This window comes from Pelodiscus sinensis, chromosome 19 (assembly GCF_049634645.1).
Source record: "Pelodiscus sinensis isolate JC-2024 chromosome 19, ASM4963464v1, whole genome shotgun sequence".
Lineage (NCBI taxonomy): Eukaryota > Metazoa > Chordata > Testudines > Trionychidae > Pelodiscus > Pelodiscus sinensis.
In genome coordinates, this window is record NC_134729.1 from 5,634,642 (window position 1) to 5,920,456 (window position 285,815).

Sequence of the window (285,815 nt, forward strand, 5' to 3'; positions counted from 1 at the left end):
GGATTAATTTCTTCTTTCCAGACCTTGATCTGGCTAGCTGGAGGATACTGCTTGTTTTGCAACACACCATTAGGCTAGGACAGTGGCCTCCAATCTTTTTAACCACAAGATCACTTTTTCAATGTAAGTGCAATGTAAGATCTACCTCAGCTGTGACCAACCCGAAGCTCGCGAGCCGCATACGGCTCTTCCCCCCGTCAGTGCGGCTCGTGAAGCCACCCCTGAGAACGGCCCTTGCCTCCCCTGTGCTCACCGGGGCAGAGGAGCTGTCTGGTGCTTCCAATATGGTGGTGGCTGGTGGGAGACTGCTGAGGCCAAAAAGCATAGAAACGTGCTTCTCGCGCTTCTTAAAGGGGTAGTCCTTTTTTTTTTTTTTTGCTTTAAAATTTTGCTGTGGCTCTTCACGCTGGATCCACTAATATCTTGGCTCTTCCTCTGGAATGGGTTGACCACCCCCGATCTACCTCAAACCCAAATATTCTTGCCCTTTTTCTTTCCCACCTCTTCTCCCAGGCCTCACCCTACTCACTCCATCCCCCTTCCTCCCCACCATCACTCACTTTCACCAGGCTGGGGTAGGAGTGCAGGCTTTGGTCTTGGGCGAAGGGGCTTGGAGTGTGGGAGGGGCTCCGGACTTAGCCCAGGGAGGGGCATTGGGATCCAGAAGGAGTTTCAGGGTGCAAGCTCTGGGAAGGAGTTTGGGTGCAGGGGGACTCACGTCTGGGGCAGGAGGTTGGGTGCAGGAGGAGGTTCAGGGCTGGGACAGGGGTTCAGGAAGCAGGCTCTGACTGGGATACTGTTTAACTGAGACGGCTTCTGGGTGGTGAAGCAGTGGAGTTAAGGCAGAGTTACTCCTGCCCTGGCCCTGCACCACTCCTCAAAGCAGCTGGCATGTATAGCAATGGCTCCATAGCGCCATGTGCTGCCCCGCATCTACAGGCACCGAGCTCACAGCTTCTACTGGCCACAGTTCCCCGTTACTGATCAATAAGAGCTGCAAGAGCGTTGTCTGCAGGCAAGGACAACATGTGGAGACCCCCTGCTCTGCCTTTCTCAGGAGCTGCAGGGACATGTCAGTCACTTCCAGGAACGGCAATAAACAGGGATAAAAACTCCATTTTAGACCTCACTCCTCAAAGAATTAAAGTTAAGTGTAAGGGAGATATGAAAATGATGAAATGCACAGACCAGTCAAAAACCAAAACGAACCCACTTTGCAAGTAGTAAAGAAGTAACATCCACCCCCCATATATGTATTGTGTTGGGAGATGAGAGCAAAGGACAAAGTGTGTTAGTGAGAATGACAGAGACTTGCATTGCCAAACTCCCTCCATCCCCTTCTCTCTCTGTGAAGGTGGGGTACAGAAGTGGGGGGGGGGGAAGGAGGGACACCCTGCCATCAGCATCCTCCTTCTTCTCCCTCCTACACCTTGCACAGCAAACAGGAGGCTCCCAAGTGGGCAGCTCCAAGGAATGTAATATATGGGGATATACCATCTCAAAGAGCCAGAAGGGATCTTGCAAGGTCATCAAGTCCAGTTCCCTGCCCTCACAGCAGGACTAAGAACCCTCCCGGTCAGATTTGCCCAAGATCCCTAAATGGCCCCTTCAACGATTGAGCTCACAGCACTGGGTTTAGGCAAGCTAATGCTCAGCCCACTGAGCTATCCCTCTCTTTAGCCAGGTTAGCCCAGGAAGAGGGCAGGAGCAGCAGGACAGTGGATGGTGGGGCAACTGAAGTGCCAGCGCTTGGTAGCTTCCCGGCCAAACCAGTCAGGATCACCTGTCAGAGGCTCCAAGATCTATCAGTAGATCCTGATCGACTGGTTGGTGACCACTGGTCTAGGATAAGTCTGTTTCTCCTCCAGCTTCTTACGATGAAATGTGTCCTAATCCCAGGGAAATGAGCAAGATCTTGGATGTGTAATCCAATTGCTTTAAAAAGGAAACGGATATTGTGAAATAAAATGGAATATAAGCTTGTGACTGCTTGGAGTGGGGGGCTGGACTTGATGAACTTCTTAGGTCTCGTCCATCTCTATGGTTCTATGACTTTTGTTACTGAAGAGCAGGAGTGGGTGGGAGAGGAGAGAGAGAATTAGACACTAGACACCCGTGAAACATTCTGGATTGCAACTGGCCTGAAGAAGGTGACTTTTGGGCAGGGCAAAGGGGAATCTAGCCCTGACAACTGTGAAGATGAATGGTTCTCAAACTTTTGCAGAGTGGCTGATGTCTTTAATAGCAGGCACCTCCCAGCGGCGGGATAGCCCTGGGGTAACTATGATTTATTTTTGCACAGTAAGGTAATTGTGATGAAGTATTCAAGGTATTTTTGGCTTCCTCAAATGCAATGTGAGCAGCCAGTTCTATGCAAACCACTGTCTCCTGATCTCAGGGACAGAATATACGTAGTCCCAGCACCAACTGGATTTCAGCCAGACCCAGCCAGGCAACAGACTAAAAGCCCTGGAGCTGCCCACGTGCTGTTGCCTCTTCACTGGCTTTCTGCTGGCCTTTGTGTGTTGCTCTTGCTATGCGGGCTGTGACGGAGGAGCAGCAGGAGAGGGGTGGAAAAGGAGAAGAGCGGCTCCGTGTGTATCGATGTAACCGTTACCTTCAGATGCTTTTTAAAAACCCAGACAACCGGCTGCTGTAATTTGGGGTTTTCTTTTGTAGGAAGCACGTCCCACCGCTGGAACATCTGCATTGACCCTAGCACATCACCTGGAACAATGGACGGGCGTGACAGCCTAGATGTGGACTTGCTCTAATATTGCTGTCTTACAAGAGACCCTTTAAACGGATGCATGAGAAAAATAAACCCTTTCCACTTTACAGACACTAGCTCTGACAGTGGCTGGGGCTTTTTCTGAGGCACAGAGGAAACAGCCCCTGTCCTTGTTCTGCAGTGCTCAGTGATGGGTGGGGGTGAAAGGTTACTCGGCATCTTCCCTCACTGTGTTTTCTCCCAGCCCGTTTCTGTGCCCCTCCCGTTGCTGAGGGCTCACCCCTCTGCTGGTTTCTAGTTCAGCAGGAGTTAGGGGTGCCAGCTTTCCCTGGAGCCACTGGTAAATCTCCCAGGGACTTTTCATTCCAGCTACTGAATGGCTGTGACTTGGGGCCTGAACTCGGTATGGGCCCAGGGTCTCCCCATGGTTGCAGGGTTCAATTCTTGTTGTCCTAGGGTAGGTCTCCAAGGAGCACAGTCCCATGGGGTCTGCGGTGGGTGCCTGAGTCTGGCCCAAACTCCAAGAGGTGCTGGTAGTAGGGGAACTACTGCCCCCGGCGCCACGTGGTTTCCCTTACAGCTAGGTTCAGTGGCTCTCAGCCCCCGCATTTGGGGAGCATTCCGGGGACTATCCAGAGAGCCCCCCCCCCTTTAGCGGTGTTAACCCAGGAACTTGCAGCTCCTCCCTCCCCCAGGAGAGGGAGAGGAACCCAGCGCCAAGGGCCGGGCGGTGGGAGTGGGGCGGATTTCCAGCGGCTTGGGGGGTGCAGCGCCCGCCCGCTTTGTGCTCCGCAAGGCCCCGGCTGCCATCTCAGCGGATCTCAGCGAGCAGCCCCCGGCCTGGGAGCCGAGGCAGGCAGGAGGCAGCATCTCGCGGCCCCATTGGTCGCTCCCCCAGCCCCTATGCGTCAGGCTGAGCTGGGAGGGGGGCAGAGAAGGGGGAGTGGCAGAGAGGGGCAGGGGGCGGGAGCAGAGAGGAGGGGAGGGGGGCTAGGGGGTGGTCCAGTGTTGCAGGGGGCCCGGAGCTGCGGGGGGAGGGGGCAGGGAGATGGAGGGAGAAGAGGAGGGGGCTTGCGGGGGAAGAGGGAGGGGGTTCCCGGGGAGGGGGCTTGTGGGGGGAGGAGGCAGAGCGCTGGGCAGGGCTGGGAGGGGGCAGCACTGAGCAGGCTGCACCCCCTCTCCCCCCGCTGCCCCAGCCCAGCCCCGCAGCTCCCGGCCGGAGCAGCCGCCGCAGCTGGCCCCGCATTGTCCCGGCGGCCGCAGGATGCCGAGCCCCGCACCGCCGCCCGCCGCCCCCCGGGCCCGCGGATTCGGTGGCTGCGCCGGGCTCCCATAGGGACGGAGCCGGAATGAATAGGTGAGCGGCGGCCGCTGTCACTGTGGGGAGCGGGGCCGGGGCGGGCTGGGGGCGCACGGGACCTGAGAGCGCACGGGGACCACGGCGGTCTGGGGGCGCACAGGATCTGGGGGCCAGGGCGGTCTGGGGGCGCACGGGATCTGGGGGCCAGGGCGGTCTGGGGGCGCACGAGGTCTGGGGGCGCACGGGGGCCGGAGCGGTCTGGGGGCGCACGGGACCTGAGAGCGCACGGGGGCCACGGCGGTATGGGGGCGCACGGGATCTGGGGGCGCACGGGGGCCGGGGCGGGCTGGGGCGCACGGGACCTGAGAGCGCACGGGGGCCACGGCGGTCTGGGGGTGCACGGGGGCCGGGGGCGCACGAGGGCCAGGGCGTGCTTGGGGCGGCCGGGGGCACTGAGTGTTTGGGGGCGCAGGGCGGAGCGGGGGGCGCACGAGTACGGGGGACAGGATACACTGCCGCGCTCGCCCAGGCGGGGTTGCGCTGGGTGTGCATGGAGGTTGTTGCACAGGGTCGGCGCTTTGGAGGCTTGCACACTGTCAGGATGTGGAGGGGGTCCTACAAGGTCCGTGGGTCGCACAGGATTAGGGAGCGAATTGGGGGGCGCACACAGTGTGGGTTTTGGGAAACTTGCGGGGGACAGGGTGTGGATGGGAGGGATGCACATTGTGGGGGATGCACCGATCTGGGTGTGAAGAGGGGGTTACACAGGAGTCAGGGTGTAAGATACAAGCTTGGGCATGCACAAGGCGAGTTGCACTGGGATGGGGGGGATTACATGGAGATCGTGTACCTCCGGGGTAGGAGAGTTGCACAGGATTGGGAGGGGTTTCCTGGGGTGATTGCACAGGGCTGGGGAGAGGGGGAGTTGCACAGGCTCTGGGTGCAGGTTGCACAGGCCTGGGCATGCAGGCCAGCTGCATGGGGCTGTGAAAGATGGCCAGGTTTTTCTCTGAGGTGGATAGGGTTGGAGAGGCAGAGGCTGCACTGGGATTTAACGGGGTGCATAGGGCCTGGACTTGTGTTGGAAGGGGAGGGCTAGACAGAAACTGACTGTGTGTAGAGGTGATCAGGGGCTGGTTGCATGTCAGGATTGTAGCTGGGATGTTTGGGGCCAGAGCTCAGAATTCTCCTGGATGTTGATTCTGGCAGAGCACTCTGCACAAAGAGAGACTCCTCTGCACCCCCTGAGAGCTAAAGGGGTCACTAAAGGGGTGGTTTATTTCAGAGGAAGGGGGTGACTATATATTAAACAGTCTCTTAGCCTGATCACTGTCATTCACGGCCCAGCTGCCCACCCAGGTCCTTACCTCAGAGGCAGCAAGGGATGTGGGGCGCATAATGCACTGCACATGCATTTCTTATTGGTTGCCTTCTAATACCCCGGGGGCGGGTTTAGCTGTCAGCCGGATCTCACTGACCAGTCACAGTGTTCCGAGAGAAGCGGGTGCAAACACTATTGCCAATTTCTGAAGCGTCTGTTATCTCCGAGTCATGGTGTTTCAAAAATACAGCCCCCTCTGCGGTGGATGGACACACACCTTGCTGTCCAGCCATTGTGGGAGGAGAGTGATGACACATACCCTTGGGGATGGCAAACCCTTACTCTTTCCAAAAAGTGCTAATGGGATCTTTAACGTCCACGCGGAGCAAGAAGGATTTTAATGTTGACGTTCTTGTCCAAAAGATACTTAGGAATTAATAAAGACAATTAATACCTGGAACTCATTGCCACATGAAGTCCTGAAGCCAAAACATAATGCAGTTCAGAAAGGGATTGGAGCTTTATAGGTATATCAAGAATATCTAGATTTATGATAGGTGATGACAACAAAGTTGGAAAGAGACAGTAAATTTCAGTTCCTTTCACCGTCATCTGAAGACCATGGCGCAGGCCCCTGGGAGAACCAGGGTGCTGGGCTGTGTGTATGTGGATGTGGTCGACGGGGCTGTTTCGGTGCTCCTTTTATTAATTGTCAGCTGGGTGTCACCAGCCTGGTTAAAGATGCACCAAAAAACAGAGCGTTTGTGTTGGGGTTTCTGTGCCCTCCCGGCAACCTTCAGTAAATATAGCTGAAGAGTCCGTGGGCGGCTAGGCAGTGTGGAAGATATGGATGTAAACATGTGTCAGAGCTGTGCTATGGGATGAGTGAAAGGAAGTGCTGGCTGCACATTCCCCTTCATCTCAAACACAGGTGCTGGCACTGTGTGCTTGGGGTGATGCCGCACACCCTGGCCTAAAGTGGTTTACATTATATACAAGGATTACAATGTGGTTCAATGGCTCTCCCCACCCCCTCTGTACAAATTGTTCCAGCTGATCCCAAATATTCCGTGCCTCAGTGCAGCAAAGATTGTGGGATATTCCTCCGCTGGCAGGTATAGGGTTTTTAGATGTTGCATAGTTCTGAGGACACCCTGGCTTGTACTTAGTGGTGCATAGAAGGGCAGCCAGTGAACAGGAGAGAAAAGGGTCAAAATGAAGATTAGGTTTGATGGGAGCCAGTACCCATGCAGGCCTGATGGGTATGGAGAGAAGGAGCCTAAAGAATGTTTGTTTGTTTGGCCCCGAGTTGTGTTGATAGCAGAACTGCATATGGATTGTACAGGGAACGTACCTGCTGCTCTCACATGTGTGCCGAGTAACCCTAGCCCTCCCATGGGGCTGGGATTATGGACTGTTAGCTGACCCTCTGCTTTCTCTGTTCAGACTGTCCTCCCCACCCCATGGCCTCAGGGCTTCATGTCAGTGCCCAGGCATGACTCCTGTTAGTATGTGTACAGGGAGCGAATAGGTTCCGGAGCATGCTATAAATGTGTTTACTGGAGAGCAGCTCATGTACCTTCTAAGAACAACAACACACAAGCTTTCCTGCATAATAGCAAGTTAATCAGGCAGGCACGGGACAGGACCAGCCTATTTAAATGTTGTAGAATTAAATTTTAGTACAGTATTTTTTTAAAGCTCAGGATATTTTTTTTGGATCTTTTTGTTCCTCTTCCTGCTACAAGTAGAAGACAATTAGTGTATTTTACGGTAATTCGTTAAGCAGCAAGTTAAAAAAGAATGCATCACAAAAATATGTATATATGCGTGTATATTTAAATAAATGTTCAGTTTCTTGGAGCTTCTGCCGATCCTGTGTATTGGCATTCTAATAATAAATAATATTAATAATATCTCCGTTTTTAGCACAAATTGGAAGATTACAAATGTGCTTAACTAAAGTTAGATTGAAACCTCCCCCCCAACCGTCATTGTAGTTAATTCAAGGAGATTGTTTTAAGCAAAACAGTTTGGCTGAAGAAAATGATTAAAAGAACTAGGTTTGGTTCTATAATTGAATTATTGACTGCATGCATCTGTATTACGGAAAAACCCTCACTCATTTCCTTCCAAATCTTTCCACATGGTCAGGCAGATTGCTTGCCTTGAGTTTTTATGGATTGCTCTTTATGTACTCATCAAATGTTGACCCGGGGGAGGTAGAATTTTGTTTTGTGTGGGAGCCAATCTGTAATTTATGTGGGTGTTTATTCTTAGAGGTGGTTCCGAATTACACATTTTGGCCGGGTAGAGACTCAGTGGAACGAAGCATTTGTTTTAGATCTGGTGAGCAGAGGTGTGTGGACATTTTCTAATGGGGGGCTTTTGGGGATAATGACTGGCACATATTGGATTGTAGCCTTTGAAAAGCCTCAGAATCCTGAAATAATGTAAACACGAAGGCCTGGAGTCATCAAGAGGGTGAAACTTTACAGAAGTCACGGGAGCTGTGTGTGCCCTTTTTCACCACCGATCGTCTTGTGCTGTAGACTACACTGAACGCTTATTATTGGCGATGAAAATGCCCTATTACTCCCTTTTCGTGGATGGCTTCTGGAGTATCTCTCTTTCCCAAGGGAAACTGCAGTTTCTTGTTGTTATTTTTATTTTACAAATGCCCGAGATCTGATTTAGCAAAGGCAAACTAGATCCCGGGGTGGGTTTTTGGTGGGGCTTAAGCCGTGAAGGAGCAGAAAGCTGCTGTTCCTCTCTCACAATTAGTTTTCTTTTAACTCAGCTCCAGGGAACGGTTTAGCTAGCAGCCTTTGTTCTGCCTCCATTCTCCTTTAGAAGACCCTCTGCATTCTTTCCTTTTGCCATTATCATTTTGGTTAAACAGAAAGGCAAGTTGTGTACCATATGGATCATGTTAACAATTGCTTATCTGGAGCTGGTGTTTTCTCCCCTCTCCCCAACCTTTTTGCTTCTTCCAGACCTCTGAGTGGGGTTTTAATAGCATCTTCCATTTGAAACAATCAGAAGCACTGGGATGGCAGTTTGACAAGGATTCTATAAAACAGGCACAACCTCTCTCTCCCTCTGTTTTGTCTTATGTACTAACAAAGTTCAGTTCCCATATCTGCGGAAATAGAGCGTCTTGCATGCCACCAGCTGGAAGAGAATTAGCACATTTAAATTTGTGATTAGGACTAAAACCCCTACAGAATATTTGGAAAAACTTAAAAAACCAACAAATAGTCTAGTACAGGGCTACTCAACTCATTTGTTTCCAGCTCGCAGTGTGGTTTGGGTTTACGCAGGGCTCAACACACGGCCCGCGGGTGGGAGCCAAAACAAAAAAATAGTCAATATAATGGTCTTCTGTTGATATGCATTTTAGTAGTTAAATTCCTGGACTGTCATTGCTCACTGAAAATGCTGTCATATGGGTGGAAATCGGATAAATATTGCACATTAGCACAACTGACTTGAATGGGGCCTGTGTGTTGTGTAGTCTTGCCTTAATCTTTGTGTTCATGCCCGTCAGTGTGAAAGAAGCTATTTGCATATATTTGCATATATATTTGCGTGAATATGCAACCACACTTAAGTTGCGGCCCTCGGCATGTGCTATGAGTATCATTGTGGCTCCTGGGGCTTCCAAAGTTGAGTAGCCCTGGTGTAGTAGCACCTTAAAGACTAACAAAACACGTAGATGATATCATGAGCTTTCGTGGGCACGGCCCACTTCTTCAATTGACAGACCATAATATTTTAATTTAGCAGAGACTCTATTGGGCTTTGGGGATTTTTTTCCCCCCTCACTAAGAAAATAGCACAGGCTAGATTCCCACTGTGTAGTCAATAAAGTGATTTCATGATTCGTGTAGTTACAGAGCTGTCCTCCTCTGACAATTTAGCAAGCAGGGGATCCCAGTGATATTTTTCAGGTGCATCCACATAGAAATACAAATCACAGAGGCCAAATTTTCAAAAGTGGGAATCTCAATTTGGGCTCCTAAATCCACATTTAGGCTCCTCTCTAAGTAGCCTGAAGTCCCTAAGTTGTCACGAGAGCCTCTTTATATCTGCTCCTGCTGATTGCAGATCTCCCTACTTTCTGACAGTCAGGGTGGTTTATGTTATGAGCCTGAAAATGGATTTGGGTGGTTAACTTTGGGCCCCTATGATGGCCACTAGGTGTAAATATTCCTACTGATTTCCTTGCAGTAGACATAAACAGAAGGTCCCAACAAGGTATTTGGCTGCCATCTCAGTACTAAGTTGTAGAATAACAAAGGTGGATCAGACCTAATACAAGATCTGCAGGTTTTGCGAGACTTTGACCTCCAGCCCGATGTTGGTGCAAGTATCAGGATGCACGAAGAAGTGTACTGTGCATCACGCTCTGGTTGTCTGACCCGTTACACAACCCCAGAGGGATGTGTGACCGTTCACAATATCCATGCACCACGATGAGCTTATTCTAACATGCTGGAATATTGCTGCCTTGGAACCATAAAGTAAGATTTATATTGAAACACCTGCAGTGAACTTTTTTCACTTTTTTGCGCAAAACCCCTCCTTTTTTGCACAAAACGGACCTGTCTACACTGCTTTTTTTTGCGCAAAAACCTCTTCCGCAAAAAAACATTGGACGAGAATATGAAAAGGAAATGCGAGAAAAGTTGCTAATGAGCCCTTCATTTGCATTGCCTCTTCTACAAAAAAGAGGTAGTGTAGACATAGCATAAGACTGGGAGAGCTCCTGCTGATTTTGCAAACTGGTCAATGAGCAGAAACTTTTAAAAAACGCTGACGTAGAATGGTGCATCACAAAAGGTCCTTTAGTTGTTTGCTTGGTAAAGTGCAGTTTAGTTGTGGTTATTTAGGGCATCTTGTAGGCATGCCAGCAAGCATACGGGAACTTATTTTGGGAAAATAACAGAGCGTGAGTAACGTGACTCCTCCAATCCTGTGCTGCACTGCTAACTCTTGGCTAAAAATTGAGGGGAGACTGACGGGCGTTTTAAGGGAATTTTCACATTTGTGCTGTAGTGAGCAAATATTATGTAGATTTTTTTATATAGCTTCCCTTCTATCCATTCCTACAATGAATCTTAATCTGTCACTTTATCGCATGGGTTTGTAACCCTTTCTTTCTAACACCACAGTATGTACTTGTGTGTGTATGGCTGGGTATGTATGATACACTACTGATTGTGCAGGTGTGTATGATACACTACTAATTGTGCTTTCTGGGATTTAACGATCAGTTGCTATTAAAAACCTGAAAATAACAGATCCAAATGTTGGTGAAATCTAGACTTAGGTGTGACTTGCATTACAGCTTCTCTTAAGGAGTTTGGTTTGGTGCTGCTGTTCGGTCTTTAGCTTGGCTACAGCAGGACTGCCTGTTCCGATGCAATCCCCGATTGCGTTGAAATACAAGAACATTGCAGTACCGACACCCTGCTACTGAGGGCAGAAATGGTCTGCTGCAGACTATGGTGGTGTAGCGCTTGGTCAAAACCTGCCTGCTCCTATGCCAGATGCTTCTGGCTTTTAGAGCTTTAGGGTTTCACAAATCTCTGTTGTTCCTTCCACCGCGACTTGAGGGAAATAAAGTTGTTAGACAGGGGGAAATGTCATAGCCCACTAAGCCCAGCTCTGGGGACAGGGATGGGAAGGTGTTGAGCTAGAGGATAACTGCCTATTCCTACTGAAGCAAAATGCAGGACAATGTAGCACTTTAAAGACTAACAAGATGGTTTATTAGATGATGAGCTTTCGTGGGCCAGACCCACTTCCTCAGATCAAATAGTGGAAGAAAATAGTCACAACCATATATACCAAAGGATACAATTTAAAAAAATGAACACATATGAAAAGGACAAATCACATTTCAGAACAGGAGGAGGATGCGGGGGGGGGGGGAGGAAGGAAGGTAAGTGTCTGTGAATTGATGATATTAGAGGTGGGGAGAGTGGGATGTTTGTGAGTTAATGGTATTAGAGGTGATAATTGGGGAAGCTATCTTGGTAATGGGTAAGATAGCTTGAGTGTTTGTTCATTCCTTTTTGGAGAGTGTCGAATTTTAACATGAATGACAGTTCAGAGGATTCCCTTTCAAGTGCAGATGTAAAAGGTCTTTGTTGCAGAATGCAGGTGGTTAAGTCATTGAGAGAGTGTCCTTTCTGGTTAAAATGGCAATCTTTTTAGTCCGGGTGGGGGTGGGGAACCTAAGGCCTGGGGGCTGGATGCGGCTCCAAGGCTCGGGGCTCCCTCCCCAGCATTTGGGGAGCCCAGGCTGGTGCACCAGCCCCCCATCACCTCCTCATGGTGCTGGAGCACACAAAATCTACTAGCCTGGGCCCTCCTAGGCTCCCGTGTGTGGGGAATGTGGGGAGGGTGTTTCTCCTTCTCAGTCAGGGGCCACGTCAGTGAGGGTTTGGGGTTTGTTTTTTTTTTTTGCTTCTCACTTGTGTGCGGCCCCCGAGTGATTTTTCTGTGCGTCAGAGGCCCCCTGACCCACAAAAGGTTCCCACCCCGATTTAGTCCTTCGAGTGCTGTAGAGGCAAGTAGTGACATTGGGCTGAGTCAAACCCACGGTGCCCTTCGAGCCGTCTCCCGTCTCCGGGGGTGCTCTCCACCTCATGCTGCATAGGAAGGGACCAGAACTCCACAGCGGACCAGTGGGGGATAATCTACACCCCCTCTCCTGGTCTCTCATAGTTAAAGATTGGCTTCAGCCTTGAAGCACACGGGTTAATGTCTCCGCTCAACTGTTTGCCAGCGGGAGCTGGTATAACTCTGCCTCCTCTTGTGTGACAGTCCAATGTTCAGACACTGCTGGCGCCCTCGGAGAACTGCATTTGGCTACGGACTGCGCAGGTGCCGCGGAGAGACGCGGGATCGGCGGAGGAGGCGGCTCTCGCAGCCACACGCGAGATATGGTGGGAGAAGACAGAGAAGAAGCTATGGCCGGTTGCTGGGAGGGAGTGGATGGAGGAGCTAAGACAGAGGCAGCGTTGGAGTCTATGTGCGTGAAAGGCACGCCCGTGGGACCAACTGCGCTCTCTGGGGAAAAGTCCCATGTGCATCCTAGGGAGGTGACTATCTGATGAGCAAATACTTATCGGAAAGTCGACATGTTAGTCGGCTACTTGCTTCCCTCCCTCCCTTACTACCTCTCTCAGAAAGAAGCAGCAAGTGTGGGGGGGAGAGAAAGGGATGATTCAAAGTGGCAGCTCCACGTGGAGCCCGGGGTCAGCTGGGGACTCCCCCGCTGGCCCCGGGCTCTATGCAGCGCTGCCGCTTTGAAACGCCGCGTAGAGCCTGACACCGAGCTCTCTGCGGTGTTTCAAAGCGGCAGCGCCGCATAGAGCCCAGGGGTCAGCTAGAGACTCAGGGTATGTCTACACTACCCCGCTAGTTCGAACTAGCGGGGTAATGTATGCATACCGCACTTGCTAATGAAGCCCGGGATTTGAATTTCCCGGGCTTCATTAGCATAAGCGGGGAGCCGCCATTTTTAAATCCCCGCTGCTTCGAACCCCGTGTAGCGCGGCTACACGGGGCTCGAACTAGGTAGTTTGGACTAGGGTCCTATTCCGAACTACCGTTACTCCTCGTGAAACGAGGTGTACCGGTAGTTCGGAATAGGCACCCTAGTCCGAACTACCTAGTTCGAGCCCCGTGTAGCCGCGCTACACGGGGTTCGAAGCAGCGGGGATTTAAAAATGGCGGCTCCCCGCTTATGCTAATGAAGCCCGGGAAATTCAAATCCCGGGCTTCATTAGCAAGTGCGGTATGCATACATTACCCTCCTAGTTCGAACTAGGAGGGTAGTGTAGACATACCCTCAGAGTCTTCAGCTGACCCTGGGCTCCATGCGGTGCTGCCGCTTTGAAATGCCGGGGGGAACACAGGGCCAGCAGGAGACTGCTTGAGTCTCCCGCTGGCCATGTGCTCCCCGCAGCACTTTCACCTTAGAAGTATAGCAACAGCCCTAAGACTTTTGCTACACTTCAAAAGCAGAGGTGCCCTTCCCGACTAATCGAATAGGCGGTGCAAATTGCACCACCTATTCGATTAGCCAGTTAATCTAAAGTTAACATCCTTAGTCCATCCCCCACCCTCTTTGGGAATGAGGGGACTCCAAAAACCAAATTCTCTTCAGTGTAAATATTGAGTGCGAGCAAACAGGCCGTGTCCGGGAAATGCAGAGAGAGCACGGACTTTGGCTGGTTTGGATCTTTGTGCTTTGTGGAGCCTGTCTGCTGCTAGTTCTCAGTTGTTCTCCTTGCTGCTAGAGCTTGAGCCGGAGAGGAGGTGAGCCCCCGCTGCTTCCCTTCGTTTTGCTGGGCAAGGTGGATGTTCCTCTTCTCTCAGGATCACAGAGACCAAATTCGGGGCTAACTGTGAAATATTTGTATTCTTGTACTCCAGAGAGGCCCCACCTAGGATCCCAGCTTCCTCATGCTGCACGGATGTAGAATGGGTCCCTGCCCTGGACAGCTTGCATTCTAGATGAGCAAAAATGGCAAAGAGTGGGAGGGCAAACAGAGGCAAAGTGACTGGCCCAAGTCTTCACAGCGAGTCAGTGGCAGAGGCAGGAACAGACTCCAGATCCGCCGACTCCTGGGGCCCTGCCTGCCAGGCCCTGCTCCCTCAGAGGGGAATTCTGGTGAGAACTTGAGCTTTGATAACTTGGCTTTGATAACTTGAGCTTTGATTGTATATGGGCCAGGATAGGTCCCTTGAACTCTGCACTAGGCTGGCTATGTGGTGGGTAGATTTTAAGGCCCAGAAGGGCACATCTACACCACAGAGCGAAACTCGAATTAATCTACGCAACTTTCACTACGTCAGTTGCGCAGCTGAAGTCGAAATAGCTTAGTTCGGCTTTTGGCGCTGTCTACACAGCCAGAAGTTGAAGAATGAACACTCTTCCTCCGACTTCCCTTACTCCTCGTGAAATGAGGGTGACGGGAGTCGGAGTAAGAAGTCCTCCAGCTCACCGTTATTTCGAAATAATGGTTTGCAGTGTAGACGTGCTCTTTGTTATTTCGGAATAATGTCAGTTATTCCGAAATAACGCTGTGGTGTAGATATACCCGAACTGAGCAGATAGAAGGCAGATTACCAGAGCACTTGGCCAGCAGATGCTTCAGAGGAAGATGCACCAAACGCTGCCTTAGGCAAAGGACGGCATAATGTTTAGGTCTCCTCCTCCTCCCTTTAGCTTGAGATGGGTTTGAACCTAGAAGCCTGATGTTTAATCTCTTCCAAATTGTACATTAGCCTGACCCATGGTGACTCTGGGCGTTCACGTTGTCCAGAAACGTTCAATCCCTCTTTAAATCCTGCTATGTTCTTGGCTCAGCAGTGTCGCCTGGCAGGGAGTTCCCAGGCGCGTGAGAAAGCCGCTTCTCGTTCTCATCACGCTTCTCTGCCCCCCTCTCGGTTTTGCTGTGTCCTTCTGTCCGCCGGGGAAGTCAGTTTGAACTCCGCATGCCGGATGGAGACAACCCCCGGGCTGTGTCTACACTGACATGAATTTCCGGAACTGCTTAAAACGGAATACTATTCCGTTTTCAGTTTTTCCGGAAAAGGAGCGTCTACATTGGCAGGCTGCTTTTCCGGAAAAGCCCTTTTTCCGGAAAAGCGCCTGTGGCCAATGTAGATGCGCTTTTCCGGAAAAGAGCCCCGATCGTCATTTTCGCGATCGGGGCTTTTTTCCGGAAAAGACTACTGGGCTGTCCACACGGGCCCTTTTCCGGAACAGTGTTCCGGAATAAGGACTTATGCCCGAGCGGGAGCAGAATAGTTTTTCCGGAATAGCAGCTGATTTTGTACAGTAGAGCGTCGTTGCTTTTCCGGAAATTCAAGGGCCAGTGTAGACAGCTCGCAGCTTATTCCGGAAAAGCGGCTGATTTTCCGGAATAAGTGGCCCAGTGTAGACACAGCCCCGGTGTGTATCACATCTGTCCGCCCTGTGCCTGGTGCGTGCGGATGCTTTGCTGCTTTGACTGCAGCGGTGCATTGAGCAGAGTGTTTCATTCATCCGGGGAATTACACTGAATTGCCCAGGCTCCGTCCTGCTGCACAGGGCCTGAATATTTGTGCTCTAGGCTTCTGATGTGACTCCAGGGAAGTCCCTTAGCCTCAGTTTCCCCTCTGTGTGGTGGGGTGGCATGGGATGGTGGTGATGTGGGTCAGCAGAGTCCCTGCAAGCCCAGAAATCTCTCTCTGTGTCTCCCACCATTGTGAAGACGCCGGATTAGACGACTGATTTTTTTCTCTGCCCGTTCTCAGTTCTGTAGTTCTAAGGAATTCCTCTGCCCCCCACCCCCACCAAAAAAAGCCGATGCATCGTGAAAGGTTGATCTGACTGCCGGGGCTACAAAAGCCGCATGGTGTTTGTTAGGACCTAGGGCCTCTTAGGCTGAGATCAGCAATTCTGCCAGAGCTTTCCGCTTCCACCTTCGGAGGGTGCGAGGCCGGGGGGGAGTGTGGATGGAATGCAACCGAGGTGAAAGCTGGATTGGACAGCAAACCTGTCTAGGATTGGAGGAAAACCTGTTTTCCTAGGACACTAAAGATGTTAAATTGCGATGATCAGTCGATACGATTTGTACTGACTGCACGATTAGTCGATAAGGACCACTCTGCAGAGCCACTGCATGGGTAGCTCCAGGAGCCGGCTCGAGCTGAGACTGAGCAGTCCCGGCTCCAGGAGCCCCCTGCCCTGCAACTTAGCATTTTAAATGTAGTAGGAGCTGCCAGACTCTTACTACATTTAAAATGCAGAGGCCCGGTGTCCCAGACCAATGCGAGCCGGGACTGCTCCGCTTGGTGACAGCAGCCTCTGACTGTGGGGGCCCCAGCTCCTCTCTGGAACCCCCGCAGACAGGGGCTGCTTTGCAGCAGCCTCCCCATGCCCGCTGCCACCTCTGATAGAGGCAGCAGGGAGGGGCAGGGTGACACCGTGGAGACCGTTTTAAGCTGGCTCCCCCCAGCACCGGCTCCTGTTTGATATTCCAGTCAACTACTCGGTCCTACTAGGTGACAGGCAGGAATGGGTTCCCTAGGGAGGGGGTGGAATCTCCATCCCTAGAGGTTTTTCAGTCCCGGCTTGACCAAGCCCTGGCTGGGATGATTGAGCTGGGGTTGGTCCTGCTGTGGGCAGGGGACTCCATGGCCTCCTGTGGTCTCTTCCAGCCTTAGGATTCTGTGATTCTATGAAACCTGGCGGAGCGGAGCCCCACGCGCTCGGGGCAGAGATTGAGGATGGCAGAGCCGGATCTCCACCAGATTCCACTGGCAGTCCGCATTGCTCCGTCTCTCCATTTCCAGTGGGGATCTTCAGACCCTCCTCAGTAGTCAGCACGGTGAGGAGATGCCCTGGTCAGACCCTCCGCTGTTGTATCTCACTGTTGAAGTCGATGATTCTATGCCTGTTTACACCAGCGGAGGATCTGATCTCCCCCCCACCCCCAACAGCGATTTAGACTCACAGCCAGCTCTGTGCTGCAGAGTTTATTTTGCTGTGCAACAAGGGTGTTGTAAAATCCTCCACCTGGCCTTGGGGCCTGTCGTCAGCTGTAGTTAATGTTCGTTAAACTGTACAGACTGCCAGCACAATTTTTTCCTCCAATACTGCATGGCTTGGTTCTTATCAGGAGCTCCTGATCTTTATGGGGGGCTCTAATAAACCCATCCAAGGCCTCACAAACACAGCTGAATTATGGGCTAGCTCAGGAAGAGACACAGATTTAAATATCATCTTCCCTCTTCCGCTCCCACCACCCCAATTCAGCCATCCCTTAAGTAACCACAGTAATGGCCTTAAATGTTGATGCCTTTATTATTATTTAATTATGGCAGAGCCTAGTGTTGTCTGTATTGGAGTAGGCCTAGGAGCTGCTGTCATGGCCCAGGACACTATATGGCCACACGAGTCATTTCCACAAAGGGCTGACAGCCCTTCCTAGCAGAGGCCCCAGCTGAGGCTGGAACCCACTGTGCAAGATGCTGCACACACACATGAGGTTTCTCTTTGCTTAGATAATGGAAGGATGGAGGTTTGTAAAGAATCCGCGAGCCGCCATGTTCTAAAATTCTCGTGCTGGCAAGATACGGTGTATTTCAGCACACGATTTGCAGTGTGTCCACTAGAGGGTTTGACGACCTTCCAGTTCATTGTTTCTGAAAAACCCACCTTTGGTATGAGTGCAGCTAGCCTGCTAGTAAGAGATAGCCCTTGCAATGGAAACAGACAAGGGGCAAGAGGCATGGAGCGAGGAGAGGCCCAAGGTCACCAAGCACATCAGTACCAGAGCTAGGACTGGCCCCCAGGTCTCTTGACTCCCAGTCTAGGGAATGGCCCATTTGCACTCTCATGAACAGTTTCTACTGTAGATCCATTCCAGTGACCCCTCCGTCGCAAACCGAAAATCACCGACAAACAGTCTTATGTTACTTGCTAAATTAGTTAATCTGTTGCTGCTTCCTCTTCTGGCATGCTTCTGGCTTCAGACACTTAAGCTTTGTCTACACTGCAGGGTTTTTGCGCAAGAACCTTTTTGTGGAAGAGTTCTTCTGCAAAAACTTCTTGCGCAAAAGCGCGTCCACATCTCAAAAGCACATTGCAAAAGCGACGTGCTTTTGCGCAAGAGAACATCCACACTGCATGGACGCTCTTGCACAAGAAAGCTCTGGTGGCCATTCACAGAATGGCCATCAGAGCACCTGTGCTTTTCCTGATAGGCTCCTTTTGCGCAAGAAACCCCTGTTGAGTGTCTCCACATGACTTTTTGCGCAAGAGCTGTAGTGCAAAAAGGAGTTATGCCTTGTAGAAGGAGGTATACCTGCGCCGCGAAAAGCCCTCTGTTCTGTCGATTGACTGTAGATTTTCTTGCGCAAAAAAACTCTTGAGGTGTGGACGCTCCGCGGGTTTTTGCGCAAAAATGGCTGTGTAGACATAGCTGTAGATTCTTCTGTTCCTTCCCGTGTCTCCTCTTAAGCTGAACAATGCAGATTTCCATAATCTACTTGCTGAGGCGAGTAATTTTGCCTTCTTTTGGGGGCGGGGTTCTTGCTGGGCAGAGGTTGGTGTCCTTGGTTCTAACTCTGCCTTTTAAAGGAAAAAAAGATTCAGCCAATGAGCCTGTGGCGAAAAGTTATATGATTGGTTTAAAGAGACATCTGTGGTAGGGTTTCTAAGCCAACCCCCTGCTCTGTCTGTCCTTTCCCGCAGGTCTCTTTGAAATTCCATGTATCCCAGGCACTGTGCTATGCTGCCACGCCCGGGAACAGCAAAACAAAGGCTACCCACCTAGCTTATGGGTAACCCATCCCCAATAACAAAGCGGAGAGAGCTGCATCCCAGAGCTCACAGTGGTTATGAGCAAAGTACTTGAGTGCATGCTCGAATCCAGAATTAGGGATGTAACAGTGTAGTCAATTAACCAACAAGCAAAAGCTTATCTTTTAATGCTATAGACTACATGCATTCTCCCCCGCACCCTTGCCAGTCAGTATTTCAGCAGGCTGGCCAGCAGCCCGGCTCAGTCCTGGCTTGCAATGGGTCCGGGACCTACCCCTGCTGCGGCTCTGCATTTAAAGAGTATTAGGAGCTGGATAGGCAGGCAGCCCGGCTCAGTTCCGGCTTGTGCCGGGTCCGGGAGCTCAGACTCCGCCCTGGGCAGGGGCTGCTGCCACCCCACACTGCTGCCTTTTTATGAGAGGCAGCAGCGCAGGGCGACAGGCAGCTGGTCCGCAAGGGGAGCTGGTTTTAAACTGGCTCCCTTCATGGACCAGCTCCCACCTGACACCCCATGCTGCTGCCTCTGATCCAGAGGCAGCAGCGTGGAGTGGCTGGGGGCTCCCTGGGAGTGGGGCCAGAGCACACTAGCTGCTGGCCCCGCCCCCAGGGACTATAGAATATTCAAGTAACCGTTAAGAATTCATGAGCTTAATCGACTGTTCAGTTAATCGATATTTAACATCCCTATCCAGAATCCCTTAGCAAGTGCACAATGCTGGTGCGAAGAGGGAAGCTATTTCAGTTTTAAAGAGGTACGGTAAATTAGCGTGATTAAAACTGAGTGAGTGAATGCTGAAGCCTTATCGTGGCGACGCCCTGTTTGTAACGCCGCACTTGATCGGAATGTGTTGGCTTTAGCTGCTTATGACCTAGCAAAAGAACCAGGGCGGGGGGTTCCCATGTTGATCTTTTATGTATGTGTTAAAAAATCTTTACCGAGGAAGGCGGACTTGAAGAATGGGGTTGCAAAGCAGCTAGCAGTGCGTGTGACGCAGGCTGGGAGGCCTTTCATGCACAGTGGTAAAGATGAGAGATGCATTGGACGCTATGCAAACACAAAATGACAGCTGACGGATAAGTTGTGGGTGGGTGGGGGAAGATCTAGGAAGTCCTGGGCTGCTGGCTAGAATCCTGAGGCTTTGGTGACTGGGATAACGTAGGAGTAATTGATGGCACCAGGACTAACGCTTGCCGAAATGTGTAATTAAAGGCCAGGGGTGACGGGCTCCTAACCTGGGCTGTGCACTGGAGGTTACAAAGGTTGAGTGTGTTTTGAAGGTGATGCCCTGCGATTCCCAGGCAGCTAGCTGTACTAGGAGGATAACGGCTTGCTGTCAGCTGGGTGGGCAGCTTAGAATCTCAGCTGAGACTTGGGCTGCCTTGAGAGCCAGGCTGGGAACATTCTGCTGGATCAGAGCTTGCGGTGGGCTTGATTCTCTGCCTTATAAATATGGGGCCTGACTTTCTGTTTCCCTGCACCTTGTGTCATCCCTGACCCCAGCGGGGACATCTGTGGGTGTAAACGGTGCAGGGAGAATCGGGCTCCCTGTGTACCGTGACATCAGCATGAACATAACAAATGAAGCCGACGAGATGATGCAAAACAAATACCACTTAGAACGGTGCAAAAATGTCCGTGTTGTTCAACCTTCGTCCTGTCGGAGGTGGACAAAGACGCTTTGTGCTTGACTGGTTTCCTGTGCCCTCTGCCTGGCATATCCTTGCCGTATTTGGATGCTCCAAGCTTGCCCTGGTGCCCAGTTCTAAGGGAATATGGGTCTCTCTGTGGGGACTGGTCTGTGTAAGAGAATCAGCATTTGCTACAGCAGCTTAGCTCCAGAGTTCCTTGAGTTGGAGCTGTGAGCGAGCCAAGTGTGGGGGTGGGGTGGTATGCTATGCTATGTTGGGGGTTCTCAAACTTCATGGACCCCGTTCTGCCAATTGCCCCAGGCAGGAGTCCTGTTTCCTGAGCCCTGGTGTCTCAGGCTTTGGTCCTTAGCAGTCAGTCTCGGACTTCAGCCCCAGCAAGTCTAAGCCAGCCCTTGGAACCACAGTAAAATGGGGTCCCAGACCACTTGGGGGTCCTGGCCCCCAGTCTGAGAACCGCTGCATCCTCGGGGCATGCTTATGTGATAACACAGCTTGTACTGTGTACTCCGGCTCCCAGAGCGCCTTACCAAAGGAAGATAAGCACATAAGAATGGCCAGACCGGGTCAGACCAAAGGTCCATCCAGCCCAGTAACCTGTCTGCCGACAGTGACCAATGCCAAGTGTCTCAGAGGGAGTGAATCGAACAGGTAATGATCAAGCCATCTCTCTCCTGCCATCCATCTCCACCTTCTGACAAACAGGCTGGGGACACCAGTCCTTACCCATCCTGGCTAATAGCCATTTATGGACTTAACCTCCATGAATTAATCTAGTTCTCTTTTAAACCCTGTTATAGTCCTAGCCTTCACAGCCTCCTCAGGCAAGGAGTTCCACAGATTGACTATACACTGTGTGACGAAGAACTTCCTTTTATTTGTTTTAAACCTGCTGCCCATTAATTTCATTTGGCGGCCCCTAGTTCTTATATTATGGGAACAAGTAAATAACTCCCTTATTCACTTTCTCCACCCCACTCATGATTTTATAGACCTCTGTCATATCCCCCCTCAGTCTCCTCTTTTCCAAGCTGAAAAGTCCCAGTCTCTTTAATCTCTCCTCATATGGGACCTGTTCCAAACCCCTCATCATTTTAGTTGCCCTTCTCTGAACCTTTTCTAATGCCAATATATCTTGGAACCTCAGTCATGTCATGACCCTGAGCTGTGTGGGGTGACTCCAGATTCACAGGGGAGCCCTCCTCCATAAGAAGATGCTGACCAGAATGAGAGAATCCAAAGGGGAGGGGGAAGATTGGGAGAGAACCCCAAAGGCATCATGGTTGGGAGGAAGGACTCCCCTGGGAGCTGCAGCTATTGCAGGCATTTAGCTGGATTAATGTTGGGAGTTGGGTGTGAAAACTGCTTAGAAGCCCTGAAAGGGCATGAGACCTATCCCCCTTCCAGTGACCAGTCCAGAGATGGCTGCTGCCAGCTAGCAGGGTGACTCCGTCAAGTGATAGCCGGCCCCAGTGCTTGCGAAATCCTGCAAGCCAGACCCAGGCTGGGCTTTGTTTTAATCAAAAAGGGAGAGAATAACGAATAATAAATCTAACTATATATTAAAAAATGTGCATCTGTCTGTCCAGCTGTGAGTCTGTGTGTTCTAGAACTCCTCCTAAATGATAAGAGTTAGGACCACCAAATTTGGCAGGCAGCTTCCTCTTCTCCTAACTTCAAGCAAGGTCAGGGTTTGATTGTACCAGGGAAACCAGAGCTGCTGGGAATGAGACTGTTTTCCATAACATGGAAGGGGAGGGGCTGTTCAGAGGGATGCGATACTCACAGTGGCCACTGGGGGCAGCGAGAGCGCAGGGGAGAGCTATATTGGGGACAGTCGTATCACCGAGAGTATGACCAGCAGGGCTGGGGCTCGCCATCTTACCTGCCACCAGACCTGTTAGGTGGGGCCCCCCCTGCCCAGGAGATAGCCCGTGCTGCCCCTCCTGCCCTGGGAGAGGTCAGGGAGGAGGGAGGATGTTCCCAGCAGCCCTCCCTACCCCGAGAGGGAGGCAGGGATCCCCCACCGCCCACCCGGGCTGTGTTGGGGAAGAAGCCCCCACCAGTCCCTGGAACAAGCCGGCAGTTAGGGTGTGCAGTCCCTGCTGCCCTGAGCCACCCTGGGGAGAAGCAGTGGCCACCCCCTCCTGCTGCCCTGAGCACCTCTTCTCCCAACCCCCTGCCCTGAGACCCCCCTCACTTTCTGCCCTGACTCCTGCATGCCCCCACCCCCTGCCCTGAGCCCTTCTTCACCCCCAACCCTCACTCTTCCCTCCTGCATCCCCAGGCCCCTGTCCTGAACCCCTCCTCAAGCCCCCACCTTGACTCCTGCACCTCCCATGCCTCTGCCCTTCTGCCCTGAGCCCCCTGCACCACCAGCCCCCTGCCCTGAAGAACTCAGGTCGAGTAAGTCTTCTAGTCAGAATAAAAACCAAAAATGCAGTATCCACCCTCTGGGATGTGCCCAGCAGTGTCCCTCCCCTGCCTCCCCTCTCTGCGTGCTGCTCCCCCACCTTCCCTGCAGCGTCTCCCGGGTCCCCCCCTGCTCTTCCCCCCCTCCCGGGGAACATTGAGTCAGCCGCGCATTAAAGCCATAAATCTGCTAAAATAATAACATGCCACCGGGTCTCGTGAATAGGTTGAACTTTGCTAAACCTCTTCCTGCTCGTTTATCACGGGGCACACGAGGAGAATAGCACACCCTTGATGTCATCTCTCTCCCCCTGCCCGACGCCTCTCCTGGGAACCTGTTTGGGCCATAGCCCTGATGTCTAAGGGGAATAAATAACATGGAAAGGGAGAACTTTGTGCCCTGGAGGGATTTATAGTCACCTGAGAAGACGTTAAGGACTTGAGGCCTTAGCATCCTCAGAAGAGGGGGTTGTGTGTATGGGCAGCTTAGTCCTGGCGCAAACAGATCAAGGAGTGTCATATAGAAGGGGTAGCGGGAGAAGGCGCATAGGCTGTTAAATTGCAGCCAGACGATTGAGGGAAGACCTGTGGCTTCAAATACCCCTGAATGTGGGGAACGTTTGGATCTGGGCCTGCTGGTCTCATCTGGCTGCATTTTAAGTGCATTGCTTCTTCTTGCCAAGCTCTGACCAGGTTGGTCCTGGTGTGAAAACCCCACGTGCAGGGTTAAATCTCCGTGGGGGTGCCGAAGTCTTCGCTGTTCTCCAAAGGAGCTGTAAAGGGCAGCTGTGCACACAGGACTGAGGCTTCTCCATGGAACATGCCTGGTGCATCTTCCAGGGCTCTGAGCGCCTGGTTGCCTGGGGGTCTCAGACTGCACATCCAGAGGGATGAGGTGCGTGGATCTAACGTCTGGGTGGGGGAAAGATGGAGTCTGGAGGGGGGTTACCCAGTCAGGCCCTAAGGAAGTTACCAGGTTGCATTCTCCTTTTCTCCCCCTCAGCAACTACTAGGGACCTTAATGGGACCGTGTGCCTGGGGGCCGTAGCAGTGAGAGGAATCCGTCAGTCTGAAAGCGCCATACGGCTGATGAGTGTGTCAGGCTGCGATTCACCAGTGATGCTTCCTCCATGTCCCTCCTGAGCCCTCTGGCTAGTGCAGCCCGGGGAGTGGGTGGGTGGGTGGGGGAGGGCTGTGGCTTCTTGTCTTGGCAGGGGGGCATTCTCTGGGTTATGCAGGAGCCCACGAGGGTGGGTCTGCGCTGTAGTCGCAGGGCATGGGCACCCCTGAGCTGCGCCCGTCAGGGCAGCTTGGGAAGCAGAGCAGCGACGCCACGGCAGCAGGAGTTTCACGACGGGCTGGCTGCCTGAGCAGTTACTGGGCCCTGGGGGCTTGCACTGCCCCCTTCGAAGGCCCTGCTGCCCTGGCTCCACTACCCAGCCAGCCAGGTTAAAGCTAACTCATGTATGTCTACACCTGCTGCAGTGACCCAAGCCCCATGATTGCAGCATGGGCCTACTCTTAACACCACCAGCGCCATGTTCTCCTGATGCCTAGAAGGTCGGATTTGGCATTTCTCCAGCCCCTCCATATCCCTCCCCCGCCATCTGGAGTTGCCCCGTTGATGCTTGTTCATCTACTTTTCGGCACCCAGATGTGTCCTGTGCAAATATTTCTAGGCCACGAGGGAACGGTCTGTCCTGAGCAGGGGCAGAGCTTGTGCTTCTCGTGGGGCAAGGTCTAGCGAGCAGGAATTCTACAAGGGGAGAGGAGAGACTAAGGTGCCCGCCCACGTTCGTGCCCCGCGTCTGCAGCAGCGATGGGTGTAGAGCCAGGGCGCCCGACTCCCAGGCTTGCTACCTTAGCCGCACGAACATCTTTGCCTGCCCTGCCCTGCTGAAGATGTTTGGTGTCATCTCTAGCAGAATGGTATTTTATATCTCAGGACTGGTCTCTGGTTGTCCATGCCAGCGGTTCCCAGTCGCCGGCACGCAAACCCTGCTCCACAGTGGCTGTTGGAGCTCAAGCCGGCTCACTCTGCGCTTGGGGAGGGAGGAGGTGCAAAGGAGGAGGGAGGTACATGCGCCGCCGATGGCCGATCTCGCACGGCTGCTTTTGCAAGAGGAGGCGGAGCAGGAGGTGCCCACCCAGGGCTCCGCTTCCCCTGCCGCCTGCGCAGCTGCTTTGCCAGCAGCGGCACTGGGGCCAGGGCGGTAGCAGGAGGCGCCTTACGCACAGCAGTAACGACCGCGCTCCCTAGAGGGGGCAGTTTCACTCGGGTGAGTGCAGGAGTGGAGTGGGGTTGGGGGCAAAGGGGTGATGGGTGAGGGCATGGTGGGGTAAGAAGGTGTTGGTACGTAGGGGTCAGAGGTTAAAAGGTCAAAGGGGTGTAGGAGTGGGGATCAAAGGGTGTTAGGCACTGGGGAGCAAGGGGTTGGGTTGGGATTAGGCGGACCGTCAACATTTTATTTGCATATTCATTATTATAATAATGAATGCACAAATATGCAAATAAAACGTTACCGATCCCTCACACGTTCGTGAGTGGGTTTGTTGGTCCACAGCGTAAAAAAGCGTGGGAACCACAGGTGCAGGCCACGAGGCTCAGCGAGCGTGGTCTTCCCCCGACTGTATTGGTGGTAGGAGACTCGTTTGTGGATATTCTGCTTTGCATCCTCATAATCCGGGCCCTGAGCAGCTAGGGCCGTGGGGCACGATTCAGCTCTTAATGTCACTGGTGTGAATCGGGAGGAACTCCATGGCTTTACAGTGACGTAACTGAGAACGGGCCTGGTAGCTGGTGGTTACTCTCTGTGAGCTAGGCGCAAGTTCCAGAAATAATGTGATAGCTGACCGTGGGGCTGTTTGCATCCTCCTCCTACAAGGTGATTACTTTTTAATGAGTGGCTGTTGGAAAGAGAGGAAAATTAATGATGTCTGCCTTGAGATTAGCTCTGGGAGGCCGGAATAGCTTTGGCCCAATCAATAGCGGCCTGCCAGTCGGATGGATCTGCGCAGCCCTGCACGGCGCTCGGGAGCGGGGTTCCGGTTTTCACCCCATGGTTCCACGGCACTGGGGAACGCTGCCCCTGGACCGCTGACTGCCACAAGGCGAGGGAGGCTGTGGGAGTCAGAGGAGGTTGTGTCACGCCTGTCTGCGCGGCGTCAGGCCTGGAGCCAGGCCAAGGACTTGCCGGTTCTGCTCTGCATGGCAGGTGCTTATGGAAGCCCACAGCAAAAGAAGGGGAGGGCAGCTGATGATATGGCTGCCCAATGTTACTGTTTCCCGATGTAAGAGTTTAAGCCCGTGGTCACCAACCAGTAGATCGCGATCTACCGGTAGATCTCGGAGGCTCTAAGAGTAGCTCTTGAGCCCTCTCTGAACTGCGCACCTGCGCAGTACATTTACATTCGATTTCCTCATTTGAGGAGCAGCTACTCACCGAGCAACAGCACAGGTGAGTAGCTGCGACGAATGGTGGGAATTTTTTTTTAAAAGTAGCAGTATAAGGATTGGGGATAGCAAGTGATGGAGAGGAGGAGAAGAGAGAGGGCGGGGCTTCAAGGAAGGGGCGGGGCAGTAGAGCTTGGCTTGGTCTGTCATTTAAAAGTGATCTTGGGTGTAAAAAGGTTGGAGACCACTGGTTTAAGCATTCATGCGTGTGATCTGCAGCACACCCTGTAATGAGCTCCAACCCCAGCCTTTGTCTGTATTGGGGGAATATCGCTCGTACCCCTAGAAAAGAGATGTTCATTATTTTACGCTGGGGTTATAAAATCCTAGGATGGGTGGGTCACGCCAGGGCCTGGAAGCCTTGATCAGGTTGGTCCCAGAGGTCAGGGAGGTGCACAAGTGAATGGTAAATGACAGTCCCTGGTCCACAGATCATACCGTCTCAAAGGACATTATTACATTTATTGGGTGTGGGAGAAGACTGAGAGCTGGAACTCCTGGGTCATATTCCTGTGTCTGCTTCTCATTGACTATAATAATTGCATTGTGCAACTCAGCGCCCCAAGCTTCCCAGAACGCAGGCCAAGAACCAAGCATCACCACTTGGGAACAGAGATGGTGCTAGTGCTGAAGCGAAGGCGGAAACCCTAACAGGCAGGTGGGTGAGTGTGAGTGTGTGTGTGGTGGTGGGGGGAAGGGTAATGAGAGAGAAAAGCTCAGAAGGTCATGTAGAGACAGTTCCGTGGGTATCCAGTATCATAGGCCCTGGCCCTGCCCACACTACACCCCCAGAACACCTACTGTAGGCGTTCTGGGGACAGAGTGTTGCTGCCCCCAGCACTCTGAGCTGGGGAGGCTGGTGCATGTGTGCGCCAATCTGCCCTCTTCCCCTCCCCATGGTGGGGGAGAGGATGGTGCGGCAGGCTGCCCTGCCTCCCCATGGTGGGGGGGTGGGGAGGCGGCCTGGTTTCTGGGGGGGGGGGGCCTTAGCAGAAGGAATGGGGGTGGGGTTGGGGGCTTGCCTCCCCCAGCCTTACCTTCTCCGACCGCCCATGGACAGTTCTACGCTCTAAGCTATCACGTGGCAGAAGAGAGCTTAAGTGTTGGGAAGCTGCAGGAGTCCTTGATTCTTGGTGCTCTGTGCAGCGTGTGGTCAGATTCGTAAAGAGCTCAAGGCCTGGTTCCCTTGATGGCCAACTTGATTTCACCACGAGTCTTGCGGTATGAAATGGTGAGGTCAGGCGATTGCATTAGAATCTCAATTTTCATTTGTAACAGAAGTTTCTAGCCCTTGCCAAAAACCTCTTGCGCAAAACCGGATTGGAGTAGATGATGCAAACGAAGCGCGAGAAAAACCTAATCAGCGCTTCGTTTGCATTGCCTCATCCGCCAAAGTGTAGACATAGCTCTAGTCCCCAGGGGTAGGGAAGGGCGCGGGTGGGCGTGCGAGAGCATGGGAGAGAAGAGCTGGGGCCGCTAGGAGAGCTGCTCTTGACTGGAGAGTGGTGGGGATCTCAGCTTTTCAGGATGGCTGCAGAAAGGAAGAATGAGTCAGAAGGTTGGCGGGGGCCACTTGTAGGGCCTAACTCCACCCAGAGGGATCGCATTATGCCCCAGATGGGAGAGGCTGTAGGGGATACCACCAGGGCCTGAATCCCTGAGGGGACGGGTGCGCTTAGCACCCGCTGGGGTTGGAAGGCGTTGTGGGTTCTAGCACCTGGCAGGATCCAGGCTCCATGTCAGCCCTTCACCCCCGCATTTCTCAGTGTGCGGCATGAGGGATTCACTGGGGGGCATGGGGATCCATAAGCTGAGGTGGGTTAGCATATCCCAGCGAGGGATGGGGGGATTGTTTTCATTTTTCTGAAAGGGGGAGGCTCAGTTTTCAGACGTGTCCTGACTTACCTGGGCAGACCGTGCTGAGGGGTTGTACGGTGCCTAGCAGCGAGCGGGGTCTGAGCATGGGTCCGTGGTTCATGGCACTATAAGAAACCACGAGTGCTCAACCTGTGGTACTTCCCTGGCCCCCATCACCGTGGTAACTGAGCATCTCGCAGCCTTTAATGTGCTTCTTCGAACAATCCGCCCCTGACCCAGGCCCAGGCTGGGCACCGAGACTGAGGGTATGTCCACACTTGCACCCTCTTTCGAGAGAGGGATGCAAATGAAGACATTCGAAATTGCAAATGAAGCAGGGATTTAAATATCCCACTCTTCATTTACATATTCGTGTTATGGTGCTATTTTGAAATAGTGCTATTTCAAAATAACCAGACGCTGTTAAGACGTGGTTGTTTCAAGAGAAAACACTTCTCTCGAAATAACCCTTATTCCTCATACAATATTTAAATCCCGACTTCATTTGCAATTTTGAATGTCTTCATTTGCATCCCTCTCTCAAAAGGGGTGCAAGTGTAGACATACCCTAAGTGACTTGCCCAGGGCCACACAAGAAGTCAGCAGCAGAGCAAAGAATTGAGTTGGAAATGATCAGAAACATTTTCAGCCACACAGACCCTTCGTTCCCAACACAGCTGGAATCTCCCCCCCTCATCTAACCCTTGCCGGACACCATTGACGATAGCGTTCATTGCTATCACATCCCTGGGCATATAAAGTGACTTACACACCACGGGTGTATTTAGCTTTATAGACTTGGGCCTCATCTAAACTAGGGAAATTAGTGGTAGTTTAATTAGTGAGACTACATTATTGAAAGTTGCACCATCTTATGCCAACTCCTTAGGAGTCAAATAGTAGGGGGTGTGATAGGAGCATGCCAGAGACTGAATAAGCTAGACCCATGGTGTCCAACCACATGTGGCTAGTGGCTAGCGTGTTGGACACCAGAGTGCTAGAGCATCTGTTCTCCCTGCCTTATAATACAAGCTGAAGGAGACACTCAGGGTACGTCTACACTGAACGGCTATTTCGAAATAAGCTATTCCGGAATAGTTATTCTGAAATAGCTTATTTCAAAATAGCACATCTACACTGCAGGGAAGCCTCAAAATTAGTTTGAGGCAGGCTCCCCTAATGTAGACATGCTATTTCTATTTAGAACCCCAGGAGGCACTGGGGGAGGAATAACTTAGAATGGCTCTGGTGAGGGGCGGTTTCAAAATAGCAGCAGTGGAGTGTCTACACACGCATTATTTCAAAATAGCTATTTTGGAATAGGTGTTATTCCTCGTAGAATGAGATTTACAGATTTCGGAATAAGCCGTGCATTATTTTGAAATTATTTAGAAATAATGGAATGGCTGTGTATTGTGATTTCGAAATAATGCTCGTTATCTCAAAATAACGGTGCAGTGTAGACGCACCCTCAATGACATTAAAAGGGAAAGCCATCCAGAATGGACTCAGTCCAATACGGCTTCACACATAGAATTAGACTGTGGAATTCATGGCTGTCATTAAGGACAAGAACATGGCAAGATGCAAAGCGGAACTAGACACTAATATGGCTATTGAGGGTATCCAGAGTTACCCTAATTAATGACAACCCGTTTTGCAGAAGGGCTATTGACTCTCCTGCTTCCGGGTTTAAACTCATGTCTACCTATTAGAAAGCCGACTGAGCTCTGATGTAGGGGTTATCTGGCCTTCTGTGCAATTCTTAGACCTTCCTCTGAAGCCGATAGTGCTGGTCACTAGGAGGCGGGACACGGGACTAGATAGACCTTGGGTCTGATCCATTCTGGCAAGTCCTGTGTTTCTGGTTGCATTGGCTGTAGCTACAGTGGTTTAAAATAGTCCTAGGTTAGGAATGGCCCTGCTGGCACGTGCTTTGGAACAGGAGCACCGTTTGTATGTGCAGCAGCTTAGTTGCAAACTGGGGCTTGGAGTCCCCCATTGGAAAGCTCTCGGAGCGGCGCGGTATTGATAATGAATGTGGTTATGGGTAAAGCCTCCCTTCCAAAACGACTTTGGCACGGTGCCCTGTGGCAGGTGAAAGAGCGACTTGAGGAAAGCAGCGTGCGCCCTCATTTGACACAGGAAATGTGCACAGGTTTCTAACAGGATCAGTATTCCATCCTGTAAGGCATGTGGCTTTCTCGCCCCGTTTGCTGCGCGCCTGGCCCCTCCCTTTCCACCACCCCCACTCCCAAGCTTTGCCTATTCTTTCCCTGTATTAGCCTTTGGGCTTTGTTAGTTGCAGGTTGAGTGGTTCAAATGTGTTAATTCCCTCCCTTGGGGCTCTGTCCAGTGTTTGTAAATTCCCAGTGACCGGTTGTCATTGGCCCATACGGCACAATGAATACACACAGGGGGCTGATGCGCTGGATCCTATAGTCCAAGTGGCCGCTTGTTAATTTGTTAGAATAACAGGGCTGCAAACAACTCACCCCCCCATCCCAAAACTTCGTTAGGACGGATGGGGATTTTCCTCCCACAACCTCCTGGGTCAGTTCTCCACCTACGGACTGTAACTTTAAACAGGACATGTTCCCGTCTGACTATCCCACATGCTTTGCTGGGCACTGGCAGGAGGAATCATAAGCAGCCCGTCCAGTCATACAGGCGTTGTCTGGCTGATTGCAAGATTGTGAGGATGTTGGAGGGTGTTGTTGGCTGTTAATAGCATCAGCCCAGCCCAGAGTGGTTAATTGATTCTCCAAGCCAACTGAAGCCCTTTCTGCAGTAAGGAAATTCACAGGGGTAGAACCACACTACCTTTCTGCAAAGCTGTGATGTGACCATGCCCCATGGGTGCATAGCCAGGCAGCTTTGCCCTGTCACATACCAAACTGAGCCGTGTCGGGTGCTTGTGTCTGTCTGCCCCTGGGAAGGGGGAAGCCGGGGGGGGGGGGGTGTCCCTGATGTGATTCCCAGGCTGTAGTGACACCGGCGCACATTTTCTTAATGAGCGAAGCGGAGCCGGTCTCAATTTTCTGTTCAAAATGCTTTTGTCTGTGAAAATTGGCTTTGTTGTCCAAACAGAAATATCGGTGGGAAATCTCGACTTTCAATCCATGTTGGGGGGCAGTTAATGGAAAAACAGAAAACAAAAACCCTGGTGGTCCCTTCTTACCCTGTGAGGCTATAAACTTTTATTTAACATTATTGTATTTTTTATTTTATTTATTCAGGTTCTTGGCAATTGAAGGATTTGGGTTTTCCTGAGAAATTTCCCCATTTTTTAACAAAACCCTGAAAATAGTTTTTTTTCTACAGGACCAAAACATTTCCGGTCCAGCTCTAGTATGAATTACCAGACTCCAAATCACAAGGGGTAAATCCGGAAGTAGCTGCATTAGAGTGCATCTGCACTGCTCCCGTATCTCGAAATAAGCTATGCAATTCGAGCTACATAATTGAGTAGCTTGTTTTGAGTCAGTTTTGAAATAGCTTATTTCAATTTCGAAATAACCCGCTATTCTGAAATGTCCCTTACTCCTCGTGGAGCGAGGTTTACAGGGATGTCGGAATAGCAAGCCTGTTATATTTCGAAATAATGGGTGCACTGTTAAGACGTAGGGTAGCTACTTCAGGATACCTCTGGTATCCCAAAATAGCTCCGCAGTATAGATGTAGCTTTAAAGGCCAACTGAGTTACTCTGGATTTACACCGATTTAAGAAGCAGGCCCAAAGACTGTAGCTAAGACGTCCTGGGCTTTTTAGGGCAATAAATAAATCCCGGGGGAAATCCGACCCTTACTTTTGCCCTTACTCGGGAACAAATGTTTATTGCTGTTGTTGCGAGTTGCCAATGCATACCTCTGTAGACAGACAGAGGATTTAAAATGGTATCTTCAGTCTGTTTAAAATGTGGAGTTTTGTTTCATTTTAGAACAGAAAGGAACAGGGTGACCTTGCTTAGCTGAGCCTCAGTTGTCCCCCAATTCCCAGTTACCTGAGATGCCGGCCTCTGATGTGTCTCAGTTGCAACGAAAAACGATGGTTGCCAGATATCCGGTATTGAACCGGACAGTCCGGTGTTTGCGCCTTCCGTCCGGTAAAAAAATTCAGAAACATATTGTTTCTTGTTCAACAACTTTTCCTGCTTCTTTTTTTTTCCTCAGCAACTTTTTCTGCAGGATTTTTTTTCCCCCAACAGCATTTTTTCCCAGCTTTTTTTTTGGGGGGGAGGAGGGGATTCGGTATTTTTTGTGAAACCATCTGGCAACCCTACGAAAAGCTGCCTTGATTTGCAGAGCATATTCCCCTCCCCCCTTAGCCCGCAAGTATTTTCGGTTAATCAAACTGGGCCTGATTTAGGGCCCCTTGCGAGAGTCAAGGGGACTTTGTCACCAGACTGTCAGCCCTTGATGGGGTTGCAAACCCAGTCCCACTCGATGGAGGAAAAGGGTTCCAAACTTAAGTGAGAGACTTGGGAAGGTGACAAGACCCACCTGTGCCTGCGACTGGAACCTAAACTACAGGCTAGAGCCCGGCTGTAGCTGGCGGAGGGGATCGCTGGGGCGCAGGCAGGCCCTGGAATCCGTTGTTGAGGGGTTTCCAAGGAACGTGGGTGAGTCCGGCGTCCTGAATCCCTCTGTCCCTGCTTTGTGTTTCTAGCTTTGCCGATTTGGCGGAACCTGTCCGGCAAAGAAGTCGCTGCAGGGAGGAGAGGGAGCAGGACGGGGGAGGGGGCAAGTAGCAGAAATAGGAAATGTTTGTAAATGTCGAGAGGACTGGATCTGGGTGGTTGGCATTTTTCTCATTCTTCAGCATTCTCACACGCCCCCTCTCCCACTCACTCACTCAGCGGTAGACCCCACCTCTGCCTGTCCCAGAGCAGATTTCCCCCGGTGTTATTTACAGCCCATGAAAGTCACCTTACTCCGGGCTCAGAAACAGCCAGTCTCCCACTCTGGGAATGCTCCTTGGACTAGCCAGGGTCCTAACTGCAGCTCTCTGCCCTGCTAGGAGCGTCCGCAGTTCTTCCCCATGCTAGAGCACGTAGGCAGCACGTTCCCTCCTCTCCGGGCTCAGCCAGAGGGCCAGTGGGGCTGCTCCGTGCTAGAGGCACGTGAGAGACCGAGTGGAATCCACTGCTCTTCGGCGGGGGAATGTTGCCAGCAGCTGCGGCAGGACTCAGGTGCTGCTGCCGCACGAGGCCCTTTCCCAGACACGCCCAGAGTGGCTCCTTGTGTTTTGAAATGGTTTAATTGGATGCCGGGGGGTGGCAGCATGGGCTGGCCTGCTCCTGAATGGACCCGTTTCTGCTCGGGAGATCAGGTCTTCTTGGAGAGCACATGGGCCTAGACAGAGGGAGGGATTCAGCTGCCTGGTCCAGCTCTCTACAAGGGGAGAACTGTCCAGTGACCCGGCACTGCCCTGTTCCTCAAGCCCCGCATTGGGGGGGTACAGTGGGGCACGCAGGCCCCTTGCGTGGTGCTCCAGAGGTTTGGGGCTGCGACAGGGTCCTCTAGAGATTGCCACAAGTCAGAGCACCCCCCTGCTGTCATTTAAACCAGAGGTCGTGCCAATCCCTGGAGCAGCCTGGCATCCCCAGGGAACAATGACACCTTAAAGCCACTTCCCCTGGCTGCTTCTAGAGGCGGGCCAGCAGGCCCAGCTTAGCACACTGGGCCCTGGAGTTCCGCTCCCAGCCCTTCCCCTGCCCTGGCTGACCTCAGCCAAACCTGTCAGGAGCAGCCTGTTATGTCTGCATTTGGAAAAGTATCTGCCCAGTTACGAGGCCCCAGCCACTGGGCGCTGCTGCCTCTGTATCAGAGGCAGCAGTGAGGATGTCAGGCGGGAGCTGGTCTGTGAGGGGAGCCAATTTAAAAACAGCTCCCCTTGAGCCTGTCGCCCTGTGTTGCTGCCTCTTATAAAGAGTCAGCAGCGCAGGGTGTCAGCAGCCCCTGTCTAGGGGAGTCTGAGCTCCCAGACCTGGCGCAAGCTGGACCTGAGCCGGGCTGCCTGCCCGCCTGGCTCCTAATACGCTTTAAATGCAGAGCCACAGCAGGGGTAGGTCCCTGACCCATCGCAAACCACAATTGAGCCAGGCTGCTGGCCAGCGTGCTAAAAAATTAAATTTACTGGCACGGAGGGGGGCGGGAATGCGTGTAGTCAATAGCATTAAACTATAAGCTTTTGCTTATCGGTTAATCCGTTAATTGACTACACTATTACATCCCTATTGCAAACTGCCATTGGAGTAACACAGCAGCTCTGAAATTCATCTAGCCCTGGGCTGAAGGACAGCGATTCCCCGCTCAACCATCACTTGCTGTCCTGTTGGGTCTCTTATCAGAGACTCACCAAGTGCTTTTCAAATATTAGCTGAGCCTTGCACCACTCTGTGAAGTGGGCGGGGTTACTAGTATTGCAAGGGAAGAAACTTGCCCAAGGAGACACAGAACCTCAGTGGCAGAGCTTGGAATGGAACCAGGTCTCCTGGGTGCTCTGACTGTTAGATACTCTCTCGTTCTCCAGAATGGAGCGCGTGGAGGAGAAAGCGCTGGGCAAGGCACTGCAGAGGGCATGGGAACTCCTTAATGTCTGCCTGGAGCAGCCAGCTCCTTGGCTTTTAAGGTCTCCGCTGGTTGATTCCCACATGAGATGGAAGGGACAAGCCAAGGCAAGTGCACCCTTGAAGTCATAGAGTCATAGGGCTGGAAGACACCTCAGGAGGCCATTGATTCCCCTGCTCAAAGCAGGACCAATCCCGACTAAACCATCCCAGCCAGGGCTTTGTCAAGCTGGGACTTAAAACCCTCTAGGGATGGAGATTCCACCCCCTCCCTAGGGAACCCATCCCAGTGCTTCCCTACCCTCCTGGGGAAATAGTTTTTCCTGTTGTCCAACCTAGACCTCCCCCGCTGCAACTTGAGACCATTGCTCCTTGTTCTGCCATCCGCCACCCCTGTGAACAGCCTCTCACCATCCTCTTTGGAACCCCCCTTCAGGTAGCTGAAGGCTGCTACCAAATTGCCCCTCACGCTTCTCTTCTGCAGGCTAAATATGCCCAAATCCCTCAACCTCTCCTCGTAGGTCATGTACTCCAGCTCCCTAATCATTTTGGTTGCCCTCCGCTGGACTCTCTCCAATGCGTCCACATCTTTTCCGTAATGGGGGGCCCAGAAGTGGACACATAACTCCAGATGTGGCCTCTCCAGGCCCACTTTCATTTCTGTACAAGGCCTGGTGCAGAGGAGTGAATTTCACCCATAATGTATTGCAGGTCACCAGGCCCTTACCTCCCTTGGAAGGACGAAGGGCAGGGTGGGGCCCCTGTGGTTTTGGACAGCAGAGGAGCAATGGTCCACTAACGACCACACCTTTTTATTTATACTAAATTCATTTCCATAATGAGCAAGGCACTGAGAGGCCTTCGTGCCACCCCCGTCTCTATGTTTGAGAGCAACTGTGCCCGTGTGTCCCCAGAGCCACCATTTGCTGCACGTGGGAGGGGCGATTTAGGAGGCTGCTCGGACCATTCTCAGCCCTTTCGTCGAAACCAAGAGAAACCGGCCCCTCCTGAATACAGGGCGGCGGCTTCTATTTTCACCGAGACATGTTTCCAGCCAGAGTGCTACAGAATTGTGTAGACACACTCTCTCTCTCTAGACACACACACACTCTCTCTCTCTCTCCTCCCCCCCGCCCTCCCCAAGGCATCTCGAACCAGAGTGCTGCAGAACTGTGTGTACATACGTACTCACACACACACACACACACACACACACACACTCTCCCTTGAGGCGTTAGGTTGGCTTAGGAAATAGCTGGAGGCCGCTGACTTGTGGTTTGGGTGCCCTTCTCCAGAGAGTCTGAAAGCATTTTACAAACATCAGTTACACTTAGCCCCAGTCGCACTCTCCCCATTGTAATTCGCCATGGTCTGTCTGAAAGCCAGTAGCAGGGCCAGGCTTAGAACCCAGAAGTGTCGTCCCCCCCCCGCCACTAACCCACTAGACTCCACACCCCTCCCAGAGCCAAGGAGTCCTCACCTCCCCCCCTCTTGCTTTAACCGCCAGACTTCACCAGAGCTAGGAATAGAACCCAGGAATTTTATCCCCCCCGACCAAGTTAATTTTAGTCAAATGCTTTTGAGAGGCTGGGATTAAAGGGTCTTAGACATGCAACATTTTATTACCAAAAACATCTAATCAGTTGAGCTGTAGGTGGAATTTACTGCAAGACTCTGGGGTCCGAATTAGGGCCAGCTCTGCACACTGGCTGGAGCAGTTTAACCAGTTTGTTTCTACACCCAGGCTATGTCTACACTGGCTACTTATTGCGCAAGTACGGCCATTCTTGCTCAAGGATCCGCAGATCGTCTATACTGCCCACCCGCTCTTGCGCAAGGAAGTTTACAGTACGGTGTGGTAAGAGACGGCTCCTTGCGCAAGAGCTGCACTCTTTTAACAGGTGTAAGCCCTCCTGCGCAAGAGGGCAGTGTGGACGCCCGGCAAGGGTTTCTTGCACATGAAAGCCCTACACTGCAATGGATGCTCTTGCACAAAAACACATCTCGCACGTGGTCGGGGGGGATAAAAAAAAAGGTCAGGAGGTCAGATTAAAAAAAAAAAGAACTGTTGCGCAAGATGTTCTTGCGCAAGAAGCTACCAGTGTAGACACAGCCCAAAGGTGGGCAATCATTTTTGAAGGGGGGGCCACTCCAAGAATTTGGTAAGTGGTCAAGGGCTGCACTCTTCTATGCGGGAGTGTGGGGTCGGGGACAGAGGTTGGGTGCATAAGGGAGCATGGGGTAGGGGACTGGGGTGCAGGAGGGAGTAGGGGGTCTGGGAAGGAGTTTGGGTGAAGGAGGGGGTTGGCTCCCAGAGTAGGAAATTGGGGTGCCGGAGGGAATGCACGGTCTGGGAGGAGGTGCTGGGTCTGAGAACAAATTGTGACCAGGGGCAGGGCTGCAGAGGGTTTAGGTTGTTACCTGGGACAGGTGGGGGAGGAAGGGGTGGGGTGCCAGTGCAGGCTTTGGCTGGTAAGCACTGGTGTCTCCTAACCAGAAGCCAACAGGACCCTCGGGCAGGCTCCCTGCCTGCTACAGCCCCAGACACCGTGCAAAGCGGCCAACTGCTTGGAGTGGGAGGGTCCTCCGCGGGCTGCCTGTGCTGCAAATACGGCACAGGCAGCTCCCATTGGCCAGTTTCCGGCCAATGGAAGCTGAGAAATGGTGCTGGAGTTGGGAGCAGCATGCAGAGGGTCCCCCACCCCCCTGGGGCACACGCAATGCAAAAATGCACATGGCCCCAGCAGGCGGCCACTTTGAGCAGCGTGTGGGGCTGTGCAAGGCAGGGGCCTGCCCCAGGGTCCTGTTGGGATGTTGGCAGCCCAGAGTGGTGGGCTGCGGGTTGTATTTTGCCTGCTCCTGAGGTAGGCCACGTACAGTGCAAACACAGAGAGACGCATCAGCCCTCAGCTATTGCTTCTTGGTTTTGTGGACAGCTGGATCGCTGAGTAGATTCCGTGCCAGTCGGGTTAATCTGACCTCCTGACCTTTTTATGAGGCCACGTCTGTTGGGGGAAATTGTTTTGCTGATTGGAAATGGATTTTCCTCTCTCTCACTTAATCCTCTGAAATGGGGGGGGGTGGGTTGGACCTTGTGCATCTCGGGCGTAATGTCAGATCTGTGCCCTGGGGACCTCATCTAGCATCAGGGGCTGGGATGGCCATCAAGGGATCCCATCTTCAGGAGGGTCCTGGCCCGTCAGATGTGGGGTTGCTAGGCTCAGAGAGCTAATAAAATGCTGAGATTCCTCCTGCCCCTCCCTCAGGTTTCTGCAGTTGCCCCATCCGAGAGCCTCCTGTGCTGGCATCCCCATCCATGGTGGCGCCAGGAGATGTGGGGGAACAAGCAGAGAGCTCAGCCTCCATTCCACCCCGGAGACTGGACAGGGATCTGCAGGCCAGTAGCTCCCAAAGCAGAGCTGCCATACAGGAGCAGAAGGCAAGGCCCATGGGGATGGAGAAGTAGGGACCCTGGTGGGGCTGGAGCAGTCCCCTGCCCACAGCAGGTGATAGCTGCTCTAGCCCCATCAGTTAACCTTAACCAGTACGTCTCACCCATTAAGTGTGAGCTAACTGGTTAAACCTTCACATCCCCTAGTGTAACTGACAATAAGACCTTGCACGTCTGAAATGCAGGTATTGAGGGAGGGGAGGAAGGCGTTGCCACCTAGGGATGTTAAATGGCGTTTAATCAGCTAATCGACTAGTCGATGGAATTTCCATCGACTAGTCGATTAGTTGATAAGGGGGGAACTGCAGAGCTGCAGTGGGGTTAGTTCCCGGCCCTGGGAGCTAACCCCTCTGTGCCTCTACCTTTTAAATGTATTAAGAGCTACCAGGCTCTTAACACATTTAAAAGGCTGAAGCACAGCGGAGGGGACCAGGCAGAAGCCGGGACAGCTAATTCCTGGCTTGCACCCAGTCCCCAGAGCCTGGTGACTCTTAAAAAGCACAAGCGTGGGTGGAGGGGACTGGGCACGAGCTGGGAATCAGCTGATTTCTGGCTTGCACCTGGTCCCCCGCTATGCCTCTGCCGCCCCGCCCTCCCGTGGAGATGGTGCTGGGAGGTACCGGCTTTTAAGGTAGCAAGGGTGGGGAGGAAGCGATTAGTCGAGTCAGTAGTCGACTTTCTGATAAGCATATGCTTATCGGATAGTTGAGTTGTCGCTTACATCCCTATTGGCCCCCTCTTTAGAAACCTGGCTTGGTCAGCTTTACTCTCTTAATAATACTTTAAAAGAACCTTTTAACGTCATGCTGAAAAATTGCCAGCCCAGACACAAGCTACTTTCCTGGCTTCCACCAGAATGCTAATAGAAAGACCTGCTCACCAAGGAAGCCATCACATGCCGCAGGCAGAGGGCGTTTTGCTGCATTGTAGGAACGTGCTGGGTTAGACCCAACATTCAGGGTCTGCTTCCCCAGTGTATTAGACCAGGTTTATGCTTGTGTAACAATGTTGACAAAGCAGTTACACCTAAGTAAATGATTGGGGCCCAGTAATTTGGGGCCAGATCCTTAACTGGCAGAAATGAGTTCAGTTTCATTCACACTAAGTGAGGATCCACCTGGACTTTTCCCATATGGTTGGGATCCCAAACTCTGCCACATTGGGTTTGGGCAGGAGAACCTGGAAATGAGAAGTGACAGGGAACAGCAGGGCTGTTTTGGCTTGGCTTACACCCGTGTGACTCTGCTGACTTCAGGGGAGTTAATTCCGATTCATACCAGTATAAATAAGAGGCCAGTAAATCCCAGGGGGTCTGATTTAACCCCTGTTTGCAGTGGTGTAAATCTGGACTTCATTGTGAGTGATGGAGTTGCACTGGTTTTATACTGACACAGTATGGTATGTGCTAGGGCTGTGAACAACTAGTCGACTAGTCCCTTCACACACACACCTTGCTGCCTCTATCAGAAAGAGGCAGCGAGGGGAGGGGGAAAGAGGCTTCAAAGTGGCAGCACCGCATGGAGCCCGAGGTCTGCCGCTTTGAAATGCCATGTGCAGCCCAGGGTCAGCTGGGGAGTCCCCCGCTGACCCCAGGCTCCCCAGCCCTGGGGCTGTTGATACACTTCAGAGACAGAGGCGCTTTTATTGACTAATTGCATAGTCGATGCAAATTGCATCAAGTATTCGATTAGCCGATTCATTTAAATTTAACATCCCTAATACATGACGTGAATATGCAGCCTCAACAGCTCAGGTGTTGGCAGCATCCACTTGAAACACACATGATGGGGGACTACAGATTTACTTCCTGCTCCGAGGGGTTCATCCGGCCTGGCCCCACCACCAGGGTGGTTCGAATGCTTCTTTTGAACGTTTGAAAATAAAAGCTGGGATTCTCACAATTCCTTTGCGCCCCAAAGTTGGAGTAGAGGCCAGACATCCCCAGCTCTGGTGACACTGACACCCTTGTTTCTCACACTTCTGGGTTCACTTCTGGGTTTCAGAGGAGACTTTTCCCCGCCTCCCAGGCCTGTTTAAAATTCTGGAGCTGGGCACCACATTCCTAAAAGTCGTGATGTATCATTTCCTTATTGCTTTATTAACAATCTCTGTGCTTAATAATCACCAATAGCTTCCATCCCCGGTTCTGCATGATCTCTCCCTCTCTCCCAGTGTTGCTCAGATGATCCGGGCGCAGCCTGACAGATGGGCGCAGCTCAGCTGCTGGATACATATTAATTTTTCATTTGCCGGATGGATACTGAAACAGCACAGATGGGAAATGGCCTATTGGTCAGTCTCCATTTTGTGCTGATGTCCAGCTGCTCTGCACTTGATATATGAGTGGGCAGAGTGGACATTACAGAGCCCTCAGCTCACCAAGAGAGCCCTGTTCTGGGCAGCGGTGACTCCTGGGAGGGTGATCTGAGTTAGCCTAAATCCTTTTAACATATGTACATTGACCCTGCTTTGATTGGAAAACCATCCTTCCCTTTTGTCAACATCACTTAGGAGGGGGTGGAAAATGCACGAGACAAAGAAAAGCAGCTCCCTGATGGATTCGGTGAACTGGCCACATTTGTACCTCGGTGTCCAGTGTTGTAAACCTTGACGTGCATTTCTTAGCAGCAGGGCGGGCGGCAAACAAGCTGCTCCCATGACTTGGATTTGGTTTTGGTTGCTTGGTTTGGTTTTTTTATTTAACCCCTGTGGTACTTTCTCTAAGACTGACACCTGCCTACACACACAAAACCCAATACTCCCCTCTCTTCGGCTGTGTCTACACTGGCCACTTATTCCGGAAAATCAGCCGCTTTTCCGGAATAACTTCCCAGCTGTCTACACTGACCCCTTGAATTTCCGGAAAAGCACTGACGATGTACTGTAAAATCATCAGTGCTTTTCCAGAAAAACTATGCTGCTCCCATTCAGGCAAAAGTCCTTTTTCGGAAAACTGTTCTGGAAAAGGGCCAGTGTAGACAGCTCAGATTTCTTTTCCGCAAAAAAGCCCCGATCGCGAAAATGACGATCGGGGCTTTTTTGCGGAAAAGTGCATCTACATTGGCACGGCCGCTTTTCCGGAAAAAGTGCTTTTCCGGAAAAGCGTCCTGCCAATGTAGATGCGCTTTTCCGAAAATGCTTTTAACAGAAAACTGTTCCGTTTTAAGCATTTCTGGAAAATTATGCCAGTGTAGACGTAGCCCACATGTCTGAAACTTCAGCAACTCTTTTGGAGCCAGAGGCTCCACTGGTGTAAATCAGAGGCGCTGCCGAGACTTCAGTGCAGCTGTAGGGCTGGTGGAGAGGCCAAGCTAAGCACAGAGACGAACCTTTGAAGATACAGGTCCGTGTTGCGGGAGAGGTTGAAGGGGGCAGCGGTGCCGTTTGCATACCTGCAGTTGTGAATACATAGCTATTAAACATGGGGCTTCGGTTTTTTTAAACAGCCTTGAAGATTATTAGGGCTTTAGGATGAACAAGCAAGACTTGTGCACATCCTAGCTACCCGTTGGCTTTATATCTGCTGGGGAGATATTGATAGAAAACGTTTCCTTTTTATACACTCCGACACAGACAGAAAACGTTGCCCTGTCTGCTAAATTCCCTGCAGAATTACAAATTCTGCTCTCATTTGCCCAGGTGTGTCTCTGGTGGGCTTAGTGCGTAGGGATGGGCAATCATTTTCACAGCGGGGGCCAATTAATGAATTTTCGTCAGTACTCATGGGCCGGCTCCACCCGCGGATGGGGCGGGGCCTGGGGTGGAAGGGGTGGGCCTGCAGACTAGCCTCCCTCAGGGTATGTCTACACTAGCTCGGTAGTTCGAGCTAGGTAGACAAACGAGGGCAACCGGAGTTGCAAATGAAGCCCAGGATTTAAATATCCCGGGCTTCATTTGCATCTTCCCGGGCGCCGCCATTTTTAAATCCCCCTTAGTCCGAACTACACGTGGCACGGAGTAGGTAGTTCGAATTAGGATCTCTAATTCGAACTACCTTTACACCTCGTTCCACGAGGAGTAATTAGAGATCCTAATTCGAACTACCTACTCCATGCCACGTGTAGTTCGGACTAAGGGGGATTTAAAAATGGCGGTGCCCGGGAAAATGCAAATGAAGCCCGGGATATTTAAATCCCGGGCTTCATTTGCAACTCCGGTTGCCCTCATTTGCCTACCTAGCTCGAACTACCGAGTTAGTGTAGACATACCCTCACAGAGTTGTCTGGAGCTGGAAGCTTTGAATTAAAAAACACAGCAAAGAGCTTGCGACTTCCAGGCCTGCCACTGTCACGTAGCCTGGCATCCTCCCGGGGTTACTGTGGCTATTTAAAGGCGTCACGGCTTTGTCCCCTACCGGGGCACTACCGCAGCCGGCAGCCACAAGCCATTTAAATAGGATCCTACAGCCTGTGCCATCACCTGGAAATTTGGCGGGCAGCAGGATATAAATGGAAAGTGGCCTCAGGCAGTCCCAGGGCCAGATCAGGTGTTAGGCGGGCTAGATCTAGACCTCAGGCCGCATCTTGCCCAGCCCTGGCTTAATGCCATTTACTCTTAATTCCCACCAGCTGGAATGAGAGCAGGCTCAGGCCCGGACTTGAGTGAGCTTCTTTGCAGTGGTGCTGGAAACGGATCTATTTTTTAAACGGATGCCACCTGCCCTCCTTGAGTGAGTCATCTCCCCAATTCGGGAGTTGGCAGTGCAAACACCGTGTACTAAGGACTTGTCTACAGGGCAAGTTACCAGCAGGGCCGACAGCCACCAAGCCAAGGAGAGAGAAAGAGAGAGAGAGTGCGTGTGAGTGTGTGTGTGGGGGGGGGGCAGGGCAGCTCTGTGCCTCCAGAAGGGGCGGGGACTAAAACAGAAGGGGTGGGGCTAAGGGCAGCCAGCCTTCTACATCACACACAGCATGGTGCTGGGCCCCCCAGCCCTCAGAGCTGCATGTGGAACAGCCCCCCCCCCAGCCCTCAGAGCTGTGTGGAGCAGCCCCCCCCAGCTCTCAGAGCTGCATGGAGCGGCCCCCCTAGCCCTCAGAGCTGTGTGGAGCAGCCCCCCCCAGCTCTCAGAGCTGCATGGAGCGGCCCCCCTAGCCCTCAGAGCTGTGTGGAGCAGCCCCCCCCAATCCTCAGAGCTGCGCGGAGCGGCCCCCCTATCCCTCAGAGCTGTGTAGAGCAGCCCCCCCCAGCCCTCAGAGCTGTGTGGAGCAGCCCCCCCCCCAGCTCTCAGAGCTGCATGGAGCGGCCCCCCCTAGCCCTCAGAGCTGTGTGGAACAGCCCCCCCCAGCTCTCAGAGCTGCATGGAGCGGCCCCCCTAGCCCTCAGAGCTGTGTGGAACAGCCCCCCCAGCTCTCAGAGCTGCATGGAGTGGCCCCCCTAGCCCTCAGAGCTGTGTGGAGCAGCCCCCCCCCCCCAGCCCTCAGAGCTGCGCGGAGCGGCCCCCCTATCCCTCAGAGCTGCGTGGAGCAGCGCTCCGGCAGTGATTCAAAATGGGCAAGGGCTCCGGATTCCACCATTGCTGCAGTGGCAGCAGCCAGAAGCCCTGGACCCTTTGAATCACCAGGCCCCAGTGCAATTGCCCCCTTCCCCCCACCCCGTCAGCGGGTCTGCAAGTTACTATTCAGCAAGTCAGGCTGTGAAGTTACAATGCACCCGCTCGCCATGTAGCAACGTGCCATAGAGACAGGCTCTTAGGCTGCTGCACGAGCCGAACTGGGTCGACGTGTTTGCATACGTGTGAATTCCTTTCCCAGAGGTGGGGCCCAACCCATCACGTTTTGCGGGCGCTTTGCTAGGCAGCTGGCCTGGGATGTTAGCTCCCATGGTGAGGAGAGAACCGGCGTAGTGACAGCCGAAGAACCCGGTTTTGTTACCGCTGTAAAGAAATGCTGCTCGTCTGTAGGCTCCATTTGCTTTTGGGGAACAGAAAGACACTCTTGCTGCCCAACTGGCGCATCTCAGGATGGGCGTGGCCTGATCCCAGTGCTGGGTGGTCCGGCACTTGGGAGAAATTCAGTCACCTGGTGCCATGTTCGTTTTCTGGGCAGTGTTTGGGTCTAACGTTTACCGCTGTACGCTGGGAGAGGACCTCTTCTCAGGTAGCCAAGGTGTTGCCTTCCAGCAGAGAAGCCGGCTGTTTTTCTTCCCCACAACTCTAGAGGGAGAGGTGGGAAGGTTTTCCTGGGGCTGGACTGGTTTTGCAAAGAGGTGAGAGGTGGTCTTGAATGGGAGATCCTTTGAGGTGCATGCACATCGGGCCGGGCCTGTGAGTCACCTTTTGTATCTCATTCCTAGGTAACATTTAAAGGGACTCGCGTACCTGCCCACCCTCTGCACAGGTGCACTGCACAGACAAATGCAGATCGGATTCAGCTCCGGCCACTCTGCAGATTCTTAGCTTGAAGGCGTTTGCTGTTGTATTCCCCCCCACCCATCTCTGCCTTCTGAGCCTATGTGGAACTGGTTCCTCACCGTGGCTTCTTTCAGGGAAGATGCAGACCGTGGAAGGGGTTGCTCCAGGCCCTTGCAGATCCCATGGTACCATTTCGTAGGGCAGAGTGTTAGCTGATTTCATCCCATCTCCCTGGACAGGGCTGCATTTCAGTAGTGGACAAAGGGATCCCTTGGTAGCCGTTACATGGGGCGGTTGTGAGATTTAATGCCTTGTTTGCCCAACCTTTCTGAGACCCTGGCAAGCCCCGCTTTGTTCCTGTGGTGGTTTCGTGTGTGTGTTGTTCCCTGCCTCGCCCGCTCTGTGGAATATGATCCCTTGTGCCTCTGCTGTTGTGGAGTCAGCGTTGCCGACTTTCCATTCCCCCCTTTCATCTTCCCTGGGGCTTGCTCCGCTCCCCACCCCTCCTCCTCTAATGTCACTTGTTCATTTCCACTAGAAACGAGGCGCTCGGCAGTTCCTTGGAGGAGCCGATCGCCAGTGGCTCTGGGTTTCCATTTGAGAGAACGGCGCCTTCTCCAGCGCCAGTGGCTGGTGGGGAAGGCTGGGAGCGCTTGGAACTGGTGGTGTGATGCAGATCCAATTGCTGGACATTGGATTGCTTGAGAGGCATAAATAAGGCCATGGCACTAAGCCACTTTGCACCAGATGGGGATCCATGCCACCAGGGGGGCATGCACGTTCTGTGTAGAGCTATGTATTGTGTGTAGGTGCAAGTATCTAAAAACCCAGCTGAGGATGCTGCATGTTTATGCTCTCGTCCGAGGAGTTTGCCGTGTCAGGTCTCTGCATTGCATGCCTTCCACCGTGGCCGATTGTCACTTGGGCTGGTCCGTGTGAGTCAAGACTCGTGGGCTGTCTGTAAAATAACTTGCCCGGGATTTTTCCGATCGGACCCAGAGGGCTGAAGGATGGGGGCAATAAAAGGAGCGTTGGAACAGAGCGCTCCCCACTTCAAACACTGAACAGTTGGACACCGGGCTGTGCACCCTCGTTGTGCGCTGTTAAAAAGCCCCCCTCACAAAAGCCCACTTCAGCGTTGCTGCTGAATAGATTAACAAGATTTCCATAATTAGTGCACCCGGGAACAATAGGATTCTCCTTTGCCCATCCCCCCTCCCTGCTTTTGTCTTGTGCTTTAGATAATGGAGAGGCAGGGAGGGTGGGAAACTGACTTGCCATTTGGTCACTGGACAGTAATTTTCTCACACTGCCGAAGGGGAGCATTGAAACATCTGTCCTGCTCTGAAAGCTTTATTCACGTTACAATTCAAACCCATGACAACTTCTGTGCCTCCAGCCCCGTCTCCCCACCCCCTCTCTCCCTCCCTGCCTCCCTTCCCTTGTCTTATTTTTAAGGGCATGTGTTTTGTTGTTAGTTTTTTGCTTTGGCCCTTTCCCCAAATGCTTTTGAACCCCACATTTAAACAGATGGTATGGATGCATTTTTCCTGTGTGTTTTTTGATTGTGTTGCATGCTATGCTTAACACTGAAACTCTCTAAACACACTTCATAACAGCAATAATTCTGACACCAGCCAAATTCCAGCGTCCGAAGTTTGCCTGCAGAAACTTTGTTCTGCGTGTTTACCATGCCTCGCACAAAGGCGCTCTGGTCCATGCACTAGCACAGAGCCAGAAATTAGAATCAGGCAGGCCTCTGTGTGTGTGCAAATATTGTGTTTGTGCAGTTGAAAAGATGCTTTGGGAAAATGAGTTCAAACTTTGCCACATGTGTTTGGAAAACCGCCTCTGCCATAAATCCCAATCCTGCCGCCACCCAGTGTGTGGGGAATTCCTGGGAAACCAGTTAGTTCCATGCATGGAGTGACTCCGAGATCAGGCCCATAAATAATAATTCTTTTTCTGTGCTGCTGTAAAGCCATCCCCTTTGACTCACTAGAGGGTGGCCCAGAGGCATGCTGCTGCAGGATTGGGACCTGGTTTGTTATGAAGAGTGGTAAGCCCCATAAATGCATATCTAGTTTCTGCCCTTGGACTTCTCACCTCTTAATAAGACCTACATTTACTGGCTGAGAGCTACTGCACACCATCCTGACCCTGGATCGATTCCTGAACTATTCTCTGAGGTGTTTTGGTAACATTTGAAGAACTAAATGGTGGGATGTTTTCATTTCTAAGGGCCGATGGGAGGGTTACCAGATGGTTTCAGAAAAAATACTGGGGGAAACGCATGCCAGGAAAAAGCTTGTTAAGCAAAAAAACCAAACCCAAACCTCCATGGCCCCTTTAAAAACTGTGTGAGAGACTTTTTGGCACTAATAGGCTGCCGGTGGCCACCCGCCATCCTGCCTCCCTGTGCCAGGCCGGACAGCTCCCTTGTGAAACCCGGTTGCCAGGCTGCTTCCGTATTGAGCTGGACAGCCAGGATTTTCGCCTGCTGGCTGGGAAAAAATCAGAAAGTACTGGACATTTTAGGTGTGCTATTCTGAAATAATTTAGTCCGCGTCTACACAGCAGGCAGTTATTTCGAAATAGTGTCAAACTACTGCCAAGCTGGAGCACTTCTTATTCTGACTCCTGTACTCCTCATTGTATGAGGAATAAGGGAAGTCAGAGGAAGAGTGCTCTATTTTGAAATAAGTGCTGTGCAGACGCTCCCTATTTTGAAAGAAGCTGTTTCGAAATAAGCTATGAAATTGATGTAGCTCAATTTGCATAGTTTATTTCAAGTTAAGCCCTGCTGTGTAGACGCACCCTTAAGTCAGCACAGAGACACTCTTAATTTATAATAAATTGCCCTGTTTCCATTTAGCTTCTGCACATTTGCACCAAAATAACACCAGGAATGAATTAAAACCAGTTTGGGTGTCGATCGGCTAGGAGGGGTTCGTGTCCAAAGGCCCCTGGAGGCATTTAATAAATGAAATAGAATTACACACAAAGTCAGTAAAACATGGTGCAGAGAGCACAGCCCTGCACCTGTCTTAAAACTCACGCAGACTCAGTGATACATTCTGATATAGAATCATAGAATTCTAGGGCTGGAAGAGTCCAGCCCCCTGCCCAAAGCAGGACCAACCCCAACTCAATCATCCCAGTCCGACACAATATCCTGACACAAACTGAAAAAGGAAATGAAGAAACACAGTGATTCCCTTCGCTGTTACTGTAAGGCTATGTCTACACTTCAAAACAAAACAAAACAAAACAAAACAAAAAACCAGCTGTGTTCTGAACTTGGATTAGCTAATTTGGGTTAAGCTAGTGAGACTAACTCAGGTTAGCAACTCAAATTAAACTTCAGCTCCCTTCTAGGGAGCGCTAATTAAAAGCAGACTAGTCATCAGTGCAATTTTATCCTGAGTTAGCTCACCCAAGGGAAGAACACTCTTTCTTTTGTAGTATAGACACACCCCACATGCCAGAACAACCCCCCAATGAAAATGTATTATTTCTTTTGTAAAACATTCACTCTCTGGAAATGGGGTAGCAGAGGGCGACTTCCAGTTATAGATGCAATTTACTTGTTTCTTTGTGTTTCAAAAGATGTGGACTAGGGCTTTTGCATCGTTCGATTCTTTGGGGAGAGGCAATGCCCTCTCTCAAAGAACTTGATTTCCTTAATGCCCCTTGCCTTGTGGTATTTTTCTTGTAACTTCCAATAATAATAATAATAATAATAATAATAATAATAATTAATAATAATTTTACTCTGCAGGGAACAGACACTAAAGTTCGTCTGGTTATAAACTTAAAAAGTTCCACATTTCTTATGTTAAATTGGTGTGGATGGCTGTAAGAGAGAAAATTGCCACTGAAGCTGATCAACTCAGTATTATAAACGATGAGGTTACTTCTGATTGATTAATTAATTGTATCTGAGCCCAGGTGTTCATAGGGGAGAACTTCAAACCAATGCATGTGTTTTCCAGCTATTTGAAATACGAAAGCAAGCAAAGCAAAGCTTTGGGACAACGTTTGCTCAAGTATCTGTGCCGCATACGCACCAGAGGTCATCCTACCTAAAGAGCAAGGACATGCCTGGAAGGAACGGGCACTCCAAGGAAAACGCTGAGAGAGAGAGCCATGTCTTTTGTCTCTTGAAGCTTATTAAAATATATGGCCAATGAGCCTTTGCTGTACAGACCACGAGGAACAATATCCTAGGGTAAAGGACAAGACTCAGTCCATGCCATCAGAGCTCATTAGCGTTATTTGTCTTAAAGCAATGCACAGATTGGGACCCCGTTGTATTAGCTGCTGTACAGAATCACAGTGGCTGTGTCTAGACTGGCCAGTTTTTCCGGAAAATCAGCCGCTTTTCCGGAAAAACTTGCCAGCTGTCTACACTGGCCGCTTGAATTTCCGCAAAAGCACTGACGATCTCATGTAAGATTGTCAGTGTTCTTACGGAAATACTATGCTGCTCCTGTTCGGGCAAAAGTCCTTTTGTGCAAAACTTTTGTGCAAAAGAGCCAGTATAGATAGCTGAGACTTGTTTTCTGCAAAAAAGCCCCGATTGCGAAAATGGCGATCGGGGCTTTTTTGCGGAAAAGCGCGTCTTGATTGGCACGGGCGCTTTTCCGCAAAAAGTGCTTTTGCGGAAAAGCGTCCGTGTCAATCTAGACGCTCTGTTCCGAAAATGCTTTTAACGGAAAACTTTTCCATTAAAAGCATTTCCGGAAAATCATGCCAGTCTAGACGTAGCCAGCGAGAGAGAGTCCCTAGCCCATTACATGGTGATGGAGGCAATAGATCCATTTAGCTAGGTCTCAAAGTGCACTTTCTTTAAAATCTATGTGCTTTCTTCCCTGGGACATGCTACAGGGCCATGTGTGTAATATATTCCCCTTCTTCCAAGGAGGTAGCTTTCTGTGTCTGTACCATGCCCAGCCCAGTGAGGTCCTGTTCCATGTCGGGGGCTCCTTAGTCTTAACGCAGCACCAAGCTACTATATATTTTAGAGAGTTTGTCTGTTTGATCAAGAACTCCTAAACAGTAAGAGCTAGGACCGACAAATTCGATATATGGCTTCCTCTTATCATAACTTAAAGCAAGGTCAGGGTTTGGTTGTGCCAGGACAATGGGATGTGCCTGGAATGGGATTGTTCTCATCAAACCAAACAGAAAAGAGACAGAATCACCAGAGCAAGTACAGTCCTCCTCACAATTGACATAACTGAGCAAATGCTGAAAGAGTCTAAACCAAGATGAGTCAGAAACATGGGAGGAACCTGGAAGAGGATTGCTTCTCAATACACCTTAGAGAAAAGAGATCAAATGCAGACATTTGGAGGAGTGCTCTGTTTTGGCACAGCAAAATCAATGCGTAAGGTTTGAAAACTAGAAGACAATATTATTGGAAAACCACATTAACTATATACAGCCCTTTTAATTAAAACCTAGCGAATGATAGGAGTGTATAGGGATGAAGAAAAAATGCACTTGATGGAATTCCCATTTTTTAAAACTTACTAAAAAAGATTAAACAGACAAATTTGAACAATCCCTTTCTTTAAAGAAATTTGAATTAAAATTTAACTTCATAAGAATAACACTGCATTTTTGAAAAATACAGTCATTTCAGACATGTACATTTTCCTTTTATTTTCCAAAAACAAAACAAAACAAAACAAATTAATTGAGTTAAGGACCCGAGCAATGCCAGGTAAATCTGCTAGTAATACATAACCAGAGTCACAATCTCATCGCTGCCTCATTGGTGGTTCTTGAGCTGGCTGGATCTCCCTGAGACCCAGCCCTTTGTAATCCTGGTTAATGGGTTACTGCAATTAAACCCTAATGCTCTAGGGCCTGGTACTTTTGTTCTGTCTTTTTAAAATGTCCTCCTTGTTCCTCCGCATCGCATGTTTCCTCCTGAAATTCCCCTTTTCTTTTTAATAGCTTCCTGCTGCCTCGTGCTCCCAGCCAAAGGGGGATAGTTTCCTCCCCCTCCACCCATGCTCAGTGTTATGCTTGGAGCAAATCGGCTGCAAGCAGGGAAGTTTATTGGAAAGCACTCGCTTTTGTGTTCATTAAAAAAGGGTCCTTTTCCCGTGGGCTGCCTTTGCTGTCTGTCTGAACGTTTACCTATCAGTGGCGCTTTAATAATGGCAAGTAAAGGCAGGGGATGTCAGATAAAGCCACGCAAAGCTGCCATTTAAATCCTCTTGTGTACGTTTGATAGCCAAAGTGGAAGCACAAATGCCATATAAGTCAATTAAAGCATTAAGTAATCTAATTGTGTTGGGGCCACAAAGTGGCTTAAAGGCTGAGAGAGGCGAACTCCCACTCCCATTCCCCCCCGAACTCCCACTTCAGCATTCCCCCGAGGCCTTTGTGAAGGAGTAAAGGGGGAGGGATGTTAGGGAATGGGCGGCGGTTGGTGGTGAGAACATACATATACAAGGACAACAATGGTCTAAGCCAGGAACTGGGGAAGGGGGGAGTGTGTGTGTGTGTGAGTGTCCGTGTGTGATATGATCGGCGTTCCAAAGGCCTCCTTGTCCTGGCCTTGAGATTGTGGAATTTGTGTTGCGCTCAGCCTGGCTCCTTCTCTGTCTTTGTTCATTAGCGGAGAAGAAGAAGGACGGTGCAATTAAAGCCACTGACCTCCGGAGAAGGGGGATATGCTGTTAGCATTCCTCCAGCACGGCCTGCCCTGGGCTGTTTCATTGTGTGCAGCTTTTCCCAAGGTGGAGACCTTTCTGCACATCGCTGCCCATTTCCAGTGGGAGATAGTGAGCCTCAATCTTGCTGCGGGAGTAAATCTATTGCAGCCAGTGGAGATAACCAAAGCGAACACCCATGTGTCAGCAAATCTTGCTCCGGGTATGTGTGTGTAGCCGTGTAATGTGCACCTTATGTCAGGGGTGCAGGACCTAAGGCCTGGGGGCTGGATCTGGCCCCTGGCTTGCCTGGAACTGGCTCCTTGGGCTCAGGGCTTCCTCCCTCCCCCAGCATCAGGGAGCCTATGCTGATGCTCCAATCCTGCCACCCCCCCCCCTCCAATCCCCAGTCCTTCCTCCCTGGGAGGCTGGAGCACCAGCTGTTGGGGGGAGGGGCAAGCCTCGCAGGCTGGAATTAGGATCTCGATCCGTCCCAAGGGCTGTGCCGGGACGGGGGAAGAAGCAGCTCAGACCCCCACCTCCAGCTGCTCTTGCACACACCTCCCTGCCCAACCCCTGCACCTCCACTCTGCTGCCCCTGTACCCTCCCTCTTGCCCAGACCCCACGCCCCAAGCCTGCTTTCCTCTCCCACACACCAAACCCCTCGTTTTTGATCCCACTCCAGAGACTAGGGCCCCCCCCCAGGCTCGGGTGGGGGAGGGGAATGTGGGGAGTGTCTTTCTGCTCCTTAGTTGGGGGCCACGTCAACGAGCGGTTTTTCTTGTTGTTGCTTTTCACTTTTCTGCGGTCCCCGACAGATTTTTCTGTGGCTCAGCAGCCCCCAACCCGAAAAAGGTTTCCCACCCCTGCCTTATGTCCTCCCACCACACCGAGACCGCACAAGCCAAGCCCCTAAATTCTGTTGAGACTCGTTGGCCTTGATGCTCAGAGGGTGAAAAGCAGCAGAACTCCATTGCTTTCTGTGGAGTCAGCAAGGCACGGACGCTAAGCGAGAGGGCTCGCCCGTACAGCCAGCGGCTGCAGGCTTTCTCCCTTTACTGTCTAATGATAGAGATTTCCAGGGCACAAGCGTCGGTTTGGGTTTTCTTGAAGATTGCCTCGGAATTGATGAGGCCTGGTTACCCTGCAAGGGGACTCTGCCAATCAGATGCTCCTCCTGCTTCTGTGTCAATTGATCAGAATCACTCGCCGTAGCCAGGTAGAAAACAGATGTGAAGTCCTATTCAGGGCCACATTATGACTTTCGTGGGCCCTAGGCACTTTTGCCTTCGTGGGCCCCTTCCTCCATAAAAAAAAATATTAAAAATTATTTTTGGTATAACTTTAAATACTTCAACATTGTAATTTTTTTTCTGTTTGAGGCAAAATTTCCATGGGCCCTAAAAGTTTCATTTTTTTCTGATGTGAGAAAAAAATTAAAACATTTTCTTCGACCCTAAAAGTTCTTTTTTTTTTCCTTCTGATTTTAAAAGAAATTAAAACATTTTCGTGGGCCCCTAAAAGTATCGTGGGCCCTAGGCACTGTGCTTACTGGATAAGTTGGCCTTGCCCATATTTATCGCTCTTAAGCCCTAGTCTAGACTAGGGAGTTATTTCAAAATGGGGCGAAGGATAGCCTGCTAAACCCAGTGTTGCAAGCACAATCCTTGAGGGAGCCATTTAGGGATCTGGGGCAAATCTGTCAGGGGTGGTACTTGGCCCTGTCATGGGTGCAGGGGACGGGACTCAATGACCTCTCAAGGTCCCTTCCAATTCTATGAGATAGGTATATCTCCATATATTATTATTTCAAAATAACAAGCGGCACGGAGCATCCACACTACCCAGCCCGTTATTTTGCAATAAGGGGCTGGTTATTTCAAAATAACTCCTGCTTTCCACGAGGAATAACGCTTATTTCGAAGTAGCAGTCGTGTGGACGTTCTGCTGCTGCTATTTCGAAATAACGGCTCCCCTGAGTCATTCCGAGTCATTCCTCCCCAGTGCTTCCTGGGGCTCTAAGTTGAGGTAGCACATCCACTTTAAGGGAGACTTCCTCGGACTCATTTTGGGGCTTCCCTGCAGTGTGGACGTGCTATTTCAAAATAGTTATTTCAGACGTTATTTGTTTGAAATAAGTTATTTCGAGATAATTTCCTAGTGTAGACATGCCCTTAAAGGCCTGGTCCAGAGGGAGACAAAGTCCGGAGGATGCTCCACACCTGACACAAGCGTGCCCTGCCCGATGGTAAAATCCTGCTGGGAGCTGTGTGAGTCGGAAGGGGACCACAGCAGTTCCGAGCAGGTACTGTATCTGGAACAAAAGCCCTCCCTCCAGAGAACACTGCGCTGGACAACATGGCGGCTTGTCCAGCTTGTTGCTGTCTCTCCCTGCCTACCAACGCATACTGCAGGCAGCACAAAGAAGGAGGCTGGTCCTGTAAGAGGCTGAACCTGGACCCTGGCGTGAACAGCTTTGGCTGGGTGGACTCCAGGGAAAATTGGAACCTCCCCCCTTCCCGCCCAACTCACGCACTGCATGGGGCCAGAGCAGTTGCTGCATTCCAGAAGGCATCTCTTTATGGCTGCTGTGCCTGATTTATCCCCACGCCCCCATTCACACTGGCCTCATGGGAGTCTCTTTGGACCCTTGCTCTGCTGGGCTCTGCAGTTCTTCTGGGGTGGCAGGGCTATTTGCCGTTGGGGCCTCCCACTGCCCTTCATGGCTCTTAGATATTTCACCGACCTGCCAGGCTGGGTTGAATTTCACATGAAAAGAGCTTGGGATTCCTCTTGGCTCATGGGAAATTCATAGCAAGCCCCCGATCCTTAAGGAGACGTGTTTGGGGAGGTGTCGTTATCCACGTACTGATAGGAACCGCTGCTTTATGGTTTGCTCTTTTACACGGCAGCTCCTTTAGGCACCGCAGCTTTTGAGTTGAGTCCTAGCATCTTTGCTTAAATCCACCTCTGCTTTCTTTGAGCCCTTGGGGCTGAGTCTCCTGTGCCCCCGTCCCTTATGTGAAGCATGTCTAAGGGGAGAGGTGCAGAGCCTTTGGCTGTGTCTACACTGGCATGAATTTCCAGAAATGCTTAAAACGGAATACTATTCCGTTTTCAGTTTTTCCGGAGAAGGAGCGTATACATTGGCAGACTGCTTTTCCGGAAAAGCCCTTTTTCCGGAAAAGCGTCTGTGGCCAATGTAGACGCGCTTTTCCGGAAAAGAGCCCCGATCGCCATTTTCGTGATCGGGGCTTTTTTCCGGAAAAGACTACTGGGCTGTCTACACTGGCCCTTCTCCGGAACAATATTCCGGATTAAGGACTTATGCCCGAGCGGGAGCAGAATAGTTTTTCCGGAATAGCGGCTGATTTTGTACAGTAGAGCATCGTTGCTTTTCCGGAAATTCAAGGGCCAGTGTAGACAGCTCACAGCTTATTCCGGAAAAGCGGCTGATTTTCTGGAATAAGTGGCCCAGTGTAGACACAGCCCTAATGTTCTATCCCAAACTTACCTTCAAACTCCGGGGGCGGGGAACCTTTTTAGGAGGTAGGGGGCGGATCCACAGAAAAACCACTCGGGGGCCGCACACAAGTGAGAAGCTAACCAAAAACCCCAAGCCCTCACTGACGTGGCCCCTGACTGAGAAGGAGAAAGACCCTCCCCACATTCCCCAGCACACCAGAGCCTAGGGGGGCCCAGGCTAGCGGCCCAGGCCAGTAGAGATTTTGTGTGCTCCATCCACAAGATAGGGCAGCAGCTGGAGCACTAGCATGGGCTCCCCAGTGCTGGGGGAGGGGGAGGCCCTGAGCCTTGGGGGCCAGTTCCAGGCAAACTGGGGATCTGGCACCCCAATCCCGTGTCCCAGATCACAGTCCCCTCCTGCCCTAGCTTACAACCCAAATCCCTGCACCCCAATTCCGTGCCCTAGGTCACAATCCATCCCTCTGCACCCCAGTCCAGTGCCCCAGGTCACAACTGCCTCCTTCACCCAGACTCCCTCCCTTAGCCCAAGCCCACTTCTGCACCCAACCTCCATCCCAGACCTTTGCACCTCATCTATTAATATGGAAGAGTGCGGCCCTCAACCACTTTCCAAATTCTCAGAATGGCCTCCCCCATCGAAATGCATTGCCCACCCCACATCTAACCCTTTAAGCAGGTTGAGTGAAAATGCAGACCAGTGTTACCCTGCCCCCATGTGCCTCTGACACCACTGCAAAGTGCTGCTTCTTGAAAATTGCTGTCCCCGGTCCCAGGAGGCCTGAGGAACAGGCTGAGGGCGAGTCTAAATTGCTGCGCTACAGCCTTTTGATCTTGGTTACAACCTCTGGCAACCTTAACGCTGGCCGGGCATGTGAGTTCATAGGGCAGTGTTTGTCTTTTGGTCTTGCCCTTGCAGTGGCTTGCTTTGGGCACGGCGAGGGTTTCTAAGCACTGCTGCAATAGAAGTAGTGATATTAAAGATCCATCATGTGCTGGATGGCGTGCGGGTCATATTTTGAAACTCTTGGATTAAAAGTGGCTCAAGCAACGGAAAGCACCACAGTGGTTATGAGTGATACGCTGGGAATTGCAGGTGTGGTGTGAATAGAGTGAAACCCATGGCAAGCCATCAGGAATGAGAATGTTTCCTCGCAGGCCCTGATCCTGTGTGCTCTATACTGAACCACAACATTGTCTTGGTCAAAAAATGCTTCCTGATAGGACTGTCAACAAAACATGCCTCTGAGCTCGGCATTCATGTGACCACAAGGGGGCAGATCTCAGGTTTGGCACATGATACTGCTTGGAGATGTGCAGAACACTGACGGTGCATCTACACAGCACCCTTACCTCAAAAGAAGCGTAAATTGCATAGCTTATTTCGAGGTTATTTCAAAATAGCTTATTTCAAAATTTCGAACTAAAGCACTATTTCGACAAATCCCATAACCCTCGTGGAATGAGGATTACAGGGATGCTGGAATAGCATTTATTTCTAAATACTAGCCAATTAGCCCATCATAAGACGGGATTTTCAGGTCTCTCCTCCATGTCGGTCTTCTCTCCTGAGCCTCCGGTCTCTTGTTCCGTCTCTTTCTCTCTTCTCCTCCTGCTGCCTCTCCCCCCTCTCTCTCTCAGCTCTCCTCTGCCTCCTGCCTCTCTCTCTTCCTCTTCTCCTCCCACTCCTGCCTCTCACTTGTGGAACCCTGGAGCCCAAATGGCCGTTTGGGCTCCGCACTCCCCGTGCTGCATGGTAGGCGCGGAGCCCAAACGGTCGCTAGCGCCACTTGCTCCCCCAGAGGGAACAGCCAGTAACAGCGCCCGCCCAGAGGGAACAGCCAGCATTTCGGCATTACAGACACACAGACATTGGGCTACTATGTATATGACTAGCCAATTAGCCCGTCATAAGACTGGATTTTCAGGTATTCTCTCCTGAGCGCTCTCTCTCTCTCTCTCTCTCTCTCTCTCTCTCCTACTGCCTACCCCCTCTCTCTCAGCTCTCCTCTGCTTCCTGCCTCTCTCTCCTTCTCTTTCTTTCTCTTCTCCCCCTCCTGCTCTCACTCTCCCTTTCTCTTCTCCTCCTCCTCCTCCTGCCTCTCTCTCCCCTCTGTCTCTCCCCGCCCCCCTTGCCTTTCCCTCCCGCTGTGGTGCTTGGCTGAGTGCTGCCTGCTCAGCCGGGCTGCCGCGACGGAGGGGGGTGGGGCGGTGACGTACACGGCCAGGGGGTGGGGAAGGGGGGCAGTGATATACACGGCCCCACCCCCTGGCCGTGTACGTCACTGCTCCGCCCTCTTCCCCTCCCTCCATGGTGGCTCAGCTGAGTGTTGCACGCTCAGCCGGGCCGCCGCGGGGGAGGGGGCAGGGCGGTGACGTACACAGCCAAGGGGCCCCTCCCTCTCCTCTCCCGCGGCGCACCACTCAGCGCCACGGCAGGAGGAGGAAGGTGGGGGCGGTGACGTACACGGCCCCGCCCCCTGGATGTGTACATCACCGCCCTGCCCCCCTTCCTGTCCCACCGGGCCCACCTGAGTGGCGCTCAGCTGGGCCCCGGCGGGGGAGCAAGCGGCGGCAAGCGGCCCTTTGGGGTCCGGCTGCGGCCAGTGGCTGCACCCCCCCTCCACCAGGTCTGCTTCCCGCCCCCCTCCTCCTGTCCAGCTCCACGGCCCCCGAACCCCCCCAGCTCTGCTTCCCACCCCCCTTCCGGCCAGCCACGCCCCCTTCCTCTCCCTGCGTGGCGCCCCGCCCCCCTTCCCCTCCCTCCCTCCCCCTCTGTGGCGCGCTGCGCCGCTCCCAGCTGAGCGGTGCTCCCGCCGGGCCCCTTGCCACTGCTTGCTCCCCTGCCGGGGTCCGGCGGGAGCACCGCTCAGCCGGAAGCGGCGCAGCACGCCACAGCGCACCACACAGGGAGTGGAAGGGGGCGGGGCTGGCTGGAAGAGGGGTGGAAAGCAGAGCTGGGGGGGATTGGGGGCTGTGGGGCTGGAGGGGAGGATGGGGGGCCGGAGGAAGGGGAAAGGGAAGCAGCGCTGGTGGGGGTGTGTGTCCAGGGGGCCGTGCGGCCCGAACCGCCACGGAGCAAGGGGAAGGGGGGCGGGGCGGTGACGTACACAGCCAAGGGGCCCCTCCCTCTCCTCTCCCGCGGCGCACCACTCAGCGCCACGGCAGGAGGAGGAAGGTGGGGGCGGTGACGTACACGGCCCTGCCCCCTGGACGTGTACATCACCGCCCCGCCCCCCTTCCTGCCCCACCGGGCCCACCCTTTGGGGTCCGGCTGTGGCCAGTGGCTGCACCCCCCCTCCACCAGGTCTGCTTCCCGCCCCCCTCCTCCTGTCCAGCTCCACGGCCCCCGAACCCTCCCAGCTCTGCTTCCCACCCCCCTTCCAGCCAGCCACGCCCCCTTCCTCTCCCTGCGTGGCGCCCCGCCCCCCTTCCCCTCCCTCCCTCCCCCTCTGTGGCGCGCTGCGCCGCTCCCAGCTGAGCGGTGCTCCCGCCGGGCCCCTTGCCAGCGCTTGCTCCCCTGCCGGGGTCCGGCGGGAGCACCGCTCAGCCGGAAGCGGCGCAGCACGCCACAGCGCACCACACAGGGAGTGGAAGGGGGCGGGGCTGGCTGGAAGAGAGGTGGAAAGCAGAGCTGGGGGGGGATTGGGGGCTGTGGGGCTGGAGGGGAGGATGGGGGGGCTGGAGGAAAGGGGGAGGGAAGCAGCGCTGGTGGGGGTGTGTGTCCAGGGGGCCGTGCGGCCCGAACCGCCACGGAGCAAGGGGAAGGGGGGCGGGGCTCTGATGTACACGGCCAGGGGGGCGTGGCCGTGTACGTCAGCTTTACAGACGCACAGACACTGGGCTACTATATATATGATATTTCAATATCTTTTAAAATAACAGGTGCATTTAAAGATGTGGAATAGCTATTTCGCTGTGTAGATGTAGCCTAAGGCGTTATTTTGAAATAACAGGGTATGTCTAGACTACATGCCTCTGGTAGCAGAGGCATGTAAAATAGGCTACCTGACATAGACAATGAAGCAGGGATTTAAATATCCATGGCTTCATTAAAATAAAAATGGCCGCTGTGCTGTGCCGGATCAGCTGATTGTCAGCATAGCACACTAGTCAAGATACGGCTCGGTCGACAAGGGAAGCCTTTGTTGACCGCTCCTGTAAACCTCGTTCCACAAAAAGCATATTGTCACTTGTGATCAGAGACACGATTTCAGCATATACTCCCAATTATTACATCCTTGCTGCCCATCCTGTAAATACAAAATCTGATGTATAGTCATAGGACTCACACCACAGCACCAAAACTCGAATAAACTATTTTGAAATAAGCTATTGACGTAGCTCAATTTGCATAGCTTATTTTGAGTTAAGCCCTGCTGTGTAGAAGCATCCCAAGGGTACGTCTACACAGCAGGGCTAAACTCGAAATAAGTTACGCAACTTGAAATAGCTTATTTCGAACTTGGGCATGTCTACATGGCACTTACTTCGAAATAGAGAACTCTTCCTCCAACTGCTCTTACACCTCGTAAAATGAGGGTTACAGGAGTTGGAGTAAGAAGTCCTCCGGCTGGACATTATTTCAATATTATGTCGAAATAACTGGTTGTGTGTAGATACGTACTTTGTTATTTTGAAATAACTGTGCTGTGTAGACATAGCTTAAATGAAAATGTGGAGTCCTGTGGCACCTTAAAGACTAACAGATTGATTTGAGCATATGCGTTTGTGGGTAAAACCCCATGTTGTCAGATACATGGAGTGGAAATTACAGACATAAATATACTAGCCCATGAAAAGCAGGGAATGAGAGATATCCATGCATCTGATGAAGTGAGGTTTTGCTCACAAAAGCTTCTGTCCAAATAAATCTGATCGTTTTCAAGGTGCCACAGGACTCCTTGTTGTTTTTGCAGATACAAACTAACACAGCTACCCCTCTGATACAGGTGAATATTAGGGATGTAAAATCCTGTTTTAAAAGATAACAGGCTAAACTTACATTTAACCAGTTAGCTGGGATCTCGCAAGTCAGGGGTGGGGTACGCCATCCCGACCAGGCTGAAACAACCCCAACCTGCAGTGCAGGGGCTGTTCTGGCCAGGCCGGGCTGAGCCTGCTACACCACAAGCGGGGGCTGCTCAGGCCAAACCCGCTGCACCAGTGTCACCAGTGGGGCATTGCTCTAACCTGGTCGGTCTGGAGCGTGCGCGCGCACGCACACGCACACACACACCCCCGCCTCCACAGCTTGGTGCGGTAGGCCTGGCTGGGCTGTAGCAGCCAATTAACTGGTTACCAAATGTTTTCCCTGTGTAATTTAAAACATTTTTGGTTGTGAAGGCTGATTCGCTTTTTTTTTTTTTAAAATAAAAGAGATTTGCTCCCCCTACTCATGGGGGAGAAGAAACTCGCTCCCAAAGGGAGGCCACCCCAGCCTCAAAAGGGGCGCTTTGGCCCGCATGGAGCCTTTTGCGACAATATTCAAACATTAGTGCCGGAAGTCAGGCGGCTGAAAGCCGTGGGTTGTGTTTCCCAGGGGCTAAACCGCCCTGAACTCCTGGAACCTCAGTGGGGTTGCGGCTGTTCTGCTCTTCGAACGATCTGCCCCCTTTCAGTTAGGTGAGGGGTTCTTGGCCTCTTCCCAGCCGAAGACATCCCTCCATGGAGCCATTCACTGAGCCAGGGCCTCCTGAATGTTTAGCAGGCTGAGAACGGCAGGGTGCTGCGCTTAGTCCTGCTGCGCTACTCCGGGACTGCATTTAACCCTTTCTGCCTCTGTTTCCCTCTCCCCAGCTCTGTTGAAGATGCACTGGACACCAGAGCATGCCCAGCCCCTGAACCAGTGGCCAGAGCAGCACCTTGATGTCTCTTCCACCACCTCCTCGCCGGCCCACAAATCGGACCTCTACCACAGCAGCCGGCAGCGCTTCAACTACGCCTGGGCCAACGACGACATCTCCGCCCTGACGGCCTCCAACCTCCTTAAGAGGTACGCGGAGAAGTACTCGGGGGTGCTGGAGTCGCCCTACGAGAGGCCAGTGCTGAACAGCTACGGCGATGGAGCCTTTGGGCCGCTCAATGGTCAGAAAGGGGACGTCGAGCCTTGGCCGATGTCTCACGGCGCGGACGGTGCCTACCCCCTGAACGCCATGCACGATGGACTGCCTGGCTCAAAGGGGGTGGTCCCTTCTGGCCCAGGAAACGGGCCCGTCGGCCTTGGCAGCTCTCCCGTAGTCCCAGGCAACCTCGCAGATCCCATGTATCCCACTAACGCATGCGGGGGAGCTGCCGGCTCCAGCGGCCTTGGCTCGTCTCAGGAGTATACCTCAGGCTACAGTGGCACCTACTTGCCATCAGGCTACTGCAGCCAGCCTGCTACAGCACTTCCCCCTCCGCACCCCTCGTCCCTGCACAGCTCAGGGCTCCTGCAGCCCACGCACCCGTCCTCTGCGCTGGTCCCCAGCTACGGCTCCTCAGGTCCCATGTACAACTACGCTTCCAGCAGCTACCCGCCGCAGCCTGGCTATGGGGGGATCCACCCTCCCCACCCGTCAGCCTCTTACCTGGCCTCAGGCATTGCGGCACCCACCCCCATCGCCCCGCCACCCCCTTCCTCCAGGCCCCCGGTCATCCCTGGTTATAGCTACCAGAGCTCCAGCCTCCCTCCGCTCCCGGTGCCCCCCCTCAGCAGTGACTCAGGGGCCTCCCTGAAACGAAAGGCCTTTGATATCCCCGGGGGGGAGGACGAAGGTGAGGGCAGGTACAGGAAATACAGCTACGAGCAACCAAAGTCCACCCCCGAGTCGCCATACCAGATGTCCGACAACAGCGAATGTAGAGGCAACGGCTTCAGTCGAAGCACCGAGGCCTCCCAGCTGCCCTTCAAGGCTGGGAAAAGGCCAGCAGGAGCAGCCACAACTGTGGCCTTGGAGGACCACGTAGGGAAGTACAGCAGCCAGCCCATGAAAGGCCTGGTCTCCCCTCCGTTTGGTGCTGGGGAGGCCCCTTTGAGGGCCAGGGAGAGCTTTGAGAAGTTCACTCCTCCCCTTGCCAATGGCGAGCGTGCAGGTGGGGAGCCGGGCCACACTTTCAGCCACGGTATGCAGGCCAAGCCACAGGTATTCAGCAGCCAGCCCGTGGAAGAGCAGCTGAAAAACATGGACCCCCTGATCCTAGAGCTGGTGAACAACAAAATCGTCGATTGCAGCCCTCCCGTCCAGTGGACAGACATCGCTGGCCAGGTCTCTGTCAAAGCCGCCATTGAGGAAGAGCTGGTGTGGCCTATCCTGAGGCCTGGGGCCTACACTGGGGAGAGCCGGCCACCCAGGACCATCCTGCTGTTCGGGCCTCGTGGGGCAGGGAAGACCCTGCTGAGCAGGTGCATTTCCACCCAGCTGGGCTCCACCTTCCTGAAGCTGAGCGGGACGGCCCTCCTTTCCAAGTGGAAGGGCGAGGCTGAGAAGATCCTGCAGACGGTCTTCTTCGTGGCCAACTGCCGGCAGCCGGCGGTGGTGCTCATCACCGAGGTGGAGTCCCTCCTCGTGGCCTGCAGTGGTGAAGAAGCCACCCAGGTGAGTGGCCTCAAGTCCCAGCTGCTTTCCTACCTGGACAACATCGCTACCTCAGCCGAGCAGAACGTCGTGGTCATAGGGACGACCACCCGGCCCAGCAATGTGGACGAAGCCTCCCAGAGAAGGTTCACCAAGCGGTTCTACATCTGCCCGCCCGACAGCATCGCCCGGCGGCAGATCCTCCACCACACCTTGGCCCAGCAGAACTACTGCCTCAGCGAAAGGGAGATGGCCTCCCTTGTGCAGCACACCGAGAGCTACTCGGGCAGCGAGCTCATCCAACTGTGCCAGCAGGCTGGCCCCACCAAACTCCACGGCCTGCCCAGCCAGCTGCAGCCCACCTCCTACAAAGACTTTGAGAATGCCTTCTGCAAAGTCCGCCCCACTGTCTCCCAGAAGGAGTTGGACTTGTATGTGGAATGGGATAAAATGTACGGGTCCAGGCACTGACGGCATGTGGAAAGAGGGGAGCCGAGCCTTCAGCCTCAGACTCCAGAGGTGGGTTTGGGGTTTTTTTTTTTTTTTTGCTGGTGGTGATACTTGTATGACAACTTGACCTCTGATCAGGTTATTTTGTAGTCGTTGATTTCTGTTGCTCTGGAGTCTCTGGTCTAGTGCCAGCTGCTGAGGATGGAATCGCAGCTCATCCGTGAATTCAGTCCGGGTCCTTTGTCTTTCTTCTCTGTCCAAGCTGATCTGACAGTGAAATAATTGATCCAAGGAAAGAACCAAACACAAACAAATTCTTTTACAGGCTTTGTTATGTCAGACTTGACTGATTTTGTTTGTTCGTTTGTTTTTTCGAAAGTAGTCGCTCACTGAACTCAGGATAATCTATTTATTATTCGTCTACTTTCCCGTTCATCCATGTTGAGACCAGCAATGTAAAGGATGCAGCTGGGGGGGATGCATTTGGTTGTAGTCTTCTCCTCCGTAACATGACAGCTCTTTAGTCGATTTACAAAGACCTTATTTCCGTTATTGTTCCTAATAGACGTTTGTCAGCCATCATTTAACAAAACCAGCTCCTTTTGAATGTGGCACTATGGGCAATTTTTCTGTACTGCATTGTGCCATATTAAGGACATATTTCCCCCTAAAATCAACTCTTCAAGCCATCGTGAAGAATTTATTACTGGGAGTAAATGGCACGGGGAGATGGGAGGAGGGAGGGAAGGTTTTTGGAGTAAAAAAATGTAGATTGTTTAATATACTAGACCTCATTTTTATTTTTGTAATGTATGTAGTATTTTTTTGTTTGTTTTTTCTTTTTAACTACTCAGGAAAAAGTTTACCTCAGAAAAAAAAACAACCAACCTGAATGTGTTTATAAAAACTGTTTTTTATCTTCTCAAGCAAAAGAAGGAAAAAAAAGATCTTAAGCGTTTGCAAACTCAGTACAAAGCTGCATTATATGTTTGCTTCCAAGAAAGGATAACAGAAAGAAGAATGAAAAAAAAACTTGAAGTTGTTACAAAGATGAAAGTTGAATGTATTTCAGGTGCTTTTCACAATATATTATGCCATAAATTTATTTTATTTTTTTTTAAACATTGTTATTGTAGTGTTTGGTGGAGTAATGTGTCTTCAAAGGAAAGAGAGTATTAGTGCCGTAGTTTAAAAGCTGTTGCTAGTACCACTTTTTGGATAAGCCTACTGGATACATCCCTAATTTCTTCGTTTGCAAAGCTAATTTCTGTTGGGTTCTCCGCTGGCGTGTTCTTCCTAAGGGTCCCGCCTGTATTACAGAAGGAATCATATTAGTATAGGCCCAGCCATTTTGTAAAAAGGTTCATTTTTGCCTTTCTGGACAGGAAAAACTATGTTAGAGAACCAAGTGTTAACCTGCAAAGACCTCTGCACAGTGTGTTTTTAGACCTTGTTGACAGGAGAAAGCTGTACTGAGTTAGTTGAGGGTGAGATTTTTTAACAGATTTAATGAAACCAATGCAAATTGCAGGGTGGATGTTTAAACCAGGCATATTTCAATGCAACCAAAGTCAGATAGGATTTTGCAGATGATGAACTGGTTTTAAACCAGGGGAGGGCAAATATGGCCTCACCAGCCAGATCTGGTCCACCAGGGCAGATGGTTTCAATAAAGATACTGGACACACTTGACATTACATCGCAATCTACATTCCATCTTATTTAGAAAATACCAGACATTTATATTTTCTCAATTTGTTTCCTGTACAGAAAGCTCAAATACTGAACTGTCTGGTTCAAAACCGGACACCTGGCAATCGTAGGGTTAACCCCTGGCAGGCTGTTACTGCTATATTTACCTGCGGTGTGGGCAATTGCAGCTCCCATTGGCCATGAATCACCATGGAGCTGCAGGAAGTGTCCTGGTCTGCATCACTTCCCGCAGCTCCCATTGGCCAGGAACGGCAATCCGCAGCCAATGGGAGCTGCAGTCGCCGGTGTCTGCAGAGGCACAGGTAAATACAGGGGTGGCAGCCCGTTAGGGGTTAGTTTATTGCCCACCCCAGCTTTAAGCCAAAATAAGAGGCTTGCACCAGTTTAACTAAATCATTTTAAAAAAAGCAAACCAGAAGTGAAACCAGTGCCATGTTGGTCTCAGCGCATTTCTTAACTGCCTGATCCTCCAGGTTGTGTCATTCCCATGCCATGTTGCTGGACATCAGGGCCTTTGTTTGCAGACCCCCACCAAACAGGAGCAGAGAGTAACAGCAGGTGGGAAGAGCTAAATATCTCCTGTGTCTTCCTGACGCTGGTTTTAATGCCGCTGAGACTCACATGTAACGGGGGCTCAGTCTGCTCCAGCAGAGGCTTTTTCCTTCTGTCACTGTCCTTCCGTCTAGCAAAGAGAGCCATTTTCTAGTTAGCTGTGGGGAGAGGCAGGGCAGTGCAGCTGTGACGCCTGGGAATCACACCCCTGGCCTAGTGCCATTGCTGCCAATCCAGAACCAAGAGCCTGATTCCCAACCCCTCTGAAGCCAACAGAAGGGCACGTTAGGATTCTTCTTCGGCAGGGACATTTGCGTCACCTCAGCCCCTGACTGGTTGGCTGAGCTGCATTTATACAGCCTGTGAAAACAAGCCAAGTACTTGGTGTACAAAACGCCTCCTCGGAACTGCCTTGTTCCCTTTTTCAGAACGCGCCAGCCCTGTGGCTCAGGCTTGTCTTGGGCACCGCAGCAATACCTAACAGCAAGAGCAGTGCTGGGCAAAATACGGCCCGCGAGCCGCATCCAGCCTGCCAAGCCACCGGGATCCGGAGCCCCAGGCAGGCTCCCCCGCAGCCCCGTGCGCCGGGCAGAAACGCAGCTGCAGGGCTCCGTTTCTGTTTTGAAACTGGAGGGGAGGGGGGAAGTTTTCGGCGCCGCCCCATCCCCAGCACATTCCCATTGGCCGGTTTCTGGCAGAAACCAGCCCGTGGGAGCTGCTTGTTGGAGTGACAGGCAGCTAAGAAGAATCATGCCCCCTCTCCTGGGCTCAGTTATTCATAAAGAACATGGCCAGGCAGGTTGGCTGGCGGAGAAACATTTTAAGCTCTGCAGGCAGGCTGGTTTGGCCACAGCCTGCTTCTGGCACCCCAGCCCTTCCCTGCCCCAACTCTCTGCCCCTTCCACTCAACATACCCAAGCCTTCTGTTCCCCTCTTACATCCATACCCCCCCCAGATCTGGCACCCCAATCTCCTGCCCCAGATCACAATCCCCTCCTACCCTAGGTCACATCCCAAACCCCTGCACCCCAGTCCCCTGCCCTAAGTCACAACCGCCTGCTTCATCCCAACTCCCTCCCAGACTCCAGTCTCTCTCCTGCACCCCAATCCCTTAGCCCAAGCTCCCTTCTGCACCCAACCTCCATCCCAGACCCCTCATCTCCATTAATATCAGGGAAGAGTGCGGCCTCGACCACTTTCCAAAATCTTGGAGTGCTCCCTCCCTCCCCCCCATCAACAATGATTGCCCACCCCTGAGCTAGAGCCAAAAGGCCAGGGGCCACTGAAGGTCTAATGCTGAGATCTGGCTGTTTTGGGCAGGGAAGAGGCACAGAACAGGGTGAGGTGGGTTAGCCAGGGCATTGGGAGCTTCTCTAGCCCTGAATGTTGGTTACTCCCATCCCTGCATGTGCAGGAGGGTGGCGCTAAGGTGGATTTAAGCCACTTCCCTCTATTCAAAGGGCTTTCAGGAGCAAGTGCAGCCTCCGGGATGAGTTACAGCAACCTCTGGTCTGCTCTGATTTACACTGTGTTTCCCATGGCCCCCTTTGGGCCGGGAGAAGCAGAGGCTAGCTGCAGTGAAGGCCAATTTCTCCTGCTCTCTTCATTAGATCCTTTTGCTCTACTGCAGGGAGGCATTTGGGAGGAGCTAGGCAGGGGACTGGTTGCTCCCTCCCCGGCTCTGGGTTCATCACCCCCAACCTCTTCTCACACCAAATAATGCCCGTGCGCCAGGTGCCACAAATGGGTGCCTCGTCTTTCTTTCTCAAGGCATGTTCTTAACAGATAGTTTTTGGGAGGGAACAGACTCCAGGATGGCAGCCGTGCCCGCCAAAGGTTCGTCAGTGTCGCAGTCGATAGAAGCGATGTCTTGAGCCAGGAACTCTGACTGCACAGAAAGTGTGCGTGCAGCTTTCCCCCCTTCACCCTACAGAGAACTGGGATTTTGCCCTAGTGCCCTGAATATGCCACATCCCTGCACCAGGCTCTGCCCCATACAGGCTACATCTAGACTGGCATGATTTTCCGCAAATGCTTTTAACGGAAAAGTTTTTCCGTTAAAAGCATTTGCGGAAAAGAGTGTCTAGATTGGCACGGGCACTTTTGCGCAAAAGTACTTTTTGCGGAAAAGCGTCCGTGCCAATCTAGACGCGGTTTTGCGCAAGAAAGCCCCGATCGCCATTTTCACCATCGGGGCTTTTTTGTGCAAAACGGTTCTCAGTTGTCTACACTGGCTCTCTTGCGCAAAAGCATTTGCGCAAGAGGGCTTTTTCCCAAACGGGAGAGTCATTGTATTTGCACAAGAACACTGACGATCATACATTACATCATCAGTGTTCTTGCGCAAATTCAAGTGGCCAGTGTAGACAGCTGGCAAGTTTTTCCGCATTTGCGGAAAAATTACCAGTCTAGACGCAGCCACAGTGTTGTGAAACCTTCCCATTCTGGCATGGCTGTGGCGCTGCCCCCAAAGGAAGCCTTTTCAAAAGGGGCATCTGCTTTGTAAAGGCTCACTTTGGAGCTCCGCCAGACCCCACGCTCTCTGCCTGCGAGGGACCAGAGCAAGTAGCGGACCAGCAGCTATGTGCTCAGGAAGCCAGTGTTCCTTGGCTTTGGGCAGATTTACCGTAGAACCAAACCAACCCTGCAAAACCACCCAGGGCCCAATTCAAAGCTTCTTGAGTCAGTGGACGATCCCTGTGCACTGTAATGAGAGGTGGATCGGAGCTTTGGAAGAGGAGAGCAAACGGGGCGGTGGTGGCTTTATTTGTCCTTTTTTGTGCAGCTTTCTGCTGTCTTTTGCTTGTTGCAAGCCTGGCCACTTGATACATGTCCTTGTCTCTGGCAAGGAAGGTGAGCAGCGTTGGACTGAATTGTTCTCACAACTCTCATTCCTTCCTTCCTTTTCCTCCCCCCGGCTTCCTCAGATCGTTACAATTCACTTTCTTGTAGGGTCTTTGGACCTGTTCCTTTTCGAGGCATCTGCTTCCCGGGGATAAGGCTCTAGAGAGCCCTTGGAACTGTTAATAATGTAGAACTGATGCTCCCTCTTTCTCTAACAGCTGCTAACCATTGAGAAAGCCTGAAGTGATTTCATAATTTAGGAGACAAAGTAAATAAGCTCTTCTCTGTTATCTCTGAGGGCATAGTACAGGGATGGGGAACCTAAGGTCTGGGGACCAGATGTGGCCCCTGGCTTGCCTGGATCCAGCCCCTGGAGCGGGGAGCCCACTGGTGCTCCTGCCTCTGCTGTGACCCCATAGACTGGAGCACACAGAATCTACTAACTTGCCTCCGCCCCCCAGGTTGCCAGGGGTGTGGTGCACGAGGGGAATGTGGGGAGTGTCTCTCTGCATCTCAGTCGGGGCCACATCAGTGAAGGAGTTTTGTTTTGTTTTTTGTTTTGCTTTTCACTTGTGTTTGGCCCGTGACTGATTTTTCTGTGGATCTCAACCCAAAAAAGGGTTCCCTACCCTGGTTTAGTATAAAGCCCTGGGAGAGACCCAGGGGCACTTTTCAAACAGGGCTCAGCTTGTGCTTTTTCTGCTTTTTCTAAGATTCTTCATTTGGCCTCTCAAAGTCACAGAAAACCAAAGCCAGACAGTGCCCAGAGAGAGCTGTGTGCCGGGTTGTATCTAAAGGTACGTCCTGGACAGCACTCTGCTGGAATGAGCAATTGCCACTCAAACCAAGAAATAGGCCCTGAAATAGCTGATCTTGACTCTTCTTGCATTCTGTATTAGCCCCATTTGTCAGGAACCAGACCATATTCCCTGTGGTTGGGAATTCCCCCGGGGCTGTTGCCCTGCCAGACCCTGTCATATATGTTGGCAGTTTGGAAATGATCCTAGACACCATCGATGTCCAGTGGTCAAACAGCTGTTCCAAGAAAAAGAAAAGGGGTAGTGAGACATACATGCAGTCGGCTACAGGATTCAACCCTCTAAAATTTTAATCATTTCATGCTGGTGTCTGGCTCCAGCCATCCTCTTATCCTTGTTCTGATTTTCCATTGAGAATGAAGAACACTTAGAACTGGCTGGCTTGAGAAGAGGGTTTCTGGTTGGTCTGTCTTCCCATAATTAGTAATGCATGCCAATGACTACAGCAAAGTGGGGAGAGGAGTTGACTCACAATGGAACCCTGAAGAGGGAGAAGATTGAACAAGTGCAGGGAGTCTTTAAAGTATTTAATTTATCAAGTTTGATTGTGTAGGACCAGTTTGCAAAACTTGGCCACAAAATTTTGGTGATCCATTAACACACTCAGCCACTCAAAGGCTGTGTCTACATTGGCACCCCTTTCCAGAAAAGGGATGCTAATGTAGACTTTGGAATAGGCAAATCCGCGGGGGATTTAAATATCCCCCGTGGCATTTGCATTAACATGGCTGTCGCTTTTTTCCGGCTTGGGGAAAAGCCGGAGAAAAGCGCCAGTCTAGACATTATTCTCCGGAAAATAAAGCCTTTTCCGGAGGATTTCTTATTCCAGAGAATAACGTCTAGACTGGCGCTTTTCTCCGGCTTTTCCCCAAGCCGGAAAAAAGCAGCAGCCATGTTAATGCAAATGCCGCGGGGGATATTTAAATCCCCCGCGGATTTGCCTATTCCAAAGTGCTACATTAGCATCCCTTTTCCGAAAGGGGTGCCAATGTAGACGTAGCCAAATTGACACTCAGCCCCCTAAAACATGTATTTGGGTACCCAATTGCTGATTTGAATGGTTAGGGGACAAACTGGACATCTGGTGTTAAAAGAGGGGTCTGGATAACATCACTGGTAAGGGGAAGATGCACGTGTGAGAGAGATCGGGAGAGCTGGCCTGAATACAGTAGGATAACACAACTCAGGCAATTTTTAAAAGATTTTAAAAAAATGTTTCTGTATTATATGAAATGGGAAGTACTATACAATACATGCTGTTTTGTAAGGTTTGTCTATTAAGAGGCAACAAGGAACCAAGACTTCTGGGCTGTATTGCTTGACTGTGTTGTAACAGGTTGACTGCATGACCTTGGATTAGTTTTGTAACATGCTCTGTGCCTCGGTTTTCCAATCTGTAAAATGGGGGATAACCACACTTGCTGAGATGAGGAATTGCTAAGAATCTCCCAAGAAATAGAAATATCTCTGAGGTGTAGTTAGCAGTACATTCCCAGTCTGGAACTTAAGGAGATCCAGGAAAGTGGTGGCAGGCTTCACAAGCTGGGAGCTGAAGAATCAGAGAGAACTAATGGGTTACCACAAAAAATCCCTTGTTATGTTCAGTATAGTCAAATCCTCTCTCTTTCCTGCTAAATGGAACATCACAGGAGGAGGCTTTGTCCAAATATTGTGATAACGACATGAACTTTTCCGGGTTCACCTGTGTACGTGTGTATCAACACATTCACTTGGCAGTCTCTCGAGCGCCTTGGTAGAAAGCTGGCTCTTGAGGCTATTTTTAAAATGCTTTTAGTATCTTCCTTGCCCTCCCTCTCACCTTTCCTCCAAAAAGTGGTACTGGATTTTTGAAGACTTTTTTTCTGATTATCATATTTGACTTTGTACATCCTCTGTAACCATTTCTACCTCATTTTGCAACATATTGTACATGAAAGTATTTAATTCATGTCTTATTAATGTCTGAAAAGAAATGCTTTTGAACTGTAATGGTCTACCTCAAAAAATACTGTATTTTAAAAAGAAAAGTATTACACAGTATTAAAGAGATTACATGAAAAACAATCTTTGTCTGAAAGAGCATGTGCTTTATTATTAATTAGATCAGCTCTCTCTTGCAAAGTTCTTAGTGGCATATGGTATCCTCAGTGTAAAGGCATGGGATTATGGTCAAGAAAAACTACATCCTGCTATTATGACTGGTCAGGAATTTTTTGACTAGATGTTTCCCATCAAAAAAATGTTGCTTCAGCAAATCTGAATTAATGTATGGAAATTTCGGAGCTGGAAAAACTGCTGAAAAAGTTTGCACATTGTCACTGGCAATGTCCCATTTCAACATTTTAAAAAACAAAACATGAGTTTCCTGATTCAAAATGACTCTTTCTTTTGAAATGTGGGCTAACAACAGTTTTTTAAAAAAGTCAAAAACAAAGTATTTTGAAATTATCAAAATAAAATGTTTCAGTGAACCCCACCCAAAGATGCATACAATAATTTTTCAAACCACCCATATATATATGTGTATGTTTGAAAACAAATTAGATGATTAGTTTTCATTCCAATTTAGTACAGGAATTTTTTTTCAAAATCTCAAGTATTTTCCCCAGGACAGAAAATGGTTTTCTACCCAGTTTTGTTTGTTTATACAACTGCTGCCCACTCCTGGAGGGAATCAGTACTACACGGCTGTGTCTACACTGGCAAGTTATTCCGGAAAATCAGCCGCTTTTCCGGAAAAACTTGCCAGCTGTCTTCACTGGCTGCTTGAATTTCCGGAAAAGCACTGACGATCTAATGTAAAATCATCAGTGCTTTTCCGGAAAAACTATGCTGCTCCCATTCGAGCAAAAGTCTTTTTCCGGAAAACTGTTCCGGAAAAGGGCCAGTGTAGACAGCACAGTAGTGTTTTCCGCAAAAAAGCCCCGATCGCGAAAATGATGATCGGGGCTTTTTTGCGGAAAAGCGCGTCTAGATTGGCCACGGACGCTTTTCCGCAAAAAATGCTTTTGCAGAAAAGCATCCTGACAATCTAGACGCGCTTTTCCGAAAATGCTTTTAACGGAAAACTTTTCCGTTTTAAGCATTTCCGGAAAATCATGCCAGTGTAGACGTAGCCCACATGTCTTTGACACTACTACTTACTAGTGGCTAGAGGTCTACAGAATCCTATTATTGGTGATTTCTGCAGCCAAACTCTAGCTCTATGCTTATTTGAGTGGGAGTCCTTGCAGTTTGGTCCCTAACACTGCACACCTGTGCGTGGTTTAACTGGAGACTATGTAGGCAGAGAGCAGCTGATTGCTGCCAGTAGCACAGCAGCCTACAGAACTTGCACTCCCCAAATATGTGAGGACCACAAGGGAGCAGCTTTGGGGTATTGGACCAGACCCCTGGAAGTCCTGCACACCTGCTTTTGTGGAGTAGCAGTAATCATAGAATAATAGGACTGGAAGGGACCTCAAGAGGTCATTGAGTCCAGCCCCCCACCCTCAAGGCAGGACCAAGCTCCGTCTACAGTAAGGAGCACTGTAAAGTGCATAGTTCCTCAGACCTCTTTGACAGGGCGGCTTGAGGAACCTCTGCTCAGCTCCTGTCTCTCCCCTCCTTAAGCTGCCCTCCCCCTGCCACCCGTCAGAGCAGAACTTTGTCCTCTGTGAATGTCAAGGTGCATGATGGGTCTGTCTTAGGAGATGACAGGGTCTCTGGAGACAGAGCTGGTAAGTACACATATGGATTCCTCGCTGGTCCTTCAGGGTCCCCCATGGGCCATGGCATTCTCCCACCCTGGTTTCCTCACTGAGGGGAAAGGTGCTGGGGCAGGAACTGAGGAAGTAGCTGTCCCCGTCCGGGGAGCTATAGAACAAGCTATAGCATTGTTAGCCCCAGGATGCTACAGTATCTGGGAAGAGAGCTTTCCAAGGGATAGAGACCCTCTCTCCGCCCCTGGCTCTGAGGAGCTGAATGCTGGCAGCTGGGTGCCTGGCTGAGCCCACGGGAGGCCTGTAGATTAGCTACAACTAATCAGGAAAGAGATCTTGGAGTCATCATGGATAGTTCTCTGAAGTCACCCCCGCAGTGTGCAGCGGCAGTCAAAAAAGCAAACACGATGTTAGGAATCATTAAAAAAGGGATAGAGAATAAGGCGGAGAAAATCTTATTGCCCTTATATAAATCCATGGTATGCCCACATCTTGAGTATTGCATACAGATGTGGTCTCCTCATCTCAAAGAAGATATATTGGCATTAGAAAAGGTTCAGAGAAGGGCAACTAAAATGATGAGGGGTTTGGTCCCATATGAGGAGAGATTAAAGAGACTGGGACTTTTCAGCTTGGAAAAGAGGAGACTAAGGGGGGATATGATAGTGGTATATAAAATCATGAGTGGGGTGGAGAAAGTGAACAAGGAAAAGTTATTTACTTGTTTCCATAATATTAGAAGTAGGGGTCACCAAATGAAACTAATGGGCAGCAGGTTTAAAACAAATAAAAGGAAGTTCTTCACACAGCACATAGTCAATCTGTGGAACTCCTTGCCTGAGGAAGTTGTGAAGGCTAGGACTATAACAGGGTTTAAAAGAGAACTAGATAAATTCATAGAGGTTAAGTCCATAAATGGCTATTAGCCAGGCTGGGTAAAGAATGGTGTCCCTGGCCTCTGTTTGTCAGAGGGTGGAGATGGATGGCAGGAGAGAGATCGCTTGATCATTACCTGTTCGATTCACTCCCTCTGGGACACTTGGCATTGGTCACTGTCAGCAGACAGGTTACTGGGCTGGATGGACCTTTGGTCTGACCCAGTATGGCCATTCTTATGTTCTTATGTCCCCTCATCAGAAGGGACTCGCTGTCGTTTGTTTTTCCCTTCCCGGGCCTTGCTCTTTGATGGTGCCCTAAGTGCAGGGTGACCCGGGGACATGGAGGCAGAGGCCTCTTGTCAGTTCCATGGCGACAGGCACAGAATAAAGGTGGCAGCAGGCCACATCCCCAGCCATTGGGTGCTTTGACCACCTGCCTCTGAGGCTGCTGCCTGCCCACTCTTGCAGCAGGTCAGTGTGGCTGGAGTTGGCCTGGCTCTGTGGTTGCCATGACACCGGGGCTCGGCCTTTGCTGCAGTCAGAGACCAGTCTCCTCACACCTGCCTTTCTGATTGCAGCGGGACCAGGGCGTGCTGGGCCACGTGCAGCTGAGAAATGGGCACTCTCTGTGCAGGGGTCATATCTGGGGCTGCGTTCCCCGTAAGCTGTGCAGATTCCAGTGTCACCCCAGCTAATTAGCAGAGCCCCCACAGCTAGGTTTTGTGTTTCTACTGGTGGTGCACGCTCACACATGCAGGGCCAGACTAAGGGGTAGGCGAGCCAAGCAGGTGCACAGGGTGCCAACTGATGGGGGGTGCCTGATGGCAGCTGTAAGGGACACGTGACGCCCCTTATAGCTGCCATCAGGTGCCATGCGCCCAGCTCCTGGCGGGCTACAGTGGCCGCCCAAGGTGGGGGCCGCGTTAACCCCCCAGTGCTCTTTCCCCCGCAGCCGCGGGGCCCTGCACAGCCAGGTGCAGCCCCCCTGGGCGGCCCTGGGCTGCATGCCAGCGGCAGTGGCTGGGCAGCGTATGCACCATGCGCCCCGAGGCGGGGCCACGGGCCCAGGAGGGCAGGCTCGTGCAGGCGCCATGCGCCCAGGGGCAGGCCCATGAACCCTGGGGATGGGCCTGCACGTGCGCTGTGCCCCCAGGGCGGCGCTGCCCGTGCAGGGCCTGTGGTGCCAAAAATGGCTCGGGCCAGCCCTGCACACATGCCTTTGTGCACATTACAAATTATTCCACGCATGAATGGAAAAGATTAGAGGGAACATTGCTCGGGATGCTGGGTGAGGCTCCCTCCATTCATGATGAGGAAAGGCAGGGGAGGGGGTACTTACTCTGAAGAGGTGAAACATCTACAAGGAAAGTCTTTTGGGTGCAGGGGGCAACAATGGAGGGAGACCTATTTTAACAAGGGAGGAGCTTCTGAGTGTGATATAAATACTTAGGCAGGTGGGAGGGGGGAGTCTAACCACCTGGCCTAGCGGATGGTGTTGGTAGGGGGATTGGGTGGGTTCTTCCCCCATCAGGATGGAGATGGGATGTGGGGGACAATTCAGACATGGAGGAAAGGACAAAAAAGTGTCCAATGAAAAGACAAGATGATAGTAACATGAAATATCATCCAGAAGTCACTCCCTCTGATGGAATAAAGTGGCCCTTAGCCCCGCATGGGTTGGGATTTAATCTAAGCACCATACAAATGTGCCCAGAATTACACACTGTTGGGTAGCTGTGTGGGAACTTCTGTGTAGTCGGTATTCCTTTTCACAGTGCCATCTGAAGATGGATTTATTTTTTTAAAGGTATCATAATTCCCATTTTGAGGCTGAAACTAGAGCGTCCCACCAGAAGTTTGACTTCTTGAAGCTTTATATCACTTTAAAATGCTCTTTTGGTAGCTGGTATCAATTTTCTTGTCTATGGAATTCTGTTCCTGTTGTTTTGTTTGGTTGGTTTTTTAAGATGAACTGTGTTCTCAAAATAACTCACAGCTTAACCTAACAAATTAAGCCATATGAACGTCCAAGTAAAATATGCTAATTTAGTACATATATATTAGAGTGCATCTGTGTGTCTGTCGGCGAGTCCGTTCGTCCAAGAACTCCTCCTACACAGTAAGAGCTAGGGCCACCAAATTTGGTAGGCAGCTTCCTTGTCTCCTAACTTAAAGCAATTCAGGGTTTGGTTGAGCCAGGACAACTGGAAGCCCCGGGAAAAAGAGGGTCTGTTATTTCGAGGGGTAGGATATGAGAGTGGCCGCAGGGAGCCCTCAGGGGAGAGCTATCCTGCAGAGTGTCCACTGGAGGCAGCCGCACCACCACGGGAGTGGCCAGCAGGCTCCGCCATCTTGCCTGCTGACACACTGGTAAGGAGCCCCCCCACTGCCCCAGACCCTTTCCCCCTTCCTGGTCCTTGGCCACAGCGCTGGAGAGGGGGAGAGAAAAAGGCCCCTGATGGCTGGGGGAGAGAGGGAGTTGGGAGAGGGGAGAACAGGCCCCTGGTGGCTAGTGTGTGTGTGGAAAGAACATGCCCCTTGGGGTTTGGGGGCAGGGGGGTTTGGGGGGAGGGGACCTGGCCCTGCTTGCATGGACTCACCACACATGGACTCATGGACTCACCACACTTAAGACCCTAGGCTTGTCTGTCGTGGGGCAGCAGAGAAAACAATTCAAGTCACAACCTGCACCCCGACAGCATAGCCAGCTCTGACAGACACCTCCCAGAGGAAGAGAAAATCCTACCACTGCCATCAGGGCCAGCAGCCCTCTACTGAGACCCATCCCTAGCCTAGTCCTAAGGGGGCATTTAGAAGGTGCGCCTGAGGGCAGTATAGATCATAGAAAACCAGAGCTGGAAGGGACCTCAAGAGGTCATCAAGTCCAGTCCCCTGCCCTCATGGCAGGACCAAGCACCATCTAGATCAGTCCCTTACAGATGTTTGTCTAACCTGCTCTTAAAAATCTCCAGTAATGGAGGTTCCACAACCTCCCTCAGCAATTCCAGTGCTCAACCACCTTGACAGAGTTTTTCCTAATGTCCAACCTAAACCTCAGGTCCAGAGGCCAGGTCTAACGCTACTGATTTGTATGCTCTCCCAGCAGCGTTTGAGGTGTAGACCCTTATAAAGCGTTGCAGCTAAATACAAGTTTGAGCAGGTAACTTACTGGAAGTGGTTCGCGCCTGTGCCAAGAGGCCATGCGTGGTGACGGGGGCCTTTACCACTTCTGGAATCATAGGACAAAAAGGATGGTTAGTGGGTTACAGATTGTTAACATGCCATAAATCTAGTGTCTTTATTATGACCATGTTATTTATAGTGTGTAGCAAAGTGACGAATTTAACCTCTCAGATTCCTCTTTTCAAAGTGTTGCGCAAGGTTCCTCTTCTTTGAAGGACACTGGATTTATTGGGTATTATGACAGTCTGTAAGCCACTAACCCTCCTTTTCGTCCTGTGCTTATGGGGCACTTCACTTTGAACTCATTCTATTTGTGCTGAGCAATCTGGTCAAGCTTGTATTTAGCTGTGTCTACTCTGAGGCCAAGCCTACATTGTAGGCCTTTATCTGTATAACGACACCCCCGTGCGTAACAATCGAACCCCCCATGTAAAAAGCTTCACTTTTGGGGGACATGGATTAATGATGCCGATAGGAGAAGCTTGCCCATCAGGGTAGTTGCGTCGTCACTAAAGCATTAAGCTACACTGCTGCACATGAAGACAAGCCCTGTGTACCTTTCCTAGACCTGAAGAAGAGCTCTGTGTGGCTCAGAAGCTTCTCTGTCTCACTATCTGAAGTTTATTGAATCTTAGGACTGGAAGAGATCTCAGGAGGTTATTGAGTCCAACCCCCTGCCCAAAACAGGACCAACCCCAACTAAACCATCCCAGCCAGGGCTTTGTCAAACCGGAACTTAAAAACCTCTAGGGATGGAGATTCCACCCCCTCCCTAGGGAACCCTTCTAATGAAATAGGTTTTTCAAATAACCAACCTAGACCTCCCCCACTGCAACTTGAGACCACTGCTCCTCATTCTGCCATCTGTCACCACTGAGAACAGCCTCTCTCCATCCCCTTTGGAACCTCCCTTCAGGTAGCTGAAGGCTGCTATCAAATCCCCCCTTACTCTTCTCTTCCGCAGACCAAACAAGCCCAAATCCCTCAGCCTCTCCTCGTAGGTCATGTGCTCCAGCCCCCTGGTCCAGTAAAAGAGAAAACCTCAGCCACCCTCCTAGTATCCTGGGACCAACATAGAATCATAGAATCATAGAATAATAGGACTGGAAGGGACCTCGAGAGGTCATCGAGTCCAGCCCCCCACCCTCAAGGCAGGACCAAGCTCCGTCTACACCATCCCTGACAGATGTCTATCTAACCTGTTATTAAATATCTCCAGAGAGGGAGATTCCACCACCTCCCTTGGTAATTTATTCCAATATTTGACCACCCTGACAGTTAGGAATTTTTTCCTAATGTCCAATCTAAACCTCCCCTGCTGCACTTTAAGCCCATTACTCCTTGTCCTGTCCTCAGAAACCAAGAGGAACAAATTTTCTCCTTCCTCCTTGTGACACCCTTTTAGATATTTGAAAACCGCTATCATGTCCCCCCTTAATCTTCTTTTTTCCAAACTAAACAAGCCCAGTTCATGAAGCCTGGCTTCATAGGTCATGTTCTCTAGGCCTTTAATCATTCTTGTCGCTCTTCTCTATACCCTTTCCAATTTCTCCACATCTTTCTTGAAATGTGGTGCCCAGAACTGGACACAGTACTCCAGCTGAGGCCTAACTAGAGCTGAGTAGAGCGGCAGAATGACTTCACGAGTTTTGCTTACAACACACCTGTTGATACAACCTAGAATCATATTTGCTTTTTTTGCAACAGCATCACACTGTTGACTCAACATGACTACACCAGTACTGGATTAAGACCTTTACCCAACTGTGGTAGCAGGTGGGTGTCTTCTCTGGATGAGTGATAGGCAAAGGAGCTCATTCATCTGCCCCATCCCGCTTCTAGGACAAAAACGTGGCAATTGAGATGCCAGTTTATGTAATTGTCTCTGTCTCTTAGAGAAATGTTATCATCTTATACACAGTATGCAGAACTGCCCCGTGCAAAAACATACTGGTGTCTTCCTTGTCCTCTTCTTTAGTTGCGTATTTTTACAGGGATTCTCCTGATGTAAAGCATGTGGGATTCAGCCCAGGTACCGTGTGTTCCTCAGCATGGTGGCCAGGCTGACACAGAGCGCACTTGTGTCTGCTCTCAACCAGTAAAAAATAACTTGCCTCCCCTGAAGGATTATCCATGAACTAAGTGCTAAGGACAGTAGTAAATTCCTCAGTCATCTGAATGTAATAGGCAAGTTGCACAATTCAGTCATGCTTGATAAATAGTGCATAAAGGGTTAATAAATGCCCCCAAGTCCTCCCCCCTGGCCCTTGACTGCAGCACCATATGGGGAGGGGTCCAGCCAGCATCCCTGCTGCCCTGGGGGACAGGGTTTGTCACACACACACACACACACACCCAAAGTAGCTGGGACTGGGCACCACAGCCCTGACCTTCCAACTCCTCCCCCAAGAGGTGCAGGGCCAGGCAGCTGCTGGAGGAGTCGGGGGGTCTGGCAGCTGCAGCACCATCTTTGCTGCTGCGATGTGCCTAGAGAACCCCTCTAAGTCCCCCAGCTCCTCCTCTGTGCCCCCTGGCTTGTGTCCCTCACACCCTCCTTTGACCTCTGCCCTTCCATCCTGTGCCCTAAGTCCTCCCAAACCTACCTCCTGTCCTGAATCCTGCACCCCCCACAACACCAGTCCCCAGCCCCCAGCCCCGAATGACCTGAGCAATGCCAGATAAGTCTTCTAATCTACTATCTATATGAGTGTTTGTCTGTGTGTGTGTGTGTGTGTGTGTGTGTGTGTGTGTGTGTGTGTGTGTGTGTGTTTGTTCAAGAATTCCTCCTAATCACTGCGGCTGTGTCTATACTGGGCCACTTATTCCGGAAAAGCAGTTGCTTTTCCGGAATAAGCTGCGAGCTGTCTACACTGGCCGCTTGCTTTTCCAGAAAAGCAATGACGATCTACTGTAAAATTGTCAGTGTTTTTCCAGAAAAACTATGCTGCTCCCGTTCGGGCAAAAGTCCTTTTCCAGAAAAACTGTTCCGGAAAAGGGCCAGCGTAGACAGCACAGTAGTCTTTTCCACAAAAAAGCCCCGATCGCGAAAATGACTATCGGGGCTTTTTTCCGGAAAAGCGCGTCTACATTGGCCACGGACGCTTTTCCAGAAAAAGTGTTTTTCCGGAAAAGCATCCTGCCAATGTAGACGCGCTTTTTCCAGAAATACTTATAACGGAAAACTGTTCCATTTTAAGCATTTCCGAAAAAGGGTGCCAGTGTAGACATAGCCTGCGAGCTAGGACAACCAAATTGGCTGTGTCTAGACTGGCAAGTTTTCCCACAAAATCATCTGCTTTTGCAGAAAAACTTGCCAGCTATCTACACTGGCCGCTTGAATTTCCGCAAAAGCACTGACGATCTCATGTAAGAGTGTCAGTGCTTTTGCGGAAATATTATGGAAAATAAAGCCTTTTTCAGAGGATCTCTTATTGAAAGTAGGAATAAGAGATCCTCCGGAAAAGGCTTTATTTTCTGGAGAATCACGTCTAGACTGGCGCTTTCCTCCAGCTTATCTCCAAGCCGGAAAAAAGCGGCAGCCATGTTAATGCAAATACCGCGGGGGATATTTAAATCCCCCGCGGATTTGCCTATTCCAAAGTGCTACATTAGCATCCCTTTTCCGGAAGGGATGCCTGTGTAGACACAGCCCTGAGGCTGTGTCTAGACTGGCCAGTTTTTCCGGAAAATCAGCCGCTTTTCTGGAAAAACTTGCCAGCTGTCTACACTGGCCGCGTGAATTTCCGCAAAAGCACTGACTTCCTTCTATAAGAAATCAGTGCTTCTTTCGGAAATACTATTCTGCTCCCGTTCAGGCAAAAGTCCCTTTTGTGCAAAGCTTTTGCGCAAAAGGGCCAGTGTAGACAGCTCAGATTTGTTTTCCGCAAAAAAGCCCTGATCGTGAAAATGGCAATCGGGGCTTTTTTGTGTAAAGGCGGGTCTAGATTGGCACGGACGCTTTTCCGCAAAAAGTGCTTTTGTGGAAAAGCATCTATGCCAATCTAGATGCTCTGTTCCGAAAATGCTTTTAACGGAAAACTTTTCTGTTAAAAGCATTTCCGGAAAATCATGCCAATCTAGACGCATCCCTTAGAGAAAAGAGATCAAATGGAGAACTCTGGAGGAGTGCTCTGTTTTGGCACAGATAAATCAGTGCTTAAGCTTTGAAAACTGGAAGACAATATTATTGGAAACCTCATTGACTATAGCCCTTTTTTGTTAAAACCTAGAGTCTGATAAGAGTGTATAGGGATGAAGAAAAAATATACTTGATGGAATTCCCATTTTAAAAAATTACTAAGAAATCTGAACTGAAAATTAACTTCATAAAAATAACACTGTTTTTGAAAAGTACAATCATTTCAATAGAGTATGTACAATTTCCTTTTATTCCTTCTCACCTGCCCCCACCAAAAAAACCCCACCCCACTTAATTGAGTTATGGACCTGAGCAATGTCAGGTAAATCTACTAGTAATTCATAAATTATGTGGGAACAAGGTGGCAGAGCTAACAAATTCAGCAGAAACTAGGAAGTTCGATATCTCCCTCCTACAGAGGAGGATTTTGGTGCAGAGTTTCCCAGGAAATCTCATCTGCTTTCAGTGTGAATGTTAGTATATGTATTTCCAGACCCAAATGTAATTGTTGAAGCACCAAGATCTAATTCAACCTCAACCATCTTGGTTCGGGGACTGAGACAGACACATAGTGTGAGTCGCTTCCCTATCCCTTCCCCCGTGTTGTTAATCCCTTGACTGCAATCGGAAATGCAGGGGGTAAGTGTTGGATTTCAGGGGCCTCTCTGCTCAGCTGCGATCAGAGATTGTTTGTTTTCATTCCACAGCTAAGCTATGAAGCTAAGCTTCATTCCATGGAGAAGAAGGGTTTCCATACAGAACCCAAGTCCCTCCCAGGCTGTGATAGGGCCCAGCAGGATAACAGGAAAGTGAGTTCCTTTCACGCAGACAGGAAATCCTCGGTCTACCAGGCAAACTCCTCAGAAAAAGTGCCTCCAGGCCTGATTCTGAGAGGTGCTGAGCAGCTGCACCTCCCCAAACTGGGACCTTAAAAAAGGCCCCGCCAGCAGTTAGTGGGGGCTGTATTTTAGGTTAAAATCACTCTACATTTGTCCATACATGAGTGGAATAAATTTTTATGTACCCCAAAGCATGTGTGAATATGCACCCCCAATAGAAACAAAAAACCTAGTCATGGGCTCTCTGCTACTTAGCTGAGCAGCACTTGAATCTTTCCTGAGCAGCCGCACAAGCACCCAGCTTACAGGGAACGGTGGTTAAAATCCTTCTGGGGGACACAGGTTGAACAAATGTCTGATTAATTAGAAGAGAACTTTGCCCTTCTGAGCTATGTCCATAACGGCATCTCGCTGAGCCAGGCTTCCCGTCTCTCTCTCTCTCACCTTCAGACGCAGCTGTGGCTGCAGTTCATACTACAGCTTGAACCTCTCTTGTCCGGAACTCTCTGGTCTGGCAACATCTGAGGTCCGGCAGGACCCCAGATGTTGCTAGACCAGAGAGCCCCAGCCCCAGAGGTTGAGAGCAGCTGGGAGCAGAGCCGGTCTGATCAGGGGGTCGAGAGCCCCAGGGAGGCTGCTGCCCCATGTGGGATGGGGTCTGGGGAGCTCCAAGAGCAGCTGTGGCCTGGCGCAGGTCTGGGCAGAAGGGGCAGGGAGCCCCAAGAGTAGCTGCTGCCTTGCATGGAAACAGGCAGCCGGGGTCAGGGAGCTCAAGGAGCAGCTGCTGCCCTGCATGGGGCTAGGGGCAGGGAGCAGAGGCCCACGATCAGGCTGAGGGCAGCAGAGCCAGGCAGGTGAGCTGGAAGACGTCAGGCCTCCATGTTCTCCTGGTCCAGCAAATTCCTTTGTTCGGGACCATTCAGTTCCCGAGGGTGCCGGACCAGGGAGGTTCAACCTGTACTAGGTTTTAACATGTCTCATAGATCGAAGACCAGTCATTTGGCACAAAGTAGCACAAGAGCCTCAGCGTGGTTTTGCTTTCTGTGTATTCCTGATTCCCAGAGCAAGCATAGGGCAGATCTGTTGGGACGATGTATTTTTGGCTCATTGTGAGCATGTGCACATGAGAATATTAAATATTATCATGCCAAACAAGTCGCACTCTTGAACGTTACGTTGTAGGATTCTGCGGTACTTTCAACTCTGGAAGATCGACAGCAGCAGCTTCGAACTTCTCTGTATTGTAGACAAACCCTTAGGGTATGTCAACATTGCATTCCTCCTTCAAGAGCGGAATGCAAATGCAGACAAACGAAATAGCAAATGAAGCATGGATTTGAATTTCCCACACTTCATTTGCATAATGTTGGCCGGCCGCTTTTCTGAAATAGCGTATTTCGAGAAAAAAAATGGGGTTATTTCAAAAAGAAACCTTTCCTTTGAAATAACCCTTACTCCTTAAAAAATGAGGAGTAAGGGTATGTCTACATTTGAACTAGGGTGGCTAATGTAGGCATTCGAACTTGCAAACGAAGCCCGGGATTTAAATATCCCGGGCTTCATTTGCATGTTCCCGGGCAGGCACCATTTTTAAATGCCCGTAGTTCGAACTACCTGCCACGGCTACACACGGCACAGACTAGGTAGTTCGAATTAAAGCTCCTAATCGTATTCCTCCTGCAAGGAGGTTTAGCGGTAGTTCAAATTAGGAGCTTTAATTCGAACTAGGGTGGCAGTGTAGACATACCCTAAGGGTTATTTCGAAGGGTTTCTTTTTGAAATAATCCCTTTTTTTTTCTTGAAATACACTATTTCAGAAAAGCGACCGGCTGCCATTATGCAAATGAAGCGTGGGAAATTCAAATCCGTGCTTCGTTTGCAATTTCATTTATTTGTATTTGCATTCCTCTCTCGAAGGAGGAATGCAATGTCGACATACCCTTTGAGACTAACACATTTATTAGGTCATGAGCTTTCATGGGTTAAAACTCGCTTCATCAGATGAAGTTTTACCCATGACCTAAAAAAATCTGTTAGCCTCTAAGGTGCCACAGAACTCCTTGTTGTTTTTAAAGTTCCAGGCTTAACACAGTGACCCCTCTGTGAACGTACTGTGTGAGTCAACAGGTCCTTAGTTTAAAAATTGCTTTAAAATCTTTCATGAGTGTGTTGCTGAAGATCATGAAATCATAACTCTAAAAAAATCACACACACACCCAAGCTGCCATAAGGCATAGAGGCCCCAGTATAATAAGACTGGGATAGAGAGTACGCTTATTAAGTTTGCAGATGATACCAAACTGGGTGGGGTTGCGACTTCTTTGGAGGATAGGGACATAATTCAAAATGACCTTAGCAAGTTAGAGAAATGGTCAGAGGTAAACAGGATGAGGTTTAATAAAGAGAAATGCAAAGTGCTCCACTTAGGAAGGAACAATCAGTTCCATACATACAAGATGGGAAGCGACTGTCTAGGAAGGAGCATGGCGGAAAGGGATGTAGGGGTCATAGTGGACCACAAGTTGAATATGAGTCAACAGTGTGATGCTGTTACAAAAAAAGCAAATATGATTCTAGGTTGTATCAACAGGTGTGTTGTAAGCAAAACTCGTGAAGTCATTCTGCCGCTCTACTCTGCACTAGTTAGGCCTCAGCTGGAGTACTGTGTCCAGTTCTGGGCGCCACATTTCAAGAAAGATGTGGAGAAATTGGAAAGGGTACAGAGAAGAGCGACAAGAATGATTAAAGGTTTAGAGAACATGACCTATGAAGCCAGGCTTCATGAACTGGGCTTGTTTAGTTTGGAAAAAAGAAGATTAAGGGGGGACATGATAGCGGTTTTCAAATATCTAAAAGGGTGTCACAAGGAGGAAGGAGAAAATTTGTTCCTCTTGGTTTCTGAGGACAGGACAAGGAGTAATGGGCTTAAAGTGCAGCAGGGGAGGTTTAGATTGGACATTAGGAAAAAATTCCTAACTGTCAGGGTGGTCAAATATTGGAATAAATTACCAAGGGAGGTGGTGGAATCTCCCTCTCTGGAGATATTTAATAACAGGTTAGATAGACATCTGTCAGGGATGGTGTAGACGGAGCTTGGTCCTGCCTTGAGGGCGGGGGGCTGGACTCGATGACCTCTCGAGGTCCCTTCCAGTCCTATTATTCTATGATTCTATGATTCTAAGACTGCCTAGGGCCCCATCAGTCCTAAGGACGGCCCTGGCTGTAGCTTCTCTGTTGGATCATTCGATATTGACAGTCCTTAATGTGATCACATGTGTTTATTGACTTTTGCTGAAATCAATATCAAAATACTGACCGGAGAAGTAAATACTAATCAAGATGCAGCTGATGCTAATGTCAGAGCCAGCAGAAGTTCTACCTGAGAAACAAAGGCCAAGCCGGGACTCATGTGAGTAATGGTTTGAAAGTCATGTTGATCACACATCTTCTGCCTGGCCTGAATCCAGGGCTGTCCTTAAGATTTGTGGTGCCTATGCAGCCTGAGCACCCTCCATTGCCTGTGGGGGTGTGGTACCCACTCCACGGGGTGAAGTTGTGCTCAGGGATGTAGGGGCAGGAGTTGTGGGGTGGGGGCAGGGGAGCAGGCAGACTGAGTGGCACAGCCAGCTGGAGCTGCAGGCTGGCAGGTGGAGTGGAGGTGGGTGGGGGTGTGGAAGATTGGGATGGGGAAACCAGGGGCTGGGGATTGGGACTGAAAGGGCTGGGAGGTGGAGTAGGGGGCGAGGGCGCCAGGGGATTAGGGCTAATGGGACTGAAAGGTGGAGCAGGAGGTGGGGGACCCTGGAAATTCGGGCTGGGAGGCAGAGTGGGGGCCAGGGGATTGGATCCAATGGGGCTGGGAGACGGAACAGTGAGTCTGGGGGATTGGGGTCAATGAGGCTGGAGCTGCACATCGCCCATGGTGGCCCCAGGCAAAGGCCACATAGGGCACTACTAAATTTTGAATACAACTAGTGCCCCAGAGTTGGTAGTGTGCTACACAGCTGCTTATGCTGTGTCTGCCCAAGAACAGCCCTGCCTGAATGGCTTTATTTTATGTGTTGAGTCTTAACCAAACATTTGGCTCTGAAACGTTTTTCGACTCAGTAAAGTTTGACGCTAGGTCTGAGCTTTACCTCCTGGGGACTCATGCCCAGTTTCTAATCATTAGAGGAGTGAAGTTCTGGAACGGCCTTCCAAGGGAAGTAGTGGGGGCAAAAGATCTATCTGGTTTCAAGATTAAACTAGATGGGTTTATGAAGGGGATGGTTTGATGAGATAACAGGATCTTGGTAACTAATTGACCATTCATTATCAGTGGGAAATAGGTCAATGGAGGGATGATAGGAGTTACTATAGAGAACTTTCTGGGTGTCTGGCTGATGAGTCTTGCCCACATGCTCAGGGTTTAGCTGATCGCCATATTTGGGGTCGGGAAGGAATTTTCCTCCAGGGTAGATTGGCAGAGGCCCTGGAGGTTTTTCGCCTTCCTCTGTAGCATGGGGTACAGATCACAGCTAGAGGATTCTCTGCATCTTGGGGTCTTCGAAGTATTTGAAGGCTTCAATATCTGAGATATAGGTGAGAGGATTATTCTAGGAGGGGTGGGTGAGATTTTGTGGCCTGCACTGTGCAGGGGGTCAGACTAGATGATCATAATGGTCCCTTCTGACCTTAAAGTCTATGAGTCTATGAGTCTATGAGTTACTTCCCCCAGGGCCTCCCCATTTCCTGTTCGGAGTCACGCTGAGGTACTGCTCTCAAATAGTTTGATTCATGTGATGTCTCTTCATTCCATGGGCCCAGGTTCAGTCTCTAGGGCTTGGTGGGAACGTTGAAGTCAAACCAACCCAACGAGGCCTGGCTTTGTGAGGAACTGGCAGGTTCTTTGGCATTGCCGTCAGATGGCCTGTTCTGGGGCCCTAAAGGGGATGTGGAGAAATGTCCCGTGTAGGGCAGTAGTCTCATCCTGGATCTAAGCTATTGATGAAGTAGCATCACACATGAGAACGTGCAGAGATATTTTGCTGCATCTGGGCCAGGAGGCGCTAAGACAGCAGTGGGAGTTCATCCCACCACAGCAACCCTGACACTAAAGAGCACCCCTAGAGCAGGGGGCTTGTACACTAGACACCGAGCAGACCCTACAAAAAGTTGCTACAGCAGGAGGGGACATGGTGAGGTTGTGCTTGTGTCCTGACTGGCCTGCAGTAAAGCAATGGCTCTTAGGCTATGTCTACACTACAGAGTGGGTGCGTCTAGACTGGCAAGATTTTGCGCAAAAGCGCCCGCTGTCTACACTGGCCACTTGAATTTGCGCAAGAGCCCTGACGTTCTAATATGAGAATTCAGTGCTTCTTGCGCAAATACTTTGACACTCCCACTCAGGGATAAGACCTCTTGCGCAAGAATACTTGCGCAAGAGGGCCAGTGTAGACAGGCACCTTAATTTTTTGCGCAAGAAAGCCCGATGGCTAAAATGGCCATAGACGCTTTCTTGCACAAAAGCGCGTCCATACTGGGCACGGACGCTTTTGCACAAAAGCACTTTTTGCGCAAAAGCATCCATGCCAATCTAGACACTCTTTTGCGGAAATACTTTTAACGGAAAAACGTTTCCGATAAAAGTATTTCCACAAAATCATGCCAGTCTAGACGCAGCCAGTTTTTCGGTATCCCGGAAAAACTCTGCCACATCCAGGGAAAGCATCCGCTTTTTCAGATCAGTTTCTGAAAAAGTGGGTGCATTCTTTTGGAAGCCCTGTATTCCTCATTTTATGAAGAATAAGGGCTCTTCCAAAAGAGGAGGTTTTTTTCCCACATTTGGCCCAGTGTAGATGGGCCAAATGTAGGAAAAGCCTCTTCCAAAAAAAGAATCAGAAAAAGGTACACAAATTGCGGTTCGTAATTTGTGTACCTTTTTCCACAAAAGAACGGCAGTGTAGACACAGCTTTAGAGAGCTGCCTTCTCCCCTTTGGCAGAAGTGTGAGTTCCTCGTACTATGACGGAAAGAAGAATATATTACCACCTTTCTGGAAGGTGGAATGTAGCTGGTCAGCTGTCTCTCAAAAATCGCTTCTCTAGGCACTAAGATTGAGGGTTTCGCTATTTCTTTGTGTAACCCACACACCTATAGGGCTATGTCTACACTCGCATCTTCTTGGGTCAGAAGTATGCAAATTAGACTAAGTGTGGAATATTGCCAAGCTTCATTTGCATACCTAATGAACCTCCGTTTTTGCAGAAGAGGCTCTTGTGCCAGAAGGAGCTGTCTACACTGCCCCTTCTTGCGCAAGACAAACCCTCTTGCGCAATGCTGTATGCCAATTATTTTCAGGAACAACGGCATTGCGCAAGAGGGTTTGTCTTGCGCAAGAAGGGGCAGTGTAGACAGCTCCTTCTGGCACAAGCGGCTCTTCTGCAGAAATGGCGGTTCATTAGGTATGCAAATGAGGCTCGGCGATACTCCACACTTAGCCTCATTTGCATACTTCTGATGCAAGAAGCCGTTAGTGTAGACATAGCCCTAGTGTGGTTCATTGTCCCATGTAATGGCACTTAGACCACTCACAGCCAGAGGTAAGAACAAAGAAGCTCTACAGGCCAGATTTCAAGCTAGCTGGCTTCATAGCTTAACCTTTAGTAGCTCCTATACTAAGCTCCAGAGGTCCCAGGTTCAAATCCATCCCATGGTGATTGTCTATTAGCTGAGTTATGATCATGGAAACCTTTTGCTAGGGTAGCATACTCCTTGTAGTAAACTAGTAACTAGTTTGTCATCTTGTTTTGCCCACTGCATTCTAAAAGTCAGCCAAAGACTTATAGAGACATCCTGCCACAGCTAGAGCTTGGTGCACAGGGTTTGCTAGCTGAGCATCAGCAAAATGGTTTGTCCCCTTGAAGCCGCAGTTAAATAAGGCAGCCTCATTTCTGCTGCTAACCTATTTACCAGTGAAAAGCCCCCTACTTACTTCACAGGTGGGGATCAGAGAACTCCCAGACTCTGTGCTCTGACAACTACATCATATTTCTGGCCTCTGAAATCTGCCAGGATTGTCTCGACTTTCTCCATGAGTGAAATGGGGGTTTGAAGGATAATCTGAGCCCCAGATTACTTTGACCTCTAGAGTTTCCCTCCCTACTTGTGTGTATGAGGTTCAGGGGTGGAGATACAGGGCTGCAGCCCGGGACTAATCCACAGACGGAGTGACTTCACTTTCACCTTCTGAAAACACGGGGAGTGCTGTGCTGGGGTCAGGGGAGGTCTAAGTTGTCCCTGGTTTTGCAGAGCGCACAGATCCGGAGAGCGATGTTAATGTGGAAGGGAGAAATTTTCTTTTCTGGAGCTACGTTGCCACCTTGTGGCATAAATGCGGTGACTTTGAGGCTACAGATAATTAAGCTACACACACACGTGCTACACTTAGCAGCTTTTCTCCCACTGTGGCAGATCTTCCCTTTGTTCCATACCAAGGAACATGCGTGTGCACACACTTCTACTTTGGAAGTGTGAGAGCAGTGATTAGGGATGGAGGATCCCTGGGAGGAAGAGAGAAGCCCAGAGCTGTCTCTGGAGGCCTTGCATGGGATTGGGTGCCAGAGGGAAGAACTCTTAACCTGCCACGGCCTTATCCCCCACTAATGATCAGGACTAGCAGGATGTGCAGAGCTACTGTGCTGAAGAGGCAGACAGACCAGAGGCAACTGGACACAAAGCAGAGCGCATCGCCCAGCTGGGAGACCTACAAGTGGGTAGGAGGCACCACGAATGGGTGGCCCTAGCTGGGGACAGACCTGTGGACTTGTGCTGCAGTCTGGTTTTGCTTTGCTTGAGACCCTGAAGACATTGAATAAAGGTTCCCCACAGAAGAGGGGGTTGATCTGTGTACGTAGCGGGCTGCTTGTTGCAGGGACACAGGTCTTGCATGCCAGAAGCCATGGGAAGCGTTTTCAGGCACCCCCCGCTCCAAGTTTGTTGGTGTCCCGGACTCTCTGCAGACTATAGCTGAACTGTCTGAATCGGGGGTTTAGAGACATGCCATGAACTGCCACGTCTCCAGCTGGGTCACTGGCTCCAGTTGCAGGATGCTGAAGGTCTTGGAATGGAAGGCAGCAGGGCCTAGAGGCATAGAGGTTTAAACTGGGAGGGGGTTGATACGGGAATAGTGCCTTGGGGTAAGGGGGATAAAGAGAAGAATGGAAGGGGCTCAGCTAGAAATGGGACTGCCGTGTCCCTCAAAACCAGCAAATTGCCCTGCAGCACCTTAGAGGCTAATGAAACATGTTACTGGTATCGTGAGCTTTCATGGGCACAACCCACTTCTTCGGATGAACGGAGTAATTTCAACAACTTCCACCCCACCATCAACCTCAGCCTGGGCAAGTCCACATGAGAGATCTGCTTTCTTGACACTGAAGTACAATTACATGACGGCCACATTTCCACTGCCTTACACGGAAACCTACCGACCGTTACACTTACCTACATGCCTCTCCTTTCCAACCCAGACACATTTCTCAACTGTTTACAGCCAGGCCCGAAGAGGCAACCGGATTTGCTCCAGTCCCACAGAGATGAACACCTACAGGATCTCTATCGGGCATTCCTAAAACTTAAATACCCACTTGGAGAAGTGAAAAACAGATCGACAGAGCCAGGCGGGTACCCGGGCATCAGCTTCTTCAAGATAGGCCCAACGAAGGAAACAATAGAACACCACTGGTCACCACCTACAGCCTCCAATGCATCCTTAACAATCTACAACCTGTCCTCTCACTCTCACTGGTTTTGGGGGACAAGCCAATCCTCAGCTACAGACAACCCCCTAACCTCAAACAAATTATTTCCAGCAACCATGCAGCACACCTCCATCATACTCATCCAGGAACCCACCCCTGCAATTAACCCTGGTGCCAACTCTGTCCATACATCAACACAAGTGACATCATCACAGGACCTAACCACGTCAGCCACCATATCAGAGGCTCATACAACTGCACATCCACCAGTGTGCTCTGTGCCAGCAAGTGCCAGCAATGCCCCTCTGCCATGTAACATTGGCCAGACTGGACAGTCTCTGCCACAAAGGATGAATGGACACAAATCAGATATTCGAAATGGTAACACACAGAAACCTGTTGGGTAACATTTCAATTGTCCGGGACACTCACTGATAGAGCTAAGTGTCTGTATTATTTCTAAGCAATTTCAAAAGTCCCCTGGAGAAAGAAACCACAGAACTGCATTTCATTTACAAGTTTGACACCTTGAATAGAGGTTTAAACAAAGACCTGACCTGGATAGGCTGCTACTTTCCACACCCTAATGACATAAAATGCTAAGCACTGGGTACTTAGAATACTTATAGCCCACTCAATTAGCCTAATGGACGCTCTAGCTGCCATTTTTGTTCTCTTCCCTTTCCCTCTACATCCTCTCTCTTTCTCTGCTAGGGTATGTCTACACTAGGCCCCTAGTTAGAACTAGGGAGGCTAATGTAGGCATTCGAAGTTGCAAATGAAGCCCGGGATTTAAATATTCTGGGCTTCATTTGCATCTTCCCGCGCGCCGGCATTTTTAAATATCCCGTAGACTGAACTCCGTGCCCGAGACTACACGCGGCATGGAGTAGGTAGTTCGAATTAGGATCTCTAACTCGAACTACCGGTACACCTCATTCCACGAGGAGTAATGGTAGTTCGAATTAAAAATCCTAATTCGAACTACCTACTCCGTGCTGCGTGTAGCCGCGGGCACGGAGTTCGGACTAAGGGACATTTAAAAACGGTGGCGCCCGGGAAGATGCAAATGAAGCCTGGGATATTTAAATCCTGGGCTTCATTTACAACTTCGAATGCCTACATTAGCCTCCCTAGTTCGAACTAGGGGGCTAGTGTAGACATACCTCTATTTATTTGCAACCTGGACCCAGAGTGCCAAAAGTGTGCAGCTGACGTGGCGCTCCATGGCTGATCTCCGCTGCCACCCCCGATGAAGACCTGTTGGATGATGAGCTGTTGAAATCCAGCCCCTCTATCTTCTCCCCCACCCTGCTGGGGGAATGAGTCAGAACAGCCAACCCTGTGACATCAGGCGTTACGCTCCAGGTTCTAAATTCCACACAGAGCCACGTTCCCAGCTGAGTAGGGAGCTGATCTGGTAACTACTTATACTAATAACACTCCCCCTCTTTTGTTCCCCCCCCTCATGCTGTAACACATCTGGATACCAGGGCCTGGGTAGGTTACTGCTGGCTGGGAGCTCTCTTTGGGTATGTCTACACTAGCCCCCTAGTTCGAACTAGGGAGGCTAATGTAGGCATTCGAAGTTGCAAATGAAGCCTGGGATTTAAATATCCCGGGCTTTATTTGCATCTTCCCGTCCGGTCGCCATTTTGAAATTTCATTAATCCGGACTAGCTGCCCGTGGCTACAAATGGCAGGGACCCAGTAGTTCGAACTAAAGCCCCTAATTCAAACTACCTGTTAAACCTCCTTGCTCAGCTGCCGCCTAACCTTGTTGACATCTAGGTTTCCAGTGCTGGGCGTACTTGAGTGGTCATGGGGGCAGAGAGAGAGAGTGACACCTGGATGAGAAGAGTTCAAACCCTCACTCCACATCCACATTGGGTGATGAGTGTGCTAGTGACTGGGCCACACTGCCCCATTTTGGGGGGACTGATCTATTTTACGCACATACAGTTTGCTGTTGGGAGGCTGAGTCGGTCTCCTTGGTGGGTCTAGCCCAAGAAGTCTTTATCCTGTACCAGTATTCTCTCTGCTCAGGGCTCTGGTCTGTGATGTTTGAGACAGTCGGAATTGGAATCCTTTTGCTGGGGACATGTGGCTCCTGTGAGGATACGGCGGCTGATGACGTAGGTGTGCACATGATGGGTCGCATATCAGAGCTCCTTTCCCCGGAGGAATGTCATGACTTCTATGTTCAGATCACCGGCCCAGAGGAGAACGTGGAGGAGGAGCTGGAGCGGCTCTCTGAGGCTAAGAACCCAATCCGCTCTCGCCACCGGCGAGACATCATCAGCACAGAGCAATGCAAAGAGGTCCTGACCCAGTGGCTCGAAGCAGAAGGAGATACAGTGTACTGGGACCGTCTTTCCCGAGCTCTCCGACACATCGGGCGCCCGGACATCTCCCAGGAGCTGGGCAAGAACTTGAACCAGGACAAGAACCTTGAGCTACAGAGGAACGTGGAAGAGTATCACAAAGTGGTGGCACATCTGACCTCCTCGCTGCTGCTGGAAGAGGATGAGAAATATGGAGAGACAAACCAGCACAGCAGAGAGCGGCGGGCGGATGGGAAATCCCCCAGGGGGAGTGGGTTGATGCAGGAAGACTGGGATGACATGGACCTCATCATTGAAAGGAAACCACTCCCTCCGTACAACAGGAGCCTCTTCGAGTGGGTCAGCCCAGTGGCTTCCGGCTTCATTGGAGGGTTTTTAGCTTCTTTTGTCCTCATGGCTCTTGCTATTTACTCCTGTTTCTGGACCCTCAACCAAGGCTCTATGGAGATTTCCCATTGTTACCCAGGGCCCCGGCCTGAGCCTACGGCTCACAAATCCTTGTTTGAGTATGACCTTAACTATGGCTTGATCTTAGATGAAGACTTCACGGACAGTCTGGATGGGGATTCTTCCGATGACACCAGCTGTGAAGGAGAGCCTTAATTTGCATGTGAAACTTTTCCATCCACAGTTCCATGAGGCACAGCCAATAAAATGCTCCTTGTTTATGGAATCGAGCCAGGAGGGTGGGTTGATAGATATGTAAAAGTGTGCAATGGATAGAGATTGCAAAAGCTTTAGACTTCAAAGCATGCTTCCCCTTTTGTCTTTTAAGACCTTCCAAAGTCTTAAATCTTCTGTAGAGCATGAACCAGCTTCTGGCTAACTACTGGGGAGGGCTGGACAGAAATTTCCCTGGGAAAGAGGGAAGGATCTTACACATTTGCCCCTGTAGCATTTCTTGCACCTTCTGAAGCATCTGGTAGTGGCTGCAGGAGGAGATGGGTCACCAGTCAAGATGGACCGCTGGTCTCTGAGGCTATGTCTACACCACAGAGGTTTTTTTCAGATAAACAGCGGTTTTTCCGGAAAAACTTCACACATGTCCACACTGCAATTGTATTCTTTCAAAAGAAAACTGAAAGAAGAGAGGGGTTTTCCGATATTGGTAAACTTCTTTCTACAAGGAAGAAGCAGGGTGTGTCTAGACTACAGGGTTTTGTCGACAAAAGTGGACTTTTGTCGACAAAACTATACCTGCGTCTACACTACCGCCGAGTTCTGTCGACATAATATTGACAGAACTCGGCAGTTTTGTCAATGGCGGTGAATCTCATTCTGCGAGGAATAACACTTTTTGTCGACAGAGTTCTGTTGACAGAAGGCTCTATTGCATCTACACTGTCCTTTACATCTACACTCTCATGTCAACAAAGCGGCTTGCTTTGTCGACAGAACTGGATGTAGTCTCGACGCTCTTTGTCGACAGAAGCTTTGTCAACAGTACCCTTTCAGAAAAAGGCGTGTGTGGATGGGGAAGAGGAAGTTCTTTCTAAAGAAGAGGAAAGAGGAAAAAGCACAGGTGCCCTGGTGGCCACTCCATCCATAGTAATCACAGCTTACATGCAAGATAGCATCCATTCACTGTCTTTCGAAAAAGCAGATCCCTTTTTTGATGCACTTCAGCAGTGTGGACGCTCTCTTTCGGAAGACGTTTTTTCAGAAGATCTCTTCCGGAAAAGCTTCTTCCGAAAGAAGCCCGCAGTCTAGACGTAGCCTTAGTCTGGTCATTTTTTCTGTTTGCAGATCCCTTAGGGTACGTCTAGACTACATGCCTCTGGTGACAGAGGCATGTAGATTAGACTACCCGACATAGGAAAATGAAGCAGCGATTTAAAGTGATCCAGGGAGGTCGACAAATGCCTTTGATGTCGACCGCGGAGCATCCAGACTACCGCGCTGAGCCAACCAACAGCTGATCGGCTCAGCGCGGCAGCCATTTAAATTTAAATGAAGCAGCGATTATTTAAATCGCCGCTTCATTTTCCTATGCCAGGTAGTCTAATCTACATGCCTCTGTCGCCAGAGGCATGTAGTCTGGACGTACCCTTACTGATGTTACTGTACATTCCACCACTTGTCACAAGATGTCACTGTGCACTACAGAATAGGTCTGTGAACTCCACAGAGCCAACAGCCCAGCCTCACTCAGGGTGGAGCCAGCTTGCCGCAGCAGTAGCCCACTCCCACACCATCACTTACTGGCCTCCTTTGCTATCTTCAGTCCCAAAGCTCTGTCTCTTCCCACGACAGGCAGACCAGGAAGGGCTGTCACTTCCCTGCCCCAAAGGCTGCCTTGAAACGTGCTGTGGCTCTTTCAGACAGGAAAGAAAGTAACCGGGCTCTGCTGCCCATGGAGGGACAAAGGACAGACCATGCAGCTGGAGGAATGGGAAGATGCAGAGGTCAGCTTCAAAAAGGAGAAGAAAAAGGGAAGTTACTCACCCTGTGCAGTAATGATGGGTCTTTGAGATGTGTCCCCCCCTGGGTGCTCCACTGTTGGTGATGGGTCATCCCGGAGCCGCAGATCAGAGTTTTACAGAGCAGTTGTCAGCTGTAGAATATTCAGTCCTTTGGGTACGATGTCCATCTTTTTGCACTTGGATAGAAAGATGGGCTGTGTCTAGACTGGCCAGTTTTTCCGGAAAATCAGACGCTTTTCCAGAAAAACTTGCCAGTTGTCTACACTGGCCGCTTGAATTTCCGCAAAAGCACTGACAATCTCATGTAAGATTGTCAGTGTTCTTGCGGAAATACTATGCTGCTCCCATTTGGGCAAAAGTTTTGCGCAAAAGGGCCAGTGTAGACAGCTGAGATTTGTTTTCCACAAAAAAGCCCCGATCGCGAAAAATGGAGATCGGGACTTTTTTGCGGAAAAGTGAGTCTAGATTGGCACGGACGCTTTTTCACAAAAAGTGCTTTTGCAGAAAAGTGTCCGTGCCAATCTAGACGCTCTGTTCCGAAAATGCTTTTAACGGAAAACTTTTCTATTAAAAGCATTTCTGGAAAATCATGCCAGTCTAGACGTAGCCATGATGTCTGTCTGGATCTGTGCAAGTTTTTTCATATGGTTGATGGATTTCCATTCCAAACGGCTAAATGTAATGCCTTGCATGTCAGCTGAGCCATGTAGGCACCTTGTGGCGTTCACCTTAGCACCTCACATGGTGGCCCAACCCTCCCTCAGTTCCTCATTTACACCCGAGTAGCTAGGTACTCCGAAGTAAAAGGGAGGAGGGTTGGTCATGGAGCACCCTCCCTCTGCCCCTCACCCCGGGACACACATCTCAAAGAACGGTCTTCATGGCACTAACTTCCTTCTCTTCTTCGAGTGATGTCTCCGGGGGTGCTCCACTGTTGGTGACTACAGAGCAGTGACTGATCTGGATGGTGGGTTTCAGCATCACCACTTGGCGGTTGAGGACATGACCGCTGTGGCCAATGCAGTATCAGACAATGAATGAGGTATGTTGGGTGTTTGGCAACAGTCTGTTCGGATGACCAGGGTGCTACCAGGCAAATGTCTCTGAAGGCAACATTACGAAGAAATGCCGTGGATGTCACAATAGCACAGGTGGAATATGCTCTTGGAGGCACTGGCAGAGTCTTATTCTGCAAAGAGTAACAGCACACTGTACATGAGGACAACCAGTTGGGAACGCGTTGAGCAGAGATGGGCCTACTCTTTGAACACTGCAATGGAAATGAATAGAGACGCTGAGACTTGTGGAAAGCCCAAGTCATGTCTAAGAAAAAGGTGGGAGCCCATCAAACATCCAATGTTGAACATCCATCCCCAGAGGTGTTTCAGTCCTGGCTTGACTGAGCCCTGGCTGGGATGATTTAGTCGGGATTGGTCCTGCTTTGGGCAGAGGCTTGGACTTGATGGCCTCCTGAGGTCTCTTCCAACCCTAGGATTCTAGGATTCTATGAGGTGATCCATAAGCTCCGCCAGTTTGGCTTAGCTGTCGAAATCATGATTGGCTAGTAAGGCTGAGTAGTTTGCGATCCTCAGCTGGAGCGTGGCGGAAGAGTAAATTTTCCAACCAACTGTGGAAGCTTAGCCCTGTGTTGGGCCACAAGGGAATTCAGTTGTGGGGGGTGAGAACAAACAGAAAGGCCATATCCCAAGCCGGGATGAAGTACTATTTGTCAGACCTTTTGTTGGTTGGGGGAATGGAGGCAGGGCTTTTCCATACCTTGTCCGAGGCCTCATTATAACCTCGTCAATTATCAAATGGTAAGGATCTTGCCAGGGAAACTCTCGTTTTCGCTGCTCCATTTGATAATGGGGAGTCAGCCCTCTTCTTGGGTGTTTTGGAGGATTCGGACTGAGCTTGAGACAGTTGCTGGGACTCAAATGGCTGCATTGCCTTGTCAAATAAAATCATTCAGAGCCGCAAATTCCTGGCTCTCCTTGCTCTGGCCCTTAGGCAGCAGCAGTGATCACACTTCTGAGGGACATGCGTGTCCCCCAGACAGTGGATGCAGGAGGAGTGGCCACCCAAAACCAGTTGCATTTCTTAAACCCTGGGGAGCCTGGCGCGGCATTTTCGTGGGCACTTTCCAAAGTTCTGCTTGTTGGTTTATTCAAGATCTTTTCTCCCCCTTTCTTCTCCTCTTCTTTCCTCTCTTTTTTGGGGCAAGAGACGAGCTCCGTCTGCGACCGAGGGCGGTTAGCGAGGAACCGAGGGAGGGTCGGGCTTGTAAACGCCATGAGGCGCCTACTGCGTGTGCGCAGCCCAACTGACGACTGCTAAGTAAACCTCCGATCTGCAGCTCCGGGATGACCGACAGCGGTGCCCCCACAGGAAAATTGCTCGAAGAAGAAAAACGAGTTTCCTGCAGGACTGGCCTTTTGCCCAGCCTGGGACGGGAAGGCCTGGGGAGCTCTCCGGTAATGTTGGATGTGGACATTTGCCCAGCGCGTAAGAACAGCCGCACTGGATGAGATCAATGGTCTGTCTAGACCAGGAGTCTCTCTTCCAACAGCAGCTAACACCCGATGCTTCCGCGGGCATGAGTAGAACAGAGCAATTAGCAAGCGATCCGTCCCCGCTGGTCCACTCCTCGCATTGGGCAGTTAGCGATTCAGGGGCAGCCAGCACCCAGGGACGGACCTGACCCCTGTGACCTGAACTAGTTCTTTTTTGGAGCCTGTTGCAGTGTTGGCTTTGACAACACAGCATGACAACACTGCGTTCCACTGGAATTGTGCTGCATTTCTCTGCCACGGCCTCCTACCCTGTGACACACATTGACACTCGTGCAAAAGTCCCATGAAACTGACTAGCTGCAATTCCATCCTGATCTCAGTGCCCCTCTCTGGTCAGGCCTGGCCAACTCTGGCCTTAGGGCACCCAGCTGGTGCCTAACCACCATCTAAGCCAGGCCTGGCTGCTCCCAGCATGAGCCAAGGATCTGTCCGGGAGAACGTCCCTCTACCTCTTGCGCTAGCAGTCTGGTATATCCAAGTTGTCTCCACAGTGGCTGGGGAGAGAGGAGATTTACCCTCAGGAATTTGGTACCCAAATCAGCGGGTTTATGCAAATGAAGCGTTTTGCTGGAGTTGGTTTGCCAGGCAGGGCTTCAGGGACAGCGCAGTCCAGGCAGCTCTCAACAGTTGGTGGTCGAGGCTGCGCCTTTTTCCTGTTCTGCCGGACCCAGCCCGTCTCTTGGCTGGCTTTTTTTCCTCTCCTCCAGAGTCTTCCTTCTTCGGGCTCTGCGAGCGTCGCTGAATTCCGGCTTTCCGGCTCTGTGTCCTGCTGTGGCATTAACCATGAGCTAGGAGACAAGCAAGGGCTGAAACCGTCGCTGCCCTATTCCCAGCAGTGAGTCTTGGATACTTCCAGAGCCCCGGCCCAACTGCAGACGGCTCGTTGCATTTGCAGTCCCTTAGCTGCCCTCATGAGCAGCACACGCCCTTACTCAGTCACACACCTACAGAGCGAACTAATGTCCCAGTGCCCCTGATCTCGTGTCCCCCAGGGTAGGGGAGTGTGGTAGGACACGTGGCCGGAGCATTTGGGACTCCAGTTGCTCTGTGCTAGGGATGACCCAGAGGATGCTCTGGAAAAGGAATCTAAGTCAGAGTCCCACCCCGGGCCTGCTGCTTGAACGGATGCTTGGGGCCAAACGGGACCAGATAGGATTTGCGAGATAACAAGTCGCCTTTACTAACCCCTCCCCCCATCACATGCCCCCTGGGCTAGGGCTCCTGATAAGACCTTCGTGTTTGTCAAGTGTTTTGAGAGCCTCAGCTCCAGACGAGCTAAAATGCCCCCCGCAGTTGTCCAGCTCCTGGGGCTCTCATCTAGGCGCCTTTCCACGGTGACCTCGCTCTACCCCTCCCCTTCCAGTCTCCTGGCCCTTCCAGCTCTCGGTCCACGTTGTTATAGACCAGCCAGAGACACAGGAGCAATGGCGGCTGCAGGAAACGCCCTGAGGCTCAGGGAGCAGGCTGTCTCTCTGGGCACACGCTCACTGGGCCCTGGCAGCATAGTGGATGGAGCCAGATTCCAGGTTGCCCTCCATCTTGTGCACCCATCCTGCCCGGAGAAACACTTCCAGCTCGGAGTGGACGCCTTCGAGTCCTACCTCACAGGGGTGTCAATGACAGCACTAGGTGCAAGGCGGAGATTCAAACCCCTGGGAGCCAGAGGGGACCAGCTCTCTGCACAGCGCTGGAGATCTGTCCGCAGGCTGGTTTATCACGCAGCTGAGGGCAAATGGCTTCCACTCATCTGAGTTCAAACCCGAATAAGAAACACAGAAAGCATCAGGTCATTAAGCAGCCAATCAGGGAGAGATTCCGTCCCACCCGCCTACCCCCACTTCCAATGCTTCTTTTGGAAGTGGAGTGTAAACTCCTGGACACAGGATGCTGGCCAGAGATGATCTGATTCGGGGTGGCAGGTTAGGCCATGAGGAAGGACAGGTACAGCAGGCTGCAGGTTTGGCCTAGCAGGGGAAGCAGTTTAACATGATTAAATTGCAGCAAGGGAGGTTTAGGTTGGACATTAGGAAAAACTTCCTGCCTGTCAATGTGGTTAAACACTGGAATAAATGGCCTTGGGAGGTGGTGGAATCTCCATCACTGGAGATATTTAAGAGGAGAATAGAGAGGCATCCCTCAGGGATGATCTAGACCAGGGGTGGGCAATAATTTTTGCCCAGGAACCACTTCAAAATTTTTTGAAGTAGCCCCAGGCCAGGGCCTAAACAGGAAGGAGTGGGGCTACCACACCCCCAGACCATGATTGTTCTGGGGGGAGTGGAGAAGCCCCTTTGCTCCCCCTTCCCACTAGGCACCCAAGTCCTGGAAGAGGCTTGGCACTCTCCCCCACCCCCAGGCCAATCAGGGCCTAGGGAGCGCAGGAAGCCTCCTCCCAGGAGCACGTGGCACTTTGAAGTGCCTTGGGCTCCTCTCAGGGCTGGGGCAGGGCGAAGGAAGGTTCACGCAGCCCCCTCCCCCCCCACCCAGAGGCCCTGATTGGCCTGGGGATGGGGGAGCACGCAAAGCCTCCTCTGCTCTCCCTCCCACCCTGAGAGCAGCGCACGGCGCCTCAAAGCACCATGTGCTCCTGGCAGGGCAGGAGGAGGCTTCGTGCGCTTCCCCCACCCCCAGGCCCTAACTGACCTGGGGGAGGGGGAGCAGCAGATCCACCCGCTTGGCAGGCCGCATCTGACCCACAGAGACCCTTTTGCCGACCGCTGATTTAGACAGTGCTTGGTCCTGCCATGAGGCCAGGGGCTGGACTCGATGATCTCTCAAGGTTCCTTCCTGTTCTAGGATTCTATGAATTCAGAGGCTGCCAGGCACATTTACTCACCAGGCAGATTTGAGCGCCCCGTAACTTTTCTGTGGCCAATGGAGCTAGCAGCGCTACCCAGCTGTGTCGCCTTTGGGAGAAAGCGCGTCTGGCCATCTGGCCTATAGTGACCACATTTGAAAGGCTGGGCCTGATTCTGGGGTGCTAACCCATGAGTGTTCCACTCCCGTGGACTGCCCCTCTCCAGAGAGTGATAACTTTGAATTGAAACCCACAGTCTGTCAATGGCTTGTTCCCTTCCTGACTGTGAAATGAACCCAGGCCTATTAGCTGCCTGCCATGGAGGGTGTTACTGCTGTCTGCACAGGTGTGGAGCTCCTCCGGCTACACACTCCTAGAACAAAGAGCGTGTTTTACTCACCCACTTCCCCACCCATGGGCCCTCTGCTGCTCTCTGCCCTGAAATGCCCCAAACCCCACCCTTTAGATTTACTAGCTGGTCCAGGGCTCACTCAGAGGCGTCTCTGGGTGCTTGATTCATTGCTGCTTCCCAGAACGCTGACCTCATCGGTGGTGTTCCCAGAGCGGTAATGATGCTGGACCTTAGTGCTGATTCATCGCCTCGCCGAAGCCGGCAGCTGCAGCAAGAGCCCAACTTGGACATCCAGGAAGCCAGAGCTTGTTCACTTTAGGCGCCCCCCCCCCCCACCTAGTTAGCCAGGCACTGGGCAGAGCGATCATTTGGGACTAGCGCTGTCCTGTAGCAAATCCCTTTGGGTGCTAGTCTGCTCAGGGTGAGGGGGTTGGCGCTTCTCCATGCACACGCGGATTTTGGGGACCTGTACGTTTTGGAGATGGGGTGCAGGTGGGGGGAGGGCATGAGCCCCACAAAAATCAAGTTTGGTATCCAGATCTGACAGCTCACTGAGGCTGGTTCAACAACGTAGCCAAGGTTACCTGTAGGGGGTGCTGCTGTGCTCACACGCCACCGGGTAAGCACTCCCCCATCCCCTGGGAAAGAGTTTGGATACCCTGAAGAGAGGGGGACCTGGCTGCTGCACTCATGGAGGTGCTACAGATCCTGGCCACTTACGGGGGGTTAGGGAACAACTTTCCAAGGGACGCCAATGTCGATGGGGTTATCCTAAGCCTTGTGATGCCCTTTCTTCCTGCCTGTCTCCCGGGCTCCCACAGGAGATGCTGGGGGAAGAGGGGAGAGGAGGTGTGGGAGAGATTTTGTTTGTTTGTTTTAAGAAGCTTCTAGCCCTGAGAGTTGTGTTGAGAAGCTGGGAAATGGGCCAGGCCAGAAACCTGCAGGGAATGAAAATACAAAGGGGCCCAGCCCACACACACACGTGTGTGTGTGTGTGTGTGTGTGTGTGTGTGTGTGTGTGTGTGTGTGTGAGAGAGAGAGAGAGAGAGAGAGAGAGAGAGGTGTGTGTGTGAGAGAGAGAGAGAGGTGTGTGTGTGTGTGTGTGTGTGTGTGTGTGAGAGAGAGAGAGAGAGAGAGAGAGAGAGAGAGAGAGGTGTGTGTGTGTGTGTGTGTGTGAGAGAGAGAGAGGTGTGTGTGTGTGTGTGTGTGTGTGTGAGAGAGAGAGTGTGTTTTGGCTGCTTGAGCTTAGCAATTCCAATTCCCAAGCAAGCCAGTGAGGTTGGCAGCTTAAAGAGCTTTTACAGCAAGCTCCTTCCACTGCCTTCAGAACTGGGGGGGAGGTTGGCCAGTGACTCCAGCCCAGCTCTTTCTGCTCCACTTCTGGAGCCTTCTTTAAGCCTCACGTCGGCGCCCTGTTTGCTGAAGACACGTGAGGATCCAGCAAGTACTTGGCCTGCTGTGATCCTGCTACACAAGCCCCCTCCCCTCCCGCCCACAGGCCTTCCCTTGCTCCATAGGGAGTGCTCTCGCTCAGCCCTGGAGGTGCAGGAACAGCGTGAGCAGACTGAACGGGGGGGCGGTTTTCCAATATTTCCTCTCCCGCAATCAGGCAACCCATGTTCTAAAAACGTGACTCGACAGAAAACGCTTTTTGCAGCCCCAGCGAAAGCCTTGGCTCGCTCAGGCAAAGCTGTTCTTACCGATGCGCTCCCGGCGGGGCTGACTCAAGCACTTATGCTGCATTAATGCATCTGCAGAGGAGTTTTTCCTTTGCTGCCAGATCCCAAATTGTACTTTAAGCTGTCACCTCCGCTCCCGGTACAAGAAACAGAGCAAACCTGGCCGCACGTGTCCTGAGTTCCTGGCTGCAGCCTGTGGGGCGGGCAAAACTTGGAGCCGACACTTCATGCGCTGCATTTTACTGGGGATGTGGTTTCCCCTCCCCCCAGCTCCCCTGTATCGTTCATGCTGCGACTAACAGGCCTGAAAGACAGATACAAAAGCTGCTGTGGAGGTGTCCTACCCATCAAGTGCAGCAGGCCCAGACAGGCGCCTTCCTCCCCTGACACCAAGACAGCCGTGATGGCAGCTGGAGGACCTGCGGGGACCTTGGGGATGCTGCTTCAGTGTGGCCCATTTCCTGCCAACCTCCCGCCGCTGGTGCCTGCGAGGCTGTCGCAGACCCAGGCCGGCAGCTTTGTCCGCTAGCTGGAGGAGAAGGTAGCTGGGCTCTGCTTGGCATGTGAGGTGTATGCAGCAGATCATAGAGTCATAGAATCCAAGGGCTGGAAGAGACCTCAGGAGTCATCGACTCCAGCTCACTGCCCAAAGCAGGACCAACCCCAACTCCATCATCCCAGCCAGGGCTTGGTCAAGCTGGGACTTACACACCTCTAGGGATGGAGATTCCACCCCCTCCCTAGGGAACCCAGCCCAGTGTTTCACCACCCTCTTAGGGAAAGGTTTTTTCCTAATATCCAACCTAGACCTCCCCTTCTGCAACTTGAGACCATTGCTCCTCATACTGTCACCTGTCACCACTGTGAACAGCCTGAAGGCTGATACCAAATCCCCCCTCACTTTTCTCTTCTGCAGACTAAACAAGCCCAAATCCCTCCGTCTCTCCTCATAGGTCATGTGCTCCAGCTCCCTGATCATTTTGGTTGTCTTCCGCTGGACCCTCTCCAATGCATCCACATCCTTTCTCTAGTAGGGGGAGGATGGGAGAGAACTGGACAGAATACTCCAGATGTGGCCTCACCAGTGCCAAATAAAGGGGAATAATCGCTTCTCTAGATCTGCTGGCCATGCTCCTCCTAATGCACCTTAATATGCCATTAGCCTTCTTGGCTACAAGGGCGCCCTGTTGACTCTCATCCATCTTCTCATCCACTGGAATCCCCAGGTCCTTTCTGCTGAACGGCTGCTTAGCCAGTCAGTCCCCAGCCTGTAACTATGCTTGGGATTCTTCCGTCCCAAGTGCAGGACTCTGCCCTTGTCCTCGTTGAATCCTCATCAGATTTCTTTTGGCCCAAAAGAAAACGATCGCTCTGGAAGGAGACAACGTGGGAGCACGCAGGTCAGATGAGAGGGCCTGGAACAAGCAGCCTCCCGCTGGCTACTTTCCGGTTTTAAAAAGCAGCCCCCCCACCCCCATGCAGAGTGACACTCCCGCACCAGGGGGTTACATATCCACTGCAGTCTCCCTGGCTCCCAAGCCCAGGACTTGTGGACTGAGGGGGTACTCAGAGGGGACGCCAGCTGTGTCACACACACTTGCCAAAACTCCAGGGCCAACGCCCGTCTCTGTGTACTGGGCCAAGGCGATGAGCTGCTCCCTGGGTGGTGCAGGCCCAGCACACCCAAGCCGGGGGCTCGTTTTCACCCTTCCCCCAGGACACGGTGCTCGCGGCGGCCGCCCCTTTTTTTGAGGCGTTTCCCTTCAGTGACGGAATGTGCCGGTCGCGTGGCCAGTCACGGCTGGCCCCTCTGAGGAGGAGCTCCCGTAGCAGGGTGACACGGAGCCGCCTGGGCCGCACATGAGTCCCAGGCAGCACGTCTCTCTGGCAGAGGCCCCCATGTAGCTGGGATGAGATGCTCCGTCACCTGTTGAACCACTGGGGGGGGGGGGGGCTATTCCGTGGGTTAAACCCCTCTCTGGAGAACTGGGGCCCAGTGACACCAGCGCACTCACAAAGACTTTCCTCGGTCATTCAGCTCAAAGGCGCTGGCGCTGCCCCCTCCTAGGATGGCCCCCTGCCCTCGCTTGGCCAGCCGAGTGGCTCTGCCAGCCTTTCATAAGCTCCCCGTTGCCAGGCCTCAGCAGTGCACTGCTAACGGAAGGCCTGTGACTTGGTACGGGTGTGTCTGACCCCCCCCCCCTGCAGAACCTTTCCTGCCTGCTGGATTAAAGAGAGGGCAAAACTACATCCAAAACCTCTTGCTGCTTCTTTCCCACGTCCCAGGCCCCACTAAGGCACACGCGGGTGCCGTGTATGGAACCCACGTGTGGCCGCTGGCCTCATCCCCGCTAGAGTCACACACCTGCCTCAGACACCCGCATCACCAGTGACAAGGCAGGGAAAAAGGAGCGTGGGAAGTAAGGATGTTAAGTATCAAGTCATTCACCAATCGAATAGCTGATGCATTTTTGCATCGACTATTCGATTAGTCGATAGGGTGCCACTGCCCCTTTGAGACGCCGTAGCAGCGTTTCAAAGGGTCAGCACTGCACGGAGCCTGGGATCAGCTGGGGACTCCCCAGTTGACCGCAGGCTCCATGCGGCACGGCCGCTTTGAAACGTCACCGCAGCGTTTCAAAGGGGCACAGCCTCACAGTTGATCCCAAGCTCTGTACGGCACTGCCACTTCGAAGTACCCTCCCCCCTGCTGTCTCTATCTGATAGAGGCAGCAAGGGTTGGAAGCAACTAGTGAACTATCCTGTCGCCTACCCAGTCAGCATATAGAGTGGCCTAGTGGATACAGCATTTGCCTGGGGAGGACAGGATGGTGGATTCAAGTTCTGCGAACCTGCACTAGGAAAGCAAGATAAGGGACATCCTGGTGGTGTGGTGGGATAGGGCATTTGCCTGGGCAGCACAGGGTGGTGGGCTGGAGTCCTGCTCTGCCCACTGTGAGAGTGACCAGATGGCCAACACAGGCTAGATAAGGGCATTGCTTGTTGACTAGACCTTAATATCCCTAGTGGGAAGAGTGTGGGTGTGGAAGGAGGGACCCTTCCTTCTGGACTGATTTCAATCACGTCGTGGTTTGCTAGCACCTCAGCCATTTGGCATGAACGTCAATTCCATCCCTACAGATAGCAAGAGAGAGGTCATCTTGAGTCCCTTCAGGAGCCAGCTGGCCTTGCTTCAGCCCCGTGGGGACAGCTTGGACAAAGAGACACATGCGTCCGGCTCTGCCCGGCTCAGCCGGCTGGGTTTCTGGCTGTTTGGCTGAGGCCTGCATTCTCCATATCCCCTAGAAACTGGTTCTGGGTTGGGCCCTTGCTCTCTTCCCTCCTTACCATTCTGGGGGGCTTGTTACTTCCGGTTTGGCCCCTAAACGGGATGTGCCTTTGGAGCTCCCCATGCTGCGTAATTAGACTTCCCCCCACTGGGCTTTATGCTCAAAGCTACACAACCCCAGTGTGCTTCCATGACAGACAGAGCCCTTGCCAAGGGAGCCGCCGGCAGCTCCGGTCACCTCTGAAGACAGTCTCTCCTTGTCCGTGCACCAAGGTGGCTCCTTCTGGCAGCGCTGCCGTCACTTTCTGCACCCCACAGCGCCAAGAGACTCGGACTGTGTTGGTTGTTGCATGGTTCATGCTGCTGCAGCACTGGTGTTTATTAAAAGGCTCCCCTCAGGCAAAAGTCCTGGGCTTTGCAGCAGCCTGAGGCTCCGTTTTGCTGCATGCCAAACTTCACCAGGTTACCAGCTCATCCTTTGTTTGGCTTTTCCTTTCATCAGCACAGGTCAGACTGTAGCGTGTGGGTCACAGACACTTGAGACATAAGCGACTACACGAGTAGCCAACTTTTCTTCATGGGGGGGGGGATAACTCTGGTAGGTTCAAAGCAAAACAATTACTTTTAAATCCCAAACTAACCCCAGCCCATTGGCTAATGGCTGCAAGGATCGCGCTGACGAGGCTTCGTTACAAAGGAGGTCAGGGAAGGGGAAACAGAGGCACAGAAGGGGGGAAGTGACAGACCCATGATCCCACAGTCACTCAGCAGGCGAGCCAGGCACGGAATCGATCGCAGCCACATCCAGCCGCCAGCTCCTTCTTGTAGCCCCTCAGTGCTCCATGTATTTAAATGAAGCGCACGTAGCCAGCTGGAACCTCCTGTGGGGTTTGACTTCAGTGCAAGCGGGGATGGGAGAGGGGTGTTTGGGCACCTCAGGAAAATGGCCAGGGCAGCACAGCAAGCGCCTCCTCCTGCAACTCATGTGAAAGGACGTCCATGTTTTCCCATAGGCTGCAGCAGAGAGCACCATGCCAACTCCAGGTTTCTCTAGGGGGCTGGTTAAGCCGAGGCAGGCCTGTGGCTGCTGAAGAATGACAGAGTGACAGGTCATGCAAGAGAAGAGGTTAAAACAAGATGGACATACCTTTTTATTGCAAATTCCAAAGTAAAAAGATGTACAGTACAAAGGAAATCAAATTCAGACTCTCGCACTTCCAGCCCACTGTGTTTTCACATTCTTTCACCGCCCCTGTCCCCCAAACCCCAAATATTTTCTCCTCCTTTCTTCATTGAAAACAGAACAAGGAACAAAATCTAGGGAGAGTGAAAGGGGAAGCATGGGGTGGGGGGGAAATCAACACAGTACAAGTCACGTAAGCAAAGTGAAAAGGAAGAAAAATCTTTGCCCTGATTGTTGTTCAGAAGTTGGGTTCACTGGAGCAGTGCAGTTTAAAAATGACTCATTTAGCAGCATTTATGGTACCATCTCATTTCCCCCTTAGTTCATGATTCTACTGTGCACATCTAAATAGCACTTGCAGCTGTGAATCTCAAAGCACTTTACAAACATTAACTAATTGAGCCTCACAACACCCCTGTGAGGTAGGTAATTATACACCCATTTGACAGATGGGCACAACTGAGGCACAGAGAGGTTTAAGTGATTTGTCCAAGGTCACACAACATGTCAGCGGTAGAGCTGGAAATAGAACCCAGGAGTCCTGATTCCCAGTCTCCTGCTCTAGCCACTGGACAACACTCCTCACCTCACCTATGCAGAATACACCCTCCATACGCACGCACACATACACACACGCACACCTCTCTAGAAAAATCACAACATGCAACAAACTTGCAAAGGGCAAATTTGGAAGCTTTTTCTCCTCCTATAGCTTTTTTTGGTGATTTGTTTGGCATTCGTTTTTGAAAGTGACTCTCAAATCCAGCTGCTGTACAGTACAGCCAGGATCTGCGCACGTTTCCCGCCAGGTTCATATGGTGCATCAAACCTTGCTTGGAGTACCCTCAGCTAGGCAAGTACCAGGCTTTCTTGACAAGAGACTGACTGGTGTTAGGGAATTAGCGTTCTGGGTATATGGGTTGGTTTGGCTTGGTTGTTCTTTGCAGTAGGGAGGGAGAACTATTTTAAACCAACCCCTCTTCTAGGGAGAACTATTTTAAACCAACCTCTAGGTGATTTGACTTGCAACTATGTTGACTCAAAACCTGGCCTCCAGCAAGATGTCACTAGCACATGAAGCTGATATGCTACATCACCATTTAGTTGGAAAGAAAAAAAAAGTGTACAAAGGGGATCTGAACAAGGAGGTAACAGTGAATGAGTGCTCCTGCACTCCATTCAAAATATTCCTGCGCGCCATTCAGAATTTTCCCGTGCTCCATTCAGCTTCCTCACATGCCCCCAACCTGGCTTACCCTTACTAGAGTTTCTCCTTTAACTCAAGTGACAGGGGCATCTAGGGTCTCTCCCTTCTGCTGCTGCAGCAGCCATCCTGCATGCCCCCTGCTTTGTTCGCTGGGGATGTCAAGTATTTTGTACTATTAGTTTGGCTTGTGCCTTTTCAAAAGTGAATTTAGTGCTAACGGAAGGATTGGATTGAGAGTGCTGCAGACGACAGCTCCCTGCACATCCACAGGGCAGACAGTGCGTGAAAGCAGCAGAACAAGCTGTCCCTACAGCTAGGCGCAAGAGAGAACTACAGGCAGCATAGCCTTGGCATAGAACCCTTGGCTTCTGTTGAGCTGACCAATGAATGAGGCTGATAGTAGGTTTTGTGATGCATTCATTAAGAGACTAATCAATTGCCACCAGTTGGCCTCACAAAGGCCACCAACCTGCTCAGCGGCTACCAACATGCTGCAGTCACTGTTCCCAATCAAAGCCGTAACCTCTGATGAAAATACCAATGGGGCTGCGGATTGGCACTAAGAGCTGTACAGCCCTGTTTGCTAGATACCAGCAAAGAGCCACGAAAGGCCACAAGTGTCTGACTGTGAACACTAAAAACAAGGGGGGGAGGAACCACTTCCACGAGCTTCCCCTGCCACACAAGTTCAGTCCTACTTGTACCTCTTTTATTCACTTAAAAAAAAAGAGAGAGAGAGAGATCCCCGCAAAAATGAAGGTGAGCCTGGGGGAACCACTCATATAAGTGGGAGGCTAGGACACTCTTACCTTGTACAGTTAAAACGGGTAATGTGTATTTCTTTTGTCTTTTGCCTCGTACGATTGTGATTTTTAATCCTGTTTGTGTTAGGGCAGGGTGAGCCACCATTTAGTCGCCAATACGCAGATCTTCGGTATTGGTCTGGTACATTTGTTACAGCAGAAACCCACATTTGTTACAGCAGAAAACTAAATAATGCAAAAGCCTGGGAGTAGTGTCTGTTTCGCCAGCTCATGGCTTTATTTTTTTCTTATTCTTCCACATGAGTGGCTGTATTTTTTTTAAAAGTGAAAATAGACCAGAAAAGTGAGTAAAGCATATTGAACTGATCTTTCTTTTTGCCTCTTTTCCCTCTCCCCTGCCCTTTTAAGAAAAGGGTAATACATGAACCAAAACACCAGGAAGGATTTTACATATGCTGGGGGATAAAGCGGAAGGAAGCCACTTGTTACAGCCTAACTCTTCCGGCAATGCATTTTAATCCAAAAGCAGCCTATTGCTTTATTCGCATAACCTTGAATCTGGAATAAAAATTCCTCATCAAGGATCTTCTTACAACCCTGCCCCACACAAACCCTTACACACACACACCATGTCTGCATTTCTATGCAATGAGATGGTGTATGAAGCTATCCAGACTGCTTTATTTGAGACAAAAACTTCCTTTCCAGCCTCAACCTCACGGTATGAAGGTTCCCAAAGATGCAGACCAATTCTCTCAGCACCAGCGAACTGTGGCTGAGGGAGCTATTTGCTACACAAAAGGAAATGTTTAAAAACAAAACAAAAAAATTAAGTTTTCATGTAAGCAAGAGGATGGACTCTGCTATCCGTGATTAGTTCAGGAAACTGTTGGTTTTATTTTTCAGAAAGACTGATGGCCTTTTTGATCCAATGAGACTGATAGCTTAAGAGTTAAAAAGTGAAAGGGAGAAAGATCGCAGGGAAGTCTTACTTAAAATGACTCCAGTAGCTAAATGAAATTGCCAGCATCAGCGTCAGCAGTAAATGTACCACCCTTTCGGTACAGACTGATAGCCCAACTTAAGAACAATTATGTAGTTTAGCCAAATCTTGCATAGAAATGGTCAGAGAACTTATTGCACATTAGAATAACAAAAACATATTTTGTCATTGTAAAGATAATTTGCGCTAAAGCTTTTTTGAAATCTACTTGTGGGTATAGTGTTGTTTTGGGGGGTAGGGAATGTACATTGGCTGACAACATCTAAAAATCTAAGGAAAATATTTTAAAAATTAAAAATAAACATGGACAATGGCATAAGCCAGAAGCCGTTCTATTTAATTTTTGTATTTACAAAAAGGCATGCCGATAAAATAAACTGATATATTACAGTATTTATAATATTCTCTTAAAAAGTTCAATCACACTTTTCAGCTTTTTTTGTGCTGTTTACAATGTAGCCTGTACATATGTATGTAGTTTTCATCTTAATTATACATCATAGCCTAGTAGTAAGTGGGGTAAATCTAACAGGGTTGAAATGGTCCTTCATTGTGTTCACCAGTACAGAAGAACTCCTCCACTGACATCATAAGGGCTAGACTATGCATTTATACAGTCCAACTTGGCATAGATGGCTGTTGAATTGCTTTTTTAAAATTACACTTGTCATCTGGGTTGTGAGATTATATAATCCAAACTTCCTCCTGTCATCTAACAGTTCTGCTGTCTTATTTTTGCCCTTTTAAAGATACATTTTATTTGGTCTACATTCAGTCATCCTGTTTCTCTTCATTTTACACTACAGATTCAGTGCACTGATATCATAACCCCCGCCCCCTTTCAAAATGTAAAGTGTCAGCAACATGATTACCAGTACACAAGCTGCAGCTGGAAAACAGTCTTGTTTTAGTGCATTGCTACCTCTTCCCCTTGGCAAGATCTATTCCCCAAGGCTGCTTTGAAGAAAATATCACCTGGAGCGGTGATGACAGCTGGCTTATTGATTGAGGAGGACACATACAGAATATTAAATGGTCTCATTTCCTTATGAAGAAACACTAATGTTTGAGCTTTCTTGGTGACATTGCCACAGAATGATTTACCACTCCGTGATGAGAATAACTGAGAAGTAGCTCCATGTCTACCCAAATCTGCAGGACCTTTTAGTTACCACTGTACACCAACATGTGAAATGGAAAGAAAGTGAAGGCACATGACATCAGACACCTGGCCTTCAGCATTCAGCACCGTGCCCCATGTCACATTGCTCTTGTGTTGTCCACTGTAATGTGTTCCACTTTGTTTAAAAACCTCGTGGCTACAGAAGCATGGAAAACCATGCAGCATCAAAGTGCAAGCTGCAAAAAGTAGCAATGTTGGAAGAAGGTAAAGAAGCCTCCAGCGTTTCACAAATCCTACTGGGTTCCAGCCCTTGTTATCACCCCAAGACCGCAACAACTCTGGTGAAAATGGGACACAACTAAACTCTGTGAGTTACATGTCCACCATTTGCGATTGCTTTATACAAGTTCCCAAAATTGCACCTGCAGAGACAATATGCTACTTGCTACATAGCACTGTTATCTCTACACTAAAAAGTGTCTGCTGCAGAATGAATGCTGAATAATAATAAATGTTACAGCATACAAATGAACTTTTATTGACTGGTATTTTTTAAGCTCTAGATTTTGGTTTTGCAGTGCCATTCTTGATTTTTATATTATTCTCCACTCAGATGGGATCTGGAGCAACATTTAGGTTTTTCTTTCTGTATGACTCATTTGTTTAAATGCACAAAAGATGGCTGGATGGAAAGGACAGGTTGTGAGACATACACACGCACACATACACGCTCGCACACACAGATTTAATCTGCTTGTTTTGTTTTTGTTTTTCCTACTGGAGGGTGTATGAAAGAGATTGTTATGAATTCGTAAATACCGGTGAAGGGCATGATTATATTTAAGGTTAGCCTCCAAATACGGTGTGTAGTAGTCAGTGGAGTGCCTCGAACGTATGGCTTAACCAACTGTCGTGGAAGAGTATTGAGTGTCTTGTGGTTTAATGATTCTTCATGCATGATTCCTGGTCACCGCATGCCATCATGCAAATCATTTCTATGCATTGAACAAGCACGATTTTTTTTGACTCAGCCTGAGCAAATTTCCAGGCTGAAGATACCTGATTACCCCATCTCCCAAACCAAGTAAAGCCCATGTAGAAAGTAGTATGCAGATAATAAATATCAAATAAACTATGATAATCAAATGGCATGGGCTAAATGGGTGGCTTTTTGTTTCTTTCTTTTTTTGTGTCTGTTCCATTTTTGTTTTGCTGTTTTTTTTTCTTTTTTGCTGCTTAACTAAATGCAGGAATGCAAATTAGTTTTGCATGAACAAACAAACCCCTTTAACATTGTGACTTCTGGGTTTTCTTTTGATAATCAACAAAATGAGAAAATAAAATCAATTTTGGCTGCTTTGGAAGATATATTAATCCACGCAGCAGGTTTTTTTTTCGTTTTTGTTTTTAGTGTGTGTGTGTGTTTATTTACTTTGTCCCAAGTTGCATTGATTGATGTGGAACATGCAGTAGCCACCTGCCCAAACAATAGAAAATCCCTTTTTTTTCTTTTTAAATGTTCATTTAGAAGGGTCCTTTAAACAAGTAGTGCATCACTGCTTTTAGATGCAACTTTGTCACACAGTAAGCAGACTATGTTTGGTATAAGATCTTCAGGTGTCTCCTTAGCTGTTCCGTACTGATACATTTTGTAAAGTTTGTAAACAATCTTTCTGCTTTCAAATTTTTTAAAATTTGTACAATATTTCTGTTTGTCTCAACACTTGGATTCCTTTAAATCTTTTTGTCTTTTTGCTCGCTCTCGTCTTCTTTCCTCCACCCGCAGCTGTTTCTCCTTTTCAGGTTTAGTTACACTGTCATAGGATGGGAGGGATGCGGTGGATGGGGTGCCTTCTTTTTTCTCCCGGTTTGTTCCTCCGTTTTCAAGCTTAGTAGAGGCAGACTTCCGGCAAATAAAGCCCCGTTTTGCTAGGCGAACCCTGTAAGCCCTCTGGATAACCACTGCCGAGACGTCTTCTTGCTTGCGCCGGAGCGTGGTTGTGATGGGCTCGTAAGACACTTTGGAAGGGTTGGATGCCACAAACCTTTCCTCCATCTGCTGCCTCAGGATGTCCAGCTCCCCACTGTCCCCCAGCACACGTTTGGTGAAGGCAAACAGGATGTCCAGGCAGTGAATCCTGTCCCCGCTTACCATTGGCAAGTCCATGGCAATGAGTTCGATAGTGTTAGGCTTAGGAACACGGAGTGGGTGCTCCAAAGCATCTGCAAAGTCTGCCAGCTTGCAGTACTCAATGAACTGTGTGGCATCAGGGTCAAACTTCTCCCAGATCTCATAGAAGGTTTCAAAGTCGTCCTCACTCAACGGGTCAGCACTCTCCTCCGTGGCCACACTGAAGTTCTCCAGAATGATGGCGATGTACATGTTGACCACGATCAGGAAGGAGATGATGATGTAGCTGACAAAGAAAAAGATCCCCACAGAGGGATTACCACAATCTCCCTTGAAGCTGCTCCCGGGGTGCTCCTTATCTAGGTCACAATCCGGCGGCCGGTTCAGGATAGGCAACAGCAAGCCATCCCAGCCTGCCGAGGTGGTGATCTGGAACAAACAGATCATGCTGTTGCCGAAGGTCTCAAAGTTGAACATATCATCGATGCCGGCCTCATGCTTTACGTAGGCGAAGTTTGACATGCCAAAGATGGAGAAGATAAACATGACCAGGAACAGCAAGAGGCCAATGTTGAACAAGGCAGGCAAGGACATCATTAAGGCAAAAAGCAAGGTGCGGATCCCCTTGGCCCCTTTGATCAGTCGCAGGATGCGGCCAATACGGGCCAGTCGGATGACTCGGAAGAGAGTGGGTGACACAAAATACTTCTCAATGATATCAGCCAGGAACATTCCTAAAGAAGAGGGCAGGGGAAAACGTTATTGATAATGGAAACACCTGCAATCACCGCTGTTTACCAGAAGCAAGCCAGGGAACGCTGGCAGTGCTAGGATAGAAAAACTGGCTCAAACTTCCACGGGGGACCTCTTGTTCGGCGTGCCTCAATTTCTGGGGGCCCCAATTTAGGCAGCTAAGGGCTGAAACTGGCAGCCCTTCTTGGGATTTTAAGGTTCCAAGCCAGGAAGGCATTTGGACTTACATCTCCTTGATCTTAAGGGGCAAGAATTATTAAACTAAATGAAAGAGGTCTGGAGAAGGGGAACCAAGTAGAGTCCACATTGTATTAGCCTGTGGGCCCACATTCCCTTGCAATTTATGAGGCTCCTGGCTTTAGTATTTAAGCTGTCCTTGAAATCAATGGAATGGTGTCAGAAACAAAAGTGTCAGAAACAAAAGCTGACCCTGATTTGGGGCTGCAGGACATTCTCTACGCTTCGAGCCAGCTTATTCCAAAAATAGGGGGGGCTTTCTAACAGGTTGAACACCCATTGTCAAGTGACTCTGGAATAAATGTATGCATCTGCCACTAAAGAAACACAAATCTAAGAACAAAAAGCCCAGTTTCAGCCATTAATTCCAATCCAAACTGGAATCCAGAAGCTGTAAATCCCTCATTGACCGAGGACAAAAACCAAAGAATACTTTGCCGAGAGCAGCGTTTCTTAAGGTATGTTCTGTGGCATACCAGTGTTCCGCGAGGCAGTTGGAGGTGTGCCGCCGCAGAACAGAGTTCAAAATGGCCGCCTTTAAAACGGCAATGCCTGCTCTCCTGATAAAAGGGCAAACTGCTTGGTTTTTTTTTTTGCTTAACAACTTCTTTTCCCGTCCTTTTTTGTTTGTTTGTTTTGCTCAACAACTTTTCCCTGGGGGCTTCTTTTATGGTCAACAACTTTTCTCCCCTTTTTTGTTTTTTTGCTCAACAAAAAAATCTTTGGTAGTCCCCATAAAAAAAAAGATTGTTTAGTGTTCCTCGGTCTTAAACAGTTTAAGAAACACTGGCCTAGAGGTTTCTTAAACTGTTTAAGACCGAGGAACACTAAACAATCTTTTTTTTTATGGGGACTACCAAAGATTTTTTTGTTGAGCAAAAAAACAAAAAAGGGGAGAAAAGTTGTTGACCATAAAAAAGCCCCCAGGGAAAAGTTGTTGAGCAAAACAAACAAACAAAAAAGGACGGGAAAAGAAGTTGTTAAGCAAAAAAAAAACCAAGCAGTTTGCCCTTTTATCAGGAAAGCAGGCCATTGCCCTTTTAAAGACGGCCATTTTGAACTCTGTTCTGCAGTGGCACACCTCCAACTGCCTCGCAGAACACTGGTATGCCACAGAACATACCTTAAGAAACGCTGCTCTCGTTAATGAATGAAGCCTCCAGGGAAGCAGGTTATTTTCCTGTTGGAGATGTGGAAAAGTATCTTACGCAGTAAGTGAGCGGCAGGGCAGAGAAACACCAGAATCTTGACTCCCAATCTTTTGCTTTAACCACTAGATCACGCTCTCCTCCTAGAGCTGGAAATCTTGACTCCTGTGTCTCTCTCTAACTACTGGGCCGCATTCCATGTCACCCCATCGTGCAGACATCTACTTCGAGTGATGGCGGCCTTGACCAACGTGCTTGTCAGGGGAGCCACGGCACCCCACATGCTCCCACGGGCCACTCCACTTACCGATGATGGACAGAATCACGACCACGAAGTCAAAAATGTTCCATCCGATGGTGAAATAATAGTGCCGCAAGGCAAACATCTTCAGCACGCACTCACAGGTGAAGACAATGACGAACACCAGGTTGATCCACCAGAGGATGTCCGACATCTTATCACTCTGTGTGTCCGTCTCCACCATCATGGTTACCATGTTGAAGCAGATGAGCATCATGATGATGATATCAAACGCTTGCTGAGTGACAAAGTCAAAGACGGCTCCCTGGATGCTGTTCTGCATTACAGGAGAGAAGCCACGGATGGGGGGGAGGGGGAAAAACACACAAAGTAAAGTTTTAGCATCCACTGATGCTTGTTTAGCAAACAAGCCTACCAGATTGGGGTGGGGAACTTACGGCCCTGGGGCCAGATGGGGCCCCTGGCTTGCCTAGATCTAGCCCCTAAGGCTCAGGGCTCTCCTTCTATAGCACTGGGGAGCTCGCACTGGCGCTCCAACCCTCAACACCCTACCGCAGGCCTGGAGCACACAACATTTACTAGCCTGGACCCCCATAGGCTCAGGGGTGTGAAAAGAATGTGGGGAGTGTCTTCCTCCTCTGTCAAGGGCCACATCAGAGTTAGATAAAGGGACAACATTTGCCACTGGTCCACCAAACCCAATATCCCTCTTTTGGGGTGTTCTACCCACTATTTTAGTGCCTACAGACTGGAGAGAAAACACTGACTTTGCAACGTGCAATCAGTTACACCCCCAAAGCAGGAAATGTAATTACCAGTCCTACAGGCTGCCAAATCTTATCACCAGCACATCCATGCTCTGTGAGAGCTTGAAGGCCAGTGCTATTAATCCCCATTTAGAGATGGAGAGCAAAGGCACAGAGAGATGAATGTAGTAAAAGGAACAATTGGATGTAGGACTCCTGTATCTCAGGATAACATTGTAACCACTGTACCATCCTTCCTCTCCTTCTCAGAGGCTAAACCTCTCAGGACTGGCTCCAGCTGGCAAATCAAGTAAGATACACAATGGCTTTCTCGGACTATTACACCTGGGCTGTGTCTAGACTGCATCCCTTTTCCGTAAAAATAAGGGATAAGGGATAAGGGATCTTTCGGAAAAGGCTTTATTTTCCGAAAGATCCGTGTCTAGACTGGCGCTTTTTTCCAGCAAAGCTCTGAGCCGGAAAAAAGCGGCAGCCATTTTTATGCAAATGAAGCGGGGGGGATTTAAATCCCCGCTTCATTTGCAATTGCGATGTGTCTAATTTGCATCCCTTTTATGGAAAAGGGATGCGGTCTAGACACAGCCCTGCAGTGTAACCAGTCAGTGTGGAGTCTAGAATGAACCCTGAAAGCAAAAGGTGCTGGTGTAGAGGGCTGAGCCCTGTTGAAAATCAGCCCCACCTCTGTTCCTTTCACTCCAATTAAATCACAAACTCACCAGAGGCCGGGGAATAGGTTTCTGAGGTTTCTTTGAGCCCAGTTTTTTCATGGCATTGTAGTACTTCTTTTGCTCTTCTGTCATGAAGATATCCTGACCTCCAAAGTAAAACGGGAGAAAAAAGAAAGCTGGTTATAATCAATCCATGCACATTCAGGGAAAGGGATCACAGTACAGGCTCAGCTGCCAGGCTATGTGCCAGGGGGAAACTGGGGGTACGTATTTTTAGATAGAAAAAATTTGTAGCAGAACAAATTTGTAGCAGAACCCAAAATTATTGAGGTTGTGCTGCAAGTTACCCTGCTTGCAGATCATCTGCAAACACAGATTGGTGGCTGCTTCAACTGTGGAACTTCCTCACTTCAGGCTTGGAGCAAAAGAAAAAAGAGGCAGGGAAGCCTTCTGGCATGTCCCAGCTGTATTCTCTAAGGCTACGTCTACACAGCTTCCCTCTTCCGCAAAAGCCTATGCAAATGAACCGCAGATTAGCATATCGTCGTGCTTCATTTGCATACGTAATTAGGAGCCGTTTTTGTGCAAGAGATGTTCTTCCTGAAAAAATGAAGAAGAACAGCTCTTATGCAAAAACCTCTTGTGCAAGATGGATAGAAAGATGGGCCCAGCGGGTAGTGATCAACGGCTCGATGTCAGGATGGCAGTCGGTTTCTAGCGGAGTGCCCCAAGGTTCGGTTCTAGGACCGATTTTGATCAATATCTTTATTAATGACCTGGATGAGGGGATGGATTGCACCCTCAGCAAGTTTGCAGATGACACTAAGCTAGGGGGAGAGGTAGATATGCTTGAGGGCAGAGATAGGGTCCAGAAGGACATAGAATATATTTTGTTCTGTTTTGTTCAACACTGGTGAGACCTAATCTGGAGAGCTGTGCCCAGTTTGGGGCACTGCATTTGAAGAAAGGCTGAAAAAATGGGATGTTCAAATGTTGTTATAAAGAGGACAGTTTACCAATTTCGAAATAAGCCCTCTGCTATTTCGAATTAATTTCGAAATAAGGGAATGGCTGTGTAGACACTAGGGGTATGTCTACATTGCCACCCTAGTTGCAACTAGGGTGGCTAATGTAGGCATTCGAACTTGCAAATGAAGCCCGGGATTTAAATATCCCAGGCTTTATTTGCATGTTCCAGGGCGCCGCCATTTTTAAATGCCCCGTAGTTCAAACTCCCTGCCCGCAGCTACACACGGCATGGACTAGGTAATTCGAATTAGGAGCTTTAACTAGAGTGGCAGTGTATACATACCCTAGGAAAGTTGTTTCGAAATGACTGCTGTTATTTCAAAATAACTTTGCTATGTAGACATACCTTTTGTGATCGATCCACTATAACCCACCACATCCTTTCCTGCAGCACTGTTGCCTAGCCAGTTATTTTCCATTCTGTATTTGTGCATTTGATTTTTCTCTCCTAAGTGTAGTACTTTGCACTTGGTTGGAACAGAAGGGCTGAAATAAAGACATGGTGGGTACATCTACATTTGCATCCCTAGTTCGGACAAGGGATGCAAATGTAGGTGACCGAAATTGCTAATGAAGCGGAGATTTAAATATCCCACGCTTCATTAGCAAGATCTCGCCCGGCACGCTAGTCTGAATCACAGCTGATTCGAACCAGGAAGTGCGCTCCGGGACACGGTAGTTCGAACCAAAGCCCTTGGTTCGAACTAACGTTACTCCTCGTTTTTTGGTTCAAATCAGCTGTGATTCCGACTAGCGCGCCGGGTGAGATCTTGCTAATGAAGCCTGGGATATTTAAATCCTCGCTTCATTAGCAATTTTGGTCGCCTACATTTGCATCCCTAGTCCCAACTAGGGAGCAAATGTAGACGTACCCGATGAGAACAAATAACCATGGATAAGAAGCAAGGTGTGTTTAGGGGGCCAGTACAACTTTTCTGAACCTCACTAAAGTCTGGCCAAAAATTAAACTGCTTCTTTTTTACTGCAACGTCTTTTGTCCCGTCTTCTATAAACAGGGATTGAGAGCAAGTCGATAAGGGTTATTAAAAGTCACAAACAGGCTACAATACTAAGTTCTGAGACAGAGGTGGAGACCCTTTCTTGGGTCGGGAGCCACTGACCCACAGAAAAATCTGTCAGGGGCTGCCCACAAGTGAAAAGCAAAAAGAAGAAAAACCCCTTACTGACATGGCCCCTGACTGAGAAGCAGAAAAACTCTCCCCACATTCCCCTCGCACACCAGAGCCTACGGAGGCCCGGGTTGGTAGATTTTGTATGCTCCAACCCTGCAGTGGGGCGACGGCAGGGAGAGGGCCTGGCACCAGCGTGTGCTCCCCAATGCTGGGGAAGGAGACCTAAGCCTTAGGGGCCAGATCCAGGTAAGCCAGGGGTCACATCAGGCTCCTGGGCCTTAGGTTCCCCACCCCTGTTTCTAGAATTGAAGTACAACACCGGAAACACTGAGTGAAGTTCTAGGGTTGAATTATGCAGGAGTATCCTGGCCTTAAAATCCATGATTTATCCTGCCAACAGACCAAACCTGCCTCTTTAACCAATAAAAAAAGTGGACCTATCTTTTTCTTTTGTTGATTGAAGTTATCAATGATGACACCAATAAACAAGTTCAGGGTGAAAAAGGAGCCAAAGATGATGAAGATTACAAAGTAGATATACATATAGATGTTGTCCTCGTACTTGGGTTGCTCTTCTTGCTGAATGAGGGGATGGGGAGAGAAACAGACATTGCAAAGACAGTATAAAGTATTGGTACAAAGAGCTGCTGTCTTACTTCAAGTGCCTGTGTTAGCCTTGGAAGGTGGCATGTGGCTCTTCTGGGACTTTTCTACCTTTCTCTTTTTTTCCATGTTAATTTTGTGCTGGTAAAAGGTCCCTGCCTGGCAGCATGTGCTCCCTGCAGAGCTCCTATCAGCACCGCTCAAGGACCTACAGTCAAATCTTTGCCCTTCTGGTTGCAACAAGCTGCCAACTTGAATAGTGAGAAGCAGGAACCAGACCCAGTCCCACCCAAAATCTTTTTCACATAGGGGCCATCAAATAGCAATCAGAGAGGATGAGTTTACGATCACAACCAATCTGGGCCAGATTTAAGCTGGTAACCTAGAGGAGAAAGTATCTGTAAATCTTTTACCAAGCTAGCACCTTCACCACACAGGTTATATAACTGTAGTCCTGGAGTCCTCTTTTTTCCATATTTCTCCCTAGGGCTTTGGAGCAACCAAGAAAATGCCATCAGAGAACCCATCCATGGTTATGCACCGAAGCAAGTATCTCCTGAGACAGGACTCTGAGGGAAGGGCTAGTCACAGCTCTGAGTCAGTTACGCATTTCACTAGGGAGCCTCAGTATCTTTCTTGATTTACGGAGCTTCTAGAGACCCAGGAAAGAATGCTGGCCAAGTGGAGAACATTTCAATGTTAATACACAAACTTCTTCGATGAACCTAATTACCAACCTTCAAACCATTAGCAAAGCTAAAAAGCCTAATTTTTGGAAGTGTGGTAGATTCACAGTTCCCGTCAACTTCAACTAGAGTTTGACGAGCTCAGCCCTTCTGTAAAATCAGGCCCACAAAATATACAGTGATTTGCAAATCAGAGAGGGACTGTAAAGTCAGTGTGGGAACTGATCTCTTGCATTTAAAAATAGTAAGCACTTCCAATAAGGAAACAGTGAAAACAAAAACTTTTTAACTATTCTTCTTTCCCACCCACATTCATTCTGTTTGCTTTCTTGTCTTTCATCCAGCATGGAACAGTGACCTCACTGTCGTCATTTTTTCCTTGTTCTTTTTAAAGTCAGTTTCATTTTCTGGCTCTATGGACAACACATTTGGGAGTTCCCTCGCTGACTGAAACAAAAGGTTTTTACTTGAAACTAAGAAAAAATGAATGTTGGTGTTTACTCTACTGTGGCACCGTGCAAGTACATCCTGGGTGCCACGCAGCTGGGCTGTGTCTAGACTGGCCAGTTTTTCTGGAAAATCAGACGCTTTTCCGGAAAAACTTGCCAGCTGTCTACACTGGCTGCTTGAATTTCCGCAAAAGCACTGACTTCCTACTGTAATAAATCAGTGCTTCTTGCGGAAATACTATGCTGCTCCCGTTCAGGCAAAAGTTCCTTTTGTGCAAAGCTTTTGTGCAAAAGGGCCAGTGTAGACAGCTCAGATTTGTTTTCCACAAAAAATCCCCAATTGCAAAAATGGCGATCAGGGCTTTTTTGCAGAAAAGCACGTCTAGATTGGCACGGACGCTTTTCCGCAAAAAGTGCTTTTGCGGAAAAGCGTCTGTGCCAATCTAGACGCTCTGTTCCGAAAATGCTTTTAACGGAAAACTTATCCGTTAAAAGCATTTCCGGAAAATCATGCCAATCTAGACGCAGCCCTGGAGTATACCTGTAAGCCTGGGCTGGGTAGAAGTGCATTGCAACTCTACAGCTAATATTCCTGCCATGGGATGGAATAGGGCCAAGGTGTGGCCAAAGGATCTGTGGAGGGGCAGCTTTATGCCCTTCCTTCCCAAGGTGCTCCCCCACTCTGTGGCCAATAATGAAATAAACATTCCCTTGCCCTCCTTCTCTGCTGGCATTCTCCTGCCGTGATTGTGCTCTTTAGGTTCTGCATTACAGAGGTTCTCAACCTTTTTCTGTCTGAGTTCGCCCAAACATGCTATAAAAATCCATGGCCTACCTGAGCCACAAAAACTGGTTTTCTACATATAAAAGCCAGGCTCAGTCCCGAGCCCCTCGCCACAGGAGGCCCCATGACACTAAGGTGCCCATCAGCTTCAGCTCAGGGTGGCAAGACTTGGGGTCTCAAACTTCAGCACATGGTGTAGTGCTTTGATTTCTGCCCTGGGCCCCCACAAGTCTAATGCTGGCCCTGCTTGATGGACCCCTCCTGAAACCTGCTCCAGGCCCCCTAGGGAGCCCCAGACCTCTGGTTGAGAATCACTGCGGTGCAACATTCATTAATGAACACCAATGCTGTGACTGCAGGAAATGCAACCTAGTGATCACAACAGCAAATAGGGTGTATCTAGACTACTTGGCTCCGTCAACGGAGCCATGTAGATTAGGCAGGGCGGCAAAGGGAAATGAAGTGGCAATTTAAATAATCGCCGCTTCATTTAAATCAAAATGGCCGCCACGCTGTGCCGATCAGCTGATTGTCTGCACAGCGCGGCAGTCTAGACAAGGATCTGCCGACCCCGGAACCCTTCATCAGCAGGTCCTTTATGCCTCGTGAAACGAGGCTTACAGGATCTGCCGACGAAGGGTGCTGGGGTCAGCAGATTCCTGTCTAGACTGCCGCGCTGTGCAGACAATCAGCTGATCAGCACAGCGCAGCGGCCATTTTGATTTAAACAATACTAAACACAACTTAAGAATAAGAGTGGGAGTTCGGAGGAGGGGTCGGCAGGGATCATATTTTACCTTTCTGGAATCTACTGCTGCATACATGATGTCCATCCAGCCCTTGAAAGTAGCCTAGTGAAGAAAAGCACACGTTCTTTTAGAGGCAAGTAATTTGAAATAAGTCACATAGCTTAGCTGTGTGGTACACAATCGCATGAGGAGAAGTCACTGTCTTGCTTTCTCTTCATCATTTATCTGTGGCAGGTCTGGTTTTATAGGCCTCATTCCCATGAAGCAGAGAGCTTCAGAAACTTTTTTCAAGACGTTTTATTGCTGCCTCATTAAATTCAGGCTTGGGTGGGATCCTAAAAATTGCATTAAGTGGTGCAATTTTTTTTTTAAAATAGACTGGATAGAGCTCTCTGGGAATACAGGGCTAGAGCACCCCAGCCAGGGCCAGAGCATCCCAGCCAGGGCCAAATGTGCAGGTTATGCCAAAGCAAGGCTCAATGGCCGGACCCCATACAAACGGAAATCAACTGGAGTGTTGCATTAGGAGCACAAGAGGAAAGAGCCCAGTGACTGAGAGGGTGAGAAGGCCTAACATCTACTGTGGGTTGGGAGGTGGGGAAGGCAAAACTTACAATTTGGAGAAGAGCCAGGTATCCTGCCCCAACATTGTCAAAGTTAATTTTCACATTCTTCCATCGGATCTCAGTGGAGTTGGGCGGCATCAACGCTTCACAATCGGTCCTGTTGTTCACTATCTCTATTTCAAAGCGTTCCTCGGAGGTCTCGTTAAAGCAGTAATGGTATTTCCCAGCAAACAGGTTAACCCCCATAATGCTGAAAATCAGCCAGAAGATAAGGCAGACCAACAACACATTCATAATGGAAGGGATAGCGCCAACCAGGGCGTTGACAACCACCTGCGTTGGAAGGGTGGGAGAAGGTTTTAGTATAAAACAGAAGACAGTAGGCAGCAAGCATCAATACAGCTGTTTTTCGGGGGGAATAGGAGGCGAGGCCACTGACAGGTCTGTGGCTTTTAGTTTAGACTAGAGTTTGCAGTGAACTTATTTCAAGTGGCTAAAAATTCTGTTTAGAAGCCCACTGGATACTGGGTTAGATGGACCATTGGTCTGACCCAGTGTGGCCGTTCTTACGTTCATCTGTTGAGATCCTGTTTATTTTAAAAACAGGGCAAGTTCTTTTCGGATCTGCTGATTTTGGCTTTGGTTTGCCTGCGGGTTTGTGTTTGTGTATGCATGAGTCCCAGAATTACTTACAAATAAATTTTGGTTGCCAAAGGGAAAAAACAATGTTACTGAGAGAGGCTGGGCTCAAACTCTCTTCACGATAACCAATAGGTGTTTGCCTGACTAACTGTTCAAAGCCAGTTCCAAGGAGAACACTGCTTGTGGATTTAGAGGAATTTCTCAGCCAGTGGCCTTTATGGCCATTCCCCACTTTAAAACAAGGCTGTGGTCACTTACGGGCCCGCTTCTTGCTCCCGCTGAGGTCAGTGGGGAATCTTGAGCCACTGACTTCAATGGGAGCAGGATCGAGCCCTAAAATTGCTCTCTTACGACTACGCCATGAGTCTGTGTCAACATCAAAATCATATTTGTGACTAAGCAAGGCCAACCATGTTGTCTCAGGCAAATAGCTGAGCATGCAGGATTGCAGGCTCAAGAAGAAAGAAAAGCCATATTCCCTTCTCCACGCAGCAGCAAAGAAGACAGGAAATGGTGAGCTATTTGGTCATAGCTCATCTCTCATTTGAGTCTTTCACGAATTTGGAGTGGTGTTTCCCTAAGCCCTCTCCTGACTGACACACAGCAGAATCCAAGCTCTCGTGCTTTTAACATAGGCTGGCCAGTGGGCTATTAAATATTTCATCAAAATTCTCCTATTTTGGGTTCCTTTAGTAAATTAAAATTTTAAACTGTTTCACCCCTGATGTCTGGTGTCAAAAGAGGAACACTAATCCAAGCCCTAGCTAAACACACTGGTTTCAGGCATTCTGTAAGTCAGGGTATAAGCAATAAACATATGGTAATTAATAACAATGTGGACTCGTAGCACTTTTTAGGCATGCCTCAAGGTACTTTACATAGAGTCAGGAAGGCAACTGGTGTGGGAATCGCCACATGACTCTGTGCTGCCTAAGGCATTTTCATTATCATCGATGTAGTGACGGTGGTCTAAGCGCAGAACTGGAAAGCTGAAGATCTTCTTCTGTTCCTGATTCTGTCACCAACTGGCTGGCATGACCTCTTGTAAGTCATTTTGCCTCTTTGGGCCTCTGTTTCCCCATGCACAACAGGTGTCGGAATCAAGAACAGAACCCAAGTCTCAGCTCTTCCGTAAGCTGCTAGATCACAGCTGTTTCCCGAAAAGAAATCACTGTTAATGAAAATGCCCTCAATAGCCATTCTCTACACTGGCCCCTCCCTTCTCCCCAAAATAAGATATATTAAGGCAGTAATTTGCCGTCCTGGAACGCTCTTCTTAGAACTTAGGGGAATTAAGATAATGAGTGATCCCAGTTTCTTGTACTAGTCACTTCATGTAAAATGTTAGAGTGTGTGCTTAACTCCCTAGTGAGACATGTCTAAATCAGTCTCTCAACCTGACTGCTTCCTGCATAATTTCATGTTTAAACATTTCATGTAACAAAATAATTAGTAGTGATGTAGTTGTGTTTTACGTTGACTTAAGTGACGCCACTCTGCAACCCAATGAGTTTTCCCTATAAATGCCCACTAAAATTATACTGGTCCTGAAAAAAGATGGACTGAAACCAGAATCTTGGATATGTATCCCAGAAATTAAGACCCAACCCCAAACTTTGTGGCTTGGCCCCATTACTATCCGGGTATGTCCACACTACCCTCCTAGTTCGAACTAGGAGGGTAATGTAGGCATACCGTGGAACGAGGTGTACCGGTAGTTCGGAATAGGAAGCCTAGTTCGAACTACCTAGTTCGAGCCCCGTGTAGCCGCGCTGCACGGGGTTCAAACCAGCGGGGATTTAAAAATGGCGGCTCCCCGCTTATGCAAATGAAGCCCGGGAAATTCAAATCCCGGGCTTCATTTGCAAGTGCGGTATGCCTACATTACCCCGCTAGTTCGAACTAGCGGGGTAGTGTAGACATACCCTCCCTGAATAACTAAATCTAAATCTAGAGATAATTTAAATTTAACATAATACTTGATCAAGATTCCAATTTGGCTGTTAGTTGCTCTATCAAGCTGGCAGTGTGGCAGTAAAAGTGTTAAATACACATGTACTTCTACTGAATGAAGTTTTCCATACAATGATTAATAGGGTTTTAGTTTGAGTCTAAACATTTTTATGCCAGTAAAAATCCACAGACTTACAGTGTTATGAGATCAGCATCAGGCCCTCTAAATATATGCTAAATACACAGCACCTTTCCTTCCAGTTCCCTTCCCTCCCTTTATTTCACTTCATTCCTACGTGCACTGACCATAGTGATCACACAACTGAATTTTAAAATTATTAAGATATTATCAAGCTGTTCTATCCCCAACGAGTTGTAGAGTAGGTATGCTGACTGGACAAATGTTCTTTCTTCCTGTAATCATTTACCTGAATAAATGGAATCAACTCCTAATCAAGTTCAAGACAGTGCAAGTTATAACCATAACCAACTTTCAAAAAATCTGAGAGAGGGAACATGGCTTTTGTGTGCAGACTGTGCATTGGCAATTGACAAGAGTGCATGCATGTTTCATAGCATTACTGTCATATTTCCTGAATAATTTAAGAGCAGAGCAAGCTCTGTAAAATGCAGATTACTATGGAGTAGAGAAAAGCAAAGAACTACTTGCAAAGACATTTCAAATTACTGTCCTTGGGGTTGAAGGGATTGTTTTGGTCCTATAAGGGGGGGATCAACACTTGTCTCAAAGTCAGAACAAAACAGAATGGAGAAGGTTACAAAGAAGCACAGTTACAGTTAATCCCCTTGCATCAATTTTGCTGAAGTGAAACTGTTTCCCAGCTTTGAGTGCACGTGAATCTCTTGATTCCACACCAGGTACAATTCAAAATCTCCCAGTGGGGGGAACGGAAGGGGCTCAGACTCAACAGCATGATTTACATTTATTTTTTAAAATGTCATTTATTAGGTAGGGACTTCATGACCATTTTTTTCGTCTCTGATTATACTAGTCTGAGTGACCGTGTTATATCAGTATATACACACACCACTTTTTAGCATTAAACTTTATCAACACATATGGGCCCTAATGACAAAATAAGTATTAACACTTTGCTGATGTTGCAGTAGGGGGCAAACTGGTTCTATGTGGATGAAATTCATTCTGGTGCAGAAGAACCCTTCATACCTGCTTTTAGCTGGGGAGTTGGACTCGATGGCTGCCCGGGGTCTCTTCCAACTCTAGGATTCTATGATGCCACATAAACTCCACATTTGTCCATTGTGGAAGATGTGTACACAAAAGTGGGGGGTACCGTTGGCTATAGAAGCAGCTGTGGAGGGGGTGCTCTAGACCCCTAATTTGGCCAGACTCCATATGCACAAAGTCTGATGAGTCTGGCATTTTGCTGCTGGAACAAATGGCCCCCTTTGTTATTGTGCTATGTAATCTGTAAACCCACTGTTTAGCATTAAACTAAAAGCTATACCTGGGGTGGGGGAAGAGAGGGGAACCCACCAAAGCAGATTAATAGAATACCAGAGAGGAATCAACCCTGTTTGGTTAGCAGATAGTGAGGGCAGGGGACTGGACTCGATGACCTCTTGAGGTCCTGTCCAGTTCTATGAGTCTATGATTCTATGATAGTTCATACAAGTCATCTTCGCTCCACCTGGACTGTAAGTTTTAATCATGTAACCAGGCTTTTTGACAAGAATCTCTTCCAGGTCTTTAAGTTACAGGCTATCCTGCTAGAAATACTAAATCTGTAGCTTTGGGGATATTGATATTTCATTAATACTTTTTACTCTATTCTGACCCAAATTATGTTAACAGTATCAATTGTAGACAAAGCTAGGGTGAAATTCTGGTCCAACTGAAGTCAATGGGAGTTTTGTCATTAATGTCAATGGGCCAGGATTTTAGTGGGGAAAGTCCTTTTTCCAACAGTGTCAGTTCAGGCAAATGTCCCACGAGCATCTAAAGATTAAGATAAAAACACCCATGGTCAATACCTGAAATCTGTTTTAGCAGGTGAAGGTTATTCCCAGTAATAATGCTTCATATTTATAACCCTGTGCACTTGTATTGCGCCTTACATCTAAGGAACTCAAAGGACTTTACAACAGTAATTAAACTTCTCAGCTCTCTGGTGAAGTATTCTTAACCTCTCTATGCCCAGTACTAAGGGGCTAAGTGACTTGCCCAAGGTCACTCACAAATAAGAGGCATAATCACAGCTCTCAATATCAAGTTCCAGAAACAAGACATTGCTGCCCCCTTCATGCTCTTAGGATAAAATGAGATCCTACACAGAATGCTGGCACATGGCTTATGCACACCAAGCCCTGACATTTGAGAGTAAGTGGAATATAAGCAGACGGGGGTGAATTTAACCACTGAGTTTTCTTAGCACTGGGAAGAGGGACTCTTCAGAATTCCACTTTTGCTATTTAAAAGACTTTAAATCATAGATTTCATCCCATTCTAAGGAACCTGAAACTCTCAGAGTGGTTCTGAAGGTAGATGAGCGGAGGGGGGCTGTACTGTGACTGTGCTATTGATGTAATTTGCAGAAAACGATTTTTATCTGAATGGCCTCATCACGATCATTTCTGCTTAGTTAAGGTCTCATTTTCTACACAACTCTGATATGGTCACATTTTGTAGCTGACTTGAGGCTAAGTGTATGTAGCCCACAGCGACTGTACCATCACTATCCTCAGGACAGACTACTGCTTCCACTGGATTTTCTTTATAGATGTTGTCGTTTATGTTGTGCCCTAGAGATCTATTTAAGAACAACTTCAACAGGTCATTCTAGGCTGTAGGCTATTATTTTGCTCTAAATTACACCTATGCAAATCCAGAGTAATTCCACTGACTCTAATGGAGTTACTCCAGAGATGCCCTGGAGCAAAATTAGAGATTAGTGTGAGCTCCCCCACTGTTGTATTCCATTTCTTCTATGGTATCTTTCAATGTAAGTGTGCGTTTTCTTGATCTGTAGTGCAACAGACCTAAATTATTATTGTTCACACCAGCAAGTGAAAACCCATTGGTCCAGCATACCCTTTACCTACAGAAAGATTTCCCCCACCCCTCCTTTTTTGTACATGATTATTCTAATACAAAAGGAGGGGGAAACAGCAAAATATAAAATCAGTGGTAGAGTAACAAGACACTGTCATCATTTCAAATGGAATCCCCATGACATTGGTGCCATCTAGCAATTTCAGGAAAGCTTAAGTTCAATGCTTTGCTTGTGCTTGGTTGCTAATATCACAGTGACAGGACTGGGAACCGGAAAAGCATGGTAAAAGGGAGGGAGTGAAAAGGATAGCTTCACTATCAGACAAGGCGTCCAGTCATCACTGGACTGGACTGAGAACAACAAGGTGCAACAAGAGGAATTAAACCAAAAGCTTTTTTGAAACAGCTGTGCTCTCCTCCCATTTCCTTCCTGCGGGGATCAAAGGCCTGAGTTATCCAAGAAGGAGAGCCAGCCTTTTACCAACTTGCATACAATTTTTTTTAAACAACAAAAAAAACAAACTTTAAATTCTCCCTGGATTAAATCCCACCAGCTCCCACTGTGGCCAACACCTCGGGGGACAGAGAGGGAGGAAGACTTTTGAGGTGGTTCGAATTCTGCTTCTTTGCACCTGGTGATTCTCCCTAGATAAAAAAAAGTTACAGCTGAGAAGCCGCCTCGAATGCTAGAGGTAAAAGCCAGGCCAAATGAGAACAGCCAAGTGTTGAACATGTTCTACGAATGGCATGTGGTGTGGGCCAATAATTAATGTAATGAGGCAGCTAAATGCAACTCCCTTCTTTAGAAAGGGAGCGTGCAGCAGAGGGCAGGGTGAGGGGACGTACACAAAGATGTGTGATCAAGTTAGCAGCTGCATCATGATTCTGTTTGGAATTATCTTCCCACCAGTTTGATCAGTTCTAGCATGCTTAAAAAAACCCGCTCCACAGGCATGCAGAAGGATCAGCTGCTAATGGCATCTTACCCTCATCCCCTCAAATCGGGACAACGCTCTTAAAGGCCTCAAAGCTCTTAGTGTCCTAAGGGACTTTATGGCACCTAGTTCCGAGTAGCCCAGGGCATTAGCTATAAGGCTGACTAAAGAGACCTACACAGAAAACAAAAAGAAAAAGGAAAAAAAAAAAAGAAAAATGTTCCAAACTGTTAGAATGAATCCCCTAGCACTGGCAATCCCAGCCCAGACTGCAGGTCTGGGCCCCCCATAGATAAATACCGAAGACATGACACCAGCTGCCTACTTCACTTGACTGAAACAACCTGGAAGGAAATAATGCAGTTGAGAGAGGCATAAGAAAAAAACAAAAGGGAAAAAATAAGTGAGAGAGAGGCAGAGACACACAGACGGAAACAGGGTCTGTTGGAAGGAGGAGCCCAAACGGATTACAAGAACCTTACCCTCGCCCTTTTATTGTCTGCAGGGTCCCAGCAGCTCCCATTAAAATAAGCCAGACAAATTTTAAAGGTACCTATGAAAAAGAATACAGATAAATACACACACCGCACAAACTGCCTTGCTCAGTTTATTCAAATAGCAGTCCCCTCACTCATTCCTGATAGTGGCGCTCTTTCTAGGACAGTGGCTGTAGATGGACACAGTATGGATTTATTATTTTATGTCAAAAGCATATGTCTATTTTTAGGGATGGGTTGGTACCATAACATTCTGAACATCCTGGGCTTTAAAGCACTCGATTTCAAATCTGTATCATTTTTAAATCTCAGATGCTTTTGGTTCTGCTGACACATAGCACTTCTCTAACACATACATACAAAGACTCACAAAGGATCCAGAGTTTAATTATCACTGAGCACAACCTGCTTTGAAGGAGGGTTACTAGAATTACCCCTTTTACAAACAGGGGAAACTGAGGCAGAGAAGGGCAACATGACTTGCTCAGAGTCACGCAGTGGGTCTATGATAGAGCTGTGGATAGAATGTAGATGTCCAAAATCCACAGTACTCTGCCTTAATCCTGAAGCCTTCCTTTTTTGTTAAAGATTATGGTTTAGAATATAATTTAAGATCCATTACGATGAGCTACATGTTCTGATGTGAATTTGAAAGGACCTTCAGCCCGAGAAAGCACCATGTACACTTAGGCTGTGTCTAGACTGGCCAGTTTTTCTGGAAAATCAGCCGCTTTTCCGGAAAAACTTGCCAGCTGTCTACACAGGCCGCGTGAATTTCCGCAAAAGCACTGACTTCCTACCGTAAGAAATCAGTGCTTCTTGCGGAAATACTATGCTGCTCCCGTTCAGGCAAAAGTCTCTTTTGTGCAAAGCTTTTGTGCAAAAGGCCAGTGTAGACAGCTCAGATTTGTTTTCCGCAAAAAAGCTCCGATCGCGAAAATGGCGATCGGGGCTTTTTTGCGGAAAAGCGCGTCTAGATTGGCACGGATGCTTTTTCGCAAAAAGTGCTTTTGCGGAAAAGTGTCCGTGCCAATCTAGACACTCTGTTCCGGAAAATCATGCCAATCTAGACGCAGCCTTAATGTCTCTACATGTATGATCCAATTTCCACCGAAGTCACTGGAAAGACTGCTGTTGACAACATGTGGATTGGGTCCTGTATAAATAACAACTCTCCTTCAGTGTCAACACATTCATCTGCCTCCCATGCAAGCACTTGTGATATAAAAATCAACCGTTGTCACACTACAGAGACACATAAGGGCAAGGATCTAAACCACTTAAAATGTCAGTTGCAACTGATCACAACGTATCATGAAATAACTGAGCCTCTACACACTGATTTTCCATTTCAATTATTAGCTAATTTAGCTCTGTTCTTAACAGCAACATTTTATGGTCCTTTAAAACATGGGGAAACTGAGGCACCTAGAGGGAAATTAACTTCAAGAATGATGCTAGGTCTCTCTAGAAAGGAACCAAATTGAGGCCCAGATTTTGAATGCGCCAGTATTCAGGGATGTTTTGGTCTGGGCTGTTGATTCAAGTCTGAGTATGTCTATATGGGAAAAAAAACCCACAGCAGTGACTCAGAGAGGTGGGAGAGGCTCTCAATTCAGGTGTAAAAATAGCAGGATAAATGTTCAGGCTCAGCTGGACTTTGAAACCCTGTGAGAGGGGAGGGTCTCAGAATCCAAGCTCCAGCCCGAGCTCTGCAGCACAAGCCCCTCCAGCCTGTGTCAGTTAACCTGGTCTAGGAGACATGCTGCCGTGGGGGAGAAGCGTCGGGATTTGCTACGTAGCTATATCCTTAGATGGGTCGTATTTGTGACAGCTGTCTTCTTGCTTGAAATGCTGTGGCTTGAAGCAGGGCCCATCAGAGCTGCAAGCACGAGTGAACGGTCAGACTGGGGGTGGTAAAAGACTTACATTGTGGATCGTGGATAGAAAGGGACACACAATACACTGACCTATGTGTTACATAGTCAGGCTACGTTTACACTGGCATGATTTTCCGAAAATGCTTTTAACTGAAAAGTTTTCCGTTAAAAGCATTTTCGGAAAAATCGCATCTAGATTAGCAGGATGCTTTTCCGCAAAAGCACTTTTTGCGGAAAAGTGTCCGTGGCCAATCTAGACGCGGTTTTCCACAAAAAAAACCCCGACCGCCATTTTTGCGATCGGGGCTTTTTTGCGGAAAACAGTACTGTGTTGTCTACACTGGCCCTTTTGCGCAAAAGTCTTTCAGAAAAAGACTTTTGCCCGAACAGGAGCAGCATAGTATTTTTGGAAAAGCACTGATAATTTTACATGAGATCATCAGTGCTTTTTCAGAAATTCAAGTGGCCAGTGTAGACAGCTGGCAAGTTTTTCCGCTAAATCACATGATTTTGCAGAAAAACTTGCCAGTCTAAACACAGCCTCACCGTCTATCACAGCTTTCCCAAATGGTAACTCTGGTCAGCAGGAGAAACATATTTTCCCTTTCTCTCACTGTAATCATGCCTATTTGAGCTTGAGGGGTCGGGTATGGGGAGATGGACACCAATGGCTAAGGGATTTAGAAGTGAAGGAATCTCAGACTAAAACAAGAAACTAATCACTAAGCCCAGGATTTAGCAATCTCAGTCACTGACCACTTTTTTTGTTTTTGCCTGAGAGAAGCATCAGGATTTTTCCTCTCTCAGAAAAAGCAGGGGCAGTTTAATGTTTCAAATGCGCCCTCAAATGAGAGCATGTTGTGTGGACGTGGTTGAACCGAGCCTTGGGAGGAGCAGCCTGCGGCATGTAAGAGGGTAGGGAGGAAGTGAGATTGCTGGCATTTGTGGGATGAAGATTCGATCTCATTTTACTGCTTATGCACAGTGCTCCCACTTCTGTCTTCAGAGTTCACTGTACCCAGATGGCTCACAGCAGTGGGCAGAAGGGGACATATTTAAGCGTTTGTCCGTGTGCCCTTTGTTACTCTGATAAGATGTGCCATGGAAGCTTTACTAGCCTCACAGTGGCCTTCATGGACCACAATCAATCTACTCTAGGGATGTAATAGTGGAGTCGATTAACTGATAAGCAAAAGTGTATAGGTTAATGCTATAGACTACACGCATTTCCCACCTCCACCCAGCCAATAAAATGTTTAGCAGGCTGCCCAGCAGCCTGACTCAGTCCTGGCTTGCAATGGGTCCAAGAGCTACCTCTGCTGCAGCTCTGCATTTAAAGTGTATTAGGAACTGGGCAGGCAGGCAGCTCAGTCCTGACTCTTGCCGGATCTGGGAGCTCAAACTTCCCCTGGACAGGGGCTACTGCCACCCTGCACTGCAGCCTCTGTATCAGAGGCAGCAGTGTGGGGCAGCAGGCAGCCAGTCCGCGAGGGGAGCTGTTTTTAAACTGGCTCCCCTCGTGAACCAGCTCCGCCTGGCACCTGACGCTGATACAGAGGCAGCAATGCAGAGTGGCAGGGGGCTCCTCAGGAGTGGGCCCGGAGCACATTGGCTCCTGGCCCCACTCCTGGGTACTGCAGCAGAGTGGAGTAACCAATAAGAACTCATGAGGTTAATCAACTATTCAATTAACCGATATTTAACATCCCTACTCTGGACTGGATGGATGTTGCTGAATGCCTGGTTCCAGAAAGTGCAGGTATTTCAGACACAAGCCTGAGGCTGCTGCCTTAGCCTCTGCTTCCAACCTACATTAGGAAGAACTTCCTTGCAAGAGGGAAAACATGGGGATTCTTCACCTACCTCCAAGAAATGCCTCACACAGGAGCTTTAGTTTATACCAGACAAGCAGAAGGGAGATAGCTTTAAGTTCTTATTTCAAGAACAAGTCCTTCTGACCCTTCTCCCCCAGTGCAGCACAGCAGTGTCAGGCCTCGGCTAGAGCTCCAGGCAACCTGGTCTGTGAATAAGCAGGAATCAGCTATAAGCCTTCACAAAAACTGACTCATTTGTGCTGAGCGAGACCTTGCTCTGTAGGTAAATCATCACAGGCTGTAGCAAGCTGCACTGTTAGGAGGGAAGCCTACCGTGACCCTACCTAGTAGGGAAGAAGGAACGAGGCTGGAGCAGAGCAGAAAAAAAATCTACAAGCCCCGTTTCCTCCCCCAAAACAAGTGAGGAGTTTCAGACCCAAAGTTTAGATTATGGGTTGGGGGGGGCGGGGGGGGGGGGCTGGACGCAGAAACATTGCTAATGCACTCACAATGCAGAGGTAATTCAAGCATTTCGAGTACAAAACAACCAAGACTTCCTCAAGCCCCTTACACTTAAATCAGTGCCTTGGTTCCTGCTGTGAACAAGACAAAAAATAGTGAAACTTACAAAACGACATTTCAACCTTCACTGGCGTGTTTCAGTATTATATTCTCAAGTCACTGGAAACATCAACAGAATGTTTAGAGGGCATTGGGACATGCCAAAAGTAATCCCGCTGGAGTGAAAAGCAAAAGCCTTAATTATTATTACCACCCAGAAAAAGACTCTTTCTTCACATGTACACGCAGCATGCTTTAGGAATCAGAGGAGGAGGGTTATTTATCAATGCTAACAAACCTGAAAAATAACATTCAAGAGTATTGTTAAACACTTATTCCCCCTTAGTTATTGTTCCCATAATGAGTTTCAGCTCAAACCCAAGTTCTGCCATTTGAGATACTTTAAAAGTCTTATAGAGTCAGGATGGGATGTTTAATGACAATTCTGTTGACCATGTTAAGCCCCAGTACCTTGTTTTAACACTGATAGATTCAAATTCACTCGTCAGATTTTTACACACAAAGGTGTCATTTCTCCAACTACTATACCAGGTGATGCCCAAAATCTTCAGTAAAACTCTTTGCATTCAGAAGTGCCCTGATATGTATCACTTGCTGCTCTTGTTCTCTATGTATGGTAGAAATTTAATATCTTGACTCTAGCGATGATCAGATGCTGTGAAAAAATGTGAACAAACCTACACTGCATCTGCCAATTGTGCAATACCGTACTTCCTTCTTGACCCCAGCTGGAATTAGCTCATGCCATGAAGCATGAGGCCAGACAGTAACCTTTACAATTTTTCTACGAGCTAACTCAACTGCAGGCCTTTCCTTATTAAAGGATATCTAATCAATTTCATCTTGCCCAACCGTCTTCCTCAGCCCAGTTTGGGAGGAGTTGAGGCTCTGGTCTTGGCATTTTCTTTTTAGTTTTATGCCTCACTACACAGTAATACAAGACAGAGTTACAGCTTCAGTAGACTTTACAAATCAGAAGAGTTACTTTTAGGATCTGCGTTTAGAAGAGGGGCATCCAAGTGAGCAGAGAGCAAATAGCAAATTAGAATATCAATTTTTGTACAGTAAATATCAGGCAATTTGATCTCACTCTGGCTCTATATTAGCAGTGCCCCAAATCACCAGGGACAATTCTGCCCTCTGCTTAGATATTTCTAAAGTTCCCATAGCCATTGTACCGCAGAAATATATTGAATTCAGAATTTTCCAACGAGAGACTCAGGAAGGCTTTTTCTCAAGCGTAATAGTCTATCTTTCATGTGGCTGACTGCAGCAGGTCTGCTTGGCCATTTGCTAGGACTCTGCCCCACAGGTGGATGTTTTGAATGCACATGTGCACTATTCAGAAGCACCTGAGGGACACGGGAGCCTAAAACTCTCATATTCAGAAATGACTCTGGCACTTCGGAACCTGAGACTCATGGGTGCTTTTGGAAATGTCACCCAGAATGTTTTAAATATTTTTGTTCTTTCTATTCAGCAACGATCTAGCTAATATTTCCCCTCTTCTCCTCATTTCACCCTTTCAGTGTATTCCTCCAGCCAGCTCTTTCTATGCCAGTTGGCCCCCGTTGAAGGTCTAACCCCTTCAATCGTCTTACGTCTGTCTTATTCCAAGTTGCTATTGTGATCCATATCTCCAGATGTGAGGATCAGCCATTTTCTTCTGGGTGTTGGATTCTCTTCAGCAAAGAGGAATAAAGACAAACTTGATCTTGCCTGATCAGCTTTTTCTTCACTCAAATTGGAGACACCTGGGGTTCTAAAAAGATTGGAACAGACCCTTTGGCCTGAGTACCCAATGTCCACAGTGCTTATGGTTGTCGCTGGGTGGCAACATTGAAAGGTTCCACCTGCTGGACTCTCTCCCGTTGGCATTTCATATAAACTAGATGGAGAGAGAAGATGTTGCTTCAGCTGGCTTGGAGCCAGGGAAAGGTATATTCATTCCTAGCACAAATTCTTTACACTCCCCTGAATACTTTCTATAACTTCCCCCATGATAGATTAATGCTAACACAGCAAAAGCCAGGAGATGGAAACCCCTCGTTGGTACACATCTGTTTAAGACCTGCGGTGCAGAAATTCCTCAGCTGCATATAACAATTTGCTGCAGCTTTGCTTGCATGCTTCTGTCCCTTCTCCAGTTTTAGAGAGCGACGAACACATGAGAGAGAGGAAGGTGCTGATTGGTGAGGCTGTTAGTGGGCAGAAGGTGCGGGAGGCGGAGCTAATAGGGCCTGCTGACCCATTACTGTGGCTCTTTGGCAAGGTACATTGGTAAATTCTGGCTCCACCTCAGGTTGGTCACCCTGTCGACCCTTTTCATGAGCACAGCATGACCCCCCCCCCCCCACCCCACTTCCCAGGCAAACTTATTTCCCCAGCCAGAGATCAGAAGCAGAAAATACATACAGCCACAATGAGGAAATCCAGCCAGCACCAGGCGTTGGTGAAGAACTTGACAAATCCATAGGCGCACCATTTCAGCAACATCTCCAGTATGAAAATGTAGGTGAAGACCTTGTCTGCGTACTCCAGAACGGTCCGGATGGTCTTTCTCTGTTCTATGTAAATATCCTCAAAGGCCTGAGAATTAAATAGGTGCCCTTTGTCATTACATAAGACTTTGCCATTGAATATGCAGCAAACTAGCAGCTTTTTAAAACTAGGGTAAGCTGCACCAGGGCAAGTCATTTGTACACTAACGCAGCATGTTGCACTGTTGCAAAGAAGTCCAGTTTAGACAAGCCCATGGAGCCAGATTTTCAAAGGGTCTCATTTCCTATTAAGTGCCAAAGGGTGTGTCTAGGCTACAAGGTTTTGTCGACAAAAGTGGCCTTATACCTGCGTCTACACTACCGCCGAGTTCTGTCGACATAACGTCGACAGAACTCGGCAGTTTTGTCGATGGCGGTAAATAACGAGGAATAACGCCTTTTGTCGACAGAGTTCTGTCGACAGAAGGCGTTATTGCATCTACACTGTCCTTTGTGTCTACACTCTCATGTCGACAAAGCGGCTTGCTTTGTCGACAGAACTGGATGTAGTCTCGACGCTCTTTGTCGACAGAAGCCTGTAGTCTAGACGTACCCAAAGTGAGCAACAGTTTTTCAAAAGTGTTCAGTACCCATTGTCTTCTACAGCAATGCTTACAGACAGATTTTCAAAACAGTTTAGCTCTCAACATGCATCCACTGGTTGAACCTTTCTAGTTCAGCACTCTCTGGTCCGGCAGCCTCCATAGTCTGGCATGAGTTTAGTTAGCTGGATGTCTACTTATCATGGGTGCGGCCAAGTTTCCTGCAGCCTCATAAAATTTGTTTACAGCCACCAGTCCTGGTTCTCAGTGTCCTCTGCTGTTAGTTAGCTCGAATTTACCTCCAAATGTCTTCTAAGAGCCCAGCAAGCAGTGGAAGTGTTGGTAATGCTGCTGGATAATATTGACCTCCTGTGATCCAGCAAATTTTCTGGTTTGGCACTGGTCAGGTCCCAAAGGTGCCGAACTAGAGAGGTTCAACCTGTGGTGAGCTGAGCTCATGTGAACATTTTTCCATGTATTTGGATGCCTAAATGGGAGCTGAGCTCTTTAAAAGAAAAAGAAAAGAAAAAAAAATCAGACTACAGTTGTGGGTGCAGAGATCTTTTGGATCTTCTAGCCAAAGGTACTAATGAGACGCTAGAGAAGCCTCAGACTTCCGTTGTACTAGAATTTGCAGCATCACTGTACTGCATTTCTTCCTTCCCCATATAGGGGAATTCACTGAACACTCCAGAAGCTTATTCTCAAAGATCTGGGAAAAATTAGAACTCAAAACTGGAACTGAGATTGCAGGGCTCCTAGTTTTGTGTCTTAATTTTACTTAGATTGGAAAACCGTCAGGGCAAGAACCATCTCTTACTAGGTGTTGGTAGAGCACCTAGCACAAAGGGGGCCCATTGCAATACAAATCAATACCCATCCTTCATTACCCAACAAGAAATGGCTTTTCCCCACCAACTACCCAGAAATATCTCTCAGTACAGTAGGAGATGAGCCCCAGTACAATGTCATTTGGCTTTGCAGACTTCCAGAACCAACTTACCAGGGCTCCACTGCTCAGAAGGATCATGAAGATGATGAAAGTCTCAAACCAGTTGTGCTCCACAATCAGGAAACAGGTCTTCCTCAAGATCCACCAGGATTTGCCCAGCCCATCTTCAATACTGACCTGACAGCACTTAAAGCGCTGCACACAACCTGCGTGGGGGGTAGCGTGGAAAGGAGAGGTTGTCAGAAGAATTGTATTGGGGTGGGAGATGGGGCACTGTGAGAACAGACGGGTGGCTGCATAAATAAGACCTTGCTCCTCTAGTCTTAAAGGGGTGGCATTTCAATTCAAAGAAAAATGTACCCGTCCAATCAGTCCACCTATCTTCCAGGTCCTCATGCTGATCCCCGCCACGGTGGTATCTCCACGCCCAGCTCTCCATCAGGTTCTGAGCAGTCAGTCTAAAATAATGATGCTCAGCAAACTGAAATGATGCTCAGTGAGCAGAACGCAGCCGAGCGAGAACTCACTGATGGATCACCTCACGCCATGTAAAACACCTTTGCCCTGGGGATTATCTAATACATCAGTGGCCACGTAGGACTTTACAGTGGCTTTGTCATGCACACTGTAGCCACCAGTATCTTCCTAGCAGCAACAGCAGAAATAAAACCCAAGATCTCCTGCTTCAAAACCCCTGGTGCCACTCACTTTCACTGAAGGAGAAACCTGCCTTAGCTGTTAACAGCCGAGACCATTGCAACAACAGCTGATCCCCAAAGGCCTACATCCTGCAAATCCTTAGTGGGACTATAATTTATTCATGTCTGCAGAACTGAGGGTCTTTAAAAATCCCTAGATCTGATCTGGCCATACTTAAACCCCAAGGCCAGGGGTGGGCAAATACTAGCCCGGGGGCTGGATCCAGTCTGCCAGGGTTAGTTCCTGGTGCCCTGTTTCTCCCCCCTCCCCGCCCCCATTGCTATATTTACCTGGATGGGTGCAGGTACCGATGATCGCAGCTCCCATTGGCCATGGATCACCGCTCCCAGCCAATGGGAGCTGCGGGAAGCGGTGTCTCAGTCCACGCTGCTTCCCACCGCTCCCATTGGCCAGCTGCGGATCACCGTTCCCAACAGGAGCAGTAAATTGCCAGTGCCTGTGGCAGACAAATATAGCATGGACGGCTAACCCTGGCAAACCACCACCGTGTGATTGCCCACCCCTGCCCTAGGCTAAGCTTACACCAGCTATGGGTCCCTAAGTCAACTCAGAGGCCCATCTCTCTATCTGGGATGAACTCACCTTCTGTGAAGCATGCATCTGGGTCCAGATATTCTTCTGGTGCCTCCACAGGGACTTCCTCCACTTCTGGCTTGATGTCAATGGTGCTGCCCTCAGAGGAGCTGGTATCATCCAGTTTCTTGAACACAAAAAGAACCCCAACCCCCACGTCAGCCAGGTAAAACTAAAGATGAAATGTCACGACCACTCTCTATGGGATATAGCTACTTAGCGGAGGAAACTGAATTTCCTGGCTGTTGGCAGGATGGTCTGCGATACTAACGGTGAACCAGGCATTCTGATTAGGATATTTAGTCATTGTTTTTTTAAGTAAAAAATCTTAAGGATTGGAGAGCAGCTAGGGAACGGAACCTGAACTTCTGCAGTTTTTTGTGGGGGTAGCAATCACATTTCAGACCCTTCTTTCCCCCTTCAAATGGGTATTATTACAGTCATATTACAGTGACTTAGTGCACCTATAGTGCCTTAACACACAACAGTTATAGCAATGATAACTACAACTGTGTGATAACACCCATCCTAGGGCCACAAACCACTTTACTGAAGATAACTATTGAATCCTTAACCACCAAACCCTGTGAACTGATGGTAGTCTCCTAGTTTAATGACAGGGAAACTGAAGTCGAGAGGCACTGTGCCTTGCCTAAAAATCACACAAGGCAATCCATGACACAGTTCAGAGTATAACTCAGATACCTTAACACTGTGTGCTATACCTCAGCCAGAAAGCTAACTTTCCCCTGTAGCCCAAACCTTTCCTACTGAATTCATGGCAGCTGTTGTTCCCAACGTGAAAGTGACACTGCACTTGATCTTAGCCACAAGGCCAAGAGAAACACATCACTGATGGGATAATAAGAACCTGTTGATAATGGCTGGGCATTTGAATCTAAGTGCTATCCCTATTTTAAAGCGACAGAGAGTGCAATAGAGAGATTAGATTGTAAACTCCTTTAAGCAGGGACTGTCTCCTTCTCTGCCCAACTTAATTGATCTTTTATAGATTCCCATATTATAAAGAATTATGCCCCTAGCCCAGGGTTACTCAAAGTCCACGGCCCATTTGTTTACGGCCTGCTGTGCGGTTTGGGTTTATGTGGGGTCAACACATGGGTGGGAGCCAAAACAAAAAAGTAGGCAATATAATGGTCTTCTGTTGATATGTGTTTTAGTAGTTACATTCCTGGACTGTCATTGCTCATTAAAAGTGCTGTCATATGGGTAGAAATTGGGTAAGTATTGCATTTTAATTAATATCAACAGAACTGACTTAAATGGAGCCTGTGTGTTGTGTAGTCTTGCCTTAATCTTTGCAGTCATGCCTGTCAGTGTGAAAGAAACTAACTGCATATATATTTGCACGTATATGCAACCACACTTAAGTTGCAGCCCTTGGCATGTACTGGGAATATCACTGTGGCCCCCGGGGCTTCCAAAGTTGAGTAGCCCTGCCCTGCCCTAGCCCGAGACCACATTGGAACAATGTGTGGAAGAGCTGTCGGTCAGTATTTACTTGTTGCCACATGTCTTAAACTTGGGTTGTGAGTTCCCTGGGTCAGGAACTGACTTCTGTTTTGTGTTTCGGTGAGGATTAGCAGATTAGGGTCCCGCTCCATGACTGAAGCCCGTAGGCATTATCACAGTACACATTAACAACAAAAGCAGGGAACAGAATTCAGATTCCCCAGCTGCAAAATTCTGCACCATGGGTATGTCTAGACTACATGGCTCCGTCGACGGAGCCATGTAGATGAGTTTCCTAGACACAGGAAAATGAAGCAGCGATTTAAATAATCGCCGCTTCATTTACATCAGAATGACCGCTGCATGGTGCCGATCAGCTGTTCGGCGCACAGCAGGGCAGTCTGGACACGCCACGGTCGACAAGGGAAGCCTTTGTTGACAGCTCTGGTAAACCTCATTCACAAGTGCAGCGGCCATTTTGATGTAAATGAAGTGGCGATTATTTAAATCACCACTTCGTTTTCCTATATCTAGTAAACTCATCTACATGGCTCTGTCGACGGAGGCATGTAGTCTAGACATACCACATGAGACCTGCCATCACCTCCTTAGCAATGCTATTCTCTCCACAGGAGTCACCCATAGTGGTGAAACGGACGTGTGCTTCAAGCGAACACGGACCATCCCACCCTACCTCCTTGCTGCCATTGGGATCCGTGTCGCTGCTGAAGTCTTCTGTGTTGAGGTTTTCAAAGTCGGATTCGCCCACAGCAATGGGCACCCGGACGGTGAGGTTGGGGTTGTTGATGAAGGACATGTGGTCTTCATCGATGATGTATTTCTCCACACTGCTCCCAATTCCACTGGTGGTGCCATTGCCATTCTTCTGATAATCAATGTCTCTGTTAATATCGGCCCCTGTGTGGTTAGCCATGTAGTTCACCTTCTTTTCATACAGCTCGTCCAGGGGCTTGATCTCATCCGCCTCCCTCTGCTTGAAATGCGCCTGCATGAACTCACGTCCTTTCACCTTGACCCAAGCAATCCCCTTCTTCATGCGGATGACGGCTATCTGCAGGTTGTTCATCTCCCCGTCATCGTCTGTCGCTGCCAGGTTGTCGGCACTGAAAGAGCTCAGCAGCAAAGCCAAGAACAGGTTCAGCACCTGCAGGAGAAGAGGTCACATTTGGCAGAGGGATGACGGGCTGCAGTGAAGCTGCATATGAGCATTTAGCTACCTGAGTCTCACTGACATGAATGGGACCTGTAGAACAAAACCTGCGAGCGCTGCACTGAAAATCAGTTTTGTTCCTGATGTTTCTATTGACAAATTCAGAACTTAAACATTAGGGCCCCAATCCCGTAATGAGCTCCCTGCAGGACAGCCCTCGGCAGCACCCCACCCTCTTGCAATCAGTGAGTCTTGATGCACAGGCCAGGTAGCCCGCATGCTGCTCATTGCAGGCCTGGGATTCAAGGTACCAAAGTTAGGGATGGGCCTAATCTGCCAGGTTCAAAGAGATTTAGATCAGGGGTGAGCAAAAGGGCTTCTGCAGGTCAGATCCAGTCCACCAAGTGGGTTGATCCGACCCACGGAGGCCCTGCTGCTCCCCCGCCCCTAGGCCAATAAGGAGCATGTAGCACTTTGAAGTGCCATGCACTCCTAGCAGTGCGGGAGGAGACTTCACGTGCTCCCCTGCTCCCGAGCCCAAATTGGCCTGGGGATGGGAGGAGCGCACAAAGTTTCCTCTGCCCTGCCCCCGCCTTGCTTTGCACGCTTCCCCGCCCCCAAGCCAATCAGAGTTTGGGGGCGGGAGAGCACACAAAGTTTCTTTGAAGTGCCCTGCACGCCTCACAGGGCAGGGCGGAGGAAACTTCGCATTTCTCCCGCCCCCAGGCCAATCAGGGCCTAGAGGCAGGGAAGCTGCACGAAGCTTCCTCCACCCTGTCCCCGCCCTACAAAGCGAGTGCGGCACTTAGAAAAGTGCCGCGTGCTCCTAGCAGAGCGGAGGAAACTTTGTGTGCTCCTCTGCCCCCAAGCTCTGATTGTCCTGGGAGTGGGAGAACGTCCAAAGCCTCCTCCTTCCCTGCCAGGGGCGTGGGTGCTTAGTGGGAAGGGGGGGCAAAGGGTCTCCCCCACCCTCAGACCAATTATGGTCTGTGGGCGAGGAAGCCCAGAACCATCCTGGCCCCGCCCCTTCCAGTTTAGGCCCTGCCCCTTTTGCGGCAACCCAGGGCCACTTCAAAAATGTTTCAGGTGGCCACTGGCCAAAAATTATTGCGCACCCCTGATTTAGATCTTAAAAACACAGGACACTAGACCTGGAAGGGACCTCAAAAGATCACCAAGTCCAGTCCCCTGCCCTCATGACAGGACCAAGCACTGTCTAGATCACCCCTAATAGATGTCTGTCCAACCTGCTCCAGTGATGGAGATTCCACAACCTCCCTAGGCAATTTATTCCAGTGTTAAACCACCCTGGAGTTTTTCCTAGGATACGTCTAGACTACAGGCTTTTGTCGACAGAAGTTTTGTCAACAGATACTGTCGACAAAGCTTCTGTTGACAAAGAGCGTCTAGACTACATCCAGTTCTGTCGACAAAGCAAGCCGCTTTGTCGACATGAGAGTGTAGACGCAAAGGACAGCATAGATGCAATAACGCCTTCTGTCAACAGAACTGTTGACAAAAGGTGTTATTCCTCGTACAATGAGGTTTATAGCCGTCGACAAAACAGCTGAGTTCTGTCGACATTATGTGGCAGTGTAGACACAGTTATAGTTTTGTCGACAAAAGTCCACTTTTGTCGACAAAACCCTGTAGTCTAGACACACCCCTAATGTCCAACCTAACCCTCCCTCACTGCAATTTAAGTCCATTGCTTCTTGTCCTACCCTCAGAGGCTAAGGAAAACGAATTTTCTCCCTCCTCCTTGTAACACTCTTTCAGATACTTGAAAACTGTTATCATGTCCCCTTTCAGTCTTCTCTTTTCTAAACTAAACAAGCCCAATTCTTTCAGTCTTCCCTCATAGGTCATATTTTCTAGATATTTAATCATTTTTGTTGCTCTTCTCTGGACCTCCTCCGATTTGTCCACATCTTTCTTGAAATGCAGTGCCCAACTGAGGCCTAATCAGCACAGAGTAGAGAGGAAGAATGACTTCTTGTGTCTTGCTCACAACACTCCTGTTAATGCATCCCAGGATCATGTTTGCTTTTTTTGCAACAATATCCCACTGGTGACTCATATTTAGCTTGTGGTCCACTATGATCCCTAGATCCCTTTCTGCAACTCCTTCCTAGAGAGTTGTTTCCCATTCTGTGTGTGTGAAACTGATCGTTCCTTCCTATTTACCGCAGACCATTTTTCTAGTTTGTCCAGATCATTTTGAATTATGACTCTATCGTCCAAAGCACTTGCAGCTTGGTATTATCTGCAAACTTAATAAGCGTACTCTCTATGCCATCATCTAAATCATTGATGAAGATATTGAACAGAATTGGCCCCAAAGCAGACGCCTGTGGAATGCCACTTGTTATGCCCTTCCAGCATGACTGTGAATCAGTAATAACTACTCTCTGAGAATGGCTATCCAGATAACTATGCACCCACATTATAGTAGCCCCATCTAGGTTGCATTTCCCTAGTTTATCAATAAGACGGTCATGTGAGACCATATCAAATACCTTACTAAAGTCTAGGTATACCACATCCACCACTTCTCCTTTACTCACAAGGCTTGTTAGCCTACCAAAGAAAGCAAAGCAAAGAAGACGACTTTTCTGTCAAGTTCCCTTTCCTGGCACAAGGCTTTGCAGAGAAACTCCACAAGGAGTCCCCTGGTGGCTGCTTTAAAACATGATGAGTGTTTCCATTGGTCTGTCCTTTGTCTTTCACCCTGCCACATACACTTTTTCATCAAATTTAAGGCAAAAAGGGATCACCATGCTCCTTTAGCCTCCCCCACAACTGGCTGTGCAGTTTCACCCACTGATCTTCATCCAGACTACATTTTTATGACTGAGCAAGGGTACCATTTTTAGAAAGAAACTTCCCAATCTTGATGTAGAGACTTTAAAAAGTAACTTTGGGGTCCTTCGCTTGCTTTTCCCTACTTCTCCTCTATTACTTTGTTTTAACGTAAAAACTGGGTTTTCTTCTGAAATTCCATTAGCCCATCGCACCATGTGTGGATCAATATCTTTCGATTACTCTATACCACTGGCTTTTATAACAAAGTAGCTGGATGCTTTTGTGGAGGCATCCAATTAGGTCCCAATTCTGTAAAGCATCTAACAATTGAACTGTCTTATCAAAGGCAATAGGATTATTCACATGCTGAAGATTAAGCAAATGCACAAGTGCTTTGCTGGACAGGCACACAAAAGCTGTAAAACAGTACTTTAAAGTCACAGTGCCATCACCAAGCATTAAAACATTAAAACATGGGAGCTTTCAAGATGAACTGACATTTGAGAGCTTCAGGGGGTAGCCGAATTAGTCTGTTAGAGTACGTCTACACTAGCCCCCTGGATCGATCTAGGGAGGCTAATGAGGGTGCTTGGAATTGCAAATCAAGCGTGGGATTTAAATATCCCACGCTTGCTTTGCATGTTCCCAGCCGGTCGCCATTTTAGAAATTGACTAGCCCGAAGTAATTACCCGCGTCTACACCGATTTAAAGCCCTAACTCGAATTAGCTGGTATTCCTCCTTCAATGAGATTTACCAGCTAATTCGATTTAGGGGCTTTAAATTGGAATCCCGTTTCACTGCCGCGTATAGACGCTGGCAGTTACTTTGGGCTAGTCAATCTCTAAAATGGTGACCGGCCGGAAGCATGCAAATCAAGCACGGGATATTTAAATCCCACGCTTGATTTGCAATTCTGGTCGCCCTCATTAGCCTCCCTAGATCGATCTAGGGGGCTAGTGAAGACATACCCTTACAGGAAAAAAAACCAGCAAGCAAATGGTCTGGTAGCACTTTATAGACTAACAAAACATGTAGATAGTATCATGAGCTTTCATGGGCACAGCCCACTTCTTCAGATGACTGGAGTTATGATTAGAGGATAAGGAAACTCGAAATAAACAGGAAAAGGGAAGGGGAGGGGATAATAACAATGGTCTGTCGCCTACCCCTCTACCTCTATGCATAAAGTATCAGGAGAAAGGGTGTTAAACCTGAGTACATAAAGATCAAAGTCAGTGGATGGATAAGGCAGGAAGGATACCATTCAGAAAGTAGTGAGCACCTTCATTGATAAAGGTTCCACCACCCCATATCTTGATTAAGTCCATAATTAATTGAATGGAATTTGCATATGTATTGTAATTCCAAGCTTTCCCTATGGATTTGGCTTAAGAAACTGGCCTGTGACAAGACCGCCACCTTCAGGTTGAGAGCTAATCTATCATTTTACCTACTTCATTCATTGGGAGTTTAGGAAGTAATTCTGTATACAACCTCATGTGTTAAACATAGGGATGTGGTGCAAACTTAAAAATGATTTGAAATCTTGTTTTGGATTATTTAAAAATAGAGCCAGGGTCAGGAGGATTAGGGGGCGGGGAGGACTGTTTGAAACTTTATGCAATCGGGTTTGCACTCTTGTACGTGAAAATTTGCATTTTTGAATGATTTCTGTGAGACTGATTTTTATCTAAAATTTAACATTTTTCTTTTTCCATAAAGCAGGGCCATTTTCTCCACAGGCTCTCAAAGCACTTTAGGAACATTAATTAAACCTCACAGCAGCTCTATGGGGACAGACATGCACATATTATACCAGTTTTACAAATGGGTAAATTGAGGACCAAACTCTACTCCCACTTACATTGGCTTAAATCCCGACTAATCTAGAGCTAGAGCAAAAAAACTGGGAGCAGACTTTGGGAGCCGAGAAGTTAAGTCCATCTTTCAAAAAGTGGGCTTTAAGGATCCAATCATGAAAACAATTATGCACATGCTTAACCCGCCCCCCCCCCCCAAGCAATCAATACAATAATAAGCAAATCAGTTACTGACCACTAAATTCCCGATGACCATGACCATCATGAAGACAATCAAGCACATGGTCTGTCCTGCCACTTCCATACAGTCCCACATGGTCTCAATCCACTCCCCACATAGCACGCGGAAGACAATAAGGAAGGAGTGGAAAAAATCGTGCATGTGCCAGCGGGGCAGCACACACTCCTGGTTGATCTTGCAGACACACTCCTTGTAACTCTTGCCGAAGAGCTGCATGCCCACCACGGCGAAGATGAACACGATGATGGCCAGCACCAAGGTCAGGTTTCCCAAGGCACCCACTGAGTTGCCAATGATTTTTATCAGCATGTTCAGAGTGGGCCAAGACTTCGCCAGCTTGAAGACCCTCAGCTACATAAAACAGCCAAAAACAAAGAGAGACACAAGCAGCACTTAGTCCATCTCCTCTTAAAACAAAGAGAGAAATCTGCAAAGAACCCATTATAGTGACAAGTCCTAGATTCTAAGGGGTGCAGAGCTCAGACCTCTCCCACTGAAGTCAACAGGAGTGGGAGATACCTAGCACCCCTCTGAATTCATCCTTGCAGGTTTTGCATTCAACTCCCCTCCTGCTCCCACATTCATTTCATGTTTGAAAAGAAAAAAAATCTAATTTCCGTCTTGCTTTACAAGCGCTGGATGAAATGAACCACCTGTAATCGTGCGCCCCACATGGGAATAAATTTTACACATGCCTTTTAGTCTTCCCTCTGGAGAAGAATGGTCTGGCTTCCCAGGGTGTGCAGCACTCATAATTGAGGCCAGATTTCCAGAGAACTCATCTTCCAATTAGGCTCCTGAATAATTGGCCAAAAGCTGAACTTGAGTGTCACAATGGAAGCTGCTGAGCACTGAATTCTTTGAAAAATCTGGTCCCTTTTGGGCAAGCCAAGCACCATGCTGGCCCGCAGACAGCCCTTTCCCACATTTGCCCCAACCCTCAAAAGTTCTGAGTGCCCCTAACTCTAGATTAAGCTGCTGCAGGCTACTGGTTCTCAACAGTTCTGAAAATCAGGCCGTTCGGCTTGTAGTCCTTGGGACAACTGAAAACTGCCTCCGAACAGAGTACATGGCCCAGAGCGGAATGGACTTTTGATTTTGCTTTATTGCACACTCAAGTGGACCCTCCCAAAGCAATACTTCCCCTCCCAACATGCAACTGAGGCCTGGAGGGGCTGGGGGGAGGAAGAGGACGGGATAAATCTAAGAAATCTGCATCAAAAGAAAAGGAAGATGCAGCAAAGGACAATTCACAATTACCAGCCACCATTCTTCTCCTCACTACCTGGGGAGTTCCCCTCCCCACCCCATCGCTTTGATAGGAGGACCATGCACAGACATTGTGCAGAACTGGGCCCTGATCCAGCACTCACAATAGACGAGCCCAATCTCACTCCCAGTGAAGCCAATTAGCAACATTCCCATGGATTTAATTGCAAGCAGCATGAGGCCCTAGCTCAGGAGAGCTGCACAACCCTTATGGCCAGACCCAGTAAGATGACAACTCTCAGGGTGTGTCTAAACTACATGGCTCCATCGATGGAGCCATGTAGATTAGGCTGATCGGCAAAGGGAAATGAAGCCGCGATTTAAATAATTGCGGCTTCATTTAAATTTACATGGCTGCCGCGCTGAGCCGACAAACAGCTGATCAGCTGTTTGTTGGCTCAGCACGCTAGTCTGGATGCTCCGGCGCCGACCTGAAAGCCCTTTATCGACCTCCTCGTTATGCCTCGTAGGATGAGGTTTACCGGGGAGGTCGATAAAAGGCTTTCATGTCAACAGGGGAGCGTCCAGACTAGCGCGCTGAGCCGACAAACAGCTGATTAGCTGTTTATCGGCTCAGCACGGCAGCCATGTAAATTTAAATGAAGCCGCGATTATTTAAATCGCAGCTTCATTTCCCTTTGCCAAACAAACAAATCTACATGGCTCCGTCGACGGAGCCATGTAGTTTAGACGTACCCTCACAGACTTCAGTTGGGCCTGCAGGTGCTCAGCACCTCACGCCTGTTTCAGTGTCTTACCCCACAAACTCTTCAGGGCAGTGCCTAGGGTTGCCAGATGGTTTCAGAAAAAAAAAAAAAAAAACCCAGAAAAAAAAGACCAAGAGTTGTTAAGCAAAAAAACCCAAAAACCAAACACCCCCTCCCTCCACGTGTGGCCCCGTTAAGAAATGCGTGGTGAGGCTTTTTGGCCGCCCGCCATCTTGCCTGTGTGCGCAGGGTCAGACAGCTCCCCTGCAGAACTCAGTAAGCACTAGGGTTGCTAGGCTGCCTGCGTACTGAGCCGGACATCCTGGGATTTTTGCATCCTGGCCAGGAAAAAAATCAGAAAATACTGGACATTTTAGATTTTCTGATTTTTTTTACTGGACAGGAGGTGAAAATACCGAACTGTCCGGTTCAATACTGGACACCTGCCAACCATAGCAGTGCCTGCTTCCCCCATTCTGGATGAATAATACTGAATGTATTTCCAGCCACAAACTGTACAACGGTGCCAAAGTTCAGTTTAAACGTGGAAACACATATCAGTAGAATGACACCCATTGTAACTTCAGAAACAAATGTTGTAGGGGAGGGAAATACACATCCCACACACAAAAGGAGGACTTTCAGTTAAATTAGCAGCATCTTGTTTACATTGCAAATTACAGCCTGTTCCACTCCCTATTATTACTTTGCTTAGTGCATGTCTTGGTCAACATCTGGTGTGGATTTGCACTCAGGCTGGCAAAACATAGGATGCAAACAATAACAGAGACTAACCTACAAAATGTCAACAATTATTTTTAACGTGTGCATTAATTTAATTGTTAATGAAGCAACGAATTTCTGCTCAGATATCTACAGACACATTTCAGGAAAGATTATAAAATGTAAAGAAAACATTTTCTAAGCTGTTACATGGCACAAAGTAGCCCAAATCCTAAAAAATAGTATAAATTAAAACTGAAAACCAGAACCTATTACCAATATAAACTAAAGCTTTTATAACATAAATGCCTCTCTTTGCAGAGCTCAGCTTCTGATATTATTGTTGTTATTTTTACTGGGAATCCATATTGTCTTTGGTGTTCCAAAAGGATGTTTTAGCCATTTTGATAGTGGTTCATTTAGCAAGTGAAAAAAGTTTTTAGCTTTCTGTTATAGCAAACAGTGCAATAAATCAGCACTAAGAATTTGCTTGATTTGACATTTTAAAGAAACTTTATATTTGGATTTTAGTCAGGGAAAAAACCCAGATTTTAAAGTGCTTGTTTTAGAGTGGAGCGGAATTTACCCATGAACATTCACTAATCTGTTTTTAAAATTGGGGTTACTTAGTGTACCCGGCGGTTCTTCATGTGTGTGATCCCTACCTGTAAATAGTAGGCATATACATGGATATGCATGCACACATGCACCTGAGACTGGAAATGCTAGCAAGCAACGTCCAGTGCTCTGAACATGCACAGCACATCTCCGAGTGCTCCTTACCAAGAGTATAAGAAGCAGGGTGGGCAAATGTTATTGTTCCTGCAAATCGAACAGGATCCAAAGCAGAGGAGGGAAAATAATGGAAAACAGATAGGGACTAGACATCACGTACAACCTCCAGTTACGTAAGTAACTCCATGTCTTCAAATGCTGGTCCCTAGGGGTATATCTACACTGTAAAACTATTTTGAAATAACTAGCACTATCCCGAAATAACTTGGTCTACGTCTATGCAGCAGGCAGTCATTTCGAAATAGTGTCAAAACACTGTCAAGCTGGAGGACTTCTTACTCTGACTCCCGGAACCCTCACTGTCCGAGGAGTAAGGGAATTCAGAAGAAGAGTGCTCTGTTTTGAAATCGGTGCTGCATAGACGCTCCCTATTTCGAAATAAGCTATTTAGAAATAAGCTAAGCAATTGACGTAGCCCAATTTGCATAGCTTATTTCGAGTAAACCCTGCAGTATAGACGTACCCTAAGTGTTTCCCACATGGGAGTGACTGACAAGCAACACTCAGACGGGGGAGAGAGGGAGGTGCATGTGTGCCAGGAACCCAGCAGCCAAGTAGCAAAGATGCTCGCAGTACCATAAATTCCACTGCTGCAACTACAGTAGAGCCCAACGCTTTTGTGCAATGTCTGGCTGGAGCTCCCAGTGGTTGCTTGACATGTGTCTTGTATTGGGCTCTCCTGCAGGGATGCTGCTGAGGAGTCCTATGTCTTTGTGGAATTACCGGTGACAGTGCTAGGAGGGTTGTGTGTTAACCTGTAGCCCTTGATGCTCCTGAAACCACTTAAGGATTCTTTGAGAGCACAGAGCTTGACCTAGCAATCTTTTTTGCTTTGCAAATAAAAAGTCCAGGTGTCTTTCTGATAGGTTTGGTTCTTTGCAGGCCGAATGCCGGGCGTGTCTGATATGGAGGCAGCGAAGTCTCGTCTCTGTGGCAGGAGTGTGGGGATTTGGGGAAAAGACAGGGAAGTTGAATTCTTTGGTTGATGTGGAATTCAGAAACAACCTTGGTGAGAAATTCATGACATCAGCAAAGAGATACCTTTCCCTTGGGAAAATCTAGCCCAGGAGGCCATCTGGATGGAGCCACTACAAATGCAATTTTCACAGAAAGGCATGGAACGTGTCACCAAAGGTTCAAAAGGCAGTCTGGTAAGTGTCAACAGGATGAGTTACAAGTCCCTTTGAGATGTCCCCAGCCAGGGAAAACAAGCTATGCTGACTAACCACGCTAACACGCTAAGCAGGATAAAAACTACCTATAATTATTTGTTGCTCCTGTAGACAACTGAGGACCCAGGATTAGAGCTTAGGTCCAGCAGTGGTAAGAAGGAACAGGATCGGTGTTGGCCCAAATTGCCTTATACGCTTGGTCGGGAGTTTGAGGAGATCTACTGAGCACATGCAGGTCCACTGGACACTGCTGATTAGCATTTCCAGACTCGGGCACAAGGGGAACATGCATATCCGCGTGTGGAGTATACATAAGGAGCAGCACTCAAAGAAAAACATTTAAGGGAAACAATAACCCACATCCCCACTCCATCCCCCCACACACACCCCAAAACAGAACCAAGGGCTATTTTTAACCAGAATAACTTATATAAAAGGTTTTCTAGTAGCTGCAAGACAGGAAACGTCAAAAAGAAATGGGAGAAATATGGAATACCAATCGGAAAGATCGCAGCACTGAAAGCCCTTCCACGTCTGCTAGACCCAGTTCCATTAAACTGAGGGAGACAATAAATCCGTCAAAAATGTTCCAACCTTCTTGGAAATAATAGTAGGGGTCCATGGCTATGAGCTTCAGGAACATTTCTGCTGTGAAAATTCCAGTGAAAACCTGGAGCGGAGAGGAGACAAAAAGAGAGCACACACCCACACAGAGATACACAAACACACACACACACACACACACATTTTCTCCTTAGTTGGGTTTCCGATGACCAATATGCATCTTAACGATAGGCTAATAGTGAGGTAAGAATGGAGACTCTGCATCACGCTTTGTACCAATTCCAATACACATGCTCTGTAACATCACAGGCTTGCGTACAAATAGTTTATTCCCTTCGCTCATGGAGCTGCCCCGGTGCAACCCTTACTGGCTCCCCTAGTAACTATCCTCATATCAAAAGCTTACAGATTTTCAGAAGTGATCGAAACTTTAGGGTCTCCAGCGATGGCCCAGGCTGGTCCCACCCCAGGTAAGTCCATATGAGCTTTGCCATTGCTTTCAGCAGTCACAGGATCATGCCATGAAGCAGGAGCAGCTATACCCTCAGTTGGTGTAAAGCAGCATAGCTCTGCTGAATTCAGTTACACTCACAAGGCCCCATCTGCACTGAGCCTCTGCAGCTCTCATGGGCTGTAATCAGACCAGAAGGTGCACAGCACCCCGGAAAGTCCCCTTTGAAAATATCAACCTGAAGTATTTGGGGCTGAGCATGACAGAAACCAAGCAGCCACAAATCTTATTGACTTTCACATGCGTTACAGAAGGAGCTCTGCCCCTCCTAAGGATCTGTCCCCTTTTACTATGCAGGGAAGAGTCAGAGGACCCCTGTGCAAAACCCAAGTAAAGGGTCTTTTGGGCAGGACTCCGTACTCCTCCCTCCAAAGAGCAGACAGATCCCCTTGCGCTATGGTTGCTACAGCTATGGAGACTTCTGCAGAGCATGTGCTCCCCATCTGTTTTGGGTGCTGGTCAGCAATGTTCCCTCTAATTTTTTTCATGTGTGTGTGGAGTAATGTTGTTATACTCCCTGAGGCATGTGCGGATGTGCACCACCAGTAGAAACAGCTGTGGGTGCTCTGCTATTTGACTGTTCGTTGCATGGCCTGTGAGCATCTGAATTGCTCCATGTGGAGCCCTTTGTGCCCACTAGATAATAACAGAATTAGTCATTAGCCCTGTGCTCTGACCCCTGGCCTACAGCATTACTGGATCTCCCCTGCTCTCCCATCTTCTCCTGAAATGTCCTCCTCCTTATCTTACTGGTATGGGCACTGCCTGGAAGGTCACTTAACCTGGATATCACATGACCCACCAGGTGGGCAGTGCATGTTACAGCTGCAACTCTACTCATATTTTCTGCACAGAGGACACATCAACCCCAAGGGATTGTGGTCCTCAGGGAAGCAGCAGAGAAAGTAAAGGCAGTAACAACTCATTAGTCATGGCCCCGTCTCTGCTACCTGCAGGTGAATTACAGTTTTAAGCCATTCCTTGGGCAGCAAGGCTGGCTAATTATTAGCCACCAGCTTGGCTGCCCACAATAGGGCTGTAGAGAGAGAAACTAACAGAAGACAGAACTAACACAAAGAGGGGAAGATGGCATTGTGGAGTAAATGAGCGATTTCAAATACCATCTAACAGCACCCCCTCCTCCCAACACCGCAAACAGGAAATGTCCGTTTCTTTCTGAAACCACACACAAGTGCACATTGCTTAAAAAAAAAGGTGGTTGGTGGTGGTGTGCTCTCTGGTCCAAGAAGTAGATCTCAAAACACTCTATGAAGGAGGGCAACAATCATTAGCCCCGTTTTATAGATGGGGAAACTGAGGCACTGAGCACTAACTTCCCCAAATCTCAGTAAGCCAATGGCAGAGCTGAGAATAAGACCCATGTCTCCTGAGTCCCAGAAGACGGCTCTCTCTTCTAGGCAGAAAACAGCCTCCTTCTGATGAGCTGAAGTGTGTTCATCGTGCCAAAGGGACATCTTACCTCTCCCCTTCTGGGCCTCACACCAGCTGGAAGGGCAGAGCTCCAGTGGCAGCAGCTCTCACTGTCGAGTTCCCCTGAACTCTATCTCCAGCTCATCTAGTGCTTTGAAGGCCCTATCCTACATCCACTGAAACCAGTGTGAAAGACTTAGTGGGCACTGGGTCAGGCCCTCATCTGCGTCTGCATTGTGGGGGTCTTGCCACTAATTCCAGGCAGTGCCCACAGGTCTGGGGATTAACTGACAGCTAGTTCATTTACCCTTACTATCATTTACTATTTGTATTGCTGTAAAAGTGAATCTGCTGGGCACCATTAACACAAGCCCTCTGCATCCCCATACAACACAGTTCCCCAAAGCACTCTTACCAGATTTCCTACGGACAGAGCATCTTGAAATTCAGGGGTCATGGGATGGTGTTCCATCGCCATGAACAAAGTGTTCAGCACAATGCAGATGGTAATGGCCAGGTCGACAAACGGGTCCATGACAATCATGTTCACTATTTCCTTCAGTCTGATCCAGTAGGGGTGGCACTCCCAGATCAGAAAGGTGTTGGCAAATTTGTACCAACAGGGGGGGCACTTCCTCTGGGACTCTTCCAACTCTGCAGTTACAACACAAAAGAGCAGAGTCAAGGTCTTGTCCTCCTAGATCCGTCTTAATCGGTTAACACGGCTCCAGTATCAGCTCACTGCTTCCCGTGGCTGTGCTGAATCCACCTTGTGTCTCTGTTTATACCATGCTTTAGGCTCTTTAGCTACGTCTAGACGGCTTTCTTCTGCGGAAAGAAGATATGCAAATTCGGAGCTAATTTGCATATCTTTTTCCAATCGCGTTATTGGAAGAGGTTTTGTCAGAAAAGAAAGCAGGTTAGACGTGGTTCTTTCAAAAAAAAAAAAGGTGTGCAGGATTCTCTCAAAAAAAGGGGTTTTTAAAAAGAAACACACATCTAAACTGCTTTCTTTTTTGACAAAACCTCTTCTGATAATGCGATTGGAAGATATGCAAATTAGCTCCAAATTTGCACATCATCTTTCTGCAGAAAAAAGCAATTTAGACATAGCCTTCGGTGCAGAGAGTCCCTTTGCTGTAGGTTTATACAGTGCTCAGAACTACGGGGCTGGATCTCAAGGTGATCCCATAATACAAATTACAATAATAATAATGGACCCTGTCAACCTCTGGGTTTAGGATGTGATTCAACAGCCACTGCGGTTGACGGGACGCCATCTACAGGACTTTACACACTGGACTCTCACACCTTGCTCATACTCAAATCTGCACCAATTTAGCAGCAACACAATGGTGTGGACCAGTGTTCCCTCTAAGCTGCATGGCAGGACAGCATCGCATATGATTAATTAACCCCACCCAATCAGTGAGCCCTGCAGCTGAGTGGGAACACTGGTGTGAACTGACTTAGTTCAATTTAAAACCAAGCTTAAATCAGTGTCGCTTAATGCAGTAAAGAATCAATTTGAGATAAATGGATACAAGCCTGGTTTAAATCAAATGAAGAGCCTCTGTTGAGTGTTTTGAACCAGTTTTTAAACCAATTTAAATTTTAGTGACACTCTGAACACAGCCAAGGCCCAGCTAAGGTGGTACATTACACAATGTGCCAAACGGATTTAATCAGCCAGCAGCTGATTAAAATAAATGTTGTGCATTTGGAGAAAGCCAACGTGAACATATTACCCAGGTTTTAAGTGGGTTTATTTATTTAAGGTTTTTTTTAGATTTCGCCTGGAAACTTAAGTTGCTCTTTGTCCAGGCTTTGGCCTCCCGTTATGCTATTCAAACTCTATACAACTGTCCAAGGTGGTGGTTGTATTTTTGATTGGGAAGGGAAGGGTGCTTTGGTGGTTTTCTCCCACTGCAACTCATCTTTTGATTGCTGGGAATACGGTTGCCTTGGTTTTCTGAAAGTTTAAAAAAAAAGGACCACAGCCTTGGAGTTGTGGGAGTTTGTGCAGGAGGGAAACTGCACAGAAATATTGCTCTAATTTTCAACGGATATATTTTTCATAGCTATTATTACAGGATCCTGTAAGAATCAGAGAATTCCCCCCTCCCCTACAAGCCTGTCATTCTCAAACTCTTATGGGATCTTGCATAATATATTTGGAAATCAGAGTCATTTGCTCATCTCGATCTACTGTTTATTTCAGCATTTGTATAACATGGAGATCACTTTCTCTTGGCAGCTGTCATAGTTAAGATCTCAATGTAGTTCAACTCTCTCTATTCTTGAGCCTCAGGCAAAGGCAACTCCTCCATTCCCCATATGTGCACACACCTACACATTCAGAGTTTCCCTTCTGCACATTATTACAAGAACCAGAACATTCTCATGAGTGTTTGAAGAGATGCAGATTTAGGTACAAACAAAATGCACAAGTACGAACTTCTCCAGTGGTTAATTTGTAACGAAAGCCATGCAAGCCATGGAACAAATTAAGCACTATACTTCTCTAAAGAGGGAATGAATCACCATTAAGTTACACATCAGTTCTCTGGTGCTTTCATAACAGGTCACCAGAAAAATCCATTTGCCTCCCTCTGCTCTGACCACCAACCTCTCTGGCTGTTGTGGCTAAACACAGCACAAAACCCACCTTTTCCATAAGAAACAAGACTATGTAGCACTTTAAAGACTAACAAGATGGTTTATTAGGTGATGAGCTTTTGTGGGCCAGACCCACGTCCTCAGATCAAATTGTGGAAGAAAATAGGCATGACCATATATACCAAAGCGATACAATCAAAAAAAGTGAACACCTATAAAAAGGATAAATCAAATTTCAGAACAGAGGGAGGATCGGGGAGGAGGGGGGAGAGGTAAATGTCTGTGAGCTAATGATATTAGAGGTGATAATTGGGGAAGCTATCTTTGTAATAGGTAAGATAATTAGTATCTTTGTTAAGACCCTGGCATAAAGTGTCAAATTTAAGCATGAATGATAGTTCAGAGGTTTCTCTTTGAAGTCTTGTGTTAAAATGTCTTTGAAGCAGGATGCAGGTAACCAAGTCGTTGAGACAATGCCCTTTCTAGTTGAAATGGCAACAAACTGTTTTTTCTTTGTGATACTGTCTGATATCCGTTTTGTGTGCATTGATTCTTTGGCGAAGTGTCTGAGACGTTTGTCCAATGTACATAGCAGACAGACACTGTCGGCACATGATGACATAAATTATATTTCTGGATGAGCAGGAATATGTGTTCTTGATCTTATAACTGAATGGGTTAGGTCCAATAATGGTGTCAGCAGAGTAAATATGTGGACAAAGCTGGCAACAGGGTTTGTTGCAAGGAAAAGTTCCAGGGTTGGTATTAGTGGGGTTTGTCCTGTGGTTGTTGGTAAGAATCATCCCGAGGTTAGGTGGTTGTTTGTAGGAGACTATGGGTCTGTCTCCCAGAGCCTCTCGGAGTGTAGTATCCTGTTCTAGTATAGGTTGTAGTTTATTAATAATGTGTTGGACAGGTTTAAGTTGGAGGATATAGGTGACGACAAGTGGTGTTCTATTGTTGGTTTTCTTGTTAGTCTTTAAAGTGCTACATAGTCCTGTTTTTTGTTTCAGCTAGACTAGACTAACATGGCTACATCTCTATCACCTTTTCCATGGCTGCCTACAGTTATGTTGGCCAGATCCCCTCTTTTAATGATTTCCACCAACCTTTTTACTGAGACACACATTGCTGCATGGTAATAGCTATGCATTGTTCTAAAGGGCAATGAATATAGCCAGGCAAATGCTCAGAGTTTTCTAGCTCACAGTTTGGGGTTTTTTTTTACAGAACCAGGAGGAATTTGTGGTTCTGAGGATAGAAGCCAGGCAGAACTCCAGTTCCACATATCTCCCCTCCAAAATACTGAGGTTTCAATTGAGAGGAGGTTTGAAATGCGTCAAGGGAGGAAAGATCCTCTCCCCCTCCCCCCAGTTGTCACACTAATGCAGCAACACACACACTGCTACACAAATCAAACTGGACGCAGAAACAACAGGTATCAAACCCACCACCTTCAACTCCATAAACGTCAGCCAAAGAGAATCTCCTAGTTATCAGCAATAAAGGTATTTTAGTTTCTCCAAGGCAGCCACAAGGGGGCACTAAACATACACATATACATATACAAGTGACATTGTACACACCTTCTACAAGGGTATTAGTTATAACAGTCATTATACTGTTGGTTCGATCCTTTCTTCCATAGGATGCATTCAGTTGATCCATTGAGACCAAGAGAGACCCGGTAGGTTTCTTTTTAATTTCCACCTCAGTAGTACCCTGCAAAATTCACATGTCTAATTAGAACAAACTCTTGACCTGCCTGCAATTTTGCGTACAGTCGCATCAGATAGGTAGCAATGCATCCAAGGAAGAAAACAAGACAGGACTGACATCAGTATGAAGAAGAAGAAAAAACTTATTCAAGAGCCTGGTCCTTTTACCTTACTTAATACCATGGCTAGTTTTAAAAAAGAGTTTTAAAAATGTGGCATAGTCCTTCGCACTACAGAAGTCCAATTTTAATCAATGGGAGGAAGGAGAGGCTTCTAGCTCATGTACCGACTGCAACACAAGGAATCTTAGTTCAGTTCCCACTTCTGCCACAGTCTCCCAATGTGACTAAGCTAATCAGTTAAAAATAGACCTTCCTTTCTTCGTCCCTTTGCCTGCCCCATCTATTTAGATTGTAAACTCTTTGGGGCAGAGACTGTATTATAATGAGTTTGTGCAGCACCTGGCAAAATGTGTCTCTTATCTTGATTAATCTAGTCACCTGCTCCAATCACTCAACTATTATACTTTCCACACGCTGTCCCTTAGAGCTAGAATTGAGAACCAGTTGTCCTAGCTTTCTAATTCCATAGAAATCTCTAAAGCAGACAATCCTCAAGAAGACAACCAGAGAGAAGTGCAGCCAGTGTACTTAGGGGGCAATGGACATTAGTTTCTCCTGTATTCATTTTGTCCATATGTGTTAATGTGTGCCCAGGGTACATATTATTTCACTCCCTTACTTCCATAAACCATGGCCCGACCCACAATGAAGACTTTGCTTCTGCATGTGCACAAGCAACTTGCAGCCTTAGGGTGCATCTACACAGCAAAGTTATTTCGGAATAATGGCCGTTATTCCGAAATAACTATGCGAGCGTCTACACAGCCATTCCATTATTTTGAAACAATTTCGAAATAACGGACGGCTTATTCCAATTTCTGCAAACCTCCTTCCATGAAGAATAATGCCTATTCCGAAATAGCTTTTTCAAAATAAGGCGTGTGTAGACGCTCCATTTCTGTTATTTCAAAATAGCCCCTCAACAGGGCCATTCTAAATTATTCCTCCTGGGGCTCTAAATCGAGATAGCACGTCTACGTTAGAGAAACCTGCCTCAGGCTAATTTTGAGGCTTCCCTGCAGCGTAGACGTGCTATTTCAAAATAAGCTATTTCGGAATAACTATTCCGGAACAGCTTATTCTGAAATAACTGTGCAGTGTAGATGTAGCCTTAGAAAAAACTATGGACTCTCAATATTAAAGAGTATTTGCTCAGACTTTTCTGTGAGTTTCTCAAGGTACAAAGCAGCATAAACCGCACATTTCCACTAGTGCAACAGAAAGCACAGCTTCTCTTTTGTCTACTGTAACATCTAATGAAAGCCAGAGAACAATGGGTCATTTTTACTTTAAAAACTTAAACAATGAAAAGTCCGGCAGCACTTACTAACAAAAAATGTAGGTGGTATCAAGAGCTTTCATGGTACCATCTGCGTTTTTTGTTAGTCTCTAAGGTGCTGCGGGACTTTTCCTTGTTTAAGTTTTTTCAGTTACAGACTAACACGGCTATCCCTCTGAGTCATTTTCACTGGAGCAACCAAAAAGCGGGGGAAGAAGCATCCGTAATAAAGGCACTGACCTGTGTTCAAATTCATTTTGCAGTCATATGGCTGCATCTTTCGAACACAAGGACAAGGTGCTCACAGATCAGGCGACTGTGCACAACACAGCCTCATCTGAGCCTCTCAAATTTACAGCTCCGGGGATCAAGGATTTGGGATTAATAAACGCAGGATTAATTCAGTACCTGTATTTGAAAATTTGGGGTCATGACAAATGGTCAAGGCTCACCAATCTCCTGGAGAACAGGAGAGAGCACCTCATAATCCAGCCCATTGAGAACAATGCGAGCTGCTGGAAATTAAAGACAGAATATAGTGCAAGGGCCCAACACATTCAACTCCCATCAAATCAACAGATAAAGTCTGGATTTTGTTATACAAGACAGATGCAATCCTTTTTTAGGGTTTGCTCCAGGAAAGGACTAATCTGACCCAATGAGAACAAATCTAATCCCAGAGATCTTTCTGTGCCACCAGTGGTTTATTGCTTTGACCTCAATATGGGAGATGGCCATCAGTTGCGTGTGAAACGAACACGTGTGCCTCAAACAGCCTTTTGTCTACCTTTCTTAAGGAAATGAAATACTTACTCTGTCAGGGTATGTCTACACTACCCCGCTAGTTCGAACTAGCGGGGTAATGTATGCATACCGCACTTGCTAATGAAGCCCGGGATTTGAATTTCCCGGGCTTCATTAGCATAAGCGGGGAGCCGCCATTTTTAAATCCCCGCTGCTTCGAACCCCGTGTAGCGCGGCTACACGGGGCTCGAACTAGGTAGTTCGGACTAGGGTCCTATTCCGAACTACCGGTACTCCTCGTGAAACGAGGTGTACCGGTAGTTCGGAATAGGCACCCTAGTCCGAACTACCTAGTTCGAGCCCCGTGTAGCCGCGCTACACGGGGTTCGAAGCAGCGGGGATTTAAAAATGGCGGCTCCCCGCTTATGCTAATGAAGCCCGGGAAATTCAAATCCCGGGCTTCATTAGCAAGTGCGGTATGCATACATTACCCCGCTAGTTCGAACTAGCGGGGTAGTGTAGACATACCCCCAGTGACTAACGTATCCTGAATAACCCATGTAATTCTTCAGCGGTCATGATGGCTAATTGGTATTTGCATTGTTTAACTACAGGTATAGCCAGTTATCAAAAAGAACTGCCAAGTAACCAATGCATCCAGTATCACACAATACAGTAGTGTCTCTTCACGCGTCTTTTCATGCATGCATCATGCTAATTACAGTTGCTAATATTTTCATGCTGTGTTAGAACAAAATATTCCAACTACACACTATATTAACATGCTAACTGGGGAAGAAGGTAGTAACTAAAGTTTAACATAACTAAAGAAGGGTCAATAAAGTCTCAAGGACGAATCAAGGATTAGAGGGTATTTAGGCTGCAAAAATTAAAACAATTTAAAAAACTGCTTGGAATTTGCAAAAACAGCTGGATTTTCCCCAAAAGCTAATGTTTTAAACAGCTCACAAATGATCTTGCAACGTTTTCTTCTTATCCAAGGCCAAACAATCCTTTCTGACTAGCACAGAATAGTACAGCCTCTGTCCTGCTTTCTAGACTCCTTTTTCTGACGTATTATAAATTAATTTTTTGACTCAAGTCCATTCAACACTTTTGTTTTAAAAGGTCACTGTCAAGAGAAAAATCAGGTATTAAAAATTTTACAAAGAAAAATTGTTTTCCTCCATTGTGTTAAAAATTTCCCCTGTGGAAAAGTCCTTTAGAATTTGAGGGAGATTAAACCAAAATGATTCCACAGATATGACTCTAAGCCACATACAGAATTGGGTTAACTGAGCCAAACTAATACACAAAAGTGCACATGACTGCACAAATGCACTTGCATAAATCAAATTTCAGGATAGGGGCCGGATATTATGTTTTAGGGCATGATAGGGTGGTTTTAAAATTCTATCACAAAGTTGTTCCTGTTAAATTCTATAGGATTTCACAGCAAAGTCTGAGATTATTACAATGGAAGGATTTTAAAAATTAAATTGTTTACTTTCCACCCATCTAAAAGATGGTTTCATTATCTGCATTTCATTCAACTTGGGCAGTGAAACTAGACCGATCAGAGTTTCCCTCTGTTTATAGTCAGTTTCACCTCCTGGTTGTCATGCACCAATGCCACGCTGGGAAAGTTAAAATCTAAAATGAAACTGTTTTCATTGAAATTACTTTCTTAATTTCATTGAAACATGTCTTTCTTGCTAGGTTTTAGAATATATGTTACAAAAAAAAAAGAACAATACCTATATTGTGGATCTACATTTCTTGACAGTGTTCCCTTTTAAGCCTGGTATTTCACTTGGATTCCCCTTCACATAGGTCTGGTCTTCCCCAAAGCTGCCACTTCCAATGCCTGACTTGGTTCTTTGTTTGAAAATGCTCTCATATATCTCTCCTTTCTTCACTTTCAATACCCCAATTCTGCAAACTGATCCATGCAGGAGGGTAGCTCCCCAAAGCTGCTCCACTTATACCCCCAAAGGAGTTCTAAGAACTTCCATGGATAAGAGTTTGTTCCACCTAGACCTGCCCAGAGGATCAAATTCTCTCCCTGGTTAGATTTGTTTTTTCAAATTATTCCTCCACAAAGGATTTTTCTGTAAAATTTGGTGGAATTTTAAAAATTTCTCCTCCTTTATAGTTCCCTTTAAATTCCTAGGTAACATTCCTTAGCTGCAGGGAAACTTTCCAGCAAACATTGCTCTATGTCCCCTCCCGCACCCCCTTAGCATTGCCATGACAAATGGCGATGTATTATATAAAATCTGAATTCCAAGCCTTTTTTCTGCCCCCAGAAAGCAAGGAGAAGGATGTGGGTCAGTAGGTTACTTCAAGAAGAAAGGAAGGGGGTAACAAACATGGCAGTCTTTGAATCCAATACAGACTATATAGTCTGTGGTTAGACAAACCAATTTTCATTCCATCAGAGTGTCCATGTGGCTTGGAGAGCAGCATACAGGAAAGCAGAAAGGGGCAGACCGCCATGCCTAGACTATCTACTCATTGACTTCCTTACACTGTCATCGGTAGCTGCCTTATCTATTTTCACCTCAGGCAGAAGGCGTCCCACGGGCCTATGAGATGCTGGGCCACCAATGAGGGACACCACGCCATTACAATCCACTGTGCTGTTCCTTTTCACATTCCGGCGGATGCTGGGGAAGATCCGGGAGGACCGGCTGCCCTGGCTGTAGCCACTATAGCCGCTGTAGCTGCTCCTCCGATCCCGGCCACGGATGGGGATGAAAAGAGAGTCTCGCCTGCCTTCACTCTCCTCCACCGTGCTGTGCTCGTCGTCAGCAAACTCGTTCTCTGAGCCGGGGTCACGGAAGCGCCCTCTGAAGCTGAAGATGCTGCTCTTGCTGTTGTGCCGGGAGAGGAAGGGGGAGCCTGGGATGCTGAGAAGGGACTGGGAGGGAGAAGAGAAATAGCCGTGAAGGTGTGAATGGCACAGAGAAAAGGCCACTCCCATCCCTGGATCTGGGAACATCCATTCACACTGAAAAGTCGCTGCAAGAGTCGGATTGGTACAAATGGGCCCTCTACTGTTCCTAAAGGGTCATTACCTACATTTCATACGCCACATCCCTTACACTGCAAGCCCCTTGGGCAGAGACGGTCTTTTTGCTCTAGTCCAGGGGTCTGCAACCTGCGGCTCTCGAGCCAAATATGGCTCAGCATGGAACCAAATACGGCTCTTTTGTCATTCCCAAAGTTCAAGCCACTTTTAAAAAAATTTTAAATTCAAAATTTTCAAAACACGTCATTCCTCATGCAGCCCGAATGTCTGCAGGAAGCTGGATTTGACCAGCTATGACGTTAGCATCAAAGCAATGTGCGAAAAGATGCAGCAGCAGAAGTCCCAATAAATAAAGTCTGAGAATACAATGTTTCATTCATGCTATTATTAATCATCATGTCAATTATCAATAATATTAAGTTGTACATTTTCGGGCCTTTATTATATGACTCTCGGTTATAGAATCATAGAATCATAGAGCTGGAAGAGACCTCAGGAGGTCAAGTCCAGCCCCCTGCCCAAGGCAGGACCAATCCCAATTAATCCCAACTAGCGGTTGACCGCTTGTTCTGAATGTTGATGTCGTTTGGCTCTGTGGTTTGAAAAGATTGCCGACCCCGGCTCTAGTCTGAACAGTGGTCAGCATGAGGGGACCTTGACCCTGATCCAGGCCGATAGGTGCTGGTGCAATACAAATGCCAGTAACAATGGCAGTCAGATCCTTGGGAGCCAGCTCAGCAGAGAGGCCAAAGAATAAACAGGCCACGCAGACTGCACCCCTCTGAAGGGGGCTGCTGAAACCACGGCAGAGACACATTCATGGCTAGCAGACATCTCCAGCCAATGCCTTTGTGCTAGGCACTATCCAAAGAACGTTTTAGGAAAAGTGACAGAACTCAAGCATGGTGGGTACATGTTTCAAAGGCACCTAAGTGACCTGGGACCCTGAGTTTCATTTTTAAATGAGACCTGGCACTTGTGCCCAGGAACCTTATTCAAAATCACCTATGGAACTGCCCTGACGTCAGAGTTACTCCTGATTTCCACTAGGCTCACAGGGACACTGGTGCCCTTTGGACTTGCTGGGAAGCATGCACAGCAGGGTTGGGCCCTAAGTTTCCTCCTGACCCAGTATCAACGGAAAGGAATGGAAAAGAGTCGCTTGGATTGCCAGCGGCGCCGGAGGAGGCCCCAAGACAGCAAATTATGACAGGAAATGTGACTTAATAACGAAAAGGAACATTACCTGGTTCATGATGGAAAATTTCCTTCCCAGCCTGTTGTCTGGCAGCCTGAAAGCCTTTCTCCTCATGCCATCCTCTGATTCAGACTTGAACACCTTCTCATTGTCACCTTTCTCCTCTCCTTCCAACAGCTCCTTCTGCTTCCGTTTCTTCCTCCTGTTCCGGCGCTCTTTGTCGCTCTTGGAACTGAGTTTGGAAATCTCTGAAGAACTCTGAGACACCCTCCCCCTGCCATCCTCCTCCACAGCATCTTCTGAGACCGTCCCTGCCGAAGTGACCATGGCAGCAGCCTGAGGGGAAAGGGAAGGGAAAATGACAGACATCTCTCACAGGCAGAGGCAGTGGAGTGGAATGGTTATAGCACGGGACCTGAGCCAGGAATCCTCCTCTCTCTTTCCTGCTCTGGGAGGTGGTGTTGTCTAATGCTTAGTGCAAAGGCTCAGGAGATCAGATTCCTAAATTCTGATTGCTCCTTAAAAATGGAGATTTTGTGCAAGCGGTTAGAACACAGGACTGGGATCTGGGACTTGTGCATTCTGCTGCACACCCCCCAGGGCTCAAGTAACTTCACCTCTTTGTCCCTCCATTTAGTCCTCTCTCGAAGGGGGAGAAATACTTATTTGCCTTGCATGGGTGTTGCACAATTTAGCTAGAACTGAGAACTACTCTGGTGAAGGATGCTTTACCAGTACAATGAAAATAACAGGATGAATCTGTGGCTTTCTAAGAACGTCATGGTTACCACTGTGCTACACATCAGAACTGTCACAGAGACAGCAGCAGTAGAAACCAGGTCTTCTTGCTATAAAAATGCAGGCCCCTGCCATGTTAGCTAAAGGAGCAATGACATACCCCCCAGATCATTGCTGTATTTTTATAATTATAACTTTGTTCTGCCATGAATGGTCCAGAAAAAAATTTTTTAGTAACCACCAAAAAAGTATTCATCAAACCAGTAACTAACCTGTGCTTCTTCCTGCTGCCTTTTCAGTTGTTCCAACATGGCCTTGAATTCTGCTTCCTTTTGCTCTGCTTCCTCCAGTGTGGCCTGGTTCTGTTCTTCATAAGCCATGGCTACCACAGCCAAGATCAGATTGACGAGATAGAATGACCCCACAAAGATAACCAGGACAAAGAATATCATGTACGTTTTCCCTGCTGCTCGCAATGTCTGAAAAACAGAGCGATTTCTATATCACTTTGATACAAAGGAGAGTGGCTGTTCAGGTCCGTATGGTAGACAATGACATTTCTCTTGAAGTGGATAGTTCTAAAGAAAAATACATTGGTGCCATACATACAAAGTGTTACCTAATTTCTTAGCAGGATCCATTGCAAATCATTAGGACACACAGCACACCCAACAACCTTTGGCCTAAGTAGTGAAATGACTCTTCTCCTTCCTTTAAGAACAAGCCTGATGCTATGTCAGGCAGGAATCAAGGTTGGAAATCTAACCGAAGGATGGAAGTTTTAAAGGATTCCGAAATACAGTATGAAACTCTATGCTGAGTACAGAGATTCTTTCAAAATAATGCTGGCTCAGCATGATGCCAACCTGCTACAGAAGTCTGAATTGTTCTTAGACAACACGGATACACTTTGCCCTTCAAAGCACCTGCATGCCCTGCATTATGCTACAAGAGTGTGTCAGCAAAGCCGAGGTGCGCAGCATATGCGCAACATACAGTGTGACCGTTTTGCAGCATTCACCGCTGAATCGTAGTTACAAGATTTAGCAAAGCAAAACTGAAAAGAGTCAAGAATGCAAGAGCCATTCCCCCCCCTCCCCTCCTTTAAAACAACTCCTCCCAAGTCACACAGGCATACACTTGTAGGTGCTCCCTCAGACCCTTCAAAATTCCACATCCTCCCCCAAATCTGTATGAAATTACAGGCACCAAAACTGAGGAAGCAAAAGAGAAGCAATGGATTTACTTACTAACTGATACAAGTTTTCCCAAAAATCCTGAGTCATAAGGCGAAATAAGGCTAGGAAAGCCCAGCTGAAAGTGTCAAAGCTTGTGTAGCCATAGTTCGGATTCCTTCCTGCTTTCATGCATGTGTAACCCTCTGGACATTGGCTGCGGAAGAGATGAAAGCAGTTTCAGGGTATCCATACTGTAACAGCCATAAGGACAGATTAACGGGAGGCCTGTTGCCAAAGGCTATGATGAGTTTCACAGTTGCAAGGTGCGACATTTTTGTGTATGTTTTATTTTCATGTGGACAAAATGGTCGGGCAAAAACCAGGGCAGCTGACAACCTTGGAGACAGAAGGCCTTGTCCACAGAACAAGGATGGCATAGCATGCGGCAGTACAAAGTTATTCATACTGCCTGACCAAACCTGAGCTAGAGGGACTAGATTCTGGGGCAAGAGCCTACCACAAGCTTCATATCCACTGGTAAGCTGACAAAAGTCCCCTTGAGCCAATGGGAGTTTTTCCTCTGTTCTTCAAGGGGCTTTGGATCAGCTCTCAATCCTTGGCATTGCTGCAGGCCAGCCAGTTCCAACTGTGGTGATGGTAGGTGATGCAGCATGGTCCCACCATTGGGATCTGGACTAAGACCCACCCACTAATTTCATTTTGACCCACAAAGAGAAGGTAAGAACATTTACTATTGACCAAGACTGAATTGGAACCAGAAAGTTCTAGATCTCACTCCTAGCCAATCCAAGCCTTTCAGGGATCCTGATTTATCAAACTAATTAAACAGACCTGACGTTAACATTCAGAGAGCCCATAAATTCATTTTCTTGTTCTATTGCTTTGTACCAAACAAGTTTTCTATTGTGATCCAAATTAACCAGCAACCATGAGTTTTCAACTACACAGATTTCACTTACAAATGCTATTGGAAATAACATGATCTGTATTTACAGCATGCATTACATAGATTTTAAATTGGTTATACTTCAGCTAATTAAATGGGAACACTAACGATAAGGGACAGAGTTTTCAAAGAGCTATGGGCAGCGTGGCACCCGGGACTGGATTTCAAGTGTCCAAGGCCATATCATTAGAAGTCGTTCAGCACCCAAAGCCCTAAATTATTTCGGAGAACAAATCTCATGGAAAGGCAATGAGAACAGTGCTTTTAATTTCCCAAATCTCTTTTGAAAATCTCATTGTAGTACGGCTAAGATCCATTTGCTACTGGAGACGGTAGCCTGACATGTTCCATACGCACCAATTGCTTAGTGTTAAGGGGTGCAAAACAAACCCCAAATAATGAATCTGTCTTTGTAAAGCATCGATTATATTTTTGTTTACGTATGGCACTGCAGACCAGCAAGTCAGCATGAACACCCAGTGTCAGGCAGAGCAGAAAGACAGTGATCAATGGGGAGCATTCAATGAAAGACAGGGGATCAGGTTCCATGGAACCATCTCTAAGCTTCCATGGAACCACCAGTAAAGTTCTATGAAAGCCCTTGAAGATGACAGATACTTTTTACTTTAATAAAATCCAACACTCACCCTGCATCTGAGCTGTTACCACAGAGCAAAGGATCAAGGGCCCCAGGGATTGTGTAAAAGTTTGCTGGAAAAAAAATTGAAAAAAATATGTATGCACTACAACATACTTAACAGACTCCACCACTACAGAAGACATAACAATGCAGTCATCCAGGTTCTTCCTGAAACTTAATACAGATGATTGAGCTCAAATACAAATGAATCGCTAACACGTGGGAGCAAGTTAATTCAAAAGTGGGGTGGCAAGAGAAGCTGCTGGATCCTGATCCTCTCTACCATGCACGTTGGGCGGTCACGTACACTTTTGTAAACCCAACACACATGGTAGCATGCTCGCCTGTTTCACACAAGAACAAAAGGTGAGACAAGGCAGCAAAAAAACCAGGCTCCTACTGACTTAGTGGCTGAGTAGGAACCAAGTGAAAACCAAATAAAGGGGCTTAGGAATTAGCTCAATGCTTTCATCTGCAGAGCTTACAGCATCCTCAGGTACTTCCTAGCTGTTGTTTCCTTTCACCATGTTTCTACCTTCTTTTTATTCCGGCACAAATTATTGCTCTTCTTAATGTTTGGGGAGTAGGCTGTTCTTTGCACCAGTACCAGTCTCGACTTGGCATTTGGGCACAAACACAAGCATTTAGGATTCATTGACCTCATTTTTATAAAAGCTGAGCCATCAGGATGAAGAATTTATACCAGGTAATACAGGTAGCCAGTTATACACCATAAATAGAGAATAATCAAATACCCCAAAGGTTGAAATTAATTTGCATGAACTGTTAGAACAACTGCAAATAACAAATAAGGAGGAAAGGAAAACAAGCCTCATTCTCCGACTAATCTATTTGTTCAACATGCTCCATCTATAAGGTCTCTTTGCATATCCCCTCCAGCACTCCAACCCCCTGCCCAGCATGATAGAAGTGATTGAGGATGTGGGAGAGCAAGCAACAGAGAGAGCGGAGATGGACTGAGCGGGGGAGGGAGAGAAGGGGCAGGGTCTTAGAGCAAAGGCGGGACATGGGTGGGGCCACAGGGAAGGGGGAGGGGAAAGATTTGGATTTGCATAATTAAGACAGTTGGCAACCCTACAGGGTAGGCACATAGAAACCCTGCCTCAGCTGGAAGATGGCGCCCAGCCAATACAGGCGCAGCACCGTTCATATGTCAGGCATATTGTGAGCACAGTTGTGTGTGTTGGGGCCCACCGACTGTGCTGCCTGGAATTGCCATCAGTGAGCGTGACAAGGACAGGTTTGTACTGGTCAGGGAAGTGGACAAAACTAAGATTTTCCAGAGTGAATTTAGATGCCCAACTCAAGACTCCTTAAAGAGACCCAATTTCTAGCAAGTGCTGAGAAACCAGGGCTTTTACGGTGCCTGAAGCTGGGCACCCAAAATCTAGAGTCAGTTTGAAAACCTTGCAGATAACATTTAGTCATGCAAAAAGGAAACAGACTTTAGGGAGCATTGCTATAAAAATACCTACAGATATTGTTGATGTATTCTCCCCAGTCAAACCCCCTGGTGCCATTCTCGAGGAAGCTCTCATTGAGGTTAATTGGCCATATTACACACTTGTTTCTCAAATTGCCCATAAACAGCTGCAGGCCGATTAAAGCAAAGACACTGAGGCAAAACACTGTCAAAATCATTACATCTGACAGTTTCTTCACAGACTGAATCAGGGCACCCACAATGGTCTTCAAGCCTGCAGAGAGAAAACAGGACTACAATCATGTCCATATAATTATCATGCAGACAATGCATTGCACATTACATCTGTAACACAGCGGCTAAAGGTCACTGCTTAAGGGCAGCCAGGTCCATATGAAACTGAAGCTGTGCTGGAGCAATGGATCTATTCAGATTTTGTTAATTACAGCAAGGGGGGGAGGGTGGCTGGCAGAGCTGAGACGAATCCCTGGTGTAATGATGTAACTTCACTGACTTCAGTGAAAAAACAGGAATAAATCTGACTCAGGGTCATAAGGCAAATTAAAATATTAAAAGGTCCCCATTCAAAATCTCTGTTTTCTAGTGAAAGAACATATTGAGGAGCCTCTGGGATGAACGTTAGGGACTGTCTGCACACAGACATTAAATCGGTGTGAAACCTAATTTCGTTAAACTGATGCAAACCCCTATGTAGACAGTCTTACCTGCGTTTAACCCAGGCTCAAATGGTGAAAGCTACACAGAGATAAGCCAGGTTTAAAAAGGTATCAGACTGTCCATGTGCACAACTGCAGTTTACACACACACACACACACACACACACACACACACACACACACACACACACACACACACCCCTCTTTAGATAAACCTGTGCAACTTTCCATTTTGGATTGGCCTTTTTCTATATGGCATAAGAAAATTCCACTGAAAAGTGTTACAATTTTCTCCAGTTTAAACTGCCTCTTTGGGACTCTATAAACTCAGGCTCAAAGCTGCACAGACAGTTGATGTATGTGGTTTAACACTAACGACAGTACACGTCTTAGGCAAGAAATAAACATTCTAAGAAGGGAACCTCCAAGCTCAGCCTGATCTGCACAGGTACCATCCTTCAACTCAATGGACAATATGCATGTGCAAGAAAGGCAGGATAACACCTTCAAATCTGACCTAGATGAAACGTGTGCGGAACATAGAACTCAACAGGAATTTGGAGTGCAGAAGAAAAACAGGGGTAAACATCCTACAACAAACATCTCCAACATCCAGCAGGATTGCCCTGCATTTACAGCATGAACAAAGTAAATGACTGTCAAGAGCTTTGCTACACATGGGCTTCAGACAATTCTTAAGGGTGATCAGAACTGAGTCTAAAAATAATCTTAGGAAGCGCCTTTCCTTCGCAGCTCTCAACTCAATCTTGTTCCAGTTACACAGGCCAAAGGGGTATCACTCCCCACCACACCCACCAAAAAAACAACTGCCAGGCCTCACAAACACAAGCCAACCTCATCCTGCTGACTAGGGGTACTTTTATACTGCACCCTTATTTCAAGATAACTAGCGTTATTTCGAAATACACAGCCATTCCGTTATTTCGAAAACATTTCGAAATAACACACGGTTTATTCCGATCCCTTTAAACCTCAATCCATGAGGAACAACAACTATTCTAAAATAGCTATTTCGAAATAAGGTGTGTGAAGACGCTCCCTTGCTGCTATTTCGAAATAGCCCCTCGTTAGGGCCATGGTAAGTTACTCCTTCCCAGTGCCTCCTGGGGCTCTAAACTAAGACAGCACTTCTACATTAGGGGAGCCTGACTCAGATTAATTTTAAGGCTTCCCTGCAGTGTAGACGTGCTATTTCAAAATAAGCTATTTCGGAATAACTATTCTGGAATAGCTTATTTTGAAATAAGCATGCAGTGTAGATGTACCCTTACTGAAAGAGAAGCAATATTTTCATTATGACAAAACCAGTTAGATGAGCTAAAAAAAAAAATCCCTCTCCTTTCCCTGGAGCTCTCAGCCCCATCTCCATGAGACATAGCAAAGAACATCAAATGTTTCTGCCGATATTATATCTCAGGGTATGTCTACACTAGCCCCCTAGTTCGAACTAGGGAGGCTAACGTAGGCATTCAAAGTTGCAAATGAAGCCCGGGATTTAAATATCGTGGAATGAGGTGTAACAGTTAATTCGAACTAAGGACTTAGTTCGAATTAACGCTTAACTGTCGCGTGTAGCCCTGGGCAGTTAGTTCGGACTAAGGGGATTTTGAAATGGCGCCCAAACGGGAAGATACAAATAAAGCCTGGGATATTTAAATCCCGGGCTTCATTTGCAACTTCAAATGCCTACATTAGCCTCCCTAGTTCGAACTAGGGGGCTAGTGTAGACATACCCTCAGTTTCAGCTAGAAATTCTTGCTTGGCCCTCCGCTCCCTTTTTCACACTATGAGCAGTACTGGTAGCATTCACAGATGCTGTTCAAAGTTAAGTTACTCCCCTTGTCTCTTCAGTCTCACTTCTTTGACACTGGCAAATCCGACCTTTTCAGGCCTTGTGAAATTCTAGCAACTAATTTTTTGGTCTTTGACAAGCAAAAGACCAAAAAAGCATTGGGCAAGTAGGTTGTGTGTCCAGGCTGGTGAGCTTTCCCATAAGAATTCAGCAAGGATGTCCCAATACCCTTTCCAGAGCAAGCGATGAGATGTGTCACAAAATATTTGCCATACCAGGTGGATTGAGTCTAGTGTCCCACCACTAGCCGCGGCCTTGATGCCACAGTATTCCATAGGAAAGTTATCTAGGCTCCTAGTGCTGTTGGTCACTCCTGAATAATCTCCTAATTTCATCCTCCAAAATATTTTTCCATCTCAAAAATGTAGTTCACACTCTGCCCAGAGAAATGGATTGTATGCAGCTTGTGAAAAGAAATCCCTACCTAACCTTTTAGAGATCTGGTAAGACAGAGTAAGACTGGCATCCTTCCTTTTAACATATTTAATAAAGTGCTTTTTCCATCAGCCACAACAATAATTTACCCTTTTAATTCATATTCAAAAAAGAGGCATTTAATGCATCATTAAATGTTGTGCTTTATGAATCTCTTACTCCCTTAAGCTTCTGCTAGCTGCGAGTACTTCTGAGAGACTATTATTCCCAGGCCAAGCATGGAGTTCCATCTCTTGCCTCACAAACCTCACCACATCCATCAGTGCATCTGTGTGATTTTAACGGATCTCAACTTCCCTTTCGTCACTGCTTTAGCTACCTCCCCAAAGGGCTTCACTCTAAAAACTCCAAAAATGTTAGCCTGGTAAAACCCAAGCACTCATCCAAGGCTTGAGATGCTACCTCAGACCACCACCAGCCTCTGTGACAACCTCTTGGGCAAGCAGGTTCTCCTATGATTGTTTATTGGCTGCAGTACTGAAGTGGAGACTGTGTGCTATAGTCCCAGTGGTAGATATTTCAGCTAGGATTGGATTAGACCCAGAGCTCTGGCTCAAATCACCACACCAGCCTTCTGCAGTCAGCTGTCAAACTCGCCTAGGTTACCAGCGGCTTTATCCAAAGCCCATAGAAGTCAATTAAAAGACTCCCACTGATTCTAATGAACTGTGCATCTTGGCCGATATTGGAACTGTTCTCTGCCTTGAGATGACAAGCATTTCTTTATTTCCATGCCTTCTTTATTTCAATACATCTTATTGTATGATCTGTGTGTTGCCAGATGCTGACACCTAAAGTACATGGTTAAATTGGTCTTTGGTGTGATGGTTCTTGAGATCACATTGTAAGTCTGGAGTGATTCATTCCCACAGTGAGGTCAAAAGGAACCGAAGTTCATCCACATCTTCAACCAAGTGGTCAACACTGTAAATGACAGGTGTGGCCAAGCACAGGGGTAAAGTTGTTGCAGTTTCTGTTAAATGAAGTCTCTGTTTTAAATCCCACTCCTATGCTATACAGGACTATGTAGCACTTTAAAGACTAACAAGATGGTTTATTAGATGATGAGCTTTCATGGGCCAGACCCACTTCCTCAGCCCATGAAAGCTCATCATCTAATAAACCATCGTGTTAGTCTTTAAAGTGCTACATAGTCCTGTATTTTGTTTCAGCTACACCAGACTAACACGGCTACATTTCTATCACTCCTATGCTATGTTTACACTACACTGTTCTAAGCAATTTGAATATCTTTTTCCACTTCTTTTCTGCTTCTTTGGTACCACATTATCAAAATGATTAGGGGGCTGGATCACATGACCTATGAGGAGAGGCTGAGGGATGTGGGCTTGTTTAGTCTGCAGAAGAGAAGAGTGAGGGGGGATTTGACAGCAGCCTGAAACTTCCTGAAGGGAGGTTCCAAAGAGGATGGAGAGAGGCTGTTCTCAGTAGTGACAGATGGCAGAACAAAGAGCAATGGTCTCAAGTTACAGTGGGGGAGGTCTAGGTTGGATATTAGGAAAAACTATTTCACTAGGAGAGTGGTGAAGCACTGGAATCGGTTACTTAGGGAGGTGGTAGAATCTCCATCCCTAGAGGTTTTTAAGTCTCGGCTTGACAAAGCCCTGTCTGGGTTGATTTAGTTGGGGTTGGTCCTGCCTTGGGCAGGGGGCTGGACTCAATGACCTCCTGAGGTCTCTTCCAGCCCTATGATTCTATGATTCTTTTTTCGGAAGAGGCTTTTCCGACATTTTACCTGTCTACACTGGGCCAAATGTCAGAAAAAAAACCCTTTTTCAGAACATCCCTTCTTCCTATAAAATGAGGTTTACAGGGATGCCAAAAAAGTGTCCGCTCTTCCCAAAAAAATCGGTATCCGAGAAAAACTTTGTAGTATAGACATAGCCCTGGTGTTATGACTGCTTTACTGGGTGACATTCTATGGCCTGTATCATGCATGAAGTCAGACCAGCTTATCATAATGCTCCCTTCATGGCCTTCCCTGCCACAGCAGGGAGACTAAAGACTCAATGCGTTGTAAAGAACTGGCTCTCCAGTACAGAGATTATGCACACTGGTCCAAAAACTTATGAGAAAACTAGCACAGACCATGCTGCTCCTGTTCTATGGTCCCAGTGCTTCAGTTACCAGAACCAACTTGTTCCAGACCCCAGCTGGAAAGTCACATGAAAAATTTAAGCTGTAATTCCTCTTAGTCCAAAAATGATTGTTTATTGCCTCTAGCAGGGAACAGCCTCACAAACGGCAGCTTACTCCTCTGAGGTCCTTATCCCTCTAAACAACAAGGATGTTTCCATCTCAGCTCCAGATCAACTTGCCTCAAATGGTCTCAGACCATTAAATGCCAAGGGGGCCAGAGCTGAGTCATGGAATTGTCTTCTTCTTCCAGGACTTTTTTAGACCACAAAAATGTAGAGGGCCCTTCTGCAGATCTAAGCATTAAATAATGCAACAAGCCTGAAAGATTTATGAAGCCAGGTACATTTGTGTCCACATTCAGGGAAAGCAAGATGCAGTCACTTCTGTGCATGGTACATTCCAGAGCAGAAAATACTCTAGAGAGAAAATTGTCCAGTGACAAAAGTACTTCTTTGGCATTTATTTGTTTTCCAATTGTCTTTCTTTTGGATGTGTTGTCAGGACCATCTGCTGAGTGTCCAGACCCTAGGGCACTGTAGTTTACTGTATCTCAGAGTTGTGGATCAGTTATTGTGTGTGTCACTAGAAGTGGCATCTATAGAATCTTAGAATCATAGAACGATAGAGCTGGAAGAGACCTCAGAAGGTCATCAAGTCCAGCCTATTGGCCCAGGTGAGAGTGGCGCCCCAATGCGGTAGGAGCTGTGTCTACTCCCCTACCCTGGAGAGTTTACAGTCTAAGTGGACAAGACAACTGAAGACGGATATGTTCAACTAACAGCTGGGAAATGAGGCACAAGGAGATTAAGCAACTTGCCTAGGGCTACACAAGGAGTCTGTGGCAGAGTGGAGAACTGAATGCAGATTTTCTGAATCGCAGCCATGTGCTGCAACTGCAAGCTTAGCCTTCCTGATCAACTGGCTGGAATGAGCGTGAGCTCTCGGCACCATCCAGCACACATCTGTACCCTACAGCTGCACTTGGTTCTACACTGCATGCAACTATGTTTATTTTACCACTTCATGACACTCATTTGACTCAGACACCACAAACAGGCTGATCTTTGTCCACACAGCAGCCCTTTCCTCCAGTTTGTGCATCTATCTTCACCATTCATGCCACCTGCTGTCATCATGGTACATGTCACAGCAAGGCAGGAAAATCTGGGCAGTTATCCCTTAGGCTGTGTCTATACTGCAAGCCTCTTCCACAAGGAGGAAATGCAAATGAGAGCCCGACCTATGCAAATGAGTGCTCTATTTGCATTTCCTCCTTGTGGAAGAGGCTTGCATATAGACGCAGCCTTAGTGTTTCAGTAGGGGAAACAGCATCAGTAGTACATAGTGTTAGGAGCCAGACCAGCCAACCTGGTTAGCCGCACAAGTTTATGGCATTCTGTTAATATTGCAGAAAAAAAATGATGAGAATCCAAAATTAAAGCAGACTGAAGGGGGAACTCTAACCACACCCTTTCATATCCCTTTGTTAAAAAACATTTTTGATCTTTCATCAAAACCAACAGAGTTTTGAGTTTTTTTGGATATAAAAATCTGTTGGCCAAAAACTGGAAAAGCTTTGAGGGTTTTTCTGCAATGCCCTCCAAAAAAAGTTTGATTAATTTTTCTTTGCAGGGACCCAAAAAAAACCCCTCAAACCCAAAACCATTTTCCCAACTACTTGCACTGGCTAAAAACTTGGAAGTTTTGTACTAGGATGATTTTATCTTGAGACAGAAATGAACTTGAATTTCTGTTTGTTTCTGAGCGCAGGATCGATTTCTGAACCCTTCTCTGTCTTGGAATTAAAAACAAGCAAACAAGTTTACAAGAGAAAGTCATGTAACTCATGCATTTTCACGAACTATCAGCTCCATTGACACCTAACATCCTCTCAAAGCCTTTTGACTATTTCAGTTATGTAAGTGCCAGGATGGAGCCTTATCCATGTTTGCAAAGCTCATTCTGTTGGTGTCTTTCTGAAAGCTGAATTCACAAAGGAAAGCAAATGGTAAAAACATTGACCAAAACACATTTGAGCCATCCATAATTTATCACACATCAAACAATGTGAAGCAAGTTGAATTACATAAGCAGGACCCAAGCTCAGGCTGGGATATTACATCATGCAATAGAACTGCAAAGCTTAGAAGACCAGATTTACTTTCTGATTTTCAAGCTTTGTGACATTCAAGAAGGCTTCTCAGATTTATTCTTGCAATTATAAGACACATTGTAAAAAGTTTAGCTCTACTTTGCACTTTGTCACAATTCATGCCGTGCCTTAAATTTTGAATGGACTCTGCAACTAAAGAACAGTCTGACCCAGTGGTAATTCATCTGTACGGAAATGCTAAATTGAAGGCATTTCATTAGCAAAGGCCGGGTTATTTAGAACATGCCACTTATCCCTTTGACTTAAGCACTATGAGTAACTAAACAAAAATCTAGGCTTGAATATAAATAATCAGACCAAAAATGCAAGAGAGTGAAGTCATCTTTAGCAAACCTGAGCCTGATTCTCATTTATTCTAAGGCCTCCTTATATCACTGTATCAGTATAAAAGCATCTTACCCACTCTAAGAACCCTCTACATTGCCAGGCTGATGTAAAGTGACCTTTAGTATAGCAGGCAAATGAAACTGTAAAATAAAACAAAAAAGGGAAGTTCCACGTAGGAATAGTTTTTTAAAAAAATCCTGAGCTTTAAATCAATGCCTAAATTCTTGTCAGTTTCCAGGTAGCTTTATTCCTGCTCATTTCTCCCGACAAAACTGGAAATGTTTACACTCTGTTCCTTTCTGCCCTCTAAGTTGTTGCTTGCTGATATTGAGAGCATCTAGGGTCCCACTCTGTGCCCTGGTGTAAAAAACTGCATGAGGTGCCACAGAGAACTGGGCTCTTAAAAACATTAATAATTGTATCACTGAAAGATTTGGCCACTTGTGGACATGGAATATCATTCTGGGTATGTCTAGGCTGCAAGCTTCTTTCGGAAGAAGCTTTTCCAGAAGAGATCTTCCAGAAAAACTTTTTTCGAAAGAGAGTGTCCACACTGCAAAAGCACAACGAAAAAGCGATGTGCATTTTCAAAAGAGAGCGTCCACATTGATTGGATGCTATCTTGCATTTCAGTTGTGATTACTGTGGACGGAGTGGCCACCAGGGCACTTGTGCTTTTTCCTGGAGGCCTCTTCTTTCGAAAAAAACACTCTTTTCCGCATCCACACACGCCTTTTTCAGAAAAAGCTTTTTCAGAAAAAGGCTTCTTCCTCGCAGAAAAAGAGGTTTACTGCTGTCAGAAAAATCACTCCATTCTTTCAACTTTCTGTCAAAAGAATGCAATAGCAGTGTGGACGTAAGTGTAGTTTTTCCAGAAAAACAATCGTTTTTCCGGAAAAAACTGCAGTGTAGACATATCCTCTGATTCCTCACTGTAACTTTGCTATACCAATTCAGAATTAAAAGGAATGACGCTGTTCAGCTGCCAGTGGGTTGCAATCATCTCAGAAACTATGATTTCAAGACAATTCAGGCTTAGCTTTCATTTAGCAACAGAGAGAACCTGCTTTTCACATAATTTGTCAGGTCAAATAATGTGACTCTTGCTCTACACAACAGAGCGCAGAGCAAATTCCATGCATAGACTAGAACTGAGCTGGGGAAGAAGAGAGGAATGTCTATACAGGCAGTCCCCGGGTTACGTACAAGATAGGGACTGTAGGTTTGTTCTTAAGTTGAATTTGTATGTAAGTCGGAACTGGTACATATTGTAGGGGAAACTCTAGTCAAACATTTCTCCAGAGCTCAGTTTTATTCTCCCACACCTCACTTCCCTCAGTCCTTTATTCTCAAGCTGCGGTGTCTGCTGAGAAAAGCCGCTCCGCGTCTCCCTGGTCTGCTGAGGGGGGCGCTAGCTTCGCGTCTCCCTGGTCTGCTGGGGGGGGCGGGGCACTAGCTTCGCGTCTCCCTGGTCTGCTGGGGGGAAGCAGCTAGTGCAGGGTTGCCTCACCCCGTTTGTAAGTAGGGATCCGATGTAAGTCGGATCCATGTAACCCGGGGACTGCCTGTATATCCTGTTACTGAGTCACGAAGCCATGCAGTGTCTCCACCCTTCATGGAATTTTATCCACCAGCATGGCTCCAGTCCTGCACACTTTTCAGTTATCTCTGATCTAAACCCCCACTGTTCATGTGAAGAGGCCAATTCTAATTATTTACGAAAAGTTTATTTAACATCTGTCATCATGATAAAATAGTTCTTTCTTTAGGTCAGTGTGACACTGGAATTCCCATCCCAATGCATGCACTGAAAAATAAAGAGAAAACATTTAGATTTTAACCTAGTCACATATATGGCCTTGAGAAAAGTATATTTCTACCCAGTGCTTTTTTTGTTTAAAAAAAAAAAAAAGAAAAGAAAAAGAAAAAAGAAAGTGCCGGTACTACGGTTTGATGAGCAAAAAAAAAACAGCCCCAAAACAATGGGGAGAAATTTGTTAAGCAAAAAAAAAAAAAAAGGCCTCTATCGGGCACTGTGCAGGAGGAAAGTGGCACAATGTGGCTGTGTCTAGACTACATGCCTCTGTCTGGCATGTAGATTAGACAGATCAGCAAAGGCAAATGAAGCCGCGATTTAAATGATCGCGGCTTCATTTACATTTACATGGCTGCCGCGCTGAGCCGACAAACAGCTGATCAGCTGTTTGTCGGCTCGCCGCTAGTCTGGACGTTCCCCCTGTCGACATCAAAGCCCTTTGTCGGCAGCCCCATTATTCCTCGTGGGATGAGGTTTACTGATCAGCTGTTTGTCGGCTCAGCGCGGCAGCCATGTAAATGTAAATGAAGCCGCAATCATTTAAATCGCGGCTTCATTTACCTTTGCTGAACAAACAAATCTACATGCCTTTGCCGACAGAGGCATGTAGTGTAGACGTACCCTGTGAGTGCTCCCCCAGGGCCAGCCAAAAAAAAGGTACCGGTGCATACCAGGAAAAAAAAAAAAGCACTGCTTCTACCCTATGTGTATAGTAAGCCATCAAGTAATACTCTAGCTCTCTGCTGCACAACTAGCACTTACCCTAATGACTACTGACCAGTAGGTTAATTACATAAATTCCAAATAATTGCTAGGGATGGGACTAGGAGGAAGGAGTTTTGTTTGTCAAAGACTTTACTGGGCCTGAGTATTGCACAATTAGAGGAGATTCTAATCCAGGTTTAAGTCAGTGACCAAAGCTCTGCCCATTTCCAATTCTAGCCTTAGAAGTCAATGCACAAGCTCTATCACTTTGCGGTTATGCTGAATTTAACAACGGGGGTAAGGTGGGATGGAACTCGGACCCTCCTTGGGGTCAATGGCACTAACACACTAACATGCCAGTTGGTTACACTGTAATGTGTCAATTTCACGCTCCTATACTGATGATCGTGAAGCACATCCTAAAGCAACTTCAACATGCTCTTTCTTGTACCAAGGCAGTTTAAGAACAGTAGTGCATTCACAGTATCACAACTGCTCTCCAAGCAGTGCATCATCAATGATAATCAAATAGCTCTTCATCCTTAGGTGTGTGTTTTAAGTAGCCGTGCTTCCAACCATCCGACAAGGCTAAGAGTATTCATTCTAATTAAGGAGCAATTCTCTGTCATTCAGTGCAATAAAAGCAGGTGGTATTTAAGAGCATCATGCAGCAGGTAGGGCTTAGAAATATGGTAGGCTTGGCAGTCTGGAGGGAGGAAAAGGACACCTGCCTCCTAGAACAAAAGTTTTTTTTGTAAACGTACATATACATGGAGAAAATAGCAGGATATTGCTGAACACCATTTACTTCACTAGTAAAGATGGTGCTATTGCTCATTACATAGCAGAGCTATGTTATGGAAACATGGAAAAAGAGGCAGCCCTGGACTTGACATCAACTAAAAACACACAATCGGACATCATAATTTCACATCACTTCTCCCCTGAACTCTGGAACAGACCAACTCATGCTCCAAGGCAAACTGTATTTTCAGTGCACTGAAAGCCTTCAGAAATATTTCCTCAGTACGCCATTGTCACAAAAACACCATAAAAACTCTCAGCACTTCCCATCTCCAAAAGACTATCAACTCGTTAAACCTAACAGTTGTAAGGCAAGTGAGCAAATCTCCAGATTTTCCAGATCAGAAGACAAAACAAAAGAGGTTAAAACCAAAACTCTCCAAAGTGGCTTTTGATTTTGGGTCCCCGACTTCAGATGTGCTGAGTGCCCAAACCTCTAACAGTAAGCCCCTGAAAGATGTGGTTGCTCCGCACCCTTGAAAAATCAGGCTTTATTCATGTGTCTAAAGTTGGGTGTCCAAAATTCAAAAATAAAGGCCACACAAATAAGTGAGCATAATCCAAGAGCTCCCACTGCCTCATCACATGCTTCGTCCACTAGGCCAGACAGCCGCAGTGAAGAAAGTTCCCAAAGGGGCCATTTCAGGAGGGCAGGGGAGTTTCTATTGCTTTAAAAACCAGATTGGACAAAAGTACTAGACGTAGTATTGCCGAAGGCAGTCCTTCATTGGTTGCGGGGGGTAGTAAATGGGTTGGGTGGCCCAACAGACCTTTTGGATAAGGGCTAAAATATAGTATGTCCTGAAACAGCAGGGCTCATAACCCTCCCAGAATGACTAGTTCTTTAAGTAAAAATATCCCCCTTACTTAAACTCCGACAGTTCCTGAAGTGAACCGAATAACTCCTGGAGCAAGGCACTACTCAGCCTGTGTAAGGGTGGCAGTAGCTGGTCCTTTAGTAGTTTTGAATTATATTTCAGATTTTTCTTAGAGAGGCTAGATAGATATTAATAGTCACGGACATAACAGGATGGTAAAAGTATCAGAATTCATCCAACAGGTCTTAGATTATTTTTTAAAATCACTGTCAATTCATACAGACTGCAAAGCCCATCAAAAATGGCCATGGGCCATTTTTGAAAGGTAAGTGGTGGGAGAAGGAGGTAGAAAAGAGAAAGAGAGAGACATACACAAGATCAGCCTTAATGCTTAAAAGATTTCTCACCTGGAATAACAGAGATAGTTTTCAAAGCTCGGAGAACTCTGAAAGTTCTCAATGCTGAGACATTCCCAAGGTCCACAAACTCTGTGACATATCTGTAATGAGGGAGGTCACACACAAAAAACACAGTGACAAAACACACACCAAAAAACAACAACTACAGACAAAGCAATACATCACTCACAGGGGCCTGTACCCAACAGCTAACACCAACCGGAGGCCGCCTTACCTGGAATTACAGAAATAGTTTTCAAAGCTCTCAGAACCCTGAAAGTGCGCAGAGCTGAAACATTGCCTAGGTTTACAAACTCTGTTATATACCTGCAGAATTAAACCAGAGTTAATGGCACCATTGGGGTCACCTTCCCTTTAATATAATTGTTTGCAGGAACAGACTAATTTAAAATGCTTTAGAACTGGCACTGAGAGAGACACAGAGGGACACAAAGCCACAACCTGTTTAAAATGTCTCAAGAACATAGGCCAACTAGCGCAGCTGCATGTTTCATTCTTTGAGCTTTGCCCAATTTGGAGTCTGATGTTTGGATACTCTAGGGACTTAGGCAAAGCAATTTAAAGACATTTTCATTGGAAAAGGAACAGGTGATTTTGGAGAGACTGTTTGCTCAATTCAATGGGTCAGGTTGTCTGTCATAGCTACTTCACTTTCCTCCCAGTTTTAAACCATCAGCCACCAATCCTTGCAGTTATACAGCATATAAGTGCCTCACAGATGTTAATTCAGGAAACTTTGCCACTTCTGAGGCACACATAAGTATTATCCCCATTTTACAGACTTGGGGCACAGAGAGGTTAAATGAGTGAACCCAAGATCATAGATGATTCAGTATCAAAGCCAGGAGCAGAACCCAAAAGTCCTGGCTCCCAGACTCCCTACAGTAACCCCTAAACAAACAGCCTCCAAAAATAATTCTGCTGTTTTGGGGGAGTCTGGCATTTCTTAGCTTTCCAGGTGCTACAGGTCAAATTCATTAGTGTGCAGAGAAACTAGCTACCCATCACCTAAGCCTTGTAACTGGGATTTAAATGATCCACAGGCCTTTGGGACAAATTCTCCTCATATGGCAGCAGTACAACCCCACTGATGGTAAGGTGACTGTATGGCTATACCATGAGTGTGTTCGCAACAGTACTCATGCTTTTGAGAGCCTGACAGTTTTTTGGATGTTGGTACTGCATTGCTTGTTAACTTACAAATCAACTGACCAACAAAGGCTATTTAATGGGATTTGCAAAAGGAGCCTGGAGGAGTTAGGTTCCCAACTCACAATGAATTGCACCTAACCCCTTTAGGTGCCTATGAAAACCTCAGGTATTGACTAGTTGAATTTAAAGTCTCATTTGCAGTTCTTGGACAATGCATCTTTTAATCAACGATACATAGAAAGAACAGCTAGGGAAAGGGCTGGCACCCCAAAGAAACAAACGCTCTAAGCCATTGCATGCAGGTAATAGCAGGGCCTGATATTGCAGAAAAGCTGAGCACCCCCAACTCCTTCAAAATGCAAGTCCCTTGGACTCTTGAAAACACACCCCACGCCTTCATCAATCATCCCTTAGATTTCAGTAGCCAATGTTGGACCTGAGAGCCCGGAACATGGGACAGGTGTAAAATGAGTCAAAGCGAATATGGAAGGTAAAAAATTATTCCTTTCCCAGGCATTGCTCAGATTGCCAATGTTGTATTTCCAGTGACAACAGATAGGGTCAGACGAGTGACCAGGCCAAGAGGTGAAACACGTTTTTATATTGTACAGGGCACCCAAAGTTGAGAATCCATCCATCTCTAATTAGGGAAATGAATTCAGTGGTCTACATGCGGTAAGACACCTGGGCACTTAGGGTGTGTCTAGACTACAGGGTTTTGTCGACAAAACTAAACCTGCGTCTACACTACCGCTGAGTTCTGTCGACATAACGTCGACAGAACTCAGCAGTTTTGTCGATGCTGGTAAACCTAATTTTACGAGGAATAACGCCTTTTGTCGACAGAGTTCTGTCAACATAAGGCATTATTGCATCTAAACTGTCCTTTGCGTCCACACTGTTATGTCAACAAAGCAGCTTGCTTTGTCGACAGAACTGAATGTAGTCTAGACGCTCTTTGTCGACAGAAGCTTTGTCGACAGTATCTGTTGACAAAACTTCTGTCGACAAAACCCTGTAGTCTAGACGTACCCTTAGACTTGGAAGATAAGTTGACTCAGCAAAAGGGGAACAGACTAAGCTAGACAAAACAAAATACTGGAGAGCAGCCTTCCTTGTTGGTGATTCTGTATCTTTCACTGCAAAAAGTTAATACCTGTTCATTAACCCACAAGTATCAAAAACGCAGCCCAAGAAATCTCAACATGCAAACCAAAGCTGCGGAGGGAATCAGGGGTGGAGCCAGGGTTTAGGAATTCCTAGTTCCCACCCCCATGGTCAGTTCTCTATGGCTACGTCTAGAGTGCATCCCTCTGTCGACAGAGGGATGCAAATCAAGCACGTCGAAATTGCTAATGAAGCAGGGATTTAAATATCCCATGCTTCATTAGCATAAACACTTTTTTTTCCTAAACGGAGCTTTTTCGAAAAAAAAAACCCAAAACCCGGCAGTCTAGACACAGATTTGTCGACAATAAAGCCTTTTTCGACGATTCCTGTATTCCTCAAAAAAATGAGGTTTACAGGATCTATCGAAAAAGGCTTTATTGTCAACAGATCCGCATCTAGACTGCCATTTTTTTTTCGAAAAAACTGTTTCAGAAAAAAAGCAGCTGCCATGTTTATGCTAATGAAGTGCAGGATATTTAAATCCCTGCTTCATTAGCAATTTTGATGTGCCTAATCTACATCTGTCAACAGAGAGGTGTAGTCTAGACACACCCTATGAAAGGTCAACTTTCTGGCACAGGGATAAAACTAGAACAATGGACACTAATTACAAAACCCAACCTCACCATAGGTCAGTGGCCCCCAGACTGTAGGGTGCTCCCACCTTAGAGGGAACAGTGGAACATCTGCAGCAGTGTGAGGCAGGGACCAGGCCAGCACCCAGGAGATGCAAGGTGGAAGTACCATCCAGCCCTGCACTGGCCCCAGCTCTGCTCCAACCCCCGCTGCAGCTCCACTCCACCCCAGCTCCACACTCATTCCTTTTCCTCTCACAGGCCAGCTCCACCTCTAGCTTTATTCCCAGTCCTGCCCCCAGCTCTGTCTTCAGCCCATGCATCTCTGCTGAGGAACCATTGACCGTGCAGTCTGGGGTGGGATGTGAACAGGTTCCATTACTGGTCAGGGAGCTGGGGTGTGACACAAAAAGTTTGGGCTCTACTGCCACCGGTGCATATTCAGAAAGCTGCGATTTACCCAAAAAACATTTAAGTCAAAGCTGTTGTTAGCAGATGCACCTCCACGAATTTCAGTGGAGTTGCATTTAGCTCTGTCTTTATCTCAAGACTGCATTGAGAATTAAAGCAAAAGTCTAGACTTGGAAGAAATCTTAACGTGGTCCCCACTTTGAGATTTCTTCAGCTTTACCTTTTCCCTTATGCACCTGCCTCAAACTAACATTCAACCCCCTCTCACATTTTATGTATGTACATAGAACTGCTAATAGGAATAACCTGAAAATGCAACTTACGCCATCATGATGACACTGAAATCTAGCCAGTTCCATGGATCCCGAAGGAAAGTAAAACCATCTATGCAGAAACCTCTCGCAATAATTTTCACAAGTGATTCAAACGTATAAATACCAGTGAATGTGTACCTGTTAAAAGGGAGGTCAAAAACAGAAGTCTGATAAGAACAATGAAAAAAAATTCAAATGGATTAGCCTTAACAAATCAAAAAGTCACAAAACCCGTTTTACTCCCACTAACTTAACTGGAAGTAAGAGCAGGTTTACTGAAGAAAAACAAAATTCTGCAAGTATTTAAGGAAAAAATGTCAGAAGTATTTAAAAAGAGAATGATATTAAAAAATACTACTTACTCCACATTCTTCGACCATTCAGGTGGGTTACTAAAAGTCATGAATACACAGTTGGTCAAAATAGTGGCCATAATGATCATGCTAAATACTGTAGGGTGAAGTCAAGGAAGAAAGGAACATTGTCTGTTTACTTCAGTATGAAAACATCTTTGTAAAATTCATTGCATCAGAGAGACAATTCTAATGAGAATAATTTCCAGACAGTGATCTAGTTGGCTCTTGGCCTATCTAGCCAATAGTAAGACAAATCCAGTGGTCACAGGAGATGCAGAACAGAGACATTTTTTCTTATTTTTTTCCATTTAACTAGCTCATTGGTTTCTCTACAATGCTGTGATCTGTTGGACACTGTGGGACTGATTGTCCATTGCATTCTGATTTGGTAGTAATTTGTATCCACTTAACACTTGTGCAAACACCTGCATGAGAAACAGAGCAGCAGTGAACTGAGAAATATCACTCTCCAAAGAGCATTGCACACACACACACACGCTCAAGGAGCTGAGAATGTTCATATGAGTTAATATTTGTGGCAGGCTAACATAGCTCTGTTCTGCCTCCAGGCACTGATCCGAGGAAGTTGCATATATGTGTCATGTTCATGTTCTGCAACCAAACAAGAAAAGCAAAAATATGTCTCTCACCTTTCTAACATCAGACACATTTTAGATACCACTTAGAACTAATCATGAAGGATGTAACATTGTAATGTGTGTGTAATCAGCAGAGACCATCACAATCATCGAGACCAGGAGTGAGCAAATACCAGCTCCACAATGCCATATTTACCTGTGCCTCCACAGGTAGGAGGATAGCAAGCCAGTGGGAGCTGTGATCATCTGTCCCTACAGAGGCACAGGTAAATATAATGGCAGCGGCCCACCAGGGGTTAACCCAGGACAACCACAGTCGTTTTATTGCCCACCTCAATCTAGACTGACCTCCTGCTCCTGTAAATAAAACCGAATCCCTACCTCATACTTCATAACAATTTAAATTCATCCTCTAAGTGAATCATCCCCCAAGACAATCCATCTACATTCAGGAATAGCAAAGCAATGTGCTGGTAAATGTAGTAAGTGAGCAGCACTGTATTAAAATACTTGCTAGAAACCTGGCTAGGATTTCATTTTGGGGGTTTTCCAACTGCATGAAACATGGGGTGCATTTGATAAGATATGCATTAACTGCAAAGTGAATCCTACAGGACAGGTAGAGTCTAGTATCTTAAGGAACCTTTTTCTCTTTCTCCCTTCCCCCTCTCCCGCATCCTGATTTTGTGTATTCAGCTGAAGGAGGCAAGTACGCCCATCAGCCGCATGAGTCCCCTGATAGGACTGCTCACTCTTGCAGGGGCACTCAACTGCATGGGCGAAACATGAACAAGTCTCAAATACATCAGTCAAAAACTGAAAGGTGCTTTTGTCAAAGGCAGCACATGGTTTTCATAGTTTTTCTCCCACAAGAAATGGGAAAAAATCCCTATTGCTCTTAAACTAAAAGACCATGAGATGTCCCCTTTCAAACTCTATCCTGTATAATATGATTTAGACAACTTGCAACACTGCCAAAGTAACACGAACTCCTAATACACACAAGGTGGGATTTTCGGAAATGGGTTGGCATTAACTTAATTCTGCTTCAAAGTCAACAGAAAAATATCCATTGTCTTCAAGAGGGACAGAGTTACCCCTCGATTTCAAATGTTGATGCACTTTTGAGAATCCCATGTTGTAACAATTTTAACAAGACCATTCTAAGATTAACAGCCTTTGGACAGAACCTAAAAATAACCACAAGAATTCCATTTGCAATGTCAGCATGTCAAGGCCTTGTATTTTCTAAGGATTCCCTTATACTTCATTTCTTCTTAAAAGTAAAGGGTTACCTGAGGCTGGATGCATGTGTTATATTCAAGGGAACTGAATTAAAGACGAAACACTGGTTATCACTTAAGTACAAATTTCATCAAAGTGAAACATGACATCTGACTATTTTCTCTATACAGGCAGTCCCCGGGTTACATGGATCCGACTTACATCGGATCCCTACTTACAAACAGGGTGAGGCAACCCCGCACTAGCTGCTTCCCCCCAGCAGACCAGGGAGATGCGAAGCTAGCGCCTTGCCTCCCCTCCCCCCCAGCAGACCAGGGAGACGCAGAGCGGCTTTTCTCAGCAGACACCTCAGCTTGAGAATAAAGGACTGAGGGAAGTGAGGTGTGGGAGACTAAAACTGAGCTCTGGAGAAATGTTTGGCTAGAGTTTCCCCTACAATATGTACCAGTTCCGACTTACATACAAATTCAACTTAAGAACAAACCTACAGTCCCTATCTTGTACGTAACCCGGGTACTGCCTGTATATGCTTCCAAACCACCAGTCCTCTCTCTCTCACACACACAAACACACACTCCTTAACATATTTTAGACACAAACCTTAAATCTGATCATTTCTTTTGTAAATGTTTATATTTATTTTATATTTATATGTAAATGCATTTTTTGTATTTTAAAAATGCTGTTGCCACCAAAAGGAAATGTGTAAGTAAACAGACAGCCTCTTCCTAATAGTCTGATCCTTGTTTGGATTCAGGGTCACATACGTAGGGTTTGAAGACCAAAATAAGCATGTCTTACTCTTTACTTTTAAGAGTGTTTCAGGAGCAATATAGCTGCAGCAGATAGAACTAGATTCTATTGTGTCTCTGACATCAACAGCATTGTTAACTAAGGATATGTCTACATTACATAGTTTTTTTCAGAAAAACGGCTGTTTTTCCCAAAAAAGTCAGTTACATCCACACTGCAATCGCGTTCTTCCGAAAGAAAACTGAAAGAACAGAGGGGGTTTTCTCTTTCGGAAAAATGTGCGTGTGAGCGGGGAAGAGTGATTTCTTTCGAAAGAAGAAGAAAGAGGAAAAAACATAGGTGCCCTGGTGACCACTCCATCCATAATAATCACAGCTTACATGCGAAATAGTGTCCATTCAGTGTGGACACTATCTTTCGAACAAGCTTTTGCAGTGTGGGTGCTCTCTTTCAGAAGACTTTTTTTTGGAAGATCTCTTTTGGAAAACCTTCTTCTGAAAAAATCCTGCAGTCTAGACATAGCCTAAGAGCCTGACCCAAAGCCATTTGGAAGTGTCTTCATCAGCTTCAGTTAGAATTAGGCCAGGCTTCAGAACTACCTGCAAAATCTTTGTTTCAAAATGATCAGATGCAGACCCCTCAATTGCACCTTAGCCCATCTATGGGAGAAAGGTTTACCAGAATCAATACATAACCTAGCAAAAATCCAGTTCAATTCCCAGATCAAGTTGCTAGCCCTAGCAGCTGGAAAAGACACATCACTTCATTTGCAAACCAAGCCGATCTGATATGGATGCTTTTGAGAGATCACAGACCTGGGACTCTACAAGATCTATTTTACAAACCCTTTGCAGAGTAGAAAACTAGGAATTGCCAGACTGGATAGACACACCTCATTCAGTATCTTCTCTCTTGACTCTTACAACAAAAGCATCAGATGCATCAGAGAAAGTGGATCATTATGGAATAAACTTGCATATTGAGGGAGGTTTGAGAGACACCAACAGACTTAGAGAGGACTAGGGACATAATTGTAAGTAAAGCACAGTTGGCTGCATATTTGGCTCAATCTGTTGAATGGTTTCACCAGCTAGATAAACTTTTACTCCTCTTCTTGTGAAGCACAGCCATAGACAATTACTGTTCCCAGATTTACTGGTCCTTGGGTCCTGTGAGAACGGATGTATTGCAGTCCTTTGTAAATTACATGTTACTGGATGTGTCATGCCTATAGGAACTACAATTACTTATTCATAAATGAAATAATTACTACTGTATACACCGGGAGCCCAATCCATTGGGATCCCTTCACTCACGTGAGTGTTGGATCATTGATTTTTGCAAGCAGTAAAACAGCAGCAGCGCAGAAGTCAATTATTAATTTAAAAAGGATATGAGTGTATCAAAATTTTAATAGCTATTCTCCTAAGCAGATTAAAAGGACTTAAAATGTACAAGGCAGGTGTGGCACTAAATCGGAAGAGTGTTTTCCCTCTGTTTAGTACTACAAAGGTCTGCAGGGAAAGAGAAAGAGAAAAAGAGTTACTGTGTGAAAAACTGAAGTATGAAACATACGTACCAGAAAAAACAGTACAACTTTCAAGACAAGAATTTAAAAGTCACTTAAGAATTACATTTCCTGGTGTTTTAAGAAGATTCTCACTCATGGTGGAATGTGCATTCCATAGTATCATTCTTATTGGTATTACTATACAATCTGAAGGCCAAAGATCAGAGCCCTGTCCAAACAGAAGCTTAGCAGAATCTAATCAGCCAAGTCAGAGTAGAAGAAAGGAAATATTACTCTCCCCACCTTATGAAGGGGGGGAACCATGACCCAGAGAGGTTAAGTGACTTGCCCAAGGTCATGCAGGAAGTCAGTGACAGGGCCTGCAGCTGAACCCAGAGCTGAAGCGGTAGGTCAGCACTTTAACCTAAGTTCATCCTTCATTTCAAATACAGCAGACACGGGGTTTCTCAGATCTGTCACTCCCTCCCAGCTCTGCTAATTACATTGCCACCCTGCATCAGTTTGTGGCAAGAGCACGTTTCATCACCTGCAAAGGAGGAGGAAAAAAGTCACATAAGCAGAAAAAAAAAATCCTGAAGCCAAGCCTGGCAGAACTGAGCACAGCCAGGTGACCAGCTGCTCCCCAAGAGCTCTGAGCATACTGCATAATGCCGCACACACCTGAGCCATGCCCATGTATATCCATTGCCTCCCCCTTCGTTAGATTTATTTGGAAGTGCCAAGCAGGGCTTCTCTCCTTGAGTTTACAAAAGCGGTGTAATAAACTGAGTAAATACCCACTGGTTCATTCTACTCAACCTCATCTCCCAAAACACAAAGCCACCATTTTATTACCCTACCAGAGTCTCTGAGACCTCCTTCATTAGGCAAATCCTGCATAGAATGAGAGAATCCTAGGGTAGGAAGAGACCTCAGGAGGTCATTGAGTCCAGCCCCCTGCTACAACTGGAGAGAAAGAGAGAACCTACAAAACCTCCTCTGTCAAACCAATCTTTCCCTCCCTCCTATGCTCCTGCCAGAGAATGTACATGGCCTCCCTCACCAGACATTCCCCTCCCCCCATTCAGGAGGCTCTCCTTGTCAGACTCTCTCCTCCCTCTCTTACACATGTGGCCTCCTGCATCCCAGAGTCCCACCTGGAGTTGAGAACCCCTTATTCTCTGCATTCTGCTTCCTTGAAAAGTAAGGAACAAAGCTCAACTGGTCTGAAAGTTACGGAACCAGGCCCACCCAAGTAGAACAGGAATAGGCAATAAGAGGTCCACATGCTAATGGGGTTCACCAGGTGGACCCTCCCACACTTTATGTATCTGTGCATCTGCAGGTATGGCCACTTGCAGCTCCCATTGGTTGCAGATAGCCATTCCCAGCCAATGGGAGCTGCAGGAAGTGGTGTCCTGGTTTGTGCCCCTTCCCACAACTGCCATTGGCTGGGAGCAGCAATCCGCAGCCAATGGAAGCTACAAGAGGCAATGCCTGCAGACACAAGTAAATAAAGTGCCAGCAGCCCACTAGGGGATAATTCTGGTGAACCACCTCCGTCTTATTGCCCATCCCTGACATAAAGCATGCTCCTCCCCTGTAATGAGGAAAAACACCTCATGTAAACTATTTAAGGTGCACTACCCATCAGTCCTGTGCATGGGGTGAGAACATTCAGGAGTTCCACTGCTTGTCCCTTCTGTCACAACAAGGGCCAGAGCAAGAATAGCATGTTATAAGGCAGCAGCGTGACTGCAGCCAGCATCAAGTAAGAATGTTTCAGGACTCAGGTATCCTTGTTTTACTCAATTCACAATGGGCCACTCAAAAAAGTCTGTAGCACACACATCTAGGAAGGAACCAGCTCCACAGCTAAAAGGCTTACAGAAGGAGCAGGATATAGAAAAGGGGGAATTTCCAACTAAATAAATGAGGGGGGTCCCATATGAGAGTTATGCTAAACCAGGGGTGAGGAACCTTTTTTGGGTCGGGAGCCACTGACCCACAGAAAAATCAGTCGAGGCCCACACACAAAATATGGCACCTGCCTGAGAAGCACAAAGATACTCCTCACATTCCCCTCACACACCAGAGCCTAGGGGGGCCTCGCCTCGTAGGTTCTGTGTGCTCCAGCCCTGGTGGGGCAGCCAGGGATGGGGATGGAGCAACAGCACAGGCTCCCCAATGCGGAGGGGTTAGGGGGAACCATCAGCCTCGGGGGTTGAATCCAGGCAAGCTGGGGGCCACATCCGGCCCCCAGGCCTGAGGTACCCCACCCATGTTCAAACAGATAAACCACAACTGGCCCCCTTGGCGATACCTCAGCAGAGAAGCCTGCCTCAGACTAATTTTGAGGCTTCCCTGTAGTGTAGACGTGCTCTTTCAAAATAAACTATTTCAGAAAAAATAATCCAAAATAGCTTATTTCGAAATAAGCGTGCTGTGTAGACGTATCCTCAGAGAGGTAACAGCTAAGCCTGGTGGTTTTAGTTCAAGTAAGCAGTCCAGGATAAGAGGTAGCGGTACCTCCTGGGGGTCAAATTGTTTGAGTGCACACCAGAGAGAGAACCTTTTCCATTTTTCGAGGTAGGCAGCCCTTGTTGTAGATTGTCTACTGCTGAGAAGAACATGTTTTTCTGCTTCTGAACAGTTCTCGCCTCATTTTGGAAGCACTGAGACAAAATTTCTGGGGATGTAGATGCAAGATTCTGCTGCTGTTTTGCAACAAGAGATCAGGATGTTGTGGACGTGGGTGGGGAAGAGACAATGCAAGGCAAGAGAGGTAAGGGAACCAAGTCTATCTGGGCCATGTCAAGGTGATGAGAATAACATGTGCATTGTCTGTGCAAATTTTCTGGATCACTCAGGTAATGCACAAAATAGTGCTGAGCTCCATGGGATTAGGAAGGCATCCCTGAGAGATCCCGCAGCTTGTTCTCCTCCCGCCCCCGCCTCCCAGAACAGAAGAGAGGGATTGTGTGGTTCTTGTGAGATGCAAAGAGGTCTATTTGTGGCTGACCCCATTTGTGGAAAGTGACAGTCAAGACACTAGGATGTAGCTCTCACTCTTGGTCAACTGAGGAGTAGCGACTGAGTGCATCTGCTATGGTGTTGTATATTCATGCTGTAAGGGTCACATTGTGATGGATGCACCAGTTCCATAGCTTCCATACTTAAGGATTGGGGTCAGACACCACCCTGCCTGTTGCTGTGAAACCTACATGTCATACTGTTGAGTTTGTGTATGATTTTGTTGCGTACATGGGGGCAGAAATGCTTACACACCTTTTGTGCTGCTCTGATGTGAAGTCATGTCTCTGTAAGTGTCCATCTGCCCTGTGCTGTATGTTGTCCGGTGAGTGCCCGAGCCCAAAAGTGAAGTATCAATGGTGATGTGTACCAGCTGGGTCTCCTGATGGAAAGGGATTCCAGACAGGATATTTGATGGGATTGTTCACCACTGTAGGGAGGATAGCACGTTGCTCAGTACTGTGACCTGTCTGCTTAGAGAGCATATCAGAGGAGTAGCCATGTTAGTCTGAATCTGCAAAAGCGACAAGAAGTCCTGTGGCACCTTATAGACTATTCGTGGGCTTGTGCTCCAATAAATCCGTTAGTCTATAAGGTGCCATAGGGCTCCTTATCGCTTTTGCTTAGAGAGAGTGTCTTGTGGGTATGTATACCGTTGTGAGTCGTCTCCGTAGACATTGCATGTGGAGTCTGGCATATTTGATGATATAAGTGGTTGCTGCCATATGTCCCATGACTTGAAGGCAGGTCAATATCAAAGTATGGGGGCTGAAGGTTACAATACATATAAGGGTATGACTACACTACCCTCCTAGTTCGAACTAGGAGGGTAATGTAGGCATACCGCACTTGCAAATGAAGCCTGGGATTTGAATTTCCCGGGCTTCATTTGCATAAGCGGGGAGCCGCCATTTTTAAATCCCCGCTGGTTCGAACCCCGTGCAGCGCGGCTACACGGGGCACAAACTAGGTAGTTCGAACTAGGCTTCCTAGTTCGAACTACCGTTACTCCTCATTTCACGAGGAGTAACGGTAGTTCGAACTAGGAAGCCTAGTTCGAACTACCTAGTTCGTGCCCTGTGTAGCCGCGCTGCATGGGGTTCGAACCAGCGGGGTTTTAAAAATGGCGGCGCCCCGCTTATGCAAACGAAGCCCGGGAAATTCAAATCCTGGGCTTCATTTGCAAGTGCGGTATGCCTACATTACCCCGCTAGTTTGAACTAGCGGGGTAGTGTAGACATACCCTAAGTTTGATTAGGGTGAAGTTATTATTCCCCTTTATTCGGCATTGGTGAGGCCACATCTGGAGTATTGCATTCAGTTCTGGGCCCCCCCCCCCACTATAGAAAGGATGTGGACACATTGGAGAGGGTCCAGAAGAGAGCTACCAAAATGATTAAGAGGCTGAAGCACATGATCTATGAGGAGATGCTGAGGGATCTGGGCTTATTTAGTCTGCAGATGAGAAGAGTGACGGGGGATTTGATAGCAGCCTTCAACTTCCTGAAGGGAGGTTCCAAAAAGGATGGAGAGAGGCTGTTGTCAGTAGTGACAGATGGCAGAACAAGGAGCAATGGGTCTCACGTTACAGTGGGGGAGGTCTAGGTTGGATATTAGGAAAAATTATTTCCCTAGGAGGGTGGTGAAGCACTGGAATGGGTTCCCTAAAGAGGTGGTGGAATCTCCATCCATAGAGATTTTTAAGTCCCAGCTTGACAAAGCCCTGGATAAAATGATTGAGTTGGGGTTGGTCCTGCTTTGGGCAGGGGGCTGGACTCGATGACCTCCTATGGTCTCTTCCAGCCTTAGGATTCTCTGAAAGCCATCCAACTTCTATATGTGGACCAGGTCTTAGAGCTTTAGGATTATCTCTCACTACAGTCGACAGCAAGATTATTATTGGCTTCAGCAGGAGTTGGGTAAGGCCATTGTGTGTGAACAGTTTTACTCTCACATGCTGGCACAAAGACTCTCCCCCCAAAGACAACAGAAACTCTCCCTTCTAAACAGCCTCATTCACACCTATACTGGGAATCCATCCTCCTCTTAAGCTGTGTGGGCAAGTGACATTTATGATGCATTGATCTGTCCAGATGTTGGAGAATTTCTTCTCCATTTTCCTGGAGCAGGTTAGGCAGTAGCTCAAGCTATTAACAATTTATATGGGTAAAGGCCTAGGGGAATTGTATACCCAAATCCTGGAGGAAGTAGGACAGGGGAAAGCCATAAGGGTAAGGTTTATACAGAAAACTAGAAAGCTCCAGTAATTAACAACAAAGAAGGGAGGATCTTGCCAACTTCAGAAGAGAAGCTGCTAGTCTGACTTCAGTTATGGGGGGAAGAGATATTGGAAGCACTGATTGAGAACAAGATTACAACACATTCAGAAATGTATAATTAATTGAGGAACAGTCCACAGGGACTCGCCAAGCAGAGATCACACGCCACATCCTTGCTAATATTCTTTTAAGATGTGATTGCCTTGGTAGATAAGTGGAAACGGGGAGGGGAGGGAGAGAGGGGAAAAAAACAAATGGATCATGATTTGGAGTTCAGTAAGTCATATAAGGCCACAATGTGAGTGATTGATTCACAAAGTCAGATTGCAGAAAGTAAGGTGCAGGATTGAAGGCAGACAGAATGACTGAAACATATGAGCCACAGACTGAAGGGGGTGGAGGGCATTAAGGATGAATGCAAACGGATACAACTCCACATAGAGAGAGAAAAAGTAAGGTCTAAAATGGATCAGTATGGCTAACGTAGGAATTGCCATGTCAGATCAGATCAATAACCCATCTAAATCCAGTAAATCTCTGGCAGTGACTGATACTAAATGCTAAACTTACCTTACATGCACACTCGTATGACTGAGGGGGATTATTTCAAAACCATTTAAATTTGCTTTTCTTACTTAATAAATCTGGGTGGCAGCAAATAAAGAATAGGGAAAAAATAAAAGCACTTTGGCTTAGCATTCTTGGTTAATAGCTGTGCTATTCACTGTACCAGTAGTGAGTTGTACACTCTAGTGCAAGTCAAATATAATCTAGAAATTATAGCTAAAAGAAAGAACAGAACAAATCAGGAGAAGAAAGAAGAAGGAAATTTTCCCATGCAATTGTTAACCATGCTACACATGAGGACAAATAAAACAGGGTTGTACCATTCAACTCAAGCCAAAAACTGGATCTATGTCCCCCTACATCACTTTCCAGGCTGTTCTTCCAGCACCAGTTGAGACTATCTTGTCTCTGCCACAAGAAGGGATAGTTTGTTTCATGTAAACATCCCCAGGATTCTTGGATTAAGCAGATTTCTCCTCCACACAAGCCATATGGCCCTTTGGCTTCAGACCAGCCCGCAATGCACTCAATGAAGTACAGCCATAGTCCCTTATCATAGAATCATAAGAGCTGGAAGAGACCTCAGGAGTCCTCATCAAGTCCATCTCTCTGCCCAAGGCAGGACCAATCCCAAGGCTCCTCGATGCCATATTAAGCAGATGAACATTTTTAACCACTGGCAATGAGCCCAAGCTACAGATTTTAGATGCTCAGATCCACAGTGGCTTTGCTCTGTCTTCTCTCTTCAGCGTGTTTGTTGTCAGTCATGATTTGCATGTACACAGCATTTTATCAGGGCACAAGCTAAGACAACCCATCACATGAAAAAGCGGACAATCCAACCCAAAGAATGTAAAATATCTCTATCACCATCAAACCATCACTATGAGAATCACGTGTGTACAACTGGAGAGGTGTGTCTAGAACACCAGTCCTTCAATAGCAAAACTCTCTGGCCGCTGCCATCCCGGTGAAAGAAATGGAACGACCTGTATGCATTGAAGAGTTTAGACTCTTATGCGCCACATCCTCCTACATGTACCATAAGAAATCTTTCCTGATGCTTGACAGATTAAATGCTTCAGAACCCATGCATTAGAATGAAACTTACCCCTACAGGGGTCAGCACAAGGCCTATAAACTGCCTAAGACCCCCCTAAATAAAGGTCAGGGCCTTAAGTTCTGACACACTTCTTGCTGAGGAAAACTACCTTATAGGAATGGTAAAGCAGGGAATGGTAATCACATGTCCATTCCAATGTAGGGGTGCATGGGCACACATGCATGCAAGCCAGAAGATTTTTGCGTAGCAGAAGTTGCCAAGTCAGCCTATGCACCCACTGAAGTGGTGCCAATATGATACTCAATATACAGCCTTGCTGACATGCCAACACCCCAGTTCCTTCTTGCCAGCTACTCTGACAGAGGAGTAGGAAGGTGGGTAAGAATTGGAATGGACATGAACAGCACATCTCGAAGAACAACTTACGAAAGGTGAGTAACAGTTGTCTCTTCTTCCAGTGCTTGTTCATGTGCATTCCAATCACAAGCTAAGCTTTGGCCAGTGGGGTTGTAGCCATGAGCTGATTGGAGTACAGCCCTGCCAAAGGCCGTGCCATCTCTTGCATGCTGGGTAATGTCGTAATCTGCAGAGAACATGTGGATGGAAGACCAAGTCGCTGTTCAACATATCTCACGAATTGGGACATGAGCTAGAAAAGCTGTGGAAGAGGAATGAGTACCTGTAGAATGTGAAGTGATTGCTGGTGGAGAAATCTGTGCCAGGCTACAACACTCGCGGATGAAGGAGGATATCCAGGAGGAAATTTGTCGAGAGGAGACAGACTGGCCTTCCATCCTATCAGCAACAGCTACAAATAACTGGATCAATTTTCTAAACGATCAAAAAGCCAACACCCCACATACATCCAGTCTCTGCTCTCGAGTCCTGAAAGGTGGCTTGGGGATAAAATATTGGGAGGAATATGTCCTGGTTGATGTGGTATTGGAACTCCACCTTTGGAAGAAAAACAGGCCGAGGTCTCAACTGCACCTTGTCCTTAAAGAATACAGTGCACGGAGGGTCCAAGGTCAGGGCCCTAAGTTCTGACACACTTGCTGCCAAGGAAAGCTACTTTATAGGAACAATAAAGTAGGGAACACGTGGCTAGCGACTCAAAGGGAGGACCTTTGAGTCTCGAGAGGACTAGGTTAAGATCCCATGGAGAATCATAGAGTCCTAGAACTGGAAGGGATCTCAAGAGATCATCGAGTCCAGTCCTCTGCCCTCACAGCAGGACCAAGCACCATCTAGATCATCTCTGATAGACATCTGTTATATTTAAGAGTTAGATAGACATCTATCTGCTCTTAAATATCTCCAGTGATTCTACAACGTCTGTAGGCAATTTATTTCAGTGTTTAACTACCCTGATAGGCAGGAAATTTTTCCTAATGCCCAACCTAAACATCCCTTGCTGAAATTTAAGCCTATTGCTTCTTGTTCTATCATCAGTGGTTAAGGAGAACAATCTTTCTCCCTCTTCCTTGTAACACTGTTGAATCATTTTTGTTTCACTTGCCTGGACCCTCTCCAACTCCCCACATCTTTTTTGAAATGTGGTGCTTGTTGAGTATGATCATCTTCCATGGGAGTTGTGGACTCTCAGGTGACTGATGAACCCCAAGTTCTACAACAGCGAGGACAGACGTTTCCAAGTACAACAGGAGGCAGTTGACCATGATTAGAAGCCAGTCTCCCTTTCCTCTTGGGCCTCTTCTCTTCTTCAGCTTGTCAGCAGACAAATTCAAAATGCAGGGAACCATCGCATAGGACTTGTCTCCAGTTTGAGCAATCCTGGGCGAGTGTCTCCCAAGTGTCAACATCAAAACTGGACTTACGTTATCCTTTAGCAAGTCCTTAAAACACTTCCGTTGTCCTCCCACGTTATGGTATCATTCTTTCAGCTGAGAAAACAGAACCTGTTTCAGGAGGTGATGGTCCAGCATCCAAAAAATGTGACCAGTTCAGTGAAGTTGCTGACGGATGATCATTGTCCTGATACCAGTGATCCTTGCCTCTTCCGGAACACGGATGTTAGTGTGCCTGTCTTCCCATTTGATCTTCAAGATCTTGCGGAGGCAGCATTAGTGATACCTCTCAAGGACTTTCAAGTGATGTCTGTGGGTTGTCCAGGTTTCAGACCCATACAACAGTGTTGGGAGAATGACGGCTTGAAAGACAAGAAGTTTGGTGTCTGTTCGAATGTTGTGATCTTCAAAAACCCTGTGCCAGATACGAGCAAAGCCATGCTGGCCCAGCTCAGACAATGTTGGATTTTTACATCAATATCTGTCTTGGACGAAAGACAACTTCCAACGTAGAGAAAATGATCAACATTCTCCAGTGCAGGGCAAAAATCTTCCAGCTTCCATGCATACACACCTACACTGGAATGCACATAAAAAAGCAGTCAAAGAACTTCCTCCTCAGTATTTAAGCCATCCTTTGACCCAGCCATTAGCCTCACAAGAGCACAGCACAAGAGAATCCAGATGGGCCCTCTACCAAAAGAACTGTTGTTTCCCAGCAAGAATTTCTCTTAAGGAATTTGCCATTTCACTGGTGCAACAACATATTATAACTCCTTTGGCTAAATTAGACCATAGAGCGGTAAACTAGTTGAAAGGGAAATCAAAATTGGATTGCGGTTTGGTCCCTCAGGAAAAATATCCGTAAGTACAACAGCTAATGAATGTGCATCTCCCAGCAAAAGGCCCTTTAAAAGTACTTTGGATGACTCTTTACAAATCGCAGCATCAAGTATTAATAAATGGCTTCTCCTGGCATATCAGAGTTCTGAAAGGCCATTTTTCTCATTTCTAAGTAGCAGAAGGCGGAAGGGAGGACTCAGGTTGGGGATACAACTCCTCCCCTCTGCTAAGAACCTGCCCTCCACACCACAAACAACTTTCAAAGAGTTTTACACCATTCTTTTTCTTCTCTTTTCTTGCTATACCACCTAGGGCCAGGAGACCCAGCACAAAAAGTTCACAGTGAGCAGAGAGGCAATGGGGCAGGAATTACAATCTAGAGGCAGCATTCCAGCCTACATGACTACTGATAGTAATTCTATCCATTGCCATACCTGCCTACTTTGCAAAGGACCAGCCCATTCAGCTACAATCTGATGGACTTGTCATTCTTCTATCCGGGCCTTTGATGTTCTACATTCCCCTAACCTCTTCAACAAGATCCAGTGGATTTCACTGCATAATCAAGTGTTGGGACTGGGTTCTCCTCAGCACAGGGCTTCTAACATAACATTTAACTCTTAACCACACAGATCTTTTTTAAGCAATGGAAAGGGCTCCGATTAGATGGTTGATAAAGGCATTTAAGCACCTGGACAGATTGACTGATAAATAATAGTGGTTTTTTGTTTGTGGCTCTCCAAAGCACTTGAAAGATATGGCTAAATTTTATAACCTTGATGGGAAACCGAGGGTACGTCTAGACTACCGCGTTTTGTCGACGGAAGTTTTGTCGACAGATACTGTCGACAAAACTTCCGTCGACAAAGAGCATCCAGACACATTGAGTTCTGTCGACAAAGCAAGCTGCTTTGTCGACAGAACTCCGTAGTCTAGACGCAATGTTACAGGCAATAACACCTTCTGTCGACAGAGTTCTGTCGACAGAAGGTGTTATGCTTCGTAAAATGAGGTATACCAGCGTCAACAAAACTGCTGAGTTCTGTCGACGTTATGTCGACAGAACTCAGCGGTAGTGTAGACGCTGGTATAGTTTTGTCGACAAAAGTCCACTTTTGTCGACAAAACTAGGTAGTCTAGACACACCCCAAGTCACAGAGACAAGGGGACTCACCTAAGCACTGCGAGGCAGTACAACTGTCCTCTGTCCAGGTTTTCACACAATGGTTCCCAATCTGCGAAGATGCTCAGCACAATCTGCCAGCTACCCAGTTTTTGTGACTCAGGGTTAGTGGCTAATCATCCTGCTGCACACCCCAGTTTTTTGTGCCTCAAAATGTGGCAACTTTATGAGTCAAGGCCAGAACTCAGACTGTTTTTCAGATAGCACCATAGCCAGGCATTCTGCTTTACAACTGGTGATTCCAGAACCAAGCAGTTTGGGTGCGTCTACACGGCACCTAAAATTCGAAAAAAGAGACACAATTTGCACTATGCAAATTGCGTAGCTTATTTCGAGTCTATTTAGAAATAGCTTATTTTGTCCACACAGCGCCAAATTCTGAAATAAAGCGTTATTTCGAGCTATCCATTACTCATCAGAGAATGAGGTTTTCAGGGATGGCGAAATAGTGCATCCTCTATATTTTGAAATAGCAGACGCGTTCAAAAGACGCGGAGTAGCTATTTCGGGATACGTATCCCGAAATAACTTTGCTGTGTAGATGTACCCCTAATGATCTGCATTAATATAAAAAAGAAGCCTGTTTCATCATTAGCTTGCACCATGGGCACTCATTTATAGCAGTATAAAATGCTATCTAATTAGAATCACTTCATATTGATGAAAAAACACTGCACAAGATACACAGCAAGAGAGTCCAGGGCCTCAGTTTTCTCAGCTCCCCACCTTCTCTTTATCCAGGAAACCACACTGGATCAGCCCGTGCTCTTGCCCCAAAGGGCGCTGGAACCCAGCAGGACTGATTTGGAATTAGCTTAGCACTTTACCTAAACTCCCTTTGGCTACGTCTATACTGCTTCCTTTTTGCTCAAGAGCCATTCTTCCTCATTTTTTCAGGAAGAACAGCTCTTGTGTAAGGGGGGGGGGGCTTTGCGCAAAAAGGAGCCATCTACACAGCTCCTTTTATTGCAAAAGCCTCTTGTGCAAAACCAGCCCCTAATTAATGATGCAAATGAAGCACAGCAATATGCTTATCCATGCTTCATTTGCATAGTTTTGCACAAGAAGGAAGCAGTATAGATATAGCCTTTGTGACTTTAATTTTGGGGGAACTGCAAGGTCTGGATCTTTCCACACACTTCATACTTGCTGTGTACTCCATCCTAAAGCAAGTTCCAACTCATATTCCCAGGAGATTCTCACTGATGTGTCAGATGAAGCTTCTACCAGGCAATGTCTACACTACAGAGTTTTTTTCGGAAAAATGGCCATTTAAAAAAAAAAAACTTGAATTATGTCCACACTGCAATTGCGTTCTTTCAAAAGAAAATTGAAAGAACAGAGGAGGTTTTCCGACATTGGTAAACATCTTTCTATGAGAAAGAAGCCTTTTTCCTTCGGAAAAAGGCGTGTGTGAACGGGGAAGTTCTTTCGAAAGAAGAGGAAAGAGGAAAAAGCACAGGCGCCTTGGTGGCCACTCCGTCCATAGTAATCACAATTTACATGCAAGATAGACGTTATCTTTCGAAAAAGCAGATCGCTTTTTCAATGCGCTTCGGCAGTGTGGACACTCTCTTTCGGAAGAAGTTTTTTTTGGAAGATCTCTTTGGAAAAGCTTCTTCCAAAAGAAGCCTGCAGTCTAGACATAGCCCCACTCTGGGTATAACAAGGATTCCAGCAAAGCAGCTTTTTAAGATTCCCTTTACATCCACTCATGCACAGACCCTATTACTGACTCCAAATCTCTCATCTTCCGACAACAGGAAGGACCCATCATGTGGTGACAGTCACTTCAGTTCCAAAACACTCGCCTTCACTACTTAAGCTTAGGGAAATCTCCTTTTGTTAGTAACAGCAGCAGGTCCTGGTCTTCCTACTTGTCCTCCCTATCACACATATGCTCCTCTAATTCTTGCTAGGATAGGTAGCCATGTAACTCGATTTCCACGCTCAGTCAATAAACATCCCAACCCAATGGAGAAATCTGGCTGTAAATGTGCATTTTCTTTTCAAGAGGATTGATCTTGGAGTCATTGTGGATAGTTCTCTGAAAACACCCACTCAACATGCAGCAGCAGTCAAAAAAGCAAATAGAATGTTAGGAATCATTAAAAAAGGGATAAAGAATAAGACAGAGAATATCTTATTTCCGCTATATAAAACCATGGTACGCCCTCATTTTGAATACTGCATACAGATGTGGTCGCCTCATATCAAAAAAAGATATATTGGCATTGAGAAAGGTTCAGAAAAGGGCAACTAAAATGATTAGGGGTTTGGAATGGATCCCATATGAAGAGAGATTAAAAAGACTTGGACTTTTCAGCTTAGAAAAGGGGACAGTAAGGGGGTATATGATAGAGGTTTATAAAACCATGACTGGTGTGGAAAAAGTGAATAAGGAAAAGTTATTTACTTATTCCCACAATATAAGAACAAGGGATCACCAAATGCAATTAATAGGCAGAAGATTTAAAACAAACAAAAGGAAGTTTTTCTTCCCTCAGTGCACAGTCAACCTGTGAATCTCCTTGCCAGAGGATGTTGTGAAGACTAGGACTTTAACAGGCTTAAAAAAACAGCTAGATAGATTCATGGAGGTTAGGTCCATCAATGAGTATTAGCCAGAATGGGTAGGAATGGTGTCCCTAACCTCTGTCTGGAAATGGATAACAGGAGAGGGATCACATGTGGATTACCTCTGGGGCATCTGGTATTGGCCACTGTCGGCAGACAGGATACTGGGCTAGATAGATCTTTTGTCTGACCCAGTATAACCGTCCTTATGATCCAGCAAGAGTTGTTTTTTGTTTGCTAACCTGGGAATGGGTATTTTTCTGCGGGAGGCAAGTGAGATTTAGTCTATTTTTTGTGCTTTCTACAAAACCCGGATTAAACAATGGAAAAAAACCACAAGGGGGGCGGGGTAGTGGCATGGAGTTCACTCCTCACTGCTGGCCTGCCTCTTTGTAGCTCCCCTGAGGGTTAGCTCAGTTTCTAGGTGCTATTGCAATAGCAGGGATATAATTGCTACATGAACAACCATGTCTCACGAACAGCTAGACAAAAGGCATATATGACCTCGTGTCCCATCAAGCCCACTCCTAAAGCAGGCTGGAAAGAAGCAACCAGCCTAGATTAATTGGGCACCCTCTCCCACCCTCTGCTGTGATTAGAGAAGATTATGAGACGATGCAAAAACTAGTCCAGGACCTGGATTCTTCTTCCCAAATGATAGTGCATCAGAGGGTCGCTCAGTGGAAACACATTAAACATGTCAGCCCTGGGAAGGCATGTTTCTTTGTGTAAGCGGGGGAATGGTCCCGCTATTGTGGGGAACTTTCCTGGCTTCTATACACCCCGGTGAAATGAACCAGCGAAAGGATCTGAGTCCCCGCTCCCACTTCCTTTACCCCACGGCTCCCTGATCCTGAGGGCTCCCCCTCCGCTCTCCTGAGTAGCAGAGCCCTTGAAACCCCAACAAGGCTGGGCCCAGGTTTCCTGGGGCTTAATCCCTGACCTTGTAGTCACTAGGGGCAGGAGTTAGGGTGTCCCCACTCCAAGGTGCTCTCTTTACACTGCAGGCCTTCTTGGCCCAGTGATCACTTCATAAGGTTCAAAGCAAATACAATTTATTAAACAACAACGGATTAAAGAGAAAAGAATAAGAAAAAAAATGAGAATGGTTAAATGAGAACACACAGCTCTGCTCTGTAACACAGGGACATCAAAACAGCAGCCTGCAGAGTATAAGGACAGTCCACAGTCTCTTTCTTAGAGGCCCTGGATATGCTGCAGGGGGGGGCTACAGGCTGGACACGCTAGCTCTGGTAGTGACCACACAGCCTCAAGCTCAAAGTGGCCAGACCCCTCTCCCAGTCCAGAGCCTTTCCCCACATTTTGCTGGTCCCAGGTGCTCACCACATCCAGCTGCAGGCTGTGCTGCTTGGCCAGTTCCAGCTCCTTGTGTTGCTTCTCTGTTCCTTTTTGCTCTCTGAGCCCTGCCAGTTTGCTGCTCAACACAGGGTCTGCATTCCTTGTGCTCTGTATGCCTGGCTCTGCTGCTGCAAAAACTGCCCCTCAGCACAGCTTGCACTCCTCTTAGCAGTGTCTCAGCTCTCTGTTCCTTTTGCAGGACTCCTTCATACAGCTTGCACTGCTCTTTTCAGCTCTCTGTCTTTGCAGGACCTCTTCTGCACACAGCTTGTTTGTTCAGAGAGAGAGAGAGAGCCAGAACAATCCCAGCTCACAGGGAGGACGGGGCCTGGCCTCTCCCCTTCCTCACTGGCCTGTCCAACCTGTCAATCAGGCTGAGCTGGAGTGTTGGCTGCTTTCCATTGTCTCTGGGGTCTGTCAGTCTCATGAACCCTTCCCCTTCAGATACAGTGAGCTGGCAAACCAAAAACTCCCACAGAGTTTTAGTAAAGGGTAACAGTCCCCTTACATTTGGAAACTCAAGAGACCAACCCAAACCTTGTGTTCCATCCATCTCTCCACCCTGAATGTTTCACTGCATCTCCCCCAAGGCATGGAGGGCCCAGGTGCAGCACCTCAGATCTTGTCTGAAATCACAAGCATGAGGAGAAACTGTAGGAATTCAAAGAGCTAATAGGAGCAGGATCTTTGAACCATAAGGTGCGGGTGCACAGGTCTCCCTGACTCATCTCACATATCCCTTCTCTGCCTCCCAATTTCATGCACTCGCTCATGGTGACATTTTGGGCAGGACAGCTTCATTCCAACAGGGCACGTGACTTGATGCAGATGCAATTCACTTTAGTGGCCCAAGCACGCTAGCAATACTCTTAGGCGTACATTTGCAAGTCGGTGACTTGGTTGATACATTCAGTTTTGCCACCCAGACTCCTGTGGCTGGGCTTCACAGTTGCTGAGCACCCATAACACCCACTGACGTCAGTCTACATAGATTCATACATGATCCCTTCCCCCCCCCCCCCAACTTGGCAGTATCAAAGAATTTAAAAACAGAAAGGACATTACCAGCGTGTGTATTTTTTTCCCTTCATTCCCAGCCAGTGGCCTATATGGTCCATAGTCCCTCAGACTCAAGCCACAATCATCACTCTCGATTTAAAAACAAACAAACATGGGATGTGCAAATACTAAGGTGGATAAAAACCAATGACTTTTTTTTAAATTAAAAAAAATCAGATTTTTTTAAATTTAAATCAGGTTTTTTGAGTTTGTAAAAATCAGTAAAATACTAAATTTCTCATTTAAAAATAACTGTTTCGATGCAATCTTACCACAAATATGCTGCACCCACTCAGTCTAATAAAAATAAATTCATGGCTCCATCCCCATCCCACCTTTTCCCACCCCTGCCCCACCCACTTCCCCACTCCTTTCCCTCGCTCCCAATGCCACCTGCCATGGAACAGCTGATCATGCTGGGCAGGAGGTGCTGGGAGGGAAGGGGAGAAGTCGATCTGTTGGGAGGAAGGAAGGCAGCTGGCTGACCGTGGGTAGAAGTGATAAAGTCAGCCAAGAAATGGAAAAAACGCATTTGCAAATTCTGATTCACCAGTTTGATCATATCACTGCCTTTTTTAAACTTGTTTTCTCTTAAATTACTTTGTTGTTAATCCTTGTGACTGTTTGGAAATATGATGTCACTTGCCTGAATCCCTGTATACACACACACAAACAAAAGCCTTCTGCTTCAAATGTTTAAAATGCCCAGTCAGAAAATAGAAACTTCATATTCCCCTTCCCCGCCTTGACCGCTCACACTTCTCAGTTCATGGAGAGTCACGGACACTACAATTTGATCAGACAAAATCTTAATTGGTTTTTGCATGAATGGGAAAAAGGACTAATTGGTTCAAGAAATTGTAGTTATGAATAAATAATTTACCAAGTTGTAGCAAGGACCACGACACCTATTTTACCGTGGGAAAACTGGGGCACAGAAAAGGGAAGTGATTTGCCCAAGGAATGCTACTCACAGATTGAGAAATAGAACCTAAGAGTTCTGACACCCTTGCCTTGATCCAGCCACTAGGTAACAGTGCCTCACTTATCACTATTAGCCAACTGGTTAATAAGAAAACTTAAACAACAAATAGCCTTGCAGCACCTTAGAGACTAACAAAAAATGAGAAGATAAGATTCTCAGTTGAATGCTGAGTGTAACCAAGATTACCTCTGGCTACAGCTGTTCCTAACACAATGGGAAAGCAACCATCTGCTGTAGTGCCTAACAATGCCATGTACCTAGCATTAAAAGAAAAAAAAATCCATGTTCCAAAACTGTTTGGCAAATGCTAGGAAGTGAAGAGAATGTAATCTGGGCAAACTTCCCACTATTCAAACAAATCTGCAATTTCTGATGATTCAGAGAGGGCCTTTTTTTAAATGGACTTTAAAAAAAATGTTTTTGGGAAGCTCTAGCTAGAGACTTTGGCTATTTGAAGGAATGATGACACACATCTAAATATCATACATGCTAAATTGGATGCAAAGCAAAAGAGCCAATAAATAGGCTATTCTAGTATCGATGGGAAGAGAGAGAGGTTTTTCGTACAGAGCAACGAGCATGAGGTCTGCTGGACTGTAAAAGTTTATCAGTGACCTTCCCCTCCAACATCTGCAGTTGGTCCCATTGCAAGGAGAGGTTCACATTCTCTGCATGGCACATATGCCGAGTTTGTAGAGCATCTCCAGTTTTAAATGCCAAAATATTATTCCAAATCTGCCTTTTCTGGTAAAAAAAATGAACATTTCCCACCTTAAAATATGTTTTTTGTGTGGTGACCATCTGGGATTCCTTCCTCTGGGGAAGTACTTGGGTAGCTTGCAAGGATTTCCCAAAGCTCTGAAGGATGGAAATCCACGTCATGCTTTCACTCACTATGCATGCATCCCTCTCACTGGGAGCCCTAGATGCAACTCCGTTGGCCTGCACCTTGTGCAGTCAGTCACTCCAGTGAAAAGTGGGTACAAAATGCTCCCATTCTTCAGGGGTTTTGTAGCATTTTTACCCACTTTGCCCAGATTGAACAACTGCACTAGGCCCAAGGAAGAATGAATGGAGACCCGTAAGCTACATTCTTCCGCATCAAAACCATGTGACAGAAGCCTCTCTTCACTCCACCATGTGGGAGAAAAACCTGGCTGATATATTTTCTTTCCTACCACAGGATGAGGTTACAGCACTGTGTAATTAAAATATAAAAATCCAATCAGTTAGCTGGAAATATTTCCCGAGAGTGATGCACACGCATACACACCTGGCCAGCACAGAACCCTCAAGAAGATTTTGTAAGGGCTGTTTCTACACTCGCAAATTTAGTGCCTGTCTCAGCACCACTGCAGCTACAATGGTGCTAAAACTGATACAAGCACTAGCATGGCAAGGACCTAGATAGTCCCAGTACCATATTTTGCTCTGCACTGGTGCTTATATTGTTAATAGCAATTGAGGCACGGAAACCTGCTAATGTAGATGCAAAGAGAATTATCAGCTGTCTCAAACTTTTAAGGGCCAAATCCAGTTGACCACACTCCCATGAGTAGCATGCTCATGCTCACAGGACCACTCGCACGAGTCAGGTGAGAAAGATCTGACATGAAGTCAAAAAATAGCCCATAATAAGTTAATGATTTTACATGACAGTCAACTGATCACCTCAAACTCATGTAAAGTCACTGACCAATATTTGTGTCTAGCAGTCGTGATACAAACAGTCAAACCTCCATCTTGCCAGGTGAAACCTGCAACTTTCTAGTAGATTTCCCCAGTTTGTCCAAACTCTGACCTCCATGAAAGAAAGTCACAGAAATCAGAGACAGAAAAGATATTTGGTATTATGTTATCTAGACCACGATGCAAGCCAATGGCCAGACTCCCCTTCTCTTGCACAGGACTGTTCATTGCTGCAAGAGTGCTGGAACAATTTATACAGTAACATGCTGAGAGCCACTGAACCCAGCGGCGGATTTAGGGCAGGGCGAGCGGGGCGGCTGCCCTGGGCCCCGCGCTTCCTGAGGCCCCGCGCATGTGCTGTGTCAAAGGAGAGGCCCTGCGAAATTTCGCTGCCCAGGACCCCGCGGCACTCTCATCCGCCCCTGACTGAACCAAACATCAAACCCTGTATATTATGGAAACAACTTCAGGACGGGGGTGTAGAAGCACCCCGAGTTACAGCACCTATGTATTGCTGTACATTTACTAATCAACTACTTCTCTCTGGAGACTTTTCTATTTCCTAATAGACATGACCATCTGGAAACACCTCCTGATTTATAGCCCTAGTTTTTGCCATTTTCTCTTTCATCCCTATGACAAATACTTTTTTTTAACTCAACCTAAAGAATTCCTCTTCTTGAGTGTTGCAATTCTGTCCCACTATTCCTTCAGCTCAAAGGCTGATCGATGTATGTATGTATCCCATACAAATAACTATGGCTATGTCTAGATTGCAGCGGAAAAATTTTCAAAAGAGTTGACACGCTCTTTCGCCATCCCTGTAAACCTCGTTTTACGAGGAAGAAGGGATGTGTCGAAAGAGCAGGTTTTTCTGAAATTTGGCACCATGGAGATGCACGAAATCTCAGAAAAGCCTCTTTCGACAGAAAAGCAGAAAAAGGTTCGCAATTTGCATATCTTTTTCCGACTTACCTTTGCAGTCTAGACTTAGCCTATATCTATCCCCAAGGGAAAAAGTTTCTTTTACCACCACTTGCAGATCCACCTTTAACTGAGCCAACACAAGTTTCTGCATGAATTCTGCTGTCCCTTGTTAGGGTAGCAGATCCTAGCGGATTTACTGCAATAACAACTCACATTGTTTTGATACCTGTAAGGTATCAACATCACCCCAAGTGGGAGTTGTCAGGGCCACCTGAGAAGCAGACTAGTCACCAAATATTACATCCATAGGTTGGAAGGGCCATTAGGAACAATTAGTCTGACTTCCTGCATCACACAGACCACAGAGTTTCATCTAGTAATTTGGTGATAGAAATGTAGCCATGTTAGTCTGGCGTAGCTGAATCAAAAAACATAGTCCTGTTTTTTGTTTCATCTAGTAATTTGTGCATCAAGGCTATGTCATGTAACTGATCTAAAGCATATCTTTTAGAGAAAACAAGATACTTGACTTAAAGACCTAAAGTCATGGAAAGTCCACCAGATCCCTAGATAATTTGTTCCAATAGTTAATTACCCTCAGTGTTAAAAAGAGGCACTTTATCTCTAGCCTGAATTCATCAAGCTTCATTGGATCTCATTCTGCTCTGTCTGCTAGATTAAAGAGTCCTCTGCCAGAAACATCCCCATGTAAATACAGACTGTGATCAAGTCACCTCTTATCCTCCTTCTCCTTGATAAGATGGATAACCGTTCTGAAGCCTCATGAAGGACAAAAGTGATGTTGGTTAAACACAAAGCAAAAACAGTATGTTTAAAAAACCACCAGCCTGGCACAAAGATTCCTTTCCCTCCCACCCCATTACCAAGAACACAAAGTGGCTGCCATCACCCAAACCTGCAATTCCCTAAGAAAAAGGTGGTTTTATTATCATCTCTCCTGCAGACTCACTTTCTGGGTCAAATAATAAGGGTCAAAGTCCTCCAGTGGTACAGCAACCAGGCCTTTCGGGATGTCCCCATAGATGAAAGGCAAATTTTTCCCCGCCTCCAGGTCACTGTTTGGTTTTGGTTTGTTGTCATCGTCGTCATCCCGATGGCTGCTGTCTTGCTTTGGACGCTTCTTCTTCTTCTCCTCTGCAATGCGCTTCTCAATGTTAGCCAGAGATTCTGGGGTGAAAGGTTTAAAACTATCAGGGCCTGGTGGTGCGAGCAGCTGTGCTGCCATCTTTTCATCCTGCAGCAGCTTCTTTAGTTATGTTGCACCCAGGACAGGTCAACTCTGCATGGGATAAAACAGCACAGACAAAATCAATAGTAAGACACTGCCCTGGATATGGACATGTACATTTCCCGGGGAAGCAATGGTGATTCATTTTGGCACAGTGGGACATAAAAGGCCAATGCCCTCCAATGCAAATGAAAGCTGCAAGTAGGAGCAAATCAGGTCAGGTACTCTGTCTCAGCCTCCCTGCATTTCAGATCCCTCATTCCCAAGAACACTGGGCAGGAAACGGTAGTGAGAAACTTTACAGGTTTTCAGATGGGTGGCTTCAAGCACATTCCTCATCATATTAACAAGGCACTTAGCTAAGCGCACCTCTCTCCACCTTCATTCATGAGTCTAAAGCCAGAGTAAATTGGGTCTAACTTTCCAAAAGTTCAACTTTCTGGGGGCTCAATTCTTTTGTAAGCCTGGCCCTTGGGCCCAATGTGATACCACTGAAATTAATTAAAAGTCTCCCAATTGATTTCAGTGGGCATTGGATTAGGCCCATAGGGAACACTCAGAAATACTCATTATCACAGGATGAGTTCTCCTACACTCCTCATTACGTCTCATTGTGTGTTTATTTTTGCAACACTCCATACCTCTGCTGTGCAAGATCAAATCTTATAAACCCTTTAAAGGTGCATATTAAATTAACGGTCTTTTGGGGAAAATATTGCCATATATTCCCCCTCCCCTTCCAAATTAACGGTTTTTAACTTTTAAGAAAAGGTCTTTACAAAATTTAATAATAATTTGTTTTAAAAAACAACATGCAGATATTTAGACAAAAAACATCCCCACGGCACCATTTTCAGCCCAAACATCACAGCTTTGTGCCAGTGCATGAGAACAAGAAAAGTTTAAAGAAGCAGATTAAAGTGCAGCAGCAAAATTGACTAAGGCCCACCAAATCCTCAAGCTGCTATGGTGGGGAGCAAATCCTTTGCACCCACACAGAGCTCCAGTAGATCAGCTCACATCAGTTTGTAGGATCAGGGTCTAATCCAAAACATCCAAACAAATAAGCACCGGCAATTTTTAAACAAGTGTTTAGAATGACTACTGAAATTAATTTGAGAAGTAACTACAAAATATACCACGAGGGCATTAGTGAAGTTTACCAGATGGGTTTGCCTGGAGATACAATTCTGTATTCAGTAGACCTCAGCACTGTCCCCGCAAAGAGAGTGTCTATAAGATTTAAAAGCAAAAAAAGGGGGGGAAGCTAGAAAATCAATTTGCCTGGATCCAACACTCCAGGAAAACCTCTGAAGTTTTACACCTTTCACCAATCCTTTGGCTGAGACTGAGCATTAAGATTATGTTGCAATTCTGAGATAAGAGAAGGGTGTCTCTGATTCCAGCTTTTCACACTTAGGAAGAGAAAGGCATAGGAATTCTAGAAACCTTGCACTGATGCAACAGTACTGCAGCATTGCAGGCTAAAATACAACAGAGCAAAGACACTGGTGCTTAAGAGAGGACTACTGGAGAGGCATAGGGTTTCTAGAGAAAAGATAAAATTGCCACGGAATGTTGGACACAGATGTTTACATATGAAAGTAGTGCACACTATGGTCGGCACATTTAAAGACAATGGATTGCCCTGATAAGACAGAGTGCTTGTTCCCCAAAGATGCGTGTACACAGAGTTTTACAATAGACATTTAATGCCAGGGACCTCTGAATAAAGAATGACTTTCATGTTACTTGAAACCAATGATCGCACTAGGGCCGAATCATTATGATTCAGCTATTCCAGCATGAAGTCAGTCACAGACAGCCTGCGTAGTCCTCTGCTTTCAAGATGTACCTGGAATAACTTCATCCTGGCAAGATTCCCTCAAGTCCGATGAGGTCATCAAGATGGTGGAACATGCTTATTCAGAAAGGGCAGAATGGAAGCATTTTGTGTCCAGCCCTGATCAATGCCCACTCTCACAACACCCCCTCAAGGGTGTCTGCCAGGGAAAGTGAGTTCATGGGGGTAGGTGATGCAGAGGGAGAAGGGGAATGGTATACTCAGATAAAGTCCTTTTCAGGGTGTAACATAATCCTGGCTGGTGAGACGTGGCTGCAGGTAGCCCTCATCCTTCCCTGCCAGGAACATATGCCACAAAGTCCATGTGCTCTCCCAGCAGCTGAAAGCAGGTAAATAAGCCAGGCGAGGAAAGGGAATCCTTAACCTCAAACTGTCCTTTCTCTCACGCTGCCCTGCACAGCCTCACAATATTGGTACTCTGCTATTTAACTCCTTTTCCTACTTTGATTGCACTAGTATTTACAAAACTTTACAAAACCAAACCAACCTAGAATGTGCACAACCAATTATGGGTGATTTTACCCATTAGTTACAGCTGGTGGTAACATGACTTACCCAGAAAATTGCAACGTCAGTTTCTCTGTCAGCTCTGCATTTTTACCTCAAAATATAATTGTATTTGTATGACCGAAATTGCCAGGTCTTGAGTTATTTGGAGTATACTTTAAAGCCTCAGTTCCTGAAGTCCTATGATTAAATGAGAATCTCAACTTTCACTTAAAAAAAGAGTTTGTTTCTAGCCCTCTGCTTGTGGAAGAAGCTTGAAAATGTGGATTGAGAAGGCTCAACAAATACTAGGCAAATAAAGAACTCATGTATGTATGTCACATTATGTCTTAATTTTGAAAATGTCATGTGGTCAATCACAGAATCATAGAATCCCAAAGCTGGAAAAGACATCGGGAGGTCATCAGGTCCAGCCCTCTGCCCAAAGCAGAACCATCCCAACAAAATCATCCCAGCCAGGGCTTTGTCAAGCCAATCTCATGCTTCTAATAGTCTGGGAAAATCAAGCCAAGTGAAAAGTGAGAGGCCAGATATGTGCCTTCGTATGTTCTTAATAATAATAATAATAATAATAATGGAGATTGCCTATCTCCTAGAACTGGAAGGGACCTTGAAAGGTCATCTAGTCCAGTCCCCTGCCTTCACAACAGGACCAAGTACCACCCCTGATTAATTTTTGCCCCAAATCCCTAAATGGCCTCCACAAGGATTGAACTCACAACCCTGGGTTTAGCAGGCCAATGCTCAATTTATCAGGGATGATCTTAAAACCTCCATTAGTCTCCCAAGTCATCCGGCCTCCCACCATGTTCAGCATCACCTGCTTCGACACCCTGCTGGCAAACAATGGGAACAAAATTAGCTTGGCTGAAGTGAAGTGATCATCAATATTGTGATTATTTTCTTTTTCTGCAATGGGCTTTAGTGTATGGATCTACAATGAAATTATGTGGGGTATGTGTGTGTACCTGCTAATGAACTCAACTGGAAGCACTCAAATAGAATGTGTGTCATATAATCTATACAGCCAGTAGCTAATGGAGATTCTTTTTTTAGTTCACATGGCAGAAGTATGTGTTTTGGAGCAGAGGGCGAGGGAGGGGTGGAATCAGAGTGATATCCTTGTCATTGCTGTGAATTTTAACATATCAGTGCAGCAGAGCAAGAAGCATGAATTTGTGCTCACGTATTTGTTACAGTATCTGCGTAGGATCTTTCTTCTGACTACCATCTTTAAAAACAACAAAATAATCTTTATTGCTCATTTATTTGGGGCAAACAGAATTACACCGATTACCACAAGTATTTTAATGGCGGTATGAATTGCATAAAGCCTGAGTTTTGTTAATTCCTCAGCAAGGCTATTTTCAAGATCTATGAAACTGCACTTGCGAAAAAAACTAACATAAATTCTTCAATTTCTTTTCACCGCCACATAGAACAAAAGAGATCTACTGGATGTATTTACTAGAAGTCTGGAGGAATTGGGAAACTGGAAATCAAATTCTTAATGACCCTGAAGTAATTAGTATATTACAATCGAAATCATTAGAGGACCAAACAGCTCATGCTACTGTGACAGAGAAGAAACAGACTTCACCTACGTGCTTCCAACTAGAGCTAGGAAAGTTGAAAACTTCGATTCAGATACAGAAATTGACACAAATTTCAGATTTGATTACTAGTATTCTAGAAGTGCTTGCAGCCCATAACACAATGAGCTAGACCCTGATCCCACAGAGAGAAAGTCTCTTTCCCAAAGCCTTTACAATCTAAGTAGACAAGATTCAATGTTCGGGTTTAACCCAATAGAAAATTAAGCTGAAGTCCTAACTTTGGGCTCAGCTATACACACTTTTTGTACTGGCATATTGATTTAGCAACAGACATCGTTTAATTCAAAATGATCGGGACAAACTAGAGATATGGTCTGAGGTAAATAGGATGAAGTTTAATAAGGACAAATGCAAAGTAAACCACTGAGGAAGGAACAATCAGTTTCACTCATAGGCTACATCTACACTGCTTCTTTTTGTGCAAAGACCCCTTGCACAAAAAGAAACGACAGAAAATATGCTAATGAGATTGTGACTTATGCTAATGAGTCCCGCAAAAACTCGCAGTGTAGATGTAGCCATACAGAATGGGAAGTGACTGTCTAGGAAGTAGTAATGCAGTAAGGGATCTAGAGGTCATAGTGGACCACAAGCTAAACATGAGACAACAGTGTGACACTGTTGCAAAAAAACAGGAGGTCCAGAGAAGAGCAACAAAAATGATTAAAGGTCTAGAAAACATGACCTATGAGGGAAGACTGAAAGAACTGGGCTTGTTAATTTAGAAAAGAGAAGACTGAAAGGGGACATGATAACAGTTTTCAAGTATCTGAAAGAGTGTTACAAGGAGAAGGGAGAAAAATTGTTCTCCTTGACCTCTGAGGATAGGACAAGAAGCAATGGGCTTAAATAGCAGCAAGGGAGGTTTAGATTGAACATTAGGAAAAACTTCCTGTCAGGGTGGTTAAATACTGGAATAAGTTGCCTAGGGAGGATGTAGAATCTCCATCACTGGAGATATTCAAGAGCAGGTTAGATAGACAACTATCAGGGATGATCTAGACCAGGCGTGTCCAAACTTTTTTCAAAGAGGGCCAGATCTGAAGAAGTGAACATGCGTGAGGGCCATCCCTGCACTCTCAGCCCCAAGGCGGAGGGCCCGCAAGGCCGGAGGCGGGCGGAGAGTGCAGGGCATGCCGGCCTCACGGCGGCCCGGGCGCAGGGTGAACCCGCAGCCGAGCGGGGGAGCGGGGCTGCGGACGTGCCCTACAGGGCAGGCTCTAGGACCGCGGAGGCCATGGGTGGCGGTGGCGGTGGCGGTGGCGGCGGCGCGGCCGGAAGCGGCGCGCTGGGCGCGCCAGTTCAAAAGAGCACCGGGGAGCCAGGAGAGGGGGAGGAAGCGGGGGCCATATTAAATCGGAACACGGGCCACAATTGGCCCGCGGGCCGGACTTTGGACATGCCTGATCTAGACGGTGCTTGGTCCTGCCGTGAGGGCAGGAGACTGGACTTGATGATCTCTTGAAGTCCCTTCCAATTCTAGTATTCTATGATTCCATGAAATGGTCTGACTCATATACAAAACTGTTTCCATGCTAAGGGCTACATCACTCTTAATCCCACTCTTAACAAATATTTGGATGGGTATAATAATGTGTATAGACCAGGCATTAAATATTTACATAGCTCCAGTATCCTAGCATCTCATCATCTTTACTGAACATACCCCCCACAGCATCCTAATTGTACACGTTGGCTACTAAGACACAGAGGTTAGGTCCACTCAGCAGCTGACAGGGAGAGGGGGTTCAGTGTTAGTAAATAGATTTGGGCTAGCTCTGCTCAGACTGGTGCACCACGAATAGCAATGAGGCCACACAGCAAGGGCAGCCGTTCAGGTGCCCAGGAGGCTGGGTGGGACTATAGATGGGTAGCTAGTCCAAGCCACCACCCTTACCACTATGGCCATACGGCTCTTTTTAATGCACTAGCTAACGCCGAGCTAGCAAACAGCAGGTCTTACCTAAATGCACAGGAATGCCCCCTCCCACCTTCTGTGCACACGTACCCAGAGAAACTAACTGACTTGCCCAAAAAACGAGAAGTCCTGTGGCACCTTATAGACTAACAGATTTATTGGAGTATATGCTTTCGTGGGCAAAAAAATGCATATCCATCGTCAGATACATGCCCAGAGAGTCTGCAGCAGAGCATGGAAGTGAATCCAGCTCTCTCAAGTCCCAAGTTAGACCCCTAATTATTAGACCATCGTTCCTCTCCTAGTCTGGATCCAAATTCCCCCACAGGTCAGTGAGAGAGGAAGACAGCAAAAGTGATGCCATCTTGTGCTCTGCTCCAGGCCTAATTCTCTCTAGAAGGTATGTCTACATTGTATTCCTCTTTTGAGAGGAATGCAGATGCAGCCGCGCAAAATTGCAAATGAAGCATGGATATGAATTTCCCTCGCTTCATTTGCATAATCGCATCCGGCCGCTTTTTCAAAATACCCTATTTCAAGATAAAAAACGCTGTGTAGACGCAGTTATTTCGAGAAAAAACCCTTCTTTCAAAATAACCCTTACTCCTTAAATGAGGTTTATTTAAATGGTTATTTCGAAAGAAGGGTTTGTTTTTGAAATAAAAAATGCTGTGTACACGTGGTTCTCAAAATAGGGTATTTCAAAAAAGAGGCTGGACACAATTATGCAAATTAAGTGCGGGAAATTCAAATCCATGCTTCATTTGCAATTTCGCTCGGCTGCATCCGCATTCCTCTCTCAAAAGAGGAATGCAGTGTAGACATACCCAGATCTCTCGGATCACATTGTACCCTGCCTAACATGCAACCCAACCTGTAGTCAACACAAAGCAAGTTCAGATATGAAGAAGGGATGGCCAGAGCCTTTACAATACAGCTGTTTGCTCGTGTTTATAATCAAGCATCAAGTTGTCCCAGGCTGTGTGTTCTGTGCAAATGTTCTGTCTTGTTTTGAAATCAAGAACTCCCACTTGTCCCAGCTAACTAGGTTAAAACCCCTTAAATCCAGAACATCATCACTGTTGAACTATTTCAACTGGAGAGAGAAGAAGGAAGGCTTTGTGGTGAAGTACTGGACCAAGACTCAGGATATACTGATTCTGTTCTCCAAATATATAGAGGAAACACTCCCTTATATTACATATAGGCTGTGTCTACACTGGCATGAATTTCCGGAAATGCTTAAAACAGAATAGTTTTCGTTATAAGTATTTCCGGAAAAGGAGTGTCTACATTGGCAGGCTGCTTTTCCGGAAAAGCCCTTTTTCCGGAAAAGCGTCCATGGCCAATGTAGACGCGCTTTTCCGGAAAAGAGCCCCAAGCGTCATTTTCGCGATCGGGGCTTTTTTCCGGAAAAGACTACTGGGCTGTCTACACTGGCCCTTTTCCGGAACAGTGTTCCAGAATAAGGACTTATGCCCGAGTGGGAGCAGCATAGTTTTTCCGGAATAGCGGCTGATTTTGTACAGTAGAGCATCGTTGCTTTTCCGGAAATTCAAGGGCCAGTGTAGACAGCTCGCAGCTTATTCCGGAAAAGCGGCTGATTTTCCGGAATAAGTGGCCCAATGTAGACACAGCCATAGAATTTTCTTTAAATTGTGAGAGGTGCAGGAACTTGTGTACCCAAGTGCATTTAGATGGTATAGTGAAAAGTACTCCACTCAACTAGCAGAGCAAACAGAAGGGTAGACTGGTGCTGCAGAAGTAGCAATGGTGCCTTCTTTTACCAGGCTGTCCCTTCTGTTCTACAATTACCACCAGTAGAGATAAAGAGAGTGCAAGGTCTACAGGATTTGCTCATTGCCTGACCTCCCCCTCCCCCCCCATAGGAAACTGATTACACTAGAAATATTCCTTTTTTGGAAACAATTCAGAGCCACCTACAATTTTCATATAGGCCATGAGATAGCAAGGCCTTTCAGGCACTGTCTGCCTGGTCTACCTCCAAACCAATTTCATTACATTACAAACACCCTGGACCCTTCTATCCTTCCCACTGGGTTTATTTGTATTCTATAATTCCCTTCCCCCATCATCTAGATACTCATGCTAATTATAATGTATCTTGCACTTTTTGTAGGAGATGGGGCATTGAGACTGGTGACCAGCATGGATCATTGCCTCCCTAAATTCTCCTGCCTACAGTGCTGTTCAGAGAAGGATACGGACAAAACAAATGCACCCTGCCCAGTCCAAATCTAATAAAGAGGCAGTGCTGCAAAGCCACTACTTTATCCTCCCAAAACTGAGCTCCACCGAGATGGCTACGACATTCTGGAATGGCTTGGCAGGTGGTGTACTGCAACCAGAGCTTATTATGGGAAGCTCACCTGTCTCATTGTTATCATGGTTTGTTGTTGTGGCCATTTGTCTGTTGTATCCACTCCATAGATCAACTTATATTTGAAAGGCAAGCTATCTGGGGCAAGTAGTTATGTGTATGTACAGCACCTAGCTCAAGTGGGGCCCCTGGACGCCACCACACCACAAATAAATAGTTCTGCATTTACAGTCTGGCCTAGGATCTTGACTTTCTATGAGTTTCAATGAAAAATCTCTTCAGCATCAAATGCAGCTTACAAATACAGAGAGTTTCTCATACAGGAGGATGTTAAGTGCATTTCAGGAAGGCAGAACATTACCAGCTGATAATCCCTCTACAACCCAACTTAGACTACATCCCCCTCTACTTACTTCATCCTAGTCATGACTGTGACCCCTAGTCATTCCTATACAGGCAGTCCCTGGGTTACGTACAAGATAGGGACTGTAGGTTTGTTCTTAAGTTGAATTTGTATGTAAGTCGGAACTGGTACATATTGTAGGGGAAACTCTAGCCAAACATTTCTCCAGAGCTCAGTTTTATTCTCCCACACCTCACTTCCCTCAGTCCTTTATTCTCAAGCTGAGGTGTCTGCTGAGAAAAGCCGCTCTGCGTCTCCATGATCTGCTGGGGGGGGAGGGGGGCGCTAGCTTCGCATCTCCCTGGTCTGCTGGGGGGAAGCAGCTAGTGCGGGGTTGCCTCACTCTGTAAGTAGGGATCCGATGTAAGTCGGATCCATGTAACCCGGGGACTGCCTGTACGCTGAAACCAGTACTTGTATATATAAACAGAGATCTCCTTGGGCCCTGAAACCATCTTCCCATGAGGAAATTAACTGAACATATTTCTGAAACCTGTCTCAGTTTTCAGCAGCCGATGCAAAAACCTGATGTTTAAATATTCTGCCTCATGTTATTTCAAAGATCACCACACTCAGGGTGCATCTACACAGCACCCTAAACTCAGAATAAGATATGCAATTTGCACTATGAAAATTTTGCATCTTATTTCTAATCTATTTTGAAATAGCTGATTTTGAAATGTGGCGTGTCTACACAGTGATAAATTTCAAAATAACTCGCTATTTTGAGCCATCCCTTATCCCTCGTGCAACAAGGTTTACCAGGATGGTGAAATAGCGTGCCCATTATTCTGAAAAATATTTTGAAATAACAGGCAGCTTGTGTAGATGCAGGGTAGCTATTTCAGGATACCGGCGGTATCCCAAAATAGCCATGCAGTGTAGACATACCCTCAGGGAATGACTTTTCATTGCTCTGCACCTTAGGCAGTCATCCGCACCAGTGCAAGGTAGGTATAAAATCCTACCACTTTAATTTAGTAGTGTTTCACACCCACTTTCCACTGCTGTGTCTGCAAAAGGTGCAGGGTGAAGAAAAAACATGCATCTATTTTTAAAGGAGAAAGAGATTTGTGGGAGTCTCCTTAAATGGAGCCCACAGAAGAAGAAGCACAAAATTGTATTAAATCACAAACAAACGTAGCAGGTCTTCCAGTATATCTTCCTGCCAGCACAGGATTAGTTCCCATGGTACAGTTTGAACCTCTCTGGTCTGGGACTCTCTGATCTGGCAACATCTGTGTTCTGGCAACATCCATGTTGCTGGATCAGAGAACCCTGGACCAGAGAGCCCCAAAAGCTACCAGCTGGAAGCCCGGCCAGCTCCGCCGGGGGCAGAGCCCGGCTGGTAGCCACTGGGGGTCAAGAGCAAAGCAAAAGCCAGGAGGGGAGCCAGCCAGGACGCCAGCTCTCCTGAGAGAGACCTGACCTCCCCTGGTGTGGCTAACTCCCCTATCTGAGACCCATCATGTCCTGAGGGTGCCGGACCAGGGAGGTCCAACCTTTACCAACTTGGCCAAGACTACTTTCAAGCAGTGCTATTCCCATTGCTTCCCTTAGAAGAATTTTCCTCCAGAATAACAGATCTAATTAACAGGGATTTTTTCCTTGATATTCAAATTACTATTTTCCTTTTCTTAATGTCACCCCTTTATTCTGAGTGACAACCCTCGTTGCAACATGTTACACAATCCTCCTCCCCACACTATGCAAGTATTTGCACACTCCCAGTACATCCCTCAGCTCTTTAGTCATACTGGGTATGTCTAGACTGCATCCCTCTGTCGGCAGAGGGATGCAGATTTGGCAGGTCGACATTGCAAATGAGGCAGGGATTTAAATATCCCGTGCCTAATTTGCATTAAAATGGCCACCGGATTTTGCCGACTCAGCACTTTGTCGGCAAAAAGTGGCAGTCCAGAGGGGGATCTGTCGAGAAAGAAAGCCTTTTTCGACAGATCCTATAAACCTCCTTGCAGGAGGCATAAGGGATCTGTCGAAAAAGGCTTTCTTTCTCGACAGATCCCCCTCTAGACTGCGGCTTTTTGCCAACAAAGTGCTGAGTCGGCAAAATGCGACGGCCATTTTTATGCAAATTAGGCACGGGATATTTAAATCCCTGCGTCATTTGCAATGTCGACCTGCCTAATCTGCATCCCTCTGCCGACAGAGGGATGCAGTCTAGACATACCCACTAAGTCTAGATAATTATGTAGCTTGGCATCTAAGCCCTTCACAGATGAGCCAATTCTTCAAGTGTAAATCATCACACCTCCATTGATTTCAATAGTTATGGAAGAAGCATGCTCTTGCACTTAGGGACAAGGACCCAAGTCATGGACTTCCTACTCTGGGCAAGTCACTTACTACCTCTATAAAAGATAACAATACTTCCCTTATTCCACTCCTTCTCTTAAGTATTAGGATTAGGCTCTTCAGGGCAAGGGCAGTCTTGCCTACATGTATATACAGTGCCCAGCAAAAGGAGACTTCAATCTCAGTTGGGAGACTATCATAATATAATAATAATTATACAATAATCCTAAAAAAATATGGAATCTGAGTTTCACTACAGTTCTACCAAACTATCAATACAGATTTTGCTGTGCATTTACTAATGATGCTATTATTAAGGATGCAGGGGGGAAGCAGGAGACAGTGACTTTCTTTTGCGGAGGGGTAGTTGTTTCTTTAAAAATAGAACATCTGGGAAAATTTCTTTCCCCATTTAAAAAAAAGGGGGGGGGGATGACGTATATGTGCTTTTATTTGTTCAAAAAGTCACGTCTATCCTTCTTGCCTGGAAGATTATTTGGGAGACTGGAGATCCAGAAAGTTTATAGCATAAGCAACAACAAGCACCTGAACGCAGCAATGATTTTTGTTCAGACTGTTTAAAACTCGGGAAGGAAGGAGAAGCAAGGAGAAGGAAGGTTGCTGTTTTTCTTTTTTGTGTAAATAGCTATTTAGCTTAAATGCATGAAAAACAAAATTACTAAAAGGAAGGAGATTAATGAGAAGTATTTTTCTGCTTCCTCCCCAGTTCATATTGAGCATCTGACTGCACTTTGTAGTTTCACTGTGCAAATAGCAATCAATGCTCAGTAGATGATCAGTTGCACTGCCTAGCTCACATACTAGAATTGGTGACATGACTCCTGTGCAATGTGGTTGTTGGGGAACGGAGCTGAGGGCTCTGCCCAGGGCCCACTTTTCAAGAAGATGCAGCAGCTGTGAATATGCAGGAAACTAGTCAGTTTTTAAAAGATTCATGTTTGCAGCAACCTGCCTTGCCCAGAATCAACAGAGCTGAGAACAGCAGAACCCAGACTTCCGGACTCCCATCTCCAACCCTAGCCAATAGTCAGAGGTGACTTTCATTTATCCCCAGTCCCAAGTGGGAAGTAGAGATTCATTCAGATTAAGCAGTGAAACAGTTTTTCAAGGCTGACAGGAAGGATGCCAGTGATTAAAACACTGACTTGAAGACCATTCCATGTTCTGTTGCAGACATTCTGTGCGACTGAGCCTCTCTGTGCCGTGGTCCTTGTACAACAGGGACAACAGCTCCGCCCAACTTTACCAGAAGCACTGTGAGAATAGACACTTTGAAGAAGGCCCTATATGCAACAGATAGAAGTGGAAGGGGAAAAAGAGCAGCCTTCCAGTGCTCTGTTATTATGCCAGATAAATAGTGACTGCCAGATCCTCATAATTCCCTTAATTCTAGGGCAAGAGCCATGCAGGCTAGGGATGCACTTGGTTTAAATTGGCTGAGTAGCACTATCTTTATGAGACCACCATTTTCATCCCTTCCACTGTTTATAGTCAGAAGCAGCAGGGGGGTGGAGGCAGGAGCTGGTGCCATTTCAGATTTTGGTAGGTGGGGGATGACTTGTGCAGGTGCTGATGGGGGAGGCAGACTGAGAACAGCAGCTTCAGCAGCGTTACTGAGCATGCTCAGTACACGTACAGCTAAAAACGGGGGAGACCGATTCCATTCGCCTTCCCCTCATACACATATCACCTCTTTTTAGGGCTACTAAGGCACTGGAAAACTCTAGCGTTTTTTGGCAGATAACTTCACAATTAGCTGACAGGAGCACTGTATCTAATTCCTATATAAAAGAAAGAGAATTTAAATAACTATTAGACTCACTCAGCTCTAATATTAACCTTGACCTCTTGTGGCAAATAACTTAAGGGACACCAATAAGCCCTAACATTTTAACGTATATTCTTACTAACTGCCAAGAGAGAGAGAGACCGTCAGCACTCCTGAGCTTCACCTCAACTCTGGAAGTAGAGGGGGGTCTAGAGGGTTATAGCAGGGGGAAGATACATTTGGGCTCTATATAAGATCAGACTGGCCCTCCTGGGTCAGTTTAATGGTCCATCCAGTCCAGTAACCTGACTTCCAACAGTGGCCAGTGCTTCAGAAGGCATGAACAGAAGAGGCATTCTTCAAATAATCCATCCCCTGTTGCCCATTGCCAGCTTCTGGCAAACAGAAGCTAGGAACACCATTCCTGTCCATTCTGTCTAGTAGCCATTGATGGATCTATCCTACTTGAACTTACTTTGTTCTTTTTGGAACCCTATTATAGTTTGGGCCTTTCCACCATCTCCTGGCAAACAGCTCCACAGGTTGACTGTGAAAAAACAATTTGTTTTAAACCTGGGTGAGTTTCTTGTGTTATGTTATTGAAGGAGTAAGTAACATTTGCTTATTCTATTTTTTCCAAATTGTTCATGGTTTTCTAGACCTCTTAACATATCTCCCCATCCTTTAGTCCAGTGGCAGGGAACCTGTTTTGCATCACGGGCCGCTTACCCACAGAAAAATCAATCAGAGGCTGCACACAAGTGAGAAGCACTCCCCCCCCAAAAAAAAACCTCACTGATGTGGCCCCCACATGGCCTTCACCCACCAGAGCCTAGGTGGGCCTAGGCTAGATTTTATGTGCTCCAGCCCTACAAGAAGGGTAGTAAACAGGAGGGTTGGAGCACCAGTGTGGGCTCCCCAATGCTAAGAGGGAGCCCCAAGCCTCAGGGTCTGAATCTAGGCAAGCTGGGGGCTGCATCTGGCCCCCAGGCCTTAGGTTCCCCATCCCTGCTTTAGTCATTACTTCTCCAAGCTAAAAAGTCCCAGTCTTGTTAATCTCTCCTCATATGGAAGCTGTTCCTTACCCGTCATCATTTCTGTTCCCCCTTCTGTACCTTTTCCAAATTCAATCGATCTTTTTTAGATGAGGTGACCAAATCTGCAAACAGTATTCAAGATGACTCTATGTAGAGGCAATATGATATTTTCCTGTCTTATTAGCTAATGATTCCCAATATTCTGTAAATTTTCTAGTTTTTAGACTGCCATGGCACATTGAGCAGATGTTTTCAGGGAACTATCCACAATGATCCTAAGATCTCTTTCTTGAGTGGTAACAGCTAATTTAGACCCCCATCATTTTTATATGTATAGTTGGGATTATATTTTTCCATGTGCATTACACTGTGTTTATCAACACTGAATTCCATCTGCTCTTGTGTTGCCCAATCACCTAGTTTTGTGAGATTCCTTTGTAGTCAGCTTTGGACTTAACTATTTTGAGTAATTTTGTACTATCTGCAAGTTTGCCACATCACTGTTTACCCCTTTTTCAGGAATTTTTAGATATTTAACCGTACAGGTCCAAATTTAAATCCCAGCCACACAACACTCATTGCTACTCTTTTCCTCCCCTATCTTTTAAGTACCTGGCAATGTTTCATTATGACCTAACGATCCTTCAATTACTTGAATGACCAGGCTTTACTTATTCTTAATAACCTGCCTCCCTCTTTTTATAATAAACTCCCTGCACCCAAAAGCAAAGCTGCAAGGAGCTCAAACTCTGTTGCATTTAAAAAATGCCTCTGGAGCCCAAGGAGCTGCCTGACGCCTCCATGCTGCTGGCTCTGATACAGAAGCAACAGTGCAGGAGGAGGAGAAAGTGGGAGCAGAGGCGTAGCGAGGGTGTTATGCAGCTGGGGGCAAAGGAAAAATTTGCACACACACACCCACCACCGCTGCATGGTGGGCCCCCAAACCTGGCACATGGCCCTGGAAGGAGAGGGGGGGAATTTGTACTGTGTCTTCCCACGCCCCCTCCAGTTTGGGGCCGGACCCCACACGCACTAACCCACCGGCGGAGATGGAGGAGGTCGGGCTGGGGGTGGAGAGGAGGTGGCAGCAGGTGGAGGGATGACAGGGGGAGCGGAGGGGGACTAAATTGTTGCTGTGCCTGGAATGGAATTGCTTCTCATAAAACAAAAAGGCTATGTCTAGACTGCAGGCTTCTTTCGAAAGAGGCTCTTTCGAAAGCATCTTTCGAAAGAGCCTCTTTCGAAAGATCGCGTCTAGACTGCAGGCGGATCTTTCGAAAGAGAAATCCGCTTTTTCGAAAGAGAGCACCCAGAGAGTCTGGATGCTCTCTTTCGAAGACGGCCTCTTTACATTGAAGAACGCCTTCTTTCGAAAGAGGAACTTTCAAAAGAAGGCGTTCTTCCTCGTGAAATGAGGTTTACCGCCATCGAAAGAAAAGCCGCGTTCTTTCGAAATAATTTCGAAAGAACGCGGCTTGAGTCTGGACGCAGGGCAAGTTTTTTCGGGAAAAGGCTACTTTTCCCGAAAAAACCCCTGAGTCTGGACACGGCCAAAGGGAGGGCTCAGCTGTAATGACCACATGCGGGCAGCAGAGACTACAGGACAAATATACTGTATAAGGACAGAGGGGCAGCAAGGCGCTAGAGATGGTGACCAAGACAGTAGTTTGCTACATTCTTCACTCTGCTTGGGGGGAAGGGAGGAAGAGACAAACCTGGATCTGTCCCAGCTGGGGACATGCCCTACTCCCTCAGCTGTGCCCCCTGAAGATGCAGCAGTTATGGTGGGGGGAGGGGAATAACTTTTAATGGGGGGACCACTCCAAGATTTTGGCAAGTGGTCAAGGGCCACATTTCAACTGAGGGAGTGTGGGGTCTGAGACAGAGGTTGGGTGCAGAAGGGAGCTTGAGGTAAAGGACTGGGGTGCGTAAGGGGGTGTGGAGTCTGAGACAGAGTGTGGGTGATAGAGGGGGTTGTGATCTCGGGCAGAGGCTTGGAGTGCAGGATCCAGGTGGAGGTATGGGTGCAGGACAGGATTCTGGCCTAGGGGATGCTCTAGGAGGAAGTGCAGAGTCTGGGAGGGAGTTGTGACCTGGAGAAGGGAGTGCAGAGGGTTTGGTTGGTGACTTGGGGCAGGGAAATGGGGTGCAGGGTCATGGAGGGATGCGAGTGTCAGAGAGGACTCTGGCCTGGGGGAAGGGTGAGAGAGGGGATGTAGTACCCGGGAGGGAGTTGTAACCTGGGAGAAAGGGGTAAAGAGGGTTTGGGTGGTGACCTGGGACAGGTAGTTGCGGGGGGGTCAAAGAGGCAGGCTGTGGCTGGGAGGCACTTACCTAGGCAACTCCCGGCCAGCAACCCTGCAGGAACCTGAGCTGCAGTCACAAGCTGCTCCACATGGTTGTGCTCCAGGTAGGGTGGGAGGACGGAGGGAGGAGGCTTCATTGGCTGCTCCTGCCTCCAGCAAATTTTCTCAGCTCCCATTGGCTGGAAACTGGCCAATGGGAGCTGAGAGGTTTTGCTGGGGGGCAGGACAGAGCACAAAGCCTTCCTCCTCGCTCCCCAGCATCCAGAGCATAGAGCAGCCACATTTAAAGCATCTGCTGCTGCACTGTGCTTAAGGGTCCCAGCGAGGCAGTCACAAGCTGGACCAAGTGGCTTAGTGGGTCGGATCCGGCCCACTAAACACCTCTTGCCCACTCCTAGCTTATGAAGAGGCACATCTCACTCAGCTTCAAGCCGTTACAGTGATAGAGCGCTGGGGTAGACCTCTCTCCCCGAGGCAACAAGCAATGATTTCAATAAAGCACATATATTTTCATTTTATTTTCCAAAATACAAAAATTGAGTTAAGAATCATAGAACTGGAAGAGACCTCAGGAGGTCATCAAGTCCAGCCCCCTGCCCAAGGCAGGACCAACCCCAACAAGGACCCGAGCAATGCCATGTAACTCTTTTGGTTAACTATAATTGTTTATTCATACATAAAGGTATATTCTTTTAACTTGTACAAAATTTCCCTATAGCAAAAAGGGGTTTTTGCGCCAAAAGGAAACGTCTACACTGCTTGTTTTTGCGCAAAAGCCCCTAGCACAAAAACAGATGGGCAGAAAATATGCAAATGAGATTGTGACTTATGCTAATGAGTCCCTCATTAGCATATTTTCTGCTGGAAGAAATCCCAGTGAAGACGTAGCATGCGGGGGTATCTTTTTCCTTGGGACCTTCATTGTGTCTATAGGGAAAGAGCAGATTGCAAAAAAGATCAGAACCCAAAAGTTCCCTTGCAGGCACTTAAATAAATGGTCATGTTTTCAATAGATGTCAGCTCCCAGCAGCCACCATTATTTTCAATGGTGGGGGGGTGTTGAGTGAAATGCGGGATGTTTTATTGGTCTCAATGGGAGTGGTGGAAAGCGAAGAACTTTTGAAAATCTGGCCAAACTGTCTTTTAACCTCTCCCCAAAATGGTCAGCAAAGGTCTTACAAGGTAGACACAATTCTTCCTTCTTTAGCTTTTATTTTCGGTTGTTGATTTCATACTTTTTAAAGGTACCCGACTGATGGCACAGGAGTACCAATTCTCCCCACAGCAGGATACAAGTATCTCCCACTGAAATGAGAAGAATGACATTCTGTTTCTCCAAAGAAGGACAACAAAAGCTGCAGTAGTTCAGATTACCTCATGCAGCCCTGCCAAGCACCTCAGCTTTGTGCCGCAGGAAGCACCTTTACACATGGAGGGGGAAGTTAGTCCTGATGGCCTCTCTTCTGAGACTTCCAAAAGGGAACAGTTAGGCTGTGTCTACACTGGGCCACTTATTCCGGAAAAGCAGCCGCTTCTCCGGAATAAGCTGCGAGCTGTCTACACTGGCCCCTTGAATTTCCGGAAAAGCACTGACGATTTACTGTAAGAAATCAGCTGCTTTTCCGGAAAAACTATGCTGCTCCCGCTCAGGCAAAAGTCCTTTTTCCGGAAAACTGTTCCGGAAAAGGGCCAGTGTAGACAGCACAGCAGTGTTTTCCGCAAAAAAGCCCTGATCGCGAAAATGACGATCGGGGCTTTTTTCCGGAAAAGTGCGTCTACTTTGGCCACTGATGCTTTTCCGGAAAAAGGGCTTTTCCAGAAAAGCATCCTGCCAATGTAGACGCTCTTTTTCTGGAAATACTTATAACGGAAAACTGTTCCGTTTTAAGCATTTCCGGAAAAAGGTGCCAGTGTAGAGACAGCCTTAATGTGCCAATTTTCCTCCTGCAGCTTTTCTCACTAGAGATCACAAGTTCATTTCAACACGCCAGTGCCAAAAATGAAATTTCTGCAAGCTGCATGGAATCTTATTAAAGACACCATAATAGAGGCTCAACTTAACTGTAAACCCTAAATTCAAAACTTAGTAAGAGAACCAGAAGTGCCATATTCTCTAATCCACAAAACAGAAACAGAGTCAGAGGCAAAAAGGCTTGTTTAAAAAGTGGAAGTTAAATCCTACTGAAGAAAATAGAAAGAAGGAAAAACTGTAAAAAAGTGTAAAAATATAATTAGAAAGGCCAAAAACGAATCTGAAGAACAGGTAGCCAAAAACTCAAAAAGTAATACCAAAATATTTTTAAGTATAGTAGAAGCAGGAAGCCTGGTAAATAACCAGTGGAGCAACTAGATCAGTGGTCCCCAACACGGTGCCCGCAGGCGCCATGGCGCCCGCAGGGCCATTTGTGTGCGCCCGCCAAGTGCTCGGGGCTGGCCTGGCCCCGGGCACATGGTGCATGTGCTGTGCCGGAGCCGGCCCGGGCGCATGGTAAGCGCCGGTCCCGGGAGCGCCGCGAATTGGCCGCTCGCGCCCCGGGCGCGCGGCGCTTGCAGGGGGAGGCGCTGGCCCCGGGCGCACGGCGCTTGCAGGGGGAGGGCGCTGGCCCCGGGTGCGCGGCATTTGGATGGGGCGCCGGCCCCCGGTGTGCGGCGCTTGGGAGGAGCGCCGGCCCCAGGAGCGCGGCGCTTGCGGAGGGCCCCGCCCACGAGTACGCGGCTATAGGGGGGCCGCCACTGGGCGTGCATGTGTCCCCGCCCTCTGGCGCCCGGCAGGCGAACGGCCACGCCCCCTGGCTCCCGGCAGCCTGTAAAGGTTGGGGACCACTGAACTAGATGATTGAGATCCTACACAGGAGCACTCAAGGACAATAAGGTCATTGAGGAAAAACTAAATGAATTCATTGCATCTGTCTTCACAGCTGAGGACATGAGGGGAATTCCCAAACCTGAGCCATTGTTAAGTGACAAATATGAGAAACTGTCCCAGATTGAGGTGTCATCAGAGGAAGATTCTGAACAAATTGATAAACAGTAATAAGTCACCAGGACTAAATGGTATTCACCCAAGAGTTCCGAAGGAACTCAAATATAAAATTGCAGTACTATTAACTGTAATTTACAATTTATTTAAATCAGCTGCTGTATCAAGTGACTGAGGATAGCGAATGTGATGCCAATTTTTAAAAAGGGCTCCAGTAGTGATCCTGGGAACTACAGACCAATAAAACTGATTTCAGTAACAGGCAAATGGGTTGAAATTACAGGAAAGATTAAAACTGTCAGACACCATATATGAAAGAACTCAAATGGGAAATTTCAGAAGTATTAACTGTGGTTTGTAACTTATCCTTTAAATCAGCTTCCGTACCTGATTGGAAAATAGCTAACATGACACCAATATTTTAAAAGGGCTCCAGAGGTCATCCTGACAATTACAGGCCAGTAAGTCTAATGTCAGTACCGGGCAAATTCGTTTAAACTATTGTAAAGAATAAAATTGTCAGACACATAAATGAACATAATTTGGTAGGGGAAAGTCAACATGGTTTTTGTAAAGGGAAATCATGCCTTACTAATCTGCTAGAGTTCTTTGAGGCGGTCAAGAAACATGTGGACTAGGGGGATCCAGGGGATATAATATACTTAGATATCCAGAAAACCTTTGACAAGGTCCCTCACCAAAGCCTCTTAAGTAAAGTAAGTTGTCATAGGATACGAGGGAAGATCCTTTCATGGATTGATAACTGGTTAAAAGACAGGAAACAAAGGGTAGGAATAAATGGTAAGTTTTCAGAGTGGAGAGAGCTAACTAGTGGAGTTCCCCAAGGGTCTGTCCTGGGACCAAACCTATTCAACTTATTTATAAATGATCTAGAGAAAGGGGTAAACAGTGAGGTGGCAAAATTTGCAGATGATACCAAACTTCACAAGATAGTTAAGACCAAAGCAGACTGTGAAGAGTTTCAAAAAGATTTCACCAAACCAAGTGAGTGAGCAACAAAATGGCAAATGAAATTTAATGTGGATAAATGTAAAGTAAGGCACATTGGAAAACATAATCCCAATTATACATACAATACAATGGGGACTAATTTAACTACAACTAGTCAAGAGAGAGATCTTGGAGCCATTGTGGATAGTTCTCTGATAATACCCACTCAACATGCAGCGGCAGACAAAAAAGCAAATAGAATGTTAGGAATCATTTAAAAAGGGATAGAGAATAAAACAGAAAATATCATATTGCCTCTATATAAAACCGCGGCATGCCCACATCTTGAATACTATGTACAGATGTGGTCGCCTCATCTAAAAAAAGATATATTGGCTTTGGAAAAGGTTCAGAAAAGGGCAACAAAGATGATTAGGGGTTTGGAATGGGTCCTATATGAAGAAAGATTATAAAGACTTGGACTTTTCATCTTAGAAAAGAGGAGACTAAGGGGGGATATGATAGAGGTCTATAAAGTCATGACTGGTGTAGAAAATGTGAATAAGGAAAAGTTTACTTATTCCCACAATATAAGAACTAGGGGTCACCAAATAAAAATTAATAGGCAGCAGGTTTAAAACAAACAAAAGGAAGTTTTTCTTCATTCCGTGCACAGTCAACCTGTGGAACTCCTTGCCGGAGGATGTGGTGAAGGCTAGGACTTTAACAGGGTTCAAAAAAAGAGCTAGACAGATCATGGAGGTTAGGTCCATCAATGGCTATTAGCCAGGATGGGTAGCAATGGTGTCCCTACCCTCTGTTTCTTTGGAGGTGGGTGACAGGGGAGGGATCACATGACATGAGGATTACCTGTTGTGTTCCCTCCCTCTGGGGCATCTGGTATTGGCCACTGTCATCAGATAGGATACTGGGCTGGCTGGATCTTTGGTCTGACCCAGCATGGTTATTCTCATGAACACAGTTTTTTGAGGGGAAAGTCAATGTGTTTTTTGTAAACGGAAATCATACCTTACCAATCTACTAGTAATTTGAGGGGGTCAACAAACATGTGGAAAAGCAAGATCCACTGGATATAATGGTCTTAGATTTTCAGAAAGCCTTTGACAAGGTGCCACACCAAATGCTCTTAAACAATGTACGCTGTCATGGGATAAGTGAGATAAGGGAGCCATGAATTTTGGATTGGTAACTGGTTAAAAGATAGGAATAAACTGTCAGTTTTCAAAATAGAGAAAAGTAAATAATGGTGTCCCCCAGGAGATTGCATTGGGACCAGCCCTATTCAACATTATCATAAATAATCTGAAGAAAAAGGGTAAACAGTGATGTGGAAAAATCTGCAGCTGATACCTGAATATAGATAGTTGAATGCCTGAGCAACAAAAATCACAGATGAAATTCAATGTTGATAAATGCACAGTTGGAAAACATAATCGCAACTACATATATAAAATAATGGGGACTAAATTAGTTGTTGTTGGGGTCATTGTGAATAGTTCTTTCAAAACATCCACTCAATGAGCAGGAGCAGTAAAAAAGCTCACAATGTTGGTAATCATTAAGAAAGAGATACATGATAAGACAGAAATATCATATTGGCTCAGTATAAATCCACAGTATGCTCACATCTTGAATACTGCATGCAAATGTGGTCACTCTATTTAAATAAATAAATAAATAAATAAATAGTAACTGGAAAAGGTTCAGAAAAGGTCAACAAAAATTATTAGGGGTATGGAATGGTTGCCATAGGAAGAGAGATTAATAATACTGGGACTTTTCAACTTAGAAAAGAGACAATTACGAGATGATATGATAGAAATCTAATCAAGACTGCTATGGAGAAAGTAAATAAGGAAGTGCTATTTTCTCCTCATAAGACAAGAACTGGGGGTCACCATATGCAATTAATAGGCAGTAGGTTTAACCAAACAAAATAAAATAGTTCTTCATACAATGCACAGTCAACTTGTGAAACTCCTTGCCACAGGATGTTATGAAGACCAAGACTGAAACAGGGTTTAAAAAAGAACTACAGTATACTTCCGATAATCCGGAACCTTTGGGACCTAGGTGGTGCCGGATTATCGGATATGCCAAACTATCAAGAGGTATTATAAGATGGTTTTATATATATATATATATATATATATATATATATATATATATATATATAAAGTGTTTTTAACCCTTTTTATTGTAGCACAAGCACTGTCCAGCATCACACAATGCCAGTGTCAGACTGACTCAGTCTCGTCCGGTTTCACTTGGTTCAGCTGCTGCCCCGATGCCGTGTGACTCGTTTTTTGCCAAAGCTCACTCACTAGGGTTCCCAAATTGGGGGGCATGAAGAAATTCCAGGGAGGTGCAAGGCGACCCAACCCCAACCCTCTCCCCCGTGTCAATCCCTCCCCCTCCTAAGTTTTGCTGCTATTTTTGTTTATCAGCCCCAGTCAATTCCTTTCTTTTGCTCAACAAGTTTTGCTGCTATTTTGGGGGGGAGGGGGGCATGAGGGTTTCTCAAAAATCAGAAAGGGGCCATGATACTGAAAAGTTTGGGAACCACTACACTAGGCTCTTGCCATTTTGATGCCAGCCTATCGGGAGTGCCATACAATTGGATGCCAGACTATTGGAGTTTTACTGTATATAAATTCATCCCGGGTAGGTCCATCAATGGCTGTTAGTCAGGATGGGCAGGGGCAGGGTCCTTATCCTCTATTTACCAGAAGTTGGGAATGGGCGACAGGAGAGGGATCACCCAGGTATGACCATTCTTATGTTCCCAACTGGATGTTTTCTGTAACCATCTGCATGCAACTTCCCACTTGCAAAGAACCTTACTTTCATTTTAAATGCTTTTGTTCTGATTTTACCTTATATTCTTTAACCCAGATAATTTATTTGACCAAATCAATGGGTTCATTGATTCCAGTGTATTTGCTTATTTCAATGACCATTGCAACCACCTCAGTAGAAAGGTAATCAATAATGAATGGGAATCACAGTCAGCATGGACAATGTATGCCGTAGGATCGACATACAGCCTTGAATCTTAAGCTACTGAAGCCATAGAAAGCATCAGTTTATATTCACAGAAAAGTCACATCAGTTTATGTTTAAGGAGCACATAAGAAGTCCAACAACTCAATTTTAAACAAAGCAACAAAGAATATGGAGGAGGGATTTTATATTTTCAGAATTTTGATCTATTCATGACACTCTGCATAAACTACTTTTTACTAGGGATGGCAGCGTGTAGTGGGTTATATGATTAACCAATAAGTCTGGGCCTATCAGTTCATCGGAATGACTACATGCAATCCCCCCTCTTCATGCCTGTGTATCAGAGGCAGCAAGGGAGGAGGAGGTGGGAGCGGATCCCCTAGAGAGCCAGCTTTTAAGCCGGCTCCCGACCTGTGCTGAGCTGCTTGCCCCTCTCTGCTGCCTCCCACAGAGGTAACAGCGAGGGGTGGAGAGGCAGGCAGGAGCTGGTACATGCAGGAAGCAGCTTTCAAGCAGGCTCCCTGCAGGAATAAGCTCCTGCAGAGACGCCTCCCCCCTGCGCTGCTGCCTCTTTATCAGAGGCAGCAGGCACAGAAGGCAGGAGCTGGTGCTGGCAGGGAGACAACTTAAAAGTTGGCTCCCCTTTGGCTCCTGTTTTCCCCCTTTCCCTCCTCCCCCCACACACATGTAAATGTCTAACTGTTAAAATTTCCAATGGTTACAGATTTACACAAATAAACAATAGTTAACATCTCTACTTTCTACTATATATTTTTGTTAGTCTGTAAGGCTACGTCTAGACTACAAGCCTCTTTTCAAAAGCTTCTTTCGAAAGAGATCATTTAGACAGCAACCAGTATTTTCAAAAAAGAGAGCCACTTTTTCGAAAGAGAGCACCCAGGCAGTTTGGATGCTTTCTTTCGAAAAAGCACTGTTTGCATTCAATAACGTATTCCTCGTAAAATGAGGTTTTCCATGGTCAAAAAACCAGCCACGTTTTACAATTCAATTTTGAAAGAACGTGGCAGCAGTCTAGATGCAAGTGAAGTTTTTTCAAAAAAAGGCCACTTTTTTCAAAAAAAACCCTGTAGTCTAGACACACCCTAAGGTGACACAGGACTTCTCATTACTTTTTACTTGATTATTTTTAATTTTAACTGAAAATGAAATGAGGATGCATATTTCTAATTTCTAACCACACCCAATCACTCTTCTTTCAACTGCTTATCAGGCAATGGGTTTCTTTTTTGGGAAGTCCCCACATGGTTACCCCAGCACTTCTAAGCAACATTGGCTCAATCCTGTAGGAAAACTACTATAACATCTGTGCCATCATCTGGTTATTGTCCACATATAAAAGTTTAGACAAAAGATCAAGTTACTACTGATGGGAATGCTCCTTTCACAGAATATTAACCAGATTATCGGTGTTGCAATTTACAAACAAAGGTTGAGAGTGCAAATCATACAAAATAAATAACAGTCCTATCAGAACACTCTTTTTGACTGAAATTATTGAGATCTGAGGTGCCTGGCATTTTACCTATTGTAGTTACACATAATATGATCTTCTAAAGACTTGTACAAATGTTGTCATGCTGTTTATTACATTAGTACCCCGGTGCTGTAAGTCAACATTATTAAAATTACCCCTCCAAGAAGCATTAAGATGATTTTAAGCAGCTTTCTGCTATTCCGTATGCTAGAAAGGAACAAATTCTAGCAAGTCAAGTGTAAAAGTATGATTAGACGGGTCAAATAAGAATTTGAAGAGCAACTAGCAAAAAATGCAAAAACAGCTTTTTTTAAGTATATCAGAAGCAGGAACCCTGCCAAATAATCAGTGGTATAGACAATCGAGGTGTTAAAGTAGCAGTCAAGGAAGACAAGGTCATTGTACAGAAGTTAAAATCTTTGCATTGGTCTTCACTGCAGAGGATGTGTGGCAGATTCTCACATCTGAGCCATCCTTTTAGAAGAGACAAATCTAAGCAACTGTTCTAGACTTAGATGTTAGTAGAGCAAATTGATAAGGTAAACAGTAATAAGTCATCGAACCCAGACGGCTTTCACACAAGAGTTCTGAAAGAACTCAAATGTGAAATTGCAGAACTACTAACTGTGGAATGTAACCATATGCTTAAATCTACCTTTGTACCATTGACTGGAGGGCACTTAATATAGTGTCATTTTTTAAAAAAAGGCTCCAGAGGCAATCCTGGCAATTATAGATCAGTAAGCCTAACTTCAGTACCAGGCAAATTGGTAGAAACTACAGCAAAGAAAAGAATGGTCATATATATATAGGTGAGCTTTTGTAAATGGAAATTGCATCTCACTAGTCTATCGGGATTTCTTTCAGGGTGTCACACAGATAAATAAGGGTGATCCAGTGGATATAATATATTTGGACCTTCAGAAAGACTTTGAGAAAGACTCATCAAATCCTCATAAGCAAAGTAAGGACTTATGGGACAAGAAGGCAGATCCTGTCATGGATTAATAATTTATCAAAAGACAGGAAACAGAAGTTAGGAATAAATGGTCATTTTTCACAGTGGAAAGAGGCAGATAAGGCCTGAACATCCATATAACCCAGAGATTCAACATATGTATAAAAGATCTTGGAAAAGGGATATATCAGGAGGTGGAAAAGTATGCAAAGGATTCAAAATTACTCAAGATAGGTAAATCTAAAACTGACTGTTAGAAAAGGATCTCATAAAACTGGATGACTGGGCAAATGAAGTTCAATGTTGATAAATGCAAAGTAATGCACACTGAAAAAATAATTACAACTACCCCATAGAAAAGATGGGGTCTATAACAGAGAGCTTGGAGTAATAATGGATAGTTCTTTGAAAATACCTGCTTTATATGCAGCAGCAGCAGTCAAAAATGGTTTTTTTTTAAGTCATAGTTAGGAACCACTGGGAAAGGGATGCCACTGTATTAAACCCTGATATGCCCACATCTTGAATACTATGCAAGGTTCTGGTTACCCCAACTTGAAAAAGATGTATTAGAACTGAGAAAAGTACAGAAAAGGGCAATAAAAATTATTAGAGGAATGAAGCAACCTAGGGGGATTTTAAAAAGACTGGGACTGTTCATCTTTAAAAAAAGAAACAATTAAGGAGAGATATGATAGAGGTCTATGAAATCATGAATAGTGTGGGGAAAAAATAAATACGGAAATATTATTTACCTTTTCCCATAACACGTGAACCAGAAGCCACCCCATGAAATTAATAGCCAAACAAACATAAAGAAGAACTTCTTCACACAATGAACTCATTGCCAGGGGATGTAGTGAGACCACAGATATAACTGGTTTCAAAAAAATGAGCAGATAGGTTCATGGAGGAAATGCCCATCAATGGCAATTAGCCAAAATAATCCAGGACACAACCTAACCTTCAGGAAGACCCTATGTCTTTGACTGACAGAAGCTGGCAATGGAAGACAGGAATGGATCACTCCATCATTGCCAGTTCTGTTCATTCCCACTGAAGCATCTGGAGACAGGATACTGGCCTAGACAGATCATTGGCCTGACCCAGTATGGCCTTTCTTACATTCTAGATAAGACCTCCTGGTAGAATCATGTCACTATGGGCAGTTTCTACCAGCCTCAGAGAAGGAGAAAAACCTAAAGCAGTATGAATTCGTGATCAGTAACTAGGCCCAAGTACAAACCCAGATTATACAAATACACTGTTAGACAGTCACTAACCCTTTACCGTTCCCAGGGAACTGTCCATTTCAGCACCACACACCTGACGCCCACAACAAACAAGGGACCACTTCGCCTCAGCCCATGTGGCAAGAGGGAAGGGAAATATGCTTTAAGGCTATTTTATACATAATAACCATTCATTAGCAAAGGGGAAATCAAACCCCCACAACAGCCACCAAGGAAGTAAAATAAGGCTGCAATCATCATCTGTTGCTTAGCATCACGCACACCCAAGTTCAACAACATGTCCTAGACCTTGGAGCAAAATGCAGGACAATGTAGCACTTTAATTCGTTTTCACACGAGCTTGCATCCCACAGCACAGGAAACACACACATGTAACACCGCCTTCCCCCACCCCAGCACACTCCCGGTACTGATATCCGAATGATCAAGTCTTAAGAGGGCTGTGGGGAAGACACAGACAACGTGTAATACTTTCTGCCCTTCCCCTCCCCCAAAATATCCTACCGGTAGCTGGGCATAGGGACCTGGCTCCTCCTTCCTCCAACCAAATCCTTTTCCCCGAGGAAAGTGCAGGGCGTGTGGGTCACGCGTTCCCAGCTGCAGTGTTACCCGAAGCAGGGTAGGAGTCAGCGGCCGGGGGAAATAGGCCCCCGGTCTCCCAAATAAGGCCCCCCCCCCCACGAACTGCTCCTTGGCAGTGCGATACCTGGGGGTTGCAGCGCCCGCCCTGCGTCTGGAGGGGCAGTGGGGTCGAAACCTCCCACGCCCGGAGCCTCTCCCCCAAACCCCTGGAGGGAGCGCTCCAGAGAGGTGCAGCACCGGGCCCCAACTCCCTGTTTTACCCCCAAGCCTCCGCCACTCGCCTGGAGCTGCAGCTTCCCGCTTGCCCACCCCCACCGCGGCTGGTGTCATTTGGATGGGGGGGGTGACGCCCTGTCTTTACAAACATGCACCAAACAACCCCCCCCCCCTCCCCGGCTTGAAAGCCCCGCGCCCCCTCCTCAGGAAGCTCCGCGCACTAGAGGGCCCCAAGACAGGAGCTGGGACACCAAGACCCCTCTCGGGTCCAAACCGCCAGCCCCCCCCCTCCTCCTCCTCCGCGTCTCCCCCTGCTCCACTTGGCCCCCCGGCCGGAGGGGGGCTCAGGCGGCTGGAGTGTGGGGGGAGCGCTAAAGGGGTAGCCCAGCCCCGCAGCCAGGGGGTTGGGAAGAGCCCAGACGTGAGCGGGGGGTCCGGGCTGGGGGCGGGCTAGGGACAGCCCCCCCCAAATTAGGGGGACGGGCGCCGAGAAGGGGCCTAGATGAAGCCCAGACCGCTGGCAGGACTGAGGGTGGGCGGACTGGGTGGGGGAATGCACCAGCTCGCCGGCTGCTGGAGCGGGGGCTGTCGCAGCTGCAGGAGAGGCGCCCCGGCCAGGGGCTGGCTGACAGGCCGCCCTCGCCCTCCCCCAGGGCAGACAGGTAGCCAGGCTGCAGCGGGCACTGGGGAACCGAGGCCCCGCTTCTCCCAGCTGGGGGAGGGAAAGGAGCTAGCCCGCAGCCCTAGGCGCCCCGGTGGCGGCTAGGATGCCAGGCTGCTGCAAGTAGGGAATAGAACCGCCGCCGGCCAGAAGCCCTAGCTCACCAGTGCAAGGGGGTGCAGGGAACTACCCCCACCTGGGGGGAAGGGGAAGCCCCACGAGCAGCTGGCAAGCGGCCCTGTGCGCCCCAAAGCAGCCGAGAGGTTGCTGCTGCTGGGCCAGACCGATTTGGGGCAGGCGGGGTACCCTGGCACCCCGGGTGGGGAGGCAGGAGAGGAACTGGCCCACATGCACGCAAGGAGCTGTCGGTGCTTGGAAATCGCTCTGCGGCAAAACCCCCGCCTGGAGGGAGGGGGGGAAGGGGGTGCACAAAAAAAAAAAGCAAATGGGGGCAGGGGTTTGGAAGCCCCTCCGCGCAACCTGCGCGCCTCGCAAGGGTCCCGGGCGGGGGCTGCAACTTACTGTGGCTGCTGAACTAGCGTGACTCCCGCAAGGCGTTGCTGGACTGCGGAGGTGGGGAAGCTGCAGGAGAAACTGCGGTTGTCGCCATCTTAGTGCGCTGCCTCCCTTGCCTTCCCCCCAGTGCAGCGTGCAGTTCCCTTGCATAATTGATGACTCTCAGCAGAATGGTTAGGGAGCGTGTCAAAAATCTCTGCACTCGCCTCTATCCCCACCCCCTCTCCCCTTATCTGCCCAGGCAGGGACCATGTCTCCATCCAGCGGCTCAGAACTGGGAGGGGAGGGAGGACTCGGGATTCCAAGGGATGGGGAGGGTAAGGGGAACCCTCTCTTCTCCAAGGAAAATCCCCCACCAAGTAGGGGTTCCCTGCTCTGATGGTGGGATGGTTCCCTGGATGTGCATAGCACTGGGTCCTTGGGTAGCTGGTGGATCACTTAAGCAGAGGGAGATAAATTCCTTGGTAGATGTAGGGGCCCAGAGGGAATCTATCTAGAGAGGAATAGGGGACAGTGAAGCCAAGGGTCAGGGAGGGCCCTGGTGGGAAGAGAGTGTCTCACAGGGCATGTCCACACAGCAGAGCAAAACTCAAAGTAAGCTAAGCAACTTCAGCTACAGCGACTTCAATTGCATAGCTAAGTCGAAATAGCTTAATTCAGCTTTTGGCCCTGTCTCCACAGCAGGAAGTCAAATAAAGAGTGTTCTTCCTTCCACTCTCCTTACTCCTGTTCAATGAGGGTTACAGGAGTCGGAGTAAGAAGTCCTCCAGCTCGGCGTGATTTTGAAATAATGGCTCGCAGTGTGGACATGCTCTGTTATTTCAGAATGTCAGTTATTCCAAAATAACACTTCTGTAGAGACGTACCCGCAGAGTCCACAGAATGGAAACAAGTGTGAGGGCCCCAGCTCTGAAACAAGCTGTAACAATAATGCGTCTGCTCTTTCTCCTGGTCACCAGCCCTTAAGTTCAGTTCCCCCGAGGTCCAAATACACTCGTTGACTGGGAACATACCATAGCACCCTCAGCCAGGCTAGGACAGCTCTGGGCAGAATTAAATCATTTTGGTTTCACAAAGGAGTCTGCTTTCAACTCACTGGCATTCATTCATACCAATGAACCAAGGTTGAGCTTCAAGTGTAGAACTTACCACTGAGAGTCAGCCAAGTGGTAGGCGTTGACCAAAGAGAACCAATAATTCTGTCATATCACCTTATGGTATCAAAGTGCTATCCAAATAATGTGCTAATTAACCATCGCAAATCCAACCAACCTCTAAGGTAGGCATTATTATCCCCATTTTAGTGACATGAAGTGATATGCCAAGTCCGCCGAGGGCAAAAGTGGCAAAGGTGGGAACTGAGCTCAATAATTCCTATATAATATCCTAGAATTCCATCTTGGTCCACATCATTGGGCAAACCTTTGCTTTCAGATAGAATGGTGTAAATTGGGACTAACATCACTCAAGCCACTAGATTGGTTTCCAATCTACTACTGTGTCACGGAGCAGAATTTGGCCCAATGACTCCACAAAACATAGAAGAGACATCCCTGCAAGCAGTTTAGTCTGAATCAGATGCAGACCCAGCAAAGACCACATGGAGAGTAACATTGGATTGGAGAATAATGTATATGTAGTGATTTAGCTTGTCTGTAACTCACTGAACTAAGCTACATTGATATATGCCAGTTGTAACCCAATTTAAGTGTGTTTGCACCACTTCAACTAAATCAGTTTAAAAATTGTGCACTTTTAAAAAGTCCAGCTTGTGCATGCAGAAACAAAGACTTAGTCCACATCAGCAAGAGTCTATAAATTGGCCTTAAGTTCTCCAAGTGCAAGGCCTGGTCTACACAGTTTTTGTATTAATATAACTATTTTGGTTTGAGCTGTGATTTTTTTTATTTTAATTTTTTTTTTACTGACATAGGGCTTGTCTTCATTATACAGTGGATCTACACTGCAGCGATTGATCCATTGGCAGTCGATTTATTGTGTCTGCATAGATGCGATAAATTGACCTCTAAGCCTGTTGACTCCTGTACTCCATCCACCAGGATGAGAAAAGTAGTCCGAGTTGACAGGAGAGCATCAGCCGCGGACCTTACCACATGGAAGTACTGCATTAAGTACACTGAATAGTGTAGCAGAAATTGTGTATCTTAAATCGATGGGGGAGGCTTGTGTCGATTAGGTGTTACATATACCAATGCAGCTCCCTAGTGTGGGTACAATCATAGAGGTACAAAGACACCTTATGTTGCTAGAGCTTATTCTCAAACCCCCACAGAAACAGCTACACTGGTATAAAAGCATCTATATATGGAGACAACCACAGCCTCTTTATTCCAGAATAGTTAAAGTGATACAAATTGTGTGTATAGACAAGTCCTTACACCTCATCTCTGGATTTGATCCAAAAAGTTTTGGAGTTGAAAGGTATTAGGGAAAATACAAATAAATCTCCAGTATCTATTTGGAAACAGTGAGATTGCAGAAACTTTGACCAAAGCCCTGATCCTCTAATTGGACCCAGGTGGGCAGACCCCTGAAACTGCATACAATCCCAACACCTGCCTGAAAGTTTCTTGAACTTTTGCCAAAATGTAAATTTCCATAGCAAAAACAGACAAGTTTCACCTGATTTCAAGTTTAATTATGACACATCCTCTATTTTAAGCATCTGATAAGTCCCATTGACATCAACAGTGCTTAATGGATAACATTTTCATAGTGCCAGCATGACTTAGGAGTCTAGCTAGTCCCTCAATCGTGGATAGATATCTAAGTCATGTAGGTGTTTTCCAAAATTTTACCCCGTGTGTTACATTATATGAGTCTACAACCAGTTTTGCATCTTCAGTAAGGCAACAAGTGCAGGCCAATTTAAAGTGCCCAAAAGAAATCACTAATTTAGGTGCCCAATTTTAGACATGCTAGAACCATCTATGGAAGTGGCAGATGTCCAACATCAGACATTAAGGGTGTCCTTAACATCTGAAAAAAACGGACTCCTTTTAAAGGTGACTCATGGTGGGCACCCAAAGTCAGTAGCCACTTCTGAAGTATTTTTAGACACTCAAGAGATGGTCCATCTCCCTAAACCCAAACTTTTGGAAGCATTTTTTTTATATCCATGCACAATCTGGCTTCTCTCTGGTGTGAATGAAGAGCCTGAACCTGAGAGTTGCTGAACACCTACAATTCCTAGTAGAGTTCAGGAGTGTTAGCAATGTTTAGCACTTCTGGGCTCTAATTATCACTCATTGGCTCTGTGGCAGGGTAAACTTGGTCTGGCTGTGTCTCCTGGTAAGAAGATCCAGGAGTAAAAATGAGTCAGAGAGTAATCTATACAATTACAATGGCAATCTATACAATATTTTTGAAATAGCTACAATCCCTGGAACAATGGACTCTGCATAAGAATGGGCATATTGGATCAGATCAATGGTCCATCTTGTCTCCTGACAGTGGCTCGTCCCAGATGGTTCAGAGGGAATGAACAGAACAGGGTGTGACGGCGCGTTGGGGGTCCCCCGTCTCCTGCACCCCGAAATGGCACAAACAGACTCCACCAGCCAGTGGAATTGAGGATGGTTTATTGCTCCTCCAGGATACAGCACAGCACAGATGTAATCTGGTTACAGGAACTGGGGCTAAGAGGCCTCAGTGCCCCCCCTTGAGATGGGGGAGTCCCAGCCCCCCTCCCCAGCTCCTTCTCCCCTGCTTTCCAGACAGGAACTAACTCTACCTCTCCCAGCCCTGCCCCCAGCCAGGGCAGCCTTCCACCTCCCTTTGTTTCTCCCCATGGGGGGTAGGCTGGTTCAACCGGTATGGTACCTTTGCATAATAAGGTTTTCCCTGATGGGTCTTGCTCCAGACAGCAGAGGTCACCACAGCCCAGCAAGTACCCCCACTACGTCACACAGGGCAACTTATCAAGTAATCCATTCCCTGTCATCCAGTTCCAGCTTCTGTCAGTCACAGGGCTAGAGTCACCCGGAGCACGAGGTTGTATCCCTGAACATCTTAGCTAATAGCCATTAGCAGGCCAATCCTCCATGAACGTATCTAATTGTTTTTTAAAACCCAGTTATTTATGTAGCCTTAACTACATCCCCAGCTACCAGTTTCGCAGGCTATGTTGCCTGAAGAAGTACTTCCCGATGTTTGTTTTAAACCTGCTTTCTATTAATTTTATTGGGTGACCCCCTAGTCCATGTGTGTATGAGAAGAGATAAATAACTCTTCTTTATTACTTTTATTCTACTCATGAATTTACAGACCTCTATTATATTTGCCCTTACTTGTTTCATTTTTAAGGTGAACAGCCCCAGTCTTGTTAATCTCCCTTCAGATGGAATTTGCTCCATCCCCCTAAGCATTTTTGTGCCTCCACATACTTTTCCCAGTTCTAATATATCTTTTTAGAATTTTTTTTAACTGCGCATAATTTTAAAAGTGTGGGTGTACACTGGCTTTACATAGTGACATCATATTGTCTGCCTTATTATCCATCCCTTTCCTAGTGGTTCCTATATTTTTTAGCGTGTTTGACTGCTGCTGCACATTGAACAGATGCTTTCAGAGAACTAGCCATGAGGACACTTTTTATTGAGAGGAAACAGCCATTTTAGACCTCATCTTCTTGTATATATAGTTACAATTATGTTTTCCAATGGGCATTACTTTGCATTTATCAACAAGGAATTTCATTTGCCATTTTGTTGCCTAGTTATGTGAGATCCCTTTGTCCCTTTGTAGAGCTTCAAAGTCTGCTTTGGAACTAACTATCTTAAGTAATTTTGAATCCTCTGCAAACGTTGCCGCCTCACTGTCTATCCCTTTTCCCAGATTATATATGTATGTCAGTTGTGGGCAACTTGTGGCCCACAGGACACACGTGGTGCACTGGGACACCACCTTCAGCCCACCGAACCCCTGGCTGCCCCCTTCTCCATGTGCCTCTCCTGCACCTCAGCATTTTCAGAGCACGCAAATCACCTGATTCACGCTCTGTCCCCACTCCTCCCCTTCCCTTCCAGAGATGGAATGCTGTGAATCAGCTGTTTGCAACATTCCACCTCTGGGAAGGAGGGGGAGGAGTGGGGACAGAGCAAGAATTAGGCAATTTGCACACTCTTAAAGTGCTGGGAGGGTTGGGGAGGAACAGGTAAGAGAGGCGTGGGGAGCAGGAGGATCAGACAGGGGAGGCCACAGGGCTGCAGATGGAATCCCAGTGGGTTGCAGGCCATTGCAGACCACTGAGGTAAAGGAGGGCCACTCATGCAGCACACCTTCTATTCGTGGTTGTCCTTCCCTGGTGTATATGTTGAACAGAACTGGTCCTAGTAACAATCTTAGCAGAACCCCACTATTTACATCTCTCCACAGTGAAAACTCACAGTTTATTCCCACCCTTTGTTTACTATCATTTAACTAGTTACTGATCCACAGTGGACCATCCCTCCTATCCCCCTACTGCTAACTTTGCCTAAGAACCTTTGGTGAGGCACCTTGTCAAAGGTTTTCTGAAAGTCCAAGTACGCTATGTCCACTGGATCACCCTCATCCATGTTTGTTGAGCCCCTAAAAGAATTGTAATAGATTAGTGAGGCACAATTTTTCTTTAAAAAAGCCATGTTGATGCTTCCCAACATATTGCATTCAGCTATATGTCTGATCATTCTGTCCTTTATTATAGTTTCAACCAATTTGCCTGGTGCTGAAGTTAGGATTACTGGCTGGTAATTGCCAGGATTGCCGCTGGAGCTTTTTTTTTATGACATTATAGTAGGTAGTCACCAGTCAATGATATAAATCATGTAATCATAAAATCCAAGGGTTGGAAGAGACCTCAGGAGGTCATCAAGTCCAACCCCATGCCCAAAGCACGACCAACTAACCAAGCCATCCCAACCAGGGCTTCATCAAGCCAGGGCATAACAACGTCTAAGGATGGAGATTTTACCACCTCCTTAGGTATCCGATTCCAGTACTTCACCACCCTCCCAGTAAAATAGTTTTTCCTAATGTCCAACCTGGATCTCCTACCACTGCAACTTGAGACCACTGCTCCTTGTTCTGCTATCTGTCACTACTGAGAACAGCCTCTCTCACCATCTTCCTTGGAACCTCCCTTCAGGTAGTTAAAAGACTGCTGTTAAATCCCCCCTCACTCTTCTCTTCAGCAAAGGTTGATTTAAGTGTAAGGTTACATCCTTCAGTTAGTGGTTTTGCAATTTCATATTTGAGTTCTTTCAAAACTTTTGTGTGAATACCATCTAGCCCTGGTGATTTATTGTTTACTGTATCAATTTGTTCCAAAACCTCCTCTACTGACATCTCAATCTGCAACAATTCCTCAGATTTGTCATCTAAAAAGATGGCTCAATAGTGGGAATCTCCTTCAAATCCTCTGCGGTGAAGACCAATTCAAAGAATTTGTTTAGCTTCTCTGCAATTGCCTTGCCTTCCTCGTGTAATTCTTTAGCACGTTGATCGTCCACTGGTCCCACTGATTGTTTGGCAGACTTTCTGCTTCTGATTTACTTAAAATACATTTGCTGCTCATTTTTGTGTCTTTTGCTAGCTGCTCTTCAAGTTCTTTGTTGAACTATTTATACTTTTACACTTGACTTGTCAGACTTTGTGTCCTTTGCTATTTTGCTCAGTAGGATTTGACTTGCAATTTTTAAAAGATGTCTGTTTGTCTGTAACCACCTCCATTACTCTGTATTTAGCCACAGTGGCTTTTTTTGTGTCCTATTACTATGTGTTTGAATTTACAAAATACAGATAAAGCTTCTATTATGTTTTTTGAATAGTTTCCGGGCAGTTTTCAGCCATTCCACTCTTGTGACTGTTCCTTATCATTTCTGTTTAACTAGTCCCCTCATTTTAGTTTAGTTTCCCTTTCTGAAGTTAAATGCTACTGTAGTGGGTTTCTTTGGTATTTCCCCCCTAGAACAATATTCAATTTAATTACATTATGGTTGCTGTTTCTGAGCAGTTCATCTTCATTCACCTCTTGGACCAGATCTTACGCACCACTTAGAACTGAATAAAGAATTGCCTCTCCCCTTGTGGGTTGCAGGACTAGCTGTCCCAAGAAGCAGTCATTAATGGTGTCTAGAAATGTTCTCCTTTCATGCAGTCCTAAGGGGATGTGTTCCCAGGCAATATGGGGATAGTTGAATTCCCCGATTATTATTGGATTTTCTGTTTTTATAGACTCTCTAAATCCCTTTAGCACTTCACAGTCACTGTCAACATCCTGGTCAGATGGTCGATCATATATTCTCACTGCTATACACTTATTATTCAAGCATGGAATGTCTGTCCGTAGAAAGTCTATGGTTGTAACTGATTCATTTAAGATTTTTACTCTATTTGACTTTCTTTCATATATAGTGCCATTCCCCATCAGTGCAACCTACTCTGTCATTCCTATATACTTGGCAGCTCATAATATGATGTCCCATTAATTATCATTGTTCACCAAGTGGTGCGACTACACAGCAGGGCTTAACTTGAAATAAGCTACACAAATTGAGCTATGTTAATTGCATAGCTTATTTCGAAATTGGGAGCTTCTACACAACACATATTTCAAAATAGAGCACTCTTCCTCCAATGTCTCTTAGGCTACGCCTAGACTGCACTGTAAAATCAAAAAACCTTTTTTTGATTTAATTTTGAAAGAAGCTATTACGTGCTCTTCCGAGCCATCCCTTATTCCTCATAGAATGCGGTTTACAGGGATGGTGAAAGAGTGCATCCATTATTTCAAATTTTTTTCCAAAATAGCAGATATGTTCCTTGGACGCAGCATTGCTATTTCAGGATACTTCCAGTATCCCTACATAGCAAGGCAGTCTAGACATAGCCTTACTCCTCATACAATGAGGGTTACAGGAGATGGAGTAAGAAGTCCTCCAGCTTCAAAGTATTTTGACATTATTTTGAAATAACTGCCTGGTATCTAGACACAGACTAAGTTATTTTGAAACAATGCTAGTTATTTTGAACTAATGTTGCTGTGTAGACGTACCCCAAGTTTCTGCAATAGCTATTATGTCTATATCCTCATTTAATACTAGGTACTGAATTCACTCATCTTAGTATTTAGCTTCTTGCATTTGTCGACAAATGGGGGCTTCAAATTAACAGCCTGCAGGCCATTTACAAGCCAAAGCATATTTGCAATCCAGCCTGGAAGACCTGGAAGCTTGGGGGGGAGACATGCCCCTCCCCATTCCCCCAAGCCCTGCCCCTTTCCACCACCACCCTGCCCTCTTCCTTCGTTTCACCCCATCCCCTGAAGGATGAGCTTCAGGGATTGCTGGGGGGGCCTGCAGAGGCAGTAGTCAGGTCCATAGATGGCCCACAGGCTGTGAGTTTGAGACCCCTGAACTACAAGCACTTGTACAATTTGCCAATATTTAGCTGGTTTGCCTTTATGTGATGTAATTGAATGAGACCTTTTTCCATTTGACTGTTTCTCTTCAGCTCCTACTAGTACTTTATCGAACTTCTGGATTCTCTTTCTTAGTAGGATAAAGAAGATTCCTTGACTAAATCCTACCCTGCAGCATCTGTCCATCTGAACTCGATGCATCACTGCACCTGCTGACTTTCCTCTATGGTTTTTTTTAATTTTACATATCAGCACAATTGAGTTCCATTTTTGTATAGGGGAAGCCTGTTCTTCCTGCACTAGCCAATTAGCCCGTCATAAGACGGGATTTTCAGGTCTCTCCTACACGTTGGTCTTCTCTCCTGAGCCTCCGGTCTCTCGCTCCATGTCTCTCTCTTACTCTCTCTCTCCTCCTCCTACTACCTCCCCTCCCTCCTCTCTCAGCTCTCCTCCGCCTCCTGCCTCTCTCTCTGTCTCTCTCTTTCTCTTCTCCTCCCCCTCCTGCCTCTCACTCGGGGGATCGCGGAGCCCAAATGCAGCGGCCCGGCTGAGCGGTGCAGAATTCAGTCAAGCCCCACTGCGGGAGGCGAAGGAAGGCGGGACGGTGATGTTCATGGCCAGGGGGCAGGGCGTGGAGCTGCTGTCATGCCGCAAGTCACCGCCCTGCCCCCCTTCGCCTTCCGCCGTGGTGCTTGGCTGACTTCTGCACCACTCAGTCGGGCCGCCGTGGGGAAACAGGCAGAGCAAGCGGCCATTTGGGCTCCCCTGCAGCAGCCCAGCTGAGCGGCACAGAAGTCAGCCGAGTGCCCCAGCAGGAGGCGAAGCACATGACTCAGGCAACAGCGCCACCCAAAGGGAACAGCCAGGGAGGCAACAGCGCCACCCAGAGGGAACAGCCAGCATTTCAGCGTTACAGAGTCACAGACATTGAGCTACTATATATATGATAAGCGCCTTCTTTCCCAAAAGGTCCTCAGTATCTAATAAGCTTAAAATACATCCTCTAGCCATCATTGTCTCATCCATACTTTGAGACCCTGCAGTTCTGCCTGTCTAGCTAGCCCTGAACCTTCATACCTCCCAGACACCCTAAGTACAACCATTAGAGAGATTAATCTGGCCAGTGTTCCCTGTAAGCTGTGCACTTCTGTGGCCGCTCAAGAGAGATTCCAATGCTACCCAGCTGACTAGCACAGCACCCACAGTGAGGTTTTTTTGTTTCTATTGGTGGTGCACATTCACACACGTCTCAATGCACATAAAATTATTCTGCACATGGAAGGAAAAGATCAGAGGGAACATTGCTGGGCATCCAAATAGGGACCTCCTAGGCAGAGTGCCAAATTCGTCTTCAATAGCATTAACTTTTCCAGACCCCACTACCCAGCCCACCCTAGTCCCAACACCATCAAACCAACTCAAACACCACCTCCTACCACCCAAACTCTTCATAACTCCCTTTCACTTCCAAGGACATTGTCCAATCAGTTCCCAGCTCAGAACAGACATTCTCCTTCTGAGGCAGTCACTCTCTGACACACGGTAGACACATCCATGGAAGGCAGCTATGTTTTCCAGCCCTTCCTGGCCAGTATGGCTCTCACCCACACAGACATCAAGATAACTGAACAAAACAAACTCTCCCTCTCAGGTGTCCCTAACCAGCCTCTCCACCTCAAGACAAATCCCTTCTCCCCACAATGAGGAACAGATGCTGTTCTTCCCCATAGCAACATAAACACTCCTGGCCCCCTGAACACCCGCACAGATTGCACTGTCTTTTCTCCCCATAACAGTGCTGGTGGTGGTACCAGAAGTGGTGACTCTTCTGGTGTATCTGCACTACAGCTGGAGTGTACCCATTAAGTCAGGTAAACAGAAACACATTTAAATATAGTGTAAAATGGAATTCTGAGGTGCATTGGCTGGCTGCTAGTGAGTGTTTGCTTCAGCTTGCGAGATTGTCTGTAGGTAAGAGCTGACCTGTCTCCTAAGGTCTTTGAGAGTGAGGGATCGTTTTCCAGGTACACACCGCCCCACAGAAATACTTGCCCAGGAACCTACCCTGCAACAAGCCCCGCTGCCAACTTGGTCCACACATCTATAGAAGCGACACCATCACAGGTCCTAACCACATACGCCACACCATCAGGGGCTCATACACCTGCACATCCACTAATATGATGTAAGCCATCAAGTGCCAGCAATGCTTCTTTGCCGTGTATATTGGCCAAACCAGACAGTCTCTTCACCAAAGGATAAATCAGACACAAATCAGACGTTAGAAAAGGTAACACACATAAACCTATAGAGGAACACTTTAACTTCTCCAGACATTCAGTAATGGACTTGAAATCAGCCATCCTTCTACAAAAGACTTTCAAAAACAGAGTACAAAAGGAGATAGCTAAATTGAAGTTCATTTGCAAATTCAATACAATCAATTTAGGATTAGATAAGGATCTTATCTGGTTAATGCATTACAAAGACAATTTCCCCTTTCTTGGTATTCACCTCTACACGTCAACTGTTGTGAATGAGCCACTGCCATCCTGACTTTTGCTGTTCTTATATGTACTCCTACCTCTGTAACTTTCCACTCCAATTCATCTGATAAAGTGGGTTTTGCCCATAGAAGCTTATGCCCTAATAAATTTGTTAGTCTCTAAAGTGCCACAGAACTCCTTGTTGTTTTTGAAGATATCAACTACCCCTCTAAAAATAATGTGGATGCTAGGAAATGGTCTAATCAATTGAGTACAGATGGGCATAGGAGTTGGAACTTGTAATTTGTCAGCTAGGCAATTCTGCAATGTCCACATTGCTATTTTTAGAGGGCTAGTTTGAGTAGAGTGTGTCTGTCCACCCAAGCTGGGAGGCATTCTCTCAGGTGCAGTGTAGACAAACAGAGCTCATGCTTCATGACTGGAAAGTGGGGGCAAAACAGATTGGAGCGCGAAGGGTCCCAGAAACAGCAGTGCACACCCAGCATTTGTTTGTATAAAACATGCACCGTGTGTGCACATTCACACTTTGGACCTGGAGCTCGGTGCTACGCTAACAAAAAGTGAATTGTTTTATTAGGTGTTGGGAGATCTGCAAAGCCAGAAAAGGCAATTAGGTACCCACTACTCATTTAAAGTTAATGGAAATGGGGTGGCTACCCCCATTTGTGCCTGTCAAAATCTCATTATGCCCCATGTGCAGCCTGTGTGCATGTACTAACTAACCTGTGAAGGCCAATGGAATCTCCCCTGGCCTATTTAGAAAGCAGAACTGTGCTTTTCATATTTGGCTGAAAAATCCTCCCAGCTTCTCACCTTTCCCACAAGTCCTGCTCTTCTTATTCTCATATGAAACTTCAGAGAGTAAAATCAGCTGGATTCATTCCTTTATATTAACCCTGGTTTAACTAAATATGCATACATTCCAGGGCAAGTAAGTATTACTCAGTGAGGAGGAAAAGGCAACAAATAATGCAGCAATGGCTGAAGTATTAAATGCCTTTGTCTGTACCAGCAAAATGGCTAGCAATGATTAGATGACCAACATAGGGAACATCAGTGTTCATGGCATAGAACCTGAGGCTAAAAGGAAAAGAACAGGTTATAAATTAAGCTATGTCTACACTAGAGTCTAAAGACTTTACAGCTACACAGTGGTACTAGTGCACCTGTGCTGCAGTAAAATCTCCCAGATAGTCACTCTGGCTATGTCTAGACTGCAAGCCTCTTTCGAAAGAGAGCGTCTAGACTGCACGTTGAACTTTCGAAAAAGCGGCTTGCTTTTTCGAAAGAAAGCATCCAGTGAGTCTGGATGCTCTCTTTCGAAGAAGCCCTATTTACATTGAAGAACGCCTTCTTTCGAAAGAGGAACTTTCGAAAGAAGGCGTTCTTCCTCGTGAAATGAGGTTTACCACCATCGAAAGAAAAGCCGCGTTCTTTCGATTTAATTTCGAAAGAACGCGGCTTGAGTCTGGACGCAGGGGAAGTTTTTTCGGAAAAAGGCTACTTTTCCCGAAAAAACCCCTGAGTCTGGACACAGCCTCTGTGCCAACCGGAAAGATCTCTCCCATCGATATAATTAATCCACCCCCAATGAGCAGCAGTAGTTTGGTCTGTGGGAAAGCATCACCCACCAATATAGCACTGTACACACTGGCTTTTGTCAGTGTAAAGTGTATCAGTCAGGGATATGGTTTTTTTGCATCCTGTACTGACAAAAATTTTACCAACAAAAGTGCTAATGTATACATAGCCTTATACAAGTTAGGGCCTGATGGAATACATCCCAGAATACTTAAGGAATTTTTTAGGAGATCTCTGAACCATTAGTGATTATCTCTGAGAAATCATGAAGTATGGAAGAGATCCCAAAGGGCAGGAAAAGCACCTATCTACAAAAAGGGGGATAAGGACAGTGCAGGGAATTATAGAGCAGTTAGCTTAACTTCAATACCTGGAAAAATAATGGAGCTAATATTCAAACAATCAACTTGCAAGCATGTAGAAAAGTGATTCCCAATCTTTTTTTATGCTGTGGACCGGCAAACCCTTTCACAAACTTTTGGCGGACAGGTAACATTTTATTTGCATATTCATTATGCAAATAATGTTCAAATATGATATTGAAATGTTGCCAGTCTGCAGACTATCTGTTTGGTTTGACCTGATTTGTTCTTTACAAATCCATGCTGACTGTTACTTATCACCTAATGATCTTCCAGATGTTTGCAGATGGATGCAGCACAGGTGTATTAGTACCACTGTGTAGCTGTAAAGTCTTTAGACTCTAGTGCAGACATAGCTTAATTTAGACTTGTTCTTTTCCTTTTAGCCTCAGGTCCTATGCCATGAACTCTGATGTTCTCTATATTGGTCATCCAATCATTGCTAGCCATTTTGCTGGTACAGACGAAGTGGGTCTTTGCCCACGAAAGCTTATGCTCCAATAAATCTGTTAGTCTATAAAGTGCCACAGGACTCCTCGTCGCTTTTATAGATAGCTGGGTGTGTGATGACCGGGAGAACTGTATGTTGATTTGCCTGCCTGGTGCAAAGGTTGCAAATCTCCTGAGACATCTAGATAGTCTTACGTGTACTGCTGGGGTGGAGCCGGTGGTCATGCTACATGTAGGTACCAATGACATAGGGAAGGGTTGGAGAGAAGTTCTGGAGGCCAAATTTAGGCTGCTAAGAAAGAGATTGAAATCTAGGTCCTCTATGGTAGCGTTCTCTGAAATGCTTCCAGTTCCACGCGTAGGGCCAGGTAGGCAGGCAGCACTTCAGAGTCTTGATGCATGGATGAGACGATGGTGTAGAATATTAGGAACTGGGGAAACTTTTGGGATGAGGGAGCCTATACAGGAAGGATGGACTCTACCTAAATCAAAATGGAACCAGACTGCTGGCACTTAACATTAAAAAGGTCGTAGAGCAGTTTTAAAACTAAGGAATGGGGGGAAAGCTGACAGGTGTGGAGGAGCACATGGATCAGACGGAGACATATATTAGGGGAGGTTCTATTAATAGAGATGGTTTATGTTCTAGTCAGGAGGAGAGGATGGAAGCATGGGAAAGATCAAATGAGACACAATCAAATGAAAAAGAGTAATACATCAGGAAATGGCAGACAGATAAATAGTGACAAATTATTAAAGTGCTTATACTCAAATACTAGAAGTCTAAATAGTAAAATGGGTAAACTAGAGTGCCTACTTTTAAAGGAGGATATTGATATAATAGGCATCACGGAAACTTGGTGGAATGAGGACAATCAATGGGACACAGTCATACCAGGGTACAAAACGTATCGGAAGGACAGAGCAGGTTGTGCTAGTGGGGGAGTGGCACTATAAATGAAAGAAAATGTAGAATCAAATGAAGTAAAAAACTTAAATGATCCAAAATGTTCCACAGAATCTCTATGGATAGTAATTCCGTGCTCCAATAATAAGAATATAGCTGTAGGGATATATTATCTACCATCTGATCAGGACAATGATAATGACTATTAAATGCTAAGGGAGATTAGAGAGGCTATCAAATTTTAAAAACTCAATAATAGTGGGGGATTTCAACTATCCCCATATTGACTGGGTACACATCACCTCAGGACAGGATGCAGAGATAAAATTTCTTGATGCATTAAATTACTGCTTCTTGGAGCAGCTGGTTCTGGAACTCACAAGGGTAGAGGCTATTCTTGATTTAGTCCTAAGTGGAGCACAGGATCTGGTTCAAGAGGTAAATATAACTGGACCACTTGGAAATAGTGACCATAATGTAATAAAATTTAACATCCCTGTGGTGGGAAAAACTCCTCAGCAGCCCAACACTGTGGCACTTAATTTCAGAAAGGAGAACTATACAAAGATGAGGAAGATAGTTAAACAGAAATTAAAAAGTACAGTGACAAAAACAAAATCTCTGCAAGATGCATGGAAACTTTTCAGACACCATAATAGAGGCCAAACTTCAATGTATACCCCAAATTTAAAAATACAATGAGAGAACCAAAAAAGTGCCACCATGGCTTAATAACCAGGTAAAAGAAGCAGTGACAGATAAAAATATATCTTTTAAAAAGTGGAAGTCAAATCTTGGTGAGGAAAATAGAAAGGACCATAAACTTTGTCAAATTAAGTGTAAAAATATAATAAGAAAAGCCAAAAAGGAGTTTGAAGAACAGCTAGCCAAAAACTCAAAAAGTAATAGTAAAATATTTAAGTACATCAGAAGCAGGAAGCCGACTATACAACCAGCGGGGCCCTTGGACGATTGAAATCCTAAAGGAGCCCTCAAAGATTACAAAGTAATAAACAGAAGCTAAATGAATTCTTTGCTTCAGTCTTCACTGCTGAGGATACTGGGGAGATTCCCAAACCTGAGTCATTCTTTTTGGGTGACAAATCTGAGGAATTGTCCCAGATTGAGTAGTCATTAGAAGAGGTTTTGGAACAAATTGATAAACTTAACAGTAACAAGTCACCAGGATCAAATGGCATTAACCCAAGAGTTCTGAAAGAACTCAAATGGGAAATTGCTGAACTATTAACTGTGGTTTGTAACCTATCCTTTAAATCAGCTTCTGTACCTAATGATTGGAAATAGCTAACGTGACACCAATATTTAAAAAGGGCTGTAGAGGTGATCCTGGCAATTACAGACCAGTAAGTCTAATGTCAGTACTGGGCAAATTAGATGAAACTATAGTAAAGAATAAAATTGTCAGACACATGGATAAATATAATTTACTGGGGGAAGTCAACATGGTTTCTGTAAAGGTTTCCCTCATGTAAAGGTTTCATGCCTTACTAATCTTCTATAGTTCTTTGAGGGGTTGAGAAAGGGGGCTTGGAACAAGGGGGATCCAGTGGTTAAAAGACAGGAAACAAAGGGTAGGAATAAATGGTAAGTTTTCAGAGTGGAGAGAGGTAACTAGTGAGGTCCCTCAAGGGTCTGTCCTGGGACCAAACCTATTCACCTTATTTATAAATGATCCAGAGAAAGGGGTAAACAGTGAGGTGGCAAAATTTGCAGATGATACCAAACTGCTCAAGACAGTTAAGACCAAAGTAGACTGTGAAGAGCTTCAAAAAGATCTCACCAAATTAAGTGATTGAGCAAGAAAATGGCAAATGAAATTTAATGTGGATAAATACAGAGTAAGGCACGTTGGAAAACATAATCCCAACTATACATACAATACGATGGGGACTAATTTAACTACAACTACTCGAAAGAGATCTTGGAGCCATTGTAGATAGTTCTCTGAAAATATCCACTCAGTGTGCAGCAGCAGTCAAAAAAGCAAATAGAATGTTAGGAATCATTAAAAAAGGGATAGAGAATAAAACAGAAAAAAATTTATTGCCTCTATATAAATTCATGGTACACCCACATCTTGAATACTGCGTTCAGATGTGGTTGCCTCATCTCAGAAAATATATATTGGCATTAGAAAAGGTTCAGAAAAAGGAAACAAAAATTATTAGGGGTTTGAAACAAGTCCCATATGAAGAGAGATTAAAAAGACTTGGATTTTTCATCTTAGAAAAGAGGAGACTAAGGGGAGATATGATAGAGGTCTATAAAATCATGACTGGTGTGGAAAAAGTGAATAAGGAACAGTTATTTACTTATTCCCCCAATATAAGAACGAGGGTTCACCAAATAAAATTAATAGGCAGAAGGTTTAAAATAACCAAAAGGAAGTTTTTTCATCACTCATCGCACAGTCAACCTGTGGAACTGCTTGCCACAGGATGGGGTGAAGGCTAGAACTTTAACAGGGTTGAAAAAGGAGCTAGATAGATTCGTGGAGGTTAGGTCTATCTATGGCTATTAGCAAGGATGGGTAGGAATGGTGTCCCTAGCCTCTGTTTCTCTGGAAGTGGGAGACGGGAGGGATCACGTGAGGATTATCTGTTGTGATCCCTCCCTCTGGGACATCTGGTACTGGCCACTGTTGGCAGACAGGATACTGGGCTAGATGGACCTTGGTCTGACACAGTATGGCCATTCTTATGTTCCTGGGCTTGAGCACTCACTGGAAAAAACTGGTAGGCTAGGACCAGGAGCGTTGTGGGACCAGGGAAAAGCCAGCAGTCAGGAGCATTATCCTAACATCCCAGAGACATAAGTGGAGACTTGGACCGCTGGCAGAGGAAAGTCCTAGCCAGCTGGTGGAAGAGAGTCCTGGCTGGTGCAGGGGAGCCCCAGCACTGCTACAGAAGGGGAAGGACCAGGAGCCAGCAGCTGGGAGCCTCTCCTGGTCCTGCAAATTCCTTGGTTTCGGACCAGTCAGGTCCCAGGGGTGCCAGACCAGGGAGATGCAGACGTACATATATACAGATATCTCTCTTCTGTAGCACGATCACATAACTAGTAATGATGATGGCAATGAGGATCAGTTGGGGAGGATGTTTTTGTGATATTTTTAGTACTGTTTAACATTTATATTTGGCCACCAGGGTCTGGAGATGTACTAAAATCATTTTATTTTGTTAAAGAAAAGGGTCAATCAATTCACTAATTTCATTTATTATATTATTATTATTTATTAATTAAAGAAACAGGCAACTCAGGAGCGGATAGCGTAAATGGACCTTTTTACTTGGTTTTTTGGACCCCCAACACAACGTTCCAAGTAAGCAATGATTTGGAATCAGTTACACGCCTTTATTTTAGTATGTTAATTTACATGTCTAATACCACTTTCCATAAATTTTATGTCATAATATTAACTCCTATACAATAAATATTAATAGGCACACGATGAATATTATTATACCCTCCCCTGTTTACTTCCCGAATCAGAATGTTACAGCAATTACAAAGGATATGACCCTGAAAGTATTTTTACAGTACAAGTGAGAATAAGTAGGAGACATAACAAAGAAGACACAAACCAATTCTACTAGTCAAATACACAGAGAGGCCTTGGAATTACAATTCATCCACAAATTCAATTCTCAATCAGGATAACGGATGGCTGGGACATTATCAACCTAACATTCAATGAAGGTGCCAACAGCTCTTTGTCTGTGTAGATTCTTGCAGTAGCACCCTTCCTCTCTAATTGCTATCCTATGATCCTTAGCTGCTTCTTTTAACTATCCAATCTTTAAGTGCTTATAGATTACCAGTTCTACCTATTTGGTTTTCCTTTTGATATTTTCATAACCTCTGCTCCTTGTTTCCCGCCCCTTTCCATTTTTTTCCTTCCCCCTCACCCTTCTCTCCTATTTATTTTGGGTCTGCACATCCTAAACTCAAAACTCCAGTCATCTGAAGAAGTGGGCTGTGCCCACGAAAGCTCATGATACCATCTACATGTTTTGTTAGCCTATAAAGTGCTACCAGACCATTTGTTGTTTTTTAAAGAAGACACTGTTCAATGCAACTATCTTTCTAGACTGTAAGAATGAAGGGAAAGTGCATGTTTATACATCAGAAAGGGTAAAACCTGCTTTGGCTGGACCCTTTATCTATCTTTCCAGGCTGCAAGAACAAAGGGGGAAAATCATTTTCAAAGTACAATGCCTGCTCTGGGTGGACCCCTACCACTAATGTATAGCCATCCCAAACCCCCATTAATGTTTATGTATCCCAACACTTCCCCATTTTTTATTAAAATGAAGGGCCCAGGTGACTCCCTTTTTTTCCCCCCCATGCTGGCAAGTAGGAAGTATAAGGCAGCCGCTAATGGTGGGGTGGGTCTTTGAGTATCCTAATGGGCAATGCATCAGCTTCTGGGGTTACAGGTTTGAGCCCTGCCCTCTGCGAGCACCTACCACCTGCTGGATGTGGTGCCAGCTGAGGGTTGGGAATATAAGGTATTTGGGCTAAAGGCTCTGGTTTAATTGCTTGGTACCTTGGTTTATCGGTTATGGTTCAGAGAGGTAAAAAAGGAAGGTTATACATGGAGAGGTTATTGGCTTTATAAGTATGGGTTTTGGGGAGTGGCTAGCGCAGTGAATAGCCTTACACTTGCCATTAGTAGAATTAACAATACAGTTAGTAGGAATAACATTTTAATAGCATGGACCATTTGATTGAGGAGTGAATGAATGAATGTTTGTTAGGCCTGTTTGAAGGTCATAGGCTATATTAGTTTAAGCATAATTTGCAGGCAGTTTAATTGCTAGTTGGAATACATTCATTTTTTGGATGGCACGGGCTTCTAGGATTTGCACTTGATGTTGTTTAGCCTGGAACTCTTTTAACAGGTGTGTTAAAGTGTTTTAATGTATTTAGATTGGCTTAGGTACTGCTTTAGTTTAATTAGTTGGCACTATTAGGTATTTGGTCAGGTTAAGCTGTTGCATGGCTGGTATATAAATTTGATAGATGGAGTTTTTTAGTTGAAGGGAGAAATTACTTACACCAAATTTTACCCTTTTTATGCATTTATTTTATTTTTTACAGCTGGATTATTAAGCCTTGCTGATCTTTTTAAATAATTGTTTTGTTTTGTTTTACCCAGTGCTGAGGGGAGAGTGTCTTAGCACACTGTAGGGTGGTGTTTTTTGTGGCCTTTTTTTGTTTAGGTATTCCCAATCCTGCCTATATTAGCCCCTTTGTGGATAGTATACCTTTGACCCTACTAAAAACCGAGTCTTGGTTTTTTTTAAGCTGGACTTGATATACTGGGTTTTGGACTATTTTTATTTGCACTTACCCCCAAACCTAGAGCGTAGGAAGGTGGCTGAGGTCCAGTCTCCCTTAGTGACACTTTTGACAGCGAGAATACATTGGGCTAGTGTGCATTTTTTTAGGGTTGTGTACCAGGTGGCCCTAAAGGCCTAATATTTTTTTAATTGCTTGGCTACAGGCTTTTTAAAAATAAAAAAAAGAATAGTTTTTACAGTAGTTACCAGGTTAGTTATGAGAGACTTGGTGATATTTTTTAGGGTTAAAATGACATTTTTAAATAAAATATTAATGGAGCTATGGACCCATTTTTGCAACACATTTTTTATTTAATAACCTCAGAGCATGTTTTAGGTATTGGAGTTGGATACAGAAACTGGCTTTTTGCAAGGAGTTTTTTTTAGCATAGTTGGCAAAATTTTGGGTACTTTTGCTATTGGGTACTTTTGTTAACTGAATTTTAATGGCTTATCGCAGCATTTTTTTTTTACTTCGTTTAACTAGAAACAGTTAGCAAATGTGTTGCTAAGATACCAGTTAGTGGGGAAAAGGGTGATAGATAATTTGCAAACCCAATCCATTAAGAACCACGTGCCTTTAGGTGAGGGTGGACCACCATGGAGATAGGGGGTGTAACTGACAATTTGGCCTGAGGTGGATGGGTAAGGAGAGGAAGAGGTTTAATTAAAGTGCGTTATTTTTTATTTTAATAGGGAGTGGCATGATATGCTCCCAAAAAGGGGAGTACCATGCCTGTAAAGTTCAGGGGAATCCAGAAGATGGGTGAAATTTTTATTTGATGCCCCTTCTGCAATATTGTTTTTGTAAACATAACTTAAATGCTTATTTTTTTGTTTAATGCACTATTTTTAAATATAATATAATAATGCTCACAATGAGACAAACATAAAACACAATTTGTATTGCAATAATAAATTTATGTTATTTTTAATTTACCAACTTTTTTGATACTTTAAAAGACAAAAAGAACATTTTTTGCCCCTGTGGGGGTTGTATATTATATTTTAAAATACTGTTTTTATTAATATTTTTGCTGGTTTTTTATTTGTTTGCAGTTACTTTAATACTTACCTTATTTTTGTTTTATAAGCAGACCATGTTTTAGTGGCTTTTTTTAAGGGTTTAGGGTTAATTATTTTACTGTTTAATTATTGAGTTAATGAGGTGGTGTACGTTGGGGTTTTTTATATTGCAGACAAGATGTGTTTTTTAACTACTACTTTAGCATGCTTAAAGGTTATTTTTTTAAAAAAAATTTTATGCATTATATATTATTACAGAATTACCTATGAGCATTACATTTATTTTACTATTAAACAGTAACATGAGCGTTACATTTTTTACAAGTGGCTGTTTACTATGCTTTTTATTAGATAATTTATTTTTGAGGCTAGTGTATTTTATGCTTTTTTGAAATTCTTGAATAGGCTTTAATTTATTTTGGGGGTTTGGTGAATTAAAAGGTAGGGGTATTATGCATATTTTTGTTTTCAGATTTTAGCATTGTGCATATAATTTTTTTATTTAAAGTTAATTTGCTTTTTTTTACATTTGATTTGATTTTTTGCTAACTTTTTTTAAAGGTTAACAATATGAGTTAGGTATATTAACCAGGTATATTAACCATGTATAACTTTTTTGTGCTGCAGTTTTAACCCTTTTTTTTTTTTACCAGATAGGCAATTTGCATTTAAACAGATACTTTTTGGCTTGCTTTTGGTTTTACAGTTATTAGCAACTCAGAGACTCTGTTTTAAAAAGGGACATAATTAACTGCCAGAGTTTTGATTACTTTTTAATTTTAAATTTTGCTTTTATAACACTTAGTAATTTGAAAAAGAAAACACAACCTATTGTGGTGGGTTTTGTGGGGGATTTTTAGCCCTAATAATATTTAATTATTTTATTTGGGGTTGGTTTTTTGTTGGGGATTTTTGTTTTTTTTTTTTTTGGTAATATACATTGCATGTTACAGGAAAATGCATTTTTTTACAGTTTAACTTTTATAACATTAGTCATATTAATTTTTACATAAGGTGTAATTATTTTTTGTGCTTACAGAGTTTTTATGTACTGTTATTAACGTGATAATTTGGTTCTTTAGAGCCACCTTAAGACTCAGTGTTTTTAGCACTTCTATTTTTAATTTTTTTTTATTATGGCTTTTATTTGCTATTTTACCAAGAATGAGGGGGGAGTTGATAGCAGCCTTTAGCTACCTGAAGGGAAGTTCCAAAGAGGATGGAGAGAAGCTGTTCTCAATGGTGGCAGATAGCAGAACAAAGAGCAATGGTCTCAAGTTACAGTGGGGGAGGTCTAGGCTGGATATTAAGAAAAATTATTTCCCTAGGAGGATGGTGAAGCACTGGAATGGGTTATCTAAGTAGGTGGTGGATTCTCCATCCCTAGAGGTTTTTAAGTCCTGGCTTGACAAAGCCCTGGCTGGGATGATTGAGTTGGGGTTGGTCCTGCCTTGGGCAGGGGGCTAGACTCAATGACACATATATACACATACACACGCACATGCTCGTGCATACACACACACACACAAACTAGATTGATTTTTTTGCCTGGGTTATTTACAGACATTTATTTGGAAAAGGGCCCATTTTTTTTATTAGAATGGCTGCAAAGAAACTAAGAATTTTTATAACAATTTTCATAGCATATGTCAGCCGACGGTCAGGGCAGTGTGTGTGTGTATGTTTCCGAGAAAAGGTTTAACGTCCGTGTCTTTACTGCTAGGACCGGGGTCCCATCGCAGAGGGTTGCCAGCAGGCCAACAGACGCCCCGAGTTTATAGGAAGAGCTTATTACACCTTAGATTTCAGCTGCTAGAATTCGTAATTCCTTCGCAGCGGGCAGCCTTGGGGAAAGACTGAAAGGTGCCCCAGTGGATTGTGCCACCTGGGTGTGACACAAATCCAAACGCCCAAGCTCTCCCTATATCTGTCCCTTTATGACCGGCTGAAGTTCTTTTAAATTGTGCTTGGTTCTATTACAGCAACTGAAGGAGTCAGGTTAAAACTTAAACAGTTACAGGTTTATTGAGGAAGCTTATAAATCATATGGTTGCAATGGCTATTGTTCTATTTCTTAACTACTAGCAAAATATAGATCTTAAAAATGGTTACAAAGAAGATAAAGATAGAAAAATAGAAATAATGGTACCAAGTAACAGCTTACTCATTCTATGTGTACACTTAAGACAGAGGACCACATCCAGGTACAATTTTTACCCCCTTCTGTGCCTCTCGACTCCAGCATGTCAGGCCAGGGCCGGTTCCTCAATTCCTAAGAAAGACGAAAATACGAGGTGGGCGTCCCCATAGAACCTCGGGAGGTCAAACACCTAACCCGACCAGCAGGTAGAGGGTAGAATGACACTCAAAGTGAGTGTGTGCTGGACCTATCTTATATACCCATGGGGTCACGTATTTCTCTTTCTTGTCTGTCATGCCAAATGGGGCTGGTCTGTCTGCTGTGAGACCAGTTCTTACAAGGGAGTTGTGAACTTAATTTACACTTGTAAGAGAGATAACTAAATTGGAATTACTGGGGATTCTTTTCTCAGTGGGAAATTCCTCTCCCAGGGACTGTGTGTGTGTTCGAATCAACATAGGTGCCAGCCGGTGGCAGTTCTCGCAGCCTCAAGGCCAGCTTATTGCCTTAATCGCTCTCTCCTCATATCTATGTTTTCAGCTTCTCAGGATCAGATGAGCCAGCATAGACTATGCTGATTTTACTGCTCCTTCTCTGTCCTGTATGCTTCAGGAACCTCAGAGAGGCAAATAAGATGGATGAGATGGGGGGGGGGGGGGCAGTCTGTCTGGCTACAGCATATACACAGCATTTAACAACTTAATTTCCCCCAGACTCTGAACAGTTAATTTTACTTACTTTTTTTAATTATTTGCTTAATTTTTTTAAACTGACACTTCCAATAGCTTATGCTATTACCATACCAAGTTACCACCATTCACGGGGATCTGAATTCCCCATGCCTGTACTTTTTCCCTTACTTTTTTTACATTGCTCTCCCCCAGCTAGTTTTTTTAATTCATTTGTTGCATGCCAGCTTGTCAAGTCCTCATCCTTTTTTCTCTTGTTAAATGATCCCCTTCTATGTACACAGGCTTGTTTTACTATCCATTTAGAAAGGAGAGTAGTCTTTTCAACTAGTCCCTACATCTCCTGGTTCTTTTTTTAAAAAATTTCAAATGTCCTATGTTTGAGTACCCATCTTTGAAGAGAGAGGGTGAGGGGAAAAGGAATGTTGCTTTAAGGCATCTGCTTGACCCTTCAGGGCCAGTTTCTCTGACTTAAGGTGTTTAAAAATCATCTATACAGATCTCAGCCATGCTGACTGCCAGCACACTCTCATGGTTAACAGCATACTGCTCCTCAGCAATTTGCTGCAGTTTCTACTTTAGTTCTCAGGTTAGTAAGTTCCTCCCAGAAGCCAGACAGACCCTCACACAGAGCCTGTACCAGCACAGCTGCCTTCTACTCCTAGGAAATTTTGAATGCAAGAGAGAATTCTACCCATTCCGGGATGGCCAGCCAATTCCCCCAAGGGACACTCATAAGGTCCCGCCCATTTCCCCACCAACGTGCTAATAAAATTCCTAACAGCTGTTGCAGTAAAGAGTCCATCAGAATCACCACTGTGATCCATCTAGATGTGAAAAATTTAAAAAACAACGAATAGTCTAGTAGCACTTTAAAGACTAATAAAACATGTAGATGATATCATGAGCTTTGGCCACAATACACAAAGAATAACTTTTAGTATCAACCCCTCAAGACAATCAACACCATTGTTGACCCCAGCAGAGATACCCAAAACTGAACAGATCCGGATGCTAATATTCTCCACCCATCCCACAAACCCCGTGGAAGTGATTCCAATGTCAAATCCAGCCCCTTTGCCTCAAGTATACAGAAGTTGCAGAGATTAGCACCAGATGCTTTAGAGGAAGATGCACGAAACCTCACAATAGGTACTCCTGCAATGAGGAGTAACGGTAGTTCGAATTAGTCGCTTTAATTTGAACTACCTAGCCCGTGCCGCATGTAGCCGCGGGCAGGTAGTTCGAACTACGGGGCATTTAAAAATGGCGGCACTCAGGAACATGCAAATAAAGCCCGGGATATTTAAATCCTGGGCTTCATTTGCAAGTTTGAATTACTATATTAGCCACCCTAGTTCAAACTAGGGTGGCTAGTGTAGACATATATAAGATACCAACATGGCTTTGTCTCTCAGGCTATGTCTAGACTGCAGGCTTTTTTCAGAAGAAGCTTTTCCGGAAAAGATCTTCCAAAAAAACTTCTTCCAAAAGAGAGCGCCTACACAGCAAAAGCACACTGAAAAAGCAATCTGCTTTTTTTCGAAAGATAGCATCCTCACTGAATGGATGCTATCTTGCATTTAAGCTGTGATTACTATGGCCACCAGTGCACCTGTGCTTTTTCCTCCTTCCTCTTCTTTCAAAAGAACTCCCTCTTCCCCGTCCACACACGCCTTTTTCCAAAAGAGCTCTTTCGGAAAAAGGCTTCCTCCTCATAGAAAGAGGTTAACAATGCCGGGAAAACCTCTCTGTTCTTTCCATTTTTTTCGAAAGAACACGATTATAGTGTGGACGTAAGAGAAGTTTTTTCAAAAAACAGCCATTTTTCCAGAAAAAAACTTCTGCAGTGTAGACATATCCTCAGACATGAGAGAGGAAAATGAACATTGACAACTGTATTATAAAAGTAATGAATCAAAGGAGAGCTCCCAGTGTGTGAAAGACACCTCTTGCCAGCAGGAATAACCACTGCCAGCTGGCATGCCCAAGCACCCTCAAGCCTGTCCTTCAAACACCCGCCTGCTTATCACTGAATACCATACGATAACTCACTTGAGTGAAGGTATGTGTGTACATTTGCAGGGTGAGGGCCTTGGCACCCAAATCCCCTTGTGAAGAAGGGCTCCAAGTTCAGGTATTTCCTGGCTAAAAGATCCTGGCTCTATTGAAGACAGTGGCAAAATTCTCAGGAGTTTTCAGCACTGAGCAGGATTTGACCTCCAGTCCTCTGATAGGTCTACGCCTGTTCTCGGTAGCTGGTCATCTTAGTGCTAATTTCTCCATCTTTCATTTGAGGCAAAGCTGAGGAGTGGGGTCGACAGATTTGGGATTTGTGTGCTTCTACTCCCAAAGTTCCCAGTGGGATTTTCATTCAGTCCCTGAACGTCTCTGTGAGTCTCTTTTCAAAGTTATAAAATTGACACAATCCTTCCCTGTTATCTCACAGACCTAAGGTGGCTTAGTATTTACAAGAGACCCAGATCCTTGGAAGAAAGTTATAAAGCATAATCTATGCTGTGATACAAGGACAAGCTCTTTCTCCCTAGGTTTCTAAGAGTTATGGAATGTATTTATCTATGTATAATTCAGTGTGCCTTCATCATAGATTCCACAGCCCAGTTTTAAACTCAGTGTATTATTTATGGACATGCCTTTCCAGTGAAGCCTATTTCCAAGCATGGCCACAGACACACCAAACTGTCATACAGAGAATTGCTTCACCACAGTGAAGTCCATCTCAAGGACATTAGCTTGTGTTAACAGGAGAGGGGTGGGAATTTAGCAGAGAAATACAGTGGTTATCACCAATGGAGCCTTTTTTGTTGTTGTTAACTAGCAAATTATGTACACAATAAAAAGAAAAAAAATCACTGCTGTCCCCCCCCCCTCCCCCCCAGTCTCTTCAAGTTATTGGAATCTTAGATGCTACTTGTAGCAGCATGCCATACCTATTCAGAAAAGTTTGATTATGATTTTTCTCCCACTTTTTTGGTTTGTTTAGCACATAGTTCTTAAGGATGTGGATTATCTCTCACCATTTCTCTGGGCTGCACCTAGCACGCCAGGGCCATGATCTCAGCTGGCACTTCTAGATGCTTCTGCAATACAAATGTTGAAAAGTCTAACTTGCTGAAAATCATTGTAAAGATGTTCTACATGGTAGTGAAATGGAGACAAAAGGCCTTTCTTTCAGGAAGTAATGTCATGTTTGGGACATGTCTCCATCTACAGGCTAGCAGCAACGCCGGAAATTGCAGAACCAATTCAGAAATTGTTTTGTTTTGTTTTTTTTAAGAGTCAGGGGTTCAAAACGAGAGAACTGGATGAGAACACCAAGCAGAGGACCTCAGACCATGCCTACTGCTCTTCAAAGCTGTCTAGAAAGCCAGTAGGCGCCAGCCAGGGAAATTCTGCCTGGATATGTGAACTTAGGGAGGAGTGGAAATAGGCCCCACATTCTCAGAGCACCCCTTCATGCAGCATCCTACCCATGGTGTTGTAGATAGGGGACTGAGCCAGGGCTGGGAGGAGAATGACAAGGAGGTCTCGTGATTTTGTGAGGACACAGATAGAGTGCGCGAAAATTAAGAGGTGCAGGGAAAAGTGCAGCCAAAACCTCAGTAAGGTTCTGGAGGAGCTGGAAGAAGAGGCTGCAACCTGGTGCACTTGAGGTAAGAGTGTACCAGGTTCTCCCTTACACTGCAAAAAGGGCAGGCATCAGGAAAGGGGATGAATCACACCAGGTACACGCCTGTGCTCACAGCTCCATGAAGGAGCTGCCACATGATATCCCCGATGGGCTGTGGGATCAGGGTGGAATACAAATTTGCCCAACACAGGTTCCTCACTCTCCATAGATGTCAAATATTCCCATCACTTGATATCAGGGAAGGACACAAGGGTCAGGAAATGGAGTGTGCAGAGCACAAGCATGTACAGTTGGTCCCTGGACACGGTTCGGAAACAGAACAGGCGTTTCAAAGGGAAAGAAGCCAGGGGGCTCACAGAACATGGGCCTGAGAAAAGGGCTGGAGGGCATACCCTCTTGCAGGACTCTGCCACTTCTTATGTGTCTTGTCTATTTTGGCTGTAAGTTCTTTATGGCTGGGACAGTCTGGTTATGTTCCTGTGCAGAGTGCAGCACAATGGGGCCCTAAGCTTAGACAAGGTTTCTCAGATCCACTGTAATATAAACGAGTTACGTGCAATGATTACTTAGAGCTTCATTCAGAGAGTAAAGATAGAATTTGGATCCATTTGCTACCAAATCACACATTCCTGCCACTCAAGCTTATGAAAAATCACAGTTACCTGACATCAGTATAGGGCCTATGACTCATAGTTGAGCAACTCTGATTCTACCCACTTAACTACCTAATTCATTACAATACTAACCATACAACACCAACTTTTCCTGCTCTATTATAAAAGGACAGACGAATTATGGCCGTATTAGAAAAAAAAAAGCTAGAATTTGTATGGGGGTTGGGTGTTTGCACAGTGGAGATGGTTTTTAAAAAGGGAACATCTTGAAAAGCACAATAAGATCTAAGATGGCAAAGGTGGATTTATGAGACGTTCTTCCCAAAATTGCCAATTCAGCATGGACAAGGGACAGGTGGCAGCAAGATTTATTGAAGTTTTCGAGGAGCTGTTCTGGAGAAGACAGCTGGGCCCAGCAGCGGAGGTGCAGTACAGCTAGTGGCAGCATGCTTTCTCCACCAGGTGCATAGAAAGGAGAACCCTCCTCCTTAACACAGATAGGCAGGTGCCCCAGCTATGCAAGAACTCAATACACTGAACTTCATTCCTTTATGGCTCGCTACATCTTCAGAAGCATCTCTGCTCTTGTGGAATTAGATCAGCTGCCCAGGCTAAGCACAGTTCCACAAGAAAACCTCATCCCATTTCTTTTGTCTAAGAAAGCCAGATTAGATATCTGCAGATCCCAACAGGCAACATTTTCAGGAATCACCTTTATGCTTTCTCCTACCCTAGCTCCCACACTTGAGAGAAGCTTCCCATTTACACGCACTAAGCTAAACAAATCACTTCTTAAAACTCTCCTTCGTCATGATGCCTTCAAAAGCTTGACAAAGGCTAGGCAGCTAGTGTGCTTGCTGGAGTCTACAATGCAGACCAATGTTCTATCTCTTTCCTTTTGCATCCCACATGTCTGTACTTTTCTCCTGGCTTATAGCTAGATTGAAAACTCTTTAGTGCAGAGTACATCTTTTTGTGTTGTGTTCATATAGTGCCTAGGGACTACCTCAATATAATAACAACTTATTGCAACCCTCCTGACCTGCCTTCCTTTCTTGCTCCATGGGTAGGGAGAAGACCTCTGTCTCCAGTGACATCAGCCTGGCACCTTTCATGGATGATGATAAAAAACAACACACAAAAAATCCCTCAACACATGGAGGAAAATCACTGTGATGGATTTATAACCATGTCAGCTGCTGGGCATTTTCTCTCATTCCCTTTTTGAGTTTCTTATTAATCAAGAGGCAGAGTTTTTCCTCTTGCTGAAAGTCTGATGTTCCCATTAGGATTATTGTGAGAGTTATATGCAAGTATCAAGGGAAAAATAAAACCCAAGTATTTGCTAGTGCCTCTTTCTCTGTTAAAACACTTGGCTTCTGTTGATCATTTTGCTGTTAAATCCCAGCCACATTGTAAATCGATTGCCAGTGACACTGGAGGTGTAATCACAAACAAGAGCCGCCACTGCTAGTTATAAAAGCATGAAAAAAATAAACAAGCACAGAAGCAAGTTAGTGGAAGAGAACATAGGCTGTATATACACATAAATAATAGATTAAAGAAAGTGAATTCAGTAAAGCCTGAGGGAGCTTTTATACATTCCAGAATCTAGTTTCCTCAAGAAAAATGAACTATAAATGATCTTCAGAAAATATTAAAATTAGCAATTTTACCGCATGCCTTTCAGATAATGAGGGCTCTCTCCCTGAATATGAAAGCCACAGGGATACCAAGATATATGCAAGTCTTTCAACTCTGGCACAATGGTGTAGCTAGTACAACCATTTACTCAGCTCAGCAACCTGATGGTAAATAACAGTGCTTTAGAAGTACTTAACTATTTAGAGATTACACTGCACTCTGTAACAAAGGTCAAGAACATTTTTAAAGGAAGCCTGCCAAACCTAATCAAATATGCCATAGGTAATAAAATACTTAAGACAGACACATGAAGAAAATATATTAAAAATGCTCTGCAGAGATAGGTCAGTATCATTATCTCCATGTTCTCAGATGGAGAAATTGAGGCAGATTGGGAAACTGACTCACTCAAAATTGTATAGGGAGGAAGTCACAGAGCTGAAATAGAACACAGGATTCCCAGCTCCCATGTCCCACAGTCCTCTTTGATCATCAAATAGTAATAATAAGGTCTAAAGGTTCTGAAACAGAGAGTTGCAATCTCCCACCCTTTACTGGAAGGAGTGGTGGTGGTGGTGGGCGGGGAGATTTGCAAACATGGGGTCACAGTCTGAAGATGCTGAAATCCACTAATATTCCTTATTTGCCTGGAAATGCTGGACTGTTTGCTGAAAAAAAGCTACAAGGACAATGCTTTGACCAGACGTGAGGATTTTTTTTAATATGCTGATACAACAAGCCTCAATGCCAGTACAAAGATGAGAGACTACAGTCAGCTTATTATGTTAAGCTAAATTGACTGTCCATCCCAAAACAGTTCAAAATCATTCCTCAGCTGCACACAATCAAGGGTGATGCCTAAAAAAAGCAGACCATGTTTTGCAGGCCAAAATGACTCTGTGGTTGCTTTCTATGCTACAGATAATCTTGTATTGGGAACTTTGTTTGTATCCAAACATTTATAAACTTTAATTCCTTCATTCACTGTTAAAGGAACATTTCCTTATTACAACCATTCCATTCCGTTTATTTGCAGTGCTCCTATTACCATGGTATCTGAGCATCATGAATACCACTGAGAGCCTAACTCTGGTTGAACTGCTACTGCCATGAATCCAATGATAGAGGCTACATCTTCACTAACATTTTTTAAAAACTGCAAGACAGCTAATAGGCATTAGCTAAATCCTACTGAAGGAAAAGCACAGGTACTTTTCACTATGATGGAGCGAGGCAAAGTCTACACTACACCTCCCAATTTAGAATGACATCGGTTTGTTACATCAAGGTAAAAATTACCTGAGCCTTGTCTCCCCTAGGATTTTATTGTGAGGTAGAAAATATGTTGGCTACTGCTCTCTAAAGCCTCATCTCTTTTTAGCCATGAAGACATAATACAAGGTCTAAGCCTGTTTCTGAAAGGTGTTAAGAGCTCCCTCCCTCCCACCGCAAAGTTAACTCTGCTTATAACCTGAATCCCATCTATATGCAAGGCTATGACTACACTACAACTACGACTACACTGCAAGGTAGCATCCACACCTCAAATGCGCTTTTGTGTAAGAAAATTAAGAGTAAAATGGCAGAACAGAGACCTCTTTCCGCCATAGGTAACCTCCTTTTATGAGGCATAACTCCCTTTTGCACAAGAGTTCTTGTGCAAAAAGGCAATTGTGTACGCTCCAGGGAAAAAGCATAGGTGATGTGCTTTGAGGTGTGGACGTGCTCTTGCACAAGAAGTTTTTGCACAAAAGGCTTCTTGTGCAAGAAGCATGTAGTGTAGATGTAGTAGTGTAGATGTAGCCTGAATGTAACGATATTGTTCCGTGAGTTGGCTAGCCAAATGAGGGCACAGGGTACAACTTGTCATCTGCTAACACAACCACTTTTTGTTGCTTGAATGTTATTTCACAGTGAGGCGACTCGCATTTGAGCAAGGCTAACTTAAGAGGAGTTGACTCAAGTAGATGACTTACACCAGCTTAAGTTTTCACTGAGGAGCTGAGTTTTCCTAGAATATCAGGAAACCTTAACATTCAATTCTCCAATAGGAAATAGCCTCTTCTAAGAATGGCACATGCAGCTTTAGGCAAGACAGGAATCAGTTAAGGAGGAAAAGCAGGTTACATTGGAGTATATAACCAAAGGGCCAATGGAGAGGCAGAATTCTGATGGCAGTATTAGGATAAAAGAGACCACCTTGCATTTCTATGCCAAAGTTTATTAACTTTCTGCATAATTTAACTAACTTGATACGACACAAAAGGATATGAGGATAATAGTAGTGAGCAAAACCAGTCTTGGCCCTAGGAGAGTTCTCCAGCTAGTCTTATTGCTGGTAAGCATTCCTATGCTCCAGGCTGATGACTTTGTTAATACCTGTCCATCTCCCTGGAGCTTATTCAAGATGCTTTCTGTGTATAAGTACACTCTATCATCGAACAAGAAACATCTGACAAAAAAGAGAGCTCTTCAACCCGTAGAAGGAGTTCACAGGCCGTTCCTTTGACCCAGTAATGGCGGATATCAGATACGATGCTGGTGCCAACTTCCAGTTCTCCTCTGCAGTGTCACACACACCCACTTTGATCTCAACTTTTGAGAGGCTTCCTCTCAGGAGCATTGCTGTGAATTAGCATCTCTAATGTCAGTGCTTCGTGGTGCCTTCAAGAAAGAATGTACACTAGGAGGCAAATGCCTGGCAGTCACTGAAATTTGCACTGTGCAGATAGCAGAGAGAGTTGTGACAGAAAGGCTCAGGCCAGGAAGGGTTTTGGAAGAGAAACAAGGAAATGTTTTCACTTGGTGCTCTGTCTGTGAGGATTATGTTTTCCCCACAAGCTAAAAAAGATACTTTATCTAAATCACGACAAATCTTTTTACTCATGTGATGACTAATGTTCCCTTGGAAATGAACTATTTATTACTTGTGAGGAAATAAAGCCGCCATCCAGATGTTCTCAAGCTCTGCAGAAAAGCAGCAGAAAATTTTAGGAAAATTAGGCAGAGGTATCCCGGGAATGCATCTGCTCTTCTGCTTTTTTTTTTTTTTTTTTTGCTTTTGCAGAAGAGCAGACGTGCTCTTTTGAAGCCCTGTCTTCCTCCTCCCATAAGGAAAAAGGGCTCTTCTAAAAGGGGAGGCTGCTCCGAAATTTGGCCCAGTGTAGATGGGCCAAATTTCAGAAAAGCCTTTTCCAAAAAAAATATCGGAAAAAGTTTTCTGATAGATCATTGTAGTGTAGACATAGCTTTAGGGACTAAGCTTTCAGCTCCTCTGAGGAACTGGGTTTTGCCCATGGAAGCTCATGATACTATATATATTTTTGTTAGTCTCTACACTGCAGGGCTTACCTCAAAATAAGCTACGCAAATTGAGCTACATCAATTACGTATCTTATTTCGAAATAGGGAGCGTCTACACAGCACTTATTTTGAAATAGGGCACTCTTCCTCCAACTTCCCTTATTCCTCATACAATGAGGGTTACAGGAGTCGAAGTAAGAAGTCCTTCAGCTTGACAATATTTTGACACTATTTCGAAATAACTGCCTGCTGTGTGGACGCGGACTAAGTTATGTTGGAATAGCACTAGTTATTTCGAAATAGTGTTGCAGTGTAAATGTACTCTAAGGTGCCACAGGACTCCTCATTGTTTTTAGGAGCTAAGCGTTAATCACCTCACAGCTCAACTGAGAGCAATTGTGTTTTCAAGCTGCTCTCTGTCCCCCAATGACAGCGGTTGGGGGCTGAGAACTTCTGAAATCAAGCTCTCGAAGTTGACTATATAGATTACAGTCTACTTCAGGGTTTTGTACTGGAGCTGTCATTACTATATATCTCCGGGTGGAGAATTGTATTTCCCAATCAAATAAGTGAACATGAAACAAAGTGAGACTAATAGTAATTGTCCCAAGTGTAACCCTTCCGCCAGTAGCAGTTGGCAGCCAGAAGGGCTGGGTTCAGTATGTAAGGAGGTTCTCTCAACAATGTCACCAAACTGGCTTGAGCTTACACCCAGTAAACTTGAACATTCCAGCCTCCCCAACTGGGTGCTTTTGGATACAATTCTTCCCCTCTCACAAGCACTGAGTCAGAGATAGAAACAGTCTGTTTAATAACAGTAATCTAGTATCAACCTATGGAAACACAGATAAATAAAGAAACCCCAGAAGCAAGGTACCATCCCTGGAGTGTGCAGGGCAGAGTCTTTTGCTTAAAGTTCTTTAGTCCAGCCCCCAATACACAGCGGAAATATTTTGGGATACCGAGGTATCCTGAAATAGCTACCCGGCATCTTAGAGACGTACCCATTATATCAAAATATTTTTTGAAATTATGGGTGTGTAATTTCACCATACCTGTAAACCTTGTTGCATGAGGGTTAAGGGATGGCTTGAAATAGCACGTTATTTTGAAATATGGTGCTGTCTAGATTGAGTGAACATAACCACATCCAGGATTTCTTTTCCATTCCAGCCACATGCATTGATTCAGACCCTGCTTACACCAGTTACCCAGTTCTATTAAAGAGAAATAGTAAGAACTGCTTACTCTCATTGTCTGAGTTGTAAGCCTAAGCCATAACATTTTTTGACTTGTATAAATTCTCAACAACAGGATTGTGTCTATGGAAAGTACCTGCTGAGATGACAACCTGATATACCCTTTTAATATTGCTATTTTAAAAAATATACACCTTGCAGAAGTGTCCTCTCCTCAGGATTTTGAATCATTGTCCTCTAGCTGCAACTTTAGGAAATCTAGGTGCTGAGCAGACAAGCCACTGGGACACAGAGTATTACACAAGAGGGCTCATTTATCTTGCTGGGATCAGACACAAGAACTAAATTTGCCATCATGTTATACTGCTAACTTCTGTAGGGCTGCTCTATTGTAACATAAGGGGAGATTTGGCCTCTGAAATTTAGATGCCTCAGTGCAGAAGTATACACCTTCATACTCATTTCGAATATGCAATCACCCAAACCAAAATCCTGAATGGGAAATGCCCAGATGTTGAGGAAGCTTGACATTTAGAAGCTTGGATCTCTCCCTAGCTTAAATTCTTGTGGGCTTTGAAAGAAGGGGAAATTAAGATAGCAAAATATTGATTAAAATGGTCACAACCTACTGCCCAGTAACAATTCCCAAAACAAGAATTTTAAAAATTCCAAAAATCAGCATTTAAACAAGCAAACCCCAATGCTGAACAAATCGCCTCTCTGCTGTTGGACATTGATAGCAATGTCCAGGACAAGGAGTGGTGGGCCTGACACTCACTTTGCATCCAAGCCCACCTAAATCAGGCCCGGAGCTGAGACTCCTGATCCTGCCTGGGGTCTGTCAGCCTGGCCGCATTGCTCTGCTACCAGCGCTGTGTCTCTGGCCCCAGCACTAATCCTGCAGAGGGTGGGCCTCACGCGTCATGGGGAAAAGCTGGGCAGGGCTAGCGCTGGAGCTGGAAACTGGAGCAGCAGTGTGTGGAGTCAGCAGGAGAGTGATGCGGCATGTTGAGCAATAAGAGGAGTTGGGGGGAGGCAGGTCCCCCATTCCTTCTCCCCTCTCTTGCCATATCCCCTACTTCGTGCCCCTCTCCTCAGAGCACCAGAACCTTGCTGTCCCCTCCCCAGGACGCTGGATGCCTTCTGCACAGCTGATCCTTCCTGCCCCCCACAGGCATCTCACTCCCCTGCCCCCCATCATTGCCTGCTCACCTGAAATCTGAGCCCACCTACTTTTCCAGTCCTTGCTATGCCATTGCCAAGGACCCTCAGGGGTTTGGTATTGCAACTGCCCCGCTGCAGGGGGATGCAACGACCGCTGGGAAGCACCAGCCCTGGTCTTCCAATCCTGAGGGAGAAGAGGAATGTGCTGGATATATCACAAGCCGGGGGGTGAGGACTGTAGGTGCTTCGGGTTCTCAAAATCACTAATCATACACTTCGTGTGTGACAGAGAAGGGTTTGTGCATGTGGGCGCCAACAATCTCACCACATACCTGGCTTTAATAGTCACAACCATTACAGGGGCATGAACTATTAGTGCCACGCCTCTGTCCAGTGCTCCTCCTGGCACATGTGCTCCAGCTGTAGCCCCTGCCAGCTACATGGCATGTCATTTGTTGTGTACTGGGGTGTAGCTATCCCGTTGAACTGGGCAGAAGTGCACCGGAGGACGAAAGAAGAAACAGGTCTGACTGATGTATTAAAGAAACATGCTGCTGGTTTTGGAGAGGATCTGGGAAGTATGAGGGGAATCACCGTGAAACTGAACATTAAACCTGGCAGCCAACCAAAATATCTGAAGGCCAGAACTGTGCCAGATGCCATCAGGCCAAAAGTTGAAGCAGACCTGGAGTGCCTAGTCAAAAATGGAGTCCCAATACCAGCTACCCATAGTCCATGGGCAACTCCAATAGTTCCAATATTGAAGAAAGATGGTTCTATTAGGATTTGTGGGAATTTTAAGGTCACTATTAACTCAGTGTTGTATGCAGAGCAATACCCCCTTCCCAGCACTGATGACCTCTTTGCAGGCCTGGCTGGGGGACAAAAATTCAGCAAGATTGATCTGAGTCAAGCATATTTACAGATGCACGTTGATGAGAAGTCCCAAGAACTGTTGACTATTGTGACGCATAAAGGGCTTTAGCGTTACTGTCGCTTACCTTTGGGAATAACTTCTGCCCCAGCTTTGTTCCAGAGGGCTATAGACCAGATCTTGTGTGGCTTGCCAGGAGTCCAGTGCAATCTTGATGACATCCTGGTCACAGGAAGGAATGAGGAGGATCACCTTAAGAACTTAGAGTATGTCTACACTACAAAGTTAATTCAAACTAACAGCCGTTAGTTCGAATTAATTTAATAGGCGCTACACATAGAAACCGCTAGTTCGAACTTAATTCGAACTAGCGGAGCGCTTAATTTGAACTAGGTAAACCTCATTCTATGAGGACTAATGCCTAGTTCGAATTAAGTAGTTCGAATTAAGGGCTGTGTAGCCACTTAATTCGAACTAGTGGGAGGCTAGCCCTTCCCAGCTTGCCCTGGTGGCCACTCTGGGCACCACCAGGGAAACTCGTCTGCCCCCCTCCCGGCCCCGGAGCCCTTAAAGGGGCACGGTCTGGCTACGGTGCCTGTGCCAGCTGCAAGCCTGCCAGTACCCAGCCAGCAGACCCTGCACCTGGCACGGCACGAGCCAGCCACCCGCTGCCACCCAGACCTCCACCTCTTCCCGGGACCAGGCTGGTGGCTCCCAGGAGCCTGCCCGGGGCCGCAAGAGGCAGGCGCCCGCCTGGTCTAGTGTGGACATCGTGGACCTCATTGAGGTTTGGGGGGAAGCCTCCAACGTCCATGACCTCCGCACTAGGCACAGGATAGCTGCCAGCCTGGCCACCCAGGAGCAGGTTTGCATGAAAATCAAGGTGGTCCAGTGAGACCCCGACCCTGAGCCCTGAGCTTAGAACATAAAAACATAAGAATGGCCATACTGGGTCAGACCAAAGGTCCATCTAGCCCAGTAGCCTGTCTGCTGACAGCGGCCAACATTAGGTACCCTGGAGGGGATGGACCGAAGACAATGACCAAGCCATTTGTACCTTCCACAAACAGAGGCCAGGGACACCATTTGTACCCCCTAGCTAATACCACTCCATGGACCCAACCTCCATGAATTTATCTAACTTCTCTTTAAACTCGGGGGGTATGTCTACACTACCCCGCTAGTTTGAACTAGCGGGGTAATGTAGGCATACTGCACTTGCAAATGAAGCCCGGGATTTGAATTTCCCGGGCTTCATTTGCATAAACCGGGCGCCGCCATTTTTAAATCCCGGCTAGTTCGAACCCCGTGCCGCGCAGCTACATGCGGCACGGAGTAGCTAGTTCGGATTAGGCTTCCTAATCCGAACTAGCTGTACTCCTCATTCCACAAGGAGTACAGCTAGTTCGGATTAGGAAGCTTAATCCGAACTAGCTACTCCGTGCCGCATGTGGCCGTGCGGCACAGGGTTCGAACTAGCCGGGATTTAAAAATGGCGCCGGCCGGCTTCATGCAAATGAAGCCCGGGAAATTAAAATCCCGGGCTTCATTTGCAAGTGCGGTATGCCTACATTACCCTCCTAGTTCGAATTAGGAGGGTAGTGTAGACATACCCTGGGGCTATGTCTAGACTGCAAGCCTCTTTCGAAAGAGGCTCTTTCGAAAGATACTTTCAAAAGAGCCTCTTTGGAAAGAGCACGTCTAGACTGCATGCGGAACTTTCGAAAAAGCAAGCCGCTTTTTCGAAAGAAAGCACCCAGTGAGTCTGGATGCTCTCTTTCTAAAAAGCCTGTTTGCTTTCAAGAACGCCTTCTTTCGAAAGAGCACTTTCGAAAGAAGGCGTTCTTCCTCGTGGAATTAGGTTTACCACTGTCGAAAGAAAAGCCGCATTCTTTCAATTTAATTTCGAAAGAATGTGGCTGCAGTCTAGACGCAGGTGAAGTTTTTTTCGAAAAAAGGCTACTTTTTTCGAAAAAACCCCTGAGTCTGGACACAGCCTTAGTTCTAGCCTTCACAGCCTCCTGCAGCAAGGAGTTCCACAGGTTGACTATTTGCTTTGTGAAGAACTTTCTGTTGTTAGTTTGAAGCCTGCTACCCATTCATTTCATTTGGTGTCCTCTAGTCCTTCTATTATGGGAACTAATGAAGAACTTTTCTTTATCCTCTCCACACTACTCATGCTTTTATAGACCTCTATCATATCCCCTCTCAGTCTCCTCTTTTCTAAGCTGAGAAGTCCCAGTCTCTTTAGCCTCTCTTCATATGGGACCTGTTCCAAACCCCTGATCATTTTAGTTGCCCTCCCCTCTCCCACCTCCTTTTCCCAATCTCCCTGAGTTTTGTTCAATAAAGAGAGTTTCTATTTTTGAACACACGTGTCCTTTATTTTGTACATCAGGAAGGGAGGTTAGGGAGGAGTAAGTGGAAGGAGGTGAGGGAGGAATGGGGTACGAGCCCCCGATGGGGAGGACTGGGGTGACTCTGTGGGCTCCTCGGGGTGGAAGCTCTCCTGCAGCCCCCTGATTGACACCACCCCCCGGATGGCAGCCTGCGGCAAGTGCAGCCGGGCTGATGGCCGAGTGCTGTGATGTGCCGAGTGAGGGCATTCAGGGCACTCCAAGCCAGGACTGCTTTGCTGTTTCTCATCGAGTTAGACAAGTGAGCGGGGAACCCCTGAGAACTGTCTGTCCGGGGTGGGGGGTCGGGTCCCTTTAAGCACAGTCCTCGGCTAGCCTGAGACAGAAGCTCCACGCTCTAAGTCCTAATCTGATGCCCTGCCGGCACTGCTTCCGGCCATCCTTAACCTCGGTTCAGGGTCCACTCAATGTGGACATGCTAGTTCGAATTAGCAAAATGCTAATTCGAACTACTTTTTAGGTCTAGATGCACTAGTTCGAATTAGCTTAGTTTGAATTAACTAATTCGAATTAAGTTAGTTCGAACTAGTGCTGTAGTGTAGACATACCCATACACTGTCAGCAGCTACAGTGCCTGAAAGAAAGTTAGTGGCAGAATTGATACCCAAACTGAAAACCAGTTTTTGGTAGCTCATCCTTATTGGAAGAACATGCTCAGACACATTGTTAAAACCGTAGTTTTTCTTGCCAAACGTGGTCTGCCATTTTGTGGCTCAGATGAGGCTGTTGGATTGAAACGCAATGGCAATTACCTTGGTGTTCAAGAGCTAATTGTGAGGATCACCCATTTCTTAGCTCAGCACATCAGTGAGCATGCAAATCGTGGAAAAGACTATCCATCATATCTATCAAAGACTATTTGTAATGAATTAATTGCACTGCAGGCAAAGTCAACGCTATCAGCATCCATGTCAGAAGTACCCAGATGATGTCCCAATAGATTTTACTAAACAATGTCTTAAATTTGTTGGTTTCACTTCACTCTCAGATATAGAGAGAAAAGATGACAAAAGCTTATCTATTTGGAAGTACCAAGTTATTACTGAATAAGTGTGAACATTTCCCAAATGTTGAAAATGTGTTACAGCTGTTTTTGTCACTCATGATCAATAACTGTAGCAGAGGATGTTCCTTCTCTCTTCTAACAATGGTCAAAAATGTCCTCCAATCCACCGTGACTCAAGAACACCTCAGTGCATTGTCCCTCTTGTGCACTGAGAATGAAATTGTCAGGTCTTCGAATTACAATGACATAATTCATGACTTTGCAACAGCTAAAGATAGGAAAACAAAATTGGTTGGTTGAATAAAATAAATGTGTTAATTTCATGCAAATATGATGACTTCATAATTTATTTTGCAATATGTAATTCATACTTAGGCCCTTCCCTTCCATTAGCCTTAGGCCCTCATAACGTTAATCCGGCCCTCAGCAAGAATGTCCAGTATAAATCCAATTCTTCCCACGAGTGGTACCTTACTCTTCCTTGGCACTTTCTGGTATTAGTCTATCATCTGGAGAGCAAATAATTGGGAGCTAGATGCTGCCTGATCAGAGATGTTTTGAGGAAACATAATTAGGGTACCTCAAAAATCTGCTACACTGAGTCCTAACTCAGTGACCTAACACTAGCATGATTAATTAATTCACTCTCCAGTCCAGCTCAGCTATGATTCCTGACAAAGTCCAATACTGCATATGCCCTTGCCAACTCGGAGGGCAGGCACATAAAATCAGTCTAGGGCTTGTATGGGCTAGAGGTAAGGAAAAACTGCCGTAGTAAAATCACATTGGAAGCAGAACAAAGCTAATGCTGTAATTATTGATCTGGCATAATAACTGGCTGACAATGCATAACCTCTTTAAGGAACACGCAGCTGGGCAGTGCAAGCAAATATGTACAATATCCCTAATAAACATCTCTTCTGACCTCATTGTTATAACTCTCATTTCTTTTTCCCACGCCTTTTGTCCTCTGATGCAGAGTTAAGTCTAAATTAGTTCATAATCCCCTGCAGGCAGAAACGTGTCATTTATACCATATGCCTCTAATACAGCAGGAATAACCAGTGCCCACGTCCATTCAGATTCATATGAACAAAGCTAACATTTGCAGGAACTGAACAGAAAAAGGGACATCAGTACTGGCAAAAGTAAATATATTTTAAACAATAAACATCAAGGGTGTGTGTCTAGACTACAGGGTTTTGTCGACAAAAGTGGACTTTTGTCAACAAAACTATACCGGCGTCTACACTACCACCGAGTTCTGTCGACATAACGTAGACAGAACTCGGCAGTTTTCTCAATGCGGTAAACCTCATTCTATGAGGAATAACTCCTTTTGTCGACAGAGTTCTGTCGACAGAAGGCATTATTGCATCTACACTGTCCTTTGTGTCTACACTGTCATGTCGACAAAGCAGCTTGCTTTGTCGACAGAACTGGATGTAGTCTAGATGCTCTTTGTCGACAGAAGCTTTGTCAGCGGTATTTGTCGACAAAGCCTCTGTCGACAAAAGCCTGTAGTCTAGATGTACCCCACGTGACTTCTCAGTGTTGCACCATTCAGCCACTTACAGTGTTTTTATTTGATTTTTTAAAAATCTCACTATCCATAATGATTTGTGAGCTTCCTACAAGGAAGACCTTATGGTAAATGAACTAGGCTGGGACTCAGGAGATCTTGGGTTCAATTCCTGGCTAAGTCACAGACTGTGCCATAGCTCCACATCTATAAAATTGGGAGAGTTGCTCTTCCTTTCTATCACATATAGAAGCAGACAGGAGCTGCAGACAGGGGAGTTTAAGAAGGACTGCAAGAGATCCTGCCGCTGAACAGGCTACCTAGTGAGAGTGAGAGTACTCGCATTTGGTGTGAGTGAGTTTGCTCGACTGTTTGAATTTTGTTTGTTGAATTCTGATTCTGATTTCAGGTGACTGCAGTTTCAGTTTCAGCTGCTGTGGCAGTTGGGACTAAGTGCCTGGCCTTTTGTTCCCTTGATTGCTCTCTTGATTGCACCTGGTCAGCCTTCCCCTGTGTGACTCATGAGGGGGCAGGCCTGACCAGAGGCAGAGCGACCAGGGGAGCGAAGCGGACTGGAGCTGCAGACAGGAGCGTTTAAGAGGGCGTTTGACAGAGGGAGGCCTATGACGGTCAGCACTGCTTCTGTCTCCTCCACCTGCACCTGTAGCCAGACAGAGCGCCTGAGCATGTATGCTTCTACCCAGATCCTGGTGTGGTTTTGCAGGGACTGTGGCTTGCAATTCCCACTTACTGATATCCAGGCTGGGGAGATCATCCAATGCGAAAGGTGCCTGCTGGTGAAATCTCTCAGACAGCAGGTGGCAGAGCTACAGGAGGAGGTGGCTAGGTTGAGGAGCACCCGAATCCATGAGCAATTCCTGGACCATGTTCATGAGGAGACAGCTGAGGTAGCTGTCCCAGTACACAGGACTTCGGACACACCACTGGTGGAGGAGGAGACGGCTCAGAGTGGACACTGGCAGCTGGTTACTTCTGGCAGCAGGCACTACTCCACCTCTGCTCCTAACCCTCCCGCTTTGGTACTAGGAAACCATTATGCTCCTCTTTATACAGGAGATAAGGAATCACCCCCTACAACAGAGGAGGAGAAGCCTTGTACCCCCAAGGCTGGGAGGTCTACTGCCACCACTGCAAATAGGAAACAGAGTAGTGGTGGTCAAAGACTATCTTCTGAGGGGGATGGAGGCGCCCATGTGTCGCCCTGACATTTCCTCTCATTTGCTGTCTGCCGTTGGCCCGTATCCGAGATGTTATGGAGGCATTGTCGAGGATTATCCGGCCCTCTGACTACTACCCCATGCTACTCATCCATGTGAGCACAAATAATACTGCGAGGTGTGACACTGAGCGGATCAAGAGTGACTACAAGGCTCTGGGAGTACGGGTGAAGGAGTTTGGAGCACAGATGGTATTCTCTTTGATCCTTCTTGTCAAAGATAGGAGACCAGGCAGAGACAGGGGCATCCTGGAGGATGGTGTCGCCTGGCTGCGAGGATGGTGTCGCCAGGAGGGCTTTGGCTTCCTTGACCACGGGATGCTATTCCAGAAAGGGCAGAGATGGCATTCACCTTTCGAGGAGGAGGTAGACCCTATTTGGACACAGACTGGCTAACTTAGTGAGGAGGGCTTTAAACTAGGTTTGACAGGGACAAGTGAGCAAAGCCCATGGGTAAGTGGAGAACATGGAGACCTGGGAGATGGGTCAGAAATGGGAGGGAAATGGCTATAATGGCAGAGAGAAAGGAGGGTCAGGGCAAAACTGGGAGGCAAGGTCAAATCAGTATCTTAGGGTATGTCTACACTACCCCCCTAGTTCGAACTGGGGGGGGGGGGGTAATGTAGTCATACGGAGTTGCAAATGAAGCCCGGGATTTGAATTTCCCGGGCTTCATTTGCATAAAGCCGGCCGGCGCCATTTTTAAATGCTGGCTAGGTCGGACCCCGAACTAGGGGGGTAGTGTAGACATACCCCTAGATGCCTAGATACAAATGCGAGAAGTATGGGTAATAATCAGGAAGAACTGGAAGTGCTAATAAATAAATACAATTATGACATTGTTGGCATCACAGAAACTTGGTGGGATAATACACATGATTGGAATGTTTTTATGGAAGGGTACAGCTTGCTCAGGAAGGATAGACAGGGAAAAAAGGGAGGAGGCATTGCCTTTTATATTAAAAAGGAACACACTTGGAGTGAGGTGAAGATGGACATAGGAGACAGAAGTGTTGAGAATCTCTGGGTTAGGCTGAAAGGGATTAAAAACAAGTGTGATGTCATGCTAGGAGTCTACTACAGGCCACCTACCCAGATGGAAGAAGTGGATGAGGCTTTTTTTAAACAACTAACAATATCATCCAAAGCCCAAGATTTGGTGATGATGGGGGACTTCAACTATCCAGATATATGTTGGAAAAATAAAACAGCGGGGCACAGACTATCCAATAAGACACTGGAGACAACTTTTTATTTCAGAAGGTTGAAAAAGCTACAAGGGGGAAAGCTGTTCTAGATTTGATCTTAACAAATAGGGAGGAACTGGTTGAGAATTTGAAATTGGAAGGCAGCTTGGGTGAAAGTGATCATGAAATAATAGAGTTCACAATTCTAAGGAAGGGTAGAAGGGAGAACAACAAAATAGAGACAATGGATTTTGGGAAAGCGGATTTTGGTAAGCTCAGAGAGCTGATAGGTAAGGTCCCATGGGAATCAAGACTGAGGGGGAAAACAACTGAGGAGAGTTGGCAGTTTTTCAAAGGGACATTGTTAAGGGCCCAAAGGCAAGCTATTCCGCTGCATAGGAAAGATAGAAAATATGGCAAAAGACCGCCTTGGCTTAACCACAAGATCTTGCATGATCTAAAAATAAAAAAGGAGTCATATAAAAAATGGAAAGTAGGACAAATTACAAAGAATGAATATAGGCAAACAACACAGGAATTCAGGGGCAAGATTAGAAAGGCAAAGGCACAAAACGAGCTCAAACTAGCTACGGGAATAAAGGGAAACAAGAAGACTTTTTATAAATACATTAGAAGCAAGAGGAAGACCAAAGACAGGGTAGGCACACTGGTCAGAGAGGGGGGAGAAACAGTAACAGGAAACTTGGAAATGGCAGAAATGCTTAATGACTTCTTTGTTTCGGTCTTCACCTAGAAGTCTGAAGGAATGCCTAACATAGTGAATGCTAGTGGGAAGGGGGTAGGTTTAGAAGATAAAATAAAAAAAGAACAAGTTAAAAATCATCTAGAAAAGTTGATTTCTGATTAAATGCATCCTAGAATACTCAAGGAGCTGATAGAGGAGGTCTCTGAGCCTCTAGCTATCATCTTTGGAAAATCACGGGAGACAGGAGAGATTCCAGAAGACTGGAAAAGGGCAAATATAGTGCCCATTTGTAAAAATGGAAGTAAGAACAACCCGGGAAACTACATACCAGTTAGTTTAACTTCTGTGCCAGGGAAGATAATGGAGCAAGTAATTAAGGAAATCATCTGTAAACACTTGGAAGGTGGCAAGGTGATAGGGAACAGCCAGCATGGATTTGTAAAGAACAAATCATGTCAAACCAACCTGATAGCTTTCTTTGATACGATAACGAATCTTGTGGATAAGGGAGAAGCAGTGGATGTGATATACCTAGACTTTAGTCAGGCGTTTGATACGGTCTCTCATGATATTCTTATCAATATACCAGGCAAATATAACTTAGATGGAGCTACTATAAGGTGGGTGCATAACTGGCTGGATAACCGTACTCAGAGAATAGTTATTAATGGTTCACAATCCTGCTGGAAAGGTATAACAAGTGGTAAACAGGATGAAATTTAATAAAGACAAACGTAAAGTGCTCCGTTTAGGAAGGAAAACCTGTGGAACTCCTTGCCAGAGGATGTGTGAAGACCAGGACTTTAACAGGGTTCAAAAAATAACTAGATAATTATTGATGGACCTATCCTACATGAATTTATTAGCCAGGATGGGTAGGAACAGTGTCCCTAGACTCTGTTTGTCAGAGGCTCGAAATGGGTGACAGGAGAGGGATCATTGATGAATAACCAGTTCTGTTCACTCCCTTTGGCATTGGACACTGTTGGAAGACAGGATACTGGGCTAGATGGACCTTTAGTCAGACCCATTATGGCTCTTCTTATGTTCCCTTGGATATATGGCATATAGTGAACACTACAGATACACAAAATGTGCTTATAAAGTTGGGGAAATAATCAGCATTGAATTATTATGTGTGTTGTTTTCTCCATTTCCCACTAGGGGGCACATTTGCCTCAGTTTTTATACTAATGTTCCCTCCAGCAATGCAAGCCTCAAGTCTTGTTTGTACAGGACAAGTTTGTTTAATTCCATAGGTATCACAGAGGGTGATCATGACTGCTTGGAATCTCATTCATAGGAGAATGTCAACACATTTCCATCATTTTGAAATTCCTCACTATTAGGATTTGTGAAGGGACGGCTTATAAACAAAACACTATCAACCATCTCTCCTGTACTAACCCTAAAGGGCCGGGAGATTTTGGGGAATATGAGACACAAACAGAACATCTGGGTTTTTTTTCCTCCATTGGGAGAATGGACGTATAAAATTATACAGGAGAATGGAGAGGGCAGACACCACTGTGAATGATTTAGTGTCAGCAAGGCAAGAAAAACTAGTCATGAAACTGATATGGAGGGCTGTGGAAATGGAGAAGTAGGCAAGGAAGAAATGCTGCAACACATAGAGACTTGACCATGAAAACTAAGAAGACTACAATATATTATTTAGCGAGAATGTTACATAGATACTGAAAGCTGTTCATGTCACTGGAATGGATTAAAAAGAAAACTCTCTTGACAGTAAAAGAAAAGGAAGTTTCTCTCCATGAGGTAAAAGGCACTTTTGGGCTGTGTCTAGACTGCAGGGTTTTTTCAAAAAAAGTAGCCTTTTTTCGAAAAAACTTCACCTGCGTCTAGACTACAGCCGCGTTCTTTCGAAATTAAATCGAAAGAACGTGGCTTTTCTTTCGACGGCGGTACTCCTCATTTCACGAGGAAGAACTCCTTTTTTCGAAAGTGCTCTTTCGAAAAAAGGCGTTCTTGAATGCAAACAGGGCTTTTTCGAAAGAGAGCATCCAGACTGCCTGGGTGCTCTCTTTCAAAAAAGCGGCTTGCTTTTTCGAAAGTACTGCTTTGCAGTCTAGACGCTCTTTTTTGAAAGAGGCTTTTTCGAAAGTATCTTTCGAAAAAGCCTCTTTCGAAAGAGGCTTGCAGTCTAGACATAGCCTTGGAGTCCAGCAGCTGAATTGTATGGGTGAAGTGACCAACCTATGGGCCACGTAAATTCCTAACTACATATAACAAGAACAGAGAAAGACATAGGACCAGGAAGAGAAAGTGTAATGGAGCAACAGGATGATACAAAGTGTTCCCCTATCCATAGTCACTTACTGCTGGAAATAGTCAAGCTACAAAAAGTTTCATAGCTAGACAAGTTATATAATCCAGAGCTATTTGACAAGATTATTGTAATCCAACAGATTTCTAATAGCACTTTGAACTCCTGGGTGTAA

The 285,815-nt window shown here is 46.7% G+C and overlaps 3 protein-coding genes across 7 annotated transcripts; 2 read left to right on the plus strand and 1 right to left on the minus strand.

Annotated features, from left to right (window-relative positions):
- Positions 1–3,767: 3,767 nt before the first annotated feature.
- Positions 3,768–64,314, plus strand: FIGNL2 (fidgetin like 2). Of its 5 annotated transcripts, XM_075902037.1 has the most exons (3): positions 49,119–51,324; positions 60,385–62,660; positions 63,446–64,314. In XM_075902037.1, exons 1-2 carry the CDS (start codon positions 51,123–51,125, stop codon positions 62,610–62,612), a joined length of 2,430 nt encoding a protein of 809 aa, XP_075758152.1. In that variant the 5' UTR covers positions 49,119–51,122; the 3' UTR covers positions 62,613–62,660; positions 63,446–64,314. The 5 variants fall into 5 exon arrangements, with proteins under 5 accessions (XP_075758154.1, XP_075758155.1, XP_075758153.1 ...); XM_075902039.1 differs by lacking the exon at positions 49,119–51,324 and adding an exon at positions 3,768–4,088 and having other exon boundaries at positions 60,385–64,314; XM_075902040.1 differs by lacking the exon at positions 49,119–51,324 and adding an exon at positions 13,319–13,689 and having other exon boundaries at positions 60,385–64,314.
- A 27,126-nt stretch (positions 64,315–91,440) lies between these two features.
- Positions 91,441–93,015, plus strand: TMDD1 (transmembrane and death domain 1). Its single transcript, XM_025188755.2, has 2 exons — positions 91,441–91,497; positions 92,044–93,015. The coding sequence occupies exon 2, from the start codon at positions 92,058–92,060 to the stop codon at positions 92,943–92,945; it is 888 nt and encodes a 295-aa protein (XP_025044540.2). The 5' UTR covers positions 91,441–91,497; positions 92,044–92,057; the 3' UTR covers positions 92,946–93,015.
- Positions 93,016–110,703: 17,688 nt separating this feature from the next.
- On the minus strand, positions 110,704–239,517 carry SCN8A (sodium voltage-gated channel alpha subunit 8). The gene is made up of 27 exons (XM_025188719.2): positions 239,385–239,517; positions 210,364–210,693; positions 189,907–190,025; positions 185,921–186,010; positions 185,568–185,696; positions 181,925–182,016; positions 169,782–170,003; positions 168,293–168,356; positions 166,751–166,892; positions 165,773–165,979; positions 164,811–165,098; positions 163,061–163,453; positions 158,254–158,389; positions 154,464–154,702; positions 152,039–152,212; positions 146,871–147,227; positions 141,532–142,002; positions 139,374–139,491; positions 138,123–138,277; positions 136,453–136,626; positions 129,316–129,438; positions 122,749–123,033; positions 122,183–122,236; positions 119,305–119,442; positions 116,750–116,854; positions 115,312–115,582; positions 110,704–113,600 (listed from the first exon to the last, which is right to left on the minus strand). Exons 2-27 carry the CDS (start codon positions 210,637–210,639, stop codon positions 112,453–112,455), a joined length of 5,970 nt encoding a protein of 1,989 aa, XP_025044504.2. The 5' UTR covers positions 210,640–210,693; positions 239,385–239,517; the 3' UTR covers positions 110,704–112,452.
- Positions 239,518–285,815: the final 46,298 nt, after the last annotated feature.

Excerpts from the sequence above, each read along its gene's own strand:
- TMDD1 (XM_025188755.2), top strand. The coding sequence starts at position 92,058 with ATGTTTGAGACAGTCGGAATTGGAATCCTTTTGCTGGGGACATGTGGC.
- SCN8A (XM_025188719.2), bottom strand. The coding sequence starts at position 210,639 with ATGGCAGCACAGCTGCTCGCACCACCAGGCCCTGATAGTTTTAAACCT. Across the intron at positions 165,099-165,772 it reads GGCAGCAGGAAGAAGCACAG|GCTGCTGCCATGGTCACTTC; the intron begins GTTAGTTACTGG and ends CTTTCCCCTCAG. Across the intron at positions 115,583-116,749 it reads AACCTATTCCCCGGCCTCTG|AACAGCATCCAGGGAGCCGT; the intron begins GTGAGTTTGTGA and ends CCTGTAATGCAG.
- FIGNL2 (XM_075902035.1), top strand. The coding sequence starts at position 51,123 with ATGCTGTTAGCATTCCTCCAGCACGGCCTGCCCTGGGCTGTTTCATTG. Across the intron at positions 51,325-60,384 it reads GTCAGCAAATCTTGCTCCGG|CTCTGTTGAAGATGCACTGG; the intron begins GTATGTGTGTGT and ends CCCTCTCCCCAG.